Genomic DNA, 288,358 nt, shown 5'->3' with positions numbered 1-288,358 from the left:
ATTTATTTAAGAGGCTGTCTTTTCCCCAGTATATGTTCTGGGCACCATTTTCAAAAATGAGTTCACTGTAGGTGTGTGAACTTGTTTCCTGGTTCTGTATTCTGTTCCATTGGTCTATGTATCTGTTTTAATGCCAATACAATGCTGTTTTAATTACTATAGCTTTGTAGTATAATTTGACACCAGGTAATCTGATTCCTCCAGTTTTGTTATTTTTGCTTAGGATTGCTTTGGTTATTCTGAGTCTTTTGCCTTCCTGTTCACTATGTCCAAACATGTGACAACTCCAGCATTTCTCCAAGTAGTTTTTACTAAAATGGTTTACTTAAAAGTGCATCATCCAGAGCAGTCTGCAGGGATTGCATATCCCTGGCATATTCATGCTTTAGGCATGTTTGAAGATTTTATTTTATATTTGACTTAGCTTAGCAAACAACTGTCTGGGACAAATATGATCACTCACTTGTTCATGTAAATAAAGTTTTATTGGAATTCAGCCACACTCACTCATTTTAGGCATTGCCTAAGACTGCCTTGGTGCTACAAGATTAAGAGTTGAGTAGTTTCTATAGAGATTGTATGGCTCAGATAGCTGAAATTATTTGCTCTCTGACCATTTACAGAAAAAAATTCTGGTCCTTTCTCTAATAAATGGAAGAAAAATAAAAAAAATTGCCCCTATTTATTACTTAATTTGTAACCATACCATTTACTGAGAGTGAAGATAAGAATTTCTATGACATAGATTAAGGAAATTATCTACCTCTACTTGCAAAGAGGTAATATTGCAAGTAATTTGTCCAAGAACAAATTTGGAAATAGTGGGGACTTCTCTGAATATTTGATGTTATTTTTCTCAATGTGTTTTTTTCATCATATCTAGAAACAATTATCATGAATTCTAGAAACATAGTCTTGCTAATGTTCATCTTATTACAGACTATCTGAGCAACAAACTACGATATTTTGTTGGTTAAAATAAGATAAAAATCAACCAGAAGCAAAAGGGCAGCAGTTTTTCTTTCTATGCAAATATTCTGGTTCAAGTACACTTAGATGCGTGCCACTCACAGTATCAGGTATAGAATAGATTAAAACGGCTTAATAGACTTCATGCTGATAGAATGAACAAATTTAGAAGTGTAGAGTTCATACAATAAAGAGAAGATAAGATGTTCGGATGTTTACTAGCACTCATTTTTCCTTCCATAGAATGATAAGTTCATGAGTGTAAATTCCATAGTTTTGTGAATTACACATTTAAAACTTACACTAAAACTCCTTAACTCAAATTTATTCTGATGGTTTAGCAGGATTTTCATAGTTTAAAAGTCTCCTAAAACTTAATCATTTCAATAATTCATCGAAATGTATTGTGCATACTTAGTTCAGTAAAATCCTACCCAATTCATAAAGAAAAAAAATCTCTGAATACACAATGCAGTACTCTTGCATTTAGACATCTGTGCACAATATGAATTATTTATTTTAATATTTTCAAAAGAATGTTATAAACCATAGCTTATATTTATCATTCTGTCTTTGATAAATAGCTATGTGAGCAAGGAATGGCCCCAGCAATTAGTGTAGCTATTCATATAAAATTTTTCAAGTATCTTTTCCATATCTTACTATGATTAATTTCCTTTATTTCCTTTCTTACTTGAATAAGAAGATTTTTTTATTTTATATTTCATAAATGTAAACCTCAAAAATGTTTTTATGGCAATTATAAACTACCTAAATGGAAAGAATTGCCACATATCTAAAAAGACTCCTATTAAGATAGATAAAAGGGTGCACATATCAAACATAAATGTCCTTATTTTTGTTAATTGACCAAATCAAAAGAATCCAGAGAGTCTTTTATATACTCATCCCTATCATTTATAACTCATCTATTAAAACACTTTACTTAGGTTTTTACTTTATTAACAACATTATTACCATGGCCAAGAAAAGTCTGACAATTTTTAAGCATGAGAGAAAAAGGCAATAGCAAACAAAATGTTTACCGTCAAGAGTCAGTTGCTGTATCCAAAATATTCTCTAGCAAAATCTATCAGGTAACTAGACAGAACAATTTTATAGTAGGTCATAAAATATCCATTATTAAAAGGGTTAAAACTTCCTAGATCAATTTAAAATGACCACATAAGGAAATATTTACCACTATATTTGGAAATTTCTTAAATTATAGTTAAATATTTCACTCTTCCTGAAGTTAGTATTGTTTGAGTAAAAGAAAATGGAGTGAAGAGGTCATTTATATAACAAATAAAAAATAATTTGACTAATTTAGACTGCTGTAGAAAGACTAAAATTTATTTTCTGCAATGGTATTAGAAATAACACACATGTACAGGGTATATGTTATATTTAACATGATATATTAATATTCACATGCGTATCAGTACGTGTCAATAATCTACTTAATATAACTGTAAATTCTGAGTCTTTGCATAAGAAAATTTGGTTCTACAAAATAATGTATCAACTAGGAGCTTAAAATTGGAAGAAATCTAGAGAATCATTGATCCAAATTTTTTTGTATCTGAATAAAAGAATGAACACTAGAGAGTAAAAATTATTTGCCCATTGACAAATACAGTTTTTTTACTGATGCAAAATATTTTACATATTTACGGGTTACATGTGGTATTTGTTATAAGCATAGAATATGTAATGATCAAGTCAGGTCATTTGGGGTAACCATGACCATGTGTTGGTAACATTTCAAGTCCTCTCTTCTAACTACTTGGAAATAAATTATACAATGTTACTACTATAGTCACCCTATTCTGCTATTCAAGATTGGGGCTTATTTGTTCTATGACATTGTATGCTTATACCAACTAAAAATACATATTGATCAAGCTACAATTAGAAACATAAAGTGAATTACACAAAAATAGACATGTGATGTATTCATTACTTGCACATGAAAGGAAATGAAGCTATGTTTTAAGTCTAAAGACCAAGGTTCCTGTTTGGCTTCCATCATTTAGTATGTATGTGACTTTGGGAATATAGATCATGTAAAATTTTCTGAATTTCAGCCTTTTTCCTTCACAAAGTGTAGAGCATAAGAATTCACTTAGTATTCGTGTGAAGAGCTTAACTATATTAGATGTAAAATTGATTTAAAGTTCTCTAGCTTATTAAGCAACATCATTTAAGTGCCACACACATTTTCTTATTGTGGATGTTTCTAGCAGAAAGTTACAAATATGAAAAAACTACTAAATGTCTCACTTATTCCAAATGTTTTTATTTTATGTGGCCTAAGTAATGGTTCAATAACAAGACACTAGATAGATAGATGATAGATAGATAGATGGATAGATAGAAAGAAATAAATCATGTCATAATATATTCAATAGATACAAGCAACAAAGGGCTAAAAATCCCAAAATCCTTTTTATGGTTTGGAAAGATGTGAGTAACGTAACGAACTACCAGAATATTTAGAAGTCTGTGAATAACACATTGATTCATTTGCTTCTCCTTTAGGTCTAAAGTGACACAATTAACCAAAGTAAAAAAATCTGTAGCTTATATGACAACGTCTGTGTCTAGGTCTTTCTGAAGTATTTCTAAACAAGCATATAGAAAATAAAACTTTTAGAAAAGATGTGGGGGAGGCATGGGGCAGTGAGTATTGTCTAATGAGGAAGAACATAGCTTCAATTTTTCAGCTTCGCGCATCAATTACTCTGCTTTCAGATTCCTGACAGTAGTGACATTGTCCAGTGCTGGAAGACACAGCCGAGTCCTCTGCCTTCAACTGAGCATGTAAAAACCCTTTCCATATGACTCCACTCATAATTAGTGTTTCCTTATAAACTTGTCTCAACACTACTTACTTCCTTTCAAGCAAAGAATAAACTAACAAAGATACAAAGAAAATAATGGGAAAATGTTTGCCCTAATCTAAATGTTTAAAAATGCATTTCATCCTAAAATACAAAAAAAAAAATTGGAAAATTAAGCCAAATAAACTTCTAGTATCAGTCGGTCAATGATAGAAACAGCTGCAGCAAATATGGTAATAAGAGACAGCCTAATTGAAACAGATGTTTTAAAATGTGCAATTTTAAATGGTATACAAACATTGATGTAAAGTAAATTTTAAATAAGATGGAATGGATTGGAAACATAATTAAAACCCCAAAGAAACAAAAATAATATTGATGAAAACCAAATTAGAATGATAGATAATACTCGTGTTTGCCTAGTTATATTTTAAAATTTTAAATTCAGTACTATTTAGATAAACATGCATTTAATTAGTAGACATTTTCAAAGATTATAAAATTCAGAGAAGATAGAAATCTGAAAAGTGTGCCCGCTCAATATTTTCAAATACAGTTCAATAAATTCCTGCAATGTAAATTTCTAAGGATTTTTTTTTTTTAAACTTCAGTATTAGACCATTCTAATAGCAGCATGTAAAAGTATCACATTTTCCAGGTTTTCAACTCATCCTGGACCACTAATTGTCAAGAATGGTGAAGGTTCTGAGATTTGTATCTCCAAGTCAACATAAGTTGCCACAGCTTCATAGAAGATAGCAGAAGACGCAAAGCTCGTGGATCGGAGAAAAGGACTGCACTGTTCACAGTAAGTCAGGCACATGAGAACCAGAATAATTATATCAATTCTCTTTGTCCCAACTTCCACAAGGGTAATGTGAATGGGCCTACATTTATGACTACACACAGAATGGGTTCCAATGAACTTATGGAAACTAAATACTTTATAATAGAAAGTAAGCAAACGTCATTTTTTTTTCTTTTGGAGGGAGACATTATTTCTATCTTTCCAGGCACTTTGCTATACATCTTTGAAAAGATAGTCCACTATAAGAGGCTATCAATGCCTTTTTTTTTTGCAAGAAAAAATAAATAGAAAAACAAAAGATCCATGGGATATTTTCTGCCAGTACAAGTTATTTTCACTCTGAAATCATATCCAGTCCCAGTATTTGAGAAACCCAGGTAGTTGCTTATGTAAGAATTCCTTGTTTGACTCTTCTGTCATTATTTTTATTGGCAACACTTCTCAATTTTATTTGACTATATTAACCCTGCTGTCAAGTCATACTTGTCACAGATATCAACTCTTTCTCTAATGGTCATTCATATAAGGGAATATTGTTGGGGCAAAAGCACAAATGGTGCCTATTTGGAGCTGAAAAACTCAACACTGGAAAGGGCAGGAGCAGTTGTAAAAAGCTGTTTAAAGAGTTCCACCACACTCCAACATAGACATTTTAAGAATGGCCAAGTATGGGCTCCATGGGTGCTCCATATCTCATAGTAGTCAAATATTTCTGGAATATATAATTTATTCCTGTACAAATGTTGGAATTAGGTATAATGTGTTTGGATTTGATATGATTTAAGTGTATGTAAATGTTCCTTCAAAGTACAATTTTTAGTTGTAGAGAGAGTGATTGTAGCCTATTCACTCAAAGGCCAAAGTGAACCCCATGACTAAGGGCTGGACTCCTGTGAAGGTTCATTCTCTCACGACTGTTGGTTGAGCTGGGAACTCAGCTGGGGCTACCAGTGAAAATATATACATGTAGCCTCCCCATATGGCTGCCTAGGGTCTCTCACAAAGTGGTTGCTGCAGTTGATCCGTGAGAAAACAAAGAGATCCAGAAAGGAGCTGAATTGTCTTTTGTGACCCAGCATAGCATATCACATAAGATTACTTTTTTGGGGTCATGAACTCACAGAAAAAAAAAAAGGAAAAGAAATAGCCCAATCCTCAGGGGGAGGAATATCAGTCACATCATAAAAAGAACGTGTGGAAGAGATGATATTAGCTTGGTCATCTTTACAGTGTTGTGTTGGAGCTGTATTACATTGATTCATAGGAGTTAATATTGTGCATCTCATACCGAATTTTCATGCAGTGACATCACATTAGCAAACTGAAATTAGGTTATTGACACAATGGAAATTGGAAAATAATACAAATGCCTTTTTTTCCCATTTTAAATTTGGACGAATTATTAAAGATTTGACCAACACTTTATCCATCTTTAAAAGGTGTTCATACTTATTTGGAGTCACATTCTGTCTTGTGTGCCTATAAATTAAATACTGAAATTCAAGATAACCTACTGACAGCTGTTCATATTCCCTTATATAGTAAGAGAATTGGAAAAAAAAAACAGGAAGGGAAATACTATATATATATAACATTAATATTAATTAATATCAAAGTGAGAAAAAAATCACTGTAACTCCTATGGCCATCATTTTGGTATAAGGTCATATAGTCTTAACCAGTATTTATAAATTTCATTTTCTACCAAGCAATTCTGTTGATTATGGTGGCTTCTTTTGGGGGTGACCCAAAACTTCTTTCTAGAAATGTCTGAGAAATTGATAGCTCATTCTGTATCATTTGATGTGATTGATTTTCTATAAAATCATATCAAAGTATACAGAAGTACAAAGAGATGTACTACAAAATCTCTTCTTTCCCTTATTTGGGGTCAGAATTAATTAGCTCAACTAGTAACCTTCTTCTTTGTACTTGTTTCCTGTTCAGTTCAAAGTGACCATGTGGTATTTTCAGCTAAGGTCTCTAAAATCAGCAAGCACTGTATGAAGGGAAGAAAAAAATGGATAGATCATTATTGATAGATCATTATGGTTAATAGAAAGTTAGCTGCTTACATTTCTTACCTTTGATTATCAGACATGTGAATTCAGGCCCTGGGAAAACAGCAACATATTAATATTTGGTCACTAATTCAGAACAAAGACCACATCTTGGTGGACATTAACGGAATCACACACTGTATTAATCACTAGATGGTTCTAGATATGAGACTTCAAGGCTTGTTGTTAGATAAGGGATGCTGTGTTATTAGTCATCCCGACTTAGGGTGATAAGAAAAAGACTAGTGAATTCCGAGAGTCAGAGCTAATTGCTTAATTTCTGACTAATGTTGGGCGTATCTATAGAAGCTGTACATTCTAGACTTGAGGAAATAAACACACAATGTGTTTTTGGACTCACTGTTACTACCAGGAACCAAAGCTCCATTGAGTACTTTAATTCCATTAGCCCATATTCTTAAATCACCAGGAATGATTGTCAATTCGTTATTAGTGAATTCCCACCAAATTTGTTATATTTCCTATGCTATTACATAGTAAATGGTCAAAGACTACTTTGGGAAAAATTGGAAGGAAGATACATGTTACAATTTGGGGGTGGGGAGAGAGTGTGGGGTTCTTGTTCAAGGGTAGTCACCTTCCTCTTTACACAAAAGATTTTTGTAGGGATATGATAAACTTCTACTCTGGGAACTGGGTTGTGACTTTCTATTGGTAATGCACCATTACTAAAAATTTTTCACTATACAAATCAAGGAACTTTTAGTTAGTATTGTTAGGACTGTTTTGTTGTTTTCGATAATGATTTCATAGGTTTCCCATGATTAATTAGGCAATGCAAAAATATAAATGGGTAAAACCATTCTGATTACAGCTGTGATCTGTTTCCTATTACAGTAGTCACACTCATCTTGCTTCTGGCAATTTAATGTTTACTCTTACCTCCCGCCACCTTGGGGCTGCCTTGGGATTCCATAATCTCCATTGAAATCAGAGAACTCAGTTCAAATAAAGCACTTCCCACTGTCTTTCTTAGCAGGCAGACACATCAGGGGTGCTGGGACAGTGCCTATTAACATATAAATGTGATGCAGTGATTCAGCTTTTCTAACTCCATAGAAATAAATGCATGAGTATCCCAATAGGTGAAATAACATGCAAAACTTTAAAAAGGCAATTGGGACTATGACAAGATTTTGAAAATATTAACTCACTTGATTTTTTCAACCACTTTATGAGGTAGATATTTTAAACTTATGCAGAAGGTATTATTACCTTATATTTTGACATCTAAGAGCTTTATATTAGTCTCTCTATATTTTTAACCAACTATATGAAGATTGTATGTAGACACACTGAATATTTTAATAGTAATAATCTCTGATTTCTGATAATGGGGAGAGTAGAATTAAAGGGGAGAAGGATACTTTTAAGTACATAGGTATTGTAATTGCTATAACATGTAATACATTTATAAACATAAATTGTAATTTATAAAATAATAATAATCTATTAAGTCTGTGACTCTTTGAAAATGTTCATTTCAATTTTGTGTGTTATTCTAATTCTTTTGCCTAAAATAAGTCATGGTGGCCAATTTTGTAAATATATTATTAAGATTTCTGTTATCACTCACACACAGAAGGTACAACATCAATTAGTTGACCATAGAGGATATGTCAATGCTAAGATACTGTAGTAAGAAAAGTTAACACTCTGTTTTTTAAAAAAAACCTAGGAATCTCATTTTAATACTTTTGCTTGAATGTGTAATGTTGACTAAGAACTAGGAATGCTTAGTTGAAAATGAATTTGTGTTTATTTCTGTTATCTGATTTCTTTATACCGTCTAACTGAATTCTAACAAACGGCATTTTATAGCCAGTCCAATTTGGTAAAGGAAAATGTTTAAAGAATATTTCTGAATAAAATCTTTCATTTAGAATATAAATCAAAAAATTTAAATAATAACAAATTATATTTCTAAACAATAAAATAATACAGACTATAAAACTAAATATTATATAACATTAAAAATTATAAACCATAGATATCAAAAAGCTTGGTGTGTTTTTCTAAGTGTATTCTCTTTAATGTGTTCCTTAATATGATCATAAGGAGAGACTGAAAATTGACTGGAATTACAAGAGTTTTACTGAAAATTCTGGTTAGTCAACTGACTCTTTTCAATCATCTAACATCATAAGCAAAATAAAATTATTTGTATAAAACCAGACAGTAGTTAGGAGATATTTTAAGATGTGAAAAAAGTTAGTATTCTGGGACTTAAATTTTTATTTTATTAATTTTTTTTTTTTTTTTTGAGACGGAGTCTCTCTCTGTCACCCAGTGCAGTGGCGTGATCTCGGCTCACTGCAAGCTCCACCTCCCGGGTTCACACCATACTCCTGCCTCAGTCTCCCGAGTAGCTGGGACTACAGGCGTCTGCCACTACGCCCAGCTAATTTTTTGTATTTTTAGTAGAGACGGGGTTTCACCGTGTTAGCCAGGATGTTCTCGATCTCCTGACCTCGTGATCCGCCCGTCTTGGCCTCCCAAAGTGCTGGGATTACAGGCGTGAGCCACTGCGTCTGGCCTATTTTATTAAAATATTTTATTGAAAATTCTAATTTGTCACAATTCTTACCTCGGAGATTACAGAATGGGCGCACAAAGAACAAATCTATGTATATACTTAAGCAAAAGGCACATGTATATAAAATGCTGATATTTGGAATATTTGCTCTCATGTAGTGCTCAAGAAGGTGTTGATTTTGGTAGTTTATTGATCAGAAATCACTTCTTCCAATGTCAGTCACTATAGCATTCTGCATTGTTTCAATAATGTGATGATGAGACAACATATACTGCTCAGATATTTGGCAGAAAACAAAATAATGTAGATTAGATTCCTACATATAAATAAATTTAATTTTAGTAAAAGGTAACTAAAAATGACATATTGAATTATAGGTCTCCATTTGTAACCAGGATGGAATAGCAGAGCTGGATTCATTTTCCTACTTGAAATAGCCAATAAAGTGGAAAAAAAAGTAGCAAGCCACTGAAAAATAGGCAGTAAAGGACAGTGATCTCTGAGAGACGAGAAACAAACAAAATCAGCCTCCTAATTACCCAGCTTACTGCAGTAAGAGAGACTCTTGGCTGTAGCACAGGGAAGGGGAAGATAGGCAGAGACTAGGAATCTCTATGTTGAAGAGATGAAGCTGAGAAACCAGGGTGATCAAGGTGACTTGATCTGGAATAGAGACCAGAGAGGAGAGTATCCTTGAGTATTCATCTGTGTAATGACCTGCTTATGCATTTGAGGAAACTATCTAAGGCCTAGAGAAGAACAAACTCAATGAATTACAAGTGACAGTGCTCAGGTGTGCACAGAGCTAAGAATATCACCATCCAGACGGAAAAAGTCAACAGGCATTGGGTCTTGGGTAAAAGCATAGAGAATCTTACTTCGGTAGTGGTGAATATTAATCCTAGCTTCAGCACAGAGAGTACTCATTGAACAGACCTTAAAATAAAAGCCTCCAAAAATAAAAGTGTTTGAAAGTTAATCATATTCCAATTTCAAGAATATTTATAGAAATAAAAATGATCTAGCATAAACAAGGAAAAATTCACAAAGTGTTATCCTACAAAGAACTATAGGATGTTTATGGGAGAAAAATACAAAGAAAAAAAACCAGAAAAATGCAAAGAAACAGAAAAATATTTTCTATTCCATAATGGTGAGGTGTATCAATCAAACAAAGGTTATCCAGAAATGACAGAAATGTTAGAATTAGCAGACAATAAAAACAAACATTAAAGCTGTTGTTATAACTGTATTGCAAATGCCTAAATCTAGCAACTTGGAAAACATTAAGAAATCAAAAATTAAACTTTTAGAGATGAAAACTATAATACAGAAAATAAAATTAACAACAGTTTAGAAATTGCAGTGGAAAAATAATTACCCTCAAAATATCAATAGAAATTATTCAAAATAAAATATGGGACATACAATTTTTAACAAATAAAGAAAATGTCAGTGGTATAACTTCAAGTGGCCCACAATAAATAAAATTAGAGTTTCTAAAGAAAGGAAAAAGAGAGGTGAAAAAAGAAAAAAAAAAGAATAACAGAAAACATTCCAAATTTGATGAAAACGACAAAGTTTCAAATGCTTCAAAAAAAACCCAATTGCAAGAAAATATTTTTAAAAATGAATGTAAAGCACATTAAAATGAAATTGTGCAAGGTAGTGATAAAGAGAATTTTTTTAAGTTCAGAAAAAAATGACTGATATACATAGAACTAGATCACAGCAGATTTCTAATGAGAAATAACGTCAGACAGACGGTGGTGGAATAAAACTTTTAAGGTTACTGAATGGAAAAATAAACTATCAGTATAGACTTCTATATCAAAAAACTGTTCAACAAACATGAAACAAAGGCAGTATTAGATATGTAAAAGAGGAAAGAATTCATTACCAGAAGACTTGTCACGCAATAAATGTCACAAGAAATCCTTCAGACAAAAAGAAAATGATACTGTATAGAAATATGGATCCACATAAATGAATCAAGAGCACAGAAAATGCCACCTATATGTATACAATTCTAAATCATTATCTCAGTCTCCTTAAAGCATAATTGGCTGTTGAATTGAAAATAACAACAATGGAGAGAAATTTTCATAACACACTGAAAATAATAATTATGACAAAAATAACACAATTTTTGGTAATGGAAACACAAAAGGGTACCTTGAAAAGTTCTTATATTCTAATTGAAATAACGTAATCCTGAAAGATAGACTGTGATAATTAATAACATAAGCTAGTAAAGAGAAAACAACAAATTAGAAATACTGCAGTATTAAATATGGCATAGAAATTAGTAAAATGTAAAGCAAAAACTAGTAGAATTGATAAATCTAGAAGGTTTTTATTTAAAAGTTTTTTAAAAATTCTTATAATTCAGCTAAGGAAATCAGGGAGAAAATATATTGTTATACGCACAATACGGACACACTAAAATTTTAAGAGAATGCTATAAATGTATGTGAACAAATCTGAAAACTTAGAAACATTCATTATTTTCTGACAAAACATAAATAGCAAATTTAAAATAATGCATTATGCTTTTAGTATGGTAAAAAACATTGAAAAGATAAATAATAATCTAGCATCATGTCTGATATCAGCATCATGTTAATTCATGTCTGAGTGCTATATAAACTTTAAAATAAACTAATTGCAAGATTGTTTAAAATATTGATAGAATTTTGGTAGAACAGAAAATAATTACTCATCACTGGAAATTATTCTATAAGCAAAAATTTAGTGTAATACCCCTACAGAATAAAAATGTGTTGAATTTAACCTAATATTATATACGTCTCAAATATTATAAATTCATATAGCATACATGAATTATTTGAACGTTATATAAACTTTGAAAGAAAGAACAATGCTTTTATTCTCAATGAAATGATGGAACCATTTGATAAAATATGTGCTTACATTAAGGTTTTCATTTTGTTTTGTAATCAACTTTCAGATATTTATTAATGTTTGTGAACAGATTTGTATACTTCTTTTATCGCCATCTGAATCTTGATAGAAATCTCCTGAGCTAAGTTTAAGAAGTACCATTGGGTGTGTCTTGGATATTACATTGCCTTGCTCATTAAAACTAGATTGCAACTAGTCCCATTATTACAAACATTTGAACCAAACAATTTTAGCAAGTATGATCATTAGTAATTACAAATATTGTTTTAAACATAAAAAAAGGGATGTTGACTATTTTTTATGAAACAATAATAAAATCTGATAAACAGAATACTAAAAAAGATAATTCACATGCGGTTTCAATTATAAATAAGATTTGGGAGCTAAACAATGAGAACACATAGACACAGAGGGAAACAACACACACTGGGGCCTTCAGAGGGTAGAGGGTGGGAGGAGAGAGAGGATCAGGAAAAGTAATAAGTCCCAGGCTTAATACTCTGTATAACAACAAGCCCCCATGACACAAGTTTATCTGTGTAATAAACCTGCATTTATATCCCTGAACTTGAAAGTTTAAAAAAATTTAAAATAATTAGAATAATATTTGGCAGTGAAATACAGAAGTGTATCTTACATAATGTGGTATGTCCCATGAAGTCATATTTCAGGAATGCAGTAGTGACTCACTTATGGAAAGATTAAATTTTGAAATGTGTGTAATATTTCTAGAAAATACCTCTGAAAGTTCAACATCTATTCATAAGTAAACAAGCTATTATTACAAATATTATAGGTATAAAAAACAATAACAGTTATTCTGCAGTGGAAAAATTTAAGATTAAAAGTATAAATCTTTATGATTGACAAAATTTAAAATTAGTGGTAATATCTCTTAGCACTGAGATGTAGAAGAAACAGGCTTTATGTGTTTTTCTGTGATAATATAATATTTTATAATCATTTAAATAACTAAACATATATGCATGTATGTATGTACATATATATGTACAAGTATATATGTGTATATATATATATACTTCCATCATTGCAAACACTTATGTAATAAACAAAAGTTTTATATTATATGTGTATATTTCATATATGCATATTTAAAGTATATCACTTTATCACAAATATATTCAAATGAAAAATAGAAAAATCTAGGGCTAAAATGTCAGGATGCTTTGCTTTAAATGAATGTTTAGTTTAGCACTCTTTGCTAAACACAGGAATCTAAATTTAGGTCAATATAGGACATTTGTTGAATATCTGTTATAAAGTTATTAAAAATAAGATAGAAATGGTAATTCATATTACCTTTTCATTAACTCTCCCAAATTTAAGGTTGTAAATAATCTTATATATATTTTAACATCTTTTATTCTGAAGATGAAGCCATTGAGGATTGGTAGTTATTTGCAAATTTGGAGAGCAAATGAATCTCTCAATTATTAATATCTCTTAAATATATGTATCTTAATTTGGGGTATTTTCATTTTTGAATATTTACTTATTTACAAGTAAAATGTGTAGCAGATTGGCATGTACTAAATGCGTAATAAACGATTGTGTGTTTATCAGAACACATAATCACCATTCATTCTTACAACAAGTTTGTCATATGCAATTAAGATCTCCCTCTGATCTTGGTGACTAAGGTATACTGCAGAATCCTATGCTCTTTCAGATGGAATTGAACTCACACATATGTCCCATGAGTCACAGAAACTGAAGGAAATCCAGGAGTAAGAAAGAAAATAAAGGTACAGCTGCTGCTTTATTTGAATGAGTTGACTCAGCAGATCAGCAACAATTGAGTTGTACAAAATGGTTGCAGTGTCTCTTGTGCCTCTGCCTCTCCAGGAAAATCTTGTAGCCCACATGTATGGAAATACGCAAATAAAAGGAAATTATGAGAAGTATAGTTTATCTTAGCCAAGTAAGCATGTAGCAAAGTCTTTATAATGAAGACTACTGACATTTTGTTTTATTGTGAATATTGTTAAAAAAACATTGTAAATCACTGACTAAAAATTAAATGAGTAACAGAAAATATGATTAAATAGTTTACAGTTCCATTGGCATTAGATAAAAATCTGTGCCTACTTAGAGGCTTTGGAATATTTATTTGATCTGAATATATTGACTTAATTTTAAAACATCAGTGTACAAAATATGTAATTATTTAGGCCAATTAAATCAAGCATAATTTCATTCCATTAAATATATATACATTTATATATAATATATAAAATCTATGGTTTTTCAAAATTTATTACATATGTATATATTGTTAAAACTATAGGTTATTTTAAATTAGGGGCTACACTTATAGGTCTATAGCCTGACTGTGAAATTATATTAGATAAAAAGTTAAGAAAATATTTATTTCAAAGATTTTATTTAATTTCTTAGTTGCCTTGTCATTCTAGTCTTTTTTTCTTGATACATAACATTTAGCAAAATGAACAGCTCATTTTGAAAGTGATTTGTAAACTCTTAGTGACATTCAAATTGAGTTAATATAATTCCAATTCTCTTGTATTATTACATCTTATCCTTTACATTGTTTTTCTACTTTCTTTCTCAAGACCTTAAAAGTTCTCTTGTTAACACTATAATATTCAAAAAATATTTAATTTGACTTACATTAATTAAGAAAACATACTTACAGTTATTTTTACTTCTCAATAAAGTTAAAACTGCTTGTATATTAATCACATCATCAATTGATTATCTTATGCTATAATATGATTTGTTTAAAATATGCCAAGCCAATTAAAAAGGAAATTTTTATAAAATCAATATTTCATCTTACCAAAAACATTAAGGTAAAGTCTCTCATAACTTCAATTGTTTTTGAAATTGCTAATTAATATATGTAAGGAAAAAACATGTAATTTAAGGTACTGTTAGGTTAAACAAACAGGCCGGGTGTAGTGGCTCACGCCCGTAATCCCAGCAATTTGAGAGGCTTAAGTGGGTGTATCACGAGGTCAGGAGATCAAGACCATCCTGGCTAATACGGTGAAACCCTGTCTCTACTAAAAATACCAAAAATTAGCCAGGCGTGGTGGCGGGCGCCTGTAGTCCCAGCTACTCGGGAGGCTGAGGCAGGAGAATGGAGTGAACATGGGAGGCGGAGCTTGCAGTGAGCCAAGATCGTGCCACTGCACTCCAGCCTGGGAGAGAGCAAGACTCCATCTCAGAACAAAAACAAATACAAAAGCAAACAAACAAACAAAAAAACCAGGAAGACGTAAGTGTGAGGCTGCCTCCGTACTTTGAGTTTCCACATAAAAATCTGGAACATCACCCAGTATCTAAACAAACTAAAACCTAATTTTGTATATTTTGTAACAGATTTCTGGTCCCAGCCAATCATCAGCAGGCAACTGATCAGACCAGGTCCAAATAAGAAAATGGCCTAGGTGTAACCAATCAAGCTATTTCTCTGCTTTATTACCTGGTTCTGTCTATAAAAACCCACTGCCAATTTGCTGAATTTAGCTCTCTGAACCTCTTTTGAGTACTGCTTTATTCATGATTCACTTTTTGCTCAAATGAACTCTGTTAAATTTAATTTAATGTATTATAACAATATATTAAAAACCATATGTTATCTTTCTCTGAGTTCTCATACATAAAAAAGATCAATACAAATAATTCAGAAAATAAACGTGTCATGAAAAAAATCTGTTTTTACTTACAATTTATAAAGTGAATAACATCGTTAGTTTCCTGAAATATAAACTCATTTTCTCAAAAAAGAAGCACACACACACAAATAGGTAAATAGTTACGAAGAACACACATGCATACTGTTTCATGGTGAGCAAATAAATGCAAACCCATCCCCAAAGCCTGAAGGACAAGAGAGGCCACAGAAGAGGCTGATGAATCCAGTTTTTCGGGGGGGAAAAAAAATTAAAGGGGTCTTAAAAACAGAAGTAATGTCTTGAGTGGCCACAAGAGAGTGGATTCCCATATCTACACTCCAAAACATATTTTTTACAAAGGAAACTTTCAGGGTAAAACAGGTGCAGCTGGCCATGTCTTCAGACTTTCTTGCCAAGACTCATGACCACTGGGGAGGTTACACAACCACATTCATGATAAATTATCTATGTTAGAGGCATTGTTTCAAGGCCTATTGCAGAACACCTTTGTACATGAGAGCCAAATATTTGTCCTCATGGCAGTTTTACTTCAAGGTGGCATCTCTCTTGCCATGCAACAGGCTATTTTCCTAAACATACCTTCTTGATATATAACATACCATGCAACAGGCTATTTTCCTAAACATACCATTAAATTAATTATTTTCATTCAATCATCTCCATTATTTTTTCCTAGATTAATGAGATTCTTTTAGGTTATATGTTTCATTGTATCTAATTCCCTTCCAATACAATATCAAGTGTAAAGATGTTTCTAATATTTCTTTAAAATATGCAAAAATAGAACTAAATAGTCATCCTTTGGAATGTTTGTCATCCTTTAGAAGATGTTTAAAAATGTCTTATGCTATTAAATGGCTATGAATAACTTTACAAAATTTTACTATAAATCTAATTTTTTTAGACTTTAGTATTGTAATTGCATCAGGCTTCATCACAGCAACTTTACTGCAAAAATCTAACTCAGACAAAAGAAATACTTAACCTAAAACATACATGATGTTTTATTTTTATCATGTAAGATCTAACATTTTATAATAAATTAGTAATTTATCTTGTAAAGATCCACTTTATCAGAAGAAAACACACACACAAACAACACACTTTAAATCATCTACAATTTCTACTACTTATATGTTGTGTATACTTTGGCAATGGTAAAATAATTCATTCCTAGGTTTCTATTTCCTGTATCAGAATGCATTCTACTATTTTAATTCAAAATTACTTACTGTAACAGATTATATATTGTAGACAATGTCAAGGTTATTTCTAAGTATACAATTGGACAATAAATCTATGATATTATTTGAAGATTGATATGGTTTGGCTCTGTGTCCCTACCCAAATCTCATCTAGAATTGTAATCTTCACATGTTGAGGGAAGGACCTGGTGGGAGGTGAGTGGATCATGAGGGCAGTTTTTCTCATGCTGTCCTCATGATAGTGAGTGAGCTGTCACAGGATCTGATGGTTTACAAGTGTTTGGCTATTTCCCGCTTTGTGCTCTCTCTCTATGTATTTCTCCTGCCACCTTGTTAAGAAGTTGCTTGCTTCTCCTTCAGTTTCTGTCTTGATTGTAAGTTTCCTGAGCCATGCAGAACTGTGAGTCAATTAAACCTTTGTTCTTTCTTTGTAAATTACTCAGTCTCATGCAGTTCTTCATAGCAGTGTGAAAATGGACTAATGCAGAAAATCGGTACCAGGTGTGGGGAACTGCCTGAAAATGTGGAAGAAATTTTGCAAATGGATAATGGGCAGAGGTTGAAACAGTTTGAAGGGCTCAGAAGAAGATGGGAAGATGTGGAAAAGTTTGGAACTTCCTAGAGACTTGTTGAATGGTTTTGACCAAAATGCTGATAGTGACATGGACAATAAAGTCCAGACGGAGGTGGTCTCAGATGGAGATGAGGAACTTGTTTAGAACTGGAGTAAAGGTCACTCATGCTATGCTTTAGAAAAAAGAATGGCAGTATTTTGCTGCTGCTCGAGAGATCTGTGGAAATTTGAACTTGAGAGAGATGATTTAAGGTATCTGGCAGAAGAAATTTCTAAGCAGCAAAGCATTTAAGAGGTGACCTGGCTGATTCTGAAAACATTTAGTCATATGCATTTATAAAGAGATTATCTGAAACTGGAACTTTTATTTAAAAGGGAAGCAGAGCACAAAAGTTTAGAAAATTTGCAGCCTGACCTTGTGGTAATAAAACAAAAACAAACAAACATTTTCTGGGGAGAAAATCAAGCCAGCTGCAAAAATTTGCATTTGTAATAAGGAGCCAAATGTTAACAGCCATGACAATGGGAAAAATGTCTCCAGAGCATCTCAGATACCTTTATAGCAGCCTCTCCCATCACAAGTCCAGAAGTCTAGGAGAGAAAAATGGTTTTTGCACTAGCTCCAGGGCCCTGCTGTTCTGTGCAGCTTCAGGACATGGTGCCTTGTGTCCCAACTGCATCAGCTCCAGCTGTGGCTAAAAGGGGCCAAGGTACAGCTTGAGCCATTGCTTCAGAGGGTGCAAGCCCCATTCTTGGTGGCTTTCATGTAGTGTTAGACCTGAGGGTACACAGAAGACAAAAATTGAGCTTTGGGAGCCTCTGCCTAGATTTCCGAATTTGTATGGCAATGCCTAGATGTCCAGGCAGAAGTTTGTGCAGGGTCAGAGCCCTCATGCAGAACTCTACTAGGGCAATGCAGAGGGAAAATATGGAGTTGAAGTCCTGCACAGTGTCCCTACTGGGGCACTGCCTAGTGGAGCTGTGAGAAGAAGGCCACTGTCCTCCAGACCCCAGAATGGCAAATCTACACATAGCTTGCACTATGTGCTTGCAAAAGCTTCATGGACTCAACAGCAGCCTGTGAAACAACTGTAAGGGCTGGACCCTGCAGACTCACAAGGGTAAAGCTATGTAAGGCCTTGGGAGCCCATCCCTTGCAGCAGTGTGCCCTGGATCTGAGACATGGTGTCAAAGGAGAGCTTGGAGCTTTAAGATTTAATGACTGCCCAGCTAGGTTTTGGACTTGCATGAGACCTGTGGCCCCTTTGTTTTGGCCAATTTCTCCCATTTAGAATAGGAAATTTAACCCAATGCCTGTACTTCTATCATATATTGGAAGTAAGTAACTTTTTTTATTTTTATTTTTATTTTTTTATTTTACAGGCTCCTAGGAAGAAAGGACTTGCCTTGTCTCAGACGAAATGTTGGACTTGAAGTTTTGAGCTAATTCTGAAATGAGTTAAGATTTTGGGGGACTTTTGGGAAGGCATGATTGGTGTTGAAATTTGAGGACATGAGATTTGGGGGGGGCTGGGGTGAAATAATATGGTTTGGCTCTGTGTCTCCACCCAAATCTCATTTTGAATTGTAGTCCCCATGTGTTGAGGGAGAGTCCTGGTGGGAGGTGTTTGGATCGTGGGGTGGTTTCTATCATGCTCTTCTCGTGATAGTAAGTGTTCACAAGATCTGATGGTTTAAAAGTGTTTGGCAGCTTGTCCCTCACTCTCTCTCTCCCCTGCCACCTTGTGAAGAAGGTGTTTGCTTTTCCTTTGCCTTCTGCCATTATTGTAAGTTTTCTGAGCCACGTGGAACTGTGAGTTAATTAAACATCTTTCTTTTCTTTGTAAATTACCCAGTCTCAGGCAGTTGATGATAGCAGTGTGAAACAGACTAACACAAAGGTCATGGGAGATATAAATTGCCAAATATTTTAATTTATAAACCTGATATCAATATTTGAATGTACATAGTTAAAGATTTATTTTCAATTTCATTTTTGTCTTTTAGTAAATGCAAATAGGCATTGGTGTGTTGACCTACTACAAATGTATATACCTTGAACATCTTAAGTTAGTGTGCTAGCAAATAATATTATTTCAAACTTGCCAGGTAAAAGAAATATAATATTGGGTGAGGGGAGTTATATTTGGAAATACTAACTGAATGATACCTAAGGACTTTTATATGGTTACTTATCTTGGAGAAAGTAGGGAAAAACAACAACTTCAAATTCAGGTCAGTGTCCCCACAAGTAGAAACGTATATAGTTATACACTGAGACCAAAATAACCAAGAGTAGTTTGAGGACACGGCATTTCTTGGCTCCAACATGTACTTGGGGACAGATCCTTCATTTACATTTTTGTCAGGATTGTAGTAGCAAAGCCACACCAGCAATGGAGCTGAGTAACTCATTAATTTAGCACTAAAATGAAATTTTCAAGTACTAATTTTTAGAAAGTAAATTTTTTTGGAATCTTATTTTCTAGGAAGTTAAAAAATATTTAGAAAACTGAAAGATTATGATTGGTTAGAGTATCTAAAAGATGCACATTTGAATTACAGCCTTCAAAATTTCTTCAATGATTAGTTCTCCATAAAGCTGAACAAAAATAAAAGAAAACTTCGTTAAAATTATGTATTTGTGATATGAATCTTACAGAGTAAGTTGGCTTCTTCTATTATGAAGAATCACATTTCCCAGGTGCTTTTCCTTAGAGAGAATGAGTTGGATGAGAAATACTGATAAAGGAAGAGCAACATAGGGGAATCATTTTAGATCAGTAGCATGGTATTAGCTAGGAATACAGACACTGCCCTTCACATAGCATAACTTTGTTTTTGTCTCCTTGTCTGCTTTTCATGCAATTGGCATTTATCATAGTGTTCCTTCAAGTAGAGTCCATGCAACAACTGCATCAGAAATCACCTCTCAGGTGATGTTAAAATTCAGATTTCCAGCAAGAACTAATCAACTAGAATCTCAGAGTTATAGGGCTAGAAATCTGTATTCTAAGCTCCTTCAGTTTGGGCTAATGCTAGTGAAAATTTAAGAATCTTTAATTTGCCATTTACAAAGAGTTTATGTGTAGGAACTCCTTTTAAAACCTTATCACACCTGATAATTACTACTTTTTTGATTTCACTTTCCTATTCCTACGAAGTCATAAGATTTTCTCCAGGGAAATCTATATCCATCCATTAAAACATAATTTTTATATTAAAAACAACTTATGTAAAATGGAAATTACCCAAAATTGAATACATATGTCATGTAATTATCTAGTGTCATCTAATTTCTTTGTTGGAAAGCAAAATTGCACAGTGGTAAGACTAAAATTAAAAAGGCAACATTGTTAATGCTTTTCTTTATAAACTTGGATTGTTTTGAATTACCTCTTCTACTGTTGCTGGTAGCAGGTTTTTGTACCAATTGTTACACAATCCAGCTTCCACTCTCAGGGGGGAAATAAGGAAAAACATTCACCTTGACTTTGATCTGTTTCTCATCAGATTCAGCTGCGGGAGATGTCAGACCTGAAATTGTTTCAGGTTTGCCATAATGCTTCAAGGAAGGAATTTTTTCTTACACACTCTATAATTCACTTTGTAATACCAGGAAATGTAGGTTTCAGAAGGCTAAACTGTTTGAGAGGTGGGAAAAGCAACACATTCCTTTGGCCTTATTCATTCTCTCTCTCTCTCTTTTTCTCTCCCTCTCTCTGGCTTTATTTTATATTTTCTCATTTATTATAACAGTAATTCTAACATCAGATCTCAGTAATATTTAGCCTGATAAGGACAGTCAAATAACCCCCCAAATCCCATTTCTGACAAAAACTTAGAGCATGTGTGAATGCAGACTTGTAAGTTTCCCCTAGCAGGCTTTGAAACATCTTCTTCACCCTAGAGCTGAACTTTCCTACTATTTCACTAATTGAACCAGAGACTTTAAAATTCTAAGAAATAGTGTCTTCTCAATGGCTTCAGAAAGACAGTTCAGTCTTTTAGCTCTTGTTGCAAGATAATCATTCAAATAGCCCATGCTTAATTTAGCTGATTCTTCCAAAGAATAAGAAAGTTATGGCCATTGAGATAAAATGAAACAAAACATATATTTTAAAATTTCTTTTATGTGTGTTTGTTTAGCTGAATTAAGAACCATATGTTCATTCTATCACAAAAAAATTCTAGAGGGATATATAACCCCATCCAAAGTAATTGAAGTCTTATAAGACAACAAATTGTCATATAGTTCTTTGGAAATATAATTTAATCTCTCCACTACATCATATTCTTATTTCTTTTGGAAGTTAATACATGTTTAATATACTTGTTGCTGATAGCTCAAACCAATATGTTCTTATTCATTGATAAATAGGAAATAGTAACATATTTTATCTAAAATGTTTGAGTGTAGAAATTGTGTGCAGACAATATTTAGCATGTTCAAGATAAATGTATTTGTCTTGTTTTGTAGAATGGCATGGATACTTTTAATAGCTTAAACTGGTGGCTTTATACAATTATGAGTATATAGAAAAATAGAAGATGCTCTTTACTAGGTTTATACTTTGAAAACATGAAAGTGTTTTAATCTATTCTGATCATTTAATGGCATTGCTTCCCTGAATACAACATGAAAATCACTTAAAATGGTAAAGCTAATTTATATCACAGTCCAGATAAAACATAGAAATACCCAGCATCGGCTCTTTTTCTTACCGTACAACATTAATATTAAAGCTTTAGTTTTAAAGCCTAACTCCCGAATTTTGGCTTATATATTACTAAGTATGAAACAACAAATTTAAGTTATGACGTTATTGATGTTAAAGTAAAAACAGACAAAAATATATTCAGATATTGTACTCATCATTGACCAATTAAAATATGAAAAATTATAAAGCAGCAAACATTTGATTGGAGGAACACAAGTAATTAAAACACATGCATTAACCAGTTCAAATTAAACCCTGCTTATTATTATTATTATAATACTTTAAGTTCTAGGATACATGTGCAGGATGTGCAGGTTTGTTTTGTAGGTACACCCGAGCCATGTTGGTTTGCTGCACCCACCAATCCATTGTCTACATTAGGTATTTCTCCTAATGCTATCCCTCCCCTAGCCCTCCACCCCCTGATAGACCCCAGTGTGTGATGTTCTCTTCCCTGCATTCATGTGTTCTCATTGTTCAACCCCCACTTATGAGTGAGAATATGCTGTGTTGGTTTTCTGTTCCTGTGTTAGTTTGCTGAGAATCATGGTTTCCAGACTCATCCATGTCCCTGCAAAGGACATGAACTCATCCTTTTCATGGCTTCATAGTATTCCTTGGTGTATATGTGCCACATTTTATTTACCCAGTCTATCACTGATGAGCTGTTGGGTTGGTTCCTTGTCTTTGCTATTGTGAGCAGTGCCACAATAAACATACATGTGCATGTGTCTTTATAGTAGAATGATTTATAATCCTTTGGGTATATACCCAGTAATCGGATTGCTGGGTCAAATGGTATTTCTGGTTCTAGATCCTTGAGGAATCTCCACACTGTCTTCCACAATGGTTGAACTATTTTACACTCCCACCAACAGTGTAAAAGCTTTCCTATTTCTCCACAGCCTTGCCAGCATCTTCTGTTTCCTGAGTTTTTAATGATCACCATTCTAACTGGCATGACATGGTGTCTCATTGTGGTTTTAATTTGCATTTCTCTAATGACCAGTGATGATGAGCTTTTTTTCATTTTTGTTGGCTACATAAATGTCTTCTTTTGAGAAGTGTCTATTCATATCTTCCGCCCACTTTTTCATGGGGTTGTTTGTTTTTTTCTTGTAAATTTGTTTAAGTTCCTTGTAGATTTTGGATATTAGCCCTTTGTCAGATGGATAGATTGCAAAAATGTTCTCCCATTCTGTAGGTTGCCTGTTCACTCCGATAATAGTTTCTTTTGATATGCAGAAGCTTTTTAGTTTGATTAGATCCCATTTGTCAATGTTGGCTTTTGCTGCCATTGCTTTTGGTGTTTTAGTCATGAAGTCTTTGCCCATGCCTATGTCCTGAATGGTATTGCCTAGGTTTTCTTCTAGGGTTTTTATGGTTTTAGGTCTTATGTTTAAGTCTTTAATCCATCTTGACTTGGTTAATTTAATTCTTTATTTGAGTGATTAAAAAAAAACAATATTGTTAAAGCTGGAGTAAAACAAAAAAAGTTGTGCCCACAGAGTTTGGGGTGCCTCAGTGCTTATAATTGAAAAGTATATTTGAATGTCACAATTTCATTGTTATTTGGCCATCTTAATTTTTTATTAAAACAAAGGAAGTTGTAGTCATTAGACAGTCAATATTATAAAGCTGATCCATTTTCTGCCCTAAGAGCCAGATACCTATAAAACATAATTATTATATTTGAGGAGTTCACATGAGAAGCTTTATTATTTTTATTATTATGGTTCATACTACTAATTTATAATATTAATATTTGCACTCCTCCCAGATTATAAACTAAATCTCAGAATCACCCAGATTTCTTCTTTTAACACTAACTTCTTTAATTGGCTGTAGACTAAAGGCATATTTTAATATGGCATGTCTTTTTAGATTCATATCAAAGTAGCTCAGTTCAGAACCCAAGCTATAAATCTTTGTACCTGTGTTTGTCAGCTGTGTTAAGAAATTTCAGAAAGGAATAGAACACATGTGATACAAAAAGTCAAAATATTGATTTTGTAACAATGGTCAAGTATTCATGAGGATTAATCAAACAGTCACATGAATTGAAGATTCAAGCCTTAGCATTGAGATCAAGAATTAACACGTAAGTTGGAGGATTCATATATTCCAGGTAAGTGCTATGTTAATTATATAAGATAAATTCTCACGGTACTAATTCATGTGGGATGGGAGCTTTGTTATATATTCTGTCTGTGTTTTATTTTCACTTTTTTATCTGCTGGATATGGTCTGAATGTGTTCCCTCCAAAATTCAAGTGTTGCCAATGTGACAGTATAAGAGGTGGAGACTTTAAGTAGCAATTAGGTCATGATCAGCTAATTACCATGATTAGGCCCAATCCCTTCATGAATGGGATTGGGTACCCTTACGGAAGAGCTTGATGAAGGGAGTTCATCTACTCGCCTTTTTGCCTTCCACCATGGAAGGAGGCAGCAAGAAGGCCCTCACCAGACACAAGTTAACAGCACTTAGATCTTGAACTTCCCAGCCTCCAGACTGAGAAAATAAACTTATGTTTTTTCTAAATTACCCAATCTCTGGTATTTTGTTGTAGTAGCACAAATGGATTAAGATATGTTATTAGTTTATTTTAATAGAGATAAAAATATTCCACAATTTTTATCAAACTAATTCTAAAAGGAAACAGCAAAATAATTGAGTAAAGTTAGGTTAAGGGTCTTATTATTACCTAATCTCAAAGATTGATCAAATCTGGTGTTCTGGCATACATCATCATTCTTCCATGAATCTGTTAGGTAAAAATACTGTGGATATATGAAGAAAGTAATACATCATTGTACTAAAAACCTTGTTCCTCAAAATTTTATTCAATTCTAAGTGGTCAGATGATGACTAGACTTATCAAAAGGCTCACAGTCATATGGAGTTGTCAAAACGATTATAGTCCTATATATCTTTCTTCACCCATTGGCCTGAGCCATAGCTTCACAACATTGGAAAAAAATTAAATAAGCTACAGTAGAAATATCATAGCAAAATTTTTCTATCGAGAAATACAACAAAAGAAAATCACTTTTCCCACAACACTCTAGAACAACACTGAGTTGCTCGCTTCAGTGAGAAATAAGCACCTTTGATTATTAATCATTTCATCAAAAACTATAGGTAGACTAAGAAAAAACATGATTTCCTTAGGTAATGAATAATTTGAAAAAATTGTAAGATCTCTCCAGTAATAACAAGACTTATCTTAAGAATCTATTCATTAGTTCAATATTTCATTTTTGAAAATTAGAGAAATAGTCTTTCCTTTCATTATACTGTTTATTACAGTTACGATTTTTATAATACATGTAATTATTATTACAGAGAACAATTTCTCCGACATGATATTTATGATGCTTAATTTATTTTTCTAATTTGTGGTTTCAAATGGAAATTCACAATCACAAATTAAAGAAGATATTTGTGGAATGCCCTTTAATCATTCTTTTAAATTCAGTATCTAGGAACCTCATGAATATATATAACTTATGTATTTTTTGCAAATAATATTACATAATATTAATATTATAATAATGTATTTTTCAGATAGGACTACTTTAGAGTAAACTATATTTTAATTAGAAAGATAAATTATGGGAATTTTGAATACGTTTATATAAATAGTCACAAGAATGAACTTAGAGCAATTCAGGATTAAGGTACTACTGCTCACAATAAAATAAATAATTAATATATTCAAAATATTTGTAAATATGATAGGTTTATAATTTATTAATTGTAATTTAACAAATATTTGCTAATTAATATTAGGATGGAAAGTCATTTCTTGTCTTCTGTACTGGATAACTATGCATAAGCTCTTGTTTTATTTATGAATATAATGACTTCAATGGCCCGAAGCTTGGAAAAACATATTTTATTTATAAATATTTTTATGGATGATTAAAAGTCAGCAGAAGGCTATACCACCTGCACTCAAGCAAAACTGAAAGAATTCTTCTTTATGATGATATAGTGGACGGTTTTCCTTTATTTACTAGAACAAAAACATCAAAATGCACATAGGAAAATCCAGTGTATTATTTTATATAAGATAATATTCACGCCGGGCATGGTGGCTCACACCTGTAATGCCAGCACTTTGGGAGGCCAAGGTGAGCTGATCATCTAAGGTCAGGAGTTCGAGACTAGCCTGGCCAACATGGTGAAACCCTGTCTCTACTAAAAATAAAAATTAAAAAATTAAAAAATATAGCTGGGTATGGTGGCTCGCGCCTGTAGTCCCAGCTGCTCAGGAGGCTGAGGCAGAAGAATCACTTCAACCCAGGAGGTGTAGGCTGCAGTGAGCTGAGATTGCACCATTGCAGCACTACACTCCAGCCTGGGCAACAGAGTGAGACTCCATCTCCAAAAATAAAATAAAATAAAATAATAACATTTACAGGTCTGTGCGGTAGGTTTCAGAAAAATTATTGAACTATGGATATAAAGATACTGTTCTTATTTAAATCTACTTTTTTTTTCAATGAAAGCCATAAACTTCTTTTCATTGTATTTTATTATGACTGTTATTGTCATAAGAAACCTATTATCTTGTAGCTCTAATAAAATACACGGTGGAAACAGTATATTGTTTTCAGCAACTTCAAAATGCTTTTAATGGCCTATAAATGGTGGCTAATAAATTATATTAAAACCAGAGAAAGTTATGTCTGACTCTGACAGTGTGTTTAATACCCAATTTAGCTGTTAAATTTGTAATAGAAAACTGAGTTTTTAAAAACTGATATGATGTAGCTATGTAGCATCTTGCTCTTTTTGTTTGTATATATATATATATATACTGATGAAATTTAAAGGATCTATCAAATATAACTAAGTACCATCTGTTTCTCGTTTTAAATTTTAAATAATTCCTCCACCTTGAATTGTCTAAATTGTACCTGTTTCATAATATATCTTAAAAATGTTACTAATCTGCAGTTACAACTTTATATTTACATGCAAAATAAATTGTGTTTATTCTGAAAACTTCATAAATGCAGCTTTGTGGAACTAGGTAACACTAGTTGAAAATTATAATTAATTGAAGGTCACAGACTAAATGTATAAATTATAATAAAGTTTTTATTTCAAACTACGATCAATATTGGAAATAGTAACAAAAATACAGTGCCAAGTTTTCATTTTAGTGTTTGGGTTACTCTTGATTTTACTTGTAAGTAAATACCATCAAAGGTTTGGAGATTATACTATGATTTTAATGTATTATTTTTCCTTAATTCACAATCTAGATAACTATGCAATAAAAAAAGTGGCCAGGTGTGGTGGCTCACGCCTGTAATTCCAGCACTCTGGGAGGCCTAGGCGGGCAGATCATGAGGCCAGCAGTTCGAGACCAGCCTGGCCAACATGGTGAAACCCCGTCTCTACTAAAAATACAAAAATTAGCCAGCCATGGTGGCGGGCGCCTGTAATCCCAGTTACTGGGGAGGCTGAGGCAGGAAAGGACAATCGCTTGAATCCGGGGGGCAGAGGTTGCAGTGAGCCAAGACCGCACTATTGCACTCCAGCCTGGGCGACAGAGTGAGACTCCGTCTAAAAAAATAAATAAATAAATAAATAATAATAATAATGCACACCAATGTAAAAAAAATGCAAAAAATAAAAAGCAATCATGTTATAACTTTTTGCATTTAATGTAACACATTAAAGAAATCCTTGGGAACCAACAATTTTTCATAAATTCATTTTATGCAATCAAGTTACATGCATTTTGCAGTATGTACACAGTAGCTGCTAGTGACCACATAAATTTAAAATAAATGAATCCACTTCTAATTCTTAACTTTTACTAAGTACCAAAAGATTGTTTAATATGAGCCAAATGACATAAATTATAAAAATCTTCATTAGCAAGATGAGTTCCAAATCTACACAAAAATTATTCTGCTCTTAAATAATTTTTGTCAAGAAAAAAATACCTAGCATGTTGATGACTAATATTTATTATGCAAAAAGAGCTTTTCAAAAATGTTTTCATATACTTTCAAAGATTTTAGTAACATTTAAATATTAAAAGAGTAAAAAGACACAGTTTAAGGTAAGTCTTTTTGTACAAGAATCCACTTTATCACGTTATTTTTTTCTCTAGAATAGTTTGGAGGAGAGAAGAGGGTATGTACTTGGCAAAAAGAAAAGAAAAAAGTGAATAAAAAAGCTGATGACTTAATTTTTAAATAAGATTACCTAGGTCTGTGGAAATTTTACTGACAGTGTTATATGTGTACATGAATTGATTTCTGAAAAAACTCATAAGCAATATGTGTAACTAGAAGAGCCTAAGTAAGGTTACATGTCTGATATCATGTGGTCAGCCTAGATAATAATGACTGACAATATTAATCTATATTTATTGGGGACTTACTATGGGTTAAAAACCTTTCTGAAGTTTCTAAACTTTTTACAGGCACCCATGATATTTTTCCTCATTTTGCAGATGAGCAAATTCAAATATAGTTGAATTTGTTTGGGTAAAGTCAAATACCCAAGATTACACAGTTAATTTTTAAACTTGGTCTCAAAATCCTGCTGGTAAAACCATCATTATTCAACTGACTTTCATTAAATAACAACACAGAAAACTTTTTTTGGTTTTCTTTTATGTGGAGATGGCGTATCGTTATGTGGCCCTAAGCTGGTCTGGAACTCCTGGGCTCAAGCAATCCTCCTGTCTCTGCCTCCCAAAGTACGGGAATTACAGGAATGAGCCACTACCACCTTCCAATCATGATTCTTTGTTAGTCATTGGACACACTTCAAATTTCTTCTAAGGGTGTAAACAGCAGGTAAGAGTATTCCTCCTATCCATACAATAAAAAGCATCCTGTCTGACTGCAGATTTATGACTTTTCTTGATCCTATTAGACCAAGTGAGCTTGCAAGGCAAAAAAATAAGAATAAATAATGACTCAATAATAGGGGAAGATGTACGTGTGGAGAGACGTGAGACATAAGCACTGGCTTGCATGGGGTACACACAGGACACACAACTATAGGCAGTTAAAATAATTCAATGAGGATGTTTTAATGAACAGGTGGAGGAAAATGTGGACTGGCAGGAAGTGTGTAACTCCTGTAGGATGCTGGTATTGACGGATTCTATTCCAACTTACAGTTTTTGTTGCTGCTGTTCATTTGTGAATAAAGGACAACAAATAATGTTTAAATTATGACCTTGGTGAAAAGCCACTGAACTTGGCAAAAGAGAACTGGAGGAGGAAAAAGCACATACCCACAGGAAAGGGCAGAAATATATGCTTGGCTCAGAACATTGGAGGCGCAGGAGCACTGAGGAAGCCATGCCCTCAACACTCAGGGCACGAGCCAGCCTAACATTGAAGTTTAATCTGATCAGCAAAGAAACATCTGTCAACTGCTCCCCTCACCAGCGGACTAACCAGCATCAAGTAAAAAGTAATAGCAAAATACCTAAGGGAGATGGGCAGGAGAGAGATAAGTGTATGAAATGATACCCATTCTGTGGCACAGCATAAAAGGAACAATCTGAGCTGAGTGTGGTGCAAACATTTACAAACACCCTCTGGAAAACCACCTTTCATCTAAATATAAGGTTACAGCAAGAGCAATGGTTCTTACCAGCAGGTCACCTTTTCCTCTCCCAGGAGACATTTGACAGTATCTCCAAATGATTTTTTTTTCTTATGACTTGCATCTAACATATAGAAACCAGAAATGCTGTTAAACATCTTAAAACATACAGGAAATCTCCCCATAAAAATGTGGATTATCTAATCCAAAATGTAAATGGCACCAAGGCTAGGAAACACTGAAATAGGAGAATTTGTAGTCTATGTTGCTCTGAGGATAACCAGAGCAAAACAAACAAACAGACAGACAAACAAAATCTAGTCTAAATCCCAATGGTTTAACCCATACTAATTCTCACAATAAAGGCTTAAAATTTTTTAAAAAGTGCTTACTGCCTTTCTTTTTCTCATTTTCTACTGTCTTGCACACCATGTCTGACTTTCAAAGAAAAATTACGACACATACAAAAACACAAGGAAATATTTTTTAAAAAGTTTCCAAGAAGCAAAGCAATCACCAGAAACAGACTCAGAAATGACACACATCTAGTAACTATTTGACAATAAATTTGAAATAACTGGGATCTTATTTATTTATTTATTAGAGACAGGGGGTCTCTCTGTCACCCAGGCTGGGGTGGAGTTGCATGATCCTAGCTTAGTGCAGCCTCAATCTCCTGGGTTCAAGTGATCCTCCCATTTCAGCCTCCTGAGTAATTAGAATTACATGCATGGGCCACCGTGCCTGGCTATTTTTAAACTTTTTAAAGTAATTTCATCTTATTTTTAGATTCGGGTGGTATGTGTACAGGTTTGCTATATGTGTATATTGCACGATGCTGAGGTTTGGGATGTGATTGATCTCATCACTCAAATAGTGAGCATAGTATCCAATAGTTAGTTTTTAAAGCCCTGCCTTCCTCCCTTCCTCCCGCCTCTAGTAGCCCCCACTGTCTATTGTGGCCACCTTTTTGTCTATTTCTACCCAGTGTTTAACTTCCACGTACAAGTGAAAACATGTGGTATTTGGTTTTCTGTTCATGTGTTGATTCTTAGGATAATGGCCTCCAGCAGTGTCCATATTGCCACAAAGGACATGATCATGTTTTTTGGCTGTATAGTATCCTGCAGGCTATATGTACCACATTTTCTTTATACAGTCCACCATTGTTGGGTACCTAGGATGCTTCCATATCTTTGCTATTGTGAATAGTGCTGCGATGAACATCCGAGCACGTGTGTGTTTTGGCAGAATGATTTATTTTATTTTGGGTATATACTCAGTAAGGAGATAGCTGGGTCCAATGGTAGTTCTAAGTTCTTTGGGAAACCTCTGAACTGCTTTCCACAGTGGTTTAGCTAATTTACATTCTCACCAACACTGTATAAGCAAAATAACTGTGATTGATTATGTGAAAACTCTAGTGGAAACATAAAATTACATGGGCAGTTTCATCAGGGAGGTAGTAAATAAACTATCAGAAAGAATTAGAAATGCTAGGAAATAACAACAGTGAAAACAGTGAAGCATGCCATTCACGGACCTCTCACAGCTGAGAAAATAATCATGAACTTGAAGATGAATCCATAGAAAGCAATAAAACTGAATGTGAGAAAAAAGAAGAAAATAAAAAGCATCTGAGTACTGTCAGGCTGTATCGATTGACCTAATATAGTGTAATTGGAATTTCAGAAAGAGAAAAGAGAACAAGGAAGAAGTAATATATTTAAATAAATGATGGTCTAGGCATTTTCAAAGTAAAATGAGAGCCAATCACATACCCGAGATACTTAGAAACACTAAATAGGAAAAAGATTAAAACATAAATGACAATAAAACAAACAATAACAAAACAGCATCTAGGCATATCTTATTCAAACTGATGGAAAAAAATAACAAAAGATACCTTGAAGATAGAAGAAAGGATATATACGAAGGAACAAAGATAAAATTACAGAAGACTTCTTGTCAAGAATCATGCCAGTTAAAAGATAATGGAAATAGTTCTTTAAGGTGCTGAAAGGCAAAGCAAAATAACAACAAAAGCTATCAACTCATCTCTATAGATAACAAAAATATATTTCAAAAATGAAAGAGAAAAACCATTTCTTCAAACAAGCAAAAAATGAGGAACCAAACAGCCAGCAGATGTACTCTACAAGGAATATTAAAGGAACTTCCTGAAGAAGAAAAATAATACTAAATAGAAACTAGACTCTACACAAAGAAAGAGCCTCAGAAAATGAACAAATTAAGAGAAAATTATGCTTTCTTATTTTCTATTGCTCTTAAGAAAACTGACTAGCTAAGGCAAAGCTAGTAACAATGCATCATGTATTTATAGTTTATATAAAAAGTGTGGCAAAATAATACAAATAAGAGAGTGAAGCGGTTGATAATGCACTGTTGTAATCTCCTTAAGCTGCACGCAAAGTGGTACAATGATATTTGAAGGTAGACTCTAGTTAGTTAAAGTGATATATTGTCAACCTAAAATAACTTGATAGTAAGAATAAGTCTTGTATGAAATATGTAAGAATATATTTTCATAAATTATATAAAGTTGTATTTTAATGTATTAAAGCAGGTCAAAAGTAAGTAGTTGTGAATAGGCCTACCTAATGGAATTTTTAAAGAAACTTAAAAATCACAAAAGGAAGAAGGCAGGCAAGCAGCAAAGGAAGGGAGAAGGCAGGAAGGCCTAAAATAAAAACCTTATTTTAGGGTTTTGTTGTTGTTGTTATTCCATGAAAATTAAATTGATAACAGAAAAATATTTACAATGACACTAGTTACAATAAAAGTCTTATTAATACCCCAAATGCAGTCCTTAATCTTTTCAATCATCTTTTTGTTTTTCTGTTTCTTTGATTTCCTTGGGTTTGCCTCTTTGTATTTTCCTTTGTCTCTCATTTCTCTATTTCACATACACACAAAAACTGCACACACACACACACACACACTAACACACATTGCATATAATCTAATATATCAAGTGAATTAGGCTTTGTCTTATTAATTAAAGTATGCTATATTAATCAATGAGTTATATATGCTCTGATATGTATATATCATTATGAGGTAAAAAAAAGCCTGCATATGTATATACTTTGAATTTGAATAAATAAGTGAACATTGGATTGGAAACGAGAGGTTTGAATGAAGATAGGCAGATATTCATCATCTTTCTACATAAAACAGAGGTACGTATTGAGTATTGCTTATGCAAAATGCTTTAGACCAGAAGTGTTTTGGATTTTTTTGAATTTTGGAATATTTGCATATACATAAGTAATTTTAGGGATAGGACCCAAGGTTAAACATGAAATTAAGTTATTTTTCATATACACTTTATTCACATAGCACAAAGCTAATTTTAAACAATATTTTAATAATTTTGTGCATGAAGCAAATTTGTATTAAATATTTATTTGTGGAACTTCCCACTCGTGGCATCATGTTGACACTCAGTATTTTGGATTTTGGAGAGTTTTGGATTTCGGGTTTTCACATTAGATGTGCTCAATCTGTATGTGCTTGAATTGTAAACTATGCTTCCATTAGACATAGAAGCTTTTTCATTTGTAAATTACCACTTTTTAATGTTTATTATATTGAAAAGAATTCTACCGTGCAACTTTAATCTTTCATCGTTAATATTCTACTCTCTGTGAGAGCTTGGAATGAAGTTAGAAACCCAATCACAAGACAAGGCTGACTTCACTAAGGTTTGCGGCCATGTGCTTGAGCAGTTAGACAAGGCATAAGTTCTATTTCTGTGAGCATTGCTTGTTGTCTAATGGAATCAGAGCCTCTGAATATTGGTGACTTTGTGGGAACACACTGGGGAACAGATCACACTAGTTTCTGCAATGTTTCGCAGAAGAATCAAAACAATTCACGCTTGTCTGCCTTGCTAAATGTTTGAAGTCTCGACCCACATCTAGATTTAAATCTCCTTTAAAAAGAGCCCTATGATGGGGTTCATGAAATTGTGTATAAATTCCACAGCCACGTTAGTCCCTGCTTTTAATTTTTGTCCTCTTGTTTTCTAAAAAGAAAAATAACAAATTTTATCAAAATTGTGAATAAAATGCCTTTTTTTCTTTATAAGAATGACCAGGTATATTGTTATAAAGATTTTCAGAAATAAAATATCATTTTAACTAAAGCCTGAAGGTGACACATCGATTAAGCACAGAAGAATCCATGGAGTTTTGTGAACTATTTGTGACGCATTTCAGTGATAGATTATAAGGTCTGTGCTGAGTAGTAAGTAGAAATCATCAATGACAAATTTGGAAACATTTTTCTTTCTCTCATATGACCATATATTATTTAATTTCTTTCTTTATATAAGGAAATTAGTCTTCCCAATAAAATCCTAAATAAATGTGAGCCATGGGCAACTTTGACCTCAATAATCTATAGAAGGCCAAAAGAATTCTTCAGTAAGTCTCAGTTACTACAGAGCAATGGGTTTATTATAGAGGTTCCATGTGAAACAAGGTAATTAAGTCCTGCTCAAATTACAGCACAGAACTCCAAAATTGTCTATAACACCAACCTGCTGTTCTAGGGTTATCATGCAAAGAACAAAAAAAAATCCAAATTCATAGGCTCATAAAATGGCCATGTAATGTGAGCTCTTACGTATACACTGTTGAAAAGAAGACTGCATTTCTAAAATGGTAAATGATGTATTTTATTATAGGGAGGGAGGTACGACGTATGTGAGGCAAATCCAGTAAAAAGTGAGAAAAAACACAGATTTTCACGTAAGATATACCAAAAGTGAGATCATTTAAGTCTGGAAAGATAAATGTTGAGAGGATATAATGTAATCTATAAAATTTTAAGTGTGAACATTAAATATGTTCTTGTTAAACAGATCCTTAAACTCTAGCACTCTTTATAAATACAAGATTTTCTGTGTAAGACGCCTGGTAGGGTGCAGGGTACATGCAGAATTAAATTTTATTACTAAAATTTAAATCAATTAAAATATCATTAATGGGATTTCAAGGTTGTAAGAATAGTTGTATTGAGTACATTATTTTAGAAAAGAAGTTTCTGGAAATGCTATTAGATTTCAAAATATTTTGGGAGACTTCAATGATAAAAAGTAAGTTTGTATGATAATTAGTGTAATTATTCTTTGAGGCAGACTTTTATTGTTAGCAATTTAGAAGTAATACTTCTAGCTATTCACACATATAGGAACGCTTATTTGTGAAATTATGAGGGTCACCATCAATATATTTAAATAAATTCACATTTTGAGTTAGGATTTGGGTTACAGTTATTCAAGATTTTTCCATATAGGGTGTCAATATTTAGATTTTATAAAACCCAAGATAGGAATAATTAATGTGGCAGATTAGCAGGAAAAAAAAGGATGAGTAAAAGGAGAGACAGAATGAGAAAAAACATAAGAAAAGATAGGAAAAAATATAGATAATATTATAATTCATACAAATTTGCAAACTATTCCTAACTTTAATTACCATTTAATCAGTAATGTCAACAGGCTTCAAGAGATTCCATAAAATTATGATGTTAATCTTTTCTTTGAGTCACCAGAAAGGATTTGTTCAACATTTGTTTTCATGTAACATAGTGATGATTGAAACCCAAAATATAAATGAATGCCACATAATGAAAAGACACATGCTGTGTGTGACAGACAAACCCTTCATGCAGCAGGAACAAGCCATTTTAAAATAACCTTGTTAATACCCACACTTTACTTGAAAATGTATCAGAAAAATTTAAGATAAAATATATACACAAAATTTAATATTTACAATAATTTGTCCTGTTATGGTAGTAAATATAAATGCAAATTATGGAAATATATGATGATAAATCATAAGTTACCTGTGTATTTTGATACATAACTAGTGGTTTTGCAAATATTTTTATTTATATATAGCAGTGTTGAATATTTGGAAATATACAATAAAAGGCTTAATTGCAATAATAGGTTAAAGTGTGTTGGCTATTTATTGTCTCTTGTAAGCAATCGTCTCTTCTAAGAATTTCATCCCCTGCTACCACCTCATTCCATCCCTCCTCTCTAACCTTATTTGAAAATAAATTCAGGCCAGGCACGGTGGCTCATGCCTGTAATCCCAGCACTTTGGGAGATTGAGGCAGGGTGGATCATCTAAGGTCAGGAGTTCAAGACCAGCCTGACCAACATGGTGAAACCTCGTCTCTGCTAAAAATACAAAATTAGCCGGGTGTGGTGGTGGATGCCTGTAATGTCAGTTACTTGGGAGGCTGAGGCGGGAAAATTGCTTGAACCTGGGAGGCAGAGTTTGCAGTGAGCCTAGATTGCTCCATTCCACTCCAGCCTGGGCAAAAAGAGCGAAACTCCATCTCAAAAATAAATAAATAAAAATAAATTCATACATTTAAAAGTCATGTTTTGCTTACTATAGTGAAACAAATGATGAAGTCAACTTTTCAAGAAAATGTCAGATTAAAAAAAGTAATCCTTAGATATCTGTGAAAACCATACATTCATTTAGAGAATACAGTAGTAGAATTAATAAAAGGATTTCACAAGACCACTTGTAATAAAAATAATAATCTAATGTCAATTGATTTCTATACTTTTTGATAAAGAGAAAGTGAAATTTTGAAAGACATAGTTATACATAGATATTAAAATAAGAATAAAAGTATATAACTGGAAATAAAATCACTTGATTATGAATATAATTGAAGGTTTAACATCATTTTTCTAAGGATTTTGAATAATTTCCCTATTATCTTCCAGGATCATTTTCTTCAAAGGGTAATTCACAAACTGCCATCATTATCATCACTTTGGAGTTTGTTGCTTGTGGGGCTGTATTTTAGACTTACTGACTTGGACAGAATACAGAAATCTGTTTTAATTTCTCTAGGTGATTAAGATACATATAAATTTTGAGAAATACTACCTTTATAATCTGCTGTAGCAGAACATGAGTCAGACGCCAGATCAAATATCATTCAATTATAGAGGAACAACACGCTGTTTATGCCACCCAAATTTAGATTATTTTATCTTAAATATGGTCTAATCCACTTATACTTTATGGAAACTATTAAGGTTTTGCCTAGAGTTGAGTGTCAGATGTGGTGGAGATACGGACCAAATCCACTGTAACTTGAGTGTAGAGGGATGAGTGTTACTACCTTTCACTCCTGTCCGTAGTAGAGTCTGACTTCTGAGCACAGAACCCTACAAAGAATACATCCATGACACTAAGCTGCATTCAGCTATGTTAATTGTGTTAGGCTATCATTTTCTACACTTTGTCATCCATCCAGATCACTAAATGTTCCAGACTTTCTGAGCACATGTTTGAGTTTAGATTGTTTTGAAATCATTGTTCTTAGCACTTTGCATTCTCTTTCAACATAAAGAAACTTCTTCAACTGTGAGAACTCATTAATTTAATTGTTGATATTAGTTCATTCATTCTTGCATTTTAGTTCATTCATTCTTGGATTTCTAGTAACTAGTAAATGGAATTTTTAGATTTGTCTTCCAAGTCATTATGTATTCCCATATTTTTTTTCTTTATTTTACTCTATATTCTCAGGTATTTCATCAGTTTTAATTTTCCAAATTATATTAATTTTATTTAAATATATTTTATATTGCTAAGAAATTTCCATTTTTTTTTTACTTTTAAAAACATCCTGTTATCATTATTGTATTATTTTCTTGTATATCTGTATTTACATGCAGTTATTTATTTTGAGGGTAGCCTTAGTGCTTATTTTTCTTTGACTTGGCTTGTTGGTGTGGTAGTTGGTTTATTTTGTTTGATTTTTGAGCTTTTCTTTTATAGCTTGAGTTTTCTGTTTTTCTATTGAGGTAGTCTATTATTTAGGCAGGGATTTCTTCATGGTTTTAGAGTCCTTTATTTTATAATTTTAGTGAGAAATATACAAACACATCACTATTATTAAGCTACTAAGTTCCTTTTTTTTTTATTTGCGTTATGTGTGTGCATTGTTGATTTAGTTGCCCAATAATTCTGTCTTCGATCGGGAATACTGATAAGTACATCTAAATTCCTTTTCTTTGACTGAGCAAAGAGCCAGCTGTCAGACCACTAGACACTCAAAGCCAAAATTCAGAGAGCTTAACTCTGGAGAATTCTCACCCACACTAAGAGGAAATTTCATATGTCATAGCTACTGTAAGGACAGACCTTTAGGGTTTTGTCTGGAGTTTGTTGTGAGGTGTGGAAGGAATGTGGGTTGAATTCATTCTGATTTGAGTATGCAGAGGAGACAGATGGAGGTTACTGCCTTCACTCCTGATCACAATTGAGTCTTTGAACTCTGAGCATAGAACTTCCCCAAAGAACAAACTCATGATATTAAGCTATATTAGGCTGTGTTAGTTGTTAGACTGCCAAATTGTCAGCTTATTTGATGCATTCCGACAGGCCTCTCCTCTTTCCATCATTCAGGTTTTGTGGAATTCTCCCAACCACTGGTGAATCTCCTCATTATCATCTCTTTCATATGTTTTGAAAAGCAATAAACACTTTTTATTTTTCTACATGGTATTATGCATCACACATTGCATTATTTTTGCAAATTTTTCTACTTGGATATGTTGTGAGTAATTATCTTTTGGCCTTGATGAAGGCTGCATCATTTCATCACTGGTTCTTTGTCACAGACAAAGACAGAATGAGATGGGTCAGAGGAAAACTCTTCTGCCTTCTGTCCCCAGGACAGTGAAGGTTTCTTGGATAGGAAAATAGGATTTAATGACTGTGCATGAGAAATTCATCTTAAAATGAAATCTAATGAGTACTATATCCACTTAAGATAGAGATTACAGTACAGCTAATTAGTATTCTACCACATTTTTCATTCATCTACTTTCATGTGAGATATTAATGACTAACATTTTAGGCTTTAGGATTATTTGGGCAATGCTGAATTTCAACCTTTCTATGAAAATGTGGACCTGGAAATAAGTATTATAAAAATATCATGTTTATTTTGCTTTAATTTGGTAAGTTCAAAAGATATTGCTTAGATAATAATGTAGTAGTTAAAATTGTGATGTTTAATGACTCAATTTTAAATGGCTTTAATAGAAAGAACTTCATAGACTTGAATACACACAGTTTAATTTACACTATCAGGTTAATTACTATATATTTTTTAAAGTTCTGGTTATTTCATTTTTTTAGAAAAATTAAGAATCTTTTTATGTTGCCCAGGCTAGTCTCAAACTCGTGGTCCCAAGTAGCCCCCCCACCTCAGCCTTCTGAGTTACTGAGGCTAAAGGGGTAGCCCATGGCACCTAACGTTGGTAACAAGTTTTTACAGACACGTCACCTACTGGATAGAATGGCAACACAATTTTAAAATGCACTGAATAAAAAGCCTTCAGATATAGTATGGTGTCAATGAACAGAAAACTATTTTTAAGTTAATATATATTAAAATATTGGTTTATATGTATGTTGAGAAAATTATTCTAAATGAGAGTACTTGCTGTTCAAGTGAATCAGAAAAATCCAACAAGCAAACAAAGAAAATGAATTGGCATTGAGGGAAAAAATGAATTACAACAAACATTTGTTTGTTTATCATTTGTAAGAAGTTTTGTTCATCATCTGGCTTATATGTATTTCATTATATGTTTACATTTTGCTTTGTAGAAATCAACCCCCACACATTGTCCCTCAAAAAGTGACTACATGTGGCCAAATGAGGACAGTGTGACTTTATCCTTACGCACGAAAGAGTAAAAATATCTGCATAGATTTTGAAGTTCAGATCTTTTGAGGGTGTTGTGGGCTAATAAATGTCCATATAATAAAAGCTATGAAAACATGCAGCTTAATTCAGGTATCTTTTAAAAGTGGACATTATTCTTATGGAATGTGTTAACATTCAATAAACAGGTTTTTAAACATGAAACTTGTAGGACTAGTTTTATACAACGATCATAGGCTAATTACTGAACTAATCAACTGGATTCTTAGAGTAAAATCTAGTAAATAGTAAGACAAAATTAAGGGATTTTTCATGTTAGAGAGTGTATGTAAAACAATTTGTTTAAGTGAGCTTTGGAATACTGGAGCAAATTAGAAATTCCTTGATTTATGACTTAATTTGTACTCCACATAACAGTATTAAGAAGCAAATTGTAGTCTTCCATCATTATTCCTAACGATTTCAGAAGATTAATGATGCTTAAGTAACTATTTATGAAGACAATATTATTATTTTTTGAAAGATGTCATTCAACTCATAAACACATAACTAAAGCCTCTCTTCAAGGTGATTCAGACAACCCTTAAATTTAATTAATGTACTGACAATTAGTTCTAATCTAATATTGGAACTGAAAAATTTAGGTGTGAGGTATGGATCAATAATAATACCTAGTTTTAATAATGGTGTATTTGTCCATTTCTCTCACTGCTATAAAGAAATACCTGAGATTGGGTAATTTATAAAGAAAAGACATTTAATTGACTTAGGGTTCAATAGGCTGTACAGGAAGCATGACGGCTTCTGGGAAGGCCTCAGGAAACTTTCAATCATGGTGGAAGGCAAAGGGGAAGCAGGCACCTCTTACGTGGCTGGAGCAGAAGGAAGAGAGACAGCAGGGAGGTGCTACACACTTTTAAACACCAGAGCTCTTGAGAACTCACTGACACAAGAACAGCAAGGGGGAAATCCACCCCCATGATCTAATCACCTCCTATCAGGACCCTCCTCCAACATTTGAGATAATAATTCAACATGACATTTGGGCAAATGTTATGCTATAATGAGTTACAAAAATGACTGAAGTGACATGTTCATTTATGAATCCTGTGACTCCGAGATGATTAATATATATTTTTTTCTATTGGGGAAGAGAATTCCAGCAGAATTTCTCTTCTCCTATAGGTATGAACCACTAAGGAAGACTTTCTCTAGTCTATTACTCTGAATCCAAGCTTTCAGGAAGGCCTAGTGGAGGTCTGAGAGCAAAAGCCTATACACACTTGCAAACTGTCGAGTTTTTGAGTCCCATGAGTCGTATATTTTCATGTAAAACCCTATTTGAAATTAGGAGTTTATTAAAAGTATTTTCTGAATTAATTTTACCAAAATCTATGGTGTGTGATGTCTTTATTTCTTGTGATGTGACACAGGTAAGGCAGTATCTTTGTCTTGTGTCATTTTGGAGGTTTCAAAACTTTTTTATTGCTTTTTATTTATTGCTGTGTACAGAATACAACTGAATTTTATATTAAGTTTATATATCCAGCAAACTCACCTGATTCACTTCCTGATTTTCTAGTGCTTTTATATTGGTTTTCCTATATTTACAATCTTTCATCTGAAAAAAACATATATGTATGTACAATGTACAAAGTAAATTGTATTTCAGTGTTGAAAATGTTGCTTTTTATTTCTTTCTCTTTTTTTAGGAACTCCAGTAAACTAGTAAATAGAAGTCAAAGGTGGCATTGGTTTTTTTAACCTAATCTCAGTATGGACACTTTGGATGTATAATAACAGTGGAATTGTCTGTAGTTTATACTGACATACCATATATCAAATTGAGTTTATTTAAAATAAATTTTATGAGCTTATTAAAAGATTGATTTTGATTAGTGTAGTTTTTAAATCAGAAATGTGTGCTTAGATTTTACTAAATAACTTTTTCATATGGATATGATGAGTTGCACTGATACGGATGTGGTTTCTAATATTAAGTCATCCTTCTATTGCTAGAATAAATCCACTGCCTGTGACCTATCATTATTTTTATATATTTTTAAAATTAATTTAGCTAACATTTTATTTAAGAATGGTATTTCAATGTTTATAATATTTTATTAATAAATCATAAAAGGTGTTAGAAAGTCTTACCTGTTTATCAAATTTCTAGAAAATATGGTGAAAAATTAGTGTTATTTGCACCTTAAAAGAACTTGAAATAATTTAGAAATGAAGCTATCTCTGCTTTTCTATATGGGAGGTTTATAATAAAGGATTTGTATGTTAATAGTAATTTTACTATTTCTAATATTGTCATATAGTGAGTTTTTAAAAATTTTGATGAGTACATAGTAGGTGTATATATTTATGGAGTACAGGAAATATTTTGATAAAGACATATAATGTGTAATAAGTACATCAGTGTAATGGGGTATCCATCACCTCAAACATCAATGCTTTCTTTGTGTTATAATCATTCCAATTATAATCCTTTAGTTATTTTAACTAAAATAGTTTTAAAAAGTTAGTTATAACTAAAGGATTATAATCGGAACGACCCTGTTGTGCCATTAAATATTAGATCGTACTGATTCTATCTCACTATATTTTTGTGTTTGCTATCCATTTCCAATCCTCCCCCTCTACCACTTCCAGCCACTGGTGAGCATCATTCTCCTCCATCTCCAAGAGTTTAATTGTTTTAATTTTTAGCTATCACAAATGAGTGAGAACATGTGATGTTTGACTTTCTGTGCCTAGTTTATCTCACTTAACATAATGTCCTCCAGTTCTATCCATGTTGTGGCAAATGACAATTTCAGACGATTAATGATACTTAAGCAACTACTTCATTTTTACTTTGAATTTCTGCACTATCAATTGTAAAATCTCTTTTTTTCATCTCTGGTTTTATTTATTTGGTTATTCTCTCTTTTATATCTTAGTAAATCTGGCTAAAAATTTGTTGATTTTGTTTCTTTTCAACAAATCAACTTTTATTTTGTCGATGTTTTGTATTTTTAAAATTTTTAATTTCATTTATTTCAGCTCTGATATTTATTATTTATTTTCTTCTATTAAATTTAGCTTTGGTTTGCTCTTTTTTTATTCCGTAAGATGTATTATTAGGTTGTGTATTTGTAGGTTTTCTACATTTTTGATGTAGTTGTTTATTGTTATCTTTTTAGTACTTCTTTAGCTCTATCTCATAGGTTTTGGTATGTTGTGTTTCCATTTTCATTTGTTTTTTTTTTAAAAACTGATTAATTCCTTTCTTAATTTCTTCAGTGACCCACTTCTCATTAAGGGACATATTGTTTATAAAAATATCCATGTGTTTTTAAAGTTTCCAAAATTTCTTGTTACTGATTTCTTCTTCTATTTCATTGGGGTCAGAAAAAAAATACTTGATAGGATCTCATTTTTTTGACTATTTAAGACTTATTTTGGGGCCCAATATATTACCTATCATTGAGAATGGTCCATGTGCGGAGGAGAAGAATTTGTATTCTTTAGCTGTTAGATGAAATGTTCTTTAAATATCAATAAATATTCAATTGGTTTATAGTGCAAATTAAATCTGATGTTTCTTAGTTGACTTTCTGTCTGGATGATCTGTCCAGTGCCAAAAGTGGGGTGTTGAAGTCTCCAGCTATTATTCTTTTGGAGGTCTATCTCTCTGTTTAGTACTAATAATATTTGTTTTATATATCTAGCTGCTCCACTGTTGGGTGCATATATTTATAATTGTTGCATTCTCTTGCTGAATTGACCCTTTGCCATTAAAACTACCTTCTTTATCTCTTCATGGAGTTTTTGATTTGATATTTATTTTACTTGATGTAATTGTAGGTACTCATGCTCTCTTTTGGTGTCCATTTGCATGGAATATCTTTTTCTATGTCCCTATTTTCAATCCATGTGTATATTTATAGGTAAAGTGTGTTTCTTGTAGGCAACAGATCTTTGGGTCCTTTCTAAAAAATCCATTCAGCCACTCTATATCTTTCGATTGGAGGGTTTTATCAATTTACATTCAATGTTGGTAAGTAAGAAGTTAGTTCTGCCATTTTATTCTTTGCTTTCTGGTTGGTTTTTGGTCTTATTTTCCTTCTTTTCTTTCTTCCTTTTAGTAAAATTGATTTTCTCTAGTGGTATTACTTAATGCATTGCTGTTTATCTTTTACATATCTGTTGTTTCTTGATTTGAGGTGGCCACGAGGCTTGCAAATAATATAACCCATCATTTTAAACTGATGTCAATTTAACACTGCGGAAACAAACAAACAATCAGACAAGTAAAGAGATAACCAACACAAACTCTATAGTTTAACTTCATTGGCTCCATTTTTTAACTTTTTGTTTCCATGTGTATATTTTATACTATGTCTGGAAAAGTTGTTATGGTTACTATTTTTGATAGATTCATCTTTTAGTCTTTCTACTCAAAATATAAGGCATTTACACAGCACAATTACACTGTTACAATATTCTGTTTGTCTCTGTGCTTACTATTACCAGTGAGCTTTCTGCCTTCAGATGATTTTGTATTTCATATTAACAATCCTTCTATCAGACTGAATAACTTCCTTAACCATTTTTTGTAGGAAAGATCTGATGCTGATCAAATCCCTTAGATTTTGTTTGTATAGAAAAGTCTTTATTTCTCCTTCATGTTTGAGGGATATTTTCACTGGATACACTATTCTGGGATAAAAGCATTTTTCCTTCAACACTGTAAGTATGCATTGCCACTCTCCTGGCCTGTAAGGTTTCCACTAAGTCTTCTGCCAGACATATTGGAGTGCCTTTGTATATTATTTGTTTTCTCTTGATGCTTTTTTTTTATCATTGAACTTTGGGGGTTTGATTATTAAATATCTTGAGGACATCTTATTTAGGTGAAATCTGCTTGGTATTCTATAACCTTCTTGTACTTGAATATTGATATCTTTCTCTAGATTTGGGAAGTTCTCTGTTATTACCCCTTGGAACGAATTTCCTACACCTATCTCTCTCTCTCTGCCTCCACTTTAAGGCCAATCACTCTTAGATGTGCTATTTGAGACTATTTTCTATGTCTTGTAGGTTTTCTTCATTTTTTTTCTATTTTTCGTACCTTCTGGCTGTGTATTTCCAAATAGTTTATGGTCAAGTTCATTTATTCGTTCTTCTGCTTGATCAGTTTTTCTCTTGTGAGACTGTGCTGCATGCTTCATTATGTCCTTTGTATTTTTCAGATCCTGAATTTCTTTTGATTTTTAAAAATCATTTCAATCTCATTAAATGTATTGGATAGGAATCTGAATTCCTTCTCTGTTGTCTAGAATATCATTGAGCTTCCTCAAAACAGCCCTTTTGAATTCTCTGTCTGAAAGTTCACATATCACTGTCACTCTGTGAATGGTGACTGGTGCCTTATCTACTTTGATTTTTGAGGTCATATTTTCCTGGATGGTTTTAGTGATTGTGGATATTTATCAGTGTCTGAGACTTGAAGAGTCAAGTATTTATTGTAATCTTCACAGTCTGGGCTTGTTTGTACCCATCTTTCCTGGGAAGGCTTTCCAAGTGTTCAAAAGGACTTGAGTCTTTTGTCACTTCAGAAATAGTTGCTCGCACAAGCCCAGCAATGCTATATCTTACAAACTCAGAGGTACTGCCTTGGTTGTCTTTGGAAAAATCTGAGATAATTCCCTGTATTATGAGGCAGAGATACTTTGTCTTCCTTACTTTCCCCCAGAAAATCAGAGCACCTATAGTTCTCCATGTTGAGCTGCCCATAGCTGATGGACAGGTGACACAAACGCCCTTTTGGGCATCATCACTGGGACTTCTGGGTGAGACCTGAAACCAGCATAGCACTGGGCCCATGGCAACAATTGTCTGCCTACTAACAATGTTCACTCAAGGCCTAAGAGTGCTTCAGTCATCAGATATTGAGTCCAGTCCGTTTTTTCCCTTCCCTTCAGGGTGGCAAGCTCCTCCCTGGCCCAGGGTGAGACAAGACATGCTGTCCAGGAGGCACTACCTGGAACTGGGAACCTCAGGAATCTTCCTGGTGCTCCATTATACTATGACTGAGCTAACACCCAAGCTGTAAGACAAAGACCTTCCCACTTTTCTCTGTTCTTTTCTCAAGCAGAGAAATCTCTTCTTGTGGCCACCACTACCCCAGACCCACAGAGAATACTGCCAGGCTACCACTAATGTTCACTCAAAGAATGAGGACTCTGCAGTCAGTCTGTGGTAAATGCTGCCATGCCTGGGTCTCTTCACTTCAGGAAAGTGGGCTCCCCGCTGTCTCAAGGTGAGTCCAGACATGCCATCCAGGAGCCAAGGCCTGGAATCAGGGACCCCAGGAATCTGCTTGGTGCCCAACTCCACCATAGCTGAGCTGGTACTCAAGCTGCAAGACAAAGTCCCCTTTACACTTCTCTTTCCTTTCCTCAGGTAGAAGGAGACTCTTCCCGTGGACACCACAACTGGGAATGTGCTGGGTCACACATGATGTCAGCATAGCCCTTGGTCTCTCCCTCAGCCTCCGTAGAGTTCTGCCTGGTTATTGCCAATGTTTATTCAGGACCCAAGGGCTTTTTAGACAGAAGGTGATGAATCCTGCCAGAACTGCGTCCTTTTCTTTAGTGAACTGAGTTCCCTTTCAGCCCAGGGTGGGTCTAGAAATGTTGTCCTGGAGCGAGGGCCTAGGAAGGGGCCCTCAGGATTTTGCCTGGTGTCTTACCATATTCTGACTGAGCTGGTATCCAACTTTCAAGACAAAGTCTTCTTTACTCTTCCATCTCCTCTCTTCAAGTAAAAGGAAAGAGTCTGTCCCAGAGCTTGGAGCTCTGCTGTCAGGGATTGGGTGAGGGAACAAACCACTCCCGAGGCCACCCCAGCTGGTGTCTCACTACGTCGTGTGTACCCCAAGTCCACTGGCTCCAAGCCCAGCGCAGCACCAGGACTTGTCCAGGAATTGCAGTCCTTGTGGCCTAGACTGACTTTCAAGTTTATTTAGGTGCCCAGAGTGCTTCATTCGGTGGTTTAGGGACTTGCTAGAACTCAGGTTCTTCCCACTGTGATAGACAGTTCCCCGCTGGTCAACGCTCCCTTCATAGGTGCTGGCTGAATTCTGCCCTGTGTTGCTTTCTGCAATGTTAGGCAGCATTGAGTACCCATGTAACATTACAATCCCTGTGTTCTCCCTCCCCCAAGCACAAAAGTTCTTTCTCTGTACCATGTGGCTGCTTGAGATAGGGGAGGGGTATTGTTGATAATTCAAGACTGTGTTTTCTACTCTCTTCAGTACCTCTTTCTTTGATAATGATGTTAAAACCAGGTACTATTATTACTCACCTGATTTTGTTTCTTATGTAGGTGGTTTCTTGTGTGGATAGTTGTTCAGTTTAGTGTTCCTGAAGAGTAGGGGCGATGATTGCTGGAGGGTTCTATTTGGCCATCTTGCTCTGCTTCCCTCTCTATTGAGTTTTCAAAATGAAATTCATAAGTTTCATCTGATCACATATTGGTAAAAGCTCTTAAAGAATAGATTTTGGTTACTTTTTTATCTAGTGCCTATAATAGGAGAAAACAAGTGGTTTTTCCACTTTCACACCTCTCAACACCACAGTTCTAACACCAGATGTTTGGGGGTACTTTCTCACACACCAATCATTCTGCAGAAGACACCAGCTGGGTGTCTTGTAATTCAATTCAATTATCACACTACCTACTGGAGATAGCATCAGATCATATTCGTTAAGGACCCACTCCCAAAAGACTGCCCTCCACTTCAAATACTCATTGCAATAGGGTGTCACCTATGTAGTCATGTGTCACTAAACAATAGAGATACATTCTGACAAATTTTTCCTTAGGTGATTTTGTCATTGGATGACCATTATAGAGTGTGCTATACTTGCATTAATCTAGATGGTATAGCCTACTAAACATCCAGGCCATATAGTATAGCCTATTGCTCCTAGACCACAAATCTGTATAGCATATTACTATACTCAATACTGTAGGCAATTGAAACACAATGGTAAGAACTTGTGTTTCTAAATGTATCTAAATATATAAAAGGTGTAGTAAAAATACATTATAATCTTATGGGACCATCATCTTATATGTGTTCTCTTGCTGACTAAATCATTATATAGCACATGACTGTACTTATGACCAACTGGCTACAAATCAGGGTTTTCTTAACCCCCTTCTTGGGTTCCATTAATTTGGTGGCATTGCTTAGAGAACTCAGGGAAACACCGTACTTACGTTTGGCAATTTATTAATAACAGATATAATGAGAATACAGGTGAACATCCACATGAAGAGATATATAGGGCAATGTCTGGAAGGGTCTCAGCACAGGAGTTTTTGTGGTGAGACCAATGGAATTTGTGTGCACTACCCTCCCAGAATTTAAGTGCGTTCATCAACCTGGAAGCTCTCTAAATCCCATAGTTCAGGGACTTTTATGGAGACTTCATCATATAGGCACGATTTATTATTATCTCCATGTCTAGCATCTCTCCTTTCTCTAGCAAAGTGGGGTGGGGCTGAACTCTTTAATCTTATAATTATACCTTGGTCTTTCTAATGAACAGCCCACTATAGGAGCCCACCAAGAATTGCATTATTAGAACAAAAGATATTTCTATCACCCCCAAAATTCCAAGGGATTCAGTAGCTCTGTGTCTAGAACTGGGGTCAAAGGCCAAATATTAGAACAAAGTATTCTCCTAGCAGCCTTTGAGTTTAGAAAATTACAAAGGTGTTAGAAGCTCTTTGACAGCAACTGGAGGCAGAAAACACTAGATGCGTTTCTTAATTTTTTATGATAGCTGCAGTGATATCCCATTTTTATTCCTAATACTGGTCATTGTGGTTGTCTTTTTAACCTTGGACATTTTCCCCTAGAGTTTTAATATGTATTTTTTATTGTTAAAACTGAACATCTAGCATATGGCTTTTTTGATTTTTTTCTTTCTTAATGTTTTATTGTAAGTTATTAATTTTTGTTTTTGTATATATTTATCTTATTTTACTTTATGTAAGTTTAATTTGTGCTATTACATTTAATTTCTTGAAAGAAAGTATTAAATCACTAAATTTTAGATATTCGTTTTCTTTTCTAATCCATACATCTAAGGTTACAAATTTCTTACTAAATTTTCTGCATTTTAAAACATTTGATGTGTTGAATCTTTATTATGGATAAGTTAGAATTATGTTATTACTTCCATTTTGGTATTTTCTTTGACATTGGGTTATTTGTAAGGCAATGCTTAATATTATTGTTGGGAATTTTCTGGATATCTGCCCCTCAATTTCTGAAGTAAATTTACTGTGGTCACAAAACAAACAATAATTTTCGTCTTCAAAATTTATTGATATTATCTTTATTGCCCAACATGTGGTAGGTTTGGTAAATTTCTTATAAGCATTTAAACAAGTTGTTAATTATTGTTGTGTTGTGCACATTGTTCTAAATATGCCAGATCAATATTGTTAACTGTGTTCAGATTTTATATTTAAAAAAATTAATTCTGTTTATTCTGTAAACTGAAAAACAGTATAGGTTGACCATGCCTAATCTGAAAAATCTGAAATCCAAAATATTACAAAATTTTAAAAATATTGAGCACCGATATGATGCTGAATGTGGAAAATTTCACACCTGAGCACACGTCATGCGTCACAGTCAAAATGCAGATGAACAGTGCACAATTGGTTCACTGTCTCCAATGGATAAAGGACTCTTAACAGCCCAATTGACCTGCAATATATTTTTTCTGATTCCCCCACACAAGTACACCAACTAAGTCTATTAAAAAGGCATGTGTGCAGGCCAGACACTCCAAGGGCAATTTCATCACAATGGCCCACTTAAGGCCAAGACCTTTGTGCATTACTCCCTGCGTTTTTCTGTTTATTTTCAGTTGTCTCATACAAAAATATTGTTGAAAATGTCAAAAAGGCCTGCAGACACTCCTATGGGTACCAGTGATAAGAAAAAGAGAAATCATTTATGTTTATCTAGAGCACAGAATGTCAAGGTGTTGAAGAAACTAGTCAGCGGTGTAAGTGTGAAATGTTTTACAATAAAGTATGATGTTGGAAGGAGCACCATATATGACCTGAAGAAACAGAAGCTTAAATTGTTGGTGTTCCATGCAAAAAGTGTTGAACAAAAGTTGATAAAAATTATAAGGACATTATATAAAACTAAAAATAAAGCTCTTGAATGTGTACTGTAAGAGATGATCTTTCAGCATCACAGTGAATACATGCCACCTAATGGTATGCTAATCATGAAACAGCAAAGATCTATCACAAGAAACTGAAAAAGGAGGGGAAATTTATTCTATAGGCTAATTACATAAATTTAAGAAAGGACATATTACATTTTTAAAATTTTATAGTGATAAAGCATCTGTTGATCATGAAGCATCAAAGAAATTCATTGATGAGTTTGATAAGATCATCACTGATGAAAATCTGATACTAGAACAAAGTTGCAATACTGATGGAACATCACTGTTTTGGTGTTATTGCTCTAGAAAGACACTGATTACAGCTAGTGAGATACCCCTGACAGAAGTTAAAAATGCCAAAGACACACTATCTGTGCTGATATGTGCTAATGCAGCAGGCAAACATAAGTGTAACCTTGAGATAGACAAAGGCCTGTGTCCTCACTGTTTTCAAGTAGTGAAGTTGTTATCAGCTAATTATCATGCTAATAAAAAGGTATGGATCACCAGGGACAACTTGTCTGATTAATTTCACAAACATTTTGTAGCAAGGTCCTTGCTCTCTGCAGGGAAGCCAGACTAGATGACACTGTAATTTTTTTTAAATTTCTTGAAAAGTGTTCTGCTCATTCTACAGCTGAACTTTTCATCAAAAATAATGTTCATGAAATTTCACCCAAATGTGACTATATTAATTCAGCCATGTGACTAGGATATCTTTAGATTAATAAACAGCAAATATGAAGAAGCTCTCTTGAACAGCATGCTAGCGTTAGTGAATAGAGGCATAGGTGTGGACAATTTTCAAAAGAAGTTAGCAGGAAGAACACCATCTATGCTGTGTCCAGTGCTTGGAAGACAGTGACTAAAGAAACTGTTGTGCATTCCTGGCACAACCTCTGACCAGTAACTAAATTTAATGTTGATGATGAACAAGATGGTGACTTTGAAAGATTCTATATGATAAGTGAGGAAAAAAATGATGTCTTATCTCCTTAAATATACAAAAAATATACCTTCAGAATCCGATAAACTGAAAGAAATTGATATTGAAGACATTTTTAATGTTGATAATGAGGCTCCAGTTGTTCGTTCATTGACCAATGGAGAACTAGCTGACATTTTTAAGAATCATGGTAATTATGATAATAGGAACAATGAAGACGATGTTAATACTGCAGAAAACATGCCTAATGACAACATGGTGAAAACACGTGATGAACTTACGGAAGAACTAGGACAGCATACCTTTATAACAGAGTCAGAAATTGTCATTGTATAAAATCAAAGACTGATTTTTAAGACCAAAAAATGCTGTTAATGAGGCAAATTCCTCTGGAGGAAATATTTTAAAAGCCATCTAGCAGAGTGCCTCCTCATCTCTGGAGGACCCACTTCCTGATCTCCCCACTTCCTAGCCCCTCAACTGCTTATGATATTCCTCCTCGTATAAAAAATAAAATACATTGCATAGTAAACTTTCAGTGAAAACAGTATTCCTATCACACACTAAAAAAAGAGTTTAATAACAGATTAAATATAATGGAAGATAAAATTAATTACCTGAAAGGCAGGTTTATAAAATTATTTATTGAATCACAGAGAAAAAAGGACTGAAGAATATGTACATACAAAACCTGTAAATGGTGTAATATATATTTAATTGGACCCTAACAGGAGATGAAAGAAATGATCCAGGAGCAATATTTGAAAAAATAATGGAAAATAAAAGATTTTAGACTATATCACGAAGGACAATAAACCAAGCCTAGTGGGATATATGTATTTTTAGTCCTTTTTCATATATTTCAAATCTAGAAACCCCATTTGATACTCATCATTGCCAATTTGGGGCTAATTTATGCATTGCTTTATGTATTTTTGTCCAAATTTCTCCCTGTTTTCTCAAAAGTGATATCATATTTATTTTAATGTTATGTTCTACTAGCTGCAAATTCTGGTTCACCTGCAATTCTGTTTTTATTGACTAATTACCCTTTTAGCTACTGTTCATGTATTATTTCCTCTTCAAATGTCTAGTAATTTTTACTTTTTTCTGTTAGACATTATGTATAAAATAAAATTAAAGCCTTTAAGTTATCTTCTATTAAGTAGGATTGCGACTTACTTTTGTGGGGTATATGATGGACAGGGATGGGGGTGTATATGTGTGTGGTAGGGTGTGATTATCAAATTAATCCAATCAGAGGTTATGCAGAGTTGTGACTGGGATGCAAGTTCCATAAAAGTTAGCCCACCTGTGGAATGCCACTATTCCTAGGGTGATTAATTCGGAGTTTTTTATTTGGAACAGGGCAGCACTCTGCCTCCACTGCTCTGATACGCTCCAAAAGTTTCAGTTCTATACTTCAGAGTGCTTCGGTTGAGGCCTTTGATTTTTCATTCCATGCTGTTTTAAAATTTGCTAAATGTCTTGATGGTGAGATTGTTTATGCTTTAAGGCTTACAAGACTCCTATCTTCTCCCTCCAGTTCCACGTGTGTGCTGCTGATTTCCTTGTCACTTTTAGCAGGGCCAAGCCTGATTTGCATTCTCTACTTGGACCCATAATCACTAAGTGTTCCCAAGTGAGAAGCAGTTGTGGAACTTCAGAATTAATCTACCACTATCTCCAGGACTTCATTTTCTGGTCTGCTTATTCATTTGTTAAGCCTTCTGGCTTTGTCAGATTTTGGTTTCTTAAGAGCCAGCATGAAAACTTTACAGCCTAACTCTTTATCTTTCTATGCAGCACAATTTAGCAAATGTATATTTGGGTAAAATAAAAAAGTTATGAATTTGAGGTCTCTGGATGTCTCAATCATTCCATCCCCAAGCAGCTACTAAGAAATTTGCTGCTTTTTCTTTTCCCATCAGCAGACCTCAGCCTATGTCAAGCTCTGATCCTGAAATAGCCTCCTGAATTAAAAAAAAAGAAAGAAAAGAAAATGACTAGCTGACATTCTCATATCACCGAGATATTATCCCAGTAAATAATTTAAAAGTCATAAAGTTGTGCATAATCTTCAAAGAATTATTCTAAATTGACAAGAGAAAGCATTTAAACACTAGCAAAAGGTATATATTCAATTTTCAGAGATGCTAATTCAAATAAAGAATACTAAAATTTACTAATGTTAAGGATAAAATTAAATTTGTAGCAAAGTAACAAACACATGAGAGATTTTTAAAATAGAATAAAGACCTATAAGCCCTATTGTTTTGGAGTCTATGATAAAAGGATTACTATCTGGTAGTTGTTGGAAATGCCAAGTTTACTGCCTTTTGAAAATTAAGTTGGCAATTTCTTCTGAAACCCAAGTGCACCAAGCGTTTGATCCACAGATTGCACTTTGAGAATTTGTAATACAAAAAATCTAATGTTCCAATACAGAAAAGCATGGATGCAAAGATATTTACTGAACAAAAGCTGAAGTGGCATAAACATGGCCAACATATTGTATGCTCATCACTAGGCAGATGGGAGAATAAATCATGACTATATCCATACAGTGAAATATATGTAGTCCTTGCAAAAATTTAAATCAATGTGAAATAACTTTTAATGTTGTATACAAAATATTTTGAAGTGAAAAAAATCATGATGTAATAATTGTGTCTAACAGCTTATTTTAAAAAATAGTCAACACTTTATATTTGAATGTGAACATATTTTACATTGTTATGGATTGAAATGTGTTCCCACAAAACTCATGTGTTGAAGTCCTTATCCTCAACAAGACTGTATTTGGAGTTATTATTTTTAAAGGGGTAATCCAGGCTAATTGAAATCATAGAGGTGGAGCACTAATCCATTATGAGTGGTGTCCTGATAAGAAGAGGAAGAGACACTGTGGAGGCTTGTGCACAGAGAAAAAGCCATGTGAGGAGACAGCAAGAAATAAACCATCTGCAAGTCAAAATGAGAGGCCTGAGGGAAAACTAAATGTGTTGACACCTTGATCTTAGACTTGCAGCCTCCAGAACATTGAGAAATAAACTTCTGTCATTTAAGCCATGCATTCTATAGTATTTTGTTATGACAATCCTAGCAGACAGATCCATACATGTTTATTGTAATAAAAAGTTTATTAACCCAAGGTGACGTTGCATTTTAGGGATAAGGGTCTGATATAGATAAGACAGAGACAGGAGGAAACCTATCTATATTATCTCCATATTAAAAGAAAATTAAGTCTGCAATAAAATGTATAATCATATTCACCTAAAATTGTACGTAATTTAAGTGTATTTCTGTTACATATGTATTCATATACATATATTCTTTATTAAGATATAAATAATTTTATATACTACAACAATCTGTAACAATAACAGTATACCACACCCAAAAGTGTCGCTCTCATGTTCAACTTTAATTTTTGCCAAACTTTCAAAATCTTTCTAGTAAGTATTTACAGCTGCCAAGGTCTCTAATTCAGAGCAGGATTCTTATATGTAACTGAGAGTCTGGTATAGAATACACATTCCGTAAACCATTTTTTAAACTTTGTAAACAAATGAGTGTGTGAAAGAACAGATGAAGGAACATGAATGACTAATAGTCATTAGCACACTTTGTATTTATTCATTCATTTATTAAAAGACTTCTCATTAAATATAGAGTTAAATTCAAATTTGTTGTCTTCCATGGTTGTTTATAATCCAATGTCATTATGTTTTTCTAGCCCTATTTTTCTTTTTTACTTTATGTAAATTTTAAGAGTAAAAAATATGCCTTTAACCTATCTATTACCACTATGATATCTTTTTATCCCCAGTGCAATATTTATACAATGTAGCAGTATTGTTTGGAGAGCAAGATCAGGTGTCAGTCTGAGTTTTAATCCTGGATCTAGTATTTAATAGATCAATTAACTTAGAATAGGCCACTTAGTCCCAGGCCTCTACTTTTTTGCCTTATTTTACAAAAGCAGCGATAGTAGTGTATGTGTTTAATAATGTTAGAAATAATGATTACAAAATGCTTGCAATAATATCTGCTGCATGGCAAACACTTAATATATTATAATTTACCTAATTTTAGTTATCTCCACTTTTCCCTTTTTATTAAAATTTCAATTGTCCTTCAGTGACTCTCTCAGGTAAAACAATTTCATGGTGTCTTTCTTTGATATTTTTGGAAGTTCCCTTTTATTTTCCTAAGATCTAGTCCTCTCGCTTTTTTGGAATCATTTGATACATATCGTAAATATTCACTATGTATCTGTTTAAAATAGATATGCGTCACATCTTGCTTAAGTAGTCAGGAAGCTCACAGGGATCAAGGTCAAATGATGAATCCCACACATGGACCTGTCATGTGCAAAACAAGGCACAGTTTCTCCAAACGAGCATTTCTAAAACTATGTGGTTTTGTTCATTGGTAAATCTCCAGTGCCTTGAAACATTTCCAATAGTTTTTGACTCAGGACATATATTACTTCCTCCTTTTAATATTGTTAATTTATTTTTTGTTTATTTGTTTTCAATCTTGCCTTCTAAATTACTTTTTATTTTTGGCCTGTGAAGAATCTCTTGACATTTAGTATGTCAACCAGTGAAAAAAATAAATGATGGTACTTGGATCTACATCCATTTACTTTAGTCATAAATGACCTTGAATTTAGTAGAAAATCTAAAAGAGAGTTGGATTGTTTAGTTGAATTGTTTCTAAAGCATTAATGTTATATTCCAGAGCATACCTACTTAGAGGTTGACAGGAAAATGTTTTAAAAATAAAAATATAGATATTGATATATATTTTCCCACTAAATAAGAGATAATAAATTTTATTCATTAGTTATGGGGCAATGTAATATATTATCTATCTGTTGATCGATTGTCAATTCCTATACTTTAATAACACCTGAGTCTTTCATTACAGTGGAAGGATAAATCTATTACTAAACAAGGAGTCAACAGTTTTTCAGTCATAAAATAGTCCAAACATTTCAATTAGAATATAGCCATGTTTCTACATAAAACAAGGCTGTTTTAACACTGAAATCATCAGATTTGTCACAAGGAAAAGCCAATTCTGTCAACAATTCTATTGCATTTCACGTCTGTTTGCTTCTGAAAAAAAAAGTAAATAGTTCCATAATAGCTAAATATAGTTTAAAATGACTTTTCAGATTTCCTTTCAAGTGAGAAGAAAAATAATCTTTCATCAACAGAGAATGTCCTGGCAAGCAGAAATATTGCTTATTTGGTAAAAGCCTATGAAATATTGCAACTGTCCTACTGTGAACATCAATATTTAATTTTTCTCATTTTTTTAGGACTAAGTGTCCAAGAAACGTAATACATCAAGAGCCACTGTATTAAAAAGCAGATGGAGAACTCAGGGAATTAAATAGCAAAAGATACAGAGCTTTGCTCTCATTTCCAACTACATTGATTTTGGTTATTACTTGTTGACTTGTCTTTCTCATTAATTTCAAATGTAGATAATTAAAGACAATTTTTAATCTACATATAGTTAAGCAGGGCAGACTATATTAAATAGTTCAACAGTTGTAACAAATAATGTTTCATATCACATATATTTTAGGAACACTGAAGAAAACCAGAATTGTACTATATAGAAGACTGACCTTTTTCACTTAGTATTATGCATTAGAGTTCATGTTCCTGCTTCTGTCACTTGGTTTGCCTTTGTTCATTTCTTTTTCTAAGTAGTATTTCATTGCTTAAATGCATCATAGTTTGTTTATTCATTTGCCAGTTGAAAGAAATTTCGGCGTGTTAATTCAATTATTATATTATAATTATATTATAATTATAAACTTTTACAAACCATGTTATGTAAACATAAGTTTTAATTATACTTTGGTAAATAAATAGAATTGGTGAGTCAAATCATATGTATATGGTAAACTTTATAAGAAGCGGACAAACTGTTACAAAATAATTCGATGAACCTCAACAGTTTCCATAGAAATGAAATTATTCATGGAGATATTTAATGTGTTATGATTGATGTCTTCTTCTCTTGAAGTAATAAACAAATTATAATTTTATAATAAGTATGAGAGAGACTAAGCAGACAAACTACAGTTAGAAATCTAAGCTCAGTGTGAGACTGAGGTTAAAATGACTGCTGGAATGGTGGAAACAAAAATAAAGAATTTAGAAAAAAATGAGCAGATTTGAGCACAAAACAAAGTATTACAAAATAGCTAGGTTATACTTGACAGAAGGGAATTCAGGTGTAAGCTGGGTGATTGGAAAGACATGTAAAACTTAGTTTTTTGGAATTGACAAATATTTAAGAATAGCACCCAGATCTAGGATGTTGAAATGAAATCATCTGGCAGCATTCTGTTAATTTTCAACTTCTTACCAGTAATGTAGGGGAAGCAGACATTATTTAAAAATCGGCTTTCAAGATATCATTTTTTAAGTATTTCGGCCGTATAATAAAGAATTAGACATGCACGTGACATGATTTTATAACTGAGTACTGAGTCATGTGGACAATAGAAAGTACTTACTCAATAAACAAATGAATAAATTAATAGGTTCATTAATCAATAAGATAATAATGTTTTTGTTTAGGATACCAGTGTTTATATGGCTACAGAATTTTGCTCCCACAGTGGGAGATTACATCAAAACAATTTCTTGAAGTTCAGTGGTTTTAAAAATATTTTCACAAACTATAGGATGTCTTTAAAAATTGTTTAAATTTCTAAGCTATTGTGTAAAAAGTGAAGGCCATTATATGGAAAATTAAAAAAATATATAAAATTTTCAATCTCTTTAATGGAATTGTCAGCTCAATTTATAATTTATTTCACATTATCCGAAATGATCTCAAAATTTCCTTTAGTAAAGATTTTATAAGCTGATCTAGATAGCTAAATGTCATTTGTAATGTGATGCTTGATGATTCCGATGAAAATTACACGATTTCTTAAAAGTACGAAATCTTCAGTGACACTTTTCTCTATACCTTATGCTTAGTCTTGAACACCATGAAAAAGCCATTTTCTTTTTATTTAACCTAAGATCGAATTAGCAATTGCAATTTATTCCTAATATTACACCTTACAAACCATAAGATAAAAGAGAATTAATCTTTACACTATAAAATTAATGGCTAGCAACACTGCTTGGTAATTTGATTTTAGTTTTTTAAGTGCAAAATTATTTTACTTAAGAAAAGTCAGAAATGGCCCTAAAGTGTAACGTTCTTTAAGTGAGTACTGCACTATGTGCCTATAACAATCATTTACATTTTTAATTGCTTCCAGACCAAATATATTTTTTGATAAAATGCAGCAAAGTTGATATTGAAAGAAATATTTCATAAATCACACTCTAAGTCTGTTGTAAACTTATTATCATTTCAGATTAATCACAAAATTTCCCAAAAAGTGAATTAAATCTTTAATAAATGGTCTATGTGCTGTAAGTGACTCAATGACATAAATTTAAAGTTTTAAATGCTTTAAGTCTCATGGACAACTGTCCTTAAAGTGAATGATAAGCAGTTTCAAAGTATTAGCATCATCTAAAAGTGGCCTAAATATTCAAATTATGCAGGTGTCCCCTAAATAATCCATGGAGGATACAATTAAAATCTGTACGTCCACTTAAGCTTTGTGTGTGTGTGTGTTTGTGTATGTGTATATCTGACAGGTGTGTATTTTTTTTATTGAATATGAGGGAATGATTTAAGAGCTGCAACTCAACCCTTGGCATAGGATGACATTCACCTGTTCATACTCTCAGGCTTCACACAAAGAAGGCAAACTGAGGCAAGAACAGAAAGGCTAGAGGCGAGGGACAACCTGCTGGTGAGACTGTATTACACTTCTTTAAAAAAAATTTTTGCCTGTAACGCCATCAATTGTGAAGTTATTATAAGAAAGGAAAAATAAGACTTATATCTTTTTAGTAACCAAATGGAATGATGTACTATTCCATTAAACTCTTTATCTGTTAGCCTTTTGGGGCTTATAATAAACAAAATATATTTGTCATATATATTTGGATGCTTCTAACCTATCCAAAGTGTAACATTTCATATTTAAACTTTTACAATAATCATATTTATTATTTTATTTGTTTTTTTTTTGTTTTGTTTTGTTCTGTTTTGTTTTTTCAGAGGAAGATTCGCTCTTGTTGCCCAGGCTGGAGTGCAATGGTGCGATCACGGCTCACTGCAAGCTCTGCCCCCTGGGTTCAAGCGATTCTCCTGGCTCAGCCCTCTAAGTAGGTGGGATTACAGACATGTGCCACCTCGGTTATCCCGGTGGGCACAATCTAATCACATGAATGCTGAAAAACAGGATCATTCCTTGTTGTGGTTAATGAGAGATATGGAGATGAAAGAAGTGTTAGAGAGGTGCGCCATCACAAGGACGCCACCTGCCATTGCTAGCTGTGAAACTGAAGGAAAGTAACCATGAACCGAGGATTGTGGCGATCTCTAGATGCTAGAAACGGTTTTGTTTGTAGCCATCAAAAAATTCAGCATGTTATTTCTACAATGTCAAGAACAACATTATTCAAATGGACAAGGACAAGTCTACAAAAAGGAAAGCAAGCGGCTGACACATTGGTGTTAGCTCCTGAGACACATTTCGTATTCTGATCTTCAGAAGTAAATAGTAAATTTGTTATTCTAGGCCACTAAATTTGTGGTAATTTGCCATAGCAGCAATAGGAAATGAACACCTGATCTTAAGAAATAGAGAAGGTGAACTGTTTTAGGTTGTTCTTTCCAAAGTGTTTAGTAATTTATTTTCAATAAAATGTTACACATGTACATCAAGAAGAATTAGAAACACACAGAAAAGTTTAAAAACAAGAAAAAAATAACAATAACACCACCCGCCAATAATCTTAGATAAAATAGTACATATAGTCTCTTTGTCTCTGTTTTCTTTCTCTCATACACACACACATAAACACATACATCCAGACATAGATATACAAACAAATATACATCATTCTTTCAATATTAATTATGTTGTCTGTTGTGAACTAGGTGGTAACTCAATAGATATATAATATCTAAAGGAAGTAAAGTAGTTGAAAGTATTTGCAAACGTTATGGGGAATATGTATAGGTGACTTACTCCAATGTTTCTTGTTAGGGAAGGACTTCAGGGAAAATTGACCTGGTATGTATGAAGAACAGGGTAGTGAAAACTTCTAGATAGAAGGCTCAGGATATGCAAAGCCCCAGAGTGAAAAAGAGTATCACACCTCAAATACAATGAAAACAGGACATTATGGTGGGTCACAACAAAGAAGTTGAAGAGTGGTCAGAGACCAGGGATTAGTAAGGATGTCACACATTAAACTAAGTACCAAGGAAAGTCATTGTTATAACTAATAAACAAATTTAGCAAAGTTACAACATGCGAAATTAATATACACGAATCAGGTACACACCTATGTGCTAACAATAATGCTATCTGAAAACAAAATTAAGAAAATAATCCCACTTACAATAGCATCAAAAATAATAAAATATTTAGGAATAAACTTAACAAAGAGATGTGCTACAGTTTGAACATTTGTCCCTTCTGTAACTCATGTTGAAATGTAATCTCCAATGAGGCAATACTGAGAGGTGGAGCATTTAAGAGGTGATTGGCTCATAAGAGCTCTGCCCTCCTAATGGACTAATTCATTCATGGATTAATAGGTTAATGAATTAATGGGTTATCATGGGAGTGGAACTGGTGGCCTTATGGGGAGAGGAAGAGAGACCTGAGCTAGGACATTAGCAAGCTCAACTCCCTTCCTCATGTGATACTCTGCACTGCCTTGGGACTCTTTAGAGTCCCCACCAGCTCTCACCAGATATGGCCCTTCAACCTTGGACTTCTCAGCTTACATAACTGCAAGAAATGAATTCTTTAAAAACAATAAATTACCCAGATTCAGGTATCTGTTATAGGCAACAGAAAATGGAGTGAAAAGGTATCCTACAGAATGAGAGAAAATATTAGAAAAAATCTATCTGATAAGGAATTAATATTCAAAATGTACGAGAATCCTTTATGATTCAATAGCAAAAAAAAACAAAAACCTGCTTAAAAATGAACAAAAGAGTTGAATATACCTTTATTTAAAGAATATATACAGATGAGCACCAAGTACATAAAGGTGCTCAACATCATTAATCATCAGGGAAATGCAAATGAAAACCACAATAAGAGATCACTTCACACCTGGTAAGATAAGTATTATTAAAAAAAATAACATGTGTTGCTGAAGATGTGTAGGAATTGGAACTCTTATGCATTATTGATGGAAATGTGAAATATTACCTCTCCCAGTCACTATGGATAAACCATGGAGGTTCCTCGGAAAGTTTAAAATAGAACTACAATATGATCCAGTGAACCCACTTTTAGATATATATGCAAAAGAATTTAAACCAGGATCTCAAAGGGATATCTGTGCACCCATGTTCACTGCAGTGTTATTCACAAATGCCAAGATACGGAAACAATCCAACGGTCTATTGATGAATTAACAGGTAAAGGAAACATGGTATATACACCCAACAGACTATTATTCAGCCTTGAGAAATGAGATTCTGCCATTTGCAGCAACATAGGTAAGACACTAAGCCAAGTAAAATAAGCCAGTCACAAAAGGACAAAATACTGCATGATTCCACTAATATGAGGTATCTGAAATAATCAAACACATAGAAGCAGATAATAAAGAGGTAGTTGCTAGGGGCTGGAGGTAGGAAGAAATGGATAATTGTTTCTCAATGGGTTTAAAATTTCTGTGATGAAAGATGAATAAGTTCTGGAGATCTGTGTATAACAAAGTACCTATAGTTAACGATACAGTATTGTACACTTCAAAATATATTCAGAGGATAACTCTCATGTTAAGTATTCTTACCAAAGGGGGGAAAAAAAGACTGAAAACAAACAAAAGAAAAACAAACTCAATAAATAAAGACAAGAGAATTGTGTAGTGAATCTATTTAGTACCTTGGTTTAAGGTATTAAGGATGTATGCATATATCTAAACTCATCAGCAGGATGTGGGGGTTCATGCCTATAATCTTGCTGCAATTGTTGGAGGCTGAGACTAAAGGCCGGCTTAAGCCCAGGAGTATAAGATCAGCCTGAGAAACATAGAGTGACCCCATCTCTACAAAACACAAAAATAAAATAAAATTAGCCAAGCTTGGTGGTGCTTACCTATGGCCCAGCTACTCCAAGCTACGCAGGAGGCTGAAGCGGGAAGATCGCTTGAGCCAGGAAGGTCAATGGTGCAATAAGTCATGATCATGCCACTGTACTCTAGCCTGCGGGACAGAGCAAGATCCTGTCTCAAACAAAAAACAAACAAACACAATTATCAAAATGTGTACATTAGGACCAGGCACTCATGCCTGTAATCCCAGCACTTAGGGAGGCCAAGGCGGGTGGATCACCTAAGGTCAGGAGTTTGAGACCAGCCTGACCAACATGGTGAAATCCTGTCTCTACTACAAATACAAAAATTAGCTGGGCGTGGTGGTGGGCACCTGTAATCCCAGCTACTCAGGAGGCTGAAGCAGGAGAATTGCTTGAACCCAGGAGATGGAGGTTGCAGTGAGCCGAGATTGCATCACTACACTCCAACTTGGGCAACAAGAGCAAAACTGCGTCTCAAAAAAAAAAAAAAATAGGGAAGAAAATGTACATTAAAGGTGTACTATTTTAATATAACAATTGTACTTCAATAAAGCTTTTAAAAGATGCAATAAGAAAGACCTTTCCAAAAACAGAAACAGCTAGCATTTTATCCGCACATATCTAGCTTTCATTGTTTTCTATTCATTTAATGTGGTTTGCAGTAACTCTTTTTGATACACAGATTTAGATCTTCTGATGCCTCATCCACAGCTTATAAAATTGCTTTTGTGTGTTTAGTTTGTGCTTTTGGTCACTCTATTCTGGAATCTTTTTCAGAAAGTACACTCAGCTGTTTATTAGCTGTTCTCTGTATCTGTCATCTTCCCTCTTTTTATTTTAAATTTTATAGTTTACATCTGCATTCTGAATGTCTGTATAGACAATGGATTCATTTTTCCATAGCATTCATTTTTCCATAGCATTATTAACATTATAATGTATTGTTCCTCATTTATTTCTAATCTTTTAATTTCTGTTGAGTGTCTTATGATCTTTTTTTCATTTTTATTTAATAGAAATAGTTTTGTATTCATGTTAAAGGTATTAAAACCACTTAATTCTTCCCAAGCTGAATATTTTCCTAAAATATCCTCTTTTCTTATCTTAGTAACATTTTCTTCTTAAGGAAAATATTTCAAATTTTCTGATTGAGTTTGCAAAAGTAATGGTAGTTACTCCATCTTCTATTAATAAGGCAGGTCTATCTAGAAAAAAAATTTGAGCCAAAGTAGGGTTTGTGGATTCCCTTTGGACTTCACAATAGGCACATCCTGTGTGAGTCCTCCAATCATACCTTAATTAGGCCAGATGACAGATGTAAATGTACATCAGCATCTAGAATCAAAACAGCTATGGCGATTGTCAGTGAGCGAGAACTGTGGGCACTGTGTCCCCATATATCTTCTTGTTATATCTGGGCAAATATTTTTGCTTTCCTATTTCATAATACCTTTATGCATGTACAAATTGAAGCCTTGACTGACTGAAGTAGGCTGGACAATACACCAGTGTATTTGTAATGTTCAAAAGATGCCACTAAGGAGATAACATGGTTACAGAATCAGGACTTTCCTATATCAAGGAAGACATGTACATCTACTTTTTGTTAAAAACTCATGTTGAGTTTATAATCACTTTCCATTGCTCTTTGCCCTAGAATCCTTTCTTAATTAATTTTGCTTAATTATATATTATTATTTATTATACAATAAAATTTTATCTAATTATAAATTCCATCTGAAATATATTTTCGAGTACAACACAATTATCCCAACACCATTTATTACATGATCAATATCTCACTACACTTTTAAAAGCCATTTTTATTAAAACAGGAAAAACATTATGTTACACACAAACTTTTTCTTCACAGCCCCTTTTTGAACTATACATAAATAATATATTTTCTTTCAATTTCGAGAAAAGTACAGGAGTTGTTTTGGTGGAATCTCATGAATAATAGATGTCCCAAGGATAACATGATGAATTAGAGATGAATATTCTGAATTTTTATGTGCATTTCTATTTGTCTATCATGGCATGAGTCCAAACTTCTTAAATTAGTCTAGCTTTATAAAGAATTTTAATATCTGGAAATGCAAGACCATTCCCCATATTAACTTACTATATGTCAGAGGCTAATTATTTGAATGAAATTTATATAATTTTGTCAATTCAGGCCAAAACAATTTTGTATTTTGATAGTGAGTTTATTGTACTTGTATATCAATTTGTGAGAATCAACATATTTGAAGTATTTATACTTCCCTTAAGGGACATTCTCTATCTCCCCATTCAGTTAGAATTAACTTCTGCCTGTAATTAGAATTTTATGTTTTTTTACAGACTCTGCACAGGTTTGTGAAATATGTATACATAGTTTTTTTAAGTTGAATAAAATTGGCTCATTGTGTTTTTTAACATTTATTTATTTTAAATCATATTTAGTGGTATATGCAAACTTCTACCTATATTCTACACAAAATTATACATATCAAAAGTCACATTTGAATTAATTCCTTTTTAAAACAGATTTAAAGTTATTTTATTCCTTCTGCACTAATACTGAGTGTATTAGTCTGTTCTCATGCTGCTAATAAAGACATACCTGAGACTGGGGAATTTATAAGGAAAAGAAGTTCGATTGACTCACAGTTCCGCGTTGCTGGGGAGGTCTCAGGAAACTTACAATCATGGCAGAAGGCACCTCGTCACAGGGTGGCAGGAGAGAGAATGAAGACTGAGCAAAGGAGGAAGCCCCTTATAAGACCATCAGACCTCCTGAGAACTCACTTACAATCACTAGAACAGTATGGGAGAAACTGCCCCCATGATTCGGTGATCTCTACCTGGTCCCGCCCTTAACAACATAGGGATTATTACAACTCAATGTGAGATTTGGGTGAGGACACAGAGCCAAACCATATCCCTGAGAAGCACACATTGTGCCCTATTATGACAGGCAAGTTACGTGTGTATTAAAATCAAAGCAGTAGACTAGGAAATTATGTTACTCATTAACAAGCAACCATAAAAAAGAAGATAACTTTTGAAACTTCCCTTGAAACTCTTCTCCTCTGTCAAATAGCACAAATCTCCAATATGGTATAAACAGATGTTTTCAATATAGCTATTTTATAAAGTAAACATATTTGATTTAATTTAATCAGAATGAAAAAAGTGTAGGGAGTGATATTAGTAGGAATTTATGAATAAAATATTTACCAACTAAAAAGAGTATATGCTAACAGTTAAAGTTAACTTGTCTTCAATAAGACTAATTGCTAACTGAGAAAAATATTTTCTTCAAACAGTATTATGAGATAAAAAGAATACTGTGTTCATTTCAAGGATATGACATACTTCTAAATTTTTCTCTTAAAATTGTATGAACTTATTAAGGGAAAGCATCACATACTCTTCAGCTTTGTATTTCCAAAATAACACAAGACTAGGCACATATCTGTTCAACAGTGTTTGAGAGAATTGATGATGTGTTTCTCATCATTTTCATTTCTCCTAGTACATAGTATTTGAATGAGATAATTCATCCTTCAGATTTCTTTGAATGGTAAGACCATGTTTCTAGATTGCAAAATTAATGTTTTACGATGATAGTATTTTGAAATTTGTGAGAGTTGTAAGAGTTAACTTATTGGCTGTTTTAAAGGAATCTTAGAGGAAATTTGTCTCCTAATCTCTCCCAACCAAAAATAATAACAAGCTTATATTTAAAATTACACACTGTGCTACTAAACAGAATTTCTAGAAAATGATGCTCAGACACGTACATGAACATTAAAAAATAAATGCACTCCTTGTTAAGTAACAGTAAATTACATATGTGATTACCTTTGGGGTTGATGAGTCTTTATCTGGAGATCTTAGAAAGCTTATAAATTTTGCCTAAACTTGATTATATTTACTCAGCACCACCTCAATAAAGTTACAAATTATGTATGTATACACACACATACACACACATATGTGGTAGCAAATAAGTCCATCTGTTTCACTTAACATTGACATGCCTAGTTGCCTCATCTTAACATATCTAAAACATCTTTGTCTGAACATTCTGCACATACTAAATCTAAGCATGTCAATGGCACAAGCTAGAGTCATAAAATAATTTTATCAGTATCTTAGCTTTTCCCCAAAGCTGTGGTTCCAGTGTATGATCAAATAATTGTCCTAAGGAATAATTGCTGAATTAGATGTATATATATATATATGTGTGTGTATATATATGATATATACATATTATATATATCTTATATATAACATATACACATATATCTTATATATATCTACATATAAGATATATATTATGTATATAACATATATATATATATATAGGTTTTTTTTTCTTTTTTCTACACCCATCTTAGCTGCCACCATTCTTCTGCTGCCCTTTTCCTATACCAGACAAGATATGGGAAAGAAAATTCTAACCAAAGAGCGAAAGAGAGAGGAAACAGGAAACTTAGATTCTGATGTGGGTGTCATGCCACCATTCTTCTCCTCTCAGACCAGAACCCCAAATGTAGACAATAGGCCTTCCAGAAAATACAGGATCCACCAGAGTCACATAGAGTCAAAGACAAGTTAATATTTACTATAGAAAAATTAAAATTATGGTAGCTTTTTTCAGGTCTTTCCCTTTTCTGCTGTTTGGAATGGTTTCTGATGGGTGAAAGTCACGCAGCCAACTTTGGCTCTGAGATGAAACCATTAATGGTGAGCATGAGGGTAGAAGAGCCTGGAAATAGAAGGGTCCAGGCTTCAGGTGACTTGAAGCTGTTTTCAAGCTGTCTTGAAGCTGTCCTTCCAATCTGGACTAGATTTCATTTGTAAACATATGACAGAAATGCACTTTAATCTTGTTAAAGACATATTATTTAGCGGTTCTATCCAAAAATAATATGTAGGATACCTCATACACAACAATTATAAATAGTGGTAGAGGGAGAAACTAGAGAGAACCCTTTGAAGGGTGTTTTTTCACATAAGCATAGATCAGAGGAGCTGCATCTGACACGTTAATAGTATCAATCAATGGCCCAGGAAAATAACGGTAACAGAAAAGCCCAGTACCTGCAACACTGGAGGAAAAGCAGGACAAACACATCCTCACACATCCCCCTACCAGTGACACTCAATGATAGCAGGGAGACTTCTTTTTAGGTGGGGAAGTGGGGTGGAACACATTAAGGTCTTATAATTCTCAAAGTAAGGACCAATAAGGTAGTTAAATTTGGATGTTATTACATGCCGTGCGATGGTAATTTTTTCCTTTTTTGTAAAATGTAACACATCGGGAAATTAACTTCACTACCCTACATCTTGGCCTTGGTTCCTACAAAACAGAGCCTGAGGCAAAATTTTATTTTGGGAAGTAGAATCACTGAGAAGAGAGAGAAAAGGCAGAGTGAGAATGACAGGCTTTTACATACACTTTAAAGTCAACGTGATTTTTGATTTAGTTCATCAGCCTGAAAGGCATGCATACACATCACAAGTGGAAGCAAAAAGGTGAAGGCTGGGAGACATTTCCTAGTAGGGAAGAAGATAAAGAGGAAACAAGGTATGTATTACATGCCATAGTGGTTAAGTTTCAGTTTATTTGATCCTTGTAAGGTGCTGTGGTTTGGATGTTTGTCTCTTCTGAAGCTAAAATTGAAATTTGATCTCAATATAGCATTAATGAGAGGTGGGGCTTTTAAGAGCTGATTGAGTCATGAGGGCTCTGCCCTCATGAACAGATTAATAAATTTCTGAGTTAATAGAGTAATGGAATCCTGAATTAATGGGATATCACAAGAGTGGGACTGGTGGTTTCATAGAAAGAGGTAGATAAACCTGAGCCAGCTTGCTCAGCTGCCTCATCAGGTGGCCTGCACTGACTTGGGACTCTGCCAAGCCCCCACCACCAAGGAGCTTCTCACCCCATGCGGCCCCTTAACTTTGGACTTCTCAGCCTTCATAACTGAAAGAAATAAATTTGTTTTCTCTATAAATTACCCAGTTTCAGGTATTCTGTTACAAACAACAAAAATGGACTAAGACATAAACAGTAAAAGGAGAAAATTTTGTTGATGTGGTATATAAATGAAATAGTAACAAGTCTTAAGCTTATTAATGTATAAAACTAACTTTGACGGCTGGGCATGGTGGCTCACGCCTGTAATCCCAGCACTTTGGGAGGCCAAGGCGGGTGGATCACAAGGTCAGGAGTTCAAGAGCAGCCTGGACAACATGGCGAAACCCCATCTCTACAAAAAAATACAAAAATTAGCCAGGCCCTGGTGGTGCTTGCCTGTAAATCCCAGCTACTGGGAGGCTGAGGCAGAAGAATTGCTTGAACCCAGGAGGCGGAGGTTGCAGTGAACTGCGCTCATGCCACTACACTCCAGCCTGAGCAATAGAGCAAGACTCTGTCTTAAAAAACAAACAAACAAACAACAAAAAAACTAACTTTGTCATCCAAAACAGATAACTTTAAGTAAAATCTTAAGTGTCAAAGTGTTCAAGGAATGTAATGCTATGTTTCTGTACAAGCCCTTTCCTTATCAGAAAGAACTAAGTTAAGGATGAAAGTTTTAATGACAGATGTTGAGAAATATTACAGATTTCATATATTAAGATTTTGTTAAACCATTTTATTTTGATATGAAAACCCAACCTTTAGAGATATGAAGAACTCTTTTGGGAGAAGAATTCACATTCCATTTTAGTTTATTAACCTAGACTCAACCCAGGCACAGACAGCCTCTAGAAAGACTCTTTGAATTTACTATCAGCTTGGAAAAATGTTTACTTTAGATCCAAGATTAAATTGAGGAACAGAAATTTTAAAAAATTAAAGAGCATAAGCAATCCATTTCACATTCCACATTTTGTAAACTCTGATTTGTACCCATTTAATGTAGGAACTGCATCTGGGCTTGCTAAGATTTCAGGCCAAGGAGTGCCTGCATAATAGACCACTTAAAACTCCTGGAATTGTAGTGAGCTCATTTTGACAGATGGTTATGAAGCTGTTGGAAATGGTTTGCTGAGATGAGTGTGGAATTCCAAAGCACTGCTTGCTTGCTGAATTCCAATGGATTGGTGAACAGCCCGCTTTGGAAAGGTAACTTCATAATGATTTTCAAACACTGGGTGGATTTCCAGTAAAAAGGAAGGTAGAAGCTTATGAATGTAGCCAGTTATGCTGTGGCATTATATTATAATCCCTATTGGGACTAAGAATAATGTGAAAGGATAGGCAAGAATGATAATTTTAAATATCTTTATCAGACTTGAACAGCCTCAAACAAAACACAGCAGAAACAAGTGCCCTGAAAAACATAAAATGTCAGGAGAGGGATTCCATTTAGTCCCAGACACAATTAAGTCTTGGGCAGGATTGTCAAGGTGCTAGCATCTCAGCGAGCAGATCTGAGGAAGGAGGTTTTACATAAAAGAAAAGTGGTAGCCTGCCATAAGTGAGAGACGAAAGGTTTGTTGACGTGGTTGGTTTGGTTTTGTTTTCATGCATATTTCTCCCAGGGAAAAGAGAAATTTCTATTTTAGTCAGGGCAAATGTCTCTGATTATTTTAGAAAATGTTGCAGCAATGGCAGGCACCTGATATCCAGAAGCTAAATTGCCAAATGAACAACGTAAAGACAATAACCTTCGAGACCATTTGGACTCGAAACCAACAAGGCTACTGTGACTCTAGCTAAATGCTCGTGTCTTCTAAAACAAGTTTTTGGCAAAATTGGAAGTCTCTGAATATTCAGGATACATTTCTTAAATTTATAGTTGAGTGTGGGTGAAAGTTTGCTAAAATTCATACTAAATCAGAGTTTTTGATTCTTGAGACACTGACTCAAGGACAATGACATTTAGAAATCCTGGAAAAAAACAACATAGAGCCAGTCATGCCAGGCAGTGGCCCTCTTAGCTCTAGGCTGCATTTTCACTTCAATCATTTGCCATTCACTGAAACCCTAAAATGTAGTGGGCAGATGCATTTGTTTCCTATTGCTGCTGTAAGAAGCTACTCCAAATTAAGTGGGCTATAATAGCACAACATTATTATCTTACAGTTCTGGAGGTTGGAAATCTGAAGTAGGTTGGCAAAACTGCATTACCTTTGGAGGCTCTAGGGGAGAATCTATTTCCTGGCCTTGCACATCTAGAGGCCATCTGTATTCCTTGGCTTCTGTCCTTTTACTCCATATTCAAAGACAGCAAAATAGCATTTTCATGAAAAAATATGTGTATACATGAAAAAATACATATGCATACACATGAATATAGAGAGAGCCCTATCGTTCATATCTAAATGATGATCTATCATCTACCTATCATCTCTATCATGTTTATGTGTCTATCTATATATCTATTTTCTATCTAATCTATCTACCTATCCTCTCTATCATGTTTATGTATCTATGTATGTATGTATGTATCTATCCATCTAATCTAGCTGCCTATAATCTCTATCATATTTATGTATGTATGTATGTATGTATCTATCTAATCTACCTACCTATCATCTCTATCATGTTTAGGTATGTATGTATGTATGTATCTATCTAGTCTATCTACCTATCATCTCTACCATGTTTATGTATGTATGTATGTATGTATGTATGTATGTATGTATGTATCTAATATTCTAAAAAAAAGTGAGATGACCGTGAGGGCTTGCATTAATTTGGATATGAAGTCAGATGTATCATAAAGCTAATAAATCTAATCATATCAAAAAGATGCTATTTTAAATAACTTTTTTAAATAAATTTTTTCTGGCAGTAGCTTTGAGTGCCCTGAGCAAATATGTCTATCTACTTTTCAGATCCTGGAAAAGTTTCTCATCTAATTGTCATAGGGTCACCAACTGAGTTAGGCATTGGTTACCCAAGCTTAATGCTGTTATTATATATTAGGGTCATTTTTTCCTGTAGAGTAATTGTGCTTAACTCCTGATATTTTTTGGCTGTGTCCCCACATAAATCTCATCTTGAATTGTAGCTCCCATAAACCATATGTGTTATGGGAAGAACCCGGTGAGAGGTAACTGAATCATGGGGACATTTTCCCCCATACTGTTATTGTGGTAGTGAATAAGTCTCACAAGATCTGATGGTTTTCTTAAGGCATTTCCCTTTTCACTTGGCTCTAATTCTCTCTTGCCTGCTGCCATGTAAGACGTGCCTTTAGTCTTCTGCCATCATTGTGAGGCCTCTCCAGCCACGTGGAACTGTGAGTCCATTAAACTTCTCTTTATTTATAAATTGCCCAGTCTCAGGTATGTCTTTATCAGCAGCATGAAAACAGACTAATACCATTCCTGAAATGTGGTGTCATCTCTAGTTTGGTAGACAGATGACCAAACCTGCCCTATATCCTCTTAATAAATTTTTCATTTTTCCAGGTTTTTGTGGCTATTGAAGATAAAACACTCCCAAAAATTTGATTGCTTTTTGTCAAATTCATATTTAATGCACTATATTGAATGAAATAAAACTCTTAAATAGCTTGGTAAATAAAATAAAAGCAATTACAAAACGATTACAAAACCTATCAAGACCATTATTCATGGGTTAATAAATGATTGTTGCTTAGCATCTGAGGGATCAGGATTCCATAATGTATTTGAATTTTTCCAAATATTTCTACTCTAATCATGGAATACTATATTCTCTCCATCAAGTCCAAATTGTCAGTAAGAAAAGGTAAAAAGTTAATTTGTTCAATGTGATTTGGCAAAGCACATGCTTCATTTCTAGAACTAATCTCTAAAAATTGTATTTTTGCAGCCTTTATTTTCAACTGAGTTATCTTGAATTAAAGAATGCTTCTGTCTTCGTATACACTATTGAAGGTACACAAATATGACTAATGCGTGTGAGTTTACCACTCTTCATAAAAAAGCAATTTCCAGCATATAAAGTCTTATGAGTTAAAGCACGATATATATCAAACACACACACACACACACACACACACACACACATGCATATAGATATATGGGGAAAAACATTAAAATGCTACTGAATAAGCCATAATAAAACAAATTCCAAAGTTGATGTTCAACTACATAATTTATTATGTAGATTTGAAAAGATTATTTAATTTTTTCTTCAAAATGCTGATCAGATGTAAAATGTCATAATAAAATTACTCCTAGAATTACATAATTGTACAGTGTTTGTCAGGAAATTTTTATATTACATGTGAAAAAATAGTTTACCAAAATTTAACTTATAATGAAATTTTATAAATATATATATATAAAATTAAAACCTCCAGCATATACCAGGATTTTTTCCCTAATATCCACTTCATTTATAATCTACTATATACATAAGTGACAACATCGGCAAGTAATTAGATATAGAGACCTAATTGTGGGATTGGGTTAGAAAGCTTGATTTGATTCTGGTCTATATAACTCATTTATTGTGAAAATTTGACTGAATTATTTATCTTATCTATGACTCCCTGAGTGTGGTGATTCTAATGTAGTACCCACACTATCAGCATCTGCATTACTTGGAATTGCAAATTTACCTGCCACACCTTAGGTTTACTAAATTACATTCTCTGCGGTCCTGAAATACATGTTTTTAAATGCCCTAGAGCGGATGCTAAGGCAAGCTTACATTTGAGAATGACTTGCATAGTGGGCTCTTTTATGTCCTTCCCAAATCCCTTATTCACAATCTGCACACTCAACTCTTTAGTTTTCAGACTACCAGCTGCTGAAGATGCACAGCTATAAAATTCACTAGGATTTACCCTCAGCTGCAGCCTTGCCCAGAAGCTGGCTCAAACTGCAGCTAGGAGCTGGAGAGAGGCAACAAATGATAATTTTGTCTGTCATTCTATGGCAATGGCCTGGCAATCTGGAGAGAAGGAGTATTATTTTTGAATTCGTGATTGAAATATGAATTAACACTTTTGAATGGAAACTTTTAACTCCTAAATCAAGAATAGGGCTTGCCACTTAACATGAGTAGAGAGTCATGTATTATTTTGCTACACAGCTAGTGTTAATGGTGGAAGAATTGAATAGAGGAGCAGGAATATTCTTTCTCAGTATGTGATAGATGGTAGTGTAAGCTGCTCTACAGTCTCTGTACTGGCAGCTGTACAAAGCTGACACTTTCATGAACTTTTTGAGACACTCTTCAGACATTTTTATGCTGTCATGACAATTCCTGTGATGTGATCAATGAACGTTTCACCCATCCCTGGCATTACCTTAATCCTTCACTCACAGACTCTCACTATTGAAGTCATCTCACCTCTCCCCGTGGTTCTCTAGGACTCACTTTCAAATGGCCCTGAGCTGACTTTCTAGCACTCATGGCTCAACTATGTCCCCAAACCCTCTGAAAGGGCAGATTGAACCCAAAGCAACTATTCCCATTTTTGCCTTAGACATGACATTCTGTGGTGTTCTCTAAAGGCAAGGTATATACTACAAACTCTTAGTGATTTCATGAATGCCATTTCAATAATCTTCAGACAACTTGGATAGCAAAATCCTCTTACATCACTGTAGAAGCCAACTTCTCTCTCCAAAACATTTCTTCATGTCTGCTCTGCAAATCATATTTATTTGCTTTGTGTGATTTTGAGCCTTCTGATTGATGGTCTACGGCTTACATTTCTAAATTATAAAATACCAGCTGTGACATTTCATAATGTGATTTTAGGGTAATATATATATAGGTGTGAATATATATAGATTTCTAAATGTAATATTTACTGTGAAATCTTCATTTCATATTCTTATTTTCTAACATATCTTCATGTTTACTGAGTGATGCGCTAAAGATAGAAACTATTCTTTTACCATGCTATCCATTTTTAAAATATTATACTTTTTAAAATTGAAGACGTAGATGTTCACAAGTCTTATTAGTTATGAGTTTGCATTATTCTCTTAAAAAAATCATAGTATTCATTAGAATCTCAATGAATCTTCATCACTCCTTGAGTCTTTAATATATCAGCAGAAAAGATATTTAAGCCTTTATCTGGTCTGCCAGACGTGATAGACAGCTGCTTTATAAATCTTACATAGATCAATAACAAGGAATTACGAAGAGTTTTTTTTTTCCCACAAGAAGTAAAATCAGAACACATTTTCTTAAAGAGACATTATCATACTGAATATCTATAAAAGACACAGTGTTAAAATTACATTTTTAGCATTTAATGGAGTTTGATCACAAGCGGTTAGAAGGAACTTCATAAATTTCAGTAATTTAGTAGAATAAACAGGCAAAATTTTATTTCTCTTGAAATATTTTTAGAACAGAAATGAGTTGAGAAGTATTACAGAAAAATGATGGAGAACTTTCTAAGATGAAGAAATGGCCCACTGCTCAAATAATTTAACATTATTTTAAATTTGACTACTTGATTCATTAAAAACTCACTCATAAGATAGCTAACATATAACAATATTTTTTAAAAATGACAACATACTGTAATATCCAAGTGCTATTTGTGAAAATAAAATAAGTTGCTGTAATCATTTTTATTTTTATATTTTATATCTTAGTAGTTATTATGTTGGTAAAATTAATACAAATTTGGCAAATGCCATGTATTTAAAAAACCTTCATGTTTTATGTATTTTCTATATATTAGGGATTTAAAATAAATTTTGTTGACATGCTTGAAAAAATTTTGAAATATGTTTATTTTTCCACTGTGATTTTTGCCATTTGTATATATCTAGACCTGTTTTACTTGGTGAGCAGAGTACTTTTAATAGCAAGAAATACCTTCATATAAATTATTTTCTCTTTAATTCTCCACTGTTCAGTTCTTATTGTTGTCTTCATCTATATACGCATAGATTTACAAAATGCACATGATCCCTGAGGCACATTAGTTGTGACCATATTTCTGATATCAGAACTGCCAAATCTGTCCATTTAAAACATGAGTTAATTATCTTTCTGTTTTAAGAACAGAGAAATGAGCATGTTAAAGACTTTGCTAAAACAAACTAATGTGGATATGATGTATAATAAAAACCTGTAGCAAATGATGTTGTCAGTAACTTAACATATATTTTCTGAAATATACTTAGGTAATAGTCTAGTTTTCAGTGTAAGGATATTCCATTAAATGAGAGAAACAATGTTCCAGGGCTTAATGATACTATATTCAATTAAATAAAGAAAAAAAATCAGTAAAAGACAAATAAGTGAAAACTGGTTTGTATTGTGATAAACACTGTAGTGGATATATACCAGGATATACACTGTAGTGGACACATATACTGATGTGTGTGACAGAGAGAGAGAGAGGTGGAAGAATGGTCTCTGTATGAACCCGTGAGAGGCTGCTAATTAGCGTAGTCTGCCTGTGTAAATGATATTATAGCTGAGGCTAAAAGGTTGATAATTAGTCAACTAAAAGAAGACCCAGGAAAATGGGGCCCTTAGAGGGTACAAAAATTGCAATTTCAAGGTTATGAGACAAAAAAACCCACAGAACCAAAAACAAAGAGAATCAAATTAAAAAAAGAAAGAAAGAAACACAGAATTGTGAAGTTACCTTAGAGAAGTAGGCAGGGAACAGATAATATATGAAAGTTGAATGTCCAAAGGAGTTTGGAACTTAATTGCAGAGCAAAGAAAAGCCATTGTGTGTATGTGGCTGAATATACATAACATAAATTAACCATTTTAACAATTTACAATTGTATAATAAAGTATATTATTCACAGTTATGCAACCACTACCAACATCTTCAGAACTGTTTCATCTTCTGCAAGTGAAATTCTATACCCATTAAATGCTATCTCCCTATTCTTCCTCCTTCCAGATCATGGACACTGTAAATGATAAACCAGGAGTGTGGCCTACATCCTGTTATTTGCTGCACAGAAAGCCACTCACTGGAACAATGAGTATCACCAGGGAAGAAAACTTAACTTGTGTGTAGCAGCCAGTGAGATGGGAGATTAGTCTCAAATTCACCTCCTCAACCCACTAAAATTAGGGCTTCATACAGCAGGAAAGAAATGTTACCACGTGTAAAACAACAGGAATTAGAGAGGGGAAAAGAGGAATTGGTCAACAGGAAGCAGGTAGTTGGTCAGGTAATCATAACGGATAAGGGGTTTGGCCTCTCATTGTCTGGAAGCGGTGATCCACTAAGTTTTAGTTCCGTGATACTACCTGGGAGGGCTGATGATTCCCTGAGGTAGGAATTCAGATAATACAAATGTAACTTTCTCAAATTTTAAGACTGACAGGGTCAATTTCTATGTTACTTAGAAGAAACTATGAACATTAGTTACATGGAACAACTGGGCTGGTTTCAGTCCCTCCACTTTCTAATTACTAATTCCTCAATCACGGGAATCTAGTCGTTGATTTTTTTTATTTTTTGGCTGTTTCATGTTGAGGAGGGGTGTTTTGGGCAGCTCCATACCATGAATGACCACATGTCCCCCCAGATAATTAAAGGTTAATTTAATATTATAGTTTCTTTTCTGAAACACAATTTTTTTTCTGATCCCCTACTTTTCTCAAGGACAAATTGTAGCAGAACTAACCTACCTATAAAATAAGCTTTAGTCTCACTATACCAGGCCTAATTACCCACACAAAGTATAGCAAGAATCATTGTCCATAGAGGCTTTCCTAAATTGGCTTTGATGAAACCTCTCACAAGGAATCTCAGACTTGACCTCTAAAGGCCTCTCCAGCCCAACCAAGGATTCACCCGCACCTGCAGATTATCTACATGAACTGTGTGAACTTCTTTTTTATTCAGGCTTCGCAACAACTTGAGTCTCCTAGGCCTGTTCAGAAAGTGATACTGTCTACTTATCACAGACCAGGGACCCTACTAAGGAACTGCACAGATAAGATACAAGGCTATTCCTCCTTATGAGTTTTCATTGGCTCTATAAAATAAATATTAATTTTTCAAATCAGTATTCTTACATGTGAAAATATGTCATGTCAGCCAAAGCCCTGGCAAAATAAAAAGTTCCTCTATGTGTGTTTTGTTATAAAAGTAAACAGATTTTTACTGGCAAAAGTCTTAGGACAGCCATAGTTAAAGAAACCGTTGACAAGGAAATTTGGTTATTTTTAGGCATATAATTATTTAATTATAATCATTTCTGACAACATATATGACATATTAGAATTTTACTAATCTCATATAATTTTGGAATATATACTATTAACATTTATGTAAATATAATTTAAATAAATTTAAACACTTTATATTTGATGATGTTTTTTATGTTTTTAATATACCAAATAAGCTTAATATGTCTCTCTTGGACTTCAGGGGACCCAATATCCAGAAAAATTTAGTTTGAGGTCAAAAATACTGAAATTAGAACTTGAAAGTTTGCTTGTGGAAAGTTTGTCAATGTTTTTCAAATATCACACTTGATATCACAAAATAGAATCACAGGTCACTATAAAATAATCTTTCATTTGACCAAAATGATAATTTAAATATTTAAAACCAATGAAAATCTTTCTTTTGAATAAAATACAGTTTCTCAAACAATATGACTTAGTAAAGACCGCATGGGCCTGGTGCAGTGGCTCACGCCTGTAATCCCAGCACTTTGGGAGGCTGAGGTGGGTAGATCACGAGGTCAGGAGTTGGAGACCAGCCTGGCCAACATGATGAAGACTGGTCTCTACTAAAAATATGAAAATTAGCTGGGCGTGGTGGCGGGAGCCTGTAATCCCAGCTATTCGGGAGGCAAAGCAGGAGAATCACTTGAACCCGGGAGGCAGAGGTTGCAGTGAGCCGAGATCGTGGCGTTGCACTCCAGCCTGGGTGACAGGGTGAGACTCCACCCCCCTACAAAAAAAGAAAACATAATGCCAACTAAATCTATCTCTTTCCGCTTTCCTTTATTTTGCAGTTTATTTAAAAGGTAAATAAAATTTTCAAAATTACTTTTATTAGTATTATATAAAAACTTTGGTTTCAAAGGGAAAACAAAATTTTACTTTGTAAGTTGTATTGTTAATGTTAAAGTTAATTTTATTACAAGTTTATAAACAAACTTATTTAATTTTAATCAGTTTGACCATAAGGTAAAATTTTTGAAAAGCATTTATAATTTTTTATTAAGGAGCATATTAATGCTCCAAGAAAACTCTATTTTTTCTGACAGAGGGGCCCAGATACTGGCCTTGCATTAGTGTGCTTTTGATATCAATGTTTGACTTACAGAAAAACTATGAATTAATTTTATCCCTCAAAATCAGACCTTAAAATCTCACATACCCACCTCTTCTGAAACAATGCTGGGGTCTAGAGCAATTGAACAGTTTTAATTTCTGGCCCCCTGTCTCACAAAAGCAGTTCATTTTTATTATCACCTTCTCCTAGGTCTGCAGATGAGGCTTTGACTGATGTCAGTGTCTAAGAATTACCAAGATTTGATGACTTTTTCAGACCCAGGAGTAAAACCCTGTAATTTATTAGCACAAAGATTAGTTAACAGCACATTTATACTGCAGAAAGTCCTATCATTCTCTCTACCATGCCACAAATTAAAACACTGTGATTGGTGTCTAGTAGTTATTGCTCATAGCACTTTAAACCATTATATTAAAGAGGTGAGGTTACTCCTTGCATATATCTAATTGCTGGCATTCTAGAGACAGAACTGTGACCAAAAGCATCAGAAATGTGATAGGTCTTATGCCAAACATAGGAAAGTAAGAAAATTAATTTTTCCCCCTATCACTTAAAAAACAATGGTAAATGCCAATATCAGTTCTGGAAATCGAGTATGAGGATAAATAATCCCCTTTTATTTAAATATTATGTAACAAAACAGGGACAAGGTAAGCAAAAGCGCACAGTAATTATTTCCTATTTAAATGAGTATCATTACATATTTTTAAGATTGATTTTCAGACAAGAGTACTGACAACTGATCAGGTATCTTTTACCACTACAATCTTTAAAGCAGTGCAATATTTGTACATATTTTGTTTCTAAATACACACATGAAGTCCAAACAGTGATAAAGGCTTGGAATTAAAAAGTACTAGAAAGCCTCATATTTTAATTTATTATTATTTAATCCAAGTGAATGTCACTTAATTTTAATAATGGTAAACACATCTGAAGTAATTTGAGAGAAATCCAAGTGAATATAATTTTTAAGAACAAGGCCAATTTTTTCTGAACTTTAAAATTTTGTACCCATATTATAAGTTTGTTTCATCACCTAAAGGAAAAGATCTGAAACTAACTCAAAGTATTGATTGAATTGAATTACTTAGAAAATAAACATCATTTAAATATTTTTATTTTTACTTACTTTTTAATTTTAATTTAATTTTATTTATTTTTGATACAGGGTCTTACTCTGTTGCCCAGTCTGGAATGCAGCAATGTGATCTCAGCTCACTGCAACCTCTGCCTCCTGGGGTCAAGTGATCCTCCTGCCTCAGAACCCAAGTAGCTGGGAATAAAGGAGTGCACCATCACACCCAGCTAACTGTTGTATATTTTGTAGAGATGGGATTCACCATGTTACTCAAGCTCATCTGGAACTCCTGAGCTCAAGTGGTCCACCCACCTCGGCCTCCCAAACTGCTAAGATTACAGGCATGAGTCACCGTGTCCAACCTACATTTAAAAATAATAAAGTAATGTATTATTTCTGTTTAGAATTTATAGAAAGAAATCTTTCTTTCCTCCAAGGAACTTTAAAGTTCTTCTAGCTCTTTAGATTATTAGAGGTAAGCAAAACCAATCCAATTTCAAATGACTGGTGTGGTCTATCATTTTTTGGAGTCTTGACAAAGGTAACTTAGGAATTTTAAATAGATAGAGCTAATGATGAATTGTTGAAAACACTTAGGAAATAAAATGACTGTTTATAGAACCAAATACAAGCCTTCCATTAGAAACTAAATAAATCAATGGTTTTACATATATATGTACACACACATGCACACATATGTAAAACCAATGAGTTATACACACACACACACGTATATATGTAAAACCCAAAGTAAAACAAACAGTAAATACATGAAAATAATAGCAAATATATATGTGTGTTATGTATATTAATGTCTTTAAGTCCACCAACACCACTATATATTTTGTGCAGTTAAGAAATGTTCTTTAAGCACATGACCTGTTTTTTAACACAATTTACTATTTATGCAGAATAGCAAATATAGTATGAAACCTAGCAATATAAGAATTTATGTGAAATTTGGCTCCATGCTAAATCTGACTTCATGCTTAACTATATTAAAACAAAATTTCCAAAAGTCAATGTATTTTTGTAATATTTTATATTTTATCTTTATTAAGACTAAGAGATTTAACTATGAACACTGTTAATTATCCAAATTTCTTCAATTTTCACCAGGTTTTAAACAATATTTTATTATTTTACCTTTTATAATTTCTTATTTTCTCCGTATCGATATAAAGACAGACACAAAGAGAAACAGGGAAAGACTACATATTACTTACACAGATGATCTATGGCATACTTGGACTTTCTATTTTGTCTTATTAAAAAAAAAATAGCTAGTCATTTTATTTTAGGACAAAAAACTTACCATAGTCCAAAATTTGAATTAACCTCTAGAAAATTTCTGAATTTTAATAAGAACACATCTTCTTTGACATGCTTTATATACAGAATTTTGTATTAATTATAATTTTTATTATTTGAAACCTTAAATTTGAGTGAAAATTAGGATGCAAGAAATCCTAAAGTATCTATCAGATATTACTATTTTATAGATGAGAACATTTTAGTTTTTAAAAACATGTTTTCTCTAAAATCCTTTCTTAATTAGAAATGACACAGACATTCAAGGAGCATCAAAAATAATTTTAAGATTTTAGATTACATTAAAAGTTTACTTACAGGCATTTACTTCATTTATATGTACTTAATTTTGTTAAAATTAGAGTTTATTTCAATTACTTCTACAACTGAGATCTTAGACAATTATGATTTTAAGTTATTTCCTTGTTAACCATTTTTTTTTTTTGAGACAGAGCCTCACTCTGTCTCCAGGCTGGAGTGCAGTGGCACAATCTCAGCTCACTGTAACCTCCACCTCCCGGGTTCAAGTGATTCCCCTGCTTCAGCCTCCCAAGTAGTTGGGACAACAGGTGCCCGCCAACATGCCCAGCTAATTTTCTGCATTTTTAGTAGAGAGGTGGTTTCACTATGTTGGCCAGGAACCATTTTTTAATGGCCTGTGAATATCAGGTGTTTACCTAAGTAAGAATGTTAAGGTGAAATACATTGGTATTTTTGCCAATAACTCAGAAGATTCAGCTGTTTTTATTAAACTAACAATATTAAATGTCTTATTTGTCAAAAAATTCATACAAAGCCCTTTTTGATTTTTGTATGGTTTACAGTTTTCTAACCTTTTGTGCCAAACCCTGACACCTCAAAATATTTAGCAAGGACCAACGTGAAACTCAGACAAAAATATATGCTGAAAATTTTTAATACATTTTAGTTTTTATCTGATTAATAATTTTAAAGCCAGCTTTTTTATGACAGATTTATTTATGTCACATGAACTTGAAAATTGTTTGGACTTCTTTATTTATTAAGTACTTGTTTACTTTATTTCTAGGCTAATTTGGTAAACAATGTAATATAATAATTGTATATATACATAAACACATCAAAATATGTAATGTATTCACATACATAAACAAAGCTCTAATAGCTTTAATCTCAGAAATTTCACATGGAATGGTCTATTAACATATTCACATGGCTAAACTGTGTCCCAATGTGTAATCCAGTGAAGGCTGCAAACCAAAATTTTGGGTAAAGCAGTTTCTGTGGTAGTTCGATTTTGAAAGTCCAAATCTTCTCACACTCCAAGGAACACTGGGGCCAAACAGGTACCACAGAATAACATCATGTATTAACATCCAGGAGTTCAAGACCAGCCTGGGCAATAGAGCGAGACCTTGTCTCAAAAAAAAAAAAATTATCTACAAAAGTGAATCCTTTATAAGAAAAATATTATACACATATTTATATACATTACATGCATACATATATGTATGTGTATATACAAAGATACATGTATAGATGTGTATATGTGTATATATGTGTCTGTATATCTATATGTGTTTATACACATATAGATATGTTTGTATAACTGGAAGTAACATAAGGAAGTAACATCACACAAAATGGCAGAATAAGAACCCCCAGAGGTCAGTCCTTCCACAAAAATAAGTAAAATTGAAAAATAAAAATCAGAGTCAATTTTCTTAGGATGATGAAATATACACATATAGCTATACACACATATATCAATACACATATATACACATAAAGATATACACATATATACACATATAGATATACACATATATACACACATATACACATATATACACATATACACATATATGCATATATGTATGTGTATATATGTGTTATATATACATACATATTTATTCATGTATATACTTATGTGTAATTATGCTTTGATATTTTATTCTCACATTTTGTCCTCTGATGATAAAGATATTTTAAATTTTTATTTACACATTGTTATTCTACGTTTTATTAAAAATAAATCTACCATAAAATCATGAAGATTTTATCTACTAAATAAATTCTAGTATGAATTTATCATTTACATTTCACAATTAAGTCTACAGTTTATTCAAATTTATTTTGTACTTAGTGTAAGGTAAAGTTCAATAATTTCTCCTTAATATGTAGATATCCAGTGAGGCATCACCATTTATTTACAAAGGAGACACTTTCTTTGTGGTGTCATCCTTTTATAAATTCAAGTGACTCAATAGCAAAGACATGGAATCAACCTACATGCCTATTGATGATAGACTGGATAAAGAAAATATGGTACATATACACCATGGAATACTATGCAGCCACAAAAATGAAAGAGATCAGGTCTTTTGCAGAGAGATGGGTGGAGATGGAGGCCTTTATCCTTAGCAGACTAACCCAGGAATGGAAAACCAAATACCACATGTTCTCACTTATAATTGGGAACTAAATATTGAGAAAAGATGGACTCATAAAGGGGTACAGCACACATTGGAGCCTGTCACAAGGGGGTGGGGGAGGGAGAACATCAGGAAAAATAACTAATGAGTAGGAGGCTTAATGCATGGGTGATGAAATAATCTGTACAAGAAACCCCCATGACGTAAGTTTACCTATGTAACAAACCTGCACATATACCTCTGAACTTCAAAGTTAAAAATACATACATACACACACACATACATACATAAATTCAGGTGATTTAAATTAAGCAGAGCTAATATTAGTGGGCCTATTTTTCATTCCATTATTTGGATTGTCTAAAATCTACCATTAATGGAATGTCTATTTCATTATAGGTTTATAATTATTATATCTGATTGTGTTGCCCTCTCTTTTTAAAAAAATTTTCAACATTTTTCTGTTATTAGCCTTTCATGTTTCTATATGTATTTTGAGATTAGCTTGAAAAATTCTATACTCAATGTATTTTGATTGACATTTTATTAAACCTGTAAAAACAATTGAGGAAAATTGTTATCTGGTACAATATATAATCTAATTCAACTTTTACGATGTCATCTTCATTTTGGTTGTGAATTTTCTTATTTATTATGAAGTTTAATTTTCAAATACCTATGATTTCCTATCTACTGTCATGAGAGGCAGATAGGTTTGTGATTCTCACTTCTTGGAATGTCCTTGTCTGTTTTATTTTTCTATTGCTTATTTATTCAGGGTTGTAAATATTACTTTTATAGAGACATAGAGATGTGTAAGAATGAAACATCGTGAAAAAATACAATTTTTCAATTTCATATGAAACTCAAAGTGTAAGTTTTTTCAATATGGAATGTATCCTCATTTGCTTATATTAGGGCCCTAAAATCCCTTTAAAAATTGTTTTTGTGTTTTAAAAAAAGAAATAGCTGGCCCACCAAGCAAGTTTGCTATAAATCTTGCTTGCTCAAAATGAGCATTTTCAGGTGAGGTCTGTTTTTTCTGGCCAAATTCTACTATGATTCCTTAGAAGTCATACTGGCCCAATCAAGGAAAGAGTTTCCATGAAGAGTCTGATGGCAGCATCTGGATGAGGAGTGGTCTGGGTAATGGAAAGTGAGTAGAGAAGAAGGAGCTAAGAGCCCAAATCCTTATGAAGGATGACCTTCAGTTGTTAAATTTTAGGACGCATCCAATGGCTTTTTCAGGGCACTCAACTAAAGAGCCAGTGGAAAGAAAATCTCTCTCTACTTCCACAAATTTGATGTAGATGGATTTGGGGGAAACTCTGGGGTCCCCAGTACAGCTCTGAGAGAAAAATCTGTTAATACCAACCCAATATTTGCTGAAGACTTTGGTATTCACTTGGAAATGTAAAAACAAGCTCTGCTGCAGAGCCCTGACCTCAGCAGTCCTGAGGTGGCAAAAGATAATTCTGGTGGGTTCTATTTCCACCTGTAATGAGGCTTGTGCTGAAAGGGTTTCCAGGTTAACCCCGCCTTCTTTTCCTGGGTCCAGGGAATGTTGCTGCATGTGCGGTGAGAGGAGCCTCTCAATACATTCTTCATAGCCAATGGCATAAAGGCCCATGGCTTTTAGGAATAATTCCAGGCAATAAATATTGAACAACATTCCTACTGATTGGGTTGGAGTGGGCAATGGGTCACCAGTCAATTTCCACATGCAGCTCCAAGCGCCTAGCTTCACTAATAGTGATCTCTAAAAATGTGTAATAAACATTTTTTCCAGTTCATTTTCTGCACTTGCGTCATAATGATCCCTCCCTCAGACTTCCCAGGGTTGAAGTACTCCTGAAGTCGCTTGCCAAGGGGCACCTGGGAGGTGATCTCAGCATAATGGTAATGAAGATCCCCTTTCCAACGGGTGTTATAACCAATTCCAAAAAACGGCCAGTTTATTAGAAAGAAGGAGCCTTGAAAAGTCTGTCCAACTCTGAAAAAGTTCCCATTTCAACTGTACCGATTCCAAAATCTGCACAGTATTCTGCCTGATGTCTCTCTTCTGTGCTTCTTCAGAAGACTCTTGTTGAACTTATTTTTATTTTTTATTTATTTATTTATTTATTTTGAGACGGAGTCTCACTCTTGTCACTCAGGCAGGAGTGCAATGGTCCAATCTCGGCTCACTGCAATCTCCACCTTCCAGGTTCAAGCGATTCTTCTGCCTCAGCCTCCCAAGTAGCTGGGATTACAGGCACCCACCACCACGCCCTGCTAATTTTTTTTTTTTTTTTTTTTTTTTTTTTTTAGTAGAAATGGGGTTTCACCATGTTGGCCAGGCTGGTATTGAACTCCTGACCTCCGGTGATCTGCCCTTTTCCACCTCCCAAAGTGCTGGGATTACAAGCTTGAGCCACCGTGCCCGGCCGTTTAATTTTTAATTTTCTCTTTGTGATTCCTGATCTGTCGGATAGCCATGGAGATCCTGACTTTGGGTTCCCAGTACTCCTGTGAATGAATAGTCCTCCATGGTGCCGCCATCTGACTCCAGCTCCTGCTACAAGCTACTGCTGTTAAGAAGTACAGTCTGGCAGGGCTGAGCATCCCATCCTCCCTGAGCAAACACCTGTTCCAACTGTTCTACTGTGTAACTGCTCTTTCTTTTCGCAACACCATGTTCTTCCACCCGATTGTAACACGTGCAAATGGTCAAAGTAAGTAAATCCGGTACTGGGTTGTATAAGCAGAAGAATTACATGTAAGCTATGAAGGTGGCTCTTCCTCTCTATTCAGCACTGGTGAGGCCACAGCTGGAGCACTGCATTCACTTCTGGGCATCCAACCAGCTTGATGCCTCCCAGCACTGGGACAGGTCCGCTCATAGCCCAGCTTGGCCAGGGCCCTGGACACAAGCTCCTACTTGGCTGGCCCGGGGGTCCTTGCTGCCAGCCACTATACTGGCTCCTTAAAGCTGCTGGTACCGCGGCTCCGCCAGCCGCTCATTGCCCCACACTGCGCTGAGCGCCTTTGTCTCCGCTGGAGTCCACGACATGCTCCGGCGGGCGGCAGCCCCACCACTGCTGCCACCACGGGAGAAGGAGACAGTCTTGTCTGGTTAAATTTTATATAAATTTAATGCTGGTCTCATAAAAACAGTTGAGTGGTGTCCTCTACTTTTTTTTTTCTTCTCTTCAAATGTTCACGTATTCTTGGTGTTACTTTTTTTCCATGTGTGAAAAAATCACTTGTAATTAGGATTTACATTTTCTAAGATTTTTGGAGATGTACTGTAATCTGCTTTATGTTTGTTTGCTTTGTATTCGTTTTTTTGCAGCTATCGCATTATTATTTTTTCCAAGTTCAATAAGTTTCATGTTTTTAAGAATTTAATATATCTATGTTGTCACAGCTTTTGGCATAAAATTGTTCATAATAGTCATTATTATATTATTTAGGTTAGTAGATCTGCTGAGGTATTGCTTTCTAATTCCTGAGCCTGGTGATTGTTTTTCTGTTTACTTTTAAAAATTAATCTTGATAAGGGATTATCAATTTCTCCATTTGAGTCAAACTTTTCACTATACATAATCCTATCTTATTTGTTCTGCTCTCTTATTTGTAGTTTCTTATTTCCTACTCTTCTTACATATGATTTGCTGGACTTGCTCTAGGTTTTGAGATAAGAGTCTTAGAGTATTGACATTTAAATTTATTTAGTAAATGCACTTTTGTTATGAATTTACTCTAACATCTGCTTTAGCTTTATCTTACTGTATTTTATACATTGTGTGTGCATATATACATATGTGTGCGTGTGTGTATGTTGTGTATATGTTTGGGACTTCAACACCAGAAACTTATTTTCTTACACTTCTGCTGACAAGAAGCACAAGGTCAAGGTGCCAGCACAGTTGGTTTCCTCTGAGAGCCTTACAAGGGATGAATCTGTTCCTGGCCTGTCTCCTTAGCTTACACATGGCTGCCTGCTTGGTACCTCTACCCATGGTGGGATGGTGGTTGCTCTGTGCATACCTGGCCCTGTTGTCTTTCTCTCTCTTCTTATAAGGACATCAGTCATATTGGATTAGAGCTTGGCCTTGCTGGCCTCATTTTGACTGAATCGCCTCTTTGAAGGCCCTATCTCCTTCCTCAGTTAAAAGCCCTCTACTGAGACAAATTGTGCTTTCTCAGTCCCTTGCATAAGCACAGGCTCAGGAAGACCCCCAAGGAAAAGGTACCCACTTTAGCTCATCTTTTAGAGTACCTCTTCTTTGAGTCCTTAACATTTCTAGCTTTTGATCCTTATAAAGCTATTCATTGTTTGAAAATATATTACATTTCTCATTATTTATTAACTTCTCCTGATAGTTACTGCCAAATAATGTTCTACTCTGAACTATTGTATCTTAATAAAAAAAGCAGTCTTAATTCATAAAAACTGGAAGCAGCAGTCTTGCATATGTAGTGTTTATAATTTAAAACAAAAGAATGAATAAAAATAAAAATTCTATATTAACACAAATATAGTACAAGAAAAATTAAATAACTTAAAATCCATATGAGGCATTTTGAAGTCAGTGATCAAACTATGAATTCTATTATCAGTTTTTTCATTTTTACTGTATATAAAACTTTATAGTACTAAATAAACTTAGAATATCAGAATTCCATGCGAAGTTTACATAATTGGATGAAGCTATGAAAGATTCAGCCTCCCTGGCAAACTACCTAAAGTAATAATTCTCATTCCTATCTCAAGTCAACTGCAGATTCTATTTTATGGGTTTTACTGCAACTCAAATCCTACACAAAGTCCTAATTGAAAAGAATTTGACAGTCTGGGTTTTAGCTTCCTCTAGACAATATGACACATCCCCAAACCATATTGTACAACTTGGTACAAATTGCAGTTTACTCAAGAGAGACTTAAAATGATGATGAATGACAGGATTTGTTAGAATGAGTTACATCTGACTTTGAAAGTGATTTCTACTCCACATCGAGATGCCATAAAATTGAGTCACATGAGCTAAATCAAATCTGGCAGGGAAGAATTCAGAAATCAGGAGATATTTTTTGTCATGAGAGCCTCCTTTGAAACTTAAATAAGAACAGGTGCAAAATACACTTTTTGAACACTGGATTTTCAAAAATGATTTTGACTCATAAGAAAAGAAAAGATTCTGGATCTACCCTGTAAAAAAGAAATGGAGAAGGTACTGACTCACAACAACTTTTTAAAAATAGGTGAAATTCTGTTTTTGTTTTTTAAAGGGTAAATGGGACTTAACTGCATAACTCATTTGATTTGATTAAAATACGTGAAGACTTAAGACTGGGAATAAACTAACATTAATTCATATGGCCCATAGCCATGAATTGTACACTGTTTGATGGCAGGAACCATGCCTTTCCTGTGTTTTGTTGCCTATGCCAGACACATGGTAGAAATTACTAATAAATTCAGATTTAATCAATATATATTAAGTAGACAATTTAACTAATATTTAATTATTTTACTTACTCAATAAACCTAGTGTAAATATTGTAATTCCAAAATAAGAAAAAATACATATATAGAAATGTAACAACTTGTGCTATATTATGTATTAAGTAAGGGTCACAGCTAGGTTTCAAGTTAATTTCATCTGTTCTTCAGCATTTGTTCTTTCTGTTATAGTTCAAAGTCTCCAGTGGTATTCATCTCTTCCTTCATTTGGTGCTTTGTGAAACACTCTCTAAAAACATCTTTAGGAAAATATCTCAGTGGGAAAATATAGCTGCTGACACTTGCCAGCATTAGAACGCGTGTGTGTGTATTTAAGTGTGATTCTTGATGGATTATACACTTTTATGATATTTCTTCCTATCTATGGTGATCTCAAATGAATATATTTATGATTCCATTCCCATTTTATTCTCAGCTGTATATATGATGTTTCCTAGTGCTAGTCCTAGACTGTATATATATGATCTCCATTTCTGTTTACCTGGATAATTAATACATAAATATCACTTGTTAATTTTAAACTTGGAGGAATCACTTATATTCTTCATGAAATTTTAGTTATAGAATTTGGAACTTATGTATACTTGAGTACGTGTGTATTGCACTTAGGTGTTTAAGTATGAATACATATACATATGAATATATACTAATCCTTACATACGTATTAATCTTAGATGAAAATAAACTTTGGAGCTCTGAAGTAATAGTACAGTATTCTCAGGGTTTCGTTTTCAATCATGTCCAACAAGTGAGGGAGAAGAAAACGTAAAATCAGTTAAGTAAACAGTTAAGTCTGGTCCTCCGAGAAGCAGCCTGCTTGAAAAACCACAGGTACAGGCAAAAATAGAGCAGCCTGGGGAAAACTCAGGCTGCACCTGCACAGATAAGCCGGCAGGGTCCAGTACAGAAGCCTTTTGTTCTTTGCATAATTGGTGGGCTCCAAGGAAAAAGTTTCCTCCCTTTTCAGACATGTATATGGTGGGGTCCATGGGAACTTGCACAAGGAGGAGGGGGGCTTACCTAAAACAAACCCACAGTTATACAAAAAAGAGAAGCAGCACTTTGTGCTTGCCTAGAGACATACTGACAACTACATAGATAAGAAGGAGTTGTGCAGATGGCTTTTCAGATAAGTTACTCAAACAGCTACAGAGAAAAGAGGGGTTTCTTATAAAAGCTTTTGAATTCAGCTGTAAAAATGGAAACCCACTCAGGCTCCCCTCTCTGCTGTGGAGAGCTTTCTTCTTTTGCTTATTAAACTTTCTCTCCAATCTCACCCTTTGTGTCCATGCTCCTTAATTCTCTTGGTCATGAGACAATGAGCTCAGATAACACCTTAGAAGAGAGTAGTGACCCTGACCTGTTTCATAAGCATCTGAAAAAAAATGATAATTGAATATATTTAAAGGGAAACAAACTCACCCAAAAGTATAAAAAAGGCCACCCTTAACTTATTGGTTATGTTCATCATAAAAAAAAAAAGAACTTCCCTGAGGCAAAAAGAAAGCAGAACATTTAGGATAATTCCAAGAATACATAAGTATTTGAGTTTATTTTATTTTCCAGAGGGTTTTTCCCAATTCTGTGACAAAATAGTTGTAGCTATGGAATAGGAATGTGGGCTTTAAGAAATTAGAATATGAAGGCAAGTATTTTAATTTTAAATGTTGAAGACAATAAAGAAGAAAATATGCTAATAATTGAGAGAGCATAATAATTTTAATATTGGTTAAGAGATAGCTGCCAGCAAGTATAAAATGGGTATAACAGTCATCTATTGTTGTGTAACCAACTGTCACAAAACAAAAAATCATTTTATTGTATTTTGCATACTTATGGGCAAGGACTTCAGCTGGGAATTGCCTGGGAGATTCCTTAGCTAAAGAGTGCCTGTAGGGTCTAAAACCATGTCACCCAACTACCGGGTACTTTGACGGGTTTGACTGGAGTCTGTGAGGCTCTTCTCCATGTCATGTTATTTCAAGAATTCGCCATGTGATTTTCCCAACAAGGTAGTCAAACTTACATGATTTCTCACAGCTCCAAAAAGTTTATGTGTTTTTTTTAGATGCTCAAACTGTAGCTTCAAGTGTTCAGGTGACCCAGCCTTGGAATTCCTTGAATTTACTTCAACTATGTGTGATGCACTAAGACCAGCATAGAATAATGGGTAAGAGAATTAGACGTCACCTCTCATTGATAATTAGGAAGTAATTCATGCCCAGAATCTACCACAATGTGCATGAAGTTGTCATCATTAATGAATGATACATGATTTATCCTGCTGATATTAATATGAGAAGACTTATACCAATGTCAAATAATTCCAAAGGTCCTTTGTCTTTATTCGTGTCTTGGAAGCCAAATACCTGAACATAACCCAATAATACAGAGGAGAAATAAAGACAGTAAATACAGAGAAAAATGCAACTACATTTATACTAAGAAGAAAGCATAATTATTCTGACGTGCACTCAATGTAAGAATATACTCAGGGACTTTATAAGTGAAAAAGAATGACTTCAAATGCATAGTAACATAACATTACTGATTGGAGTTCTAAATAAATGGAAGCCACACAATGCTTTTGTAAGTTCAAGACAACTATGGCTTGTAATGCAAGTATTATATATTACATATAAAACTATATTGTATAGGTAAAGTAAAAAATTCCAATGCTCAGGGCTCAATTACTATTAAAATATTATCCCTCATGCATATATTTAAAGAATATGTGCTTCACCTGAACATTAATACGTATGTTCTTTTAGTCTATTATGTTTGTTAATATAAGAAATTATGTAGTATATTTTATAAGTTATTTCCATAGATCATTTCCATTTTCCACTCTCACAAAGTGAAGTACTCACAAGTAAAAATGTTAAGAAATATTCGCGATAGCAAAGACTTGGAACCAACCTAAATGTCCAACAACGATAGACTGGATTAAGAAAATGTGGCACATATACACCATGGAATACTATGCAGCCATAAAAATGGATGAGTTCATGTCCTTTGTAGGGACATGGATGGAACTGGAAACCATCATTCTCAGCAAACTATTGCAAGGACAAAAAACCAAACACCGCATGTTCTCACTCGTAGGTGGGAATTGAACAATAAGAACACATGGACACAGGAAAGGGAACATCACACACCAGAGGCTGTTGTGGGGTGGGGGGAGGTGGGAGGGATAGCATTAGGAGATATACCTAATGCTAAATGACGAGTTAATGGGTGCAGCACACCAACATGGCACATGTATACATATGTAACAAACCTGCACGTTGTGCACATGTGCCCTAAAACTTAAAGTACAATAAAAATAAAATAAAAATAAAATAAAATAAATATTATTTTAAAAATATTTCAGAGCTAAAATAATTCAGTAAAAAGAAGTGGAATAGGTGAAAAAATTCCACTGACCAAAAATTAGTTCTGTTATAATTAATTAGTTCTTCTCAGTTATTGCTTTATTACTAAGCATTCTAATGTATATTGTTTTCATTTTGAAAACGCAAGTTTTTTATGATGGTAAGAAGTTATTTTCGGTTGGAGGCAGAGAAAGCTGACAGAATAAAAATAATAGAGTAAAAATAGATTCTTTGTAGATTCTGCTACAAAGTCTGCATATGACTTTGTAATTTGGAAAAAATTAGTGCTTGTGCTGACAAGTTATTTTGTTATTTAATTATCAGATATAAAATGAACATTTAAAGACTAATTAGAAAATGTTTTCCTATAAACATAACTAAATTTTTGGTTCTTTTTCATGTGAGAATTTTTGAATAACCAATTACTGATTCAGTAATATACAGTGGTTATTCAATGAGATAATATAATTAGATCAGTACTATAATATATAATTGGTAAATAGAAGTACTATTAAATTAATTGTAAGTATTCCCATTATGTCCTATTGATATTCTGATGTTTTGATTTGGAAGTCATTGTGAATGACTTACAATTGGTTACATAAGAATTTGACTAGACAAACTCAAAGTTATAACCATAGAGTTTTCATTCTACATTAGAAGTCAATTTTTAGCAATGAAAATTTTTGTTTCTTTTCATAAGATCCTAAGATAAATAACTTTTCAATCTTATTATGTATCACTATCAAAACTTGGGAAACACTATAGAGTATTAAAATCAACATTCTAGTACAGGTGAGCAATGATATTTCTTGGTATTATTTATTTACCAGAGTTCAGTCCTTGATAATTTTTATTAATTTGTAAAATAGAATACCTATTCTATATGGTTACCATGAATTAATGCATCTCATAAAAATACCCGTCTTAAGACATTATATGAAAGGAACGTAGTAACAAGTATCCTATATTGTACCCATAATTCATTGACCTAAACATAAAAATTAACATTGGTACTATTAAGTAATTTTAAAGAAATTTTACTATACTACATATTTTATAGGTATTTGTCCATTAATTTTACAATTACTTTCTCAGGTAGGTAATATACTTCTCCACATTTCACAGGTAGTTGGCGTTTATTTGTAATGGGATTATGTCATATTTCCTGACATAATTTACAATGTAAGGTGTTTGTTACCAAATTTATAGTTTTGTTCTTTTCTTAAGATTTGTATTGATGTATTCTCCATTTCACTAATGCAGTGTAAAAAGCCTTTTCACAACATAGAATTAAATACACTGTGTAGGAACTCTAACAGCCAGACTGAAAATAATGGGCCAGTAACCCGGATCAAGGTTAAAGGTGCATTTGGCATTTTAAAACAACTGTCTTTCAGGTTCTAATTATGTTAAGCTTGCAGGAGGTGTGATCAGACTTTCTATATAAAAGATAATCCTATTTTATAAACTGGAAATATAAATGACCTCAAAGGGTCAGGTTAATGAAGCATTTTCAAAAATTTTATTTTTGTCACAGCTTGATATCTTCTTTAAAGTGACATCAAAGATTGGATGCTATAACCTAGAAATGCATTTTGTTAATGCCTTTGACCAAACTGTCAAAATTATAATTTTGTAATGTACATGTAAGAAATGGTACATCAATTTCTCAATGTTATGATATACAATGTTTTATAAATGTAAAAAGTTATACAACCTTTTACAATATTATTCAAAAATCAGGATAAGTAGGAAATATTCTTTAGAGAGTATTTTTACATTATTTATAAACAAATTTCTAAAAATGATAGGAGAGACAAAATTTAATTTAAGGACTATTGATTACTGTTGTACATAGAAAGCTGTGACTTAAGGTTCAGGACAATTATATATCTATACTGTATTTTATTCAGTCACATATAATAAGAAGAAACTATTATTTTTTGCAAGTGTGCAAAATACATAATTTTAATTGATATGGAATTCATGTAAGCAATTGGAAAACTCGACATCATTTCAGATAAAGTAACTAATACTTAAAGAGAATAATTTGGTTCTAAGGGTAAGTGGTAGGCTAGCGAGTCTTGTAGATTCCAGGGCATATGGCTTATTATAATACTGTATCTCTGATTGCTATTTCAGTGAAGCATTTTAGCTTTCTGGATTTTATATTAAATTAGTTTATGAAGCAAACAATTTTTAAATACCACTGAATTAGTAATTTATATCTAATAAAATGGTAACATTTTTATACATCCAAAGAGTGGAAGATAACATTAACAAAGTGTGCATGTATTTTGAGACAATTACTAAGTGTTGATATTGTCAGGAATAGGTATAATTATAAAAATTTGAAAACCCCAGGCAAAACCAAAACTGATTACATACATTATGAACTTGATTTATAAATTAGCAGAAGTTTTATATCTGCTATCAGATCTCAGATATTAGGAGGCTAAATATCTAAGGACTCTTTCCATGTTAAATATGAAAAAGCACATAAAGTATAAAAAGGTATATGTGTAATAATTCAAAAAAGGATTTTGAAAAGAGAAAGCATTGCAGTTAGTAAATGAAGAATTGCCAGAAAAATTGAAGAGATACAATTTTCACATACACTAGGTGAGCAATGAGATAGGTGGTATCCAGGGCTGTTTGTGAAAATGTTAAATAAAAAAACATTCTAGAGGGTTTTTTCATTTTTGAGAGTTTTTTCATTTTTAAGAAATTTTTTCATTGTTGTACCTCCTTCATGACAAGCCATTCACATTGAATAAATGTATTAATAAATTTATTAAATTCACATTTCGCCTGGCTAATAAATGTGAATGGCTTGTCATGAAGTAGGTACAACAATGAAGAAAGAACAATGCCGGGTGGCTTCCACCATCTGGCAGGGCGTTTGTCTCTCTGGCCTGGCTGCCCAGTTCCAGCTCAGCTTTGTTGTTCTGTCTCCTTTGTTCCAGGAGACCCTAGGTTGCTCCATCAGAGCCTCTGTCGCCCTGTGATCTGCAGGTTCTGGGAGATCTCTAAGCAGGATGCCAGAAGATCCCAGGAGACAGAAAATGGAAACAAATGGGAAGTCCAGGACACTGAAGGTCATTTCAATAATTCTGGAAAAACATCTCTGAAGTCATATGGTATGAAGACTCTATGAATATATAGAAGTTAGTCATTGTGGAGAAATCTTCAGCCAGATTCCAAATCTTAATCTCAATGAGAAAATTTCTGCTGACTTAAATTCATGTGAATGTCATGTGTGTGGACAATTTTTTTTTTTTTGAGATGGAGTTTCACTCTTGTTGCCCAGGCTGGAGTGTGATGGCACAATCTCAGCTCACTGCAGCCTCTGCCTCTCGGATTTAAGCGATTCTCCTGCCTCGGCCTACCAAGTAGCTGGGATTTCAGGCATGCACCACCATGCCTGGCTAATTTTGTATTTTTAGTAGTGACAAGTTTTCTCCATGTTGGTCAGGCTGGCCTCGAAATGCTGACCTCAGGTGATCTGCCTGCCTTTGCCAAAATATTGAGATTACAGGCATGAGCCACTGCATCCGGCCTGGACAAGTTTTATATATCATTCATCTCTTAATAGGCACATCTTATATCATTCTGGACACAAACCATAAGAATGTGAAGAATGTGGGGTGAGGTGATATAAATGTAAACAATGTGGGAAAAACCATTATCTCTCTCATAAACGTCCAATGACACATGGTAACACAAGCCAGAAATAGACCTCATAAATATAAGAAATGTGGGAAAACATTTAATTTTCTCTATGTACTTCAAATGCATAAAGTAAGTCACATTGGAGAAAAACCCTGTGAATAGAAGAAAGGTGGTAAAGCCTTGAGATTTTGAAGTTCTTTTCAAAAGCACGAAATAACTCACAGTGGAGAAAAACCTTATAAATGTCGGAAATGGCATAAAGCCTGTGGATATTCCAGTCAGCTTCAGAATCATAAAGTACTTAAGAGAAACTGGCAATGTAGGAAATGCAGGAAAGAATTCAGTTGTCTTAGTTATTTTCAAGCACGTAAGAGGGTTCACAATGGTGAAAAATCTTCTGTGGTTAATTAATATGGTAAGGAATTTACTCTTTCTAGTTCCCTACAGAAACATGAAACAAATTATACTGGAAAGAAACCCTATAAATGTAAGAAATGTGGTGAAGTCTTCAGTCATTCCTCCTCCAAGCTAAGTCAAAAAGAATACATACTGGAGAGATATCCTATGATTGTAAAAAAATGTGGTAAAGCCTTCAGTCTATACAGCTCCCTCAGAAGACATGAAACAGCTCATACTGGGGAGAATCCCTATGAATATAAAAAATGTGATAAAGCCTTCAGTCTATACCATTCCCTTAGAAGACATGAGAGAGCTCATTCTGGAGAGAAACCCTATAAATGTCAAAAATGTGGTTAACACCTTCAGTTGTTTCAGTTACCTTCAAATACATGAGAGAACTCATACCAGAGAGAAACCTTATGATGTAAAAAATGTAGTAAAACCTTCAGACATTTGGGTTCCATTTGAACACATACAAAATTTCATACTGGAGAGAAACCTTATAAATGTAAAAAAAATGTTGCAAAGCCTTTATTTGTTTCAATTACCTTGAAACACATCACAGAATTTATACTGAAAAGAAATTTTATGACTTTAAGAAATGTGGTAAAGCCTTCAGCTATTCCAGCTCTCTAGGTAAACATGAAAGAACTCACACTGGAGAGAATCCCTATGACTGTAAGAAACATGGTAAAGCCTTCAGACATTCCAGCTCTCTGAATAAACATGAAAAAACTCACATTGGAGAGAAACCCTATGACTAAGTCATGTGGCAAAGCATTTAGATATTCTAGTTCTGTACGTAAACATGAAAGAACTCATACTTCATAGAAATCCTAGGAATGTAAGAAATGTGGGAAAACAGTTGAGTTTTTTTGAAAACATGAAATTATACAACAGAAAAATCCTATGTGTATGAGAAATGTGATAAAAACTTTCTGTTTCAGTTCCCTCTGAACACACTGAAAAACTCATTTGAAGGAAACCAATGAATGTAAGGAATATGGGAAAGCACGCAATTGTTTCACTTTCCTTTGAAAATACAAAACACTCATACTGAATGAAAAAAACTGCATGTAAACAATGTGGTAATGCCCTACGTGTTTCCATTTCTAGTTGAGGAGATGAAAGAACTAATTCCTGAATAACCCTACAAATATGCGGAATGTGGGAATGCCTTTCTCTCAAGTACCTTCAAAGACACATGGCATATCCACAATGGAGATGGATCTTATGAAAGAATGTATTCTGTATCTAAATCCTCATAGTTTGCAAAACATAGATGTCTTCATTTTAACAATTATTTCAAAAGTCATCTTAGAACTCCCATTGAAAAAAAATTCTTACAAATTAAGTATTTGGAAAGCCTGGTGCAAATTAAATATTCCACAGGGTTCAAAACCTGCATATGAATGAAATGTTATCTAAATTATAAATATATTGTTTATTAGTGGCTCATTCTTAATGAGGATCTTTGGACTATTGATTTCCACTTATTTTACATGAAAATATTGAGATGAGAATTCTGTAGCTGTCCTTTAAGCAACAGTACCTGAATTCAATAGGCAGTGGGTTATTTTTCTCAGTTCATACAAAATTTTCTCTTTATGTCTAAAAGGTTGTGGGAATCTATGGGTGAATTAAAATGTATTTTTAAGGTGTAGGTAGCATTGATTTTTATGTAGCTTTTTAATTGTTCAGTAATGAATAGGTCATTGAATACTGAGTCTTAGGTCAATTGTTGGGGTCTTACCTGCCTTATGTGACAAGTTTTAGTTATCCCTCACCTATTACACATATTCCATCTTTACTAAGAAAAAGTGCTGTTTCTTGGAAGGAAGAAGTTTATTCCATTTTCTTACTAATCAAGGGTTGGTATCAAATCACAAAAACAAGAAAAAAGCAAAACTGTGGTAATTAAATTTAAGAATATATGGTTTAGAACACAATGAAATGCTAAAAATGATAATTTAAAAGTATAACTAATGCCATCAGAAATTATTCTTATATGCTGAAAAATTTCAGAGAAATTTCTTCACTGGACTCAGAGAGATGTGGTGGAAGAGGAAAGTGGAGGAGAGGTGAGGTATAAGGAGCGATCAGAGAGACTGGAAGCATAACAACTCCATCCACATTGCTGCCCTTGAAAATAGAGAAATAAAATAAGTCAAGTATTTTGGCCAGCTTTTAGAAGCTGAGAACAGCTCCTGGCCAACAGCCAACAAAGGTATGCGACTTCAGTACTAAAACCACAAAGAACTGAGTTTTGCCAACAGCCTTACAGAACCTGAAAAAAGATATTCCTTCAAGATATTCCAGTAACGAATGAAGCCCTGTAAACACCTTGATTTTCACCTTTTGAGACTCTAAGCAGATGCCACCAGACTTCTTTAAGGAACTAGGCAAACCTCCTGAATGTATGACTTACAGAATTATGAGATAATTAATGGGCATTGTTCATAGCTGCTAAATTGCATTACGTTTTTCCTGTAGCAATAGAAAATGCATGCCATTATTTAGTTACTCCCTTTTAGGCCCATTTCCTCTATTTCCCATTCTACACCATATAGTCAATATTCTAAGCTGTTTAATATATATCATCGAGTTAGTAACTATTTAAATAAAATAAGCAGTGTTTAGTTTAATGTGTTCAAGTAATTTAATTCGTATAAATGATTTTGTGCTATGCCTTATTTTCTTTTGGTGTTTGAAACTAGCTGTTCAGCTGTGTTTATAGGCTAACACATCTAAATTCTTCACAGCTTATGGAGTGCAACCACCATATCTTACTTTTCCATTTTACCAGTAATAGTCTCCAAACCAGCTTCCATTCTTCCTAAACACAAACAATACTTCAATCAATGTCCACGCCCATGACTAATGATATACCTATAATATACATATTCATATTTTATCTAGTTCTTCACAATAACTTTATAGAATGACTATATTAGATAATTCTGTCCTTAATGAACTTTTTCCCTTTATTTTTGTTAAAACTTCCTATAATCTCATAATTCATTTTATTTAATTTTCCCAGTCTAATCTAGAAACATCTTAATCTCATTGTTGTTTTAAAAATAAATTTCTTTCTTTAGCAAAGTTGAGTAGGTCTTCATATGTTTGATACTTATTCAGTTTTTTCTATCTATAACCTGACTGTTTATCTTTTGCCTGTTTTTCTTTGAGTTACCTGTTTTATTTTATTGTTGATTTTTTGGAAGTTCCTCACATGTTCTTTTAATTGTGGGTGTTTTTTTTACCATCTTTATAAAGATATAATTTATATGCAATCAAATTCACCAATATTCAATGTTGATAATATTGTAGCATTATCAGAGAGTTGTGTTTTTTTGTTTTTTGTTTTTTTTGGTCATTTACGTGTGTAGACAGTGGTGTCTTCTTTTCAATGTACTAATTGTATAGCAAATTACTTAGGTATAAGGGTGAGTTTGATGAGTTAACAGGATTTCATTTCTCCTTAAACTTTTCACATTTCCATCTTGAACCAGATGGTATTAGAAAGGAAAATAAAATAAAACATGAAAATATTCTAAGCATTTTTCTAATTCTTTTTTAACTTTTACTTAGGTATCTTCTAGATATCATACAATTAACCATTTCATATAGATAATTCAAACATTTTTAGTAAGTTTTCTCGATTAAACCATCATCCTAAATAGGTTTTGGAACATTTTTCTCCTATCATGCCAATTTATAATTGATTCTGGTTCCTGCCTAGACTTAGGCAACCACAAATCTACTTTTGTCTTGCTTTTGCCTTTTGTGAAGATTTCATATAAATGGATTCATAGAATATGTGGGCTTATGTCTAGCTTGTTTCACTTACCATGTGTTTTGAAGCTTATTCATGAGGTAGCATGTGTCAATAGTTCATTTTATTTTGAATAATATTCTTTTTCGTGAACATATTATATATTGACTAACATAAACTAGTTGGTAGACGTTAAATTGTTTGCAGCCTTTCTCTATTAAGAATAATGCTGCTGTAAAAAATTGTATGCAATTTTTTTCTGAACATGTTTTTACTTACAGATACTTTGAAATAGATACGGCCGGGCACGGTGGCTAACTCCTATAATCCCAGCACTTTGGGAGGCCGAGGCAGGCAGATCACGAGGTCAGCAGATTGAGACCATCCTGGCTAACACGGTGAAACCTTGTCTCTACTAAGAATACAAAAAATTAGCCGGGCATGGTGGCAGGCGCCTGTAGTCCCAGCTACTCGGGAGGCTGAGGCAGGAGAATGGTGTGAACCCGGGAGGCGGAGCTTGCGGTGAGCCGAGATCACGCCACTGCACTCCAGCCTGGGCGACAGAGCGAGACTCCTTCTCCCAAAAGAAAAAAAAAAAAAAAAAAACAGAAAAAGAAATAGATAGGTAGATACATGCATACATATATACATACATAGAATCTTAGAAATGGTGTTACTGATCACCTGGTAGTTTTAGTTTTAACATTTGGAGAAAATGCCAAACCATTTTTCACAGTGGTTGCACCATTTTACAGTACAATCAGCAATGTATGAAGATTCTGGTTTCTCCACATCCTCGTCAAAGACATGTGTGGTATTATTTGTCTTTTGGATTAAACTGGCTATGAAATAGTATCTTCTTATGGTTTAATTTGCATCTCCCTGATGACTTACAATGTTGAATAACATTGTATTCTGAAATATTATAATTAGTTGATTATTGTGTTTGATGCATAAAGCATAACATTCATTTACAACCTACCTGGTTTGATTGACCAATATAATTATTCTGAGTCACAGTATGTAGTTGAATAAAGACAATTATGTCTAAAATATTAATATAAATCACTTAAAAGTACACAGGATACTTCTTTAAAATGTCTTAAAATTAACAACAGGAGCACAGTTCTCTATATAAATATCAAATATTGTAGACCTTCCAATAAGTACAATCCCAAATTAAATAAGCAGGATACAGTAGTATTAAAAACAATATATATACATACTTTTGAGAATGATATGAAATTACATCATGAACTCCCTTGATAATATTAATTTATGTTAATCAGAAAGATACCCAACAAAATCTTCTTTCCTATACAACCTGGTTAGAGTTGACCAGAAGAGAAATTTTGCACAAGATTTGGAAGGCAAAGTGAAGCATGAACCATCACATATAAAGGTGTTATGATTATATGAAATTTTAATATACAGGACATGTTGTATAGGACCCAAACAATAACATTTTGAGACACCACTTCTACCATAAATTATTTGCCTTTCCAGTGGATAAAAACGTATACATTAGCCTTTACCCCTACAGCTCAACAAATAGAAAATCTAGCTAGGTATTATCTTGAAACAAAATAATGACCTCCTTGCTTATTTCCCTGAAACAAATTCTAAATCAGTTTCTGAATACTATTACCTCAGGTTTTTTGCCAATTGTTGGTGTAGAATCCTCTAGAATTTCTAATTCTACAAATAAATTCCCCTTCTTTCTCTCTCTCTCTTCCTAATTCTCTGATAAATTTTATCAACATGATCACTCACCTCACTAAGAAATCTACTTTCTTTTACTTCCCAACAACATCACATTGATTTCTTCCCAGCTTTCTCTCTTATTTTGCTTAAAAAAAAATCCTCTAAAGTCCACTAAAAATAAAAACTATGTAAATTTTCTAAGTGCTTATTTTAATTTGAAATTTGATTCTTTCGCTGTCATATTTGTGATAGTTTTATTACACATGCAATTCTAAATGTATTTTCTGCAATATATTTAGAACATTATTTTGTTTCTTCATTCAGCACTACTCTACTATAGTTATTTGTCATAATTATTCATTTTCAGGTAATAGATGTTTATCCTTCTGAACACTTTTAACATTTTACCTTTGTCATTAATGTTTTAGAACTATGATGTGTGTAGTTCCTTGTGGAATTGTGATAATTGCACATGCCAGAGAAAATTTAAAAAATAGAAGCAGGAGAGGAATATTTGCAGAAATAATTTTTATGATTCCACAAACTAAACCATCATGCAAGAACTCAAATGAGAAGGTGTCAGAGAGAGCCAAAGCAACTCATTTATTATTTAGATAAGAGAACACAAACACACAGCAACACACACTCTCACACTTACACAGAAGTCCACCTTTTGTCATCAAGTATTTCTCTCCATTTTGAAAAAATATCCTGCCTTCAATTAAACTAGTTGACTCATTAATATTTCTGGTGATAACAGAAGGATATAGAAACATGGCCCTACCCTTTCAATGCACTTTCACACTGCTTTCTTCTGTCAGTGATGTCCTTGGAATAAATTGGTTGGGTAGATGTTTTTTTGTTTTTGTTTTTAGTATTCAATGATATTACATTAATGAAAACATTCAACGATGACATGGGTTGATTCATATCAGAGGTAAAAGTGGTTGGTCTTTTATAACTTGAGAGGATTCCAATTTCAGTCAGTCTTCTGGGTTTAATATTTGACAAGTTAAGTTTAACAAATCACTTCTTTTCCCAGTAATACCCTATATCTAGAGCTGTATAAATCATATGTTCTACTCTCCTACCCTGGGGAAATAATTGAGGTGAAGGCCACTGGGCTGAACCTGATTTAAACAGAGGAATAAGCACATATCAGTTTAATAATGGCAGAAAGATTATTCTCATTGCACTAATTCCAAAAAGTCTCAAGTTGCCTTGTCATATTTCTCTAGAATTATGAAAAATCTCACTGCCATACTGAGTTAAAGTCCCACTATTGTGTCCTCTTATCCTTTCGCTCATCAACATCTCATTTCTTCAACACTTAGCTCCTTCTAAATCCACAAACTCCTCTAACTCCAAGTTAATATAGCTTTATATTTTCTCTTCCTCTCCCTCCTCTGGGAACTTTATTGTATGACTGAATTTGATTTTTTTAAATTAAATGCTTCTTTTCATTTTCCAGATTTTAAGTTTCTATCCTTCTCCTATATTTGCCAATCTTTTTTTTATGGAAGCTCCAAAGTTGCAGTGTGATAATTGAACATCTCTTACAAAACTATGATTGAGAGGTATTGTGGCAAGAAACTTCTTGAGCAGGAGGTAGATTTATACTATATACCAAATATGACTGAATGTAACTACATTAAGTAAATATAGAATCACACATATATTTTAAATGGGATATAACATTTTTACTCTGTTGTAGGTATTTATGGTTTTTTTCTAATTTAATTATTAGCATTTGTTACACTTGTATTATAATCTTCAAAGAGGGAGGCCTGCAATATATCATTATATCTGTAATTAATTTAATTCAACATTATATCTATAATTTCATTTTATTTTGATTCTACATTTTCCTGAGCGTGCTCTTGCAATAAGAAAAGAAAACAGCTAATTAGATACCAAAATAAGAGAACAAAATGTATTAGATTCTTGACTGGTTGCTTAGATTTAATTGCATGTATACACTAAAAAAAACTATTAGAAAATTGATTAAGCATCATATTAAGCTCTATCCTTGAATACATTTTGGATAATTCCTTTAAATAATCAATATTATAAAATATAAATCAGGAAAGGTTAGATCTTTTGGTATAGTTCAAAGACAAAAGGAGAATTTGTAGAAAGAAACAAATTTAAATATAGAGTAAAATAAAAACAACGCCACAAAAAGTCTGCAAAGAAAACAAAAGCATATTTAATATGCCGTTATCAAACATTATTTTTCTGTGTAAATAGGTTTGACAGATTAGAACCAGAATTGATTGGAAGCCATATTTATGGCTCTATAGTCCTTGATATTATGAATACATTGCTCCTGACCTGAGAATATGAGGATAGAGTCTTTCTTCTAAGAGACTTTGCCTGTAGTAAGGCTAATCAGAATTTCAAAACTTTGAAATTTTTGTCATATAAGCATTTAACTGAGATGAATGCTTTTCTCCTAAGAATTTTTCACTGGGAGAAATCACGGTGTGAGATGTCTAGATATACAAATTTTAATATTCAGTGGGAAAACATAAAACATTGTCTTAATCAAAACAAAGAAAAGAAGGAAAAACAATTCTCATCATGCTCTCAATTAAAAGTCTATAGTCCATGGGCAAATGAAGCCTAAGCCTCAGCCAAAGTAAGTTACTAGTATGTCAATGGTGAATACAAATGACCACGAAGATTGTAATTTTACACCCCAGAAAACATTTAAATGCACATCAAATGAAAAAGTCACTTGATATTTTAAAAACAATTCCCTGAACTTTCAGACCTACTCAGGTTTATGAAGACAGATTACATTAAAAAAAAAAAACTTTAAATAAACTCAATTTACAGAGAGAGACGGAGAGAGGGGGAAAAAGAAGGGTGGGAAGAGAGAAACAGAGAGAAATAAAGGAAAAGAAAGAAAGGAAGGAAGAGCGGAGGAAGGAAAGAAGGAAGGAAGGAGAGAGAGAGAAAAGAAAGAAAGAAAGAGAAGAGAAAGAGAGAAAGAAAAGAAAGAAGAAAGATCAAATTTTCAAATTTACAGAGAGTAAGTAAATTTCTTAAGGAAACAAAGATTTTGGTGTAGGTAAAATGTGAAAGATAGCAGTTGTCAAAATGCCTGCATAAAAACGGCACCAAAAGGAGAATGAGCGGTTATGTGGTTTTCCTGTTTTAACCAAAGAACACTTAAAGGAATGATTCCACACATGTTAACATATGCCTTCTGTTAAAGTGAACTAAGTATGGCCTGAGAAAGACACCATACTTTTATCTCTGAGTCCTCGTGGATACTTAATAGGTAGGCAAGATTGAAAACCTAACTTAGGAGTATGTGCCTGTAATAATAGCAGAGTCTTAGCCAATGCCAGCAGCCATATTTCAACTGATCATAGACTGTTGAGTGTTCAAACTCTGTTCAAACAAGGTAAATGCCAACATATAACCATCTAGCTGTTTCTGTGCCTCACTTCTGATTTCTGTATGTCACTTCCTTTTTTAGTCTACAAACTTGTTCTGCCTGATTTGCGAATGGTTCATTGCTCAATTAAACTCCTTTAAATTTAATTTGGCTGAAGTTTTTCTTCTCCTTGCTTTTTTCTTTTTGTCTTTTATTTTTTTTCCTTTTTGAGATGGAGTCTCACTCTGTCTTAAATTTAAAGGAGTTTAATTGAGCAAGCATATTCAACCAAATACTAGCAAACCCAATTCAACAGCAAATTAAAACATTCGTTCACCATGATCAAGTAAGATTCATCCCAGGGATGCAAGGATAGTTCAACATATGCAAATCAATAAGCATAATACACCACATTAATAGAATGAAGGACAAAATTCACATCTCAGAGAACCAAAAAAAAAAAAAAAACAAGAACAAATTATATCCCAAATTACTAGAAGAAAGGAAATAATAAAGATCAGAATGAAATAAATAAAATAGGCTAGAAATATGATTTATACATACAGAAAAACATTTTATACATACAGAAAAACATTTTACAAAACTTAACATCCCTTTATGAAAATAAAAGAAACTCTCAACAATTAGTTACAGAAGAAATGTACCTCAACACAATAAAACCCATATATGACAAACTTAGAAATAACACCATACGGAACAGAGAAAAGTTGAAAGCTTTTCCTCTAAAATCTAGCACAAGACAAGGATGTCCACTTTCATCACTTCTATTCAACATAGTACTAGAAGTCCTAGCCAGAGCAATTAGACAGAAGAAAGAAATAAAAGGGATTGAAAGAGAAATTAAAAAGGTAAATTATCTGTTTGCAGATGACATGATCTTACATATAAAAAACTCTATGGATTACACCAGAAAACAGTTAGAATTAATATATAAATCCAGTAAAGTTGCAAGATACAAAATCAACACACAAAAAAATCAGTTACATTTCTATATACTAATAGTAAACTATCTGAAAAAAAGAATTCAAGAAGACAATTTCATTTACAATAGCTATTTAGAAAAAAACCCTAGAAAAAACTTTAACCAAGGAGGTGAAGGATCTTTACACTGAAAACTATAAATCATTGATTAAATAAATTGAAGAAAACATAAATATATAGATTTTCCATTTTCATTAAATAGAAGAATGAATATTGTTAAAGTGTACCCAAAGTGATCTACAGATTTAATGCAATGCTCATGAAAACACCAATGGCATTCTTCACATAAATTGAAAAAAAATCCTAAAATTAATATCAAATCACAAAAGAACCCCAAATAGCCAAAGCTGAAATCATAACAGTACCTGACTTTAAAATTATCTATAAAGATATAGTAACCAAAACATTATGGTAGTAGCATAAAAGCAGACACATAGACCAATGGAACAGAACAGAGAGCCCAGAAATAAATATGTGCATTTATAGCCAACTGATTTTCAATAAATCTGCCAAGAACACCCAATGAGAAAAAGATAGCCTCCTCAAAAAATGGTGCTGTGAAAACTGGATATTCATATGCAGAAGAATAAACAAGACTATCTATGTCTCACCATATTCAAAAATCAACTGAAAATGGATTATATATTTAAATGTAAGATCCCAAACTGTGAAAGCTACTAGGGAAAAGCTCCATGACATTCGTGTGGGCTGGTCAAGGATTTTCTATTTAAAACCTCAAAAGTAAAAATTAGACAAATTATACTGTTTAAAGTGAAAAAGCTTCTGTACAGCAGTGAAGAGGCAATCTACAAAATGGAAAAAAATTTGCAAAATATACATCTGATAAGGAGTTAATATTCAAAATATATAAGGAACTTAATAGCAAGAAAACAAATAACCCTTTTAAAAATGGCTAAAAGACTTGAATAGATATGTTTCAAATGAAAACATACAAATGGCCAACCTGTATATTAAAATATGCTCAACATCATAATCACTAGGATATGGAAGATCAAAACCAAAATGAAATATTACCTAATTTCTACTAGGATTACTATTATCAAAAAGGCAGAAGATAAATATTGTAAATAATGTGCCAAAATTGTCACTGTTAGTGGGAATATAAATTAGTGCTATTAGGGAAAACAGCATGGAGTTTCCTCAGAAAATGTAAAAATAGAACTACCATACAATCCACTCCCTCAGTACTGCATATAAATCCAAGGAAAATTAAATCAGTATATAGAAGGGATGCCTGCATTTCCACATTCATTGCAGCATTGTTCACAATAACCAAGACATGAAATCAACCTGTCTATTAGCAGATGAATCACTAAAGAAAATGTGGTATATTTACATAATGGAAGAGTATTCGGTCGCAAACAGGAACAAAATCCCACCATTTGTGACAACATCAATGAACCTGGATGATTTCATGCTAAGAGAAATAAGCCAGGACAGAAATACCACATGATCTCACATATGTGGAATCTAAAAAGTGGATCTCGTAGAAGTAGAGAGTTGAGTAGTGGTTACCAGAGGCTGAGCTAAGTAGGAGGAGAGGGGTTGGGGGATCTTGGTCAAAGGATATACAATTAAAGTTAGATATAATAATTGTTTAAATGTTTAGATATGCAAACATATAGAGACAAAATGTAGACAAGTGATTGATTGTATAAGGCCGGGAAGGTTGGGGAGAGGAGAACTGGCGGTGGAGGAGTTAGAGAAATAAGGAATAACCATTATTGGTTATGGAGTTTCTTTTGGGGCTAATGAAAATGTTCTAAACTTGATTGCGATGATGGAGTCAGTCACTATTTAATTTGCAGATATTAAGGTAATATATTTCTTAAATTTACTATAGTTGATAATATACACACATTTAAAATTACAATGTTTTATAGATTTGGAGGAAGATGTGTTCTAGATGAACTCTTCAAGTTACCCAAGAGAAAATTTCCAAAACAGATGCTTGTGGTCTACTTGGTTCTCAGAGACCACTCAGGAAAGGAGCTGTTTTGAACTCTCAGTTCTAATTAACAAAAACATCCCCTTCATTTTCAAACAAATCCTGAAATTCTGGTGAATTCCCTTCCATGTCCTCATATAAATAGAAAACATTTTATTCTCTACATTTGAGTAAATACTCCAAAATTAGTTGATGATTCAAAATACATTTTCTCAGGCTAAAACATTTAAAGGTTTCCAAGCTACGGCATTGCCATGCCGACATAATGATTCTGTCTCCTTGATCTTTTACCTTCCTCTCAGATCCTGTTTAGCCAGGGGCTCTGAAGTTTTATTTCCTCCAGAGTGAGTGTCAGCAGAATAGGTGATGTTATTAAGAAAGTTGGCACTAAAAGCACAGCCTAGAGGACAGAGCTGTCTTCTTGCCTATACATTATCATTGGAAGTTTGAAGCATATTAGTTGTCCTAGTTTAAGATCTTCCGAATGTAGAACCTGACACAACAATTGGTGTTTAAGATTTTTATTTGAGAAGTTATTCCAAGAAATATGCAGGGAGTCTGAAAATGATGCAGGAAGGGAGGAAAACCGATAGGGTTTCATAACTGGCAAGTTGTCTTCATGAAAAACTGGAACTCGATACCACTATTATACTCTTTACAGAAAAGAAGCTGGGCTATTAATCTACCAGCTCAAAAACCACATCCCTTTAAGGACACTCCTAGGCATTAAAAACTCTGCACATGCGGCAGGCAGGAACATCTGACTACATTCCAGTGGCTAAAACACACCCTCAAGCAGAGAGATGCAGGGAGGGACACACCTGTCTTACAGTCTCTATCTATACTGGACCCGCAAACGAGGTGGGTGGGAGGAGTGCCCATTCAGATCCACTGGAGCCTCACATTAAGTTCTCATGGCCTGTGATAAAGTTATTCAAATTGTTTCATTTTAATCCTGAAGGTAATTCAAAAATAAAATGGAAAAACTAAATAGAGAAACTTATACCAAAACAAACAAACAAACAAACAAAAAAACCTAAGACAACAACAAAGACTTGGAGTAGGTCTTGGTATTGCCAAAATAAAATTATTTTTAAGACATCACATGTATTTTTAAAACTTATATTTGGAGCAGGCATAGGCAAGAAAGTAAGAGACTAAGAAAAATAAGAACCTGATTGTATATAAGGATGTACAATAAGATACAACCGTTATTTCAGGCAATTAAATTACATGTAATTAAAACTATACAGGTGGGCCGGGTGCCGCGGCTCACGCCTATAATCCCAGCATTTTGGGAGGCCAAGACGGGCGGATCACGAGGTCAGGAGATCGAGACAATCCTGGCTAACATGGAGAAACCCCGTCTCTACTAAAAATACAAAAGATTAGCCAGGTGTGGTGGCGGGCACCTGCAGTCCCAGCTACTTGGGAGGCTGAAACAGGAGAATGGCGTGAACCCGGGAGGCGGAGCTTGCAGTGAGCCGAGATTGCGCCACTGCACTCCAGCCTGGGCGACAGAGCGAGACTCCATCTCAAAAAAAAATATATATATACATTTTTATATATATATACAGGTGGAAGATAGTAAGAATATGGTGAAAACATTAGAATTGTAACATATTCCTCATTATTTAATTATTAAATACAGAAACTATAGCACATGTAAAATCAGAATACATATCAATATTTTACTTTGCAAAAAAAATCTTTTGAAATATAAACAAAGGAAGAAATCAAAGCTTTTCCACATTAATAAAGAAACTTAAAAATGAAAAACACAGAAAACATAATTTTAAATGATGGAGACTTAATGATTTCATTCTTTTTAATTGCTTTCTGATTCATATTTTTTACATGTCTCAATTATAAAATGTATTAGTATTATTGTTTAAGATACAAGAGACTATAAAGCAATGACAATATTTTAGAGCAATCAAGAATTATTGAAATAAAATATCTAAAAAGTAAGGATATGTGTAAAGAAGTGGCTAAGTTACTGAATAACTTTTAAAAGCAAAAGTTTTAAACTTAAGTAATGACAATTCAAATTTTTCTTCTGACAGTAAATAGCATTTGTGCTCCAGTAAGTCACTTAAGTATTTCCAGATCATACTTTTTCTATCTTAAATGAGACAACTGAATTGCATTGTAGTGAATTTAAGATGCAGTAAAAAAAAACTTTAATGAAACTATGGCATCAAATAGACAAAGGAATTGATATCTGGTAATGAAAATAGAAGAATCTTGCTTAACAATTATCCAGAGCTTTGCATGAGCGTGTATAAATGAGGCATTTTGCAGAGCTTTGTAAATTGCACATTTAAAAAGTTATACTCAAGAATAAGGATACTCAAATAAATTATCACAGAGAAAAAGTGCCTTTTTAAAATTAACGCTGTTGCTTTTTCTTTGTAGTATAACTGTATGATAAATTATAATAAAATAGTCATTCTATTTTTATGTTCCAGACTGCATTTTCCAATTAATTAAAACTATTAATTTTTATTATGATTTGTTATTTCATGTAAATTTATCTTTTCTTTAAAATTCAAACTAGGAATAGAAAATATATTCAGAAAACTAGGTATATTTTACTGCTTTTTGAGGCAAGGGCAGAAAGACGTCATATTTGTAATGTTTCACGTAGTCAGCAGTTTACTGTTTATTTACTTTTTAATTCACAGTTGAAGAACAAAATCAGCAGTACAAAATAAATGCTTGCAAATAAAAAGTATAAGCAGAAGGCATTCGCAGTTATTTAGAGTGAATTTTACACATTATCTTTTTAAAAATATGCTGCACATTGGATTGAGTTTTGCCCTAAATTGTATTCATTTAACATATTTATTATATTTAATATTATCATTTAAAAAGATATTTTGAATTTTACCTTTTCTATAAGGCTGAGATTACCTATATCTTAAAGTGATAGTTGTTGTTTCAAAGTAAGGTAATGTAAAAAAAAACAAAAACAAACTGGGTAAGTATTATATTACTGCTTAGGAAATTGCCATGAAACTTTATTATCTCACCCAATTTCTGAAGGAATCTAGCAGCAGCTGAGCTGTGTGGTTTTAGCTCAGTGCTTGTAAAAAGATCTCAGCTCTCCTCTGGAGCAGCAAGGATCTCAAGATCTAACTGCAGCTTCAGAATCTGCTTCCATGATCACCCACCTGAGGGCTGGCAGGCCACAGTTTCACAAGCTGTGCCTGAAAATGTTAGTTACTCACCAGCATATGATCCTATTCATACAGCTGCTCCAAAAATGATAGCTAATTTCTACTAGAAAGAGTAATGAGAGATAGAAAACGACAGAGAGAGGAAGAGAGAGAGAGAAGACGAGCAATATTCTGCCACGTGCTATTTAGCACATTGACAAACCCTGGTAAAATATGAGAGGGGACTCTTTAAAGATGTGAATACCTTGAAAGGAATCTTTGGAGGCTATATTGGAGGCTTCTTATTCCAGTCCTTCCTGCTTTCAATTATTTAGGTTTCTCCCATAAATGAAATACAATTACCTCCTCATAAAGGGCCTCCTAATGTCTTATCCCATTACAGCATCAGCTCAAGTCCGGATCTATATCTACACTCAGTACAGAAATGAATGAGGCTCCTTGGGTATGGTTTCTTAAGTACAACCCCATGAATACAGTTTTTCTTCATCTCTGAAACTAACGTGACCAGTTATCTGCTCTTAATGCACCCAATGTATAATGATGTGATTGGCATAGATAACATGTTTTAAAAAGGAAGGAAAAAGTAGTCATGTGTGCAAAGCTGTATCTAAAATTCAGCAAGTCACATGGTGTAAATTCTGTAATTATATCTCAAGGACAACAAATAATTTTTCTGGGCTCTTGGTTCCACCCTGTGAGTCCTCCTTCCTATTTTTTTTTTTTTTTTTTTTTTTTTTTTTTGAGACGGAGTCTCGCTGCGTCTCCCAGGTTGGAGTGCAGTGGCGCCATCTCGGCTCACTGCAAGCTCCGCCTCCCGGGTTCACGCCATTCTCCTGCCTCAGCCTCCCGAGTAGCTGGGACTACAGGCGCCCGCCACCGCGCCCGTCTAATTTTTTGTATTTTTAGTAAAGACGGGGTTTCACCGTGTTAGCCAGGACCGTCTCGACCTCCTGACCTCGTGATCCGCCCGCCTCGGCCTCCCAAAGTGCTCGGATTACAGGCGTGAGCCACCGCGTCTGACCAGAGTCCTCCTTCCTTTTTAATGAAAGGTATCATGGGCTGCTTTTCACTCACTTGCTGCTGATAGAATTTTGTGGGACAAAAGCCCTCTTTTCATGTTGTGTTATCTTTGTCCTTTTCAGTTCAATACGGTATCATATCTCAATCTGGAATTCCTTTAAAAAGTGTGTAAATCTTATTAAGATCTGTACCATTAGATAAAATCCATGTTCATGATCTCTTGGAGATGAGACCTTCTTTACTTTGCATTTCATCTGGGAAGGCTGAGGGACAGTGACCTTATGGTTCTTAAAAGCTCTACTGTTTGACTGTAAGGAAATATGAGGCACATATTTTATCTCTTTAGAAGGCTTTTTGTCTGATATACAACCTTGATTTTTCTGAGGTCTCCACCAAAGATGTTTTAGTCACATCTTCAGCTTTATCTTTGGTCTGTGTTTTCCTAGGAGTATGTGTAACTTTATCTTTCCTCAGAAAGTTATCATCCTTTGTGAAATGAAAACACTAGAAATGTTCAAAACCATCAAGTGTTAATATTTTGTTTACCAGTCCTTCCTTTGTTTTATCTCCCTCCTCTGACATTACTATAAGCAACAACAGGAAACAAGGAAGCACGTTCAACACTGATTGGAAATCTCATTGGAAGATGATTCTCTATAGATAGTCTCTGGTATATCTGCATCTCTGACATCATTATCTCACATTTCTGAAGGTCAAAAATCAGAAATTTAATTCAATGGGCCAAAATCAATATGTCAATCCAAATGTCAGAACAGCTGCATTTCTTTCTAGATCCTCTAAGGGGAATCAATTGTCTTGACATTTCCAGCTTCTAAAAGCTGCTTATATTCCTTGGCTTATGGCCCCATTGAATCTTCAAAGCCATAAATGGCTGATCCAGTCTTTCTCTTACTAACTCACCCTAAGATTGAATGGTCTGCCTTCCTATTTCACTTATAAGGACCCTTGTAATTACAGGGTAATCCAGAATAATTTAGGATAATCCCTATCTCAAGATCTTTAATTTAGCCACTTCTGAAAAGTTACTTTTGCCATGTAAGACAGATAACGTATTCACAGGTTCCAGAGTTTAGAACATGGGTATCAATGAGAGGCCATTATTCTGCTTATGGTACTCCACTCTTTGGACTCCAAAGATTCAGTTCCATCCCACTTGCAAAATGCAATCACCCCACAGCAACATCTCCAAATTTTCAACCAATTAATGAATAAATTTAAATCCAAAATCTCATCTATGTGTGTTCAGCTCAAAGTCTCAAATCTTACTCTCTAAATCATCTAAATCAGGTATGAATAAAGCTCTGGATGTAATTAATCCCATCAGTGGGCTTGTGATACTAGAAAACAAGTTATCTGTTCTCAACATGCAATAGTCGTTGAGGATAAAATAGCAGTTATATATATTTCCTTTTAAAATGTGAGAAAATGAAAGAAAAACAAATATTCAACAGTCCAAAATTTTTAAATCCAGTTGGGCAAATGACACAAGGTCTCAAGACCTAGTAATAATGTTCTTTGATTCCTGGCTCTACTTGCTCAGAGGATGATAGCTCTGCCATTGGAGCCACCTCTTCTTTTTAAGAAATGCAGGACATGTTCTCAGCTAAGTAATATCCATTTTGTGCTTGTAGAATTTTGGGACCAACATTCTCTTATTATTTCTTCCTTTCTCAGTCTCTTTCTATCTCAGCTGGTAGAGTTTCTGCTGGTAAAAATTTGTTAAAACCCTTGTAAGTCTCCTGTATATGTCATGGGAATTCGCTCTGTTAGTCAAGATACTATCACACAGATATTTTCTGAATGATTTGTTTCTCTTCCTGTCTTCTTCCAGATAGCTGTGCTAGTCTCTGATTCACTAATATCTTTCAAGAGACTTCTATGTGAATAACACTGTAACTATTAGTTTCTTCTTAGGCACTTACAAAAAGCTTTCCAGTCAAATGCTAGTTTTAAAGTATGCTTTCTTGACAGTGAACCTCTAAATTTAGCATCTTTTGCAATCTGAATAGGCTCAGAATTTCTCAAATAATCAAGTTTTGGTTCTTTCTACTTCATAATTCTTCCCTCAGTGTATGTCTTTTCTCCCACATTTTACTATAAGCACCAAGAAGCAACCAGATCACAGCTTTAACATTTTCTTTGGAAATCTCTTCAGCTAACTATCCGAGTTCTTCTTTTACAAAGTTTGCTCTCGGCATAATTGTAGGACACTATCCCACTAAGCTTTCTGCCGCTATATAGCAAGTACCTCCTTTCCTCCTGTTTCCAATAACATATTTCTCATTTCTCACTGAGCCCTCAATAGCAATACCTTTAAGGTCCATATTTTTAACCATAGTCTGCAGACAATAATTTAGCAATTCTCTAAGGTGACATATGATTTCTGTGCCATGATCATCAGTTTCTTCTGAAATTTCACCAGCAAAATCTTAAATGATTGTATTTCAACTACCAGTCAATACAAGCCCATCTAAGCTTTTTCTAGCACGATCATCAAAATTTTCCAGCCTCAGGCCATTTTTCAATTCCAAAGCCACTTTCATAGTTTGTTTTTTTGTTTTAATTTGTTAGAGCAGCACACAACTTCTAGGTACTAAAGACTGTAACAGTTTCCTAAGACTGCTATAACAAGGTACCATAAACTTGGTGATCTAAAACAACATAAATGTATGATCTTACAGTTCTGGAGGGCAGAAGTCCACAATGGCTCTCACTGGGCTGAAATCCAAGTACAAGTGGGGTTGCCTTCTTTTCTGGAGGCTTTAGGGAAAAGCCGTTTGGTTTTTTTGTTTTGGTTTGGTTTTTGGGTTTTGCTTTTTTCAGCTCCTTCCATTTTCAAAACCAGCAATGGCCACTCAAGTCTTTCTCATGATACGTCACTCTGACACTGACTCTTCTCCTTTCTCTCTTTCACTCTTCAGGAGGACCCTTCTCCTTACCTTGTATCCACCTGAATATTTCAGGCTAACCTCCCCATCTCAATATCCTGAACATAATTACACCTGCAGTATCTCTTTTCACAAGTAACGCTCTAGACATTAACACAAAGTCATTTTTGAGAGGAAACGTTCTTTTGTCTACCACAGTTTGCTAACAGTTCTCTCATAAGATTGGGAGTTTTTTGGTTTTGTTTTTGTCTTTTTCTTTATTTGTTTTTAAAATAGTTCTTTCCCTGTGACAAAACTCTCTTCCTATGCAACATCGCCCTGAGCCACTGCATTACCCCTGGGACTTGAGGAACAAGGAACATTGAAGCAAATGTGAAACTTGTGCTGCATTCAGTATTTTGAGGAAAAAAAGCTCTTTTTCTCTGACCTAGGAGTTGGATAGCTTCTGCTAGCATCAATGGAATTGTGGCAGTCTCCATTGTTAGCTTGCAAAGCAGAATAAGATTTCAAATGTGTCACAGTATATGACTACATTAGCCTGGTCAACCATTTATGACTTGCTAATTAACTTTAGTTAAGTATGGTATTGCTATGCTCTCTGCCATTATATTAAAACAATCTCCTTTCTCTAATTTCTAATAACGCCTGCCCCACTTTTCTGCAACCCTGTTATGCACAGCCTTATCCAAGAGCGTAAGTCTTCCATTAACAGTTCCCTCAAAGCACTCTGGGCTTTCACTGTAACTCTCCTCCAGGTCTACTTTCTAGTTTCAAACTCACTCTCACATTTCAAGTTTGTTTTCCTGCATCTCACTTTTGGTTCCAAACAGAAATTTTGGTTCCGAAAAAAATCAGCTTTCTTTTGCTGAATAATAAATTATCCTAAAGTATAGGAGCTTAAGACAACACATATTTCTTTTCACTTACAGTTTCTGAGGGTCAAGATTGAAATTCTTGGAGTAGCTTACGTGAGAACTTCTGGCTCTGGAAACTAAGAGATTGCGCCCAAACTGTTAGCTGGTGAGTCCGACACCTCAAAGCTCAAATGAGGCTTGTGAACCTGTATGCAAGATCCTTCATATGGGTTTTGGCAGACATCAGTTCTTTGGTGGCTCTTGGCTGTCACAGAATGGGTGACGAGAGCAACAGTGAGAGGAAGGGAGAGAGAGAGAGAAAGAGACAGAAAGAGAGAGAGCACATGCAATATGAAAATATCAAATATCAGTATTTTATAACCTAATCTTAGTAGTGACATATTTTACTTCTGCCATATATTATTTGACATCCAGACCAACTGTGGTACCATGTGGGTGCAAAATATCTGGAGTAAGATATATGAGGGCTCTCTTGAAAGATGAGCATTATAAACTGTATTCTTGGATACTATTATTCCAAAATTAGTCTTCTTTGTATATCAAAAATATTGATATTTTAAAACAATATTATTATGCAGAAACCATCTCTATCAAATATCTTTTGTTACATATCTAAGATAGAAGAAATCATTTTATACCTATACCAAGTAAATTTTTAAACTTTTAGGGTCACAAATAAAAGAAATATTTTAATAGCATATTTAGTTATCTGTATTAGTATATTTGCATCTGGAATTATCTAAAATATATTCGTAATGTTAGATGGAAAAACCTGATTGAAAGTCTGAGTAACATGTGGCCCGGCACGGTGGCTCACACCTGTAATCCCAGCACTTTGGGAGGCCGAGGCAGACGGATCACAAGGTCAGGAGATCGAGACCATCCTGGTTAACACAGTGAAACCCCATCTCTACTAAAAATACAAAAAAATTAGCCGGGCGTGGTGGCAGGCGCCTGTAGTCCCAGCTACTAAGGAGACTGAGGCAGGAGAATGGTGTGAACCCGGGAGGCAGAGCTTGCAGTGAGCCGAGATCGCGCCACTGCACTCCAGCCTGGGTGACAGAGCGAGACTCCGTCTCAAAAAAAAAAAAGAAAGTCTGAGTAACATGATTCATGGCACACAAGAATGATCAGTATTTGTCACTGGCTGGGTGACCATGAGCATATAGCTTCACTCCATGATGTGGCCTCTGGTCATCTCTCCTACCTCATCTATTCTCATCTCCCTCCACCAGAGACACACTCTGTCCCCCTTGCTAATTCTAAACTCAAGAGATACATTCCTGACTCAGGACTTCTACTCTGGCTATTCCTTCCACCTATAATCCTCTTTCACACATATCCTCATAGTTTCCCACTTCACTTCTTTCAGATTTTTTGTCAAATGCCATCTTCTCAGTGAGACTTTCCCTGATTACAATTTATATTAACTCAATACGTGCAGCTAATTCTCAATTTCTGCTTCAAATGTATTGCGTGTACTTACAAGCCTCTATAATATTGTGGAACTTATTTTTTGTTGTTTTTATTGTCTGCCTCCCATACTAACCTGTAATTTCCACAAGACAAAGTTTTTGTCTATCATCTTCTTTAGTCAAGTGCCTCTGGAACTTAGAATACTGACTGAAACCGTGATAACTCAAAGAAAACTGCTGAATGAATGAGTGAATATATGGGGCTTCTTGAGTTAACAGGCTCGTAAATTAATCAGCAGGTTGAATAGTGCATACTGGATGTTTCCTTTGCACCAATGAATAAGTTGTTATATTGAAATATAAAGAAAGTGGTATAAGTTACAGACTTAGATCATCACTGAATATATTTGGAAATACTGCTTCTCTCCTCGGTTGTTGTCACACTAGGAGCTATTAAGGGATATAAGACTGTTTTAGATTATCATAGTAGCTCCAACATTCTTATTATCAATTAATATCAAGTGACCATTGCTGAACTGCACGAAACAATATTGATGGTTTTAATTTTAAAGTTGTTCCATGAATTTTTTTAGCACAACTTTAAAGCAATGGACCGAAGTTATATTCTATAGTGACTTGAAAGGCTGTATAATCCAGTTGATTTTTAGCTTTCCTGAGGAGCTTGAATTGTTACTAAGGTTATATGATAATAAACTCTATTTTTACTATTGAGCACCATGCCAATATACAATTTTTTTTCAGTTAATGGGATTTCTATTGTATTTTATAGTAACATTTGCCAATTCGGTATCTCCTTTACTCAAAGCAAGATCAAAGGACTTTTTGCTCTCTGATCTCCAGTTCTTCAAACATCCTTGAATGACATTTCTCATTACTTTCTGAAAATACCCAAGGTAAGGCAGAATGTCTGCAATATAATATAGAATCACTTTGTGCCAGAAAAGACAGAGTGGCTAAAATTATTAATTTTATGTTTGCCGGAACTGTTGTCAGCAATTCTGTTACCACTTTAAAAGAAATGATCAGTTCATATGATATTTGAGAAGTATTTTCTCTTCTGCCCTTAGATTCTGCTAAACATCAATCCAATTAACAATAGACTTCTCTCTTTTTTTTTTTCTTTTCTGCCCTTAATGCATTAAAAAAAAAAAGAACACTTTACTTCGATAATCTCCTCCTAGGAACCTGACCAAAGAAAACTGTCAGAAATGCTCAGATTTACGTGTACGAATTTCCATCAGAGAACTGTATATAAGAGGGGCAAACTAGAAGAAACCTAACAGGTAATAATCAGAAAATAATTAAACCATTATGTATCTATTAATCCTCATGTACCTCAGTAATATTTAATGACACAGGAAAGGCTCATAATGTAATGTTAAATGGGAAAAGTCATATAACAATATAAAATGTTTACATTATATAAATGGATATTTGTGTGCATATACATATATATATATGAATATATCCATAAAATAAAATCTAAAAGACCACTAAGATGTTAACAGTGGCTATTCTTGAGACACTGAAGACATAAAATTTTACTTTTCCAAAAAAAAAAAAAAAAAAAAACAATAGACTTCTCAAGCTAAGCTCTTGTGTCTTCTAGGCACTATCAGACGAAAGGAAAGCCACGAGGGTACTGTGATTTAGTGCTTCTTACCCTGAATTCTGTTGCAATCAGATGAGCTTTGACCATTTTCATTCTATTTCTTGATGCTTCATATAAGATTAACTTGAATAAAATGAAGATTCCTTTGGATAGAAAAATATTTAAAAATAAGTTACAAGCTATATTCTCATGTGGCTCTCTTGCCTCAAAAAGATATATTACTAAGTACAATGTAATGAAGTGTCCCTAACCCAAAAATAAAATTTATGTCCACCCAGAAACTCATGTGACTTTATTTGGAAATAGGGTTTTGCGGATATAATTAGTTAAGATGAAATCATACTGATTTTGTCGACCTGAATTCGACAATGGATGTCCTTATAAGGAAGCCATGTGATGGCACAGAGACATACAGGGAGCATTCCATGTAACAGGTGAAGCTAATTGAAGTGATATCTACAAGCCAAGGAATGCCAACGGGGACCATAACCATCAGAAACTAGTAAGAGCCCAGGAAGGATTCTTCCCTAGCCTCAAATGTCACCACTCTGCTGACACCTTGATTTTACAATTCTAGTCTTGAGAACTACAAGAAAATAGGTTTCTATTATTTTAAGCCACCCTATTTATGGTATTTTGTTATAGCAGTCCTGGGAAACGAATAGACTAATATTGAATCTATGAGAATTGTGTTTCAAATGATTTATTTCAACATATTTTGAAATTCTATGTGTTCAACATATTTTGAAATTCTATGTATTTCCCATAATGCATCAATTTCTGATGTATACATTCTTTTGAAGGCCTTCCAGGTTAATGTCATAATTAGGTGTGATTACCCCAAAATCACCCATTTTAAAAATTGTTAACATTCTTAAAATGTTTTTCTTGACTTACTATCATGTGTTCTATGACTCAAATTATATGTTTTTAAATAAATCTAGTTATAGAATTATAAGAAATAAGACAATGTGGTATGTCCTATAGAACATCAATTTGCATATGATTCTATAACGAAGAAAGGAAAAATGAAGATATTCCAGAGATAATAGAGCTCTGCATTATATTCCCTGGCCTAACTTATTTTTCCCTTTAAATATAATTGAACCCATGGAGCTAGAGAGTGAAATGACGGTTGCCAGAGGTTGGAAAAGGTGGCAGGGATGGGAGGGGAATGCGGTGATGGTTAATGGGTACAAATTAATGCAGTTAGATAGGATGAATAATATCTAGTATTCAGTAGCACAATAAGGTGACTATAGTGAACAATAATTTATTGTATATTTTAAAATAACTGACAGAATGGAATTGGAATGTTCCTAAGATAAATAAATTACAAAGGCGTGAGGTGGTTAACTACCCTGGTTTGATCATTACTCATGGCATGCTTGTATCAAAACATCACATCTACCCCATAAATATATATAACCGTTTTGTAGCCATAGTAATTAAGATTTTTTAAAACCCTGTACTGAATGAATAAAGGCACAAATGAATGGAAAATAATTTAAACACCTTTAGTTGACAAAGAGTTGTATCTAGAATAAATAGAAAAGTATTTCAATTAAAAAAAGTGTCAACAAACATTTAAAAAATAAAAACAAATAACACTAGAGTTGGCAAGGATGTAGAACAACTTTAACACTAATACATTGCTGGTGGGATCTGAAAACATTAAAATTACTTTGGAAAATAGCTTGATATATTTTTATAAAATTTATTTTCCCTTGCCGGATTTCCTAGCAAATCTAGTTTTCTATTTATCCTAGAGAAATAAAAATTAAGTCCCTAATTTATTTGTGCAAAAATATTTACCCCATGTATTTTACAAATGTTTAAAGCTAGAAATGACTCCAAATATCTATCAATGGGTGAAAAGATACACAAAATCCAGAGTATTTATACACTAGATGAATCACAAATTGTTTTGCTAAATAAAATAAGCCAAAAAAAGGAGTATGTACAATATCATTCCATTGATATTGTTTTAGAGTAGACAAAACTAATCTACAGTGAGAAAATCAGATAAATGGTTGTCTGAATAAGTAAGTGTGAACACCTACAGCTGGTTGCAAATAATTTATAGTAAAGTCTGAAGGGCTTGAAGAAATCTAGACTCTTGGGAAAAGTCTCTTACAGAGGAGAATCTAAGGTAAAAAAATCAAAACTAGGTCAGTTGCGGTGGCTCACACCTGTAATCCCAGCACTTTGGGAGGCTGAACTGGGCGGATCCTGAAGTCAGGAGTTCAAGACAAGCATGGCCAGCATGGTGAAGCCCCTTCTCTACTAAAAATACAAAAATTAGCCAGGCATGCTGGCACGCGCCTGTAATCCCAGCTACTTGGAAGGCTGAGGCAGGAGAATCACTTAAATCTGGGAGGTGGAGGTTGCAGTGAGCGGGGATCATGCCACTGCATTCCAACCTGGGCAAGAGACCGAGACTCTGTCTCAAAACAAACAAACAAACAACAACAACAACAAAAAATCAAAACTGAGCAGGAAAGGGTTAATGGAGCCCAAAATATAAGGAAGGCTTAGATAAAATTTTGGAACTTAAAGCAATTTCAGGAGAGTTAAGAAAATTAAGCTAATATTTTTGAACTTTTCACAAAACTAACAGTGGAAGAAATTCTAGAACTACAAAATTAGACAGACTAACTTTAACCATTCTTCTCTTCTAGAATTTAATAAAACTAATTCACAGTAAAAATGTAATAAGAAACCTGATTAAGGGCATAACTCACACAAAATTATCATTTTAAAAATAAATAATAGTATATATTGGAATTATATCTTTATAAATAATAAAAATATATTCTAAAGATATGTCAATTGAACATACAACACTGTAATCCAACAGTATAATTTTAAAAAAAGAGAAGATAAAAATGAAAACAAGTTGTTAAAAAACAGCATAAATATGTTAGTGAACTCTGGAAAGAATTAAATAAAAGAAAATCATTTCAGGAATGAAGATTTTCCTCTGAGTAACATACGAGCAAACAAAAACAAATCATATTGTATGTGAAAAAGATTAAAAGGCAAAAGCTTTTAAAATTAAAAGAAATAAAAAGACAAAATTGATTTAAGAAAGAAGGGCTAGGCATGGTGGCTTACAACTGTAATCCCAGTACTTTGGGAGGCTGAGGTGGAGGATCACCTGAGGTCAAGAGTTTGAGACCAGTCTAGCCAACATAGTGAAACCTCATCTCTAGTCTCTACTAAAAATACAAAAATTAGCAGGGCGGGAGTGGTGGTGGGTGCCTGTAATCCCAGCTACTCGGGAGGCTGAGGCAGGAGAATCACTTGAACCTGAGAGGCGGAGGTTCCAGTGAGTTGAGATCAGTGATAGAGCAAGACTCCTACTCAATAAATAAATAAATAAGGACAAATTAAAACATAGGCAACACATACACACATGTAATAGATTTTTCTGACAAAGAACAACCAAAGCAAGAAAAAAGAAAATGAAAAATGCTACTATCCAAAATCGTCCCTGAAATTACATTTTGAAAGAGAACATCGATTTATTGGAGGAAATTAATCAAGAACAACTAACACTGATACATATTCCAGTAGAGTTGACCTTGCATTTCTTTATTGCTGCTACAGCAAATGCTACAGACTTCAAAGCTAACACAATTTGTTATCTTTCACTTTTGGAGGTCAAAAGTCAATATGTTCCTTCTGGAGGCTCTAGGCGAAAACCTGTATCTTCACTGACTTTTTTCGCTTCTGGAGGTTTTCCACATTCCTAGGCTTGCAGTCTCATATTACTTCCCCCTCTGTCCTCAACATTACGTCTCTTTCTCTCACTCTGATCCTTCTTTCACCCTCTATTTTAATAAGCACCCTTATGATTACATTGTAGCCACCCAGATAATCGAGGTTAACCTCCCTGTCTCAAAATCATTAACACAATCACAACTGCAAAGTCCCATTTTCCATGAAAGACAACATTTTCATGGGTTCTGGAGATTAAGAGATGGACATCTTTGGGAAACTTTATAGTGCCTACCATGGATTATAAAGAAAGAAAAGATAATGCTTTGGGCATCCAGACAAACAAAATCAACAAAACAAAGGAATTATAAAATACAATCAGATTATCATCAGACTTTCCAAGAGTAACACTGAGGCCAGAGAAAAAGAGAAAATTATCTTTTTTTAACAGTTAATAAAAGAACATATGAGCTACAGATTTATTTTCCAATTAAACACATTTCAAATATAAAAGCGCCTGAAAAACTGTCATGGAGTATTTTAAGTATTCATAGAATGAGACTTTGAGAGGTCACCGAATGTGCTTCAAACAATTCTAATGACTGGAAAGACATCAAAATATATAAAAACTAGTGCACAACACTGAATATATATATAAATGTAGTACTAAGAATACTTGTTATAAGAGATGTAAGAGGTATAAAATACATTTTGATGGCTGTATATCTCGTGGTATACTTACAACTGTAAATGGGGAAAACACACAAAATAAACAATTTAAACATAATTAAAATGATGAAAAAATGATACATCCATAGGGTAGAAGAGATTAAGTAAGCAATCTTTAGTCCTGAATTGCAAGTCACAGTGTCAGAGGTCAATTAATGCTTTTCTGTGTATTGCTTTGCCAACGGAAAATGGCTTGAAACAATAACCAAACCAGTATTAAGAACTATTCCTAGTTATTAGATTGAAATGTCATTTCTCAGTAAAACAAAACATGGCTTCTTGAAGTATAGTTGACCCACACCCAGGTCAGAAAGTGACCAGTATGTGCCTAGAACATCTTCTCATACCCAATGACAGGGCCATGTCCAAAGGACTCAGAAGCAAATTTGAAGAGGTGTCCCCTATCCAAAGAAGGAATAATTTAGGGATAATTAAGGAAAAGCATGGTTGCAGATTGAACCCCATCATATATGTTTACATATATAAAATTGCAAATTATAATAATAATAAAGTCATAACTTTTGGTCAATGTTAGAGACCCAATTCATTCTTTAAAAAATTACTGCTATGATTTTAATATGGTTTGTTTGGCCCCACAAATCTCATGTTGAAATTTTGATCCCCAGTGTTGGAGGTGGAGCCTAGTAACGGTGCTTGGATCATGCAAGGAGATCCCTCATGAAAGGCTTGGTGCCATTCTCACTGGAGTGAGTGAGGTCTCCTTCTTAGTTCCTACAATATCTGATTGTTGAAAAGAGCCTGACACCTCCTCCTATCTTCCTTCCTCTCTTGCCACATGATCTCTGTATGCCAGCTCCCTTTCTCCCTCTGTCATGAATGGAAACAGCCTGAATCCTTTGTCAGAAGAAAATGCTGTTGCAATGCTTCTTATACAGCTTGCAGACCTATGACACAAACCATTTTTTAAAATAAATTACACAGCCTCGGGTAATTCTTTATAGCAACACAAGCAGATTAAGGCCATTAGTAATTAAAAGAAAAGAAGAGATGGAGTGCTTCTTTAATAAGGATGAAACCACTGGGTAACCAAATGATAGATATTTCTTTTTTTCAGGCAAACAGCTGAAGAAGAAATAATAAAATTATAATATCATCATTTTTCAATACCTATTGGAAAAATGGATTTAGACTTGGAGCATTAAGAACTGCTAAAACTATAAAAAGAAAGAATTACGGTATATGCCTCCTGTTGAAGAACTTACCTCCTATAAATTAGACAAGCAAAAAAATTGAACTTTAATTCTGATTAAGTCTCTCAACTTAGTTATTAATTTATAGAGAGTCACACTAACCTATACCATGTAGATATATATGAAGGAAACTCTACAGAGAAAAAAAATACAATGGCTTTTCAACAAGTTAATTACAAAGAAATCTAGACATAGTTTCTTTAGACAATTAAAGGATACTTTAGGGGAATAAGGAATAGAAGAGCTCAACTGTAGTGTTAAGTGGTACACAACTGGTGGTAAAACTATAAAGAAAAGAAAGGGAGTATTTACTGCAAAATCAGGCTAGTCATTGTTCTTAGCAAGAGAGGGTTTCTGATTGGGAAAAGGCATGTAGAATGTTTCCAGGGAGGCTATATCTCCTGCCCCGACTTTTTGCAGTATAATAATTCATCAAATTATATGTTCTTAATTTACAGTGTAAAAATGATATTTAACTGTAAAAAGTTTCAAATAACCAAAAAGATAACGTTTAATCCAGTAAATTGTTCATTATAGTGAGTGATATCATGTACCATTTATCTCTTATCATCAGGAATGAGAAAGTGACTACACATCCATGCAGTAACGGTTTTTTTTTATTAATTTCAATTATAAAATTGAAAATCATTTTCTGTGGGTGTACTTGGCAAGAAATACCAAATATTGAAATGATTACAATTCTTGACACAATCACATCATTTGTTAATTTTTTTAATTGGCAAACGTGAAGAAATTGGAATCCTTATACACTGTCAGCGAGAATGTAGAATGAGGCAGCCAATATGAAAAACAGTATGGAAGTTCCTCAAAAAATTAAAAATATAACTATTATATGCAAATCCCACTTCTGGGTATTTGCCCAAAGTCAGGATCTTAAAGAATTTTTAGCACTCCCATATTCACTGCAGAATTATTCACAATAGCCAAAACAAGCAACATGTCCATTGACAGATTAATGTATTCTTAAAAATGATATATATACAATGGAAAATAATTCAGCATTAACAAAAGGAAATCCTGCAATATGTGACAGCAAGGATGAACTTTGAGGACACTGAGCTAAGTGAAATAAGCCAGTCAGCGAAGGTCAAATATTGCATGATTCAATTTGTCACAGGTATATAAAATAGTCAAACTCACAGAGGCAGAAAAAAATTTGAGGTTGCAAGAGACTGGGGAGAGGAAAATGAGAAATTGTTGCTCAATGGCTATAATATTTCTGTTATATAATAAGTTCTAAAGATCCATTGCATGACATAGCACCTACAATTCACAACACCATACTGAGCCCTTTAGAGGATATATCTCATATAACTGTTCTTACCACACACACGTGCACACACACACATATACATACACATCGCAAACGAAAAAATTACAGACACAGACAGACAAAAACAAGGAAAGGTATGGGCATGGCGGCTCACACTTGTAATACCAGCACTTTGGGAGGCCAAAGCAGGAGGATCACTTGAGGCCAGGAGTTTGAGACCAGCCTAGCTAACATGGCAAAGCCCTATCTCTACTAAAAATACAAAAAAAAATTAGCTGGGCCTGGTGACGCATGCCTGTAGTCCCAGCTACTCGGGTGGTTGAGGCAGGAGAATCACTAGAACATTTGAGGTGGAGGTTGCAGTGAGCCGAGATCATTCCAAAGCTCTACAGCCTGGTCAACAAAGCAAGACTGTCTCAAAAAGAAAAGAAAAGAAAAAAATAGCTACGTTAAGCATCTTAATTGTGGTGATGGTATCATGGGTGTATACAAAGTCTAAACTCATTAAAATGTATATATTAAATATGTGCTATTTTTACATATAATTTCTAATTCAATAAGGCTAAAAATGAAATCTACAAAAAACTGTTTTTTAAATTTCTAACCATAAAATGTGTGCATTATAGACTGTAACATATATAACTATATTATGTATTTAGAGTATAGAGTATAACGAGAAACAATATAGGCACATTGAACAATTAACAGAGTGCACACACTGGTTGGCTATGAATGAAACATAGTAAGATATTTTGAAAGATTTCTCCCTTGCCATTTCTATTTATTCTAGACCCTTTACTATGGAACTTTCTACATACCTATATTTGACTTCACTTTTCTCTTTTGCTCTATTATTTTCTCTCTTTAGCACTTGTCATTATCTTACTGATGTTTAATTTGCTTGCTTTTCTTGCTTATAGTGTCATTAAAAGTTCTATGCAGGCAACAATTTTTCTTTATTTGGGTCATTGATGAATCTCTAAAGACTTAAAATAGTGTCTGCAATGCAGTAAAATTATAACAAATGTTTATTAAACTGGTAGATACATGATTAAGCCTATATTGTTTTGTAATTTAAAAAATAAATATTATTTTAAAATGTTTATATAAATCCCAGAGCAATGAAAAATTTATGGACATTACACCCCAAACATATGTCAAATTTATTATACCCTTAAACTTCTGTCAAACATTATACCCTTAAATTTATGTCAAAAATTACTATGTTGATCATAAAAATGACCATGTTTTGCTCTTCTTTCAGTTTTTATAGGCCTTGACATTTTTTATATTTCAACATTAATAATTACATTTAAAATGTTACATTGATGTCTGTACTCATGCATTGGCCTTTCTTAACCCAGTTTTATTTTTTAAATGAACTCCACTCTAGCCACCTGGTTTTCAAACGTTACCCTCATATGTAAAAATTACTATTGACATGCACCTTGTATTTATTTTTAACTGGAGCTGAATTGTAACAAAGAAAATCTCATGTTTCTCGTCTATGGCAGGAATGTAACAGACTAAATACCACTTGTCTAAAATGCTCCCTGGTTGTGTTGTCCCACTAAATAGATTCACACTGAAATCACAACACTTTTAACAGAGAAAATGAGAACCGCGCATTTTGTATTATTTGACAAGGACATGACATTATGTGTTCAATGTAAGTTTGTGAACTGCACATTCTAAAATGGGTTTATTTTATAAGGATTAAGTTTTCCTTTCAAATACATCTTTGCTGCTTGAATTAAGTAACTACTAATGTAGGAAATCACAGTTATTTCAATAAAGAAAACTCAGCTATTGTGCAAGTATACAGGAGCACAATCCATTAACCTTTCTGTCCTTGGAAATCAGACTGACATATTGTGCAACTTCAATTAGCTTGTCAAATAAATGCACTGCCACTACAATTCTTTTCTTTAGTTCAGTTTTAGGAAACGAGGTATGCGAAAAACAGAACGAGCATTATAATTTTCTTCTCTGGGAGAAATATTAGGTAATGCATATTGAAGTAATATTTAAAACTGATGATATTTCTTTATCAAATGTAACATGAATGATAATAGACACGGCTCCTGATTTGACATTTCATTCCATTTTTCTTTTAACAATGAAGACCATGTAGCTCATTTAAAATCGAATGGGGATGGTATTTTCATGATGTTGGCCATATACAAAGCAAAATTTGACTAGATTTTGTTTCTTGTAGCTAAATAACTTACATTGTTGGCCATGCACATATAGAATAACAAAAAATGTGAGAAATGGAATCATGTATATATATCAATATGTAGATATAGATACAGAAATCATGTATCTACAGCTACGTCTGTCTATCTAGCTATTATATATATATAAAATTGTCTGGACGTAAATGTATTTCTCTTCATTGTCAATTTCCATAAAATACAAATAATGGCAAACATCTTTATCTTCTTTTATTACAGGCTTGAAACTTGTGTAACTACTGCTTACTTTCAATAATGTATTTGACAAAAAAATAGGTTCTCAGGAAAAATAATCGCAATTATTTTAACAAATATTCCTCAAAATATAGTTTTACACCAAATCAAACATAATTGCTTAATTTTTTATTGCGGTGCCCATATATGATGGTGAAGAAAACAAATTTACCAACTAAAAATGTATGTGAATGAGCACTAATGCTTAGAATATGATCAAAACTTGAATATTATAAAAATAAAGAATATGCAAGGTCAGGCTTGAAGACATTTATCAACTCTACATTTTTTTCTTTCACTATAAATACACATTTTTTAAATTCAAAGAAATGTCTCTTTAATGGAATGAAGGCATTTATTTTCTAACATGTCTTAATATGTCAATAATTTAAGTTAGTTTTCCACCTTTATTCTTCCCAACATCACAGTCTAATTCATCTCTTTAGACATGATCCAATTATCTATATATAGTTCCCAACTTTTGGTCTGATCTGATACTAGTTCTCTTCCTATTCTAGGTGACTGAAACAAATATCAATGTTGAAATTGAATTCAATCTGTAATACGGTTAGGAAAAAATATCTTGGTGACAGCAACATATAGAATTTTTATAAGGATATATTAATTTTATCTGAGTTAAGGTTATATCTATATTTTGATGTTTTAATATATACACACATTTTACTCACATTTGTTTGGTTTATAGACATGAAGTAAATAAATTAAAAGGGATCCTTGTGTGACTAGATACATACTTGCCAAAAGATGCATCTATTGTGTTCCATTGTATATCTATTGTGGTTTTATTACAGAAATAATATACTTAACAAATATTTCTAAGTGATCTTCAGAAGGTCTGGACACTGAGAACAATTTTAAAGCGAAACACATTTTCTTTGATTTCATTTCTGCAAATACTCTGAATAAAAAAAGTAAATAATGTTTTCAACAAAGTGATTTGTGGCTGCACAAGTGGTGTCACAGCCCAAGTTATCCAGAAAGAAGTGTCTTAGGCAGCAATTTATGTTATTCTTTTACTAGGGAAAGAATCCCTGAGTCAGTAGTCTGAGATGAGGGGAATGAAGTGAGAAAGTTGGGAGGGGTCATTGTTTTTCTAGAATCCTGACCGTTACTACTGATTACATGATCCCTCTAAACCAGCAGTCCCAAAACTTTTGGCACCAGAGACTGGATTATTGGAAGGCATTTTTTCCACAGCCGGGTGGGAAGATGGTTTCAGGATGAAACTGTTCTACCTCAGATCATCAGGCATTAGATTCTCATAAAAAGTGCACAACCTAGATCCCTCTCATGCACAGTTCACAATAGGGTTCCCACTCTCATGAGAATCTAATGCTGCTGCTGATCTGCCTGGAAATGGAGCTCAGATGGCAATGCTGGCTCAACCTGCCACTCACCTCCTGCTGTGTGGCCCATTTCCTTACAGGCCACAGGCCAGTACCATTCCATCGCCTGGGGTTGAGGACCCCTGACTTAAATGATCCAAGAAACCAGCTAAACTGCATGTCTCAATTGCCCATGGATGAAAAGAGAATGAAGACTTTATATTTTAGCATTCACTGGCCAATGGTTTTAACTAACTCCCCCATATTCCAAAGTTGGATCTGGAGGCACTGAGCAGGATTCCATTTTGGTAATGAATGGTAAACATTGTGAGAGAAGGAAAAACTACTGGGGACATACAAGACAGGGGCACAGAGAAACTACGAGGTTTTGCTCCCATGAAGCAAACTAAAGCCGATGTGCTGTAATAGCCAGGAAAAGAGACGGATGATGTCAACAGACCTGCAGCAGTGGATGAATGTCTGATTTGGGAAGTTACCTTTGCAGTCTCTTAATATTCAATCATTGTCTTGACATGATTGTAGTTCTTCATTAATAGAGACTCAAAGAATAATTACTATATTTAAAATTATGGATAGCTCTTTTTGTTTCTATAACACTGAAAATATTTTTGAAAATGTCAAGGGGAATAAATTAAAGGTATTATTATACGTACTCTGCCTTTAGTTTGATTATCAAATAAGAAGAGACACCAAAGGAACAATGCTTCTCTGTTAGTCAAAAGTAAAGTTTATTTTCAATCTTTGTTTTCCATTTGTACTGCAGAATAGGAAAGACCCCAAAAGAGTTAACTAAATATGATAATAAAATCAAAGTTGAAAGTATATGAAAATGTCAGATAATGTTAACTGGGGATGGAGAGGTGCTGTTTAAAAGAAGAAAGGAAGAAAACTGACTTAAATGTTGATATATTGAAAAACTATGAAAAAATAACATTCGCCTATGTTCATTCAGAGGTTCATTATAGGAAAAAGGCAGTTCTTATATAAATGCTAACGCTATCAAAATGTGATGTTGTGCTAAAGCAATAACTTTGTCTTCAAGTAGCAGACCAGGTTGCTTTCTGCATTGTAAAGTAAAAAAGTCAAGCATGATATGAGAGATCTTAGTGAAATAGGTTTGGAAACTTACAAGTCTTTCTGCAACATTTTGGAGGAAAATTTTCTTTCCAAACAAAGTTTAAACTGAGAGGAAGTCTATATATTCTGAAACACAGCACGTATAATTTTTGGCGACGCAAATGCCTTTCCTACTTCAGTAAAGAATGTCTTCCTCAATATTTTGTGATCTGTGTTCTATAATTTTATTTTTTACCAGCAAGCACTCTTCACACAATACAAGGAGAAAAGCTGTGTCTGTTATAAATATCATCCATCACATTTCATAATGACAAGGCTTAGAATAATTTGCACATATTTAGAAGCTTAAAGAGTTATTAAAATATAGAACAGAATAACAAGTTGTTCTCAATTTCTTTACACAGAAGTAACAAGAGTTTCTGGAGGACATACCCAGAAAGAAAATTTGATTTAAAAAAAAAAAAAAAGAATCCCATTCAAAAAAAAAAAAAAACCTAGAAGAATTTCTAATGCAGTGAGGTTGAGCAGCTATTTTTAAGAATATAATTAGGTAAAATTTCTATTTTGGCATTTACAGTTAATACATTGTATGCTGCTGAAAATGCTTTTATGACATGTTGGCTCTAAAGATATAACCTGAACAATTGTATCATTTTTTCAATTTTGAGGGAAATGCTTCTTTAGACTTATCAGAAAATTGTCTTTTGAAGCAGAAACCATGAGATGCTACAAAAATCTACTAAATTGGCAAATTAAATGCTTTGTGAAGACAGCATTACACTTAAATTTTGAATTTGTAATTTTTCTCTTGCTCTTATCAATAGAATAACAAAGTATAAATGGTAGAAAATAATCTTATTTCCTCAAGAAATAAGAAATGAGAACTATACATTCAAAAATACAATTCTTGAAATAGACTGGTGGAACATAGCCTAACTCAATTTTCATGTTGTAAAACAACCTAACACTTTTGTTAATGTTCCAAGCACTTTTTTTTTCTTTTGCCATCAGCATAAATAGTAAAAGCGTATTGGATGCCAATGATATTGTCGTTTCTCACGTTGAAGACCATGCCAAATTTCAACATTTAAGTTTTTAGAAAAATAGCATCGTTGATAAAAGTTTTCATTGTGAAAAGTTAAGAGAGTTGGGAGTAGTTTCCTCTTTTTTGGTGTTTTCTATAATGTTTTTGTATATAATTAAGTGAAAATACATATACTTAAATATTGTTTATATTTGATCATAAAAATGACAAAAGGAGAATGTCATAAATGCATCTCATGGAAAACTTGCTTGTATGAAGTTCATGGGGAGATCAATATTCGATTTCCTAAAGAATGAGTCTAGAAAAATAATCATAAATATTTCTATCTATCTATCTATCTATCTATCTAATCTATCATCTATCTTCCCATCTATTTCTTCCTTCATCAATTTCTCTATCTGATAATGAAATCTGTCTCTTCACGAAAGTTTGGGAACATACAGGGGCTCAGTACTTCTGACTGTGGAACTATAAATGCAGACGATTAATCATTGCAGTAAAGTGAACATGAGTTTCTCAAAGTTAGATTTCAGTATTGTTTTTCCAAATTTGGAAAAGTGTATAATCCATTTTTGTTATTTTAGTTACTGTTAAGTCATGATGGCAGCAGTAACTATAGCTGTAAAGGTAATGGTTACTCTTAGAGCAGTGGAGAAACTTCCCAGTCTCTGTCCACATAGATAGCGAAAGGAAGACACTTCAAACTATGTATGTGGCTCTCAGTTATATTTCTAATTTTCTATTGGATTTTAACATTTAGTATTTTAAAAATTAGGTTAAAACCAAAGCTTTATCAAAATATAATAGTGATAAATATGAAATAATCAATACATATTTAACTATATATCTTTATCTCTCCATTTATTTATATTTCTATACCTCACCATACCATGGTCTTTCATTTGTGCTTATTTCCCCAATTATAAGCAACATTCCAGAACTTCTTTCTATTTATAAAATAAAATATCACAAGTCACTTTTCAAAACATCAGTAATATATGCTGTAGACAAATTAAGAGGAATACACAATTCTGCATTCTAATATTCAATATGAATGCTATGTTACATAAATCTATAAAAGAATCAGGAACAGAATGGAATGCATTTCATGCACAAAAAGTGTTCAATAAACATTAATCATATTATCAAAAATGAGTCAATGATGTATATGTTGCACCATAAACAATGACATATGTTTTTAGGCAAAGCATTAAATATAGTGCTAATTCTTATGGTTTTCTTGTTTTGTTTTGTTGTTATTAAACAAAGAGAGAATATCCATTTCTTAGATTATTATGTCTTTTCAATTTAAAAGATTATTATACTAAATGTGCCTGATGTACTTATAAAAAATTTTGATATGTAATATTTTATTATTTGAAAAATATTCTGAACAATATATTCCTTCTCATGTATACAAAGCATATTTTTACCTCTGGGCCTTTCTACTGCCTGTTAGTTAGGCATGAATTATACTTATCCAGATTTTTTAGAGCTCATTCCTAAACTATAATAAAGTCTTTTGAAATATTGTCTTCTTCTCCCAAATTGAAACATATAGAAACATGAGTCTTTAGGTCCAACTTTCCCTCATATTCCTATCTGAAATCATAGCTCCCATCACTTCATCTCTTTATCATGGTTTATTTTTATTGTGTATATAAAATCATAATGATACATTACATATTTATTTATTCATTGTTTATTTCCACAGTATCAGTCAGGGATCTTAATAGCAGTCAATGAAAGTGATTCTGCTAATGAAACGAAAATGGTCATTAAAAAAAAAAAGAAAAATAAAATCAGTTCACAGAATTGTTTGTAGAGTTGGGGAACTAGCCTCAGAACTTGACAACATGATGGAGAAAAAAATTGCCCGTCAGGGAAACATCATGATTGCCATTGCCTCACTGAGCCCTGGAGGCAACTGCTGCTTCTAATGATAACTGCCAGCTTCATTGATGCGTTTTCTGTGCCCAAAACTCAATCCACAGCTGCTCCTGAAATTAAGATGCCTGCTGAATTAGCCAAAAATTAATTCCCATCTCCTTAGAGTTTCCTTCCTCGATTCGCTCATTTCCAAATCAAAGTCTCTCATTAATACGTTTGAATGGTAGGGGTTTGGCTCAATAAAGTTTGAATGCATTTTACAGATTGCGATTTTTTTGTATATTGTCTCTGCGCACTTAAGCTGCCATAACAATATGCCACAGACTGGGTAGCTTAAATAATACAAATTTATTTTCTCACATTTCCGGAATGAGGAAGTCCCAGATCAGGGTGCTGGCACTGTTGATTTTTGATGATGGTTCACTTCTTATCTAGCGGAGGGCCGGCTTCTTATTGTGTCTTCACAAGGTACAGGGATGGGAGACTGAAGTGGAAAAGGGGGGTTAGACAGAATAATCTCTTTGGTGTCTCTTCCTATAAGGGCATTAATTCTATCATGAGGGCCTCAACACCAGGACCTCATTGAGCCCTACTTACTTCCCAAAAGCTTTCTTTAAATTATTTGGGAAAGAAGTTAGTCGGATGATTTTATATTTTTAATGTATTTTACTGAATTTTACAGAATAATTATAATCTTTAAAGATGATCTCATTGCAGAGATATCCCAAAACAGGACAAAATTATTATTATATTAATTATACTTCCAAAACAATAATATGAGTGGTTTCAAGTATACATAAATTAATTTAAGTCAGTCACGATCATTTAAAGTTTTGAGAAAGCATGTCATGATTTATTCAATTTGGACAGTTGAGATGTCAAACATATGAACAAATTGCACACAGCTCCCCTTTTTCTCAAAGAGAAGACTCCTATATTTTGTGAGTAATTGATTCAAGTCTCCAAATCATTTTTCGATGTAGATTCAGAATTTTATACATGTATATACTAATAATATCTTAATAAATGACAAAACATTTCTTGTAATAACATATTATATTAAAGCTTCACTAAAAAATTGATGGCACTATCCCAAGAACAAAAAACCAAACACCGCATATTCTCACTCATAGGTGGGAACTGAACAATGAGAACACATGGACACAGGAAGGGGAACATCACACTCTGGGGACTGTTGTGGGGTGGGGGGAGTGGGGAGGGATAGCATTGGGAGATATACGTAATGCTAGATGACGAGTTAGTGGGTGCAGCACACCAGCATGGCACATGTATACATATGTAACTAACCTTCACATTGTGCACATGTACCCTAAAACTTAAAGTATAATAATAATAAATAAATAAATAAAAGACGGCATCATGAAATCCACTTGAAAAGATTGAATCAATCTATGATTTAAGAAGTGTGCACTTTTTGATACAGTGGGTAGGTAGGACAGATGTTGGAAGATAACAAAACAGATGCTAAATGATTCTCTTTTTACAAGACATTTATAAAAGAGAAACAAAATTAAATGTCAAAATGATAGAACTACTCTCAGTTCAGAGATATAAACCTCCCCAAACTCATTAAACTGGAAACAACAGCCAAAACAGGTGTTTACGTAAGTGGGAGCTTAAAACTTATATGGTGTATGGGAAAATAGGTTCTTACTAGAATAAGATACATATGCCAATTTTCCTGTTCATATTTAAAATACTTGACAGTGATATTTTGATAGAGGCTACTTTATTATCTGTATCTGTGGGTGTATTTAAATGAATACAATTTCAACATCACAAATGTACGACTAAAGAAAAAATGTGCCTATGAATAAAGCGAAACAGAAAAATCACTGTCAAAAACAAAGAGAAAGCGCATTATCATTTCAAAAACAACACTACTTTCTTCAAATTATCAAAAATAGATATAGTTAATTGTGACATTTAGAAACAAGCTTAGAGGAAATCGTAGACACAGGCACAGATGTGATTTTGTGCAGCTGATACTAAAATAATACATAATTACCACCACAAATAGAATAAATGTCTGTGTCTAGTTCTGCAGGTATTTCTTTCTGTTTCTGTGGATGCTTAGATTTTAAAACTGAAATGAGCAGTATATTCACTTTTTCCCATGTGTTTATAATGAGGCACAAAGAGGGAAAAGTGAATTCTCCTTTTGGCCAAGCAATGCCGAAGGCTGTCTGATAACCATTTGACTCACCATCACTGATATATTATAGCTTCTGAACTGAAGTGACTTTAAATCAGGTATTAGACAATAAAATAACAGGTGAGTATATTTTAAGATGCTTAAAATATGGTATTTAATTGCAATCTAAATTGATTAACATACATTGTTCTAATTGTTTCATAGGTCGATTGTTTCTGTCCATGAAAGTTAACTATATGGAAAGATGTAAAAATGTATTGCGTTACTCCTACATATATATTTATCTTCATTTAAATTTAACTGTATATATATTTTATAATTTTTAAGTTCAGGGGTACATGTGCAAGTTTGTTACATAGGTAAATTTGTGTCATGGCGGTTTGTTATAAAGATTATTTCATTCTGCAGGTATTAAGCCTAGTATCCATTACTAATTTTTCCTTATTTTCTCACTCCTTTCATTGTATAAGAAAGATTTTCCAAAAGATACAGTTTTTATTAGTCATTTTAAATTTAAATATTTGTATAAATGACAAAATGAACTATCTTAAGTACTAGAGATTAAAAAGTGTATACCTAACGTTTCCAAAGCAATCACTAAACTTTGGGTTGAATTTTGCATTAAGGTTAATCTGTTTTTTTGCTCAACCAAGGTGTTAATAAAATGTATATGTCACTGATTGTTTTTTATTATAAATTTATATCGAATACTGAGAGTAAACAGAATTTTTATTTTAATAACTCTGCTAGGCAATAAGTTGATTTACATCCTCAACATGCAGGGGCATAAGTAGAAAGCAGTTCTCTTGCATTTCAGTTGGCATTCTTGGTTAGCAGATTGAAGATAAGCAACATTATTCTAAGGTGTCAATTGAATTAATTTATTTAGTGTATAGTTGTTAAATGTTGACAATGTCTAGAACATTGCCCTGGGACTACAGATAGATACACTGGAGAACACAGTAAATACAATTCCTAGACTCCTGGAATTCAGAGCGTAGTGTGTGTAAAAAATATTAAGCCAATATTCACAAGAAGCATAATGCAAATGCTTATTGAACTGTGTTCTAGATTGTTTCCTCCCTAGAAAATTGTTATTTCTTTTCCTCATAATGATTTATTTTACATGTAGTATAATTGGGGAAATATTCTGAAAAAAATTAAGATTCTGTTTACATGTGTAACAGAGAAACCACAGACTTGGGCAAGTTTCCCTTGAAGATAAAACATAAAACCAAATATTGATAGTGGCAACTGAAAAATGAGCACAAAGGGTGAAATAGTAGAAATTGGCTGTTATAGGTTAAGAAAGCAGCAAGGTTAATGTCCTGAGGCAGGTGAGGGAACATCAAGTTCAAAATCCTAAGGATCCGCTGGGCACGGTGGCTCATGCCTGTAATCCCAGCACTTTGGGAGGCCAAGGCTGGTGGATCACCTGAGGTCAGGAGTTCAAGACCAGCCTGGCCAACATGGCGAAACCCTGTCTCTAGTAAAAAATACAAAAATTAGCAGGTTATCGTGGCAGGTGCCTGTAATCCCAACTACTTGGGAGGCTGAGGCAGGAGAATCACTTGAACCCTGGAGGTGGAGGTCGCAGTGAGCCAAGATCATGCCACTGCACTCTAGCCTGGGCAACAGAAATGTAACTCCATCTCAAAAAAAAAAAAAAAAAGTTAGAATTTAGCCTTGAAATAATGGAAAAATCACTGAAAGGAAAAAAAGGTAACATTATCCTTTTTACATAGCTGAAATTCCATATTTGTTTATAATTTGATGTTAAGTTTCATTATACACAGAGTTTGATTCAGTTGGTGTTAATTTGACTGTTGTGAAAACAATTTTCCATAGGACAGAGCAAAGTATATTATTATAAGATAAGGTTATTATTAAGTCAGTTAAACACAGGAAAATAAGCTCATGTTACTTTCAGAAACTTTTCCCAGCTGCAGTAATTAGGCTAGTTTGATAAAAATTACTTTGGTTTGAAGTTGCTTTGTAGAAAGTTCAATTCTTTCACTCTCTCTTCCACTGACTCACTATGTCACAGAAAAGTCTAGTGACCTGAGTATCGCAATTTGTTTATCAAAATTCTAGTAAAAATATTTTTAAGGAAAGCCCATTGAGTTTCAATTCTATATACAGCCCTTGAATAGAAACATTTGCTCAGCATCAATTCTCTTCTCAAGTATCTTGTGTCCAGAGATGAGTACTAAAAACCTTGATCCTCAGAGAAGTTAACTGGTTTCAATTACTCTATGGGACAGGCAATAGAATAGAGGTATGCTGATGATTTGCCAATGTGCAAGACGTATTGGTATATAAGTGACTTTCACATTTATTTAAGGTGATTCTTTAAAACCCTATAAAGTAAACACAGACAGATCAAGTGACCTGCTCAAGTTACAGAGCCATTAATACATAGGGCCTGATATATTTTCTATGATACTTTCAGGCTTTTGCATTACATCTCACTGTCTCTATATCCATTTGACCCAAAGCACATTTACTTTTAAGGCTACATCATACCTTATAAGTGAGGTCGTGTCAAGCTAATGGTTTTATAACTTGAGAAATAGGGGTGGGATTAATTTTTATTCAAAAACTGCAACTCTTAAAAGTATCACATCCACTTCCCTGATTTAATGACAACCAATGAAGCAGCTGCATTCAAAACAATACAATTTGAATGCATTTTTGGTGGTATAACTTATAGATGATACCATAATTGCTCCTTATAGATGATTTAAAAACTGCCTAAATTAACCCTTGTAATTGCCCCAACATAACCATAATGCTCTATGTAGAAAATAAGTTCAAGATACAATACTTGAGCCTCAGTATCCGTAACAACCTTGTGAAGCAAATGACATTAAATAAATAAATCAATAGCGCATTTAAAAGAAGGAGTATAGGAGGAAATTGACATTCTGATGTGACTGCATAATAGTAAAAATGCTATCTGACTACACACAGGAGTGTAGATACAGGCTTAATCTAACTTTAAAACATAAATTAGAGCACAACAGTACCCACATATATGACGAATATCACATATTTTTCATTAGCCTAAAAAGTTATGAGGGATATGAAACATTCTGAAAAGGGCAACATTTTTTGTGTCAATAAGGACTAGGATACCATCTAAGAAAGACTCTTCTACATCATTCAGTCTATCTTTTTTTATTTTCTCAGAAACCACTTTTATTCCCATGAAAAAGAAGATACAGCCTAGATTACAACACACAAGTCCTTTTAAATATCTGGAAAGCCTTCTCAAGGAAGACAGGTACAAAGAAGCTCAGACAGTGAAGACTACAATAAATACATAATTCTTCAATGGCCAGACACAGATGAACATCTACCAGTATCAAGACACTCCAGGAAAACATGACCTTACCAAATGAACTAAGTAAGGTACCAGGTACCAATCCTGGAAAAAAGAGACATGTGACCATTCAGAGAGAGAATTCAAAATAGCTGTTTCAAGGAAACTCAAAGAAATACAAGATAATGCAGAGAAGTAATTTAGAACTCCATCATGTATATTACACAAGAGGTTGAAATAACTAAAACGAATTAAGTAGAAAAATGCAATGGGCATACTGAAGAATGGCATTATAGTCTTTTAATACCAGAATTTACCAAGCAGAATAAAGAATTAGTGAGCTTGAAGATAAGCTCTTTGAAAATATACAGTCAGAGGAGACAAAAGAAACAAGAATAAAAAATGATAATGCATGCCTACAGGATCTAGAAAATAACCTCAAAATGCAAATCTGAGTTATTGCCCTTAAAGAAGAGGTAGAGAAAAAGATAGGGGTAGAAAGTTTACTCAAAAGAATAATAATAAGGAACTTACCAAACCTAGGGAAAGAAAACAATTTCCAAGTACAAGAAGGTTATAGAAACCTGGCAAACTTAACCCAAGGAAGACTGCCTCAAGGCATTTAACAATCAAACTCTGAAAGATCTAGGATAAACAAAAGATCTTAGAAGCAGCAAGATAAAAGAAACAAATAGCACGCAATGGAGCTCTAAGACATCTCACAATAGACTTTTCAGTGAAAGTCCTACAGGCCAGGAAAGAGCGGCATAACATATTTAAAGATTTAACATGCTGAAATAAAAAATACTCTAGAGTAGTATACCTAATAAAAATATCCTTTCATAATGAAGAAGAAATAACAACTTTCCCAGACAAACAACTTTCCCATGGAGGGATTTCATCAACATCAGATCTGTCCTATAAGAAATGCTCAATCAGAAAGAAAAGGATGGTAATAAGCAATAAATAATCAACTGAAGTTACAAAACTCACTGCTAATAATGAGTTCAAAGAAAAACACAGAATATTATCACAACTGTGGGTGGAAACTATCTTTATTCATACTAGAAAAACTAAATGATGAACCAATCAAAAATAACTACAACAATTTTTAAGACACAGTACCATAACATATAAATAGAAAAAAAAAAAGCTGGTGGACAAAGTAGAGTTTTTATTAGTATTTTATTTGTTTATGCAAACAAAGTTATTATCAGCTAAAAATAATGGGTTATACATCAAAAACAGTCAAGCTGAGAGCCAGAAAAGGAAGGCAATCTCATTCACAATTATCACAACATGAATAAAATATCTGGGAATCCAGCTAACCTGGAGGTGAAAGATCTCCACCATGAGAATTACAAAACACTGCTTAAAGAAATCAGACAAGACACAAATAAATGGAAAAACTTCCCATTCTCATGAAGAGGAAGAATCAATCAATGTCATTAAAATGACCATACTGCCCAAAGCAATTTACAGATTCAATGCTATTTCTCTCAAACTACCAATTACATTCTTTGCAGAACCCGAAAAATCTATTTAAAAATTGATATGGAAACAAAACCAGCCCAAATAGCCAAGGCAATTCTCAGCAAAAATACCGAAGCCGGAGGCATCATTTTACCTGGCTTCAAACAAGGCTATAGTAACCAAAATAGCATGGTACTGGTACAAAAACAGGCACATAGATGAACAAAATGGAATAGAGAGCCCAGAAATAAGGCCGCACACCTACAACCACCTGACCTTCAACAAAACTGACAAAAACAAGAAATGGAGAAAATACTTACTCTTTAATAAATGGTGCAGAAGATTGAAGTTGGACACTTTCCTTACACCATATACAAAAATCAACTCAAGATGGATTAAATATTTAAATGTAAAACCAAAATCTTACTTAAAAAACCCTGGAAGATAATGTAGGCAATACATCCTGAACACAGGAATGGGCAAAGACTTCATGACAAACACATCAAAAGCAATCAAGCAAAAGCAAAAATGGACAAATGGGATCTAATTAAAGAGCTTCTGCACAGGAAAAAAAAAAAAAACACCATCAACGGAGTAAACAGATAACCTAGAGAATGGGTGAAAATATTTGCAAACTATGCATCTATAAAGGTCTATATCCAGCATCTATAATAAACTTAAACACATTTACAGGGGAAAAAGAAACAACCCCATTAAAAAGTGTGCAAATGACTTGAACAGACCCTTTTCCAAAAAAAAACAAACAAACAAACAAAAAAACCAAAGAAACAGAAAAACAAATGTGGCCAACAAGCATATTAAAAAGTCTGATCATTAGAGAAATGCAAATCAAAACCACGATGATACTATATTGCATCAGGCAGAATGGCTATTATTAAAAAGTCAAAAAAAAGAAAAGATGGTGACAAGATTGCAGAGAAAAGGGAACACTTATACACTGTTGATGGGAGTGTAAATTAGTTCAGCCATTATGGAAAGCAGTATGGTGATTTCTCAAAGAGTTAAAAACAGAACTACCATTTGACCCAGCAATACCATTACTGGGTATAAATTTAGAGGAATATAAATTATTGTACTATAAAGTCACATGCACACAAATATTCATTGAGGCACTATTCACAATAGCAGAGACATAGAATAAACCTAAATGTCCATCCATGACAGACAGGATAAAGAAAATATGGTAGAGATACACCATGGAATACTATGTAGCCTTAAAAATGAATGACTTTTGCAGGAACATAGTTGGAGCTGGTGGCTTTTATCCTTAGCAAACTAATGCAGAAATAGAAAACCAAATACCACGTTCTCACTTTTAAGTGGCAGCTAAATGATGAGAACTTCATAGGAGAAAATCTAATAATCTGCTTAAAAATAGGCAAAAGATCTGAATAGACATTTCATGTAAGAAGACATACAAATGTCAAACAGTCATATGAAAAGGTGCTCAACACCACTGACCATGATGTGATTTGCATGAAATGCAAATCAAAACTACTGTGAGTTATCATCTCACCCCAATACAAAATGGCTTTTATCCAAAGACAGACAATAACAAATGCTAGTGGGAATATGGAGAAAAGGGAACCCTTAAACACTGTTGGTGTGAATATAAACTAGCACAAACACTATAGAGAACAGCATGAAAATTCCTCAACAATGAAAAAATAGAATACAAATGTGACCCAGCAATACTACTGCTAGCTATATTCCCAAAACAAAAGAAATCAGTATATTGAGGACATATTTGCATTCTCGTATTTATTACAGCACTACTCAGGTAGTCAGGTTTTGGAGGCAACCTACGTGTTCACCTATAGATAAATGGATAAAGAAAACGTGCTACACATACAAAATGGAGTGCTAATTAATCATAAGTAAGAATGAGACCTGTCATTTGCAACAACATGGGTGAAACTAGCGATCTTTATGTTAAGTGAAATAAGCCAGGCACAGAAATACAGAATTGCATGTTCTCACATATTTGTGGATCTAAAGATCATAATAATTACACTTACGGACATAGAGAGTAGAAGGATAGTTACCATAGGATGGGAAGAGTAGTTGGGGGGTGGGGGTGGTGTAGAGGAGGTACAGATGCTTAATAGGTACAAGAAATAGAATGAATCAAAAGGAACTACTATTTGGTAGCACAACAGGGTGACTATATAACTTAATCATACATTTAAAAATAACTAAGAGTATAATTTGATTGTTTGTGACACAAAGGATAAATGCTTGAGGGGACAGATATCTCATTCTTTATGATGTGATTATGACACATTGTATGCCTGTATCAAAACATCTCATGTGCCCCATATATATACACACACCTACTATGCACCCACAAAAATTAAAATAAAAATATCTGATAGTTAATATCCAAAATGTATAAAGTACTTATACCACTCAATAGCAGAAAAACATTTACCAAAGTAAAAGCTAGAAAAAGACCTGAGTAGACATTTATCCAAAGAAGACATAAAAATGGCAAACAGGCATATGAGAAGTTGCCTAACATCATCAATCATCATAGAAAGGCAAATTAAAACCACTGTGAGATACCACCTAACATCCATTTGGATGACTGTTATCAAAAAGTCTAAAGATAAGAAATGATTATAAATGTGTGAAAAAAAGGGAACTCTCTTTACACAGTTGTTAGAAATGTAGATTGGTACAGCTGTTATGAAAAATAGTGTACAGATTTATAAAAAATTTAAAAATAGGCCAGGCGCGGTGGCTCACGCCTATAATCCCAGCACTTTGGGAGGCCAAGGCTGGCAGATCATGAGGTCAGGAGATCCAGACCATCCTGGCTAACATGGTGAAACCCTGTCTCTACAAAAATACAAAAAATTAGCTGGGCGTGGTGGTGGGCACCTGTAGTCCCAGCTACTTCCGCGGCTGAGGCAGAATGGCGTGAACCTGGGAGGCGGAGGTTGCAGTGAGCCGAGATCGCGCCACTGCACTCCAGCCTGGGCGACAGAGTGAGACTCTGTCTCAAAAATAAATAAATAAATAAATAAAAATAAAAATAAAACGAGCATATGACCATAATACATGTATATTATATACACATAAATGCATACATATATTATAAACGTGTATATATAATATATAATACATGTGTACATATAACATACAATGTATATGTAGCATATGTGTATATAAAATATACAGTGCATGTGTGGTATATGTATACGTTATTGATATGGTTTGGCTCTGTGTCTCCACCCAAATCTCACCTCAAATCATAATTCCCATAATCCCCAAGTGTCAAGGGCGGGGCCAGGTGGAGGTAATTCCATCATGGCGGCGGTTTCCTCTATACTGTTCCTGTGATAGTGAGTCTCAAGAGATCTGATGGTTTTCTAAGCATCTGGCCTTTTCCCTGCTTGCACTCATTGCGTTCTACCACCCTGTGAAGAAGGTGAATGCCTCTCCTTTGCCTTCCGCCATGATTGTAAGTTTTCTCAGGCCTCTGTAGTCCGGCGGAACTGTGAGTCAATTAAACCTCTTTCCTATATAAATTACCCAGTCTCAGCATTTCTTCATAGCATTGTGAAAATGGACTAATAAAGTGCATGTGTAGTATACATTATGTACACTGTATATTATATATACACATATACTGTATACAAACATTACACATGCACCGCATAATATATATGCACATATGTAGTATATATAGTATATATACATACACTATGTACTATACGCACACTATATATACAATATACATACAAAATATATCATATTTGTATGAAAAGCAAATGGATTTATCCTTTTTTTTTTTTTTTGAGATGGAGTCTCGCTTTTTCGCCCAGGCCAGAGTGCAGTGGCGCTATCTCGGCTCACTGCAAGCTCCGCCTCCCGGGTTCACGCCATTCTCCTGCCTCAGCCTCCCGAGTAGCTGGGACTACAGGCGCCCGCCACCGCGCCCGGCTAATTTTTTGTATTTTTAGTAGAGACGGAGTTTCACTGTGCTAGCCAGGATGGTCTCGATCTCCTGATCGCGTGATCCACCCGCCTCAGCCTCCCAAACTGCTGGGATTACAGGTGTGAGCCACTGCGCCCGGCCGGATTTATCCTTAATGTAGTTAGAATGATGTTACAAATGTGTCGTACATTTATATAGTATATATAGGTATATTTAGTATACATATGTACTGTGTACACATATGCACTATATAACATATATAATGTATATATACAGAATGCATAGACTATAAATTATATATAATATGTAATATATATTTGAATAATATATATTATGATAAATGCCATTCTTGTCATGTTTTTATATTTTTAAAATATAAAAAATTATTAAAATTTTAGATTGAGTCAAAGTGAAAGTATATCGATCTAAAAATATGAAGTGGCATAACTGAAAACAATTGGAATAGAATGTACCTTAAAAGTAATTCTCCATAGAACATTTTTAAGGTTCAATCACTGACCTTTAATTTTTCTCTCCTAGTTCATTCTGCTATATTAAAGTTATGATACTTGATGTACAATTTTTTTTCAGAAGCATGTATATAAAATACATATATGTAAAAAAACTATACATGCTATATAAATAGAGTTATATGAATGTGCTGTTACTTATAAAATATCACAGGGAAGTTAGTTTTGTGCAACATAATAAAACAGCCCCTTTGCCAATACAAATTCACAAACAAATGAAACCTAGAAAATTATATTATTTGATGATAAATGCGTGATATAATAAAATTACAACTGCAAAATTTAGTTACTGAAATTAATTAAGTGATATATAAAAATCAACTTGCTTTGTTTTATTTTATTAAATAAAAATAAAAAATTATTATATTAATAATTAAAAATCTGAAAAGCAAGCTTTTAGCCTCTTAAAGATGATACAAATTTCTTTAGGAAGTAAAAATGATTTGCCCATGGTCTCATAATTATTTAATAACAACAGTAGGAATTAATGCATTGGCATCATAACACAAAGCTATCTATTTTTAAAAATTATTTTTAGCCTTTGTTGTAGATTGTCAAAAAAATTACTTGTGAATAAATCTTAAACTTTTAAAAGATTTATTTGCATTTGTGTGAATTCGAAGTTTTAAAATATCAAATTGTGAGCTCCAGAAGCATAGAGATTCATTGGACAATTATGACAATACCTTCAATAAGCCACGTTGAATTCCTGACTGAGGAAACATTGAATTACAGACTATAGAGATAATAACAATAGCAACACTTGTGTGTTACTTGGTATATTCCAGGCACTGTTCTAAGGGCTTTGCAACTATCACTTTATCTATTCCTCATAATAACGCAGTAAAATGGATAGTATCACTGTTCTGATTTGTGTGTGTGTGTGTGTGTGTGTGTGTGTGTGTGTACAGAAGCACAGAGTGGTTAAGTGACTTGATCAATTCCTCAGGTGGGGATTCAAGCTCTTAAAGCTATAGACTATGTCGTCCAAACAAACACTGACATGAATATGACTTCCAATAGGCAAGAAAAGAGGCCTAGATCAAGATACTGCAGGACATGCAAGCAATTTAGTAATGGCATAAAACCTGCTATCCGAATTGGCTAAAATTATGTATTCTCCCAAAATAAAGACTTCAGAGTATGAGTAGTTTTTTTTTTTACATAGACAAAGATACTAATTCTTTCATAAGATATGGCATCTCTCGAATGCTGAAACTTTGGTTCCCATATATCATAATTATTTTCTCTGACTCAATAACAAAATTAAAAATCTGGGGAATCAAAAAATGTTGACTGAAATTCTCCTATTTTTAAGGATTTTATTGACAGTGTAATATTTATTACCCACAAAATGAGCAGGCTGTGGAAATTTGGCAGTAAATTTAAACATACCCTACTGACTGACATATTATGATACTTCTAATGACAAACCAACCAAAAACAATACAAATATTTTTGGTGACTTTTTTTTGGCTTTATTAAACACTTTTGATCAAATTACTTAAGCTGTTTTAGATAAATGACTTTTTAAACAAATGTCTAGTGTATTAAGTATTCTGGTTCTATTTAACCAATTTGTGCCTACTGTTCCATTATTGGACTGCTAAGCATGTGGAAGTTATTTATACCCTACTGCTCAAGGTCATCGCCAAGGTCTGATTGCAAAAATTCAAAAAATTGCAACCTCAGGCATAAATGGGTTAAAGTTGATAAAACCACATACAAGAGAACCTGTAAACGCTCAGGAAGAAAAACCAAATATAACCTTCCAATAAGTAGTTTCCTACCTTACTCATGAAACATCCAAATAGTTATCATAAATACAGATTCAACCCAATTCAAACCAATTTGATTTGATGTGACGCACGTTTATCCTGCTGACATATATTGTATGCTGCTCTATAATCTGCTTGTCTGATTTACATGAAGATAGTACTTATAGAATAAAACATTGACAGTTTAATTGTGGGGAACTAGAATAACATGATTTAGGAGCTCAAAATTATCACTTGATAAAAAAAGAAAAGCAACCTCAATGTTTGAGAAAATCTTGTTTCTATGTATTGACTTTTATTTCCTACCACTAACTCCAATTATAGTTGCCTTTCATTCACTCATTCATTCACTTATTTACAACTCTTCTGAGTGCCAATTATGTTACAAAAATTGCACTTAATGTTGTTGACATAGTGTGATAAAAAAGACTTTGTCCAGGACTCCCCAATATTTACTGTCCACCAGTCATTCAATATTTCGTACTGGTGATTTAGAAATGATTAATTTGAAGAAGTTTTAAATTTTCTTTAAATCAAATGTACTTATGTATGTATTAATACATACTATGTGATGCCATATGTAACAATGGCAAACTAACACCTTTACTTATAAGAAGAAATTGACATTACTTTCAAACAGTAAGTAAAGTAGGAGTTTTGAATGATGAGATAAAATTCCCAGAGCACTGAAACACAGAGCCGATCATTTCCTTGCTAAACTAGATGCAAAATCATTGATGTTGATAGAGTAAAAACAAAAACTAAAAACCAAGGCTCTGTTTTTTACTTATCCTCCTCCCTTTGCTAAATCTCTAGGCATGCGGAGTAGGTTTCCAAACAGTTTAAAAGCTGTCATGAGATGAAGATGTTTATGGGATGATAGAAATGCACATGATTTCCCACAAGTGAGCGAGGGTTGCCTAGAGGTGACTCCTTCAGTCTTTGGGCCTCAGAAAATACCCTGAGTAAGCAGACAGGAGTTGGCAAAGAAGGACTCATACCACTCAAGCCAATCTGATGAATGGGAAGAAAATTGAGGCTGAATATTTAAAAAGGGAAGATCAGTAGTATTATATGCTGTATATTTACAACTTTATTTTTTGAATATATTTTTGAATGCTTGTACTGAAAAAAGTAATAAAAAGATTAGGATAATCTACTCTGATCCATATTTCAGATATCCTTGGGAGTACTGACAGAAAGAGGAGATTATTACAATAAAGGCAATAGTCTACTAAATCTGTGATATATGCATGTGAGGTTCAATGAAATAAAGATTATATCAAAATTATTTTTAAATAAAATTATAAGAGAAAGAAAAATTGGAGAAACAGAAATGAATCTTTAACAGTTCCTTTCTTTTTGGAAGTCCGTAATTCCATATTATATTCAGATACCTTAAAATTCTGCATAATCAAATAAAATAATTATTTCTTTTTTCAGAAGGTAAGAATGAAAAAATATTCCTGTAAAAATATCTGAATATGTCAAAATGCACAACCCAGTTACTGTGCTTATGTTCTAAAATACTATCCAGTTTTAAATATTTCATGTCTCCCATTTTCTAATGACCCCTGTAACTATAAAACATGCCATTAATTTTAGATGTGCTGTAAGTTTTGAAAATTTCATTTAGCTGGTACTGCTGCATAACATTCACACACTATCCTTTCAAATATCACTCTTATATTGAGGGCATTTAAACTAGCCTTCCATTTTAATTAATAATTTTAATTCATTCTTCATATTAATTCTTCATGTTAATTTTCAGTTTTAAACATACAAAGCACTTAAAATCTGTATACATCAATTCAAGCTTGGTAAAATTATGTGTTTGCTAGGTTTAAGTAGCATAATTTTATTCTGGTTATAAATTAAATTTATGAGTCAAGTTAAAAATTTAGCTTTATGCGAAAGAATAAAAATCACACATAGTACTATCATCGTTCATATATTACTACACCCAAGACTTCTGTTAAGTTCATTCTTTCAGATTCAAATAAAATTTCTGCACTCTCCATCTCTGTCTCTTTTGTGGTTTCTCCTCTTCAGTTCCAAGACCAAAAACATCATCTATACAATGCATCCTTGTGTACAGCAAGCTTAATTGACTTCTGCTATAACAGTGAGAGCTTACTTTATGGCTCCATGAAGAAAACAGCCAAAATTTAATATGAGACCCAATGAATTCAATGAATGCATATTTTAAAGTATTAATTTTCCTGTTAAAAATGGCCAGTTTTGCATACTTTGTTCTTTCGCAATAACAAATAATTGTCGTGACATTGAAATTTTAGTCTTTTCCTATTTTCATAGCCTTTAGCATGAAGCGTAGAAGGAGGCAGATCAGTTACTTATGTCACAAATTCACTATATTACTATATCAACTATTATATCACTAGTAAGACATAATTAACTTAAAATGATAAAAGTGAACATAGTTATATCACAAACGGCTTTTTTTCTGTTATGTATCTCTCAATATTTAATTATGCATGTAGACATACAGAATTACTGTGCGTTTATTATAGAATATGTAGTATTCAAAACAATTTAACACCGTTTTTTGATTTCTTGCTTTTAAAAGAATTCTATATTTTTATATCAGGTATTAAATGCCTATATGATTTGTCTTCTTTGCTTAACATTGCTTACACCATTTGAAATAATTTTACTACGTGTTATAGAAAAAAAAAGATGTCAATCAAACGTAAGCACAAACACCACAAATGATATACTACAGGGTCAGAATAGAAGAAAAATAAAATAAACATATGAAAAACAAAACAAAATTTTTTATACACACAGGCTTAACAGGATACTAGAATCCTAGTGATTCTTAAGACTCTTGACATCTCAGGGAGAGGCAGACTGGGACCACGTGGACAGACTGGTCTCTGCTTTCAGATAACATCAAATTCTTTGCCTCCTTCCGCAGACAGAGAATGTGGATAAACAGACTAAGTCAGAAGACACTGATCTTTACAAGACATGGTTGCAATCTTGAAAAAATAATTCTCTTTTTACATGCTAAATTCCTCACAATTTTGAATATCAGCATTAGGTTCAGCCAGAAGCTAAGAAGTCCAACTGGACTTCTTAATTATTAGGCTACCTAAGGGATTTCATTGCTAGGCTACTGAAGGGAAAACAGCCAGGGCCATCCAGAGAAGATACTGCTTTTTCTCATGAAAGTGGGTCTAATGTAATATTTCTTTCAGATTTTAACCAATTTTTCCAAGCCATCTATGTATTAGATGTCGTCTCTTTCTATTGATATGTGATTAAAAAATCATTTGCACAATATGCATATGTACATCCTTATATGTGTTAAAATATTTGAGGGAGTACTTCTATTCTATTTGATCCATACCACTGTGATAAGGTCCAAAGCAGTGCATGTTCGTAATAAATGTTATTATCTGTCGGGCCATGACCTTCCTTTATTTCTTGTATTCAGACTCTCCAAATTATTAATACTTCTTTATTCAGAATCTCCAAATTAGTGATACCTCTTTATTTTCTCAGAAAAAAAAACTTCTTCTTGGCAGAGTATCCTAATCCACTTGGGCATATTCGAGGAATAAAAGGTGTAGAGTCCAGATGAATTTGGATAGCATAATGTTGACTGAGGACAAAATACCTCAAAAGTTCATTATTGCAAGTAAAGCACCTTTCATACCTCATGTCATGCTGCTTATCCTGCAACACTGAAGCAGTTTAACAAGTTAAGAGTTGAGAATCAGGGAGATTTGGCTTACTGGTTAAAACATAGGGAAAGGTAAGTTAAGGATGTGTGAAATTAGAGGGGAGAGTTAGAATTCCAAAGTCATAGAGAATTCAGTTCAGGATGTCAGACTGAGTAAATATGCTTACATTAGTTTATTTGAAGAACACCACTGATATTCTGAAAACAGGAACTGGTATGAACAGTAGACCAAAATAATTCTAGAAATAGTTTTAATTATGAGAGATAAGACTGACAGAAAAAGTTGATGTCACCTAATGTAAAAAAAAGGGAGTTGCTACAGAAATGATAATGATGATGATGGTGTTAATGGTGGGTGATGATGATAATGATGATGATATTTCAAAGAGAGTCCTGGCAAAATCACAGCTCTATGGGTAGACTAATATCAGAAACAGAGCAAAGATTTACTAATGGAATTATTTATTCAAGGAGAAAATGCTTCACGTCATGGCCATTTGTGTACAAGGGTGATTCTTTTAATCAATCTTTTAATGGTGAGAGGAGGGAGAAGATCAGGAACAACAACTAATGGGTCCTAGGCTTAATACCTGGGTGATGAAATAATCTACAAGACAAACCCCCATGACACAAGTTTACCTATGTAACAAACCTGCACTTGTACCCCTGAGCTTAAAATAGAAGTTAAAAAATAAAAAATCTGACAATTTGGTGAGGTTCATTGCAGACAGATCAGACAATGTGAAATGCCTGGAGGCTGCAGAAACTTAAAAGTTAACATCTTACTTATGAACCCCATAAAACAGTCATAAGAAAGAGGCCCAGAGTATTCCTTATGGAAATTAAAAAAAAAAAAAAGGGTGAGGAAAGGAAAGAGTAGCAGTCAGGAGAGGTAAAAACTAGGCTTAGACCCTTTTTCCCCATCTCTCCTACAAAGTAGCAGCATCACTATCCTTAACCCTACCTGTATTAGTCAGGGTTCTCTAGAGGGACAGAACTAATAGGATAGATGTATACATGAAGGGAAGTTTATTAAGGAGTATTGACTCACATGATCACAAGGTGAAGTCCCACAACAGGCCGTCTGAAAGCTGAGGAGCAAGGAAACCAGTCGGAGTCCCAAAACCTCAAAAGTAGGGAAGCCAACAATGTAGTCTTCGGTGTGTGGTCAAAGGCCCAAGAGCTGCTGGCAAATCACTGGTGTTAAGTCCAAGAGTCCAAAAGCTGAAGAACTTGCAGTCTGATGTTCAGGGGAGGAAGCATCCAGCACTGAAGAAAGATGATGATTGGAAGACTCAGCAAGTCAGCTTTATTCTACTTGCGCTGGCAATTGATTAGATAGTCCGTCCCCACCCACATTAGGGTGGGTCTTCCTCTCCCAGTCCACTGACTCAGATGTTAATCTCCTTTGGCAACACCCTCACAGACACACCCAGGAACAATACTTTGCATCCTTAAATCTAATCAATCTGACAGTATTAACCATCAAAAACACGTAAGTGAAAGTGGATTGCAGCTGTAGGAGTACAGCACTGGGGGGTGGAGGAGTGAAACAACTAATGGGTACTAGGCTTAATACCTGGTATTAATACTTTAAGGTATTAATGAGAGGTGACAACGTGCCAGCAGCCCTTGCTCCCTCTCGGCGCCTCCTTGGCCTAGGCGTCCGCTCTGGCCGCGCTTGAGGAGCCCTTCAGCCCGCCGCTGCGCTGTGGAGGCACCTTTCTGGGACTGGCCGAGGCCGGAGCCGGCTCCCTCTGCTAGCAGGGAGGTGTGGAGAAAAAGGCGCCGGCGGAAGCCGGGTCCGCGCGCTGCGCTTGCCCGCCGGCGCGGTTCCGGGTGAGAGGGGACTTGGCGGGCCCCGCACTGGGCGCAGCCGACCAGCGCCTGCCGGGCTTGATCGGGGGATGAGCTCCCTCTGGGCTGCCAGAGTGCCCGGGCTGGGTGCTGCAGGGCTGGGTGCTGCAGAGTCTGGCGACGAGGGACGGTGAGAGGTGAAGCCGGCTGGGCTTCTGGGATGGGTGGGGACTTGGAGAACTTTTGTGTCTAGCTAAAGGATTGTAAACGCACCAATCAGCACTCTGTGTCTAGCTAAAGGTTTGTAAATGCACCAATCAGCACCCTGTCAAAACAGACCAATCAGCTCTCTGTAAAATGGACCAATCAACTCTCTGTAAAATGGACCAATCAGCAGGACGTGGGTGGGGTCAGATAAGGGAATAAAAGCAGGCTGCCTGAGCCAGCAGCCATAACCTGCTCTGGTCCCTCTCCCCACGTGGAGGTTTGTTCTTTCGCTGGCAGTAAATGTTGCTGCTGCTCACTCTTTGGGTCCACAAACGCTTTGAGAACTATAACACTCACCGTGAGGGACCCCGGCCTTCATTCTTGAAGTCAGCGAGACCAAGAACTCACCAATTCCGGACACATTAATGCCTTAATACCAGGTATTAAGCCTAGTACTCGTTAGTTGTTTTTCCTGACCTTCTCCCTCCTCTCAACATCCACCTTCTGATAGTCCTCATTGTGTGATGTTCCCCTCTGTGTGCCCTTGTGTTCCCCTTTATGTGCCCTTAATCTTTTATTGAACCCACAACTAGAGCCATCAAAGGATAAGGAAACCAAGAAGACCAAACTCCCAGATTGAAACTCAAGATCCAGAGATAAGCACATGTCTAAAACCAAGTCCTAATTAGGACAGATTTTCACCAGCCTCCACTGGCTAACAAACATGCTTTGGAGAAAAAGTAATGGGACAATTAACTGAGAGTAGAAGAGAAAAACCTGTGTAGAAAGGATTAGATTTGTAACAAAGTTCAGTAAAAACGCAGCTGCAGATCCTGAACTCACTTCTCCAAGGCTGTTAACTATCTGAAAGTTTAGTCCCCATAGAGTCTTCTTTAATAGCTTTTTGTTGCCTTTTTGTAAATACAATTTTTTTGAGAGAGTAATTGTTTGAATTTTTCTGGTTATTTTTATTTATTTATTTATTTTGAGACAGAGTCTCCGTTGCCCAAGTAATTGTTTGAATTTTTCTGGTTATTTTTATTTATTTATTTATTTTGAGACAGAGTCTCCGTTGCCCAAGTAATTGTTTGAATTTTTCTGGTTATTTTTATTTATTTATTTATTTTGAGACAGAGTCTCCGTTGCCCAGGCTGGAGTGCAGTGATGCGATCTCGGCTCACTGCAAGCTCCGCCTCCCGGGTTCACGCCATTATCCTGCTTCAGCTTCTCCGAGTAGCTGGGACTACAGGCGCCCGCCACCACACCCGGCTAATTTTTTGTATTTTTAGTAGAGACAGGGTTTCACCGTGGTCTCGATCTCCTGACCTCGTCATCTGCCCGCCTCGGCCTCCCAAAATGCTGGGATTACAAGCGTGAACCACTGCGCCCAGCCTGATTATTTTTAATGAGAGTGTTATTCTGCCATGAGTTATTCCATTGTGCTTGCAAGGAGAAGTCTTGAATATGATTTAAAATCTAACACAAATTGCATTTTTCTTGCCATCATTTCTCATCCTACTTTTAAAAATAATCCAGTTTGCCTTATATCTTATTTTCTCTTTATCTGGCTTCTCATTCTCATTTTAAGTATAGTGGTTGTGCTTTTTGGCCTATGTAATTATTCATTTATTCAAAAATATATATTAGATTGTCTTTTATTGGAAGTAATGTTAAGTAAGATGGTTAAATACTTACCTGTTAAAACTGGAAGGTTAATTGAAGACTATTTTTGCAGACATCAGATAATCAAATTTTAAATTTTATAATCTTTTTTTTTTTTACATTTAAAACCTGTGCAAGGTCACTGAAGACCAGCATATTGTGCTCTTTAAAGTTTTTCTTGAAAATAAGAATAGTAAGCATACAATCATTCTTTCTTCTTTGCAAAAATGTGTTTATTAAAGTTCATTTATAGTCAGATTATTTTGAAGGACAGAGAGAAAACAAGGTATCTATATAATAAAAAGGTGATTCACTGTGTCTTCAAACCATGTGACACATTCAGAAATTCTGTTACATTCTAATTACACATGGTAAAAGTCAATATTTGTCCAAAAAAAAGTGTTTTCTCAGTTTAGTCCAGAACTTGCAATAAATTTGTAATAGAATGTGACATCATACAGCAACAGAAGAACAAAACCTTTACTCACAAACCAATAATTTACTGTGGCTGGTTTTCCCCAGTTATTATAATAAAACCTCAAATAGTGGTAAGTAAAAAGAAGAAAATCCTGCCAGATGAGATGATAGTAGTAAATACAGGCATCACTGGGTAGTAAGGTGAAGCACAGCCATAGATAGGGGAAGAGTTTGAGATGAGTCTCAGCTAACAAGAAGTAGTTATTTAAGAATGAGAAGAAAGGGCTACCAGGGAGTAGAAACAGCAAATCCTAGTGTCCTGGAGCAAAAATAAGCATAGAAAGTTCAAACTGACAAATTGAAGGAAACTAGTGTGGCTGGAGTAGGATGAGATGAATTAGTTGTTGTTGGAGGGAAAAAGAGTGAATTCAAGATCCTCATTACTATGCTCTGATCTAAGCCCTGTTTACTTACCCAACTTTATATCCTACCTCTGTTTTCCTTGCTCATTGCACATCATTACTTCTTAATATTCAAGCAAAAATGCTATGAGGCATCTTGAAATTCTCGTGTTATCACCCTCCTTTCCCAATTCTACCAAGTAGTGAGTCATTTTTTCAATGGTGTCCTCCTACTCACATTCATATGAATGATTCTTAAATGCCATAATGGATCTAGAGATAGAATATGGTTGTTGTCTATGGGATCCATACAACTTCCTCATGAAGTCCTACTTAATGGAGGAGGAATCTTCTTCATCCCTAAGATAATTTACAGGTGGAAAATTAACATGTTGAAAACTTATGTACTAGTAGAAAATGTTCAAAGTTCCTCAGCCTCTATTAATATCCTTTATCTTCTTGACATCCCAACATATTAGAGGTAGTTATATTACAGATGACGAATCTGAAGTGCAAAGATGCTTATTTCCTCAAGTTCTCACAACAAAGAAGGGATATAGCTGAGATTTAGAACAAAATGGGCTTACTTCAGGGCCCATGTTTTAATCAGTACAACATACCTCCATTTGTAGTAATTACTGTATGTTTTCATCTTATTCCCAAGCAACTTTCAGCCATAAAACAAAGGTAAAAACGGAGAAACAACAGAAAATCCATTCATTTCTAATGAATGAGGTCAATTAAATGCAAATAATACATAATTTAGTATGTGACACATACAATATCTGGGGTTATAGTGACTATTTGTCCTTTAGCATGATTATCCACTTCACTTGCTCACCAGCAAAACTATTCTTATATCATTATATGCAATATTTATCCATTAAACACAGAACCACATAATTTTCTTTACCAATACCAGTGACATGAGAACCATTACACAGCAATTATTCATAGGAAGTGAGCTCAACATATTATAACTACATTAAGGAAGTTCCCACATATCTGAGTAATAGCTATATAATTTTTTTTTCCTGAGATACAGCCTCAGAGTTTCTAATTCATAGATGCTGAATTGGGGAGAGAAACTATGAGGTATTCTATACCCTGCAAGTGTGTTAATTTGCTCTGTTTTTAAAAATCTAAAGGCCGGGACACTGGCTCATGCCTATAATCCCAGCACTTTGGGAAGCTGAGGCGGGTGCCTCCCTTGAGCCCAGGGGTTCGAGATCAGCCTAGGCAACATGGCAAAACCCCATCTCTACAAAAAATGCAAAAATTAGCCAGGTGTGGTGGTGTGACTGTAGTCCCAGCTACTCAGGAGGCTGATCAAAGGAGGATTGCTTGAATCTGGGAGGTGAAGGTTGAAGTGAGCTGAGATTGCACCACTGTACTCTAGCCTGGATGACAGAGTGAGATCCTGTCTCAAAAAAAAAAAACAAAAAAAAAAAAAAAAGAAAAAACCTCAGTCATGGTGAGTTTAAAATGCTTTTTAAGGTTCTATTGATATTATAGTTAGTTAAAATAAGTCGTAGACTCTTAAGTACACATCAAATGCAAACTTTAGTTTGCATGTGTATTGCGGAAGGGTTGTGAGTTTTCCACTTATTTCATGTATTCATAGACATCTTAGTAGTTATTGGGATAATCTTTCCTGGAAGCTTATAGTGATTGCTATTTATAACCAGTAATACAGGTTATATAATCTAAGCATAAATTTGTTCACTGTTTAAATATGAAAACATATTTTTATTGCTTCTAATATCTACCTTTTATTTTATGTTTTACATTCTTTTTTTAAAATTAAGTTTTGTGAGTACATAGTTGGTGTACATATGTATGGGGTATATGATATATTTTTATCCAGGCATATGGCATATTTAAATGGAGATCTTTCAACCCAAACATTTATTTTTGTTACAACATTCAACTATACTCTTTTAGTTATTTAAAAATGTATAATATTGTTGACTGTAATCACCCTGTTGTGCTACGAAATTATATTTGCTTTTTATAGAGCTCATTATAATTTGTCTTCATTATTCAATCATTTTTCATTTATTTTCTATGAATAAATTATTTTTCCCTTTTGAGGAACATAAAAATTTAATAATGTACTTCATGTTGAAAACTTGGAGGGAAGATAAATGGTGATGATAGATACACGGATAGATAGATAAATGATAAAAAGAGAAATAGAAAGTAAAGCTGGGTGCTCTTAATATTTCATATGATCAGCATGATATTTGAAAAAATCATTAAAAATGACGAGAAAGTGGACAGTGAGTTGTTAGGGAAAGTTCACGTCAAGTAGGCCGAGGGCAGAGGAAGCCCATAGCCCAGAAGGTGGCAGTGTGTTTGACATATTTGACCAAGAACACACAGGACAACAAATGCTGGAGTAGTGTTGAGTGAAATGGGGAATTTTAAGAGGTTAAATGAAGGTCTAGATGTTGTAGGGTATTGAAAGTCATTGTGAACTTTATGGCTCCAATTTTGAAAGCAATGAAAAGTCCTTAGTTTGAAGCTGAGAAGGGACATGATGAGATGTGGTAGACATTGTGACGTACAGGTCATCTCACACTTTGATGAGAATCTTGTTGCCTCAGCTACCAGGATAGTGATGGCAGGCAGCCAGGCTTTACCTTCCAGGTAATTCAGAGTTTGCCACAGCTGCAGAGAGCTTGCCCAATATCATGCCCTTTTCAGGGTGCATCCCACAAGAATGGGCCTCTAAGCTCATCTTGGAAAACTTTGAGATAGCCCTAAAAGGTTTTTACAGCTCCAGAGCACCCAGTGAGATTGGCTGTGTCTGCAGTTGGGTCTTCTTTCAACTTTAACTTCTCCTTCTGCCTGTGTTGCTTCTTTCTTCTTCCATCCATAGCTGCTAAAGGAAAAGAAACACCTTGATAAACCTACTGTGTATTAAACCCCATCTGAGAATCTGCTTATTGAGGAGACCAACTTCTGTGTATGTGACACAGGTCTTAACAGGCTAACTATGGTGGTTGCGTTGAGAAAAAAAAAAGAGGAATAGATAGAAGTAGAGAGAGTATTTAGGAGACTACTGAAATCATGCAGTGGTTTAGGTGTCCTGGACCTAGTTTACAGTAGATGAGGTAAACAAACAAAAAAAAATACGCAGACAACTTCCAAATGTATTATCAATTTAATATCAAATATGGGGTGTGAGAGGAAGATAACAGTCAATTGTGACTCCCATATTTTGAAGACTAAGAAAAAAAAGTTGCTATTAAATGAGAAACAAAAGGCTGCATTAGAAGCAGATTTTGTGAAAAGTTCCTAAGTACAGTTTTGTCATTTTAGGTTAAGATGTCTTTTATACTGTAGAGTGCAAACGCACAAGAAGCTTGGAAATGCCAATCTGGAGTAAAGTGTAAAACAAAGCAGCAAACATAAAAAGCCATGTTTACTCATTTCTGCTTGCCAGCATAATTTCACAATGCCTCTGGCTCTATGATGACATATAGGTCTCCAGAAAGATGCTTTGAAGACAAAATAGAATACAGAACATGGTCCCCTACGTCTCTTGCCTGAGCCACTACATTCTTCAAAAGATAAATGACCTAGGCTGGACACAGTGGCTCACGCCTGTAATCCCAGCACTTTGGGAGGTCCAGGCAGGTGGATCATGAGGTCAGGAAATCGAGAGCAGCCTGACCAACATGGCAAAACCCCAGCCTGACTAACATGGCGAAACCCCATCTCTACTAAAAATACAAAAAATAACCGGGCGTGGTGGTGCGCATCTGTAATCCCAGCTACTCAGGAGGCTGTGGTAGGAGAATCGCGTGAACCCGGGAGGCGGAGGTTGCAGTGAGCCGAGATTGCACCACTGCACTCCAGCCGAGGCGACAGAGCAAGACGCCATCTCAAAAAAAAAAAAAAAAAAGAAAAGAAAAGAGAAATGACCTTAGCCTTTTCCTTTTCTTACACATAAGATAATAATGTCTGACAGGGTTAGTTATTATGCTTCCGTAATCTAGAACTAAATGTACTCTTACACCCAAACCACAATGTGATTCTACCTTAATGTAACTTGTAAGCAGGTGCAATGTGATTTTGCAAGTACTGAACCTCCACCATGGGTATATAAGAAGTGGGCTGAAATACTGATTGAATCTCTCTAAAGGGCTGCTCCTGAGACTCAGGCTTCAGTCTCTTCTCCCCAGTAAGATTAATGAATAAAATTCACCTTAATTCTGTAACTTGATTTATTTTCTGTAGTCAACGTGAATATAGCCACAGGCAAGAAGTATACGTTTAGAAATCATACAGGTTTAGATTATATTTAAAAACAATGAAGCGGGTTGGGAACACAAAAGAGTGTATGTGGAAAGATAAAGGATTCAAGGACTCAGGCCTGGAACCCTTCAGTGTAAAGAGGTGAAAGAATTCAGATGAAACTAAGAAAGAGTCACTGAAAATGGGTTTCTGGTGAAGGAGGACAGTGGTATTTATGAGGCAAGTGAAGCAAATATACAAATGAGGAGAGACTAATAATGTGTGTTAAATTCTGTGATGAGATGAAGAGGACTAAGACTTTACCATTACATATTAAAAAGCAAGGATCCTTGGTGATATTGACAAGAACGGCGTTAGTGAAGTGATGCATTGGTCAAAAGCCTAAACACAGTTGGTTCTGAAGAGAACTGAAGAAAAGCTATTGTGAACAGCAAGTAAAGGAAACTCCTTTGGAAGAGCTTTCTGTAAGGGATGTGAATAAATGGGTTAGTGATTAGTAGGAAAATTAAGTCCAGTGAAAGTGATTTTAAGATGGCCGAAATAACGACATTTTTGCCTACTGCTGAGAAACAGCAGTAGAGAGAGGGAGGTTGAAGCTGTCGCATAAATAAATGAATCTGGATCAGTGACCTTCAGGAAATGAGAGTGTCTGTGATCTAACCTCTGAGAAGAGGCATATGGACTGACAAGCCAAAGTAGCAGAAAAGAAAGTATAGAACATGAGGACAACCATGGGTAGAAGGGTAAAAGTGCTAATGTGAGCTGATAAGAATTTCCTTCTTATCAAATCTGTTTTCATTATCAGATAAGAAACAGTTGTTTGGCAGGAATGAAGACAGACAAGGAGATGTTGGAGGTTTAAAAAGAGAGCAGAAGGTCTTAAGTACAATTGTGAAGTATTCATTTTTATATTCTAAGAGCTCTTAAATTGTATTTGTAGTTGTGGCTTAATGTATTCTACGAATTAATTCATATCAAAATAATAGATTTATATATACTGTCCTATATAATCATTTGATAAGAAAATTGATTGTTTATCATCACAGTGTTAGAGGCAATAAAAAGATCTTTTACTTTCTCAGCAGCTTTCTTTTTAATCTGATGTTATGCTGGATGCAAAGCATTGCATTGATTTTCCCAAGCAAATTGCTTATACAAAACTCTGGTAGCAACTCTTCCGGCAGTCCTTAGATCAATGATAACAAATAAACAGTGTCTATGTCTTTTTTGAATTATTTGTTTGCAAGCTAGAGAAATAGGCTACCTTTAGCAAAATAAGGTAATTTATTGGAAAGATAATGGGACAACCCACAGAATCAAAGCAAAGGCTACAGAAAACAATTCTTGAAAAGGACTGAAGCAAGAGAACTCCTGTAGTTTTTATAAGTCAATGGGCAGTCTCCTCAGACAACAAAGACAGGATGGATTAACCTAAACAATGGCTCAACATATCTATATCTTTTACAGGGACTGTAAAAACAGTGAAACACTTGTTGATTCTTCTGCCATTGAAGGCTACTACTCTGTAACACCTCATTAGCTCCAGGGTTGTGAAAATTCAAAGCAATAGAAGATTGTTTTCAGTTTAAAGCTGGAATTAAGCCATATCTTTTTGGTTTCATCCATATTATACATTATAATGAAGCCAGTGATGATGGATTATTAATTAGGAAAATCGGTGGGATTTATGATTATAAATGTTTTATCTTTATGCACTGTATCTGTTATATGACTTACTACTCAATGGTAAAATGTTACTCTGATAATCTGGCGCCTGTAGTCCCAGCTACTCCAGGAGGCTGAGGCAGGAGAATGGCGTGAACCCGGGAGGCGGAGCTTGCAGTGAGCGGAGATGGCGCCAGTGCACTCCAGCCTTGGCGACAGAGCAAGGCTCCGTCTCAAAAAAAAAAAAAAAAAAAGTTACTCTGCTAAGTAGCTTGCAATTCATTTACTCCTTTAAAACAGCTGATCAGAAATAGGTACCATCTTTCTCTCATTTTTCTACCCACCTTCTGCTCGTTACGTAGGTTTAGTGTATTATTTCAAATACTAGTGGGCAAGTGTAAATTCTTAAAATGTCAGAAACCGGGCCTCTGCCAACAGAATCTCAATATTTATTCTTTTTCAAATATTTATGGCATGCAGTTGAATATACTAGTGCAGTTGATGCATATCATTTTCTCATTTCAATATAAAGAACATTTTTATTTACTGATATATTTAATTGTATAATTTAGAATTTACAGTACAATACTGTAACTAGACTGTAACTTCTCCAACTTTAAGATTACATCACCCCAACCTTTAAATCTCTTAATAATTAACCATATTAGTATACATCAAGACAGTTTTAGCTGTAAGTTTGTCATAATAACCTTACTATTCCATCAAGTTCTAGGTTTCCTCATTGCCCAAATTCAATGCCAGTTCTTAAGTTTATTGGAAAGAAAAATAATGCAATCAGAGCAGGAAGAAATAGAAGGAGAGCACAATCAATAAGTAGAAAAAAATGAGAAAGAAGTAGGAGAGACAATGAATAGAGATAATGGAACTATTTTACTTGTTTAAAGAAGGGGGAAAATGACAACAATTAGTATTTCTGTTATGCATAAAGATCACTTACAAAAATCGGAAATTTCTGGCAATGTGACTACGAATTCAATAACTAATAAAACTTAGAATTCTATCCATCTCCTTTCAATCACTTGTGATTCATGAGAATTTTCTGTTGTAGTTTTTTAACTTCCAGATTTTCAACACTGGTCATTTCCTATCATTTAATAATATTTAAAAATAAGATCCATCAAAAGATATAAATTTTTCTATATGTATGCTTTAGATAACTCAATTCTCTGCCTTTTCATTTACTCTTTAGCTTTCTCCTCTCAAACTTAGTATTTTGCTACCTCTCTCCTCTCTCTCTCTCTCTCTCTCCTCTCTCTCTCTCTTTCTGTCGTTACTTTAAAGAGGTTCTGATATGGTAGAAGAGAGACACCTTTCTAATTCATTCCTCATCCAAGATATGAAATATGTCTTTAGATTACACTAGACTTTTGCAGCAAAATAATCTGGAGAGAAGATGAAGAATCACATTTCCTACTGTCACTGTTTATGATGATGGCCTTGCCAAAGTAGTTTACTGGAACTTGTATCTAAGGCAAACTACACACAGGCAAGGCCATTTTTATTTTAACTTCATAGTGCAGGATGAGTGGAACTTCAATCTTCAAGTTTTCTCTCGAAATATATTTCTTTTGAAGTTCCACTCACTCCTTTTTGATGAATGGTTAGAAAGGTAAACTCACTCTTCCATTTAAAAATAAGTGCCTCAGGGTCAATAATGTAATTTCTCCCACTGGACATTTTATAGGTACGAAATGGTCAAATAGTTTCTTGCTGAAAATAAATTGTGTGTGTAACATACAGCCTGATTTTTCCCCCAGTATATGTAGAACTTCTATTTCTTTAGTTTTGTTTGTTGTAGTGAAGTGAGACTGTTGCATGAGGAGAAGATATGTGACATGGCCATAGTGTTTGACTCAGTGACTCACTGGTTAAATATAAGAGTCTGTTTATTTGTCAAAATCATTATAAATTTGTGTGACATACGGTGGCCCATATGTAGTAGACACAAAGTACTAAAATGAACAAAAACCATAGAGGGTAGAATTTTTACACAATAGAAATTCACATATTTTTCTAATAGGAAAAACAAATCTGCTAATATACCTCAACCTCATCTTTGTCAATTATTTTCAACTTTTTTCTGTTTTTTTTAAATACAACATAGTGGATTAAAAACATTTAATTACATTGTGACCTCATGGTGGCCAGCAATCTTACAATCAAAACACAATCAATTAATCCTTGTCACTTTCCTGAACCTTACTATCCTTGTAAGATTATCTGCATATTTTTCCTACTTAAATTCCTGGAAACAGGCTCTTTGTTCGTCTTTTCCAAGCCCAGAAAGGCTCATTTTTTCCACTGCATTTTGGTTTCATCTATTAATAGCAGAGTCAAAGTGTCAAAGGGTAGATTGATATCCCAGGTGGAGTAAATACCTCCCTAAAATGTGCCTCCCTAAAATGTGCCTTGGAAACAATCTGTTGGTAAATGAGCAGATGCTCTCCTTCAGAAAAGGTTCAGAAGAACCTCTTGAACATGCTGTCAACAGGTATGTTAACATCCCTCCTTCAAGACCTTAGTGACCCTACTTCAGACTTGTTAGAGTCTAAGGTTCTTTTTTCACATAAAATAATCAAGTTATGCACAATTACAGGTGACTCCAAGTACTGGGAAATCTCAAACAGCAACGAGTACTGGAAAGCAGTTTTCACCCAGTAGAGATCAGTTACACAGTTTGGATGTAGGGAAGCCTCATGGGACATGTGATGGAAACAAAATACCTGTTTTCATGTAACTAAAAGTATCTTCCTCTTAACCCCACATAAATATTTGGCTCCTTCCTGTCATTAACCTGGGTTTGCTATTTTCTTATGATCAAATTTTCTCTCTTGCAAACATTTGATATACATATTTACGCTATTATTATTATTTTAGATCAGCATCATAGTCTCTAATCTATTATATTTACTTTTTAAACTATATTCTCAACTCCACCTTCATTTCTATCTAGTCTAACTTTCATACCACTGTCATCAGAGCTAGCTTTTTTTAGCATAATTTACCCTAATTTTATAAAATATAGCAAAGAATTTAAGATAATTTTTGTAAGAAATTAGAATTTACATCTATTTCTCAAGGGCCAGACTTGTTTTGTTAAATAGTCATTCTCTAATTTTTAACAGAGTTTCTGACATAAATTTGGTGCTCAAAAGTATTCATTGAATTGAACATTTAATTAAAAAGCATTAGAATCTTCTTGACGTAAGTATCATTTATAATTTCATACTGATTGAAAGAATAAACAGTGCTTGGCACATTGTAGGTTTTCAAATGGTTATTTGAATGAATGATTACTTGGAGTACATTAAAGATTCAGTCTAAAATGTAAAATAATGGTAATAGTTTTAAGAGTTTCTCTACTTTAATGGGGATTCCTATTTTCAGGGCAAACCTTAACATCTAGAGAGGAAGTTCAGCAGGTGGACAAACAACAACAATAATAATACATTTAAAACGTGAGAAATGCATGGTGTTGGGCGTTGTGACTATTGCTGTCATGTCTACAGAGTCACACATAAATATTAGGAAAATTGTAATAATTAAATTATTCTTGCTTCGGGCTGTTTTAGAAAAGCAAATGTTAAAACATTCTGCCTAGTGAAACAGGAGGCAGCTTCTGAAAAAAAATGTATTATTTCTCCAGTGAAATAGCCAGCAGGAAGGACTGTTCTTTCTCTCTGTCTGAATCTGTCATGTTAGGACGAGATAACCAGAATTGTTGCAGCAATCTTGCTACCTGGATGAGAGTGAAACCAATCCAAGGATTAGACAATTAAGATATATGGAGAATTTAGACACTTGAAAATATTGCTAAACTGATCATTAAACCAACCTGAAATTTACCCCAGTGTTGGACTTCCTGAGGAAAACACTGTGTTTTTCTTATTTCCAAAAATAATGGAGTTATATTTTCATCATTTACAGTCCACAGCAGCCTAAGAGATTGACAATTTTTTGTGTTACTTTCTGTGGTGATTTGGTGTTTGCTTTATTTACTTAGTGCTATCCAAATTCAGTTCCACGAATAGTTAAGTTACATAACACAAATGCACAGAATGAAATTGAATTTAAAATAAGGATAAGTAAAAATGATGATAAATAAGGGTATTATAGCAAGTTGAAGGCAAAAATGAATTCACTGATGAAAATATCATCAGCTATTCTGTAGTCAACAGTGGTATGCAGTTAATTTGATCCTGAGATTCCTATCAGCCTGTGTGAGGAAGAAATCCTATTAATTCAAAATGTGTATTCAATTAAGTAAAAAGAAAGCAGGCCAGGCACGGTGGCTCATGTCTGTAGCCTGTAATCCCAGCACTTCGGGAAGCCACGGCAGGAGGATCACTTGAGCCCAAGGAGTTTGAGATCAGCCTGTGCAACACAGTGAGATCTCCTCTCTACAAAACAATTTTAAAATTATCCTGGCTTAGTGGTGCTTGGCTATAGTCTCAGCTACTTCGGAGGCTGAGGCAAGAGGATTATTGAGCCCAGGAGATCAAGGCTGCAGTGAGGCATGATCACACCACCACTGCACTCCAGCCTGGACTACAGTGTGAGATCCTGTCTCAAAATAAATAAATAAAATAAGAAAAAGGAGGCCGTTGTACAGAAAAGAAACATTAGGTTTATTTTGGGGGGTGTGTGTGTGTATTTGTTTTAGTTTGTTTTTGGCATGAAGTATAGATAGAAGTCTTTATATGGCAACAACTTTAAGAAGTACTTATAACTCAATGTCATTTCCAATTCAACCTGAGGAGGTAGCTCTCTTTCAATGTGAGAGAACAGGAGACATTGTATTTTTGTGTTTATCTATCTGTGATAAAAATGTGAGCTCCCAGTGACTAAAAAAATCCAATTCAAACTGTTTTGAACATTGGAAAAAAAAGGTTTGGTACATTTTGCTAACTCAAAAGTTAAAGCAGAAGGCAATGTTTGACCTAAGTCTCCTCACCAAGGGCACCAAAGATCCAGCCTCTGCCTAGTATATTTTCTGTTATTTCTCTCAGGCCCAGCCTTCTGGGATACCATGCATTTCTCTCAGGGAGCATCAGGTGCTCTTCTTGGAGTCACATAGGAAGGTCAACCTCCCTCCTCACAGAATTGCTGTTCAGATGCAGAGAGCTTCACTCTCAGAGCAGCCAAGCAAGCATAATTCCTTAGCCTGGTTTTCAGTGGCTTAAAATCTGTGAGACTCTTTCCTGAAACCAATGAATATAATTAAGCTGATTTGATTAAGCCAGTTACTAAGTCTCTATAGAGGTTAAAGTGTGGTCTATCCCACCAAAATTTATTTAGAGTTTTCCAAAATATTGTCAAAATTAATATTGAAGAACAGAGATAGAACAAAAAGTCATTGGAAAGGAGATTTTCCTCCCTGTCTCCTGTCCCTGTTTCCTTGTCTACCTTCTTCCTCTCTCCCCATCCCCCATCACCCGCTCTCGCTCCCCCTTCTATCACCCTGACTTCTCTCTTGTAGAGCTGGGACAACCTTATTTTCCTGTCCTTGGACATCAAAACTCTAGGATTTTTGGTTTTTGGATTCTGAAACTTACACCTGAGACCCTCTGGGTTTTCAGGCCTTCAGCCTCCAGCTGAGAGTGACATCTTTGCCTTCCCTGGTTCTGAGGCTTTGGGACTTGGAATGAGCCACACTACTGTAATATTTTAGGGCCTCGAGCTTGCAGAAGCTGGGAGGGAACTTCTCAGCCTCCATTATTATGTGAGCCAATTCCCCTAATAAATTCTTTCTGATCTATATCTATCTGTATATATTCTACCACTTCTGTCTCTCTAGAGAATTGTGACAAATACAGCTGTCTTGTAAATTAGAAAGATTTTTTTAAGTATAGCTACAAGTAATCCATTCAGGAGAAAAAACATAGCACAGGATATTTTTATTAAATCAATTTGATATGAGAGAGAGATTTATTAACTGGTATAAGAGCATCAACACAATTGAAGCATGCCTAATTCTAATCGTAATTATGAATGGAAAGCTAGCTTTTTACTTCCACTTATACAGGAAGGAATATTCCAAATGTGGGAGAGTTATATAGACTAACAAATTGTTCATGCATTTGTTTGCAAATTCTATTGGTTTCTTTTTGATAGAAACTCAGTGTTAAAAAATATATGCAATTATTCACCATAAACCTGCTAAATCTGTGCAGCTGATGAATCAAGAGTGCTGTAAAATTCATTTAATTTACAACAAGTAAATATACAGAGATTAGTAAAATTGTCAATTTGATACAAATTCACATAAAATTTCCTAAACTTGAGAATACATTAAAATAGCTCAAGGCTTTAATATAAATGTCAACAAATAGCTATGCAGGACTAGGGAGTGATAAGATGATTTTATATTCTTAGTTATGTTTTGAATATTTGTTTTGTTTTTAAATTTTTGTACTGTATGACACTATATGCAAATTGTCCATTCTAACCACTAGTGACAATAGAATACATGTATCATTAAATTCACCTGGCTTTGTCTATCTTTAAAAACAATCATACTGGATAGCTTTTCTCATGGGGCAAACAGTACAGGCAGTCATTAGTGTTAACACAATCCTTTTCACCTCAAGAAAAGTCTATACATTTAGAACTTTCTCTTCAGGGTCAGTTCTCATAAAATTGTACGCATAAACAGATTTTTAAAACTCTCATATTCCTTGAGTTTATAAAAAAATTGCCTGAATTTTACTTATACTAATGTTGCACAGAAATCTTCTGGTATTGCAAAATTAATAACAGAGAAGAAGATTTCATAGCTAAAGTAATTAGGAAAGTTAAAGCAATGAATCATACAAAATAATATAAACTTAACGTTTGGTTGTATTTTATTTTAATCTAAAATTTACATATATAGTATTTTGGATATTAATGCTCGATATCCATACTTGGACATAAAACATTTTATGTTGAATGCTAAAAGCAAAGTTGTTATTATTATTAATTTTTTATTTTACTTTAACTTCCAGGATACATTTGCAGAACATGTAGGTTTGTTACTTAGGTATACACGTGCCATGGTGGTTTTCTGCATCTATCAACCTATCATCTAGGTTTTAAGCCCTGCACACATTGGCTATTTGTCTTAATGCTCTCCCTCCCCTCAACCCCCACCACCCTACTGGCCTCGGTGTGTGTTGTTCCCCTCCCTGTGTCCATGTGTTCTTATTGTTCAACTCCCACTCGTAAGAACATGCAGCGTTTTGTTTTCTGTTTCTGTGTTAGTTTGCTGCAGATGATGGCTTCCAGCTTCATCCGTGTCCCTGTAAAGGACATGATTTCATTCCTTTATATGGCTGCATAGTATTCCATGGTGTATATGTACCACATTTTCTTTATCCAGTCTATCGTTGATGGACTTTTCGGTTGGTTCCATGTCTTTGCTATTGTAAACAGTGTGGCAGTAAACATACATTTTCATGTGTCTTTATAGTAGAATGATTTACATTCCTTTGGGTATTTACCCAGTAATGGGATTGCTGTGTCAAATGGTATTTCTGGTTCTAGATTCTTGAGGAATTGCCACACTGTCTTCCACAATGGTTGAACTAATTTACATTCCTACCAACAGTATAAAAGTGTTCCTATTTCTCCACAGCCTTGCCAAGATCGCCATTCTGACTGGCGTGAGATGGTATCACATTTTGGTTTTGATTTGCATTTCTCTAGTAATCAGTGATGTCAAGCTTTTTAAAATATGTTTATTGGCTGCATAATTGTCTTCTTTTGAGAAGTATCTGTTCCTATCTTTTGCCTACTTTTTGATGGGGCTGTTTGTTTTTTTCTTTTGGATTTGTTTAAGTTCCTTGTAGATCCTGGATATTATACCTTTGTCAGATGGGTAGATTGCAGAACTTTTCTCCCATTCTGTAGGTTGCCTGTTCATGCTGGTAATAGTTTCCTTTGCTGTGCAGAAGCTCTTTAGTTTAATTAGATCCTGTTTGTTAATTTTCGCTTTTGTTGCAGTTGCTTTTGGTGTTTTTGTCATGAAGTCTTTGCCCATGCCTATGTCCTGAATGGTATTGCCTAGGTTTTCTTCAAAGGTTTCTATGGTTTTGGGCTTTAAAGTCTTTAATCCATCTTGAGTTAATTTTTCTATAAGATATAAGGAAGGGGTCCAGCTGCTACTTTTAAAAGAAAAACGTAATATCAGTATCTTCTCTAATTCAGAGATATTTAATTGTCTAAATAAAACTCCTTTTTAAAATATAGTCTCAATTTATTGGAGTTCAAACTCATATTGTTTCCAAAATCCTCACTAGTCTTGCATTTTCTATATATTCAAAAGTTTCAGTTTCTTTAAAATAGCCTGAAAACATCACCATGACAGTAATCTGAAGGCAGGATTCTTTCAAACATTTACAATTTATTTTCAATCTTTATGCTTTCATTGCCTATGCCTTTTATAAAAATGTATTTTTAAAATACCTGAATTTCGTAGTCTTTCTATGGTATTCAATTTCGTTTCCACAGCGAAAACGACATTCACATTTATATTTCACTTGATGATGTGACATGTGGCTAAGTTACGTAATCAAAATATCGATTGAAAATGTCACAGTCAAGTTTGGAGACCAGTGCTAAATAATCTTAGTAAGACTAACATGCAAATGCCAGTAGAAGTACCCCAACTTAAGGAATGGGTGCATGGGGTGCTGGGCACTGGAAAAGGGAACCAAGCACTTGGCTGCACCAGTACTAGGCTACCTGATGACCCTAATAGGATTGTCTGTGGCAATTATGTCAATCTTAAAAATATATATGCCATCTGCATGGGCTAATTCCATATTCTACTCTTCACTTTGAATACTGCTGTTGCAAATATTATCATCCCGCTATTAAATAAATTGCTGTTTCATGGAGATTAGTAATGAGGCCACGTCATGGCTCCATTAAACAAACAAACAAAAACAGAATAGAAATGAAACTTCGACTATCTAGTCTCTACTATCTAACTTCTACTCTAGGCCCATTCTGAACAAACATGATCAAGTATAGCAGGAATTATGTACCTATTGAGACAAGATCAGGAAATCTCGAAAGAATGAGCAAATATTGACTAAGTTTAAAAACCTACCGAGAGAACTGTGACAAATGAAAAGTGTTTGATGGGATTGGATATCCATAACAATTCTAATGAGACTTTCAGATCTAGGCTCATGGTGAGTACATTTTAAGGAGAACTATTAGAGAAAAAATAGTTGTTTATATCACATTATTTTTTCTTAATTAAGGTGGACACAGCTTTATAAAATAATGGGGAAGATATATATTTTTAAGGATATATTACCTAATGTTATGTCTTTGGAAGATTATCTCTAAATTCTACAGTGATGTTTTAGCAATTATTAATTTTTTTAATCCTGTTGACTTTAAAATATCTACCATTATTTAATTTTCAGCTCAGTGATATTAGAGACAGTTAATTCCACCCAACATTTAATAATTTTCCTCTTGCTGAAATATATGCTACTTTTGCCTGCCACTTTCCTTTTATCTGAGCTATGCTGGGAGAGGCATCTTATTAAGCAGTGGGACAGAGTAGATTGTGTGTAGTCTGGAACCAAACAGCCAGGCTATGAATCCTGAGTCTGCCACCTGGCAACGTTGTAACTTTTGGCCAAGTAGTTAAATTCTTTGTACTCCAATTTTCTCAACTGTAAAGTGAGATAACAATGCTAACTTTGAAATTAACTTAGCCCTTTCTCATTAAAAAATTTAATAATGAGGCCCATCAAAAAGTGGGCAAAGAATAGGAACAGATACTTCTCAGAAGAAGACATTATGCAGCCAATAAACATATTTTAAAAAGCTCCTTAGGGAGCCAAACTCTGTATACATTCTGGAAAGTTACTAGATTCCTAAACAAACTCAGGTGCTAAATAATTATTAATGTCAACTATCACAATTTGATTAAATGCCCTAGTATAAGGTAACCTCCTGGGATGAGTACATTGATGGCTGTGTCAGGTAAAACAGCAAAATCAATAAAAACGTAGAGAAAGAAACAGTAGGAGACAAAAGTATGCGATGATAGTGTAAAGAGAAGAATAATATATTGAAAAGAAAATGAGGTTATAATTTACAAAAATTACTATCATTTCTTGGTTTTCCACATTCTACCTTGAATAGTTTGGAAAAGTCATTTAATCAGCCCGAACTTCTTAACTATAAAATGGATCTCAAAGTAAAACTATTCCTTTAGTTGTTACGAGAAACAAAAGAAAAAATAAAAACTACTTATAAGAACTGCAATATAATGCCCTTTGTACTCATTAATATTTTATTTATGAATTGGTACAAGGTATTATACAGCAACATTATCAATACACTTTACAATTTCTCCACATACCACGATGGTATGTTTCTTCACATATCACAATGTTGGCCCTTTGTGGATGAAACACATTTACTCTTATAATGAAACAGTGCTTGATAATAGGCACATCCATTTACCAAACAGTCCCAAAAGATTTGTACATTTTTAGAAGGTTCCATCTGATCAACCCAGAATTTTCACTAGACAAATCATGCTGATTCTACCATAAACACTCACATTAATTCTTCAACACTAATAGACTTTTAAAACTTTTATACATCATTAAACTTGAAAAAGATTAGTTACGAATTTTAAGCAAAATTCATCAGATGCCTCTCATCTTCATAAGAGAATTGATAAACGAAAACAATTTAAACATTATCAGCTATGGTTTATGGTCTTGAGAAACTGCAAATATGTATATTTACTTTTATAGTTAACATATCTTTTTGGAGCCTTCTAAAAATTTGCTCTGGTTCTCAGTATTTTCATTTCATTCTATCAAGCCTTACTAGCTGTGGGCAAATGAGTAAATAGTTTCACTCCAGGTGAGCATCACTAATAATTGTATTTTTGTGAGTTGGGCGAGTACTGTTTAAAGCATGCTATTTTGGATTGTGCTAGATAATAATTTGGAGAAGTATTAAATGTGTATCCTTGTAAATTGAAATAATTTAAACATATAGATATATAATTAGTATGTTTAAATTCTGTTATTTGAACAATCATAATAATATTGATTTAAAGTGATATTTATTAATTGCTTGTTTTTACATAAGATTTTGTTTACACCTAAAGTCATACTGCCACTAAGTTGGACAGGTAGAACTTGAACCATAGTTCTAAATTCAACAACTCTGTGTTATTATAATCTTTGCTACTGTTATTGAGAAAAAGTTATCTATACCCAGAACTTTAACATTTTATACAGTTAATTGGAAAAATAATTTCAGGCTTGGAGACTTTTATGACCTTTCTTGACTATACTATTGGTCATAGTATAATGAAGACATATGAAGGTTTTCTTTCTAAAAAATTCTATTCAAGCATGTAATCTCAGTAACAAACATGTTTTGGATTTGAAAAATAATTTAGGGACATATGAAACAGAATGCTTTTGTGTGTATACTTGCACATTTGTGAGGGTTTAATAAGTTCTTATGGAGGGGTAAATTTCTTTCTTTTTCAAGAGACAGGATTCTGCTCTGTCACCAAGGCTGCAGTGCAGTGTTGTGGTCATAGCTTACTGTGACCTTGAACTCCTGGGCTCAAGTATTCCTCCTCCTCAGCCTCCCCTGTAGCTAGGATGACTACAGATTAACCATCATGCCTGCCTAATTGAATTTAATTTTTTTATAGAGATGGTGTCTAACTGTGTTGCTCAGGCTATTCTCAAACTCCTGGCCTCAAGCAATCCTCATGTCTCAGCCTCCCAAGTTGCAATTTACCAAGACTACCATATAATAAATAATAACCAATATACTCTGGCCATTTATAATCACATGCTACTTTATACCTTTGTTTGGGACAATTTAATACATTGTCAACATTTCAATTTCTGATTTTCAAATGGAGACAATACTAAAAATATTTGCAATTCAGGGTTATGATAACTAAACAACGCTAAATTTGTAAAGAGCTTAACAAAGTGACTGATACATAGATAACACATAAAGATTTACTAAGTAAAACAAATATTTAATTTCTTCTCATTGCTACACTTTGTATTTATTGCATTGATTTAAAAAGAACATTAACATTGTCAAAATTTCGCTCTTCATCTATGTATTGCAGTCTTATTTAGTTTCGGTAAAATCTCATTTGGTAATCATATACTAGAAATTTTGAGCTATTATTAGTGCTCAGGAACTGAGTAAGTAAACGTGCAGTAACAGCATGAAATAATCTTCTCTTACAAAATGAGAGCAACAGAAATGAAATCATACACATTTCCAACCTTTTTCCTTAAATTATTCTGTGTATCATTCCCAAGATACAAACCTGAAAAAGGAATGCCACTTTATTTTCTATACTAAAAAAATCAATTTTAGTCTACTCTAGCTTAAAAAAAAAGAAAGCCAGTTGTTTCACAATTAACAGGAATAAAATATTTTTCAAATTATGTAAGGTTGAGTTTTACTTCCCATAAGACAATTAAAAATAGGATAACAATTTTTCTTCATGACTTTAAAAACACAGTATAATTCACTTTTTAAGCGATGTCACTTTTCTTTTCAGAATTACAGAATTCTACTTCATTAGTCAGGGTTCCTGAAAGAAACAGAAAAGGTAAAAGACTGTCTCTCTACATGACAGTCTTTATAAATTTCTAAGGGGGATATATATATATATATAATAAAAGAGACTGACTGAGTGATCATAAGGAATTGGGTCACATGACTATGGAGGCTGCAAAGTCCCCAAGTCTGTAGTCAGCAAGCTAGAAACCCAGGAGAGGCATTGAGGCATTGGTGTAAGTTCTGTTTAAGGACAGGAGAACACCAATGTTCAAGCTCAAGCAGAGGGGTCAAAATGCTACCTTTCATTCAGACTGTGTGTTCCTTTCAGGTTTTTAATGACTGCATGAGGCCTATCCGCACTACTCAGTCAATGGGATTCAAATATTAATCTCATTCAGAGGCATCCTAACAGACACGACAAAAATAATGCTCCACCAAATGTCTGGGTACTCCTTATCCCAGTCAAATTGACACATTGAAACATTGAATTAATCATCATGTCCAATAAGACCAAAAAATTTATTTTGAGCAATAGTACCAAAGACATAATTAATTTATAAATTAATACTGAAAATGCATCTGGTGTTTGTTATTCTTTTTTTGCAGCCCTTCATGCATTTTTAAAAATTTTTAAATTTTAATTGGTGTTCGAGGAACAGGCAGTGTTTAGTTACACAAACTAGTTCTTTAGTGGTGATTTCTGAGATTTTGGTGCACCCATCACCCAAGTAGTGTAGACTTTAGCCAATGTGTGGTAGTTTATTTCTCACCTGCCTCCCACCCTTTCCCCTAAGTCCCCAAAGTCCATTGTATCATTCTTATGCCTTTGTATCTTCATAGCTTAGCTCCCACTTATGACTGAGAACAATGTTTCTTTCATTCCCAAGTTACTTCACTTAGAATAATGTCTCCAACTGTATCCAAGTTGCTGCAAATGCCATTATTTCATTATTTTTTATGGCTGACTAGTATTCCATGGTGTGTATATATACATGGTGTGTGTATGTATATATAAATATATATTACCATATTCTTTTTATCCACGTCTTGACTGATGGGCTTTTGTGCTTGTTCCATATTTTTGCAATTGCAAATTGTGCTGCTATAAACATGCGTGTACAAGTATCTTTTTTTTGTATAATGACTTCTTTTCCTCTAGGTAGATATCCAGTAGTGGGACTGCTGGATTAAATGGTAGATCTACTTTTAGTTCTTTAAGGAATCTTCACACTGTTTTCCGTAGTGATTGTACTAGTTTCCCTTCCCATCAACAGTGTAAAACTGTTCCCTTGTCACCGCATCCATGCCAACATGTATTATTTTTTTATTATGGCCATTCTTTCAATAGTAAGATTGTAATTCATTGTGATTTTGATTTGAATTTCCACAATCATTAGTGACATTGAGCATGTTTTAATATGTTTGTTGTCCATTTGTATATTTTCTTTGGAGAATTGTCTATTCATGTCCTTAACCCACTTTTTGGTGGAATGATTTGTTTTTACTTGTTGATTTGTTTGAGTTCATTGTAGATTCTGGATATTAGTCCTTTGTTGCATGTATAGTGCATGTATAGATTGCAATTCCATCTATAGATTGCAAAGATTTTCTCCCACTCTATGAATTGTCTGTTTACTGTGCTGATTATTTCTTTTGTTGTGTAGAAGCTTTTTAGTTTAATTAAGTCCCGTCTATTTATTTTTGTTTCTGTTGCATTTGCTTTTGGGTTCTTGATCATGAAGTCTTTGCCTAAGCCAATGTGTCGAAGGGTTTTTCTAATGTTATCTTCTAGAATTTTTATGCTTTCAGGTCTTAGATTTAAGTCTTTGATCCATCTTGAATTGATTTTTGTGTAAAGTGAGAGATGAAGATCCAGTATTATTATTCTACCTGTGGCTTGCCAACTATCCCAGCACAATTTGTTGAATAGGGTGTCCTTTCCCCTACTTTATATTTTTGTTTGTTTTGTCAAGGATCAGTTGACCATGAGTATTTGGCATTATTTCTGGGCTCTCTATTCTGTTCCCTTGGTCGATATCCCTATTTTTATACCAGTATCATGCTGTTTTGGTGACTATGGCTGTATAGTAATGTTTGAAGTAAATTAATGTAATGCCTCCAGATTTCTTCTTTTTGCTTAGCCTTGCTTTAGCTATGTGGGCTCTTTTTTGTTCCATATGAATTTTAGGATTGTTTTTTTCTAATTCTGTGAACAATGATGGTAGTATTTTGATGGGAATTGCATTGAATTTGTAGATTGCTTTCAGCAGTATGGTCATTTTCATACTCTTGATTCTACCCATCCATGAGCATGGGATATGTTTCCATTTGTTTGTGTAGTCTATGATATCTTTCAGCAGTGTTTTGTAGTTTTCCTTGTAGAGATCTTTCACTTCCTTGGTTAAGTGTATTCCTAAGTATTTTATTTTATTTATTTTATTTTTATTTTTGCAGCTATTGTGAAAGGGGTTGAGTTCTTAATTAGATTCTCAGTTTGGTCACTGTTGGTGTATAGCAGGGCTACTGATTTGTGTACATTAATTTTGCACATTAATTAATTTTGACACTTTGCTTAATTCATTTACCAGTTCTAGGAGCTTTCTGGAGGAGTCTTCAGGGTTTTCTGGTTATACAATCATGTCATCAGCAAATAGCGACAGTTGGATTTCCTTTTAGCTGATTTGGAGGCCTTTTATTTCCTTCTCTTGTCTGACTTCTCTGGCTAGGACTTCCAGTACTATGTTGAATAGAGATGGTGAAAGTGGGCATCCTTCTTTTTTCCAGTTCTCAGGGGGAATACTTTCAACTTTCCCCCATTCAGTATAATGTGAGCTGTGGATTTGTCATAGATGGCATTTATTACCTTAAGGTATGTCCCTTCTGTGCCAATTTTGCTGAAGGTTTTAACCATAAACGGATGCTGGATTTTGAGAAATGCATTTTCAAATGAAATAATCATGTGAGGTATTTTTTTTAAAATTCTCATTGAGTGGTGTTTCATAATTATTGACTTGCAGATGTCAAACTATCCCTGAATCAAGTAGGTTTGAAACCTAATTGATCATGGTGGATTATCTTTTTGATATGCTGTTAGATTTGGATAGCTAGCATTTTATTGAGGATTTTTGCATCCCTGTTCATCAGGTATATTGTTCTATACTTTTCTTTATTTGTGAAGTCCTTTCCTGGTTTTGGTGTTAAACTGGTACTGTCTTCATAGGATGATTTAGGGAGGATTCCTTCTTTCTCTATCTTTTGGAATAGTGTCAATAGCATTGGCACCAAGTGTTTTTTGAATATCTGATAGAATTCAGCTGTGAATCAGTCTGCTCCTGGGGTTTTGTTGTTGTTCTTGTTGGTAACTTTAATTACAGTTTAAATCTCACTGCTTGTTATTGGTCTGTTCAGAGTTTCTATTTCTTCCTGATTCAATCTAGGAGTGTTGTATATTTCCAGGAATTTATCCATCTCCTCTAAGTTTTCTAGTTTATGCATGTTGAGGTGTTCATAGTAGCCATGAATGATCTTTTGTATTTCTGTGGTATAGATTGTAATATCTCCCATTTTTTTCTAATTGAGCTTATTGGGATCTTTTATCTTCTTTTCTGGGTTTATCTCACTTATGGTCTATCAATTTTATTTATCTTTTCAAATAACCAGTTTTTTGTTTCATTTATTTTTTGTATTTTTTCTTTGTTTCAATTTCATTTAGTTCTGTTCTGATCGTTGTTATTTCTTTTCTTCTGCTGGGTTTGGGTTTGGTTTGTTCTTGTTTCTGTAGTTCCTTGAGGTGTGACCTTAGATTTTCTATTTGTGCTTTTTCAGACTATTTGATATAGGCATTTAAGGCTATGAACTTTTTTCTTAGCACCACCACTGCTGAATCCCAGAGGTTTTGATAGGTTGTGTCAATATCATCATTCAGTTCAATGAATTATTTAATTTCCATCTTGATTTCATTGTTGAGCCAATGATCATTCAGGAGCAGGATATGAATGGAAAAGTCTCCAGTAGATAGCATAAATAAAAAACAAGCATAACTTCTGAAAATAAAGGACACAGAGAATTGCAAAATGCACTGGAAAGTCTCAGCAGTAGAAGAGAACAAGTAGAAGAAAGAACTTCAGAGCTCAAAGACAAGGCTTTGGAATTAACCCAATCCAATGAAGACAAAGAAAAAAGAATTTTAAAAAATAAACAATGCCTCCAAGAAGTTTGGGATTATGTTAAACGACAAAACCTAAAAACAATTGGTGTTCCTGAGGAAAGAGAGAAATCCGAAAGTTCGGAAAGCATATTTGATGGTATGATTGAGGAAAATGTTCCTGGCCTGGCTAGAGACTTAAACATTCAAAACAAGAAGGTCAAAGAACATCTGGTAAATTCACCATAAAAAGATCATCACTTAGGCACATAATCGTCGGGTTATCCAAAGTCAAGCCGAAGAAAATAATCTTAAGAGCTTTGAGGCAAAAGCAACAGGTAACTATAAAGGAAAACCTATCAGATTAACAGCAGAAGCCCTACAAGCTAGGAGGGATTGGGGCCCTAACTTTAGCCTCCGTAAACAAAATAATTATCAGCCAAGGATTTTGTATATAGCATGGTGACTCTGTGATTGGCATAATAGTCCACCTTCTGAATTCTTTTTCTGACAATTCAGAGATTTCATCTTGGTTTGGATCTATTGATGGTGAGCTAGTGGGATCTTTTAGGGGTGTTAAAGAACCTTGTTTTGTCAGATTGCCAGAATTGTTTTTCTGTTCCTTCTCATGTGGGTAGACTATGCCAGAGGGAAATTCTGTGACTCGAGAGCTGCTGTTCGATTATTTTGTCCCATGGGGTGCTCCCTTGATGTGGTGCTCTCCCATTTCCCCTATGGATGGGGCTTCCTGAGAGCCAGACTTCAGTGATCGTTATTTGTATTTTGGATCTAGCCATCCAGCAGGGCTATCAGGCTCCAGGATGATACTGGAAAGTGTCTGCAAACAGTCCTGTGATGTGATCCATCTTCAGGTCTTTCAGCCGTGGATACCAGCACCTGCTCTGGTGGAGGCAGCAGAGGAGTGAAGTGGACTCTGTGAGGGTCCTTGGTTGTATTTTTGTTGAGTGCGCTGGTTTTATGTTGGTTGGCCTCCAGCCAGGAGGTGGCGCTTTCAAGAGTGTATCAGCTGTACTTAAGTAGGGAGGGTACGAGCTTGTCCTAGGGTCACGTTTGGATAAGTATTCAGGTTTCTCATGAAGTGGGCAGGGCCATAGAGGGATTATGTCCCTTTTCTTCAGCTACCAGGGTGAGTAGAGAAAGACCATCAGGTGGGGGCAGGGTTAGGCATGTCTGAGCTCAGACTCCCCGTGGGTGGGGCTTGCTGTGGCTGCCTGGTGGGATGGGGGGTGTGGTTTTTCAGGCCAATGGAGTTATGTTCCCTGGGGGATTGTGACTGCCTCTGCTGCATCACCCGGGTTTCCAGGGAAGTGGGGGAACGCCAGCTGCCGCAGGCCTCACCAGCTCCTAAAGAGCTTGCAGCCCAAAAGGCCAGCCTTACTCCCACACCATATCCCCCTAACAGCACCAAGTTTATTTCCAAGCAGCTGGTGAGCAGGGCTGAGAAATTGCCCCAGGCTTCAAGCCTCCCAGCTGAGAAAGCAAGCGGACTCACAGTTCCTCAGCTGTTCCGTGGACCCTGCAGCGGTAATCCACCTCCTTCAAGGGTCTGTGCATTCTCTCGGCTTTCCTGGTATGTTCCTGCGGTAGTTCTTCGAGCAAAAGTTCATGAGGTGGGTCTCCACATGCTGCTCTGTCCTTCCAGTTGTGAGCTGCAAGTTAGTTCTGCCTCCTCTCTGCCATTTTCCCCTCTCGTGTTTGTTATTTTATGTGGAATACGCTTTAAACTTTTGTAACATCAAATCAATTACAGTTAACAACAAAATTAACACTTCGAAAAAAGGAAAACATTCTCACTAAAACAGATATTTAGTGGACAATAATTTCTGCTGCCCTTTTGCTTGGATGATGTAGGCTTTATAGGAAATCATAGGTTTGAGCTGCATAGAAGTAGCGGATTGTATGCTCCATAGATGACTACAAATAATATCTCCAACCCACATGCTATTCTTACAATGTAACTTTGAAGTTATTCTAACTAAAATATGAGTGTCTGCATTTCTTCATTTGGAGCTGGGTGGTAGACTTTTAATTTTGGCAGATATCACGTGATATGACATCTGAGGCTGGTTCATTTAAGGAAGAGTTGAGATCTTTGAAGCCATGAATGTTAATGTAAGAAGTCCAAGGTTTCTATGCTCCGAGGAAGGACAGGATATGTGAAGTACTGGTCTGGAGGACAAAGCCAATAGAAATCTTGCCTTCTGCCAGCATCTACCAACAGATGTGTGAGTGAGCATGCCACCACTTGACACCACTTGATTCCTTTGCACAGAAATTGAAGCCTCTCAAGTGAAGCTTCTGCTCTCATGAGCAGATGAAAATTCTTTTTGCTTATCTTCTGAATTCCTGCCCCAGAGTACCTGTAAGCATAATAAAATGATTGTTTTAAACTGAACATTTGGAGTAGTTGAATATGCATTTGTAAATAATTGGAGCTGATAATGGAACCGCTTGTAGGTTCTGCCATAACCCAAACCTAAAATATACAACATTTCTTTGAGCCTTAAGGTTTCTGTTAATGACAGCCTAAAGGGAGCTAGGAATAGTCTTAAAGAAGCCTGCAAGGCCTGGAGAAATCTGTCAGTGAAAGCTTAAAGGAGATTAAGGGAAATGACAGTGGGAACTAGAAGAGAGGTGACACATCATACAGTACCACTAAATTTGACAATACTCTTGCCTGAATTAATTTGCAAAAAAGTAAACACCTCAGTGAACTCAATGATCTAGTGAACGAAATCTCCAGGCAAAATTTTTGAAGATGCCACCTGGCCTTTTCTCTCTGCATTTAAATCAAATGAAAGAGAAGAGATAAAGAATTGATGGTTAAATATTTAAGTAGTCAAGGATTGCAAAGTTTTAAATTAAAACTGCATCTTTTGCCAACCTCTCCAGATGGCAAACCATTCATTTAAGAAATAGCTTCCAGGAAAAGATTCAGTCCAAGGTAGAACTGCAAGATCTCATGTCAAGACCTTAGAAAAGATCTAAGATGAGGTCTTTATGTAACCTTTCAGACAGACAAAAATTCTTCCAAAGAGCATGAGGTTATTCCTCAAATGTCTTCTCTATTAAACAAATGGTTTTCTAAGAATCTTAAGGACTGCCCTACAGCAGTACCATAGGGAGACCAAATAGATGTGAGATTATCTTGATGAGATTGTGGGTGTGACTCTTGTCTATGGAATAATTTATAAATTGACACATATTCCAAAGCTTTAAAAGTTTTGTTTAACGGAGTTTATAAACTTATACTTAAAAGGATAGTTAAAAAGAAAGATTTTTGTCCTTCAACTTTCTACAAGCAAAACAAAGAATGCTAAAAATCTTCTCAGAGAAATGCATATATACTACCCCCGATGAAAAGGATGATTTAGATGGTGAAACAAGAATTCTAGTAGGCAGATTCAAAAGCCCCAGAGAATAACTGAGTCTTAATCTAATAAATAACCCGATGAATTTTCAAATAACTATTGACCAATGACTGTGGTGTGCCTCCTGATTTTCTCATTTTAAACTGGGAACATCTATCGTGGTTACATATGTCTATGCCGCCATAGTATGATGACTGTGTGGTAGAGTAGAGAAATACATTTTCATTTCACCTTTAAGCATATGTATTATTACTTCCCTGGTCCTATATATGTCTGCTTATCACTTGGGTTAATATAAGCATCCCAGTTTTTCACCTACTGCATGACAATATATTTGCAAAAAAAGACTGAAGTAATTTTTTTCAACATTCAAATCAAATGATGTCCCTCTTTGCCCAAAATTCTGCAATAGCTTCACATCTCACTCAGAAAAAAAAAGTCTTTACTCTGAACAGAAGACCAGCCACCTTCTGTACCAGGATACTGAATGGCTGATTCTAATATTTCTTTCTGTGTAATTGGATAGTAAGCCCATACTCTTTGCAACACAGCTCTGTGTGCTCTGCCATTGTAGATTAAAAATATTTCTCTCCCATATTAATATTAGACTTGGCTATGTAATTTGCTTTGGCAATGAAATATGAGTCTTTTTGGCATAAATAGAGACACAAAATATGCTTTTTTTTGGTCTGGTTTTCCATCTACTATTATCCCTAAAAAGAACACACCTCATCTGCAGATCTAAAGAGGGACAAATGGAGCAGCTCTTGACTCGTTTTATAGACAAATAACAAATGCATCTGGCCCTCATCCAGAAGTAGAAGAGCCCAGTCAAGTTCACACTAGATCAGCTGAACTCCAGGAGACCTGTAGACACTTGAGTGTGGAAAACACATTTTTTTTTCTGGTAAACCAGATATCTGTATGCCTGCTTCCTTGTTTTAATCAGAAATATTTTCACAAATGTTAGCTCTACCCCTCCCACATTTTAACCATCTGGATTTTTCCTTTTAGTATTTGTACATCTCATAATTGCATATTTATTGTTAATGTCTTTTAATTGTCTGCTTCCCTCTCAAACCTACAAACGTTATGAGAAAGGGGAAGTACGTTTTTGTTTTGGTTTTTGGTGTGTTCACAGCACCCCAACTATTGCATAGTTCATAATAGGACCTCAAAATGTATTTAATAAACTAGGGAAATATGTACATACTTGACAGTGTGTTAATTCAGTATGAGTTTTTATTCATGTTTCAGGATACATCTGAAAAAAAAACTATGTAGGTTGACCTGTATTAGGTAAAAGACTATTAGAGGTGTAAATCATTTATGTTTTATTCTGATTTGATGTGATTTCTGTGTGTGGTGAAACCCACAGTATAATATAGAGAATATTTCTGCATAAGGCCAATTTATCCTGTGGTACCAGAGGGGATTAGCTACAGAAATTATCAAAGGACCTCATTAGAGTTTATCTTTACCTACATGGTGAGTTCATGCAATGAACATTAGAGACAGGATTTTAATGAGTACAGTTTACAAAATATTGCTTTCATTACATTCTATAGGAAATAACACTGAGTGAAAGTAATTTTAAATATTTTAAAGGATTATTGATTTAATCAAAACAGAAATACATATAATCATTTAATGAAGATTTTACTTTATTGTCATTCTGTATAATACCATACACAGCAAAGATGTATTAGCTTCATTAAATAAGTCTTGCATCTGAGATTCTTGTTTTTCTAACCAGCAAAATATTAAGAGGCGAAACTTTCCTTTTTGATATTTTTCTACCTTATAACATAACTTTCCAAGTATATCTCTTCTATATGATTATTGTAGGTTTGGTACCTATGAATATTGGAGGCATATAAGAAGTCAGTCCTCTAATAATGAGCATCACATGAGGTGTCTGTTGATTACCAATGAATGCAGAATACTTAAACCACTTGTTCACTTCTGGTTTAATATTAGACAATTTTATTGTTATTGTAATAATGCCTTTGTTGTAATAATGCTTTTTGATACTGTTATATAATAATGTTTTTTCATTTAAGAATTGTTTTTATAATCTCATTATCTTTTTATAAATAACATTCAAATTATTTTATAATGAGATGTTAATAAAATATTTTTATTTTTTATTAATTTTTGTGCATACATAGTAGGTATATATAATTACGGAGTACATGAGATGTTCTGATAACAGAACATGAAATAAGCACATAATGAAGAATGGGGTATCTATCCCTTTAAGCATTTATACTTTTAGTTATAAATAATCCAATTGCACTCTTTGTTATCTTAGTATGTACAATTGTTATTATTGAATATAGTCACCCTGTTGTGCTATCAAATAGTAGGTCTTATTCATTCTCTCTAACTAATTTGTGTACTCATTAACCATCCCCACTGCCTCCCTGCCCCCTCCTTCCATTTTGAGCCTCTGGTAACCATCTTTCTACTCTATGTCCATGAGTTCAATTGTTTGGATTTTTAGATCTCACAAATAAGTGAGAACACATGATGTTTTTCTTTCTGTGCCTGGTTTATTTCATTTGACATGGTGATCTCCAGTTCTATTCGTGTTGTTGCAAATGAATGGATCACATTCTTTTTTATGACTGAGTAGTACTCCATTGTGTATATGTACCACATTTTCCATATCCATGTATCTGTTGATAGACACTCTTTTCATGCTGCTGATAAAGACATACCAGAGACTGGGTAATTTATAAAGAAAAAGAGGTTTAGTGGACCCACAGTGCCATGTAGCTGGGGAGGCCTCACAATTATGGTGGAAGATGAAAGGCATGTCTTACATGGCAGCAGACATGAGAGAAATGAGAGCCAAGCAAAAGGAGAAACCTATTATAAAATCATCAGATCTCATGAGACTTATTCACTACCATAAGAACAGTATATAAGGGAAAGCGCCCCCATGACTCAATTATCTCCCACCAGGTCTCTCCACAACAGGTGGGAATTATGAGAGTTACAGTTCAATATGAGATTTGGGAGGGGACACAGCCAAACCATATCAGACACATGGGTTGATTTAAAATCTTAGTTATTATTATAAATAGTGCTGCAACAAACATGGGAGTGCAGACATCTCTTTGATATACTGATTTCCTTTCTCTTGGGTATATACCCAGCAGTTTGGGGGTGCTAGATTATATGGTAGTTCTATTTTCAGTTTTTTGAAGAACCTCGAAACTGTTTTCCATAGTGGTCATACTAATTTATATTCCCATCAATAGTGTACAGGGGTTCCCTTCATATCCTCAGCAGGATGTGTTATTGACTGTCTTTTGGATATAACTCCTTTTAACTAGGGTGGAATAATATCTCATAGTAGTTTTGATTTGCATTTTTCTGATGATCAGTGATGTTGAGCACTTTTTCCTAAGCCCATTTGCCATTTCTATGTCTTCTTTTGAGAAATGTCTATTCAGACTGTTTCTCCATTTTTTATTGGATTATTTGATGTTTTCTATAGCCTTGTTTGAGATCCTGAAGTATTCTGGTTATTAATCCTTTGTCAGATGGGTAGTTTGCAAATATTTTCTTCCATTCTGGGAGTTGTCTCCTCACTGTCTTGGTTGTATCATTTGCTATGCAGAAGCTTTTTAACTTATGTGATCCCTTTGTCAAATTTTTCTTTCGTTGCCTGTGCTTGTGGGGTATTGCTCAAAACATTTTTGTCCAGACCAATGTCCTGGAGATAATCCCTAATATTTTCCTGTAGTAGCTTCATAGGTTTAGGTCAGAGATTTAGGTCTTCATCCATCTTGATTTGATTTTTGTATATGGTGAGAGATAGGGGTTTAGTTTCCTTCTTCTGCATATGGATGTCCAGTTTTCCCAGCACCATCTATTGATCTTTTCCCCAGTGTATGTTCTTGGCAGCTTTGTCAAAAATGAGTTAACTGTAGGTGTGTAGGTTTCTTTCTGGGTTATCTATTCTGTTTCCTTTGTCTATGTGTCCGTTTTTATGCCAATACATGCTCTTTTAATTACTATAGTTCTATAGTATAATTTGAAGTTAGGTAATGTGATTCCTCCAGTTTTGTTCTTTTTGCTTTGGAAAGCTTTGGCTATTCTGGGTCTTTTGTGGTTCCATATGCACTTTAGGATTCTTATTTTATTTTTGAAGAATGTCATTGGAATTTTGATAGGAACTGCATTGAATCTAGATTATTTAGTATAAATATTTTAACAGTATTATTAATAATTCTTCCAATCAATGAACATGGAATCTTTTTCCTTTTTTGGGGGAGGTGGTTGTCTTCTATTTCTTTCATCACGGTTTTATAGTTTTCATCATAGAGATCTTTCACTTCTTTGGTTAAGTTCATTCCCAACTATTTATCTTTATGTGTGGCTATTGTAAATAGGATTATTTTTACTTCCTTTTCACATTGTTCATTGTTAGTATATAGAAATACTACTGAATTTTGTATGCTGATTTTTTATCCTGCAACTTCACTGAATTTGTTTATATGCACCCACAGTTTTCTTGTGGAAAACTAATAAAAACTCTGTGCTTAACTTCATCTGCCTGCTTTTTAGCTTTTCATTTTTTCTTTATATCTTTTTGTACTATAGTCAGTACAAAAAGACATAAAGACATAGTCTTGAAAAGTTGTAGTTGTAATTATTTTTGTTTAGTTCATTTTGTAGCCTTTTTACTTAGGGTAAAAGTAGTTTACACACCATAGTTACAGTGTTATATTATTCTGTGGGTTTCTCTGTACTGACCATTACCAGTGAGTTTTATACCTTCTGGTGATTATATATTGCTCACTAATGTCATTTTCTTTCTGTTTCAATTACTCTCTTTAGCATTTTTTTGTAGGAAAGGCCTGGTATTGATGAAATCTTTCAGCTTTTATTTGTCCGAGGAAGTCTTTTTTTAATTGTTATGTTTTATTTTAATATTAAAATGATTCTCCATTTTCTAAATGACATTTGTAGGCAATGTGATAAATCTGATTTTTTTTTAATATTTTGATAGGTTATTAAGATACAGGTGGTGTTTGGTTACATGAGTAAGTTCTTTAGTGGTGATTTGTGAGGTTTTGGTGCACCCATCACCTGAACAGTATACACTGCACCCTATTTGTAGTCTTTTATCCTTCACTCCTCTCCCACTCTTCCCCCAAAGTCACCAAAGCCCATTATATCATTCTTATGCCTTTGCATCCTCATAGCTTAGCTCCTACATATCAGTAAGAACATACGATGTTTGGTTTTCCACTCCTGAGTTACTTTACTTGGAATAATAGTCTCCGATCTTATCCAGGTTGCTGCGGATGCCATTAATTCATTCATTTTTATGGCAGAGTAGTATTCTGTCATATATATATATCACAGTTTCTTTATTCACTGATTGATTGATGGACATTTGGGTTGGCTCCACAATTTTTAAATTGTGAATTGTGCTGCTATAAACATGCGTGTGAAAGCATCTTTTTTGTATAATGACTTCCTTCCCTCTGGGTACATACCCAGTGGTGGGATTGCTGGATCAAATGGTAATTTTACTTTCAGCTCTTTAAGGAATCTTCACGCTGTTTTCCATAGTGGCTGTACTAGTTTACATTTCCAACAGCAGTGTTCCCTGATCACCGCATTCACGCCAACATCTACTGTTTGTTGATTTTTCGATTATGGCCATTCTTGCAGGTGTAAGGTAGTATTGCATTGTGGTTTTGATTTGCATTTCCCTGATCATTAGTGATGTTGAGCATTTCTTCATATGTTTGTTGGCCATTTGTATATCTTCTTTTGAGAATCATCTATTCATGTCCTTAGCCCACTTTTTGATGGACTATTTTGTTTTTTTCTTGCTGATTTGTTTGAGTTCATTGTAGATTCTGGGTATTAGTCTTTTGTCAGATGTATAGATTGTGAAGTTTTCTCCCACTCTGCGGGTTGTCTGTTTACTCTGGTGACTGTTCCTTTTGCTGTGCAAAAGCTCATTAGTTTATTTAAATACCAGCTATTTATCTTTGTTTTTATTGCATTTGCCTTTGGGTTTTTGGTCATGAAATCCTTGCCTAAGACAATACCTAGAAGAGTTTTTCAATGTTGTCTTCTATAATTTTTATGGTTTCAGGTCTTAGATTTAAGTCCTTAATCAATCTTGAGTTGATTGTTGTATAAGGTGAGAGATGAGGATCCAGTTTCATTCAACTACATGTAGCTAGCCAATTATTCCAGCATCATTTGTTGTAAAGGGTATCCTTTTCCCATTTTATATTTTTGTTTGGTCTGCCAAAGATCAGTTGGCTGTTAAGTATTTGCGTTTATTTCTGGGTTCTCTGTTTTGTTCCATTGTTCTATGTGCCTATTTTTATACCAGTGCCATGCTGTTTTGGTGGCTATCGCCTTATAGTCTAGTTTGAAATTAGGTAATGTGATGCCTCCAGATTTATTCTTTTTGCTCAGTCTTGCTTTGGCTTTGTGGGCTCTTTTTTTGTTCTATATGAATTTTAGGATTGTTTTTCCTAGTTCTGTGAAGGATGTTGGTGGTATTTTGATGGGAATTGCATTGAATTTATAGATTTATTTTGGCAGTATGGTCATTTTCACACTCTTAATTCTACCCATCCATGAGCATGAGATGTGTTCCATTGGTTTGTGTCATCTATGATTTCTGTGTATTTACTATTACCAGTGAGTTTTATACCTTCTGGTGACTATACATTGCTCATTAATATCCTCTTCTTTCTGATTGAATCACTCCCTTTAGCATTTCCTGTAGAAAAAGGTCTGATATTGATGAAATCCTTCAGCTTTTATTTGTCCCAGAAAGTCTTTTTTAAATGTTTATTATGTTTTATTTCAATATTAAAATGATTCTTCATTCTCTAAGTGACATTTGTAGGCAATATGATAAACCTTCATGTTGAAGGATATTTTCAACATATAATATTATTCTAATACGACTACAGGGTAAAGGTTTTTTTTGTTTGTTTGTTTATGTGTTTGTGTTTTCCCCTCAGCACTTCCAATATATCATGCCAGTCTTTTCTGGACTGTAAGGTTTCCACTAAAAAGTTGGCTTCCAGATGTATTGAAGCTCTATTGTATCTTATTTGTTTCTTTTCTCTTGCTGCTTTTAGAATTCTTTCTTTATCTTTGACCTCTTGTATTCTGATTATTAAATGCCTTCAGGGAATCCTCTTTGGATTAAGTCTGCTTGGTGTTCTATAATCATCCTGTACTTTGATACTGATATCTTTCTCTACATTTGGCAAGTTCTCCATTTTTATTCCTTTGAATACACTTTCTACTCCTATTATCTTTGTCTGCCTCCTCCTTTAATGCCAACAACTCTTAGATTTGCCTCTTTGTTGCTATTTTCTAGATCCTGTAGGCATGCTTTATGTTTTGTATTCTTTTTTCTTTTGTCCCCTGATATAGTTAGGCTTTGTGTTCCCACCAGATCTCATCTTGAATTGTAATCCCCATAATCCTCACGTGTCTAGGGAGAAACTGGATGGGAAGTGAGTAGATCATGGTGAGTGGGTTCTCATGAGATCTGATGGTTTTATAAGGGGGATTTCCCCCTTTCCTACTCACTCTTCTCTCTCCTGCTGCCTTGTGAAGAAAAATGTGTTTACTTCCCCTTCTGACATGATTGCAAGTTTCCTGAGGCCTCCCCAGCCATGTGGAACTGTGAGTCAATTAAACTTCTTTTTTTAATAAATTACTTAGTCTCAGATATTTCTTTGTAGCAGTGTAAAAATGGACTAACACATCTCCTCTAACTGTGTTTTCAAATAGTCTATCTTCCAGTTCACTCATTCTTTCTTCTGTTTGATCAATACTTTTGTTAAAGGACTCTGATGTCATTCTTTAGTGTGCTAATTGCATTCTTCACCTCCAGAGTTTTTGCTTTTTAAAAAATTATTTCAATCTTTTTGTTAAATTTATCTGATAGAATTCTGAATTCCTTTTCTGTGATATCTTGAATTTTTTTGAGTTTCTTCAGCACAACTATTTTGAATTATGTGTCTGAAAAGCCACATATTTCTGTTTCTCCAGAATTGATTCCCTGTGGTTTATTTAGTTCCTTTTGTGAGGTCATGTTTTCTTGGATGTTTTTGATGCCACTAGATGTTCTTTGGTGTGTGAGCATGGAAGAGTTGGGTATTTATTGTAGTCTTCACTGTCTGGGCTTATTTGTAGCCATCTGTCTCAGGAAGGCCTTCCAAATATTTGAAAGTACCTGGGTGCTGTGATCTAAGCTGTATCTGATTTAGGCAGTACCCCAAGCCCAGTAATGCTGTGGTTCTTGCAGACTCATGGACTTGAAAGTCTTAGACAAGATTTGAGATAATTTTCTGTATTACCAGGCAGAGGCTTTGTTCTCTTCCCTTACTTTCTCCAAACTTAGAGTTTCTGTCTCTGTTCTGAGTCACCTAAAGCTGAGGATAGAGTGACATACGCACCTCTGTGGCCACCACCACTATGACTGTGTTCAGTGAGACCTGAAGCCTTCAAAGTTCTAGGTCTCACCCAAGGCCTGCTCTGACCACTCCCCGGCTACCAACTATGTTCACTCAAGGCCCTGGGTCTCCACATTCTGCAGGTGGTAATGCCAGCCAGAATTCTGTCCTACTCTTCTGAGCAACAAGGTCCCCCAGGCCCTGGGCGGGTCCAGAAGTGCTGTCCAGGAGTCAGAGATTTGACTCAAAAACCATAGAAGTCTACCTGGTGTTGTATTGTATTGTGGCTGAGCTGGACTCAAACAACAAGATGCAGCTCTTTCCATTCTTCCTTCTCCTTCCCAAAGGCAGAGAAGCCTCACCTCATAGCCACTACCACCTGAGGCCACAAGAAGTACTGCCAGACTACCCTTGATGTTCCCTTAAGATCCAAGATGTCTTAAGTCAGCTTGTGGTGAATGCCACCTGGCCTGGGACTCACCCTTCAGGGCAGTGGGTGCCCTTCTGGGGCTCAGAGCATATCTAGAAATGCCATCTAAGAGTCAATTCCTGAAATCAGGGACCCCAAGAGCCTGCATGGTAGCTCTACCCCGCTGTGGCCATGCTGGGACCTAAGGTAAAAAAAAAAGTCTCCTTCACTCTTCCCTCTGCTTTTTTCAAGCAGAAGGAGTTTTGCCCCAGAGCCACCACAGCTGGTGACATACTGTGGTGGTTCTGGGGCCTTCATCTGAAGTCCACAAGTCTCAGAGGCTTTCCCAAGGCCCTCAAGGTAATACCTGGGTATCACTGCTGGTTATTCAGGGCCCAAGGGCTGTTCAGTTAGCAGGTGATAAATGCTGCCTGGGCTGGGTCCTCTCCACCGATGCAGCAGGTTCTCTTCTGGCCAAGGATGTGTCTAGAAATGTTGTCTGGGAGCTAGGGCCTAGAATGGGGGCCTCACAACGGACTGATGCCCTATCCTGCTGTGGCTGAGATGGTATCCTGGATGCAAGACAAAGTCCTTCCCACTCTTTTCTCTCCTCTTCTCAAGAGGAAGACAGAGGTCTCGTTTGGAGCTACAAGCTGCACAGCCTGGGGTCAGAAGAGAGGATGCCAGCACTCCCTTTGCTGCCCTAGCTGGTGTCTCAGCGTGTCACATGCCCCCTAACACACTATTTCTGGCCCTAGTTCAGCATTAGGACTCTCCTAAGAATTGCAGTCCTACGGCCTAGACTGCCTTTCAAGTTTACTTGGAGACACAAAGTGTTGTACCCCTCAGTGGTGAGGTTTGCAGGCACTAAAGTTCAGACATTTAAAAATATTGTAAATTAATTGCCAACATTTCACAATTAAGATAATTCACATAAAGTTGGGATTTCACTGGTTCCTCTCGAACCCATCTAGTTCAGGGTAGCCTATTTCTAAAATATTTACTTGACTCTTGTTGACACTTCAGTTTGAGACTCCTGTGTTACTTGAGACCCCTGAATTGCTATGGTAACTCAGTTGTTGTGGCATTGTTAGGGATTGAAGATTCCCCTCTGGTTAGGGCTGGTTTAAATGCTTCCTCTGTGGGCAGTTGTCAGCTAAGTTTGTTCTGATTTTCCTTTCTGCTCTTACAGAAGAGCACAGGGTTTAATGTTGCAAGATTGCTGTGTTTCCCCTCTCCCAGCACCAAGAGATGCTCTCAGCACCATGCCAACACTGCCAGGGTGTGGGGACAGGGTGGCGTTGGCAATTCTGGACTGTCTTTTCTGTCTCTTCAGTGTCTTTTTTAGTGATACGAAGTTAAAACTAGGTACTATGAGTGCTCACATGGTTTTTGGTTCTCATGAGAGTGTATTTTCTGTGTAGATAGTTGTTAGCTTGGTGTCCTTGCTGGGGGAATGATCAGTGAAACTCTTTATTCTGCCATCTTGCTCCACCCCCGGGAATATAATTTTATACCATGAAGGAATTATTCTGGACATTGTAACTCAAAACTTTCATAGAATTAATATATACTTTTTCAAGAGAAAAGTATCTCAGAGTTTTGACATAGAGTGTAACTAAATCTGTATAGTGAGACAGCAAATTCCTTACTTATGAAATTTCATGTCTCTCTCAACTCCTGGAATTAATTATTCTATTGAGCTTTAATTTACATAAAGTAAAATAAGTGGATTTAAAGGGTCAAGTGTAATGGATTGTAAGGGATGTCTAAAACAATGTAATCTGCTCGCATTTATTAAGATACATCCCAAAATTCTATTTAGCCTTTCCCAGACAAGGAAAAGTTATCTTAATATGGCAATATCATTGATATGTAACAATTTAGAGTTCAGCATAGTATTAAAATGTCATCCTTATTGTATGACGAAGAAGGTAAAGAATCAGACTGTGCATGTGCTCATGTTTCTTATACTTCTTCAAAAGTGATGAAAATTATAACTATTTTACAGCTGATTAAAAATAAATGAATTAAAAATGTTACTTTAGGTTTCACTTTGATAATTTTATAAATATTTAAAAACACATAATTTTACATTTCAAAATGTTTGATATGGTAAAGAACGATGGCACTAACCTAATAACAAAGAAATTTAGGATTACTTTGCATATTTGAAACACCGTTATCAATTCTTTGGCTGTTTATTAATTGAAAGAAAAATATGTTTAATAATTTGCCTAAATAGGAAGTCACTACAAATTACTGCACTAATCTTGCTAAAATTTAATATGAATTATTAGTAATTTATTTCAATATTTTCTCTCCTAATTTGATGATTGTCCTCTAGATTGCTATTAGTTTTCCCTCAGTATCAGCTTCCTCTGTTTTTCTTCTTTATAGTAAAAGACCTGTATTTTAGTTGTTTCCTTATTTTGTTTGGTTTTGGGCTGGATGTATGATTCTGTAGAAAACTAAAATCCTACTCCACATCATCTCTTGTATTAGATGGTAAATGTGATAATGTGACTGTGACCTGACCAGTGGTACACACGGGGAAGAACTGTGCTTTACTTGCAGGTATTTTCCTAACAAGGCATGGTGCCCCCTTCCCTGTCCTCCACCTTATTCCACTAGACATGGAAATGAGATACATTTGATCAGGTAGATCAGAGAAACATGCCAGCGATGACAGATCTAAAGTGTAGTGGGAGTGTGGGGCCCCAGATAACTTGTGAAGGTAACCTTTATAAAAGCTTTAGCCATTCTCTTTCTAGATGGTTATGTGAGAACAAACTAAAGTATAGTTTAATTTTTGGATAACTCGTGAAGGTAACCTTTATAAAAGCTTTAGCCTTTTTCTTTCTAGATGGTTATATGAGAAAATCTAAAGTGTCTTGCTTAAGCCACTGTATTGTGAAGTTTCTGTTTGGATTAGCTAAAACCAAGTCAGAATTCATACTGTGATTTTATCAATCCAAAATTTTCTCAATAAGTAATTTGTTCCTGAAATGAAATACGTATAGTCAGAATATTTTCTACTTTTATTATATTTATTATTTACAGCCCTCTTGGTAAATTTAACAAATCAAATCATTAATATTTATTAGGTTTATCATCTATTTTTAGTTTTATCAGAACTAATTTCTTGAAAGGTTATTTTATTTTCCACATTTTAACAGTTCACAGACTCAAATGTAAAAACACATTCTTAATATGTTTAGTGTCTTCTAATAACAATAAACATTGGGTCTAATTGTTATCATTAATGACTTTGAAAATACATCAATAGTATATATGTCTTCAGTGATCAGTATATTTAGTGAGTAAATATTTCTGAAAACATTTTTATACAGCTACAGTTAACTATCTCAACAACATACAAAACAATTTTAAAATAGCCATTTTAAATTTTGTGAGAAATATCCACTTAAATGAGAGAAATACCCACTTAAAATTCTCTCCTTGTATCTAATAACTTCCTTGTTTAACTTGTTTAAAAATGAAACAAATGATCTGGTGGGAAGGAACTGAGATTGAACATATCTTTTCTACAATAACCAGTTGTGTGTTATAGAGTAAAGAGTGGAATTAATTCTGGTAGTTTAGCAATCTGACTATTAATAAAATAAAAATGTGATTCTCATATGTATATTTCACTCATACATGAGAAGTGGTGTTGGTCATTTGAATATATTTTATAAACTGCTATGAGTGGAGAAACAGAGCATGAATTGTGTAGTTGAAGGATTTGTCTTATCAATTTAGTACTAATTATGCAATTGTCAAGTTCTTATATATGTAATCACAACAAAATTTTTTCAGCCTTCACATTTAATTAGTATCCAGAGTTCTGAGGTTTCAATCTTTTTTATGGGTTAAAGAACTCTATTTGTTATAGCTATGGTGGTTTCTAGTGATATATTATTTTTTCCTACTGGCATAATATTTGTCTATGAATATTAATTTTTCACATTTAATACTATTATCTCAAACACAATGAAAAAATGAAAAGTAATGACTATGGAAATTCAGTTGTCAATTGATTTTACTTTGTTTCTAGGCATGTATCACATCTGCTGCTTTAGTTAACTGAACACACTGATTACTACAATGGTATAGAAAATAAAAGTAAGTCAAGAAGTTTTAGAATTAACCACTATTGTCAACAGACAAAATGTCAATATATTTAGTTTTTTTTTTAATTGGCTTTTCCCAGTGATTTTGAAATCAAGCAGCATCTCACAAAATAGAATGAGTGCTCTGATGAGCTGAGCAAAAGGGGTTGGTTTTAGGGCAGAAAAGGGCTGAAGAAAGCATAAATGAGAAAAAAAGAAGCTGACTAGTCTTTTGAAAGTTACTTTTCTATAGTGTTAAAGCAGATGGGACTTCCTTATCATGACAGCTCAAGTAAGTTGGGCTTCTTCTGATGGGTTGCTGTGAATCTTCTGTTCTTCACAAAATTAGTCCAGTTTGATTACATGGCATTGAGCTCAAGGGACTCCATTCTGGTTTAGTCTGCTCTGTTGGGGCCTAATGCAGGAGCTCAATCTAAAACAATGACCTCCGATAAATTTTTATTTAATATTATTATTTCTATTAAAAATAAAAGAAATATATTTAATTTAATAGAAGAATTATATTTTGTTCCTGTGAATTATTGTATTTTTACTATTAATAATTTTATTTTTCTTCCAGGATATTATCTTCTGTTTCCATTAGCCAATGAAATAATAATAATAAAAAAGAAAGAGTGAAAACATCCTTATTTAGAAGATGAATATTCAAATTTTGATAGATCAAGGTTTGCAACTCATATTTTAGAAATATTTGAAACTTTAAAGGTTAGAATAAGAGCCAATTCGGGAAAGTTAAAAAAAAAAAACCTCACCATTATTAATTTCGTAATTCCAATAGTTTAATCAGCAGTTGGAAGTGTTGGGGAAATATAATTAAAAATAAAATCTCCTTCCAAACCAGAAAGCCTGTCCACAAAAGTAGAAGGGCAGTAAAGAAGCTTTATTATTCGGTAAGCAATAAACAAGAATATTAGGGATCACAGGCAATCCGCTAAGAGATCATAGAGTTAGGAAGAAATCTCACCCTTTTCAGAGCCAAGCAGATATAACCTTTTGCATACATGCTCTCAAGATAAACAACTAGTTCTCAAGTAGAGGACTTGAAAGTGCCATTTTTCATACATAATTCATCATAAACTCACTTGCTATTTGGGATGACTATCTGAGTTAGCCATTTGGTTTTCTTTAAAGAAAAAAACTCGTATTTTTATGTTTTATAAAATAAGCTTTTCATGTTTTTATACCTCGTGTGTGTGTGTGTGTGTGTGTGTGTGTGTGTGTGTGTGTGTGTGTTTTGAGATGGAGTCTTGCTCTGTCGCCCAGGCTGGAGTGCAGTGGTGCAATCTCGGCTCACTGCAAGTTCCGCCTCCCGAGTTCAAGCGATTCTCCTGCCTAAGCCACCCCCAAGTATCTGGGAGTACAGGTATGAGCCACCACACCCGGCTAATTTTTGTATTTTTAGTAGAGACAAGGTTTCACCGTGTTGGCCAGGAAGGTCTAGAACTCCTGACCTCAAGTGATCCGCCGGCCTCAGCCTCCCAAAGTACTGGTGTTATAGGAGTAAGCCACCACTCCCAGCCCATTTTATATCATTTTTATGAGTTGATTTTGCAAGTTGGAGCAAGCCACTTCTACAGAAATTAGATTCCTACCATCCCATAGAAACCGGAAAATAGATGAGCTGGTCTTCCTTGATGAATACATCAATGAAATTGTCCCATGTAATTAAGAAAACATGTCTGGGTCATAAAGCTAGCAAGGTTATTTAACTCTGTTTCCTGAATGTACATACATTTCCAGGAAACAGAGACAGAAACTAAATGTTTTGTAAAGTTAATACTCTAAGAAAAGGGAATGGGACAAGTCTCTTCCTTTATTTTCAATAAGGAGAAGTTGTTTATTTGTTTGACATTTCCCTTTTTTTCTTAAACTTTATATATTTGTAAGGTTTCTCTTTTTAACTTTCATTTTAAGTTCAGGGGTACGTGTGCAGGTTTGTTACACAGGTAAACTTGTGTCATAGCGGTTTGTTGCACAGATTATTTCATCACTCAGGCATTAAACCTAGTACCCATTAGTTATTTTTCCTGATCCAGTCCCTCCTCCCACCCTCCACCTTCGGATAGGCCTCAGTGGGGCCCAGGAGGGGAGCTATACCTTCAAAGCCATAGCAGTGGAGCTGGAGAAGGCCATGGGAGTCAACTTCTTGCATCAGCATGCCCTGGATGTGAGACATGGATTAAAGAGATAATTTCAGAACTGGCCTATTCAATTTCAGACTTGCATGAGGCCTGTAGCTCCTTTGTTTTGGCCAATTTCTCCCATTTGAAACAGGTATATTTTCCCCATGCCTATAGTCCTATTGCATCTAGGAAGTAACTAAGTTGCTTTTCATTTTATAGACTTATAGGCAGAAGGAAATTGCCTTGTCTCAGATGAGATTTTGGACTTGGACATTTTATGTTGGAATGAGTTAAGACTTTGGAGGATTGTTGGGAAGACATGATTGTGTTTTGAAATGTGATTTGGACATGAGATTTGGAAGGACATGAGATTTGGAAGGAGCCAGGGGCAGAATGATATGGTTTGGCTGTGTTCTCACCCAAATCTCATTTGAATTGTAATCCCCATGTGTCACAGGAGGGACCTGGTGGGTGGTAATTGAATCATGGGAGTGGTTACCCCCATGCTGCTGTTCTTACTTGAAATCCTGTTATGCAAAGATAAACACATTAAAATGTCGGTGAATTTATTTAAGATATAAAAATATAAATCATGCTGCTATAAAGACACATGCACACGTATGTTTATAGTGGCACTATTCACAATAGCAAAGACTTGGAACCAACCTAAATGTCCAACAACAATAGACTAGATTAAGAAAATGTAGCACACATACACCATGGAATACTATGCAGCCATAAAAAATGATGAGTTCATGTCCTTTCTAGGGACATGGATGAAACTGGAAACCATTATTCTCAGCAAACTATCGCAAGGACAAAAAACAAAACACCGCATGTTCTCACTCATAGGTGGGAATTGAAGAATGAGAACACATGGACACAGGAAGGGGAACATCACACACCGGGGCCTGTTGTGGGGTGGGGGGAGGGGGGAGGGATAGCATTAGGAGATATACCTAATGCTAAATGACGAGTTAATGGGTGCAGCACACCAACATGGCACATGTATACATATGTAACAAACCTGCACGTTGTGCACATGTACCCTAAAACTTAAAGTATAATAATAATAAAATTTAAAAAATATAAAAATATCTGTAGCTATAAAATGACATGGATATATAATTTTATACATTTAGTAAATATTAGTATATGTATTCTAAACATTAGTTATGAGTTTTTGCATATAATAATGAATATATAACTTCATATAGTTACTAATATATAGTTATAGGTGTTGATAATTATTTTAGACATTAATATACTTGTATTTATAAATGGAGTTATATAAAAACATACATTCCCGTAAACACACAGGTATATGGCTATAGAATGTGAAAAGATATATAAATGTATACATTTCTAACAAAATTTGAACATTTTGCATACAGCTTTAATACTGTTCAATATTGGTACTTTTTAATTTGACTATTAATGGTTTTGCATCAAAAATGATTAATTCCTCTCCTCGAAAAAAATTATTGTTAATAAATATTGATTAGCTACTATATATAGATTTACTCATGCATAAATAAAATTTATTTTGGCTTTTGTTTTTTATGCAAGATTATAGTGATGGGTTTTTATTTATTTATGACAACACAAACTATGTTAGTATCAAGAAACTGAATTATTAGAAAATACAATAGGTTATAGTAAAGATGTTTTATTAGTTTATTTCCTTAAATTTCCACATATTACCCTATAGGCATGGATTCCTAAAAATGCTGTATAATTCAATTTTGAAACATAAATTATAATTCACATTTATAACTATATATGTATATATTTGTTTACCCTCAGATTATCCTATTTTTAGAAAGACAAATAAAAGTACTCCGAAAATCTCAATGGCATTTCATATAGTCTCAATCAACCTAGTTTTAAAATATCATAATTTCTAATATGTCATTAAAACATATTGGTAATGCTCTCAAAAGTAGAGGAAAAGTGTGACTCATAATGGTCAGTTTATTGCTAAATTTTACAGTGTTTGGAATCTTCAAGGATACTTCACATTTTAAAAAATTATACAGATTCTTATTATTTCTGTTATATTTTTACACTGGGTGCATGTGAAGTTTTATTTGCAGGCTCAAAGATATAGATTGAAGAGTTTTCTAATTCTTCAAGGCATTTAAAGTAGAGTATGTTGGTTAATCATAGGGACTCTGACAGCACATTACCTGGGTTCATCCCAACACTTCTGATGATGACAAGTGTGATCTTTAGTAAGTCACTGTCTTCTTCTGAATTGCTGATAATTATTTATAGGTTGTTGTGAAGATTAAAGAAGATAACCTATGTGAAGTGTTAGCACAATGATCCTTAGCGATAGTAACAGAAGAAGAATGAGGAGAAGGAGGAAATGAAGAAAAAAATACCAGGCTTTCAGTTCATCTGTATAATGAACTTTCACTTAAGTGTCTCAGATTATTTGGAAAATTTACAGTCTCACCTATGTTCCATAGTCAGAAAAACTGTATGCAAATTATCCATTAAAATGGTCTCACCTTTGCACTGCTAGAACTGCCAAGTGCTACCAAGAACTGCCAGCACTATGTTGAATAGAATTTACAAGAGTGGGGATCTTTGTTTTCTTTCTGATGTTAGAGGAAAAGCCATTAGTTTTTCACTGTTAAATAGGATATTAAATGTGGGCTCGTTTAGGCAAGAAAAAAGAAATAAAAGACATCCAAAATCTGAAAGAAAGAAAAAAAACTTAAAACTAATAAATATACTTAATAAAGTTACAGGAAACAAAATCCACATACAACATTTAAAAAGTTGCATTTGTATTTCTACATACTAACAACATGCAATCTGAAAAGGAAATTAAAAGTCTCATTTATAATAGAATTAATCCCATTAAAAAATAGAAATAAACTTACCCAGGGAGGTAAAAGACATTTTCCTTGCATTGAAAGCTACAATACATTAAGGAAATAAATTAGAAAAAAAAATGGAAATAAATCTTATGTTTATGTGTTGGAGTCTCAATAGTGTTAAAACGTTCATATTACACAATAAATTGGAATTCTATTCCCATCAAAATCCCAATGGGATTTCTTTCAGAAATAGAAAAATAGTGCTAAAATTTATATGGAACAACAAAAGACCCAGGATATACAAAGTCATCTTGAAAAGAAAGAACAAAACTGGAGGCATCACACTGCCTCATTTCAAAACATATTACAAAGCTATAGTAATCAAAACAGGATGGTACTGGGATAAAAACAGACATATAGACCAATGAAACAAAATTGAGGGCTCAGCTGGGCATGCATAGCTCATGCCTGTAATCCCAGCACTGTAATTTTTGTAAGCTGGCAAAGGCTGGCAGATAACCTGAGACTAGGGGTTCCAGATGGGCCTGGGCAACATGATAAAACCCCATCTCTACTAAAAATGCAAAAATTAGCCCCGTGAGGTGGTGCATGCCTGAAGTCACAGCTACTCAAGAGGTTGAGGCACCGGAATCACTTGAATCCAGGAGGCAGAGGTTGCAGTGAACCATGACTGTGCCACTGCACACCAGCCTGGGTGACAGAGCAATACTCTGTCTCAAAAAAAAAAAAAAAAAAAATATATATATATATATATATATGTATATATATATGTTTTTAAAAAATTAAAAAACTTGAGAACTCAGAAATAAATGTAGGTGTATATGGTCAACTGATCTACAAGGCCATGAGGATAGACTTTTCAAGAAATTATGCTGGGAAATCCAGAAATCCACTTGCAAAAGTATGAAGTTGGAACCCTACATCTTACACTACACACAAAAATCAACTCAAAATGGATTAAAGACTTGAACATAAGACCTGGAATTGTAAGGCTCCTAGAAGAAAACAGGAGAAAACTCCTTTCCATTGCCTTTGGCCATGAGTTATTGAATATGTCACCAAAACCACAGGCAAATAAAATAAAAACTGGCAAGTGGGAACTGCGCCAAGGTAAAAGGCCTCTGCACAACAAAGGAAATAGTTAATAAGATAATAAGGCAATTTATGGAATGGGAGAAATTATTTGCAAAGCATATATCTGACAAGGGGTTGATATCCAAAATACGCAGGGAACTTACCCAACTAAATAAAAAATAAAGTGAAAATGGACAAAGAACTTAGACATTTCTCCAGGGAAGACATACAAATGACTATCAGATATAAAATAAGGTGCTCAACACACTAATCACAAGGGAACTAAAAATCAAAACCACAGTGAGTTATCAGCTCACACCTGCTAATATGGTTGCTATATATAAAAAATATAAATATTGGTGACAGTATGGAAAATTGTCACCTTTGAACACGGTTGATGGGAATGTACAATGATGCAATCACTATGAAAAACAGTATGCAGGCCAGGCGAGGTGGCTCACGCCTGTAATCCCAGCACTTTGGGAGGCTGAGGCAGGCGGATGACTAGGTCAGAAGATCGAGATCATCCTGGACAATATGTTGAAATGCCATCTCTACTAAAAATACAAAAATTACCTGGGCGTGGTGGCGCGCACCTGTAGTCTGGCTACTCAGGAGGCTGAGGCAGGAGAATCGCTTGAACCCTGGAGGCAGAGGCTGGAGTGAGCTAAGATTGCACCACTGCACTCCAGCCTAGGCAACAGAGCGAGATAATTTTGTTTTATAAAAAAGTTTAAAAATCATTTAATAATTATCGAAAGAATTGAAATGTGTTTAACTTACCTAGCATAAACTAAAATAAATACATGGTAACTTGAAAATAAACTAAATATAAACTTTATTTTCACTGTTATAGAAGTTACAGTCAAAATATAACAGGCAACATCAAAATATCTCATGTTCTCCATAAGTATATATACCTACTTAGTGCCCATGAAAAATTAAAAATTAAAAAATAAAAAAATATATATGAGTTGTTTATGTATATATGTATGTGTGTATACACATATATATATATGTAAGTGTGTGTATATAAGGCAGTGTTTCTTAGAGACCATCTTAGATTCCAATGAGAGAATGGCATTGCATTTTTTATTGCTTTTTTAAAAAATTATAAATTTATCTTTTAAATTAAAAAATACAAATAGAATGTATTTATGATATATGATGTGATATTTTGATACATATTGTAAAGTCATAAATAAAGCTAATTAACATCCATTAATGAACACAATATACAATAACCATGAATATCATGAATATAATGTCTCGGTACTCCCACCTACCTACTGGATTGAGCCTACTCTAAACTTTACTACTTATTTATCTCTGAACTCCTTTCTGCCTTCTCAGCATCCTCCTGTCCTCTAAACATTGGAGTGCCTGAAAATAATTCTTGATCTTCCTAACTGGCATTATATAGTTTCCTGTGAGCCCTCAGGCTTCTTTCATGGCTTTAAATATTCTCTAGAGGTTGATGATTTCAGACTGAGTTTAACAGTATTACTCTGACTGCATTCACTAGCAATAGCAAGCAAAGGATGCATCCAAGTGATCAGTTATCGGCCACTGTAATAATACAGGTGAGATTAGATGATTGCTTGGAGCAGGGTGATAATGCAAGTAAGAAATTGTGGTAAGATTTTTGAAATGTTTTGGTGGTAGTGACCACAAGTTTCACCGATGTATTAGATCTTGGTTTTAAAGGAAAGCAAGAAATTAAGAATGACAATTGGGATGTTACCTGATCAACTGAATAATGAGTGGCACCAATTACTAAGAGGGGAAAAATTAGGGAATGACATGTGGGGTGGAATAATTGGATATATCACAAACTCTGTATTGAATTGCTTTGTAAAAGTGTGAGAGAGCTTAGCAGAGGCCTGAAGAGATGAGCCTAATTCTGGTTAAATTATAGAATGTAAGGGAAGAGAATTGTGAGCTGATTTGGATTACATTTTTTAGTAGTTCCATTGTGAATGGAATAAAAGTAGGATAATAGTTAGAGGGTAATGTAGGCTCAAAGAGTGCTTTGCTATATATTTGTGTTTGTTTAAGCCTGTCCATCAGGTTTCTTACTTGCAAACGCTGGAAATCACCCTAGACCACTTAAGCATTTTAGTGTATAAATAAGAAATACATATGAAAAATGCGTACATATTATGACAAGGATTTTCGTCATAGATATGCCACTAAGTACTTATAAAAAAACTTTCTTAGCTTTATTTTTTCATCTCTAAAAGAGTTTTTACTAAAGGCCTAGTCTTTCCACTGTAAAATTTTACAATTCTAAGAGCATCTGAGGCCAAATTTGAGTGCAATTTATTATGAATGAATATATATGACAATTCTGTTTTTTCATTAGAGGTTAAATCAGAGGCTATACAAGAGGTTATACTATTTTATACTACACTTTATTATTTCTTTGGGAAATCAAGGTATTAAAAACACATTTACTTAACACTGAGAATGCATTTAATATGAGAGGAAGAACAAGTCACTTAATGTTTTGTGCCTAAAATTTCTAATATTAAAAATGGACATAATTTTCATGTAGACAAAATGCTTATAATCATAAGCACTCCATGAATTTACCTTTCTGTGATATTATTTCAAATATTATTTGAAGTTCAGCTCTTAATTCATACATGCTGATCATATTAACATTTAAATAATTTGAGACAGTATTGTTTCTTCGTACCACGTGGACTTGGTAGTCTACTACAAAGACACGTTTCTACCATCTAATCCAGGTAAATGACTATTTTGTATACTATTATAAAGGTTACCGGGTTGCTTACCTTTACACTGTCATACTGTATTCTGTTCTGCTGAAGTGGGACGGCTAATCCCACAAAATATGAAAGATGGAGAAAGATATATTCCAAAAAATTAGAAATAGAGATATTTATGAAAGATAAATGTTCTCATCATCATGGAATGTTTATGAAGTAAATAATCATAAAGAGAAAGAAAAGGTCAAGATAAACAAAAATGCAGGCAGTTTTACAATGGACATAAAGCTATTTAGCAAATACTAAATGCTTTCTCTCACTTGAGGAAAGCAATACCAGCATGAAACTCTCAGTTGAACCAGGCTGAGCACAAACTTGTACAAGCACATATTAACATTAAATTCTTGAAGTCTCAAGACTTCTTTAAAAGATTAAAACTGAAAATGAGAAGCAAAGTAAGTAGGTCTAGATTTGGCAAAAGTCATTTAATGTTTAAAACGAATTAGGCAAATAGTTATATCATTCTGCATTTCTTCAAACTTTGCGTATGTGATAGTGTTAAGCAAATGTTTTGATAATACTGGTACTCAATGATTATTCGCCTTCTATAGTTAAATTTCCTTCTACAAAAACAGTATTATTGACTGAGTGGTACACCATGCTTCTGTTCTCTCTGAATTATTGTACTATTTGAGAGGTTAAGCTTATAAACCCATACAAATATTACCCATTTACCTAGTAAATATTGCTCAGGTTGCTTACCCGGTATTTCTTAAGTAATAAACAGCTCCAAGAGTAGTAGTTATGAAAATCCAGTCTCTGTTTAGCATGAGCAGAAATCCCACATAAACCAGCAAAAGCTTCCTGTGTGCATGGGAAAACTCAAGTCCAAATGGAAAGAAGCCATGTGTAAGGATGTGTGAGCATTCAAAAAGAGCTAAGCCACCACAGATATATCAATTTCTTTGTCCAAGGAAATTTTTTTTCCAAAATGAAGAATATTGATATGTATAGTTATGTATATGAAAGATACCTTAGGGTATTTCAAATTTAATTGAAGTGTTTCAAATTCAGTTAAACAGCGGCTTAAAGCTTATCTCTTAAAGCTTATCTCTACATGTAAGTGTAGACACACTTAAATGCATGCAATGAATGTCATTACAAATAAGAGTAAAGGTGTTAAATAGTACACATAGGTTAGATTTTAGGATTATATTCTGGCATTACATTACATAGTTGTCCTAAACCAAAATTTCTCATACCACTAGGATACAAATGTCTGTTCCATGTTTCTTTGATATCTCAGTCTTACTCATTGTTTTCTCTAAGTCAATTCCATCACACTTGTTCAGGGCATCTCATCTCAGTGTGAAATGTCTATAGTAATCTTAGAGCCTGTCTCTTTGATCAGAATGTCTGTTCTCCAAATCATATAAAATCCTGCTTCTTTAAAAATTTGACTAATTGTTTACTAGTAATACAAAATAATATAGTTTAAACTCTTATACATCTTTTTAAATTGTAATACTTATTTTAGAGTAATTCTATTTCTGCAAAGACCGAATTCAGATGCTCTACTATTAAAATTAAAACAACTGATAGTTATCTGTATTCCAAATACATGGTGTTATTTCCCACACTATGACAAAGTGGCATAACAGGCCATTGTTCTTGTACTCTAGTTATTGTCTATACAAGCAGTAACACTGATTATTCTAAAAACAAAACCAACCTCTCTGTAAATTGTTTTTCAGCATTTCATGGCATATGTTCAGAAATCCAATGTAATAGTTATGTGAGAGTTAAATTTACAACCCTCATTTTGAAGATTTCAACATAACCACATTGCTTAAATGAAATGCCTGTGAGGATTTAATTGATTTTTTTAAACAAAAACCACACTAGGACATTGTTTTGAATATTTTCCAAACTAAAAATCATTACATCTAATCTCCATGACATAGAACTTTGGGGCCATGACCGTCTATAAGTATTATTGGAACAGATGGACGTAGAGCATTTTTCTGAGAAAGGCAAGACCAAATTTTAAATTTTTCTGAGAGGACTTAACCCTTCCCTCTGCCTCACTGAATATTAAAGCATGCATGCCTGCCATTAACAAGCACTATGAAATATTTGCACTCCAATTTCTTGCAGAGTAGAAATTTTGTTGGTCACCTATAGAACCTTATTTTGTCTTGTAAAACAAGCAAACACTTCTTAATATTCCAAATATCAGTTTATCAAATTCCTGATATAATAATAGAACATTTATGAAGGATTTATCAAAGAACATATGACCCATTCATTTATCTGAATATTCAAAATTTTATTTTGGATTAAATATGAGAAGCGTAAAAGTAGGCATATCAATTACATCAAGAGCTTGACTTACTTTATTGATAGTGTTCTAATATTTTGACAACTATCAGCATAAAGCATTTGCATGGATTGAATGTTTGTGGTCACCCAAACTTCATATGCTGAAATCTTAATCCCCAATGTGATAGTATGAAGAGATGGACCTGTGAGAGGTAATTATGTTATGACAATGGAGCCCTCATGAATGGGATTAGTTCCCCTATGAAAGGTACTATCTGCACTCTGACTTTTTTTCCTTCTATCCTCTTTTAGAAAACATTCACTGGCATTTTTTTTGTTTTGTTTTGAGATGGGGTCTCACTCTGTCGCCAGGCTGGAGTGCAGTGGTTCGACCTTGGCTCACTGAAAGCTCCACCTCCTGGGTTCAAGCAATTCTCCTGCCTCAGCCTCCCAAGTAGCTGGGACTACAGGTGCACCTATGCCTAGCTAATTTTTTTCTGCTTTACGAGAACATAAAATATTTTTCCTATCACATTCAAAACAGATTATTAAAAAACATTCCTAACTTTCAGGTAACTATCTTGCTCTCTTTCAGTCATGTGAGAATAAAAGAAAAAGTTGGCAGTGTGCAACCAGAAGAGGGCCCTCACCAGAACCCAACCATGCTGGGTCCCTGATCTCAGACTTCCAGCCTCCAGAACGGTGAGAAATAATTTTCTGTTGTTTATAAGCCACCCATCTATAGTGCTTTCTTGTAGCAGCCAAAATGACTGAGTTGGCATACTATGTTTTTTTTTAAACTTTGAAACATTTTTTCTGGCCACTTATAAAGACAACTTAAAGGATACTTTTTTAGTATTTCCATAAGCTTCTTTCAAAGAAAGCATGTGGAAGAAAATTTTTTTTCCCAGTTCTCAATATCAGAAAATAATGCTTTTCTTAAAAATGTAGTTTTGTTTCTTTGTGCTTTCTGTCTTCCTTCTGCATGCCATGAATAGTTAACTGATGATGTATACATTTTTGGTTTAGCTGCTAAATCTCTACATCTCTAGCAGTAGAGGCATATGGTATACAAATCTTCCCTTGGCAATATAACTTTTGTGTCATTCCTTGTAATAATCCTTGACTCTCTGGGGTTATTTTTATTATTATTATACAGAAGGCAAATTTTCTAATCACTGCAAAATCTCTTGTATATAAGGCAGAACCTTGACAAATGGCAAATCTGGTGAACCAGCATAAACAACTTCTAACTAGGCAGGATGCTGCCCCAACAAGGATGAACTGAGTAATGACCAGATGGTGCCACTATCTTCTCACTCCGGCAAGACTGTTGAGTCTTGCTGACAGTGTCAGCTGTACTAACTCAGGAAAAGTAATGTCCACCTCCATACCATAATTTCTACACTGTCCCTCACAGACTACTGCTGAATTTCATTAAACATAAAGGTTCTCTCTGTTCTGCAAGAAAACATCAAGACTAAATCAACTTCACCACTTGCCACTATTTTTCTTGGTCAGTGTTTAACATGTACGTTTCTCAGAGCATCAGTCTTACAAGTTGTTCTTTTTTCTAGTGACTTTTAAAATTCCTTTTCCCCGATGGAGTTTCCTCTTCATTTCCCCATCTCTTCTAACACTGCTGTTACGGACACTGCATGCTGTGTTCTAATTTCAATAGCGTATAATGTTCTCTCAAATTCTTTTGTCCAAAAGTTACTTCTACCTCTATCTTTTAACTAAACACACTGTTTCCTCTTCAGTCCATTCAAATAGAGGCTTTTTTATTTTTTTTACATTTCATATGCCTCATGTTGGGAAGTAGAATCACTCTTTTCCTTATATCCAACTATTTATCCTTCATTCTCTTGTAGAACTCACTGTTCTTTGATGATTGTGCCATTTGATATACTGCTTTCTACTATATAATCATCTTATTTTACAGATATTATCTTCATTCATCTAAGATCTTAAAATCTGATCTACAACAGAATCCCACCCAACCCACCAGGATGCCTTCATATTCTTGAGAAAAAACACAATCCCTTATAAATAACTTTTTTCTATTTCATTTTTGTCTTCCAATATGTGCTCAATGCTGGATCATTGGGAACTAAAACTTTGAAGTTACTATGTTAAATATCCTAATCTCTAACCATATCTTTTTATTATCATGGTCTGTATTTGTCTTCATATGCAACTGAGACCATTATTCATGGACCATTATTCAGTTGTTCTTTTAACTCCCTTGCTCTTCCATAATTTGTTAACTTCCCAAGTAATACCTATTCATATGTAAAATATCTCAATCAAATTATGTAAATCTGCCCCTGTACAATAAGCGCTGATGAATAAAATCAAATAGATACCACTATAGCATACATTCACAGTCACTAGTGACAGCTAGTTCTTGATCCTACATTATTTTTTTGTGATCCTCAAGGAACTTTGTTCTGTGTTCACTCTTCATGATTACATCAAGCCATTGCAGGCCATACCATTTTTTAAACTTTCTTCTCTAATAAACTAATGAACATTTTTCATGTAGAAAAGAGCAAATAAAAGTCATGAAATGGTAATTCCCCAACATGTTGGTACTAAAATTGATCATTTCTGCTACCCCCCTTCCCTTCAGCAACAATGAGAAAAGTATCTCTTATTAAAACCCAATACTTCCATCTGCACACCGGTTTTTTCCCTTCTACCCTCATTTAGAAAACATTTGCTGGCATTTTCTTGTGCTTTACCAGAACATAATATATTTTTACTATCACAGTCAAAAGAAATTATTAACAATACTTCTAAGTTTCAAATGTAATAATAAAGTAGAATTTAAAAAGTTTTAACCTCCAGTATACCATCCAATTCAATCTCTCAAAACCAAGTAGAAAACTTATATATACATTAATTCCTAGCACAAGGCTGTCAAAATGGGCCTTACTTGCTTTTCTATAACTGTGGAATTTTATAATGGAAAGATTAGATCATTTAGTAAACAATCCTTATTTTAGAGATGGAAGATTTGTTTTTAATTACATAACTGTATAGTGGAAGATTTATGATTACAAACCAATTATGCAATTATTTTGTTCTCTTTATTTTCACTCCATTATTAATTTAAAACTGCACTAACCAGCTTTGAAGTCGGTTATCATTTGAGCAGCCTACAAAGTGTTTAGGGACATGGTATTTGAAATCAGACGTCCCTGAGATTAAACTGCAGGTCATCTTACAAGAACGAGATTTTGCACAATTTGCTTTACATTGCCAAGTCTGTTTTTTTTTTTTTTGAGTCTGGCTCTGTTGCCCAGGCTGGAGTGCAATGGCAAGATCTCAGCTCACTGCAACCTCCGCCTCCCAGGTTCAGGCGATTCTCCTGCCTCAGCCTCCTGAGTAGCTGGGATTACAGGCCTGCACCACCAGGCCCAGCTAATTTTTGTATTTTTAGTAGTGACGAGGTTTCATCATATTGGTCAGGCTGGTCTTGAACTCCTGACCTTGTCATCTGCCCGCCTCAGACTCTCAAACTGCTGGGATTACAGGCGTGAGCCACCACACCCGGCCTACATTGCCAAGTCTTATCATGCTTGTAATATATTGCCTAATTCACATGCTGATTGAGAATATCAAATGTAAGAATGTATATAAAAACTTGCTTATTGCTTTTCCAATGGTAATACCAAAAAATGGCAACTATTTCTGCAATTATTACCATAAAATATTCCACTTTATTTAACCAGTTATTCACCAAGTACTCTTATCCAGCAGCTTTACTACTTTCTATCATATACTATTTATATTACCAATTTTCTATCATTTTGTGATGTGTGGATTTGTTGATTTGTAAAATCTACGAAATACCAATCACTCAGCAAACTGATGGAAACTCAAACATGAAAAAGAAAATCTATGAATGTGGAATCATTTGGGCAAAGGGTTATCATTTTGATCTCTGTATCATTTAGCACTCTCCCTAGCATTTATGATATTTACCTTTTGGATCATACTTACTTCTGTCTTCTAGGGTTGTAGACGACAACTATAATATCATTCAAGAGACCATCTCCTCTATGCAAATGTCTTTGCTTTTTCTATTCAATACAGATTCCTTTATTACCCAAATTTTTAATTACTTTTAAAAAATCAAATTAGTTATGAATTGCTACATAACAAAATTTCCACAAACTCAGTGGCTTAAATCAAGACACATCAGTTATTTCAATTTCTGAGCATCAGGAATGCAGGCATGAATTAGCTTGCTACTGTGCTTCAGGATCTCTGACATATCTGCAATCAAGGTGTCAACCGGGGCGGGGGTTCATTTCAGATCTTGGGAAGGATCAGCTTCCAGCCTCACATGGTTGTTGGTAAGACTCAGTCCCTTATAATATTCTGATGTGAGAGACTCATTTTTTGTTGTCTATCAACCAGTGGTCCCCCTCACTTCCTAGCTGGCTGTTGGACAGGAGAAGTGCTCAATTCCTTACCACACAGGCCTCTCTTTCATGGTCATTTGATCCCTGCAAACATTAGAAACAAAAAGGCAAAAAACTGAGGTTATGAGCAAGAAGTCAGTTGCAATGATACATAATGTCCTAATGAAAGTAACAATGACATCGCCTTTGCCATAGTCTATGGATTAGATTACGTCACAGCTCCTATCTGTACTCAAAGGGAAGAGATTATATAATAATATAAATGTCAAGACTTGGGGATGAAGGGGGAGATAGGTGGAGGGAGCATTTTAGGAAAGTCAACTACACATACTTGTGTTCATTCATTTATTCTTTCATAAAAATATTGTTGGTTGAACAAACTTGAACGTAAGTAATTGGAGGTCATACATTTTTGTGTGTCTTATGACTTAAAAAAAAATTCACTTAAAGTTGGATGACTAATATATGCTGTTTTAGATTGGCTGTATTTAGATTTAGCTTACTTAGGGGATAAAAAAAACCTGGTAGAATGCATTGTAGATGTTCTACAGTGTTGTAATGATATGCTGATTTTATAACATTAATAAATAATTAGCCAGGTCAGTTTAGTGGAAACTTTAGGGCTATTTGGGGATAAATTTACGAGATCAAGCATCCTACTTAAAAAGAATATATTAAATGTAATTTACCACAACTCCAACTCACTTTATGTGACTTGGAAGACTTCTTTTTCGCTATTACAGTTAATCATTTAATTTATTTCAGATTTGGGGCATCGGCTATGCCACTGGGTTCTATTGATTTCAATATGAACATTTCAGCCTGCATGAAGTAAGAACATTGATAGAATTTGAGAGATAGCTATCCCTCTTAATATTGCTTGTGGAAACTCTGGACAGACTGCTGTTTGACCTTCTTAAATGAGCAGCTTGCTTTAAACACCCACAACCGATGTACATACATGATCACTTGGCTGTCAACACTCATAACCATCTGTTATGATGGCAACATGCCTGCGCTCAAATGATATTCCAGTTTAGGCTGCAGGTGCCAACTGAGTAGATTGGCAGTCTGAATTCTGAAAATGCTTTCTCTTGTGCGAAAAGGAAGCGATGCCACGTTAACACCCACATGACTTCTTACCACAACACCACCTGTTCATTATTTTTTAGGCCAAAAATATCCATGAAAAAGCCAACAGCGTGTGGTTGATGAAAAAACACTAGGCACCAATGGGATATTTCAAAGTACAACATGTTGTTCTGTTTTTAAAAAGTGATCTTATTATTGAAAAAGCACAAATATGTGGGTGTGAAATAGTGTAGCACCCAGAGATCCTTTTAAGGAAAATGGTTCTAAGACTATATGGTATTCAACATAACAATATCTTACTATTTAATATTTTAGTGTCTTTGTTATTGTCCACTTTGGTGGGAAATAGCTGGCTGCTCATCTGTATAAATATCACAAGAATTATGTAAATTTCCTTGCTTATATGCAGTGGTCTTAGATAATTTGTATGAATTCACATCTGCATGCATTTCTTTGCAGCAGAATTCCAAAAGTGAAAAAAAGAATTAGACAGAAGCTACTCTATTATACGTCAGTGATTTCAGCATTAGTTTGCTTTCTGAAGAAGAGTACATATCTAAAGCTCTCCCCAACATTGTATTCAATTCCATCCTCCTCCAACACCATATTTGAAGCAAATAATAAAGGGCTATTAGTATCTGAAGTGGGTTAAGTACCAGGTTTTAGCAAAGCTGAAGGAACAAACATTACCCTCTATAGCTATTTTATATCTTCTCTGCAGAAATGGTCCGATTTACCTTTGTCTGCAGCTTATGACCTTGTCTTACATTTCATGTAATAAATTATCTTTCATCAAACAAAAATTAGTGTGCCACTACTAAATACAAAAATGTGCCTAATCCTCTAATTTGTTTCTCCTCCTGCACAAGATAAAACTCTGCACTTGTGTTCATCCTACCTTTTCAGGAGCTGCTGTTCATGAATCGCTTCCTCCTGCTCTTGCAAATTCAGTCCTGTTTCCTCAGTCTCCCAGCTTGTTGGCATGTAATAATATTTCTCTTCATAAAGGAATACAAGCTGTCCTAACACTGTATCCAGTTTCTGCCCTCAACATGTAACCTTCCTAAAAGTCTTGTGTTCCATAATGTCTCCACTTTGTCACCTTATTCCTCTGAATCAATTCCAATCTTAATATGGCACTTAAAAAAAATCACTTAATGTATCTTAAACAAAACTATACTTATTAACATTTTCTGGCCTTCCCACTTACTAAGTCTAATTTATTTTTTCTCTTCTCATCACACTTATTCTCCCACAGCATTCTTCAGAGCCAATAACTCCAGTTCTTTTTTTGTTTGTTTGTTTGTTTTTTTGAGACCAAGTCTCACTCTGTTGCCCATGCTGGAGTGCAGTGGTGTGATCTCAGCCCACTGTAACCTCCACCCTCCCAGATTCAAGCAATTCTCCTGCCTCAGCCTCCCGAGTAGCTGGGACTACAGGCGTGCGCCACAATGCCCGGCTAAACTCCTACTTCTAAAAAATACTTCCTCTTCGCATTCTCCTTCGCTTCTGCCTGATTTTCCTCTCGCGCTAAAACTATGGGCTTTCTCCCCTACCTCTGCACCTCCTTTTCGGACACCTGTGCTGGCCCCTTTTACTCTAGCTTTCCTGTAAATTGTTGAAATTACTCAGAAATCAGGACTAGGTATTCTTTTTCACTAAAGAAATCTTAGAACATTTCCATGGATCCTAATAGAAACTACAGGCTAATTACCTGAATTATATATTTTTTTTCCATGATGTCCTCCAAGTTCCAGGTAAGTGTGTTTATTTGTGATTGTCATTTTCATGTGGATGCCTATGTTTCTGGGAGATCTATTCCCTTCTCCAGGTTCTGGTGAAGAAAGTTTGAAGACAGCCACTACCCAGAATGTATTTGTCTTCATTCTTCACCTTGCTAAATCTTACGCATTTTAAGGTCCCAGCTTTCTATTCCTCCATTCAAAAAACATAATTTGATTATTTGCTTCTATTCCAATATTCTTTGTATTTCCCACACAGGGTATATTACCTTAGGTGTCCTAAGAGATTTTTGCCTTTCAATGTATGCAAGCCCAGCACGTGCCATGGTACATAGTAGAGATTTTCTCTCTCTCGCTGTCTCTCTCTCTGAGAGTGAATATACACATACATTTTGAACAAGTTTATATATTTTTACTCCAAACTCAGTTCTAATGCCCAGATGGAGAAAAAATAGGAGAAAAATATTTTTCCATGTAAGAAAAAGTATACCAGTGAAGCAAAATGCATTGTGCTTCTTATCTAATTATTGCTACATAAAAACACAAAATTTTATCTCTACTGTTTCAGAACTATTTACTTGATAACCTAGTAGTAAAAGGAATTTTGTATGTTCTCATTTTGCACATTGTCTTATTCAGACTTTTCTTTTATATGTATTATCTCCAGTGTTAACATATTTTAAAATGTTTCATTGTCACTCATATTCTGATTTTAAGACAGAAGTACATTTTAAGCATCAATTTCAACTTAAAATTGCCTTCTCACAAAATTGGCTGTTATTCTGATAACCAAAAGGGCTAACTGGAAGAGACATACAATTACTTACTCTAAAATTGTAGAATTTGGCAAGAAGTGAGACTTATTTGATTCATTTATAAAACATGTAAACAAAAGACAGTTATCCTCTGCCTGAATTAAAATAGATGAGTTTTTCATAAAAATAAATAAGTGACTGTTCTCATGCACTGAAGTAAAATTTCACCTTAATTGTGAGTAACTCTGTAATCCAAGTAGGTAGAACAAAAATATTTATGATTAATATTTGAAACCTCAACTTCTATTTGAAAGGTAAGTTCAGGAGATAAAGACATTTTCTTACAAATATAAAATAGAGAATAAAAAACTTTGTTGTATTTCTTTTTTTAAAATTATTATTATACTTTAAGTTTTAGGGTACATTGCACATTGTGCAGGTTAGTTGCATATGTATACATGTGCCATGCTGGTGCGCTGCACCCACTAACTCGTCTTCTAGCATTAGGTATATCTCCCAATGCTATCCCTCCCCACTCCCCCCACCCCACAACAGTCCCCAGAGTGTGATGTTCCCCTTCCTGTGTCCATGTGATCTCATTGTTCAATTCCCACCTATGAGTGAGAATATGCAGTGTTTGGTTTTTTGTTCTTGCAGTAGTTTACTGAGAATGAAGATTTCCAGTTTCATCCATGTCCCTACAAAGGACATGAACTCATCCTTTTTTATGGCTGCATAGTATTCCATGGTGTATATGTGCCACATTTTCTTAATCCAGTCTATCATTGTTGGACATTTGGGTTGGTTCCAAGTCTTTGCTATTGTGAATAATGCCGCAATAAACATACGTGTGCATGTGTCTTTATAGCAGCATGATTTATAGTCCTTTGGGTATATACCCAGTAATGGGATGGCTGGGTCAAATGGTATTTCTAGTTCTAGATCCCTGAGGAATCGCCACACTGACTTCCACAATGGTTGAACTAGTTTACAGTCCCACCAGCAGTGTAAAAGTGTTCCTATTTCTCCACATCCTCTCCAGCACCTGTTGTTTCCTGACTTTTTAATGATTGCCATTCTAACTGCTGTGAGATGGTATTTCATTGTGGTTTTGATTTGCATTTCTCTGATGACCAGTGATGATGAACATTTTTTCATGTGTTTTTTGGATGCATAAATGTCTTCTTTTGAGAAGTGTCTGTTCGTGTCCTTCACCCACTTTTTGATGGGGTTGTTTGTTTTTTTCCTGTAAATTTGTTGGAGTTCATTGTAGATTCTGGATATTAGCCCTTTGTCAGATGAGTAGGTTGCAAAAATTTTCTCCCATTTTTAGGTTGCCTGTTCACTCTGATGGTAGTTTCTTTTGCTGTGCAGAAGCTCTTTAGTTTAATTAGATCCCATTTGTCAATTTTGTCTTTTGTTGCCATTGCTTTTGGTGTTTTAGACATGAAGTCCTTGCCCATGCCTATGTCCTGAATGGTAATGCCTAGGTTTTCTTCTAGGGTTTTTATGGTTTTAGGTCTAACATTTAAGTCTTTAATCCATCTTGAATTGATTTTTGTATAAGGTGTAAGGAAGGGATCCAGTTTCAGCTTTCTACATATGGCCAGCCAGTTTTCCCAGCACCATTTATTAAATAGGGAATCCTTTCCCCATTGCTTGTTTCTCTCAGGTTTGTCAAAGATCAGATAGTTGTATATATGCGGCGTTATTTCTGAGGGCTCTCTTCTGTTCCATTGATCTATATCTCTGTTTTGGTACCAGTACCATGCTGTTTTGGTTACTGTAGCCTTGTAGTATAGTTTGAAGTCAGGTAGAGTGATGCCTCCAGCTTTGTTCTTTTGACTTAGGATTGATTTGGCGATGCGGGCTCTTTTTTGGTTCCATATGAACTTTAAAGTAGTTTTTTCCAATTCTGTGAAGAAAGTCATTGGTAGCTTGATGGGGATGGCATTGAATCTGTAAATTACCTTGGGCAGTATGGCCATTTTCACGATATTGATTCTTCCTACCCATGAGCATGGAATGTTCTTCCATTTGTTTGTATCCTCTTTTATTTCCTTGAGCAGTGGATTGTAGTTCTCCTTGAAGAGGTCCTTCACTTCCCTTGTAAGTTGGATTCCTAGGTATTTTATTCTCTTTGAAGCAATTGTGAATGGGAGTTCACTCATGATTTGGCTGTTTGTCTGTTGTTGGTGTATAAGAATGCTTGTGATTTTTGTACACTGATTTTGTATTCTGAGACTTTGCTGAAGTTGCTTATCAGCTTAAGGAGATTTTGGGCTGAGACAATGGGGTTTTCTAGATATACAATCGTGTCATCTGCAAACAGGGACAATTTGACTTCCTCTTTTCCTAATTGAATACCTTTTATTTCCTTCTCCTGCCTAATTGCCCTGGCCAGAACTTCCAACTCTATGTTGAATAGGAGTGGTGAGAGAGGGCATCCCTGTCTTGTGCCAGTTTTCAAAGGGAATGCTTCCAGTTTTTGCCCATTCAGTATGATATTGGCTGTGGGTTTGTCATAGATAGCTCTTATTATTTTGAAATACATCCCATCAATACCTAATTTATTGAGAGTTTTTAGCATGAAGGGTTGTTGAATTTTGTCAAAGGCCTTTTCTGCATCTATTGAGATAATCATGTGGTTTTTGTCTTTGGCTCTGTTTATATGCTGGATTACATTTATTGATTTGCGTATATTGAACCAGCCTTGCATCCCAGGGATGAAGCCCACTTGATCATGGTGGATAAGCTTTTTGATGTGCTGCTGGATTCGTTTTGCCAGTATTTTATTGAGGATTTTTGCATCAATGTTCATCAAGGATATTGGTCTAAAATTCTCTTTTGTGGTTGTGTCTCTGCCCGGCTTTAAAAATATAAAATAGAGAATAAAAAACTTTGTTGTATTTCTTAAGCATTTAGTATAGTGTGGGAAGAAATCATTACTATGATGTTTTCATCAAATTGTGTTTTTTGTTACTTTTGGTGCATTCAGGGTAGTAAAGATGACAAAGTTCTGGCCAAGAAGTTAGAAAACTTAGCTATTCAAATTGACTTTCATTCTAATCAGCCACAGTTTCAGCCAATCTACTTAAAAACCTGGTATCTTAACTTCTTCAACTGTAAAATGAAACTGATGATGAAACTAATGATTACTGAAACAGTTGACAGCTGAAGTTGTATATTAGATGAAAACCTAAACTCACAGATCCAAAAAGCTAAACAAATGCTAAGACAGAAAAACACTAAATTATACTGACAGAAAATATGTCAGTGGTTGCCTAGAAGGTGGGGTTGGTAAGAGATGACTATAGATGGAGCAGGAGGAAATTTCTGAGTCTGCAAAAATATTCTAAATCTTTATATGGGTAATATTCATACAACTGAATATATGTGTCAAAACATTTAATTGATAGCTTAAAATAAATGTTATTATATATATATATTATACCCCAATAAAGTTAATTCAAAAGATGTACACACACCTTTTGTGTGTGTGTGTGTGTCTGTGTGTGAACTAGTAGTATAATACAATACCAAGAATTTCATGAATATGCCTTCTTCATAGCTACTATCTTATTATTTAGGTTATTTAAGGTGTTTCTCTGTATCTCATACTTTAAATGTATACACACTCCATAAAATTATCACATATATGGTCATTGTCTTAGAAATCCAAATTGTCAGTTGTTCAGTTTTCACATGCTAAAACAAGTTAGCAGGTATTAAGTGAGTTTATTGCCCCAAACAGAATTTTGTCTTTGTTGGTTTACACTTTTCTGGAAGTTAACTAATTTTGTGATACCTTACTATTTATTTATAAACAAATGGAAATTAATTATTTAGCATAAGCCTACAAAATATGGAATAATAAAAAAATGTGGACCTTAATAAAAGAATGTATTACCTAATTAGAACACCCTTTTGGAAATACTGTATGCTAAATGTGGCTTTATGAGATTGAGACAAATAAAATTGCCCTAAGACTTGATTTCTTCAAAACCACATGCTTAAGAGCAAAAAAGTTTTATTAAACTAGGTGTGTTCCCTGCAGTCAATTTTAAATCAACATATTTGTGATTCATTTTCCAACATAATGGAGTCAAGATCTTAGATATCATTAGAAACTGATTATAAGACAGAAAGGATGTGAAATGAGACTTTCAAAAAAAAATTAAACTGGGAATTTAATAATCTATCTTCAAAAATAGAGCAAGCAAATTATTGGGTGCATGTAAAAAAGTTATTTAAAAATACAACAAAAATTTGGCAAGTTATTTCATATAACTTATTGTTATTGTATAATTAATGATTATAATGTGGGAGAAATATTTTTTATTAAATTTTCAAGAAAATTTTAATATAGATGGCTCTTGCTTGGGATTTCATCCCCTCTTGGCATTTAATCTGACATTGTTTGACTAGTGGTTTACATGCAGTACTGTTTCTAGTTCAAAGTATAAACAGGATATTCCCTCATGTTCTCTTGCAGATCATATATTGTGTGAATCTATGATTTTCCTTCTGTATTACACTGTACTACAATGACAGGTTTATCAAAGTGCCCAGGTACAACAGTGACTTTTTCCATAAAAATACAGGAACATAGATTAACTTGCCAAGGTCATAAGGCAGGTTTGTGACAGAACCAGGATTAAAACTCCCAGAGTTCCTGACCAGTTACAGCAATTTCATGATAGCATTCTTGTAAAGCTATAACCTGAATCTGTGTAATTCATATTTGAGTTCACATGCCTAGAATCAGTGTGACCTAGGTCTACTTTAAATCTCAAATGAAAAAAGTATCTTTTAAGTTAAAAAAAGAGAAAGATTAGATGTGATGCTTTTAACTGAATAAAACCCACTAAAACATTGAATTGTGAAATAAAACTGATTTCAAAATTCAAATATACCCTTTATAATATGCCATGTAAAAATTTGGAGATTAGTCTAAATACTTGCTAGTGTGACATAACAACAACTATACTTATTTTAGATGAATAGGTAGTTGCACATGGTTTAGGTTGCACAAATATAAAAGCTAAAGGGAATGTGTATTTGTCAGCTATTAAAACATATATATTGCATATAGGTAGTATCAATTTAGCCCAATAAGGGAATGATTTATATTGGAAATATATGCTGTATTTCACAGGCAAGAGAGATTTCCAATATGAAAGTGGGTTAATTGGATTTTGCCAGGAGTGACAAGAATGAATGAGTAACGCTGATTTTTTAGGACTATAGAAAAAAACAGAACATTATTGTATTACAATTATCCAGCTAGGAATAGTGAGGACAAAGAATTTGCAATAGATGCACTAAGGAGCTTGGACCTAGGTGCAACATATCAGACACAGAATAAGATATTATTTTGACTAAGAAAATGAGAATGTGGAAAGAAAGAAATGACTAGACAATGATATAAGGTTTGTGGCTTGTATACTCTGGAAAATGGCGGCATGATGAGCCAAGTCATCTTACTGGAAAATGAAGAATATCAGAAAAAGGAGGGATGAATTCATTTAAAGGAGAAGGTGATGTGTTTAGTTTTCAACATGTTGAATCATAGTCTAGCAGGATATTTACATTGATTTGTGGCAGATAATTTGAGGTATGAATTTAGCTCTTTACAATAAATGTTGGAGATGGAACAAGAGTCATTCATATCTAGATTTTAAATAAATCGTGTAGTAACAGATGATGATTTTTAAATAAATTGTGTAGCCAAAGATGATGTAACTAAGGAGCATAATAATATGGAGTTAAAGAAGGCTAGGAATGAATTAGGCTTTTCTGAAGAATTTCTGTCACTAGTCTGGAAACTGAAAAGGTTATAGATAGACGTTGATGCTCTGGTGAACTGCAGAAAAGCCAGTTTATGCCTGAGTTCATGCAACTCAAATAATGTTGAGTCCACTGTATTTAGTCAGCCATAGAGAAGACCCCAAGACTTCCCAACTTTTAAAGACCAGAAACAAAGTCAATCCTCTGTGTCAGTTAAAGAATGAGACAGGAGAGGATGAAGGAGGGAGCAAGAGAGAGAGAGAGAGAGAGAAAATAATGACGGAAGAATACAAGAATTTAAGATGATTAAGAAAGTCCTGTATCTTAATTGTGCTGGTGGTCACATAAATTAACATATGGAGCAAAGTTGCATAAATCAATACATGGAATACAATTGCAAACACACACACATAGGTTAAGTTTAAAAAGGTAAACCTGTATAAGATTTGTAGTCTTATTAAAAATAATATACCAATGTCAATTTTCTGGTTTGATATTGTGCTACAGCTATATAAAGTCTCACCACTTTGGGGCAGCTGAGTGAAGGTTACATAAAATTCTTTATACAGTTTTTGAAACTTTTAGTGAATCCGTAATTTTTTTTTCAAATGAAATTTATTTAAAATGGAAGAGATGAGTTTCCACATTGAGATGGTCCACTGTGCACTCAATTCCATGGATACCCCAGACAAAGATAAATCATTCTAAAATTTGAGATTATCAGGATAAAGAGCTAATTCTTAAAGATATCTGAATAAAAAATAGAATAAAAAAATAGGAAAGTATTAGCCTTCTCAACATGATAACCAAAGCCAAATGACCAATATTGCAATATCTTTAACAGTTAAGGACAATTAATTCCAACTTCTCTTTTTTACCCAGCAAACTATCATACAGGTGTTCAAGTAGAGTAAAACTACTTGGAAAAATGTAGAGTCTCAAAATTGTCCTATTTACTATCCTTTCTCAAGAAATAAGTGAACTACATTCTATACCAATTAAGTCAGTAAACAACTACAAAAACACAGGGTTCTAGAAAAAAGTAGATCCTATTTAGGATATAGGAGAGGGAAAATTCCTACTGTGACAAGAATTCAAACAACAACAATTGTGCAATTTTCCTAGAGTCACAAGTCCAGGTTGAAATAAGAGGATAGAAACCTCTAGAAAAAAAAAAGAAAAGGAAAAAAGTCTCAAAAGGACAGAAAAATTACATAATGGGCTATTTGGTAAGTTTGATTGTTGAAAAAATTTGTTTAAAAGGGGTTTTACTAATTTGTTGGAGGTTAGGTTGGAGGTTTTATAGAACAATTAAATGGTCTTGAAAAAAGTCAAACAAATCTGAAAAGTGAGAAGAGTGGAACTAATGCTTGGAAAAATGGAAAAGGTTGCAGGGAAACAAATGTGACTAACAATAAGTACTTATTTATTACTCAATAATATTTCCATATTCATAAGAGGTTTCAAGCTGTAATGTAGTTTTACTGCACATAAAAGAAATATATTAAAATTATCTGTGGAGGAAAAATTGAGAGAGAGTGGGAGTATAAGAGAGTTAAATTGTCATCATCACTCATAGAAAATCAGTAGATAATAAGTGCAACTAAAAAGTGAAAAATATATGGAGCCTGCCATCCAGAAAATAATGATAAATATTAAAAGAAATAACACATTGAAAATAGATTCAGAAAAGTAGTAAATAGCTAAAGAAATTATGAGCAGTAGATAGCATTTTTGCTGTTTTTTGATTTTGAGTTTTTCAGTACTATTTTATTCTATATTATGTGCATTTAATATTTTCATAAAGATATTTTTAAAGAACCCAGCATTTTAACTAACAGAGGCTCTCCTATGGTTTGAATGTGTCCCCCAAAAAGTATGTGTTGAAAACTTAATCCTTAATACAAGCGTGATGAGTGGTTGGGTCTAGTGAAAGATGATTAGGACATGAAGGCTTTTCCTTTATGTAGAGATTAATATTATTATCATTTGGTGTGAGTTTCTTGTAAAAGGCTGAATTTCAATTTGGATTTTTTGGGTTTTTTTGAGACAAGATTCTTATTCTGTCACCCAGGCTGGAGTGCAGTGGAATGATCTTGGTTCACTACAACCTCCACCTTCCGGATCCAAGTGATTCTTATGCCTCAACCTCCCCCAAGCAGCTGGGATTATAGATGCATACCACTACATCTGGCTAATTTTTGTATTTTTAGTAGAGATGGCGTTTCCCCATGTTGGCCAGGCTGCTCTTGAACTTCTGAACTTAAGTAGTCTTCCCCCCTTGGCCTCCCAAGTGCTGGGATTACAGGCATGAGCCACTGTGCCTGGCCCTGAATTTGGACTTTTATCACTCTATCTCTATTGCTCTCTCATCCTTCCACCTCCTGCCATGGGATGACACAGTAAGAAGGCCCTCACCAGATGTCGTTCTCTGGATCTTGGACTTCCCAGCCTTCAGAATCATGAGCCAGTAATTTTCTGTTCATTACAAATTACCTGTTCTGTGGTGTTCTGTTATAGCAGCACAGAAAAAAAAAAAAAAAAAAAAAAAAAAAAAAGACAGGTTTCATTTAATTGCCAGCATCCTAAAAGCTCTTGAAATAAAGAGATAGCCTAAGTAGTTATAATAAGTGCCAGGAATAAAGTAAAATAAAGAGATTTGGCTACCAAATAAATGAAGAAAAAAAGAGGTAAAGTTCTGAGAGTAAGGTAGATTCAAGAAAAAATTATTTTTTAAGGGTAGAAATACTTGAATGAGAGAGGGGTATATGACGCACTACAATAGGGAAAGAAAATAGTTCTTTGAACAATTATTCTAGAAACTAAACTTTCTGAGACAGAGTCTCACTCTATAACACAGGCTGGAGTGCAGTGGAATGATCTCAGCTCACTGCAACCTCTGCCTCTCGGGTTCAAGTGACTCTTATGCCTCAGCCTCCCAAGTAGCTGGGATTACAGACATGCACCATCATGCCCTGCTGATTTTTGTATTTTTAGTAGAGACAGGATTTCGCCATGCTGGCCAGGCCAGTCTCGAACTCCTGGCCTCACATAAATCCTTCCACCTCAGCTTCCCAAAGTGCTGGGATTACAGGTGTGAGCCACCGTGCCCTGTCTAAACTACATTTTAAAGTAAATATGTGCAATCAAAATATTTATAGAAAGAGGATCTTCATTAACAAGAAAAATATGTGTCTGACTATTAATTTCATGAATTAGGCCAAAGGGAAAAGGCGGGAGTTTTGGTGAGGACTGATGTTTAGTGTTGGTGAGGAGTTATACTTTGTAATGCCTGCTGAAGAATAGAAAATAATTTCCATTGTAGGACACAGAACCTGGTATATTTATATGCAGATTTCAGAAAATGAAATGGGTTTATTTTAGAATAGTTATTTCTTGTGATGCCAGCAGTTATTTATTCATCCCATCTTGGACCAGGTCCTTTTGTAGGCACTTGGAATAAATTATTGGTAGCAATGAAGGGCAGGGGGTATAGGGCAGATAACAACCTGAAACCTTAATAAGATTAGACCATATTTTTTCTTAATTTCTTATGCTTCCACACTCCTGCCTATGTCATTTCTTTCCAGTACAAACCTCTAATGTGAAAGTTCAAGCCTCTATGATAAGACATAGTAACAGAAACCCTCTTGAAGGACAGGTTTTGTGTCACTGCTGCTCTATGTTATTGGTCAATGCAGCACTGATTCAGTGTGGTAGAGGTTTGAACTTAATCTCTAGATGAGTGAAGTAGGGTGGTTCATACATACAAAGAGAAGAGAAATTTATGGCAGTCCATTTTCTTTTTGATAAGCCAATATATTGGTTATTTTGATTTATTAGACCCTAGTTTGAGGCTGATCAGAATTTCACAATTAAATGAATGAAAATCTGCACCTCAAGTGAATTTTAGAAAATTGTTTGAGCAGATAATGATAATAGACTGTAAGTTCCAATCTGGTTAAAAAAATATAAAAGTGACAATAATTTAAAAAGTTTTCCAAAGAGAAATATTTGAGCAGAGAAACTGTAAGGAGAATTTTTAAAACCCCTAAAAGTAAAGAGTAATGTTCTTGACCAGACCACCAGTTCCTAAAGTAGAAAGTTCCAGTGATTGAGAAAGTAAGCCAATATTGAGCTAGTAAACATTAAAGAACAGGCTCTTGTTCTTACACTAATACATTTTTTTGTTTGACCTGAAAAAATTTTTCTTACAACCATGGTACTCCAATATGAAATTTTTTAATATCAAATTCTAATGTTCAAAAGATTAAATATGGCATGTATTGGCAAGTAGAAGACAGATTATATGAACTGTATAATAATAATTTGGCATGCTTTATAGCATTTTGTCCTTTTAAAAATTAATTTTAGTCACAGTTGGCTATAACTATTACAATACACAATATTTCAAATAAGGATGTCTTACATTGGAGCATATGATGTTAAGTAAAGATGTGGGTAAGAGATCATCAAAGGAAAAGCTTCAGAAACACACATTAATAAACATATGCATTTATTGAATAAACTCCTCCAACTGCTGAAGCTTTTTAAATATTTTGTTTAATCCAACAAGAAGGTGAAAACTCTAGGCTCCAGGAACTGAAGATGTACTACTTGATATATATTAAATTTTATCATTTAAAAAAAATTACATTGGAAGAAGATAAAATCAAAATGATGACAAAACATAACAAAGTAATGTATTAAAATATACTACATTTTAAGGAAGAATTGCATGTTGAACAGAGGGACCAATTTACACAAAAGTTTTGACAGGCCTGGCATGGCGGTTCATGCCTGTAATCCCAACACTTTGGGAGGCTGAGGCAGGCCGATCACCTGAGGTCAGGAGTTTGAGATCAGCCTGACCAATATGGTGAAACCCTGTCTCTACTAAAAATACAAATATTAGCCAGGCATGGTGGCCTGTGCCTGCAGTCCCAGCTACTCGGGAGGCTGAGACAGGAGAATTGCTTGAATCCGGGAGGCAGAGGTTGCAGGGTGAGCCAATCCATCACTGCACTCCAGCCTGGGGCATCAGAGCAAGACTGTCTAAAAAAACAAAGAAAGAAAGAAACAAAAAACTTGACAACTTTCCCCTGAGTTCATCATATTCAGAAAACTTGTTTCTCAACAAAATTAAAAAAAATAAATCTGTCTTTGCTTTGGGTTACTTCACCCCTTTAAACTAAACACAGTGTTTCTTATTGACTCATGAGGCTAGTATCAACATTAAAAGCTACATAGTTTCCATAAAGAACATCCTTGGTGAGAAATAGTGTTGCACTATGTTGATATTTTTCTCCTTGGGATAAACTTTTTTTTTCCCTAAAAGGATTTGACAACTCAAGGGGTATTTACATTTCTAAAGATTATTTTAAGATATTATTTTCTGTTTAGAAAAATTAATATATAACATTTTTTAAAAATTTAGAAAAATAATAGTGCCCATAAACTCAGTACATGCAAATCTTATAATTATCTGTGATTATCTTTATAATTTGGGTTGATAAGACACTCTCTCACAATATAAAAATTAATAATAACGTAAAATTCCACTGATCGTTGAATAAATAAAAAGTAATTCAAGCAGATTTTACAAGAAAAGCGTAATTTAAAGGTTAATTGTCTGTCTTTTTAGCCACAGAGACATGGAAAGAAAAAGTTTCCTGAGTTCCTTAAGACAAAAATTTCTGGAAAGGGCAGATTAGAGAAAGGAGGATATTAAGACAGAAAGTGTAGTGTGGGAACAAAAGAGAAGGCCTTTGGAGGTAGAAGCATGTGAGGCTATTTGGAACTGTGGTTTAAATTATTGAAATGTATAAATCTTAAATAACTCAATGCAAGTTTTTTGGTTGCAAGTTCTTTATAATTTTCAAAAGATACAAATATCATGTTTCTTACCTGCCCAGTGTCTGATTGAAGGAAACACGTTTTTGGATCCACAGAAGGATTGGAAAGACATGACCTACGATTTTAGCAAGGGTTTTCTCTAGTGGAGGAATTCGTGGCCTTTATTCTTACTTTTTAACATTTAAAGTTTTCAAGTTTTCAACTTATTTTATCAGTAGAGTTTTTAAAGTTTATTTTAAACATACAAATATATTTGGAAATTCATACTCTGTTGGGAGTCTTATAATGGCACATAATGACACATTTGCAGTACTCATGATGGTACTAAGTAGGTTTTTGATTCAGATAAAATACATGCATCCCTGAGATCTCATGGCCAGGCAGTAGGAGGGATAGAAGTCCCACCAGATTCTACCAAAATCTCTGGTTTAAAATTTTAAATCTGGTTTTATTATTCTAAATTGTCTATGTAAAAATAAAAGTGTACCCTTAAGTATTAAAATTTCAGATGGGCATAACATCTTAATTTCACAAAGTAACATGAATGTGGAATCTATAAATAATATACAACTTTAAGAAACTGTCAGTTTATGAATATGTAATTTTGCTATAATAGAAAATCACCAACCACATCCTTGAAATATATGTACGTGTGTGTGCACGTGTGTGTGTGTATTCCATCTTGGTATATATACATATGTATATAATTTGTGGCTGAGTGGCTAAGATATATTTAATAGTAACAATAAAAAGATTTACAACAGTGGTGACAATGCAACCAATCAATATTTATGGCTATTAGGTAACCAGGGCTCTTCCAACAGCTTTGAATAATTTATGTCAATTATTTTTCATATTAAACCATTATATATCTATTATTTAGATTAAGAAAATGAAGTTTATAGAAGTTCCACAACTTGTCCAAGATCATAGAGCTATTGGGTGTCAAAGTGAAGATTCAAATCTTCTTGTAATCTCAGAATTTGCAATGGTAGTAAGTTAGGTTTAATTTGTGTTTGCCTGACAAAGTTGTAATAGTAAGAGCACTTACGTAATTAAGAATGTGAAAAGCCTGCAATTTCATTCACACTCTTTATGTCTATGTCTACATCTATACCTATATCAACTATATCTATTTCTATGTCTATATTGATTATCTATCACTATATATATGTATAGGTAGTGATAGGTGATGAAACTTTATTTTTTGAATAAAATAAAATAGCTTTTACCACTTAGTGCAGTGATATTTATAGAATATATAAAATTTAAAGAAAAAAATAATATGCTATGCTGGAAGTTCTTTGAAAAATAAGACATGAAAAAAATGAGTATATTTCTAGAAGTGCAATAATCCTTAATTTTTTTAAACCACACATCAAAGTAGGCATCTATTTCAGGACGTGATTAACATTAATCCAACTTTTAGACAAACTGACAAATTTTACTTTAATTGACGTTTTGACAGTGAAGTTTTATTGGGAAGTGCTGGCAAGCTCATATCCAAACAACCTTCACTATAAAGAAAAGGTTCTGGAAATATGATGAGAATTTATTACAGTCTTCAGCATTTACTCAAAGAGATATACTGAACAATGGAACCGAAAGAAATAAGACCATTTATCACTTTCTCAGAAGAGGACCTAAGCTCTTATGTCCATTAATACTGTTACATTCTGCCACCAGTCAATGAGAGAGTGTCCCTGAAAAATTCTTGCAAAAGTGTTAAGTTATAAATATGTCTGTAGCAAAGGCATTGCCTGGATTCTGGATGAACTTGATCCAATACAACTTTACTTTTTTTCTGAAAAAATTCAACATTATCATGATTGCTATCTAGCCATTGAACTACTTTATCTCAGTGAGTTGAAAAAGAATTAATGATGCATATTTTATATCATATCATACATATAAATGTGTATGCATATAAAGAAGTGGAGCCTCTTGAATTTTCTAGGCTCTGAAATAATAATTGCATCACAGTCTTCACATCAGGATGGAAGAAGAGTTTAAGGTATGTGTTGGGTATGTCTTGGTGAGAAGTACCTTTTCCACCAGGTGTATGCATGCACAATGCAAATTAATTACCTTCTGGTGTAATTGTTTGCATGACCAAATACTATCTGACACTACCTTTTTAATCCTGTTGACAGGCACAACTAGCCAAAATAAACAAACATCTGGAAAGTGTCCTACAAAATTCCTTAAAATTCTCAGTCCAATGATTCTGAATCCCAAGGCATGGCAGAGAACATTTCATAACAATGTTTGGGTTTTATACAGTGAGGTTTCCAACAACCCAATGGGAATGGAGGCAGTGTCCAGTCCATCCTCATGATTAGCTCAGCTAATTCTATATTATAAGGTTTGTCACTTGCAAAACCCTCTGTTATATATCAATACCTGTATTAAATTTCTCTCTTTTGGGTTACAAGCAATGAAACCCAACTCAAAATGTGCAACCAATATTGGGGCACCTAGATATATAAAGCAAATATTATTAAGCTAAAGAGGGAGATAGGCCCCAGTACAATAATAGCTGGAGACTTCGATCCCCAACTCTTAGCACCGAACAGATCTTCCAGACAAAAAATCAGGAAACATCGGACATAATCTACACAATAGACCAAATGGATCTAACAGATATATACAGATCACTTAATCCAACAACTACAGAATACATATTCTTTTCCTCAGCACATGATTAATTCTCAAGGATAGACCATATATTCTGTCTCAAAACAAGTCATTCTGACTCGTATGAGACGGTATCTCATTGTGGTTTTGATTTGCATTTCTCTATTGATCAGTGATATTGAGCTTTTTTTTCATATGGTTATTGGCTGCATGTATGTCTTCTTTTGAAAAGTGTCTGTTCATGCCCTTTGCCTACTTTTTCAGGGGTTGTTTGCTTTTTTTTTGTAAATTTCTGTAAGTGCCTTAAAGATGCTGAATATAAGACCTTTGTCAGATGCATAGTTTGCAAATTTTTTCTTCCATCATGTAAGTTATCTGTTTACTCTGTTGATAGTTTCTTTTGCTGTGCAGAAGCTCTTTAGTTTAATTAGATCCCATTCATCTGCTTTTGCTTTTCTTGCAATGGCTTTTGGTGTCTTCATCATGAAATCTTTGGCATTCCTATGCCAAGAATGGTATTTCCTAGGTTCTCTTCCTGGGTTTGTATAGTTTTTGGTTTTACAGTTAAGTCTTTAATCCAGCTCAATGAAATAGAAATTTCATTGAAATGGAACAGAATAGAGAGCCCAGAAATAAGGCTGCACACCTATAATAACCCAATAAAGCTGACAAAAAGAAGCAATGGGAATAGGACTCCCTATTCAATAAATAATGTGAGATAACTGGCTAATCATATGCAGAAGATTGAAACTGGCTCTATTCCTTCCACCATATACAAAAATCAACTCAAAATGTATTAAAGACTTAAATGTAAAAGCCAAAACTATACACACCCTGGAAGACAATCCAGGCAATACCATTATTGGCATAGGAATGGAAAAAGACTTTATGATGAAGACACCAAACGCCATCTCAACTAAAGCAAAAACTGACGAATGGGATCTAATTAAACTAAAGAGCTTCTGCACAGCAAAAGAAATTGTCAACAGAGCAAACAGACAACCTACACAATGGAGAAAAAATTTGCAAACTATGCATCTGACAAAGATCTAATATTCAGTATCTATAAGGAACTGAAACAAATTTACAAGGAAAAAGCAAACAACCCCTTAAAAAGTAGGCAAAGGGCATGAACAGACACTTTTCAAAAGAAGACATACATGTGGCCAATAATCATATGAGGAAAGGCTCAACATTACTGATCAATAGAGAAATGCGAATCAAAACCACACAATGAGATACCATCTCCCACTGGTCAGAATGACTATTACTAAAATGTCAAAAAATAGCAGGCACTGGCAAGGCTGAGAGAAAAAGAAATGCCTTTCGTTTTACAAAGAGCATTTTTTTTTGTAATGAATAAGGTAAAGCAAAGATAGCTAATATCAAATGTCTTGGGAATCTAAGTTAGTTCAACCACTGTGGAAAACAGTGTTGCAGCTCCTCAGAGACCTAAAAACAGAACTACCATTCAACGCAGCAATCACATTACTGGGTATATGCCCAAGGAAATATACATTATTCTATCATAAAAACACATGACAGTATCTTCACTGTAGCACTAGCCACAACAGCAAAGACAAGGACTTAACCTAAATGGTCAACAACAGTAGACTGTATGAAGAAAACATGGAACATATACACCATGGAATACTATGCAGCCATAAAAAAGCATGAGGAAATTTCTTTTGCAGGAACATGAATGGAGCTGGAGACCATTTTCCTGCACACTAATGCAGGAAGAGAAAAGCAAACACCTCATGTTCTCTCTTGTAAGTGGGAGCTAAAAGATGAGAACACATGAACACATAGAGGGAACAAGACACTGGGGCCTACCAGAAGGTGAAATGTGGGAGGAGGAAGAGGATCAGAAAAAATAATGATTGGCTTCTAGGTTTAGTATCCAAGTGATGGAATAATCTGTACAACAAACCCCTGTTACGTGAGTTTACCTATATAACAAATCTGTACACGTACCCTGCCCCGAACTTAAAGTGAATAAAAGAAAAAGAAAACAATTTCAAAGTACAAAAAGAGGTCACAAAGGAAAGAACAAAATTTAATCATAATGTTGATAAAAATATTTAAGTATGATTTAAATGTCACTTCCATTGTGTAATGAGCATAAAACAATACTTTTCAAAAAACATCTATATGAAAATTCTGTTATATTAAATTGTTATTAAATTAAAGAAGCATTTTTATAACTTTTTGTGTTCAGTGCAATTGTATTGAAATGTAAACATTGAAAAGAATCACTGAATTTCACGTTACTTCATTGGCTCTTGACCAAAAATGTAGTTATGATGACTTATCTTCAAATCTTCAATTTTGTAGTCCTGTTGTTAGATATCCTTTTGAAATGTTTGAACTAAATGTATAAACTTGCATGTCCAGAAAGAAGTAACTCAAGATTAGATTAAGCTAAATAGAAAACGTAGAACGTAAGATTCTCTCCTTATTCTTTGTTCTTTCTAAAAGTATGCATTTTATAATAAATTATTTCTATGCAGAAAAGATGATATAGGAGACTTTGTTGATATTAGCTATCTTTGCTTTACCTTATTCATTCATTTACTCTTTCATTAGTCAGGCTTCCAGTATGTAAACTACATAAACAATACATTGCTCAAACTTCATTAGACACTGATTCTCATTCACTACCCATTGCTTTGTCATAAGAGACTAAAAATGGTAGTAAAAACACAAGAGTTCTCGAAATTTGGGAATTTTTTCAAACTCAAAACACAAATTCTATGAATTGATTCAAGACTAAATGCTTTGCACACAGTCAGTTCTGGGTCAGGGTACAGTTCAATGTTTATTGAAAAAAAAAGTTGTGACATATTAAATGACCCTACTAATATTCCCCTACTCCAAGGAACAATATCTCGAAGACTTTTAAATTAAAGACATCTTGGCTGTCAGGTTCAGCCTTTCTCTCCTAATTGTATGAAGAAATCTTTGAATAGGCAACCTGCTTTTCTGCTTCTTAAAGCATGAAAAGTCTTTCTGGGAGACACATGAAACAGGCAGTTAAGCAGGCAGGTATAGATAATTCCTTAATAGTGAGATAAAATTACAACATTCACAAATCAAATTTTTCCTAATCAAATTTAATGAAAGTGTTGGCATTGGGAATGTTTACTTTATAAATCAATGTAGGGACTTGAGAAAAAGGGATAGAATCACACCTAATTTTGAAGTTTTTTTAGTTAGTTTTAACATCAAAGCCAATAAACACAGGTATATTCTTATGCTCTTCAGGAAAGAAAAATAGGAGGAATGTATAAACTTAATACCATATTTTCCTTTCCCTGATACCTGCTACTTTTCCTTAAATATCATGGAAAGAACAATTGGGAGAAATTCAATGATTGTCTTCAGAGACACTAGATTATGCTACTAATTAACTTACCGTCAAGCTCCTGCCATACCCGCTTTTCCAAAGAGAAAAAAAGAGGGCGTTAAAGGTTGCACAAGATTTTATAGTACAAACTCCACACAAATAGAAATTATTTCTTTCAGAATTATTTTACAACCAATATAGAGGGACCAATATTAATCTATCTATACAGATTTATGAGAGCCTAACTATTGAATTCACCAAGAGTTTTTAATCAAATTGAAAAGAAAACATTGACCTTATAAATTGTGGCGTAGGTTTTAGAAGATAGAAAATCTCATTTTCTAATTTAAATTGAACTTATCTGAAAAAGCACCAAGAGAGTTTGTGGATGGATTCAACACTGAGAGAGAAGAACCAAGAGAGGCACCCAGTTCTGATCCTCTCTGCCAGATTTACATCTGATCTTTTTTTTGTGGAGTGCAGGATGGCAAAGGAACCACACATTCTCATTTTTCTAAAGTCATTCGCTGAGATTTTAAAGAAGAACAGGTTAGGATTTTTTTATTCAGTTGCGAATAACAGAACACTGGGCTTCAAATTGCTTACAAAATAAAAGCAATTTATTGACCCACACAATTGAGGTAAGCGAATTCCAATTCTAGATGGAAAAATAAAGAACAAATGGGCACAATGTTAATAGTAAACACTAAATTAAATTGCATATTAAGAAGAAAATATGTATGTTAATTTTTATAAATTTAAGGTGGAAATATCCTCTGTATATAACACAAAAGAACCAAAATTTATTATTTATGTATTTCATGCATATAAATTAATGCTACTACAGGTTAAACACACATACACATCATGAGTAACATCCAAATGTGTATATGTATATATAATATATATATAGTCTGTGTACACATAAATAATACACATATGTATATATATACAAACATGCAAACAAATCAAAAATCTGTATTAAACATATAACTTTTATAAATGTTGTAAAATAGACAATCTAAAAAGTACTCACAGTGTATATAGCCAAGAGAAACCCAAAAGGCCGATTATCGTATAACGAAAATGTATTTATAAGGAACTAACCTTCAATGAAATAAATGGAATACTTTTTTTTAATGGCAGATTATCTAATAACATTTGACAATATCTGCCACTGCAGTGGTAATGATGAGTATATTAACATATGTATAGCATTCCTTTCATATTAAACATTAAGTTGACATACATTTTAATTAAAAATTGTGGTTTTTAATTTATATACAGACTTAAAACTAGCAATAATAATTATTGCATTATCTGTTAAAAAATTAAAAGGATAATTTTATATGCTTATATTAAGATGAGTCATAATTTTTTTAGGTTACGCATGTTTGAAAAATATCTTCCAAATCATATAGTTGAAACATAGGACCTTTGGTTATGGTTTTAATTCATCAATGCAAAAGTATCAAGGAATAACTAGAACTTTTTCCATGGTTATAATAAAAAAGTAAATTTCTTAGAGTTAGAAAAATTTTATTTAACCTTATTCTTTCCTTATTGTGTTTTTTTAAAATAAAGATATATTATCTTTTCAATCTTTAAAACATGCAACTATTTCTAATCAAAATATACACAGTAGTTATACAAAATTTATTTTTAATGGCAAAGTTAGCAAATGTATATTGTAGTTTTTTGTCTTCTTAGCGATTATGCGCTAAAACTGGAGATAAAATATTATTGAATGTGTTACCTAATTATTCTAATATATGACAGCATGATTATCTAAAATAAATTATTTCACATGTAGCAGATGTTTCTAGTGGCCGGTGGCACATCCTCCCTTGGCTCACCTTTGATTTTAGCTGCAGTTTTTGTGGATGACACTGAGCATGCTGACTTGCACCCCACAGCAGAAACCTGCTGCATTATGTATTTGTTTTTCTGCTTCAAGCCTTTCTTCAAAGTCACAGCAACATCTTCAGAAGGCACACACTTGCAACCTAGGATTGTGGGCTAGATAATGTCCTGTGAACAACCCTCAACCAATCTGCGACAGCGCTGGTAGATAAATGTCTCAGTCTCTTTTCCTTCTCCTGTGTTCTTAAGAGGCATTTCACAGTTTCTTAAAGGGATCCCAGCATAACTAACAGCCAATGCCACAGAATCACCTAAATAACCCACCATTTTCTGGGTTTTCATACTTCTCTGTCTCACCCCCTTCCTTGATTTTTATTTCCCACAATAGCCTTCCAAATACATAAACTTGATTCAAGACCTTATCAATGTTTCTGCTTTTGGCTAAATTCAACCTAAGGTACTTAGCACTAGAAATAAACTCAAATAACAAATCCTTGTTTACTCATCAGACTATGTCAACTGGAACTCCATTGCTGTTGATATGTGAGTTACTGATAACAATGTGTTGCAGGATCACAACTACTAAGAATATCAACTTCAGCAGATTAGGATTAACTTCAAGTAGAAGAGAAACCTTTGTGTTAAGCAGTAACTCTAGCTTGTAATCTCCAGAATTCCACAGTAACATTAAAATTGTGACATTGCTGGCCTTGGAAAAAAAATGACCAGTTCACCTCAGGCAATTATCACCTGAGAGTACAATGAAAATCTTCATGCTGGCAATTTAAAAAGCCCTTATCGTCTAAGACAATAGGACAAATAGTGTTAGAAATTAGGCCCAGGACTAATCATAACAATAGCAAAAGTGAGAAGAGACTAAATATTTTTGAGATGTCTTCTATTTTAGAGTCAGTGCATCGATAGGGAAGAAATGAATCCTACTATTCAGTACGGGACATCTGTATGAGTACATTGGATAATCTTACAGTCCTCAATTCTGAAATTTCTGTTTGAGCAGAAATAACCCTCCTCTTGCAAGCAGAAGCAGCCTTTCCTGGCCTGGAGACAGTACAAACACCTCACTAAGGCCGATATCCCTCGGTGGTGGTTGGTTTTTTTAATGTCTTATCCAGCTTATCTTCATTGCATCCAGACTAATCATTATGGCCAGGCCTCTGTATAAACTGCAGAGAGAAGTCTGTACCCCTGCTCCCAAAGAAAATTGCTTATTCCCTGATAGAGTTGCTAGATCGAGATAACTAAGAAGGATGGAAAACATGTGAGGATATATTCTAAGTATGCTGAACTAGATTCAACAGATTATATGGCTATATAAGAAAAAGTTAATTGACATGAAGTCATGAGAGCACTTTCCTAGTCTCAGAATTTAATATTCTATCAATAATACATACATATAGTGTTCTTGGATGTCTTCCAGCATGGTTCCTTGAAAGTTGCATTCAGCAATGCTCTAATATCATGACTTGAGGAAGACAGAACTCTTTTGTAGAAGGATTTAGAAGACTCAGGGAATTGAGCATGTTGTACTCACCAGGAACCCCTAGAGGACATACATTACTAAAGCAGGAAGGAACAGAACCTGCAGGATTGGATGGCTACATATCAAATGTCCTCTATAGTTCTGGGTGGATGATAGAACATTTTTTTTCATAGAACTAGATAAATGTGGGATAACAGTGATAATATGATGTGATTTTGAATAGCAAAAATGCAATGTTGACCCTTAACCATTAGAGACAATGTGAGCATGAACATCAGAAGGGCAACAAAGGTACAGTGAGAACCAGGGGGCCTTGATCTTAAGAAACTCAAATCATAAGTCTATGGCATTGGCTAGTAAATTGCAAAGTCTTAACCATGAAGATAGAAGGGCAATTAAATAATGACTTGCCAAAAAGAATGAAGAGTTGGTAAGAAACAGGTTGATGTCAGCTATGGCAATGGAAAATTAAAAGTCCTCACCCATTTCTTGATCTGAGTCAGTGTACAAACCCATTGTCAATATATTGAAAGAGATACAGAGTTATCTTGCAAAAAGATTCTGAAATACTGCTATACCATAACCATATGAATGGCTTTTTTACCTCTGGTTTTTCCCAAAGGAAAAGTGTAATGGAAAAAGCTGAATAGCAAAATAATTTGATGGCTATTGTTATAGGGTCTTGATAGTAAGAAACAGGAATGTTATTACAGCCTCCTATTTATAATGGGGGAGCTAATGGATGCTAGATACAAATGGGGTATGATGTCGGGACTCTTACAATTTGACCACAAATTTTTGAATTTTCAATTAGTGACCATTTTCCCAGTTCTCACATGCTTAACTAACATAGATATATTAAGCAACAAACATAAACCACATGTTGTTCCCAGATGTGAGAGAGTATTGTCATGAAAAGAAATTACAATAAATTTCATATTCTGAGGTCAATTTCCACAATGACTGAAAGCTTGAAGGCATGATGATCCCCATCATATTCTCATTCAAAACCAGATAGATCAAGCTGAATGATATGGAATACACTAAACTTAACCAATTAATTAACTTTAAATCTCAGCATACTTGCCAGTTACGGGATATTTTCCTAGCACTAATCAACATGGCATCTGGCACTCAGTATGCAGCAATTGGTCTGACAGGTGTATTATTTTCAGTCCTCATCAGTAGAAAGATCAGAAACAATGAAAGAACAACAGGACATTTTACTCTTTTCCCTAGGGCTATGTTAATTTTCCTTCTGTCGGTTACTATACAGTCTACAGGGAATATGATCATCTAGATCAACAATTGGCAAGCTGCAGTTCATGGGTCAAATCTGGCCTGTATTTTCATGCCTTTGAGCTAAGAATGGTTTTTAGATTTCAAAGGATCCTAAAAATAAAACAAAACAAAAATATGGTAGGAATATTTGTTTCTTGCAAAACTTAAATATCTACCGTCTTGTCCATTACAGACAAAATCTGCCAGCTTCTATTGTAGACTCTAGTAGAATATCTCTCTTACCTAATGATGTAATAAAAAAAACCACATGTAATTTTCTCTCTATTAGCCAGTATTCTAAAATTTTTAAACATATTAACTCATTGAACCCTCACAACAATCTATTATGATGAATTTTATTATCCTTTTTACAGATAATGTATTTTAAAAGAATCAAGTGATTACATGACTTACCAGAGTACAAAAAAACCTTACCGTGTACAAAAAGCTTTGGACCACATAGACTTGTAGCCAAATTCTACAAAGATGTACAAATAAGAGCTGCACCAATCCTAGCAAAACTATTTCAAAATATAGAGGAGAAAAGATTGCTTCCTAACTTATTCTACAAAACAAGTATCATCCTGATACTAAACTCTAGCAAAGACACAACAACAAAAAGAAACTACAGTCTGATATTTCTGATGAACATAGATGCAAAAATCTCCAGTAAAATACTAACAAACTGAATCCAGCAACATACCAAAAAGTTAATTCACTATAATTAACTAGGCTTTGTTTCTGGGATGCAAGGTTGGTCAATATGAGCAATTCAATAAATGTGATTCACCACATATACGGAATTAAAAAGAAAAACCATATGATCATCTCATTAGACGCAGAAAAGCATTTGACAAAATCCAACATCTCTTCACAATTAAAAAAACTCAACACACTAGACATCTTATTACTAAAAATAATAAGAGCCATCTCTGACAAACCCACAACCAACGTACTGAATGGGCAAAAGCTGGAAACATTCCCCCTAAGAACTGGAACAAGACAAGGATGTCCACTCACACCACTTCTATTCAACATAGTACTGGAAGTCCCAGCCAGAGCAGTCAGGCAAGAGAAAGAAAGAAATAGTATCCAAATAGGAAACTAGGAAGTCAAATTATCTCTCTTTGGTGATGATATGATTCTTCACCTAGCAAACCCTAAAGGCTCTGAGACATGATAACAACTTTAATAAAGTGTCAAGATACAGAATCAACATACAAAAGTTAGTAGCTTTCTGTATTCCAATAACACTCAAGCTGAGAGGCAAATCAACAATGCAATCCTGTTTACAATCGTCACACACACATACTAATACCTAGAAATACATCTAATCAAGGAGATTAAAGACCTCTGTAAGGTGAACTACAAACTATTGCTGAAAAAAATCAGAGATGACACCAACTAATGGAGAAACATTCCATGCTCATGGATTGAAAGAATCAATATTGTTAAAATGGCCATACTGTCCAAAATAATCTACAGATTCAATGCTATTCCTATTAATGACTAATGTCATTGCTCACAGAATTAGAAAAAGTATTACAAAATTCATATGAAACCAAAAAAGAGTCCAAACTGCAAAAACAATACTACCACAAAAAGCCCTGGACCACACAGATTTACAGCCAAAACAAAAAGAACAAGGCTAGAGGCATAACATTACCTGACTTTAAACTATACTACAGAGTAACAGTGACAAAAACAGTATAGTACTGGTAAAAAAATATAGACACATACTCCAATGGAAAAGAACAGAAAACCCAGAAATAAAGCCCCACACCAACAACCAACTGATCTTTGACAAAATCAACAAAATAAGCAATGGGGAAACTCCCTATTCAATGGAGAGTTCTGGGAAAACTTGCTAATTAGATGCAGAAGAATGAAACGGGACCCCTAAATCTCAGTATATACAAAAACTAACTCAATAAGGATGTAAAACTTAAATGTAAGATCTGAAACTATAAAAGCCCTAGGACAAAACTTAGGAAATAGTAATCTGGACATCAGCCTAGGCAAATATTTTATGACTAAATCCTCAAAAGCAATTGCATCCAAAATAAAAATTGACAAGTGGGATATAATTAAACTAAAGAGCTTCTGCACAGCAAAAGAAACTATCAACACAGTAAACAGACGACCTATAGAATGAGAGAAAATATTTGTAAATTATGCATTTGACAAAGGACTAATATCCAGAGTCTATAAGGAATTTAAATCAATCAAGAAGAAAAATAACCCCATTAAAAAGTGTGCAAAAGTTATGAACAGACACTTTTCAAAAGAAGATATACAAACAGCAAAAAAGGTCTAGAAGGAGTCTATGATTTCATAATCCACAGAAAACTACTTGATATAAGTAAAACATTTTACATTCCTAAGGAACATTTGTGAATTCTGCCATTAACTAACAAGAGGGGTAGAGTTTCAGAAAGCATAGCTGTCTGATAGCAAAGAGGGTATTTGGATGGAATCTTCTTCATTAATTATGACTTGTTTTTCTTCGTTAATTTTCCCAGGGTATTACACACAATGGCAATTGCATCTGTTTTCAATGATAATATCATTTCTTTTAGGGAATTGTTTTTCTTAAATGTAATAAATTTACCAGAAAAAAAAAAACAAAAATGCTCAACATCACTAATCATCAGAGAAATGCAAATTAAAACCACAACGTGGTACCATCTTATGCCAGTCAGAATGGCTAATACTAAAATATCAAAAAATAATAGATGTTGTCAACGCTGAAGATAAAAGAGAACATTTTTACACAGTTGGTGGCAATGTAAATTCATTAAGCTACTTTTGGAAGAAGTTTGGAGATTTCTCAGAGAACTAAAACTAGAACTACCATTCAACTGAGCAATCTCATTACTGTGTATACACCCAAATGAAAATAAATCATTCTACAAAAACACATCTGCACTTGTATGTTTATCACAGCACTATTCACAATAGCAAAGACATGGAACCAACCTAGGTGCTCATCAGTGATGGATTTGATAAAGAAAACATGGTACATATATACCATGGAATACTACACAGCCATAAAAAAGAACAAAATCACTTCCTTTGCAGCAATGTGGATGCAGCTGGATGTATTCGAGGTCATTGTCCTATGTGAATGAATGCAGAAACAGAAAACCAAATATTGCATATTCTTACTTATAAGTGGGAGTTAAATTATAGACACACCAATAAAGATAAAAATGGGAATAATTAACACTGGATTCTTCAAAACAAGGGATGCCGGGATCAGGGAAAGGGTTGAAAAATATCCTGTTGGGTACTATGTTTACTGTCTGAATGACTCGAGCAATAGAAGCCCAAATGTCGGTACCACACAATATACCCATGTAATAAACCTGCACATGTGCCCTTGAATCTAAAACAAAAATAAAACTTTAAAAAGTAAGAAATCTGGAACAGCAAAGGCTGATACATCAGCAAAATCATATGTACATCAGCAGTATTTATATTAGCAAAGGAAAATCTGGAAACAAATAACTATAAATAAGTAGAGGGTGACTGGTTAAATAAATTATGTTAAATCCATTAGGTAATATATACTATTACGTTATTAAACATATTTATAAAGATATGTTATAACATGGAAAATATTTTTAAAACTTTGATTAGAAAGAGCACAATAAAAATAATTTTAATATTAAAAAGTTTATTGTTTGCTTAGCATACTTACGTTGAGGTGGAATTGATGAAACAAAGATATATCCTACAATTTGAGAGAAAATAGAATAGGAAAACAAATTTAAACTAATTCAAACAAATAAATGTAAACATAAAATTTTCAAGTAAAGCAGCCTCATAGTAAATTTCTTGTCATAAATATTTTTGATATGAAAACACCCATTAAAATTTATAAAGCAGGCCGGGCATGGTGGCTCATGCCTGTAATCCCAGCACTTTGGGAGGCCGAGGCGGGTGGATCACGAGGTCAGGAGATCGAGACCATTCTGGCTAACATGGTGAAACCCCGTCTCTACTAAAAATACGAAAAAAATTAGCCGGGCTTGTTGGCGGGTGCCTGTAGTCCCAGCTACTTGGGAGGCTGAGGCAGCAGCATTGCGTGAACCCGAGAGGCGGAGCTGGCAGTGAGCTGAGATCGCTGCCACTGCACTCCAGCCTGGGCGACAGAGCAAGACTGTCTTAAAAAAAAAAAAAAAAAAAAAAAAAAAAATTATAAAACATGGGAATAAGTGAGGGAAAACAATTCTTATTACCTACCCAGCAATACCATAATCTAGGATCTTGTTTGGTGGGATGCTTTAAACAAAAATTCACTTAATCTCTGTAGCTACAGCTCTATCTTTTACTTATTGTATAATAGACTAAGAATAAATTCAATGTGTAAATCATAATTATGTGTATGTTAATATTGCTATCTTAATGGAAAAAAATCATTCTGTAAGCATGAATGTGAACCTCTTGGGTTTGCAGGCTTAATTTGTATGGAAAGTTAATAATTAGTTTAAATATTTAATATCATTGCTAACTAGAAATCCTTGCCTTCCAAGTGGGAAAACATTCTCTAGGGCATTTATTTCTCTAATCTGTCATGATTTTTTAAACCATACATGCTCTTCTGTTCGGAAGATATAATATGTCAAAAACCCCATTCAAACAACTGAGAATGAGATTTTAGAATGACATGTTTGTCATTCTAAGTTGTTTTGAATGGGGTTTTTGACATGTTATGGTTTGTTATGCTTCTTATAACAAATTGTGTTTATGTGTGTTAAATTTTTTTGCAGAAAGTTTTAATGTATAATTCCTACCATTTATATTGACTGAGTTTAATTTTGTAAGCGACTTTAGAAGTTTTTTTGGAAATACACACATAATAAGCCTAACATAAATAAATACCAGCATGTAAACTGACTTCTAATTTTGAAGAAAATGAAAGGGCTTGCAAGTGGAATATATTTGGAAGAATAGTATATAAAGCAACGGATTACAAAACTGCCTAATTAGGAAGTGTCTAATAAGTATACAAGTCAGGCAGTGATGAAACTCAGCAACTACTTGGTCATTAGATTGACGACAGTGCTATGTTTGAGAGCTAGAATATCTCTAGCTTTGCAGTGCTGCCATGAAAGCAAATCAGTTCCTCGCCACCCTCAGTTCCTTAATTCCCTCTTACAAAGGTTTTTGTACATGCACTGGTTTTTATCACTCATATATGGCAAATAATTATTGATATATTACCTTCTATCTATTGTTTTATCTTCCCTAATTGATAGTAACTCCCAACTTTCCAAGATGCTTTAAGATACAGTGTAGTGCATTATATTATTTTTATTATCATTTACCTTTGAAAATGTTCTTTGGAGTCAGATGCCTCTAATATATTCAATAATAGCTTAAGCTCATTGGGGAGTTTATTCTAAGACACACTGAAGGGAGAGGAATAGCAGGGCATGGTTATACGTGAGGGAATATTTTGCATGAGCCATTGAGGAGAATTCTGAAGAATCTTGCCAACTCCGAAGCATTATTTTTCTCGAAGGCAAGAGTCTTCACAACAAACAAACACAAAATGCCTTGGGGATAATTAAGATTTAATATGTGAGTACCCAGCCCTATCAAGCTTCCTCTGCTCAAGTGTGTCATTGAAATTAGCAGAATCATCAAACTTCAAACCTGAGGGCCATTTAAGGGTCAGAGTTTTTGTTTGTTTGTTTGTTTGTTTTTTTGAGATTGAGTCTCGCTCTGTCGCCCAGGCTGGAGTTGAGTGGCGGGATCTCGGCTCACTGCAAACTCCGTCTCCCTGGTTCACGCCATTCTCCTGCCTCAGCCTCCCAAGTAGCTGGGACTACAAGTGCCCGCCACCATGCCCGGCTAATTTTTTGTATTTTTAGTAGAGACGGGGTTTCACCGTGTTAGCCAGGATGGTCTCGATCTCCTGACCTCCTGATCCACCCGCCTTGGCCTCCCAAAGTGCTGGGATTACAGGCGTGAAGGAGTCAGAGATTTAAACAGAGTATTTAGATGAGGGAGCACCAGTGGGCACTGATGCATTAAACCACTGAAACATACTCATTATTCCAGGTTGGAAGGTAAGACTTAGAGTTAAGTCTAGGTTGATGAGATAAAAATAACAGAAAAAATAGATGTAGTGCTCATTTTGACTACACTTATTTTATTTCATTTTATCCACAACATAAGTGCCTGTTTATTCAACTGAAAGTTCTCTGTACGTGTGTTGATATTAGCTCTTCCTCTTATGTCTGGATTTACACCAGCACAAATAAAAAAGTGTCTATCACTCAATAAACATTAGCAGTATTATTAAATTATTATTTTTATTTTATATTGTTTCTGTAAACAGCTTTAAAGTTTCTTCATAAGACACAAAATGAACAAACAAAAGCATGAATTTAATTGCCTATAATTTTCCTGCAGACTTTTTAGTTGCATCGACTTGAAAACATTTCATTAACAGCAGTCAAATAAATCAGAATTATAGATGTATAGTTTTCTGACATTGTAGGAAAAAGAACTAGGCATCAAGAACATAGCAACTTAATAAGCGTAGTGTGACCATTATAAGGTAAATTTTTGGTTGCTATTGTATCCTATATTAAAAATGTGTTCTGTGTGATCATCATATAATGTTAGATCTCAGTCTAGAGAAAATAAGCTGGTTTTAGTCTTCTAATTTTTTCCCTCATAGCATGGTTTTCCACTTTTCGTTACTGCAATTTTTAAGCTTGGCTGTTTAGAATCTGTTGTCCTTCCTTTCTGATATGTTGAAGCCTATTCACTGACCTACAAACCTTACTAAATTGCACATATCTTTTAATCACAGACCTAACAATTTTGCTGACACACTATATTCTCAGGGACATAAATTAGTTAGATGGTTTAAAGGAATAGCTTTCACTAGCAGTGTTTGCTTTCACATTTTTTTCCAAATGCAAAATATAGATAGTTGGTAAGTGTCACAGCAAAAACCCACATCATCAGCATGCGTTTTTAATGCTCTATTTCAAAAGAGCCAGAGGAAAAAGTGGGGGGGGGGAAGCTAGTTCTACTTCTTTGTTGTCACTCATGTTCAAATAAGCAATTTGTGTTTTTTTAGATAATTGACACCTCTCCAGCATAAGACATTTTGGGGGCATCATCCCAGTTCTAGTATTTAATTCCACTGTGGGAGTTTAGAGGACTTTAAAATAGTTTCTTATAGATTAATAGTAGGCAATTTCAGCCACCTCAATAAAAGTTGAGTCTCTCAAGTTTTGAAGTGCCAAAGTTTTGAAGTGCAGGGAGGTGAAGGGACAGTGACATCTCTAAAGATGGTGCCAAGGCACAGCAAGATTGAACCTCTGATTTGGTTAATTAGCGTTCAGTGGAGGACAACCTTCTTTCTTGTCATGGCTTTATATCTACCTCAATAGCATGTGTACAAAGTCTAAGTACTGAAGCTTTTAGGCCGTCCTTTGTAGGGTCATGGATGAAGCTGGAAACCACATTCTCAGCAAACTATGGCAAGGACAAAAAACCAAACAGCGCATGTTCTCACTCACAGGTGGGAATTGAACAGTGAGAACACTTGGACACAGGGTGGGGAACATCACACACCGGGGCCTGTTGTGGGGTGGTGGGAGTGGGGAGGGATAGCACTAGGAGATATACCTAATGTAAATGACGAGTTAATGGATGCAGCACACCAACATGGCACATGTATACATATGTAACAAACCTGCACGTTGTGCACATGTACCCTAAAACTTAAAGTATAATTTTGAAAAAGGACGATTGAGCACTTCATAAATTATTCCTTGCTTTTCTGTCTTTTCATTGCTCTCTTGGTTGTCTTTTTTTTCCTTAATCATTGTTGTATCCATTAGCAGTTACATAGTAAAATTTTAAAATTTTAACAGGAGATGGCTAACTAGCTGGATTTCCCCCAGAAAGGAGTTATACTAAGGGCTTCGGAGGAGAACGGACTCAAACTATTGGCTGCAATGAACTAAGTAGGCTTTACTTCTATGCGTGCCAGTGCTATTGAACACTACCACAATATATGCTAACTCTGAAAGTTTACAGAACTGGGATTAAATATTTATGTGCTGACTGTATTACATTAGGGGCATTAATTCTAAACTCTTAAATATTTAAGTCACTGAAGTGTTTAGCAGGAGGACACTTAATTATGTTTTGTATTGCACCTTAGTGATAAGAGATTATCTCTGAAAAAGTGAGAAACATCTGAGAAAATACTGTGCGAGTAAGCACATGGAGTATTTTGCATAGATAAATATGATGTTCATCTCTTCTTTCTACATATTACAATGTTTGAATTATAAAATTAAGATCACTACCAGCACATACAACATTTCTAAATTTTTTAATGTGCTACTCTTATGCACTAGAAAGAGGTATACTGTACAGACATATCCCATTGTTCACTTACACTCTTATACATGCACATGAACACACGTGCGCACACACCATTTAGGTGGAGAATCTGTTTGGCATTTTTGAACAGTTCCAGTGTGTTTCTCCACAAGTCAATGGACATATATCCAGATAATCAGTTTGGTGTGTTCACTGGGACTCTATTGCACATTGTTTGGATCATATCAGAAAGAAAATTGCTCTGGTATTATCTGGTTTTGACTTTAAATCCTTTTCTGTGGGAAGTGAAAAAAATTTGCTGAGCCGTGATGATTTTTAGTCCTCTCACATTAAAATTAGGGTAACAACAGCATCATCATAGTTTGAATTAAATGCCCTTATTTATAGAAGTACTCATTGTAGAGCCTGGTATAGAATGACTCACAAATAAATACCTGTTTCCATTCCTGACTTAAAGCCAGTTATAAATAATATATGTTATCAATTAAGGGCATGAAAAGAAGTGTGTTTGTGACTATATTGCTGAATATTTTAATATTATTTTATGTAAAGTACTAATGTAAGATTAACCTGCAGAAAATTTGTGTTTTACCTCTACCTGCCTCTTGGAACATTACTACACCAACCCTGCCCCAGCCATAAGAGAGATCTTGTTTAGTGAACTAACCAATCAAATCTTACCCCTTCTGATGATTGATTGTACAATGATTTGCCATTGTTCTTAGAATAAAAGCTAACATCCTAATGATTATAGGACTTTGTATGACCAGTGCCTGTCTTAACTGGCCAGCTTCAGTGTGCACCAAACTCATTCCTGATTACTGCTGTCTGCCTTCACTAGACTTTTCTGTTCTTCAAATATAGCATGTTTCTTGCTTTCATATTCAACTTCCCTTAATGAGTATTTCCCATTGTTGCCTGGTTACTGTTTAATCATTGCATGCGTTTTGCTTCTGTAAAAAAAAAAAAACCACAAACAAAGTGGCCTATAAAAATACAAAGTCATTGTCTTATAGTTCTGTAGGTCAAGAATCTTACTTACGTAGAGCTCACTGAGCCAAAACCAAGCCGTCAGCATGTTGCATTCGTTCCAGGAGGCCCTAAGGAAGAATCTGTTTCCTTGCCTTCTCCAGCTTCTAGAAGCCGCTCACATTTCTTGCCTCATGGCCCTCTTACTCCATCTTCAAAGCCAGCAGCAGCAGGTTAATTCCCTCTCATGCTTTAGATCTCTCCTCATTCTTCTTCCACCTTAAGCCTCCACCCAACTGAGAAAGGCGCTCAGCTTTTAAGGACCTGTATGATTATACTAAGCCCACCAGAGAATTTTAGTTCTAATCCAAGAGAATCTTCCCATCTCAAGATAAGTACTTTTAATCTCATCTGGAAAATCTATTTTGCTGTGTAAGGTAACATGTTCACAGTTTCCAGAGATAAGGGCACGGACATCTTTGGAGAAACTTATTTTGCCTACCACATTCATTGGTCAAAACTGAGTACGAATAGCAATTTATTATGATAACTTTCTTGCAAGCTAGTTTACTCTCTGAATTATGAACTTTCACAGTGCTCTTTTTTCTCCTCTTGCATTAACGCAATTCTAATTGAACAATTATGTGTCTCTTTTATAGTGAAATATAAATTTTAATAAGGGCAGACATTAATTTTATTTATTTTGCTGTATATTTAGAGTCTGTCATACTGTCTTATTCATTTTGGTGTCAAACATATATATATGTGTGTGTATATTATATATATATATATATATTATTTATTTTTATTTTTTTTTTGAGATGGAGTCTCACTGTCACCCAGGCTAGAGTGCAGTGGCACAGTCTTGGCTCACTGCAAACTCCGCCTCCTGGGTTCAAACGATTCTCTGGCCTCAGCCTCCTGAGTAGCTGGGATTACAGGCGTATGCCACCACACTCGGTATTTTTTGTATTTTTAGTAGAGAAAGGGGTTTCATCATCTTGGCCAGGCTGGTCTCAAACTCCCAAGCTCAAGTGATCCGCCTGTCTCTGCCTCCCAAAATGCTGGGATTACAATTGTGAGCCACTGCACCCAGCCCAAACAAGTATTTTTAAAGTGACTGAAGACATGTTTGAGTAATGAGAAACTGAAGATTATCATATATTATAAAGTAAATTTGAGTAATTGAAAGAACATGCGCCAGGCATACAAGAGGTACTCAACTTCTTAGCAGTCTCATTGATCAGGGCTTTTGTATGTCTGAATCACTTAAAATCTGTGGGTCTGATTTCTGTTTATTTTTCTTTTTTTTTATTATACTTTAAGTTCTAGGGTACATGTGCACAACGTGCAGGTTTGTTACGTATGTATACATGTGCCATGTGGGTGTGCTACACCCATTAACTCGTCATTTACTTTAGTTATATCTCCTAATGCTATTCCCCCTCTCCCCCTACCCCATGACAGGCCCTGGTGTGTGATGTTCCCCACCCTGTGTCCAAGTGTTCTCATTGTTCAATTCCCACCTATGAGTGAGAACATGCGGCGTTTGATTTTCTGACCTTGCGATAGTTTACTGAGAATGATGGTTTCCAGCTTCATCCACGTCCCTACAAAAGACATGAACTCATCCTTTTTTATGGCTGCATAGTATTCCAGGGTGTAGATGTGCCACATTTTCTTAATCCAGTCTATCATTGATGGACACTTGGGTTGGTTCCAAGTCTTTGCTATTGGGAATAATGCCACAATAAACATATGTGTGCATGTGTCTTTATAGCAACATGATTTGTAATCCTTTGAGTACTTAGCCAGTAATGGGATGGCTGGGTCAAATGGTATTTCTAGTTCTAGATCCTTGAGGAATTGCCACACTGTCTTCCACAATGGTTGAACTAGTTTACAGTCCCACCAACAGTGTAAAAGTGTTCCTATTTCTCCCCATCCTCTCCAGCACCTGTTTTTTCCTGACTTTTTAATGATCGCCATTCTAACTGGTGTGAGATGGTATCTCATTGTGGTTTTGATTTGCATTTCTCTGATGGCCAGTGATGTTGAGCATTTTTTCATGTGTCTGTTGGCTGCATAAATGTCTTCTTTTGAGAAGTGTCTGTTCATATCCTTCGCCCACTTTTTGATGGAGTTGTTTGATTTTTTCTTGTAAATTTGTTTAAATTCTTTGTAGCCCTTTGTCATTTGGGTAGATTATAAAAATTTTCTCCTATTCTGTAGGTTGCCTGTTCACTCTGATGGTAGTTTCTTTTGCTGTGCAGAAGCTCTTTAGTTTAATTAGATCCCATTTGTCAATTTTGTCTTTTGTTGCCATTGCTTTTGGTGTTTTAGTCATGAAGTCCTTGCCCATGCCTATGCCCTGAATGGTATTGCCTAGGTTTTCTTCTATGGTTTTTATGGTTTTACGTCTAACATTTAAGTCTTTAATCCATCTTGAATTAATTTTTGTATAAGGTGTAAGGAAGGGATCCAGTTGCAGCTTTCTACATATGGCTAGCCAGTTTTCCCAGTACCATTTATTAAATAGGGAATCCTTTCCCCATTTCTTGTTTTTGTCAGGTTTGTCAAAGATCAGATGGTTGTAGATGTGTGACATTATTTCTGAGGCCTCTGTTGTGTTCCATTGGTCTATATCTCTGTTTTGTTACCAGTACCATGCTGTTTTGGTTACTGTAGCCTTGTAGTGTAGTTTGAAGTCAGGTAGTGTGATGCCTCCAGCTTGTTCTTTTGGCTTAGGATTGTCTTGGCAATGCAGACTCTTTTTTGGTTCCATATGAACTTTAAAGTAGTTTCTTCCAATTCTTTGAAGAAAGTCATTGGTAGCTTGATAGGGATGGCATTGGATCTGTAAATTACCTTGGGCAGAATGGTCATTTTCACGATATTGATTCTTCCTATCCATGAGCATGGAAGGTTTTTCCATTTGTTTGTGTCCTCTTTTATTTCATTGAGCAGTGGTTTGTAGTTCTCCTTGAAGGGGTCCTTCACATCCCTTGTAAGTTGAATTCCTAGGTATTTTATTCTCTTTGAAGCAATTGTGAATGGGAGTTCACTCATAATTTGGCTCTCTGTCTGTTATTGTGTATAGGAATGCTTGTGATTTTTGCACATTGATTTTATATCCTGAGACTTTGCTGAAGTTGCTTATCAGCTTAAGGAGATTTTGGGCTGAGACAATGGGGTTTTCTAAATATACAATCATGTCATCTGCAAACAGGGACAATTTGAGTTCCTCTTTTCCTAATTGAATACCCTTTATTTCTTTCTTCTGCCTGATCGCCCTGGCCAGAACTTCCAACACTGTGTTGAATAGGAGTGGTGAGAGAGGGCATCCTTTTCTTGTGCCAGTTTTCAAAGGGAATGCTTCCAGTTTTTGCCCATTCAGTATGATATTGGCTTTCAGTTTGTCATAAATAGCTCTCATTATTTTGAGATACAGGCCATCAATACCTAGTTTATTGAGAGTTTTTAGCATGAAGGGCTGTTGAATTTTGTCAAAGGCCTTTTCTGCATCTATTGAAATAATCATGTGGTTTTTATCTTTGGTTCTGTTTATATGATGGATTACGTTTATTGATTTGCATATGTTGAAACAGCCTTGCATCCCAGGGATGAAGCCAACTTGATCGTGGTGGATAAGCTTTTTGATGTCCTGCTGTATTCGGTTTCCCAGTATTTTATTGAGGATTTTTGCATCAATGTTCATGAGTGATATTGGTCTAAAATTCTCTTTTTTTGTTGTGTCTCTGCCAGGCTTTGGTATCAGGATGATGCTGGCCTCATAAAATGAGTTACGGAGGATTCCCTCTTTTTCTATGGATTGGAATAGTTTCAGAAGGAATGGTACCAGCTCCTCTTTGTACCTCTGTTAGAATTAGATTTTGAAACCATCTGGTCCTGGAATTTTTTTGGTTGGTAGGCTATTAATTACTGCCTCAATTTCAGAGCCTGTTATTGTTCTATTCAGGGATTCAACTTCTTCCTGGTTTAGTCTTGGGAGGGTGTATGTGTCCAGGAATTTATTCGTTTCTTCTAGATTTTCTAGTTTATTTGCATAGAGGTGTTTATAGTATTCTATGATGGTAGTTTGTATTTCTGTGGAATTGGTGGTGGTATCCCCTTTATCATTTTTTATTGCACCTATTTGATTCTTCTCTCTTTTCTTCTTTATTAGTCTTGCTAGTGGTCTATCAATTTTGTTGATCTTTTCAAAAAATCAGCTCCTGGATTCATTGATTTTTTGAAGGGTTTTTTTGTGCTCTATCTCCTTCAGTTCTGCTCTGATCTTAGTTATTTCTCGCCTTCTGCTAGCTTTTGCATGCATTTGCTCTTGCTTCTCTAGTTCTTTTAATTGTGATGTTAGGGTGTCAGTTTTAGATCTTTCCTGCTTTCTCTTGTGGACATTTAGTGCTATAAATTTCCCTCTACACACTGCTTTAAATGTGTCCCAGAGATTCTGGTATGTTGTGTCTTTGTTCTCATTGATTTCAAAGAACATCTTTATTTCTGCCTTCATTTCGTTATGTATCCAGTTGTCATTCAGGAGCAGGTTGTTCAGTTTCCATGTAATTGCATGGTTTTGAGTGCGTTTCTTAATCCTGAGTTCTAGTATGATTGCACTGTGGTCTAAGAGACAAGTTTGTTATAATTTCTGTTCTTTTACATTTGCTGAGGAGTGCTTTACTTCCAACTATGTGGTCAATTTTGGAATAAGTGTGATGTGCTGAGAAGAATGTATATTCTGTTGATTTGGGTTGGAGAGTTCTGTAGATGTCTATTAGGTCTGCTTGGTGCAGAGCTGAGTTCAATTAATGGACATCCTTGTTAACTTTCTGTCTCATGGATCTGTCTAATGTTGACAGTGGGGTATTTAAGTCTCCCATTATTATTGTGTGGATGTCTGAGTCTCTTTGTAGGTCTCTAAGGACTTGCTTTATGAATCTGGGTGCTCCTGTATTGGGTGCATATATATATTTAGGATAGTTAGCTCTTTTGTTGAATTGATCCCTTTACCATTATGTAATGGCCTTCTTTGTCTCTTTTGATCTTTGTTGGTTTAAAGTCTGTTTTATCAGATACTAGCATTGCAACTCATGCTTTTTTTTTTGTTTTCCATTTGCTTGTTAGCTCTTCCTCCATCACTATATTTTGAGCCTATATGTGTCTCTGCACGTGAGATGGGTCTCCTGAATACAGCACACTGATGGGTCTTGACTCTTTATCCAATTTGCCAGTCTGTGTCTTTTAATTGGAGCATTTAGCCCATTTCCATTTAAGGTTAATATTGTTATGCGTGAATTTGATCCTGTCATTATGATCTTAGCTGGTTATTTCGCTCATTAGTTGATGCAGTTTCTTCCTAGCATCAATGGTCTTTACAATTTGGCATGTTTTTGCAGTGGCTGGTACCAGTTGTTCCTTTCCATGTTTAGTGCTTCCTTCAGGAGCTCTTTTAAGACAGGTCTCGTGGTGACAAAATCTCTCTTGGAACTGCAAATCTCTTAGTTTCTTAATTCCTTTTCTTTCTTTCTTTTCTTTTTTCTCCTTTTTGCATTTCTTTACTTTCTTTCTTGTTTGTCTTTCTTTGTCTTTCCTTCCTTTCTTTTTTAATTGCTGAAATATCTTTTTTATAGAGCAACATTTTAAAAGGTTATTTGTTTGCTTGGGCGTATAATTTTATATCTAACATTCTTTTTTTGGATGGGGAGAGCATCCATTTCCTCAAGCATTTATCCTTTGAGGTACAAACAATCCAATTACAGTCTTTAAGTTATTTAAAAGTATACAATTCATTTATTATTAACTACAGTCACCCTATTGTGCTATCAAATAGTAGGTCTCATACATTTTTCATAACCATTTTTTGTACTCATTAAACACTCCTTCCTTCCTTTTTCTTTCATGTATTCTTACTTCTTTCCCTCCTTCTTTCCTTCTTCCTTTCATTCTTAATGAGATAACTATTAATCAGAAAACCCGCACCAAGCTAATAGTTGGGTTGGCAATTTCCAAGTTTCCTACTAATTATACCATTAAATATTTTTATTTTATTAATTACATTAAAAATTAAAACCTCTATCAAGTGTGCAGTAGTTGCAGAATTTTTTTAAAAATAATGAAATTGGTGTGAAATAATCTATTGTAAAATAATATTTCACTCAAGGATGCTTTTGCATGCTTTTCATACACAAGTGTTCACTGTGTGCTTTTTATCCTATCTTATTCCTGAAACAAAACAGAAAGATTCAGTTAACTTACTCATTCCTAGTAACTTTATTTTGATATATATATTCAGGGAGAAGTTTCCAATGTTATCTAATAACAGTAACTTTAATAAAAATGCAGTTTGATATCTACCATTTCATTAGGACTGTCATTATAATCTGCCAGAGAACAGAACAAGGCTTCCTTATTTTATCCTTAGTATGCTTCCTATGTATTAATTAACTTTATCATATTAAATAGTAAACATTTCTGAAATAAACCTGAAAACTCAATTTATCTCAAGATATGTTGAGTACCTTCTATATGATAAAACTATTTTGGTTTCAGACCTCCAAATCTAGCAGAATTGTTGCTGAAAGTACAGTATCTACCTGTTGGTGAGACACAAGGCTCTGCTACTCAGAACTTTTGATGATAGTGCTGAGCAGAGGTTGAAGAGGCCTTGCTGTGAAGTGCATGAGCTCTAGTTGCTCGGTTGTAGGGAGATTCAGGCAGGTCAATTTTGTTAAGGTAATGGGGAGAAATTAAGAAGTTCACAACCCCAGTTATTTAGTAATTGGCATGGAAGTGGCTTAGTGTTTCTACAAGCAATACAGTTCTAACAGAATATTTCTGACCTTCAGTTTTCTCACATTAAAAAAACAAACAGAGTACATATCTTGCTAAATTAGTTCCAGAATCAAATAACATAATGAAAATTAAGCATGCAGAATGAAATTTTTTTATCATTGCTATTATCTTAATCTTTATATTTCAATCTTACACGAAAACTCTACCTACAATGGTTTTTGTTGTAATTGGTAAATTAATTAGATTAGCATGGAGGCTTAAACAACTGAAAACAATTCTGGTTTTATTTCTGGTTTGTAATATAAAATGTCTAAGTGTTTTATGTCATATACAATATTTTTGTTTATTTTTATAAACAATAGTTTTAGCATCTTGTAATTGTGTTTACTGTAAAATGCATGTTGACTTTTAGCTAATTTTCAGCAATAGTTGAATTATCTGTGTAGGGTATTTGGGTCTAAAAAATTAGGTGTAAGTAATATATTTGCCAATTACCTCCTTTATGATTCAACTTTGCTAGTACTAAGTAACACAATAATGTTTCTCTAGATATTATTAATTAATCATTGCTGTGCCATGCATGAACTCTAGTTGCTTGGTAGTGGGGTGATTTAGGTAGGTCAATTTTGTTAGGGTAGTGAGGAGTAATTCAGATCCTCACCACCTCAGCTATTGACTAATTGGTATGGTATATGTTATGGTGTATGAATATATGAAAGTTATTAAAGTACATTAAATCATAATTATTCAGTTTGATTTTGATTGTTTATAAGTCAACATGTAATACTATTGAAAACAAAATAGTATTTTAGCCATATAAATTATCATAACATTTTTAGGAGGTAAGATCTTTAAATTGGGCAATATTTATATTTTAGGATAACATAGTAATATGAATTTCAAGGATTTAGGTGGATTACAGGATCATATTAGATTTGTACTGATATACAAAATTTAATCAATTGCAGTATATACATTTGAGAGAACTCAATGTGTAAAACCCTCTGATTATTACACATCTTTTCATTTAATTTAAAGGTTGGTGCAAACATAATTGTGGTTTTTGCTGTTACTTTCATTGACAAGACCCACAATTACTTTTGCATCAACCTAATATTATATTGTGCTGATGATTTAATCTATTGTGTATATATTTTCATAACTCCATGAAACTTCACCTATTCAAAATTTTTCCATTATAAATAATATTTGTGTTGATTATTAAAACTTTAGACAGGAAAGAAAAATGGAAGAAATAGATAAATGCACTTCTACCACTAGATTATGATTATTGTTAACATTATATATGTTAATTTCCAGTATTATAGTATAGACTATATTAATAGTTATCTCATTGTGTGATTGTTAGGAACTGAAAGTTGTGTTCCCCCTCCAATTCATATGTTGAATTCCTAACATTCAATGTGATGATTCAGAAGGTAGGACCCTTGGGAAGTAATTAAGTCATGAGTGTTGAGCCTGCTTGAATGGGTTTAGTGCCCTTATCAGAGACCCCCCAGAGAGCTGCCTAGCCCCCTCTTCTGCTATATGACAACAGTCTATGAAAGGAAATGGGCCCTCATCAAACATAAATCTGCCAGCACTTTGTAGCTTCCTGAATGTGAGAAATAAGTATTTGTTGTTTAAGCTACCCAGTTTGTGGTATTTTTGTTATAGCAGCCTTACTGAGCTAAGATAGTGATCAAACAGGTTATTTAACTTTGGCTTTTTTAAAATAATAAGCAGTTGTTTTTGTTTTAACAAACATTAATCAGGTGTAGTACTTCTCCAACTTTTTTGGTTTACTAATTGTAATATATATGGATTGTCTGCTCATGTTTTTAGTCCTTTTATTTATAGAGTTTATAGTCAAACAAGCATTTTGAATTGGTTATGTTATTCCGATAAAGATTCCATACTTTCATTATCTTGATTAATTGTTAAAACATAGACTCATATTAGTGTGCAGCGTGGAGTAGCTGCACTTATCTTGCCAAAGAATATAGCTACTCGTTCTTCTACCAACACTTCATCAGTTACAATATATTTATGAAAGTCATCCTGAATTCCTTGGCAGGAAAGGATGCCAGTGATTATTGGTGGGCTCTGCATGGTTCTGTTAATGGCTATGCCTTCTAGAAGCACCAGTCCCATTGAGCCATCTCTCCAATGTTGCAGCTCTCAGTTAGGCTCCAACAATTGTATTCGCTTTTCTTGTTCATCAGGCCCGAAGATGTTAATACTTTTCTATTTGCTAAGGCTTGAGTGTTTGTTCAGCATCCCCGAGGCTTCCCTTAAATCAGCTCATTCTTGTTAATTAAAATGTGTTTTCAACATTCATGCCTCAGTGTCCTGCTGGAACAATAATGAGTAAGATCTTATGGACTTTTTCTTTTCTTATTTATTAACATCAGTCGACTTTAGCAAAATAATAATCTTTTCCAATTGTATTTGCTAGCTGCATCCACGCTGCTATGTCCCACCCCTCACATTTTATTTGCCTTTAGGTTTTAGTAAAATGATTTTTATAAAACAGCCTTTTGCTGAAATATAATTTTATCAAGAGAACACAGAAGATGCATGTCTGAGTGACAAAATATGCATGTTAAAAGAGGACAGAACCAGGGTCCAGGAGTCCTATGGTTAATTACAGATCTGTTTCAGGTTGGTTTTTGGAGCAGCAAAAAGTCATTCAGATTTTCTGCACTTCAATTTCTTAAGCTATCAAATGAGGATACCTCTTTAGTTCTGATATTGGCAAATTGTTTTCTGGATCCAAGAATAAATATTTGCTGATAGATGAGGCTCTACCCCTTCTTTGAAATCATTGTTCTATTTTTATTTGTTTACATTGCTTTTGTGTCAATTGTCTTCTTTTGAGTAATGAATTATTGTACGAAAGCATATAGTGTTTGAAAAACACCTGAATTGTATGACAAGGTCCTTTGAGTTCTTAGGCAATTTAATTTATATGTTGAAGCCCAATATGTTGAAGTTTGTATATTGAAGCCCAATCAGCCCATCATCAATATTTAGGATCTTCTTTAAGTTAGCAAATATAAAATCTTCAGTGTAAACATTGATTTATTATTTTTTCAAATGATATATTTCTTTTAGTCATGGCAATGTGTGGTTTCAAACACTTTTAGTTGTGCTCATTTCCTCTGTTATATAAACAGAAATAGGGTTCTAATATAGTAAGTTATGATCCTTGCATCCACATATGAACTGAAATCCCTTATTTGATACAACTGCAATATAAAACTTCATTTTTCCTCTATAAATTCTGATGAAATAAAAGAGTAGGTACATTAGTGAAAGAAAATTAACCAAGGCCTCACTTTCATGCAGGAAATAGTCTTTACAATTGAAGACCAAATTGTTGTCCTGGCTTAAATTCTTTATGACTTTACAAAAAAGATACTGATCTCACTCAACTGAAATTTGGCAAAAGTCACTAAACTACCATTAATAAACTAAATTGTGATGAGTGTTTCTAGTTTTTATTAGGTGCTAGAAATTCTACCAAGTGTTACAGAGGCATTATTTATTTTTGAAAGATTATACTCTTTTCTTAGAGCCATATATTGTATCAAATATAGTTTTCAACTGGACTCAAAAACTGGCCCCACTAGGATAGTACATTGGAGAGTCACCATCTGCTTATCTATATGTTTAATATTAAATCACTTTGTAGCATTGCTCTATTAAAGTAAAAATAAAAAAACTATAAGAGTAAAAATATGACAACTATTAGAGTTACAGTTTCACAGTAGGTTCTCATTAACTGGCAGCAATTATTATTATCATTGTTATTTTTATTAGTAGTAATAGTATTGTCATTATTCCTTTAACCATTATAAGTTTTTGAATCTGGAGAGACAAAGAAATGAGAGAATTTAACAAAAATATATATGCTATTACAATTTGTAGTTCTATGAAGTTGTGGTTCCTAAGCAATCAGGCACAAAGCAGAAAATGTAGGCAAGAGGATTTGAATGAATTTATGTCTTTTTTCTCCACAATTCTTTTTAAAAATGACAGTTTACATCAGCCTGCCAGCGATTAATAATCCTATTGTTCCTGCAGAGCTAGTAATGTGTTCCATTGTGGAAACCTTTTTAGAAATATTTCTTAAGCTGTAGTTAATATTACATTCTAATAATGTGACTGAACATTCAGATAAGTTGAATGGATTAATTAAAACTAAATAATTCATAACTCCAAACTTTGTGATTATGAGAAGCTTTCTTAGGCAAAATCCAATGTTCTAATTCCATGAATGAACAAGAAAACAGCTACCAAGATACTTTTAGGAACTTCAGCAGAATGATACCAAGAAAAATGCTAAACTGAATCCTCAATCAACATGATCCACTATAAAATGGCAAAACTGATATACCAGTGAATGTTATTTTTTTCTAGTCAGATAATTATTTGCTAAAGCAAATTTTGTCCAAACTAGAGTGGAAGAAATATTAGGTAGAAAACTAAGTCTAATTATATATTTAACTAATAAATGTAACTGAATAATGATTTTTTAAAAAATCATTACTTTTAGAATGGTAATTTGAGGTGGCTAAATATTAACATGTGAATTTAGAGAATACGTATAATATGCATGTATTTATGAAGAAAAATCTATGCTTGGAAAATAAATGGTTTAATTAATTTACAAATTTTATATTATAATAAATTGAACAGTGGGAAGACCTAAATATATTCAGCTATTTAAACTATTTGATATTTATACTTGCTATATGAATTGCACATATTCAAATTTAAGGTAAAATAGAGTTAACTTAAAATGTATTTAAAACTTACCAGTTTATAAGCACCTATATTAGAATGATATAAATTATATCACAGAGCATATTGTAACTTTCCTTATATGAGTACAATTTTGGCTTATTTGCTTTCATTAGTAGCATGACAAATTTTTACATTTAAAATTTAACATTTAAAGTCTCCAGAGGAAATATTTATTTATTCTGTAATTTTGGTGAAATATATGTTACTATTCAAATGTCAATTACTAAAGGTAAATTATATATATATAGGAAATTTAACTTTCTATGTTGCAAAAATAAGTTTATTAATCTTGGTTTTCTAGAATAATGTGAGATACTTTAGGAAGATTAAGTGAATAAGTTGTTTCTTCTTTACCAGAAATCCAATGGTTGACTCTTAATTATGTCTCTGAGAACTGATGACTGTGTCACATTGAATGTTCTCAAGATCATGATATCAAAAGTGTTTTCATGCACTATGCTTCCTTTCTAATAAAAAGTTTAGATAGCACCTGAAGTTCAATGGAAGGTAAATTGAGTACCTCATTCCAAAAATAATAATGAACAAATGACAATGATAATACATATTGACAGGAAACAATTCCACGAGAATTCCTCACTTCTACTCCATAAGGTGATTAGATTACTTAAGATAATGAAAATCTAATTTGCAGAATTTCTGAAAAATCAACTTCTAAACTGTAAGAATAATTTGGTTTACAATGTCCTAGATTACAGCATCTTCTACCAATATTTACTGAAAACATTGAATGACACACATATTTGAAAGTCGTAGATTTTTTCATGTACTGTACAAATCGTGTCATTGTCAACTTAGTGTTTACTTTTCCCTAGAAAAGTTTCCTGCTGGAAGAAATGAAAAACATGGCCCCACAACCTTTTCTGTGTCTCACATGGGATAGTCAATATTTTTTTGCACAGAAGGACAAACACCATAAGCAAATCAAATGATTGCCTATGACATTTCTCCCAAATATTTACAGATGATTTTTCAATGGAATTTTTAAATAAAGGCCTTTTCTTAAATTACTTAAAAAGGAATCAGTAGTGATTGTTAGTTTGGTATATATCACAAAAGTTTAATAGGCTTCTCATATTGAAATAAAAATACTAATATGTCATGCATATGTGTATATAAATATATATCTCAAAGACAATCTTAAAATATTTTTACCATTATTTATCATTTTTCAAATTCTAAATGACACAGGAAATGTGTTGTGTAAAGATCAACTCATATCCCAACACTTTGAGGTAAGCGTGTAAACATTTTAATGACCATTTATTTTCAAATATCTTGTTATATACGTAATTGGGATAATATAATAAAGTTGATATTTCTTGTAATTACCTGTTTCCTCCCTCCATCATTACCATTATCCATGATCATCACCCAAACAAACAAGGGATATGTGCCCTTTGACATATTTATATGTATGTACATATATGTCTGCATATAAACATAAATATTTTTCATTGTAGAGATTATTATTGTCTTAAAAAGCAGGATACTATTGTACATATTTTCTGCATCTTGCTTTTCCTACTCAACTCTATCTTATTTAAAAATCCCTCCACATTATCAGGTATTACTTAAATTTTTCTTTTTAGAGAGTGTGTGATATAACACTTTTATTATGACATTCTCCTACTAATAAGCATTTATTTAAATTCTTAATCTCATCCACTGTAAAAATGCTTTAATAAGCATCTTTGAACATTTTTCTACATCTTATCTAGTAAGGAAGATTCAAAGGATCAAACTTGCATTTATTAATGTAAAAGTATGTTGCTAGATTGCCCACATTAAACTCATGAATTACTATTTTACACTAGCAATATTAAAAAATACAGGTTTCCTAGATACCTGCCAGGAATGAATTGTAAGTTTTCAAATGTTTTGCCTTTCTGCTAGGTGTAAAGTATCATCTCACAGTCACGTTAATATCCATCTTTCTAGAACCAAATATTTTAGCATTTTTCACAGGCTCCTAAGTCATTTTCTACTCATTTTATGTGGCTAATTTTGTTTTGAAGTGCTGACCTTTTCGTTTTCAATAAAAATAATTATATTTCGGAAAAAATGTACATTTTTCCTGAATTAACATTTATCTATTTAATTTGGTAGGGTTTGTATTGGTTTTTTATTTTGTTTTGTGCCAGGAGGCTTTATTCTTTTTTGTGCTTTTACTTGATAGCATTCTGTTTAGAAATTTGTCTCCAACCCCCATGATCTGTCTAAAGATATAATCTCCTAGGTACTTTGTAATATGTTTACTCTGTATTTTGTATTTAATTGCCAACCTTTGAAAGTATTTTAATATAAATATCTGTATGCTCTGTTTATATCAGGGTAAATATTCAGTTAATTAAATAATTCATCCTTTTAAAATTAAATGGAATTACCAATTATACATATTCTCAGCTGATATAAACTTAACTCTACTTTTAGATTACTTAAGTTTTTTAATATTTTCATTTATGTTTCTAATACTATACTAATGTTATTAACATCATCTTTTTCTACTTCCTGGTGTCAGGGATCAATCTTCCCTTCATTTTCTTTGCATTTTCATGTTTTCTAGATCTAAAAATTAAAAATAAAAGTTTTGTCAATTTCTATAAGTTTTCTTTTTCACATTCTAACTGAAATTATATGAACTGTGTAGGTTAATACAGGGAACATTGATATTTAATGAGATATATTTGCATATTTATTAATGAAATTAAATTTATTGAGAATTTTTTTACAACTGAGCAGCCAAACTTGCTCATAAAGTGTTATTCTTTTGAAGTTTCTGTAGACTTTACTAAAATTTTTATTTATATATATACACAATTGATCTATATTTTCTTCTTGAAAATTTTTATTTAGTTTTTGTATTAAACTTGTTATAGAATGATAAAACTGTATTAAAATGTTTTCATGTTTTTAATGCCTAGAAGTATTAAAAACATGAACATATTTTTAATACAGCTAAATATCCTTGCTTATATGTTCTATTAATATTAGATAAATCTAACCTGTGGCATTCATTTTCGGTGATACCTCTCTAAACATATTTCTAATCACATCTATGGTAATTAGTTCATTCAGGTTTTACTTTTATTACGGTGGAATGTTGATCATTTTAAATGAGCTATTTGTAAGTGTTTTCCTCAAGGTATTTATATATTTCAGCCATAATTTAATGTATTATATTTTATTATTCTAATAATATGTTCTACTTACGGTTCCTTTGATATTTCCCATTTATCTATTTTTATTCTTCATTTTACTTAACGAGAAAAATCCCCTGCATAGTCTTTTTAAGGAATGGGTTTTGGATATATTTTTACTTTATAATTTTTTTTTTAATTTTTTGTCTTTTCATTTCTAATGTTATGATAAATGTCCTCTTTCTTTTTTTTATTGCTATCCTTCTAAAAAATTCTTTTTAAAGACATCCCTTCAATAGCCTTTTATGACTTAGAAATGCTATAATGTATGTCTATCATGAATATTAAATTTTCATGGAAATACAACTTTTGTAGTCCCCTATAAAGGTTAGTGTAAAGTGTTCTCTTTCTTTAATTTTGTAGACAGTAATAGCCAATTTAGTAATCAAATATATGATTCAAGGGTTTTTTTTAAGTATTGCTTTTTTCCAATCATCTTTGGGTTTTTGAACACATAAATATTGCTTATTCCTAATTTGATTACTCAATGAGACACTATATCCTTTAAGCACCCTTTTTTTTATTATTATACTTTAAGTTTTAGGGTACATGTGCACAATGTGCAGGTTAATTACATATGTATACATGTGCCATGCTGGTGTGCTGCACCCATTAACTCGTCATTTAGCATTAGGTATATCTCCTAATGCTATCCCTCCCCCTTCCCCTGACCCCACAACAGTCCCCAGAGTGTGATGTTCCCCTTCCTGTGTCCACGTGTTCTCATTGTTCAATTCCCATCTATGAGTGAGAACTTGCGGTGTTTGGTTTTTTGTCCTTGTGATAGTTTACTGAGAATGATGATTTCCAATTTCATCCATGTCCCTACAAAGGACATGAACTCATCATTTTTTATGGCTGCATAGTATTCTATGGTGTATATGTGCCACATTTTCTTAATCCAGTCTATCATTGTTGGGCATTTGGGTTGGTTCCAAGTCTTTGCTATTGTGAATAGTGCCACAATAAACATACGTGTGCATGTGTCTTTATAGCAGCATGATTTATAGTCCTTTGGATATATACCCAGTAATGGGATGGCTAGGTCAAATAGTATTTCTAGTTCTAGATCCCTGAGGAATCACCACACTGACTTCCACAATGGTTGAACTAGTTTACAGTCCCACCAACAGTGTAAAAGTGTTCCTATTTCTCCACATCCTCTCCAGCACCTGTTGTTTCCTGACTTTTTAATGATCGCCATTCTAACTGGTGTGAGATGGCTCTTTTTTAAAAAAGGAAATCATTGACTTTTTGACCCAATGCATATCCATGTTGATTTTGTAAGTGTTCCACGGACGGCCAGGTGCGGTGGCTCATGCCTGTAATCCTAGCACTTTGGGAGGCTGAGGCGGGTGGATCACGAGGTCAGGCATTCAAGACCAGCCTGGCCAATATGGTGAAACCCCATCTCTACTAAAAATACAAAAATTAGCTGGGTGTGGTGATGCAAGCCTGTAATCCCAGCTACTCGGGAGGCTGAGGGAGGAGAACCTCTTGAACCTAGGAGGCGGAGGTTGCAGTGAGCCGAGATCGGGCCACTGCACTCCAGCCTGGGAGACAGAGTGAGATTCCGTCTAAAAAAAAAAATGGTACTTAGTAACAGTGTTGTTATTTTAAGAGGGAATAAAATATAACAACAGTGGAAGTGTGAAAGATAAAACACAGATGTGTGTCATTATATAAACTTTAATACTGAAATACAATGATATGAATTTCACAAACTAGACATGAAATGCTGTCTTCTTACTTTGCAGTCATATCTAGTAGCCAGTGGAATTTAATGTCAACTTTATTCAGAGACTTAAACACCCTCCATAGTTGTTACCACTCACCCATGTCATTTAACACAAATGTCACAGACAAGAAAACGGTAATATATCCTGTACATAAAAGGGACCTGTATATGACTTTTAATTAAAATAAAATTATCCACACATATATTCTCAACCTTCCTTTCTTCCATTTGCTCTCTGAGTCTTACTAATAATGATGTTTTTTTCTGCATGTAGAGCTGAAGATGTTAAAATTTTTCCTATTAAAGTGACATGACTTTGATTTATACACATCTTCTTTTTCTGATCAACAGACATGTGTTTGCATTTTTCTACACAAAGACTGTAGAAAAGTCTTAGCACCCTGAAATTACTTGACTATCTCTATTTGATATTCTTTGGTCAGACCAGGACAAATACACGAAGCTTATCTTCAATACCTACCTCCCACTCCTTTAGGATTTCTTTCAACTCAAATATACCACCCTCTGGTACATACTTTTCTGACCTTCTCATAAGCTCTTGAAATCTAAACTAAAGGCACATAGAATAGAATGGATTGGAGTGGAATGGAAATGGAGTAGATGGAATAGAATAGAATAATAGAATAATTCCAACTGCTTATGATTTCAAATATCTCTCTTCCCAATGAAATGATAACATGAGGCTATTTTTTAAACATGAGCTGGGACGTAATGAGGTAAAGTATATATTCTATATAATTAATTAGGAATATAACATTACAGAGTATCAAATTAATGAAAGATATGTTGTCATAATATGCAAAGTAGAAAGTTTAGTTTATGTGTATGACTGGGTTCAGTTAGCAAATGTTAGCTGTAATGTGAAATATTCTAATTAGTATCATTCAAGCTTATAAATTATTGCTTACAATGTAATAATGTAATTTACTTATTTTATTAGCCCCTGGTGGGGAAAGCAGACACAATGACAAGTAATTACACTGTATTATCACAAATGCCATGAATGCAAAAAGATTGGTGTGACAAATCCATCCTGAGAAAGTTGGAAAACCATGTTTAATCCGGGTCTGTAGGGACTGTAAGAGTGGGTTGTATTTTATTAGGATGATAAAAAAAGAACATGAAATTTAAACCCAGACACTTGTAACAGAATCTTGTGTTTGAGAAACTGGAAATTCAGTACAAATAGATCATCTAAAGCATGGACCATGGCAGTAACAGAAAATGGAATTAGAATGAGTTCTCAGAGACATTTCAGGAACTCCCTTTGTCCTTCAGTGATCAGCAAGTCCATGATCTCCAGTAATTTAATTTTTCAGTTAAAAGTAGAAGAGTGAAAAACAAATAGAGAAGAATGGATAGGGATGATTATCTATTAAAATAGTCAGCATGAGATAAGGACAACCAGATACTAGTCAATGGCAGTGGGAATTTAGAGAATCAGGACATACTTAATCGAGACTTTGGACTGAAGACAGTGGTTGCTGCTGCTTCATTCTATTAGATCACTGTGTTAATAACTAATAATAAATAGATACATTCAGGAAGTATAGCACTCTGAACTATTACTGGCATTTATAATTTATAAAACAAAATATTTTATAAAATTTAAGTGAATTTTATTTATTTTTATTGCATATACCTCAAATAATATGTTGCTTAATTATAGCAACATTTTGAAGCAGGCATTATTACCAGTTTGGTAAATGACCAAATAAAAAGTTCAGCAATTTTAAATTGTTCATCTTCACACCTGAGAATGAAGTTTCAAATCAGCTTAGGTTTGCCACAGTGTCATTTTTTTAATTCAATCAAACAGTTCTAAATTGCTTAAATATCTGTATGTCTTTCCTATACATTAAGTAAGCAGCCACAGTGTGACAGTATTGAAGCAGTGAGGCAGCTGAGAGACAAGAGGGATCATTGGTGTAAATGCTGAAGAGGTGTTAAAATTAACTTGTTTGGTTTCAAAAGTCAAAACAGGGTGATAGAAATAAATTGTATCTACCCTTACCGAAATATTAATGGACATATAAAATATTTATATTTTTGTCATGTATAAAACATATTATCCCCAAACCTTTGCAAACAGGAAAAAAAGTATATAAGGGTTTAATTTCACTTGTCATGGGATTTAAAGGTAATACTGTGGAGCAAGAAGGCCTTTTTTGTAATTGTCACATTTTACCACAGGCAACATCTGGAATGCCAGCACTGTGAAGCTCATTAAGTCTCAAGGACAGATATGAATACAAATCGGTGACACAGAAAAAATATATATGTATATGTCAGAGGATCTTTATCATAATTTTAATTACAGATCTAAAGAAATATGTTTTGATTTCAGCATGGACCTACTTGTATTATTGCAGCTGGCCAAGGAGCAAATATAAATGAAACCACAGAAATATGAAAGTTAATGAGTTTCTAAAAGTCATTTATTCATGCCTTCTCATAATTTTCAGAAAATAAGAAGGCCTAGAAATATAAATATCCTGCCCTAGTCAAGCTTTTAATGACATCCTAAATTACAGTTTAGGATTTCTGGTGTTCCATTACATGCCCCTTCACAAAGCCAAACAAATAATCTTGTAATAATGTCTTAAAATATTATTTTCATACAACAAAGCAGTGGCTTGGTCCTTTACGAAGAGAGTGAAAGAAATAAGCAAAATTGGACTGGTAACCTGAAGAAAACAAATTAACTGATTTTTTTTTTAAAGAATGATCACCATCAAGGAAGGAAAGTTTATTTTAATTTATCTTCATCTCCATTTATTTTTTCTTGTTATAATTTTATTTTTTCTATTAAAAAATGGTATCAAAGAATTCAGCCAGGGATTTATTGAAGTGAATGAAAGTGTATTGGCAGGAAACACTATCTTAAAGACAATTGGCAGATGGATTTTCATAATTGCTTCTATCTACCCTTTAGAGCAGAAGGGTTGGAACATTTTTTCTTTTTTTTTTTTTTTTGTTCTTTTTTTTTTTATTATACTTTAAGTTCTGGGATATACGTGCAGAATGTGCAGGTTTGTTACATAGGTATACACGTGCCATGATGGTTTGCTGCACCCATCAACCCGTCATCTACATTAGGTATTTCTCCTAATGCTCTCCCTCCCCTAGCCCCCCACTGCCTGACAGGCCCTGGTGTGTGATGTTCAGCTCCCTATGTCCATGTGTTCTCATTGTTCAACTCCCACTTATGAGTGAGAACATGTGGTGTTTGGTTTTCTCTTGGGATAGAACATTTTCAATTGCTCTGTATACCACTATCTCAATTAGACAATAAGATTTAATTAGAATACTCGAGCAAAAAGAGCGTTGCTTACATGGCATCCTAAGACAGAGGTCAAGATGAAACAGGTGGACTAAAAACACTGCAGCATGTGAATGAGAAGCAACACTTCGGTGACCACCCTACCTATAGAAAGTAAGCAAAAGAAGATAAATGCAATGAGAGTTTGAGTGTAGCAGTTTCAGTCCTGTTAATTAGGCTGCATTCATGCTTCAGTGAGGCAGCAATTATGACACTCCATCGTTCTATAGCCCATTGTGCAAATGCTGCCGTGATGTTCCTGGTAGATATAAAGGAGTTCCATCTGAGCCAAATGCTGAGATTTCATTACAATACTGTCCGCTTAATGGTGGGACTCCTAAAGTTTATATTTATTTGCCTTACAAATCAAATATATTAGTAAAATTATTACTGGTGTGTTTTGTTATTGTTGTTTCGAGAAAAGGTCTCACTCCTTCACCCAGGCTGTAGGGCAGTGATTCAATCATGACTCACTGCCACCTCAATCTCTTGGGCTCAAGGGGTCGTCCCATCTCAGCCTCCCAAGTATCTGGGACTACAGGTGCATGCCACCAAGCCAGGGTAATTTTTGTATTTTTTGTAAAGATGGTTTTCTGTCATGTTACCCAGGCTCGTCCTGAATTCCTGGGTTCAAACAATCCTCCCACTTTGATCTCCCAAAGTGCTGGGATTACAGGCATGAGCCACCACGCCGGGTCTTTAAATACTAACTTTGTAATTTTCATATGGTTTCTGCCAATGAGGCCTTATGTGCCTGGAATCACCTAGTGATCATTTTAAACTTTTTATAAAATTAGAGACACACAATGTTTACATATAGTGCCACTTCTAACTTTGATCTTGATGGTATTTTTTATATTGGTGATGATTAATGTGCATTCATCCACAAAGAATCATAATAGTTTATATCTTACAAAAAGAAAAACAATGTTACAAGTGGGAAACAAAAAGTAAAGCACAGTTAGGCATTGCTTAATGATGATGATATGTCTTGAGAAATCCATCCTTAGGGGATTTTGCAATTTTGTGAACATCACAGAGTATACTTAAACAAGCTTAGAAGGTATAGCCTTCTATACACCTAGACAATATGATATTACAGCCTATTGCTCCCAAGCTACAGACCTATATAGCATGTTACTGTGCTGAATATTGTAGGCAACTATATTCCTATCTATCTATCTATCTATCATCTATCTATCTATCTATCTATGATAGAGTAAGGCCGGGTATGGTGGCTCACATCTGTAATTCCAGCACTTTGGGAGGCCGAGGCAGGTGGATCACGAGGTCAGGAGATAGAGACCAGCCTGACCAACACAGTGAAACCCTGTCTCTACTAAAAATACAAAAATCAGCCGGGCATGGTGGCGCACACCTGTAATCCCAGCTACTCAGGAGGCTGAGGCAGGATAATTGCTTGAACCTGGGAGGTGGAGGTTGCAGTGAGCCGAGATTGTGCCACTGCATTCCAGCCTGGGTGACAGAGCGAGACTGTGTTAAAAAAAAAAAAAAAAAAGAAAAGAAAAGAAAAAAGAAAAAAGGAAAGGTACAGTAAAAATACAGCATAAAAGATGAAAAAATGGTACCCTGTATAGGGCACTTACCATGAATGAAGCTTGCAGGACTGGAAGTTACTTTGGGTGAATCAGTGAGTGAGTGGTGAGTGAATGGGAAGGCCTTAGACATTGCTATATACTACTATAAACTTTATAAATACAGTACATTTAGGCTACACTAAATTACAAAAAATTTTCTTTCTTCAATAAGACATTAACCTTAGCTTACTGTAACTTTTTACTTTATAAAAGTTTTAATTTATTTAGCTTTTTGATTTTTGTAATAATACTTAGCTTAAAAATTAAACACATTGCACGGCTGCACAAAAAATATTTTATTTATATCTTTATTCTATATTTTTTTTCTGTTTTTCTTTACTTTTTAAAATTTTCAGTTAAAAACTAAGACACAAACACATACATCAGCCTAGGCCTATACACGGTGAGGATCATCAATATCACTGTATTCCACTTTCTTTTTTTCTTTTTTTTTTTTTTTTTGACACGAAGTCTCGCTCTTGTCACCCAGGCTGGAGTGCAATGGTGTGATCTTGGCTCACTGCAACCTCCGCCTCCCAGGTTCAGGCAATTCTCCTGCTTCAACCTCCTGAGTGGCTGAGATTACAGGCGCTCCCCACCACTCCTGGCTAAGTTTTTCTTTTCTTTCTTTTTTTTTTTTTTTTTTTTTTGTATTTTTAGTAGAGACGGGGTTTCACCTTGTTGTCCAGGTTGGTCTCGAACTCCTGACCTCAGGTAATCTGCCCACCTTGGCCTCCCATGAGTCATGGTCAGACTCATGACAGGCATGAGTCACTGCACTCCGCCTCCACTTTCACATCTTGTCCCACTGCAAGATCTTCAGGGGCAATAACAGGCATGGAAATGTCATCCTCTGATAATAATACTTTCTTCTGAAGCACCTCCTCAAGGACATGCCTGAGTTATTTTATGGTCAACTTTTTTTAATAAGTAGAAGGAGTACACTGTAATACAAAGATAGAAAATATAGTAAATATTTAAATATATAAATCAGCAACATAGTCATTTATTATCATTATGTATTGTACATAATTGTATTGCTACAAGTTTATACGACTGGAAGTATCCTAGGTTTTTTTTACATCAGCATCACCACAAACATGAGTAATGCATTATTTGAGGGCAGCATGATGGTTACACTGTCACTAGGTGATAGGAATTTTTCAGCTCCATTGTAATTTTATGGTACCACCATCAGATATGTGTTGCCTTATTTACTAAAACGTTCTGACAGGCTCAGCCTGTATTACGTTACGTATGTTACATACATGCAACATACATAATATTCTTTTATGTCCTCTTTCAACAACTTAATGATGAACATTTGCCTTTAATGTCCATATGTGTGTATTCACACACACATAGACACACATATATAAGTACATCTACCTATTCATACTAGTACAAAAAGCATATTATATATGAACTACATTACATTTGGTTTAGTTTTATAAAAAGTACTCTGGATCACTAAGTTATTCTAATATAGATTTAAATAAAAACCTATTTGAATCATGTCATCCTAATGTTTAATTAACGTGATATCAAAGCCCATCCTACCCTTATTTTTGATGTTCGGTTTGTCATCAATGAGAACGCAACCACAGTGAAAAGTGTACTCAGTCACCTCTGAATACCAGCCACTTGCTCAGTTTGACAACATTTTTACAGAATTGTCAAGGTTAGTTTGTCTCTTCCTGCCCTCTAGTAAGCTAACTATTTTTTCAACTCTAAATGCCTGCGATTTAACCAAAACAATAGTAGCTAACAGCATAGGATTGATTTATTCTGCTGTTACTTGGACCAAAGATTTTAAATTCGTCTGGAAAGTAGACAGTCATCCCTCAATATCTGCAGGAGATTGGTTCCAGGGCCCCTGCAGACACCAAAATCTGTGGGCACTTAAGTCGCTTATATAAAATGGCATAGTGTTCACATATAAGCTACACACATCCTCCTTTATACTTTTTTTTTTCGAGGTGGAGTCTTGCTCTGTCGCCCAGGCTGGAGTGCAGTGGCGCGATCTCAGCTCATTGCAACCTCCGCCTCCCGGGTTCAAGCGATTCTCCCGCCTCAGCCTCCCGAGTAGCTGGGACTACAGGTGCCTGCCACCATGCCCGGCTAATTTTTTGTGTTTTCAGTAGAGAAGGGGTTTCACCATGTTAGCCAGGATGGTCTCGATTTTCTGAGCTCGTGATCCGCCCGCCTTGGCCTCCCAAAGTGCTGGGATTACAGGCGTGAGCCACTGCACCCGGCCACCTTTATACTTTAAATCCTCTCCAGATTACCTGCAATAACTAATGAAATGTAAACGCCATGGAAATAGTTGTTATATTGTATTTTTTATTTGTATTGGCTTTTATTGTTATTTTTTTATTTTTATTTTTTCCTGAATATTTTCCAGCTGTGGTTGGTGGATACAGAAAGTCTACTGTAAATATATTTTTGCTTTCTTTTTTTCCTTGCCTGCTTTAAACATACAAAATTCATCCACTTTTTTTTCTTAAGGACCCAGAATGAATGAGCAAGGTGCCCTCTTGTTTGGTGAAGGAAAACAGCCTCTTTTCTTCTATGAGCTCAGAAAACTCTCTTAGGCTAATGGACATTGACAGTATATGTTTTTTCAGGCTTTAGTCTGGATTGTGTTGATTAAACACTTCAGGAAACTTTACATCAGTTGTTTTTTTCCTGTCCTACCGTGACTCAGGAACAGGCTCTGAATATCAGATTAGGCAAGAAGGAACTGACCTTTCAGAGTGTTTCTGCTTCATAATGTGATTAGCATAGTCCCCAGATTCCTGACTCATGTGGTCGTGTAAAAGAATTTTGCTGATATATTAGAATAAAATTGGTAATTATAGATATACCTGAAAATAGACTCCACACTTCTATAGTCTCCTAAAATGAAAATGGCATAGAGTGGCATAGATAAAATGAGGTGAAAAGGAAATTGCCCACTGTTTTTCTTTTCTGGTCTTAGCCAGAGACATTTTGACATGAAGGAACAGCTATTAGCCTGAGGACTTGTGAAAATGAATGAACCTGTTAAAAATGTGCAATAAATTATTATTAAAATCGGCCTGGCGCAGTGGCTCACGCCTGTAATCCCAGCACTTTGGGAGGCCAAGGCAGGTGGATCGCCTGAGGTCAGGAGTTCGAGACCAGCCTGGCCAACATGGCAAAACCCCATTTCTACTAAAATATTGGTTTTTGTTATTATGGCAGGAATTCGTTTTAGAGAAAGATTACACATGTCCATTTAGTAAGATGACAATTCAAACAAAGCTAGTATATATACAATGGCTGAAGTAGGAAATTATTTTGTTTCTCTCACAGATTCTACACATATATATAATATTTCAAATTCCTTAATTTTATCATTTTTTAAATAATTTGAAGAGGCATATAGCTGATTGTTTTGTCTTGGCCTAAAGATTAGTATTTGACTCATGACTTGACTTAGTGTTATTATTTGTGAGGATAATAAAAAAAAATGGTTAAAATGCAAAACAAAATCATTATGAACAATTAAGATAGGTTTATTGTCTTGTTTTATCAAATGACCTTCTTTTACTTTTGGAGTCTTTATTGACTTGGGAAATAGTGAAACCTATAAGAGTTCTACATGGAGTTGATAATGTAACTTGGTGATAACCCACCACGTCAGTGTCTTTTCCCTCCATTTGACAGGCTTCACTTGCTTTATGCTCTTTCTGTTTTCATCTCTATTGTAAGTAATATGTAATTTCCCTCATGGGTAAAAAATATAACCAGGAGAAATTTAATAACAATTAAATTTGGATGGGATGCCATGTTAGAAATACAGATCTCCAAATCTCCAACAAAGTCATTATAGTTTGTTTCTTCAGAGGAACAGAACCAATTGGATAGGTAGGTAGGTAGGTAGGTAGATAGATAGATAGATAGATAGATAGATAGATAGATAGATATAGATAGATAGATAGATAGACATATAGGTGTAGACATAGATATAGATTTATTATTAGGAATTGGCTTATGAATTAAGTGGAAAGTTCATTGTCTACAGTTGGCAAGCTGGAGATTCAGGAGAGTTCATGTATAGTTGCAGTCTGAATCCAAGTCTGAAGGCAGAAGACTGATGTCCCAGTTTGAAACAGTAAGGCAGAGAGAAATAATTCTTTCTTACTCAGCCTTTCATTCTATCCATGCCTTCAACAGATTAGATGAGGCCCATCCACATGGAGGAGGACAATCTACTCAGTCTACTGATTTAAATGTTAATCTCACCCAGAAACATCCTCACAGACACATTCAGAAGTAATGTCTAAGCAAATATCTGGGCAACCCATTTCCCGGTCAAGTTGACACTTTAAAACTGATCATCAGAGCAGCTCTCAAGTGTGAGCTTTAAAGTCACTGGTAGATTACTGTTTTCTGCACAATACAACCTGTAATTGCCTTGCCATCTTGTCAGGCCCTGTGAATTTGCCATTTTTTCAGGCACTTGAGCCCCTGCAAGTTTGTCCACCTCTGATTTGATTAGGCAGTCACTGTCATCTGGCAATCTGAGTAACACTGTACTATGCCCTAAACATAACACAATTTATGCCACCATACGTTATCCTCCGGACATCTTTTTCTTGAGCATTTTTTCTTAGCACTTATAACACACTCACTTTTAGAGAATGTAAATATTTCATATGCTTTTTCACTAAAATGTAACCTTCCTAAGGGCAGAAACATTTGTCAGTATTGTTCTACTAACATATCTTGCTTTAATAGCAGGTACTTCATAAATAGCTTTCAGTGTTTCATAAGGCCAAATTTGCCTCCAGAAATTGTTGCCAAGATTATGCCCCAATCAAAACTATCGCCTATGCACTTTCTTCTCATATTTACTGGATCCTGTTCACACATATTTCCCAAATTCCTGATAGGTTCCACTTTTTATCATTCATGCGCGTGCAGACACACACACACACACACACACACACACACATATAGCCATCCTCCCTTAGTGGTTCCTCTTTTCATGGTTACAGTTAACTGCAGTCAAATGCAGTCTAAAAATATTAAATGGAAAATTCCAGAAATAAAAAATACACATTTAAAATTGCAGCCTTTCTGAGTAGCATGAAGAAATCCCATGCCATATCACTATGTCTTTCCCAGGATATGAATCATCCCATTGTCTAGCATATTATGCTGTAGACACTACCTACCCTTTAGTCACTTAGTAGCCAACTTGATTACCACATCAAAAAAGAGTATTTACATAGTTTGATGCTATTCGCCATTTCAGGAATTCACTGGGGTTCTTGGAACATATTCCTTGCAGATAAGGGATACTTAGTTATGTATCAATTATGTGCCAAACACTTCGGTAGTTTCCAGGGATATAACATTGTCTTAGGGACAAATTCATTAAAAGCATAGCCTGAGACATCATTTGTTAACGGAATATCCTTAGGAAAGGAAACATATGTAAGGGAGTAAAGAAAACATCCTAGGTAAGAGTATTGAATTGCATGGTGTCCCTCAAAAATTCATGTCTACCCAGGACCTCACAATGTGACCTTATGTGGAAATACGGCCTTTGCAGATGTAATTAGTTAAGATGATGTCACACTAGATTAGGGTGGGCCCTAAAATCAATACTTAGTGTACTTAATAAAAAGGAAAGAAGAGACACAGAGATATGCATAAGAAAGAAGGTCATATGATAAGAGAGACAGAGACTGGAGTTATTCAGCTACAGACCAAAGGATACCAATGATTGCTAGAAGCCACCAGAAGCTAGGAAGCTTGGAAGGATGCTTCCCTAAAGCCTTCAAAGGAAGCATGGACCTAGCAACAACTTGATTTCTAAATTTTGCCCTGCAGAACTGTGAGAGAACAAATCCCTGCTGCTTTCAGTCACCTGGCCTGTGGTAATTTGTTACGCAAGCTCCAGGGATTTAATATAGCAGGGAATGAATCTAAGCAGAGAGATGGTTATGGCTGAAGTCGAGAATTCCAAGATTTGGCATGTAAACAGTATCAATATTCTTTTTTATTTGTTTATTTATTTTTAGTTATTAATGCCTTTTTGTCCTACCTAAGGTTATAAGAACTTTTTCCTATGTTTTCTTTCAGTAATGTTTTAGAATCAGCTATTATATTTTACTTACACGTAAGCTACTTTTTTAAAAAATGTTTTGTATAAGGTTTATAATTTATACACACAGACAGACACACACACACACACACACGTATTTATATATATTCCATTTGGTTAATCAGTTCTTTCAGCATGATATTTTGGAAAACCTATCCTTTTCTCTTTGAATTATCTTGGTATCTTTATTAAAAAACAATTGGCCAAATCAACTCTGTACAAGTGTCTATGAAGATACAGATCTTACTTATGAAGGGAAACTTGGTTCTAATTTTAGTGAAGTTTCAGGGTAGTGGTAGAGATAGAAAATTATCTGTTGAGTTAATTTAAAAACCGAGTGAGAGTATCTGACTTTATTCAAAAAATATATAAAGTAAAATATTCTTTAGAATTGTTTAAGTCCACCTGTCTTCATTAACTCTTGAAATGAATTTTGTATTAACTATTAAAGCCAGGTAGTATAAATCCTCCAACAACTTTATTTTTCAAAAATACTTTGTCTGCTTTGGCCCTTTGCATTTTCACATAAATTTTATAGTTGTCCATTTCAACTAAAAAAGAAACGTCTCCTAGGATTTTGATTGAAATTGCTTTGCATTCATAGATGAAATTTACACAATTGAAATTTTAACAACAGTATTCTTCTAACCTAGAAAGCATATCTCTACTCTAATTTGTATTCTTTTTAAATTTCCCCAGGGAAATTTTATGGTTTTCAGTGTACAGTTATTACATATACTGTGTAAAATTTATTTGTAGTTATTCATATTTTATGGTATTAAAATTTTATATTTAGAAAGTATTTTCATTTTAATTACTAGCTCATGAACATACAATTGTTATTTGTATGGTAATCTTGTACCTTGCAAACTTAAATTTTAACTGTTACTAGATTGTTGCATCAATTACTTAGCCTTTTCTACATACACAATAATGTTTGTAAAAAAAAATATGTTTTACTTCTTTTCCAATCTATATGCCTGTATGTAGGATCTCCCACATAGTAGTGAATTAAAGTGGTAGTAAGTGTTCAGTCTTTCACGACTAGGAGGGTGTGGGCTGTATATAGGTTTCCCATTATCAGAGTGAGGAATTTCTCTTCTATCTCTAGTTGCTGAAAGTTTTTATCAAGGTGTTGAATTTGTTAAATTACTCTTCAGTATAAGAACTTATTATGAGAAAATGAGATTTTAATGAGCAATTGAATGCATGTTCTAATAAAAAGAGCCCACATTGCCAAGACAATCCTAAGCCAAAAGAACAAAGCTGGAGGCATCACGCTACCTGACTTCAAACTGTACTACAAGGCTACAGTAACCAAAACAGCATGGTACTGGTACCAAAACAGAGATACAGACCAATGGAACAGAACAGATCCCTCAGAAATAATACCACACGTCTACAACCATCTGATCTTTGGCAAACCTGACAAAAACAAGAAATGGGGAAAGGATTCCCTATTTAATAAATGGTGCTGGGAAAACTGGCTAGCCATATGTAGAAAGCTGCAACTGGATCCCTTCCTTACATCTTATAAAAATTAATCCAAGATGGATTAAAGACTTAAATGTTAGACCTAAAACCATAAAAACCCTAGGAGAAAACCTAGGCAATACCATTCAGGACATAGGCATGGGCAAGGACTTCATGACTAAAACACCAAAAGCAATGGCAACAAAAGCCAAAATTGACAAATGGGATCTAATTAAACTAAAGAGCTTCTGCACAGCAAAAGAAACTACCATCAGAGTGAACAGGCAACCTACAGAATGGGAGAAAATTTTTGCAATCTACTCATCTGACAAAGGGCTAATATCTAGAATCTACAAAGAACTTAAAGAAATTTACAAGAAAAAATCAAACAACCCCATCAAAAAGTGGGCAAAGGATATGAACAGACACTTCTCAAAAGAAGACATTTATGCAGCCAACAGACACATGAAAAAATGCTCATCATCACTGGCCATCAGAGAAACGCAAATCAAAACCACAATGAGATACCATCTCACACCAGTTAGAATGGCAACCATTAAAAAGTCAGGAAACAACAGGTGCTGGAGAGGATGTGGAGAAATAGGAACACTTTTACACTGTTGGTGGGACTGTAAGCTAGTTCAACCGTTGTGGAAGACAGTGTGGCAATCCCTCAAGGATCTAGAACTAGAAATACCATTTGGCCCAGCCATCCCATTACTGGGTATATATCCAAAGGTTTATAAATAATGCTGCTGTAAAGGCACATGCACACGTATGTTTATTGCGGCACTATTCACAATAGCCGACTTGGAACCAACCCAAATGTCCATCAGTGATAGACTGGATTAGGAAAATGTGGCACACATACACCATGGAATACTATTCTGCCATAAAAAAGGATGAGTTCATGTCCTTTGTAGGGACATGGATGAAGCTGGAAACCATTCTCAGCAAACTATCACAGGGACAGAAAACCAAACACCGCATGTTCTCACTCATAGGTGAGAATTGAACAATGAAAACACTTGGACACAGGAAGGGGAACATCACACACCGGGGCCTGTCGTGGGGTGGGGAGAAGGGGGAGGGGTAGCATTAGGAGATATTCCTAATGTAAATGATGAGTTAATGGGTGCAGCACACCAACATGGCACATGTATACATATGTAACAAACCTGCACGTTGTGCACATGTACCCTAGAACTTAAAGTATAATAATAATAACAATAAAAATTGAACCAATGAATTCTTTGAATCAAATTCTTTACCCAGCCAAGTCTACGAATAAATATTACACAGGCTGCTGAGACAAATTCTGAATAATGAAAGCAACAACGTTGATGATTATGATGATGATGATGTTGATTATTTAATTTTGAAATAGTATAATTTAAGGAAAAGCTTCCCAACCACAACTAGGGAAGTAGACATAAAGGCAGCCCTAGGAATCTAAATGAGAGTGTCTAACTAGTGTGCAGCTCTTTTAGGGCATTACAAGTGATATGAATCAGTACTAATTATGTTCTCTTTACATGCAACTCCACTGATAATACAAATTCCAGGCTGTTGGAACTGAACAGAATAAAGAGACCATTAATTAATTAAATATTCAATACTGTGACCATTTGTTCTTCATCCACTCAGATATTGCAGCACACAGATTAAAAGGAAATGTATTTTATTAGTGGATGAATTGGGAATAATTTTATGTTAGTTAATAGGTATATAAAAATTCTTTGCTGTGTATAGTTGTAAAGCCTGTAAGCCTGGGAATCGCTGTGTAAGTTGTTATACCTTTGTTAACCTTGATATATGTTCAGTATAGTAAACATATATACTAAATATATATATATGCTACATATATTTAAAATTATATAAAAGCAGTTGGCAAGGACACTGCCATTTGTTTATATTGCTGTGGCCATATGACTGTACAATGGAACAGATAGTCTGGTTAAGACTAAAGTGAGACTTTCTCCTAGCTGCTACACCAGCTTCTGAGCATACACTGCCATTAGACTTTAATTCTATTAGAAGAGTGGCCCCTTGGCTCTTTCTCACAATGTAGAGAGCCTAAAAACAGAAGCAAAAATGGCTAATAATAAGATGTACATTGCCTATGCAATTCCAGCCTTTACTTTTGGCATACGCAATCATGAGATCATGGAATTCTCTTCCCCAATAACACCATAACTATTTCCATTATCTGTGCAAACATATTTTCTTTTTCTCTCCTTCACATCAGAATACACCAGTGTCCACATCAGGAGTCCAAATGGTGGCCAAGGGACAGACACTTAGATGGATTTTTGACAAGCAGACTGAGATGTATACATATGCCCACACAAGACCCATTGTAGGAAAAGGAGAGCAAACTGAAAAAGGTTGATGGAACACAGGACTGGTTTGTTCCACAATGCCTTGTTCTGGCCTAGAACACAAAAAAATACATGAGATCTAAGTTTAAATCTGACCATCTCTGTCATTTTAAAAATACACTTGTGAAAATGGAGGGAGGACAGAATCCATATTGCTTAATAGACTGTTTAATACACATTTAAAATAATAGGCATGCATACAGACATACATTTTTATTCTTGACTGAGGACATCCAAATTTAAAGCTTTGGGCTTCTGTTTTATTCCACTTCCATGTTAATGACCATATTTTTTAAAAGAACTACATGCAACTGAAGTAGAGTAATAAAGGTTCAAGTGAACGCCATTATATATTGAATTCCCTACTGAACTGATGTCTCTAAAAGAGGTTAGTAAGTCTTTGTTTAATGGATAAAAATATGTCACTAGTGCATAGCCTGGGGTCATAAATTAAAAAGAATATACTAAACCTAAGTGCTTGGAAATACGTCAGAAAAAAATACATATGCCTTTGACAATGTGGTTGCAATAAAGTATGAGTAAATTAAATTATTTTAATCCAAACTGACTCAGCTAGTATACCTAATACTAATGCACCAAGTCTAGGAAACTACAGTTCAGACTACTGGTATTATCACTTCTGTGACTTGATGGAGTTAAATGCAAATGTGGTGCTTTGAAAGCTTGAATTGTTTTCTCTAACTGATAGAAACACAAAGTAGGACCCTTGCCCCCTGCTACTTCCTCCCTGGGGACCTAACAGAGAAGTCAAGTTAACACAGACTATCGTGGAATTTAAGATTCTTTATTCTGGAAGCTAGAAGTTACTTAATGGTTACCACATTGGCTCTGCAAATTCCCTCCCATTCCTGCTGAGATGAGAGAGTACATTTCATTTGCAGTATCTTCAACTTACTTTCCTGGTTTGAAGTACCATTATGAATCTTGTCAAACTGCAAATTTTTGGAATTTTGGCTCCCTGCACCAACTAGTACACCAAATGCAGACACACATTACATTTTACAAACCCACATAGATATTTAAAAAATATCTGAATCCACAGTTCAACATTTTCTTCCTTGGCATGAACTCCAGGAAGTATTTCCAACAATTCTGACAATATAAATCAACAAAATCCAGCAATTCTTTCTGGAAATACATCTTGTCTTACTCACTAAAGTTGTTTTCATTCTACCCCACAAGTAATGCTGATACTGATTAGTATCTGATTACAGCGTTGGCACATAGATATGAGTGGAAGAGGGGGATTTTTTCCTTACTCTGGCAAAGAAAATTGAAAGGAAGATGTTTTTCTAGGGGCATTAGGTCAGGGATTGGCAAACTTTTTCTGCAAAAGTAAAAATAGTATGTTAGGCAAATTATTCTATGTTTTCTTTTGCACAATTCATTAAAAAAATGTACAATTCTTAGCTCAATGGCTACACAAAGAGAGGCTGTGGACCTATCTGGCCATGGACATTAGTTTACTAACTCCTGGTATTCAAACTTTCTATAACCTTGGAGATATGTCCAAATCAATGATGTAGGTATCCCTCTTTCCCATTCCAAGCCATACCTTTCACTTTCAAGAACTTGGGAGACTCTAAATTCAGTCAGTGAAGCTCTTCAACACACATAGTCGATCTCCAATTTTTGGTTTATCTTGTCCTTACTGCTAAAAGCAGTGAGAAAATAATTCAGATCAGGCACAAAAAAGTGATTCATTATGTGCAATGACTTGAGGTAAGCATGTTAATTATTTAAAACTGACACCCTTTCAGCTTATTCAGTGCTACAGTTTGAATTTCTCCTTCAAAACTTGTGTTGAAACTTTATCCCAATGTGATGGCATTAATAGGACACCTAAGAGGTGATTAGATCATAAGTGCTCAGCCCTCATCAATGGATTGATACAGTTATTGCAGGAGTGAGTTCATTATCTCAAAAGATCAAATTATTACATAATTACAGGATTATCTGTGCTAGAGAATTCCAGCATTTGCCTGTGGGCTCTAGAGTGCTACCAGTTATTACTTCCTTGTTGCTTCTCCTACTGACCATTCAAATTAATACCTGTAATAAATTGTGTCATTTTTACATCTATTTTTTTTTTCTTTGCAAGCATACCTGCATGAATTTTTGCTTAGTGGTCAGGAACTCTTTTTTAGGAAAAGATCATTGTTTGCTCACATAGGGTTCTTCTTAGCACATAAGCACATGCATGTACTAAGCACACAATGTATGTAATGTGTACACGTTGCCTCAAAAGTTGACAAATATGGGTTTCTTTAATGCCTTTTCGGCATATAAAGCATAATGGCAACCTTTACTTACAGTAAATTTAGGTTCCAACTTTGTCTAACCTCAGTTGTCACAAATTGCTGTCATAAGGAAGTTGACTAAATTATTCCACTGAGAGAAGAAATTATTTTTTTGATAATAAGTTAATTTCCAATTTCGGATTACTCTGTTTTACAACATGCCACCTGTGTTATACTATATTTTCCTCAGTATCATTGATAGAGATAGGAGACAACCAAATGCCACCCAGGTGATTCTGCACAGAGGGCTTGCCTATACATGCCCATGGTGAAAAATTCTGTCCCTTAACACATGTGCAGTAAGGGAAATAAATCAGTGTGGAGTGGCTCAGACTAAGGGCCCACCTGCAAACTAGAAGAATTGGGTGGAACCACTGGGAATTCTTGCATGATGCAGCAGGGAGGAACCTGGACTTCAGCCCATGTGCGGTGGCCTGCTATTCAGTCTGTGAGGTGGGGGCCTGTTGGCAGGAACCCTCTTTTTTGCTGAGAGCTTTCTTTCTTTTTTTCTTTTTTTCTTTTTCTTTTTCTTTTTTTTTTTTTTTGAGATGGAGTCTTTGCTGTGTCACCCAGGCTGGAGTGCAATGGCGCTATCTCGCCTCACTGCAACCTCTGCCTCCCAGGTTCAAGTGATTCTCCTGCCTCAGCCTCCCGAGTAGCTGGGATTACAGGCACGCGCCACCATGACCAACTAATTTTTGTATTTTTAGTAGAGACAGGGTTTCACCATGTTGGCCAGGCTGGTCTCGAACTCCCGACCTCAGGAGATCTGCCCACCTTGCCCTCGCAAAGTGCTAGGATTACAGGCATGAGCCACCACGCCCAGCCGAACTTTCTTTCAGTAAATTCTGCTCTCCTCACATTTCAATGTGTCCATGTGTCTAATCTGTCCTGGTTGTGTAACAAGAACCTGGATTTTAGCTGAACTAAGGAGCATCCTGCATTACCATGAACTGTAAAATTAAGCTGCAAGTAATAAAACACTAAAATATTTTATTTCACAAATGCTCATATTGGCATAAAATGGCAGGTTCTAATTCTGGAATGCATTTCTGTTAACATCATTGTGAAAATTTCTTTGTCTTAACACCTAGCATAAGTGTTGGAGTCATCATAATTTTATCTCTCCCTTTTAAAAGCTAGACTGCAGTTTACAAAAGTGACTATTCTGGTAGCCTTTTGAATATGCTAATAAAATAGAGCAGCATTTTTTTCTTCAAGTAGTTAATTTATATATCATATAGAAGAGAAGGAAAACAAGTCTCACATACACACACACAGACACACACACACACGAAACACGTTAAAGATGCATAAGTTATTCTCGTGTGTACTGTTTATTTTATTCATTACCTTATATTTTTTCTTCATAGCAATGATTTCCACAAGGATTGGCCTTGTGCCTGCAGCATCTTACTCACTCATAACTCATTTCTGTGAGCATGGCACCAAGCCATTCATGAGACACCTGACCAAGTGACTTGAAAACTCCCCATTAGGCCCTACCTTGTACATCAAGGATCAAATTTCAACATGATGTTTACAGGAACAAACTTCCCAACTATATCATCAATCTTATACCAAACCTGGCCCTGTAGTTTCTCAGTGGATGAGCTTATTACCTTGCAATTGGGTTGTCCGTGGACTTCATATTCTGCCTTACAAACCAACAGATGAAATAAAAGCAACCCCCTTGCCAATAATAAAACATATTAGAGTTAAAGAAAATAAACAGATGTAGAGAAAAGGGAACAATTATACACTGCTCATAGAAATGTAAAGTTCAACCGCTCTGTAATGCAGTTTGGAGGTTTCTCATAGAACTTAGAACTACCACCTGACCCAGCAATCCCATCAGTGGATATGTATCCTCCAAAATATAAATCATTCTTTCTACCAAAACTACACATGCACTCGTATGTTTATTGCAGCACTATTCAAAATAGCGAAGACGTAGAATCAACCTAGGTGCCTATCGGCAGTGGACTAGGTAAAGAAAATGCAGTACATATACAGCTTGAAACTATGCAGTCATAAAAAGAGTGAAATCATGTCATTTGCAGCAATATGGATGGAGCTGGAAGCCATTATCCTAGACAAATTAACACGGGGACAGAAAACCAAATACCAGATTATCTCACTTGTAAGTGAGGGCCAAACATCAAGTACACGTGGACTCAAGGAGGGGAATGATAGATAATGGGGATTACTTGAAAGTGGAGGGTGGGAGGAAGGTGAGGGTCAAAAAACTACCTATTGGGTACCATGCCCACTACCTGTGTGATGAAATCATTTTGTGTACTAAACTCCAGTGACATGCAATTTACTCATGTAGCAAACCTGCACATGTACACCCTGAATCTAAAATAAAAGTTGGAAAATAAATAAATAAAAATTAAGAATACAATCAAGGTTAAAAAATTTTTAGTATCAAAAATCACAATAACATTTTATATTTTCTAGTGTTTTAAAATATTATTTGGTTCTCATAAACATATGAGGAGAGCAGATTAGATACTACTAATGATGGTCATACATTTCTTTTGGGGGGCTTTATCTGTATAAGAAGACAACCTTTGTTCACAGTGAAGTTCCACTCCTCACCCTCCCACTACCTTCCCCAGAGCTCAGAGGAACTTTGTCCCAGGAATGTTTGAGTTCATTCATTTCCCCTAAAAATAATTTACTACTGCTCTAAAATTACATACAGCTGCCCACTTTCCTCTCTCCGGTGGAAAAAATATTTAAGCCTCTACCATCTGCCCCTTCTTTGAGTATCGTATTTGTGGGATTCCCTTGTCCATATGCATGTTAATAAATCTGTGTGCCTTTTTCTTCTAATAATCTGTCTATTGACAGTCATTTTAGTGAAACTCTGATGAGAGGAGAGGAAGCTTCCCCTCCACCCCTACAGATGCAACACTATTAATAATGTAGTGCAAATTGTTCCAATGTCTCACCACTAGGAGCTCTTTCAGTTTTACCCCCTATCCCTTTGACATGCTCTCTTTCTTTTTATTTTGTGGTCACTTCTCTTCTTTCTGGTACTATAAGATTATCTAGACTCATATATACCCTGTCCAAGCCTTAAAATTATAGTCCTAGTTACTTTTACCATGAATGGTATTTAGAAACAAGTTATATTATTTGGGTGTGTTCATTGTTTTTGGGTTATCACTGTTGCTAGACTGACTCAGTAGAAGTGTTGGGGTTCAGGACACTATCCCAAAATATTCTTCTTTGCAAATTCATTATTAGCTAGTTATTTTGAGAAACTGCGAACACATGGGTAGTTCAGAAAAGCTGCCCTTATGTAAAGAAAGTTTGTATCTACAAAGAACTGACTATACCAGGAGGAAAACGGCTCAGAGGCAACTTTTATTACCTGAGAGACTCTTATCTGAATATAATGCAATCTTATTCACCATACATTTCCTCCCCCTACCCTTTTATAGTGCTTGACTCCAAAATCACCCCCAAAAGCTTCATCAAACCCTTCTTTCTGTAGCTAATGAAGCTTTATAATCCTTATTAATCTGACCATTCTTTGAATCTCATACTTTTGTGGGACTCCCATGTATACATACACAATTAAATGTAGCTTCACTCCTTTTAATCTGCCTTATGTCAACTTAATTCACAGCCTAAAGAACCTAGGAGGGCAGAGGGAAGCCATTTTTTTCCTTCCAGAAATAGGGATGCATGTCTATGAAATAAAACATTTATACAAACATCTATAATTTGTTCTATATCCATCTGTGTGTATGTTGTATATGTAAATATAATGTGTTTGTATATACTCAAATGATACATATGTATATAAATACATATGTTTATGTACACTTTTGAACATACGGAGTGTAGTTATAATAACCATTTTAATGTCTTTGCAAATTGTAGCATTTGTGGCCATTATGGGATTATTTCCATTGATTAAATATTCTCATTATGTCTTATGTTTTCCTGATTCTTTGCATACTAATAATCTTAGAAGGAAATTTGAATTTTACCTTAATAGGTGCTGGCTATTTTTGCATATATTAAGAACTTCTGAGCTTCATGGGAGGATTTAACTTAAGTAATTTTGAAACAGTTAGATCCTTACTGGTATTGTTCTGAATGTTTTTAGGTAGATTAAGTGCAGTCCTCATTCTAGGACTCATTATTCCCTAATACTTAGATAAAACTTGTTAAGCAGTCTACCCAATGTCCCATGAATTATGAGATTTTCTAGCCTGGCTGATAAGAAAGGTACAGCCCTGTTTGAGCACTGGGCACCGTTCATTCTAATGTTTTTGGATGGTCCTTTGCAAAAATATCCATAAAAAACAATGAGGTAAATAAATATATATATATAAATCATGATAATACAATTGCATGGATAAATTATTTCCAAAAAACACAGAGACAGCTCCAGCATAAACAACTTGTCTGCTTCTGGTCGACCTTCTCCTTTGTCTTTAATATAGTCAACTTTAGCATTGCCTTGACACCCTGGATCCCTACTGGCTTGCATCATGCTGGCAGTTCTACCCCTTGCATCCAATTCAAGGGGGAAAACACAAACTTTCAATAGACTAATCAAACCCACTTCCATGCTCTCTAGGAGAGCAAATTAAGTTGATTATTTTCATTGCTCAAATGCAAATGCTATAGCACTAGAAATTCATGACACACAATGCTTAGGTTGCATTCAGAGTAAGAATTTTAATATACTCTTATAGAAAAACCCACACAGTGTTTAGAAATTTACACATAATTATAGAGAATTATATGATTAAATTTTAGTGTGGAGCTATTAAGCAAAAACCAAAAAGTCTTAAGTAACTGTAGACAACTTTTTCAGTTTTAAAATGCCATTGGATATTTAAAAAATGGTTTATGTTATTTCTGATATAATTTCAAAACACACACAGTGGAAGAAGCAATGAAAAAAATACGTACTTTAAAATGGACACATTACCATTTCATTTACAACTGTCTTTAGTACTCAAGTAAATCATACACATCCATGTGATGCAGGGCAACACTTCAAATTATACACATCAAATTACCATATGTTACAATTGCACCTTATAGAACCTTTATACTAAAAGTAGAACCCCTTTGAATAAGATTTAGACATACACACAAATATAACATTTATGGAGGGATAAAAATATAATATCCAAAAGTTGTATTTGTAATCCTCCCAACATGAGATAAAAGAATGGTTAGTGGTTTGAATTACATTCCAATGCAGTATATGAAAAAGTCCTTACAAAGGCAGATGTGTAATCATTGACATGTGAACACAGTTTCTAATAGCTTGCTTGGTATGACATATACTATCCTCCAGATTTACATTTGCTTTATAAAAGAATAAATAAATGATATGAGTAAGTTAAATATTTTCTATAATGAAATTATTTGCCATATTATCATTCATTTTTTCTTAAAACAAATAGCCTTGTGTATATGTATGTGTGAGTGTGTGTGTTTATATATGTATGCATTACCGTCAAAACACAAAACTACAAATGTAGTTTTAGATCAAATTGGCTTTTATTCTTGATTCTTGAATCAGGGCAGCCTCCATTATACAAAATAGTATGAGCCTTCCCTCTGTGCAATGGCAGAAGAGTAGGTATATTTTTGGTGGGGACAGTGAAACAGAACAATAAGGAAAAAACAAACAACAACAACAAAAACCACCTAACTGGTTAACATCAGGTTATATCAGGTTTCTTTTTTATGAGGATTAAAGCAGAGGGAAATTCCATAAACCTAACTCAGGTAGATTGGAATCTCCTGTATTCGGGAAAACCTGCTTTGTTTGGGGATCTATTGGCTTTCTTAAAGTTTCAGTTTGATTATGTGGCATTTAGCGTAAGTAATTTCATTTTGGTTTGGTCTGGTATGTTGAACCCTAGGGCGGGAGCTTAGTCCAGAACAATGACTTCCCATAATTTTGTTTAACTGTATGTATGTATGCATGTATAATAATTATGCTCTGTGTTTTCTAATAGGAACTCTACCACGTGAATAACCATTTAGAATGTGTTTATGTGTACTATGTTTTACATTCTAAAACATCTTAACAGATGATATAACTATTTTTCAAAAAAAGTTGTTTTACATTTTATATTTAAAAGATACATGTAGGACAATTTCATTATCTAAAGTCATTCTTTCATAAAGTTAGGGAGATTCCTTGGAAATTCTTCGTGATGCATTTGTAGTTATAGCTATGAACAAAGCAATCATGTAATATAAATCTGTAGGTTTATCTGTCAATAGAAAAGACCATTATTATAATATTTAAACAGTTTAAGAGATGTTCTGATTTTTTTCACATGCTCTGAGGTTGTTGTACTCCCAACATCTCACAGCATGTGAAAGAAAACAGAACATCTCTTCAACTGTTGGAGGTACAACCATCTCAGTGCATGTGTTCTATTTTCAATTCTTTATGTGTTTTTCAAATATAATTAACTGCCTAAATGTAACAGAATAACTGTTCACACTTAACTCACTTTAGCCAAGTTGGTAAAAAGGACCTCACTTCAAAAGCTTCCTGGATGTATGAGTAATTTTATAAAATAATTATTTATCTCCTTTCTTTTGAGAAAAAGTAGAATAAAATGTCTTTAGTGTTCTATAATCAAAAAGGTGGTAACTACAATGTGGCCTTTTCAGGACTTCATAATTTCTTGTAAAAATGGGAGAATTTTATTTTCTTTTGTTACTGACTTTCTTCAAAATAACTCAAACTTGTAGATTGTCACAATATTCAAGTAAATGTAAACAAATAACCCCATTTTTGTAAAGATACAAGAACAACTTTGATGCTACAATTAAGTGAAAATGATGACACAATTTTGAAATATATCATAAATAACTTTTTCTCAAGCATAGAATAACCAAAAATGAATGAGGAGAGAGACACTACAGAGAGTTATACAAGATCACAATACATAGGAAAAGAAAAAAATAAACAATTCTAGAATGTGAACTAAAGCTTAACAGTATATTTAAAAGCACACTATAAACTGAAAAGCACTTTCCTCGTCTACTGTTTACATTTTTATATTTAAATGTAAATGTTACATTTAAATGTAAATGTTACATAACATTTATGTAAATATAAACATTTACATAAATGTTAAATGTTTATATTAACATTTATGTAAATCTTTCATTATGTACAGTAAGAACACTTGATTTCTACGTATTGATGAAGTACATGGTTGTCTTCTAGTTTCAATACACCATTCTCCAGCAGATCTGATCCTTTGGAGAAAATAAACTCTTCCCACTATTCACAATAGCAAAGACTTGGAACCAACCCAAATGTCCAACAATGATAGACTGGATTAAGAAAATGTGGCACACATACACCATGGAATACTATGCAGCCATAAAAAAGGATGAGTTCATATCCTTTGTAGGGACATGGATGAAGCTGAAAACCATCATTCTCAGCAAACTATCTCAAGGACAAAAAACCAAACACCGCATGTTCTCACTCATAGGTGGGAATTGAACAGTGAGAACACATGGACACAGGAAGGGGAACATCACACACCAGGGCTTGTCGCGGGGTGGGGGGAGTGGGCAGGGATAGCATTAGGAGATATACCTAATGTTAAATGACGAGTTAATGGGTGCAGCACACCAACATGGCACATGTATACATATGTAACAAACCTGCACGTTGTGCACATGTACCCTAAAACTTAAAGTATAATAAAAATAAATAAATAAGTAAATAAATAAAACTCTTCCATTCTTTGCAAAATTATTTGAATATTCCTTGTATTAAATAGCAAACTGCAAAAGTACGATGGACTTAAGGTCATTGGAAACTGATCTATACAGATGACCTGCACAAATACTAGATATGCCAAAGAGGCCATAGAATCTGCTGTTTATCTTATTCTTCTTTATATTAAAAATAACCCTAAACCTCTTTTTCTTTCTATAATTAAAAATCACTTTGTGGGCTAGGCACAGTGGCCCACACCTGTAACCCCAGCACTTTGGGAGGCCGAGGTGGGCAGATCACTTGAGGTCAGGAGTTCGAGACCAGCCTGTCCAACATGGTGAAACCACGTATCTACTAAAAGTACAAAAATTAGCCAGGCGTGGTGGCAGGCACCTGTAATCCCAGCTACTCAGGAGACTGAGGCAGGAGAATCACTTGAACCTGGGAGGCGGAGATTTCGGTAAGCTGAGATCGTACCATTGCACTCCAGCCTGGGTGACAAGAATGAAACTCCATCTCAAAAATAAAAAAATAAAATATCACTTTGTGGAAAGGGTCTACAATTGCTGAAAACAAACAAACAAGCAAACGAACATTTTTTTCATGCAAAATACTTTCAATGATCATTCCCAAACAGTTCAAGGAATTGTGCTGGCAGCAAGGGGAATTTCTGTCCTTTGAAACAAAATTTTGGTAATCCATCTTTCAGCTTTTCTGTTTTATTTTTCAGTGAGTTTTCTTTGTCATCAGTGACTTCTTCCACAAGAGGTTTGTGAACTCTCTTAAGGCTTACAGCATTGACAAAGACCACAGTTATCTTTTTGTATTTGTTGTTTTGAGAATGAAACAAAGAGACCAAAACCAACATGAATTAGGAAAATTCAAAGATGTTTTATTCAAAAACAGTTTCGTTCCATTGAATGTGAAGTTAGAATCTACAAAATTATGAAAATAAATGTGCTATGAAATTTCAGAAGTGATATCAAAGTTCATTTATTTAAACTCTAACTAGAAGCAATATCTAACAAGTATCCTACTGCACATTTTCAAGGATAACCCAATGAGGCAGCATGTTGTGAATCCTACATTTTGGCTTTTTATGAATGACTGTATTGTTTTAGAGTAGGATACTGTGTTTATAAAAATAATGCCCTTTCTGAAGGAAATTAAATGTATGTTTTATTTAAAAATTCTGTAGGGAACACTTGTTTTTTCAGGATGGCATATCTTATTGTTATATTCTGTCTCAATGGCCACAGTCAGATTCCCTGCTGCCATTATAAATGAGTATGAAGCCACTTCTCTGGTGGAAATAGCTCTAGGACTGACATTTCATTACAATGCAGGGTGCTAGTGTTCTACCAAACACAACAAAACTAAATGCTTCCCCTCCTTCACTTCTCGTATTAAGAATCTCAAAGGGGATAGAAACAAAAATGCAGCTTAGGTTAATGTAGGAAAATTCAATTGGTAATTTTAACATTTTTGCATCTATTTTACATCATTGTTTATGGGCACCTAATGGCCTTTATACCTAATGATCACCAACATTACAATATTTGTCAAAGATCCAAATTATTGCTGGAAGTTTACATAAGCAAATCTAATTCAAAATATTTTCTTCTTAGTTATGATTATATGGTTTACGTATCCCTGACTGACACTATACAGAGTACATACTATGAACAATGGGAGTTAATTTGCTAAG

At 34.3% G+C, this 288,358-nt stretch overlaps 1 non-coding gene and 1 pseudogene across 1 annotated transcript; both read right to left on the bottom strand.

Annotated features, from left to right (window-relative positions):
* Positions 1-84,366: 84,366 nt before the first annotated feature.
* On the bottom strand, positions 84,367-87,237 carry LOC749747 (myb/SANT-like DNA-binding domain-containing protein 2; annotated as a pseudogene).
* A 19,914-nt stretch (positions 87,238-107,151) lies between these two features.
* MIR6130 (microRNA mir-6130) lies at positions 107,152-107,260 on the bottom strand. The gene has a single exon (NR_106662.1). It is a non-coding gene; the product is annotated as a microRNA mir-6130 (primary transcript).
* Positions 107,261-288,358: the final 181,098 nt, after the last annotated feature.

This window comes from Pan troglodytes, chromosome 22 (genome assembly GCF_028858775.2).
Source record: "Pan troglodytes isolate AG18354 chromosome 22, NHGRI_mPanTro3-v2.0_pri, whole genome shotgun sequence".
NCBI classification, from domain to species: domain Eukaryota; kingdom Metazoa; phylum Chordata; class Mammalia; order Primates; family Hominidae; genus Pan; species Pan troglodytes.
This window is presented reverse-complemented; position numbering and strand designations above follow the sequence as displayed.